This window comes from Carassius gibelio, chromosome A5, assembly GCF_023724105.1.
Source record: "Carassius gibelio isolate Cgi1373 ecotype wild population from Czech Republic chromosome A5, carGib1.2-hapl.c, whole genome shotgun sequence".
Classification (NCBI taxonomy): Eukaryota; Metazoa; Chordata; class Actinopteri; order Cypriniformes; family Cyprinidae; genus Carassius; species Carassius gibelio.
Genome location: NC_068375.1, coordinates 23,086,906 through 23,335,713, shown reverse-complemented (window position 1 = coordinate 23,335,713; position 248,808 = coordinate 23,086,906). Strand labels below are relative to the sequence as shown.

Below are 248,808 nucleotides of genomic sequence, written 5' to 3'. Positions count from 1 at the left end.
GTTAGCATCTTTTTTGAGATGTAAAGCCCACATTGCATAGCCAGATTTACAGTTAACACTTAGCCACAGACAGCCAATCACATGCCTCAAATTCACATGCTTTGCACAGTCACAGAAACACATGCAAACTGTAGTTTTGTTTGGAAAAATATTAATCTCTGAAAGAAAATGTGTTTTTTGGAGTGGAGTTTAATAATGTTTACACTTTTAATCAGAAAAGTACATTCGGAGAAAACTTGACAGTGACGTCTGTAACATATAATATGTGGATACACAATGCTAGAGTCTTTATGTACTGTAAACTGGATGAGTGCTGAGTTCACCAAAAAAAAATAATAATACACTGACACAGCAAATGTGCATATAAGAATGGTAAGCCGGAGTTTAGGAATGTACCGTGTGAAACATTAGATTATGAATACCAGGATTAATGATTAATCTTGGGTAAACTATGAGCAGTGTGAAATGTGAAGCAAGACAACTCAAGACTCTGCTAACCTGAAACAATGACCCAGGGTTAACCACATTATACATAAAAAACCCTATCAACATAGCTATAAATACATATAAATATTTACTCAGAACACAGTAAAATAAACTTAGACAATATTTTTGTATAGAAACTAGTAGACCGAAGTTAACAGGTTCACAAGTTAACGGGTAATCTAACAAAAACGATATATAAAAGCAAAGGGAAGTGACTCAGTTCTGTGTTACTAATGGAAGCAGAAGTCAGATGAGGACATCAGTACAGCTCACCAGTGATGTCATGGCATGTCAGGAGTGGCATGTCTGTCTGACATTCTCTCTTTCTCTCACTTCTGTCACATTTACCATTCCAGTTTCACTGTCCCATTTCATTTTTCATTGAGTTGTTATGTGTCTACTCTGTGACTTCCTGTTTCATCAAACCTTGATGAAATCAGGTTTAATCAGCAGCCCCATAGAAACTTGCCAAGATATTCTCTCATTCATGCCTTTATCATTCCTCTCGCCCTCTTCCCACTGCTCTGGGCGGAGTGAAGGAGAAGGCATGTGGAGAAATTCCAATCTCTGTCCAGACCGCTTCTTTTCCCTCACCCAAATAAGGACGCACATTGCAATACAGCAAAATGAGAGAGGAAGGGAGGGGCAGAAATGGTGGAGAGAAAGAGATTTCGAAAAAAGTCATGACCTTTTATGGATGTGGTTACCTCCTCTTTTGCCTTTCTCGCTCTGTCCTTCACTCCCTCTCTCTCATGGTTGGTCTCACTCTCGCTGAAGTCATTTCCATAAAGGTGGCACTCCCTGAGTTTGGACCCTTAACTTTATCATAAAGGGGAAGAGACTCTCTTTCACATAGACACTCACAGCTGTGTGCATCACAGAACACATCTTTTCATATCAAGACTACTGAGCAGGGTTTCTACACTTAAACTGGTAAGTCCTGTACATTTAACTCTACATATTGCTAAGTTAACATGATTTTGTACATACATATGTAATACATGCCGAGACCAAGAGAGGACATTGAGCAAGTTAGAAAGAACAATAGGCCGAGAGAGATTGAGCATTAGAGATTTGGTTTTAGCAGTGAACGAGGAAGAAATCTCCTAATTTAGATCTTTCTTCAGAATACCGTTGAATGCCTCTTCCTGTTCTCACATGCCCTGTGTCCATAAAAAAGTTTTTATTGGCAGTAGCTGATGCTGTTGCAATTTTGTTCTTCTCCATGTCATTTATTTCTGTCTCACACACACACACACACACACACACACACACACATTTTGAAACTGCACACTCCAAAACCAAATAAAAAAATCTGTCTGAATGACGCACATGTTTTTCCCCTTCAAATGAGGGTTGTTCTTTATACTCATTCTCTCTCTCTTTCTCTCTCTCTCTCGCTCTAAATTCAAGTGAGAGTATCAGATCTCTGTAAAACTGCTTTTAGTTCTGAACTGAAACCAGCTCCTCTAAATCCCCCTGGTTTCCTGTGTTTGAGTACTGAGTGTTAGTGGTTAAAGCTCAGTTGACTATTTGATTTTCGGGTTTGACAAACCATAACAAATTTGAATATTACAAAGTCATTTATAATTGTTTCTCTCCATTTACCATATCAAAAGTGTTTGCTTATACACCATATCTCATTCTTATAGAGCTGAAGAGAGAGTCTTACTATAGCCATGATTTTGAGCCTGAAGCCAAATGGCAGATAAGATTGTTACGTAATTTGAGATACGAGGACATATATGAGAAAGGTTTGTATCTCAGTATGAGACTACGGGTGTGCTAATATGTTTGTGTGTGTATTTGATACTGCTTACAAACAAAAGAAATCATCACCAGATGTGAACTAATTGGACTGTGAAATGCAAACACAGACAGACACACACACACACACACACACACACACCCGTCACCTCCTCTACAGACATGGGAAGGGCAGGTTGTAACTTGTCTTTTTGCATAGATCACCCATAGCAGTGATGCGTGAGTTCAGGGATTTACAGGGACAATTATGTGTTCATGATCATGAAAGCTTTGTGAAAGTCTGATATTATAACAGGTTCTAGCTGTGGAATCTGAGTGTGCTAAACTGGAAACAACAGGAAACAGCAAGAAAATTGTAGAAAGAGTGTATGCTTTATGTGTGGGGATGTTGCAAAAGAGTCACAAATTCTGACTCGTGACTGATTAGCAAACAGGCCACAGTTTTCTTAAGATGACTTTGGGGTTGGACTTTGACAAATTAATCTTTTGAGTTTTATCTTGTCTCTCTGATTCGATCTGTATAAGTTTGCCCATATTGTTGTGCTTGCATTTTAGTTTTTGACGTGGTGCCTGAAACAGTAATGAATTCAAATGAAGGCCTGATAAATCCAATATGGCCTAACAGCAGTTTGAAATGTGATAAGAGCATTTTGACACAAAAGCAGGTTTAAGCAATTCTGACACTCGATGGTCAGCAGTTTCTGCTTATGATCTGAGATGTTGTGTTGTGTTGTCAAAGATTGAGGTTGCTCTGTTAAAGACCAAACACTACACTGAATGCAGGTTATTACCAGAGTGCATCAATATTTGCATTGAAAATTTGCATTACTGTCGAGAGTGGGATTTGCATGGCAGTCACAGTTAGATACTCCTTACTAAGCTAAATCCTCTGACTACACAGATTCATGCTTTTTAACAGTAAAACCAAACCTGCCTGAAAACATTATGCAATATCAAAACAGCTTAAAAAACAGCACATCTGCTTATTCTGGTTCAGGTTTGCTCCAGTGATAAATAACAGAATTGGATAAAGTGAAACTAAACTCAAATGCTTTTTTTAAAATATTGAGAGATAAATGAATATTAAATAAAAATGTAGTATATATATTTTAATTCTAATTAATGATACAGAATATTATGTTGTCAATTTTCTACAACCCTCCTGCATCAACCATGAAATTGGCACATCTACATAATTCTGGCAATAACACTAAATGCCAATATTTAAATGATATCAGCTAACACAATTCTAAAACTACAACTGAATAAAACTATAAAAATGAGCTAAAACTAAATCACAAAGTGAAAAACTAATAAAGTGAAAATGACTTTGTGTTTGCGTGTTTTAACAGTCAAAATGGCAAATAAAGGTCCATCCTATGGTCTGAGTCGTGAGGTGCAGAGTAAAATTGACAAGAAGTACGATCCAGAGCTGGAGGAGCGCCTGGTGCACTGGATCACCCTTCAGTGTGGGGATTCTGTCGGAAAACCTCAACCTGGAAAGCTAGGTTTTCAGCAATGGCTTAAGGATGGATGTGTAAGCCACCTCTTCCATTAAAGTCTTAGTAACACAACACAATCCTTTCATCATTTTAATCATCTCTTTTTCTGTTCTCTCTTTGCAGATTTTGTGTGAACTGATTAACAGTCTCTTTAAGGATTCAAAGCCTGTGAAAAAGATCCAAAGTTCGCCGATGGCTTTTAAACAGATGGAGCAGATCTCTCAGTTCCTTGCCGCTGCCGAACGCTATGGGGTCACCAAGACTGACATCTTTCAGACAGTTGACCTATGGGAGGGTGAGTGCCGTTTTCACATCATGCAATCTTTTTATTTTAATATCTTACTGCCAAAGAAGCACCATGTCTTGGTCTCTTTGTGATCTATATGTTTGTGCATGGGTAGGTAAGGACCTTGCCGCTGTGCAAATGACGCTGCTGTCTCTGGGGAGTCTGGCTGTTACTAAGAGTGATGGCTGTTACCGCGGTGACCCCAGCTGGTTCCACAAGTGAGTGTTGTCAAAGTCCTTCTAAGACCTTTTTAAGGTACAGAACGCTCACCCATAGGCTTACTTCCACCTAAGCCTGAAACCGTGTTTAATCTTTGGTGTTGCTGTGGTTTCCTCTTCCTGTTCGCAAATTGAACTTGCTGCCATAGCGACCAAATAACAAAAACAAGCCAGTTTGCATAACATTTTGAAGTTGTGGCTTATTGTCATAGCAACATGATTACAACCACTTATTGGACAGACATCTTAAATGTGTCCAGCATGGAATCAGATAAGTGTGTCTCATAGAAATAAGCTATTACTAATATTGCACAAGAGACAGTAGAGAGAGACAGTAGCTGTATCTTAAATGACGACGCAATTATGCACTATGCACTTATGCACTATGTACTCAGTCATGTAGTGTATGAATTATATAAGGTTATTTTGTCATCAATAATTGGAGTCTAATAGCCACTTTCCTGTTGCTATGTAATTAATGCTGCGGCAGTTGAGTGCATGGAGTGTCCAACATTCCACACTTTTTTTTTTTTTTTTACTTTAAATGTAAATATTTGTTCTCATCTTTACATCAGGAAATCCCAGGAGAACAAGAGGGAGTTCACTGAGGAGCAGCTGAAAGAAGGTCAGAACGTAATCGGCCTACAGATGGGGACTAACAAAGGGGCATCGCAGGCGGGCACGACTGGTTACGGTCGACCTCGGCAGATCTTGAACAACTAGACCTGTCCTTCTCAGTCCTTCAGTAGAGTGGACCAGATGTCACTTAACCCTTCAGCAAACCCCAGCTGGACAATAACAAGGAACAGAACACACAGTGCTTAAACCAAAGTTTACAAATTCACTGTATCATTTCAAACCTAAAACTGCTCTAGTCCCTACAACATGAGCTGGTATCCTGTACATTCCATTAGAATTTCATTAGTCTGCCGTAAATTCTATTAGGGTGCAGACGGACATACATTCCATTATTCTATTTCATACATTCCAGAGAAACGCATTCTGCTGCATTCCATGGGATCAAAATGCCTATAAGGTGATTTTGGCCTTGCACAGTATTGTCTTGTCCTGTGTTTCTGTGGATCCAATTCACATTCTCCGCTCAATATTCATTTCCTGATCTAAAATCAAAATGAATCTAGGGCTTTACATCAATATGCTTATACATTGTACATGAGTAAGTGATAATTGATTTTGCTAATAAAATTCATTAAAATTTTGAAATCTCATTGTGTTCAGTTGTGTTCCGGCCTTTGCTTATTCTCTTCCACTGAGTGTTATGTAACAGTGCTGGCAGTTACAGATAACAGCTTTATACAATAGCTTAAGTGTTGATAAAATATTTAACACATTTTGCAAAATTACCCATGCATTAACTTATACTTGGATTGTTAAAAATGTAAAAATTGTTTTGAACAACATGTTGGTAAATGTTTTTGGTGTAATGAAATAAATGATGACAGAATTCTGGGCGAGTTACACTTTTAAGTAAATCAGTAGAAACACTCTTCACTAGTCATCATCATGCAGAAGAATAACAGTGAACGCAGCAATTAAATGCTAGAGAACGACACATTCAGCAGATCCAAAGCTTCCTGTTGTTCGGTTTGTTATGATTCCCCCAGTTGTTGCAAAAAATTACACAGTATAATGGTCAATGCAGACAATTACTTGAACTTACTTCCTCTTTAGCTCGAACTGTTCAGTCAGAGAAGTATAATTAAGATAACGATGTCTTTGTCTCAAGAGACTGCTTGGTGTTCACAGATGTCTATTTCTTCAGCAAAGATAGTTCTCTTGGTTACTACGAAAAATAGACATATTAAAAGTATTTTGTGGCATGTTAAGAGAATTATTATTTTATAATATTTTATATTATTCCCGTGTGTCTCTACATGCTAAGTGAAGAAGCAATGCAACTGAAGTGATCAAATGTGATGCTGTGTTTGTGTTACATGTTTTGGCAGAGGTGAGCATCTATACATGTAAAGTCTGCTTGTATTTAGTGACTGTTAAAGCAGGACAGATCTATTGTAGATGATCTCAGACATACTGATGCATATTGATTTTATTTGAGTAATAATCTGTTTCACCTGGATGTACATCACTATACGGAAGAAAAGATCTGTCACAACTTCCATTACAATGCAACTTTAAAATAACATCCCAATAAACTAAAGTTTGAAATAAGTCCTGAATATATACACATTAAGACCCCAATTATTCAGAATGGATGAACTGATCTCTTTAAGTTTTTATTGTTAGGTAAGTACAAAGTGTTTTCAAGCAAAAATTAATACAAATAAAAAAAGTTCTCAGAGCTGCATTGTAATGCCATAGCAACTGCAAAAGTAATACACAAGAAAAACACATGCAAAACCTGTAACTCCTATACCAAAAATGTTGTTCCTTTTTTTTTCTGAGCAAAACTTTTCTCTATTGGTTGGACATTTAGAACATCCCCATGCAGGCCTAGTCGAGTTTGCACATACAGCTGTGTGGCTGTAAGTGTTTCAGAGTTTTGTTACTGTGCTATCATCCGCTATTTTCACCACTTAATCAAGCCACTCTTCTTTAAAACATAATGATATTTAATTTCACACGTCACTGCGTTTGCATTAGCTTTCGTGTTGAGCCATTTCGCCTGCATCCATAAAGAAGGCTATTCGATTTCTACAGTGACTCAATTGGCGCACATCATGCTCTTTCTATGAAACCTGAAAACCGCATTCAATTCACCACAACTCTATGGCGGTTTGCCCGAGCATTTCAGTTATTTTGCATTTACTAGATTTCTATCAAATGGCTTTCCCAGCTCATTTTTGCGTCTGTGCTTGCGAAGAGCGCAGCGGGAATATTGCTTATGTATATAACTGACATCCCTTCGTCCTCCCCTTCCTTCCTTCTCTACATCCTGCCTTCACACTTCCTTCCTGATCTGTCCATTACATGATTTAACATATTCTCTTCATAGTCTCTAGTGGCTCAACAAATAACCAGAATTACATAACAGAAAATCCAATGACACTCATTTTAAAACAACAACAAAAACTACCAGAGAAACAACAACAACAAAAAACAGCCTAGAAAGAAACAAAAATAATAGGAAACGTTTATGTTTATTATTACAGCAATAGTGTCACTATTTTTGTGGTTTTGAAGCTTAATCAGCCATAGCAAAATTATTTTTTATGCAACTAAATGACTTGTTATGACCACTATGAAAACGACATATTGCTTGATTCATGTGGAAAGGGTCACATTATTAGTCTCGCGTCGACAGGTCCGTGGGCGTGACGTCTGAGGCTGAGATTAGGGTCACATTACCTGTCCTGTGCTGCCCCCTGCTGTTATACTCAACAGACTGCAACATTACCTATACACCACCTATCTAACTCAGCCTCAAAAAAATGTATTGACTAATAAAAATGACTAAAAATGTCAGGGAGGAGCTTTCGTCATGGTTTGTTTAGTCACCAACAAAGGGTGCTGTAGCCCTTTGCTGAATATCGATGAAGAATAAACATTTAGTTGAACTACCTTTAAATCATCAACTAAATACACACTTAACTGGGCTGGTGACATTTGTATACGATTGTTGATTATTTACCTGGGTATTGTAATCGTGATTATTAATGGTAATTCGTATAATTTACATTACATCAGGTCCATCTGCATATTCTTTATGTAGAGTACACAGACTACACATCCAGAACTACATCAGTAAGTGTATTCACAATCATAGTAAGTGTGTACTACGGTGGCCGAGAGAGATCAATGAACTGCAATTTAAGAAAACACATGCAAATTGAGAAAACACCAGCAAAAAAAAAAAAAAAACAGCAAATCCTCACAACACATGCAATTAACAAACGCACTGCAAATAGCACTGACCACAATGGAAATGTTTCAAGGAGACCCCAAAAAGTGTCGGACCCAGCTTATCATGCAGTGGTTACTGGTCAGTTGAGTTGTTGGTGAACTGAAAGGTGAGTTTTCTTTTTCTTTTCTTTTTTAACACCCTGATTGCATGGTTGCTTTATCTTTTGGATGTTATTAGCCTAAATAAGATGAATAATTATGATTAAATGTAAAACATTACTTAAGATGACTAACTTTAATATCCTCAGCTAAATATAATTTCAAGGTTAATGAAAATAAATGTGCAATGCTTCATTAATTGTTTCTTAATGTGCATTTGTTGTGAGGATTTGCAGCGTGTTTCGTTATATGCATGTGTTGTGATGATTTGCTAATTGCTACAAACTGATGTCAAGCTTGTCAAACTGATGAAGATTTGCTGGTGTTTTTTAAATTTGCATATGTTGTGTTTTCTTAAGTTGCAGCGTGTTGAGCTCTCTCGGCCACCGTAGTATTCACATTTTGAATAAATTCTGCACAGTGTTAACCCAGGCGGCAAGTAAGTCGACCGGAAGCATTAGCGACTAATGTTGCGTTAGCGTCACATTGACCTCCCATTCTTTTTGGCGTCACTTTGACAGCGAATAACTTCACATCTGAGGCGTTTAAAGACTCCGTTTGTCCATTATTTATTTCTAAAGATACACGACAATGTATAAAGGGCTCCATTACCTTCTATGTTACATTATGGCCCCGTAGAAACAGTTTTTTTTTTTTTTTTTTTTTTTTTTTTTTTATTATTATTATTTGACTTACAAACTTACAAACATTAATTCCAGCAAATCAACATACAACTGCAGTATTTCACAAGACAAATATCATACCTTTAGACAAGATGACAAATCATAACAACAGCAAAAAAATAAAAAATAACTAAAATAAAATGAGTAAAAAAAGAAAAAGCAAACAGCATATTACCTTTTCCCTAATTAGACATTCATTATATATATATATACATTTTTGAGATCACAATGGGGACTTTACAGTATCAAAAATTTCTCCATAAATTTTAACAAAATTTCGTTCTTTTTATTTTTAACTAACTTTAACGATTTCTTTAGCGATTCCATCTCGATTAAGAATAGACTACATTTAGGTATGCATTTTGCAAATTTTTGTTTATGGATGTAATATTTACCATGCAGGATATAAAAGTTCACCACATATTCAAACATTTTGCTTCTATGTGTGAAAGAACATATAACATCTTTTAGAGATAATTTATAATTCACCTTTCTTGGGGCAAAAAGAAAAAAACTAACGTCAGACCAAAATTTTAAAGACACATCACAATTGTAAAACAAATGAGCCAAGTCTTCCTCGTGTACATTACAAAAAATACACTTGCTGTCAATGTCCATGAATTTTGATAGCAAAGCTTTACATGGGTAGATTTTGTGAAGTATTTTAAAGTGTAACTCTTTAACTTTATTTAGCATACAAAATTTGTTTGGATTTAACCATGTTTCTTTCCAACGAATATCATCAATTTGTGCATTCCAAAAAGATTTCCCTCTAGGAGAAATTTTATGTTTGGATTGAAAAATTAATCTGATATTTTTATTCTTACAGGAATGAGAAAATATTTTGATACCATCAATTATTAACTCAGGAAGTTTCCTTTCATTACTTCCAAAAGTAAGGTGACTTTTCATCAGATGTTTTAACCCATTGGGAATAGCTTTAACAACTTGCTGAAACTCTTTAAATGGAATGGGGAAATTGTAAATAAACATAAAATCTTCATAAGACAAAACATTTCCATATTCATCAAACAAATCCATGACAAAATATATATTTTTTTCAAACCATTTCCGTAAAAATAAAGATTTATTCCTAGAGGTAATAAGACAATTGTTCCAGAGAAGCATTTTGTGTGGAGAAAAGTTGTGATGAAAACCAATTTTCCAAGCTAATAACATTTGCTGGTGAAATTTGGATAGAATAACTGGCCCCGTAGAAACAGTTTTTGTAAAAATAGGCTAACTATTGCGTCATAACCACTCGACTCTCTGTCGCATTACTGTGCAGACAGGTGGAGAATCTCGCAGGCAATTAACTTAATATGGCGTACTGGCGTTACATTTTAAAATACTATACAAAATAATTAATCAGAATACTTACTCCTGCTCACTCACGACAAAGAACTCCCCGCTCAAGCTCACCGTCTCTGCAAGATTAACGATGGCAGTTTCCATAGAGTTCCAATGGGGTCGCTGTGTCCATTTCTTTTACTGTGTATGGTGCTAACACAGAATACACTTTATAGCCAAAAGTACACAAATCCCCTTTTAAATAATGGTTTAATTGAGTAATTCTACTGAAAGCAAATGATATTTTTAAAGTTGCATCAAGACATTCTAGTGTTACTTTAATTTTTTCAACACTTTGGAAAGAGCTTTTTCTAATCCAGCATGACGCACTGCCTCCAGGCACACAGTGTACGTGCTCCCTAGAACCTAACTTGAGTGCACAAAGTACAGAACAGGTAGACCTATGTGGTGGGTGAAGTTGTTTTTACACATCACGCCCACGTGCTTCTGCATTTTTCATAAGCGTCCTTTGTTCCACACACGCAAATGCACTGAAACTTCACAGGCAAAACCTTCAAAAACAATTGTCAAAATTACTCTTCCAATATACGCTTGAAGACAAAAGTCTGTTAGTGGCATAACAGAGACCAGAGACACAAAGAGGAGAAAAAAAACATTAGCAGGCAGAGCAAACTCATTGTTCACAATGCACAAAGTATGAATATATCTCTGAAGGGAATTGACTGTCTTAAGAAACAGTTTAGATGGCATTTTCCTTTCATCTTGCCTCTGTATAATGCATATGGGTCATTCCTGTTATACAGTGACATTTATGTCCTAATGATTTATTTAATCATATTTTCTTTCAAGTGAGTCACATATTTATAAGATATGGTTTAAATTTTATATTTAGGTCTTGTTTATCACTTAAACAGGATAATAGAAATAAATACTATTTTGTATTATACACACCTTTTCATTGATATATGCATTCAATTTTATTATGTACTCCTCAGTGCAAAGTAATCAACTTCTACAAGTATTATATACCATAAAATGATTAAAAAAAACCCCTCAAAATTAGTTTTAATCATGTTATAGACTACGCTAAACTGCTTCTAATCGTATATATAAATCATGTGAAAATATTGTTATTTTCTTTACAATTTTCTTTACAATTACAGTGTCCCTGAAGTCATTTTAGTACATACTTTCTAGCCTCCCAAAACCAACTGCAATTTCATTGAGACCATTTTATAGAAGTGACATAAATTAATTTTCCCACAGGAATTAATCTGTACAAATTGAGGTAAGCTTCAAGTCTCACTCCTAATTAATATTATGGAGAATGTTTGTCCTATCAATTTTTTTTTTAAACAAATCTGACATAGTTATAAAAGTTATTTTAATCTGTAGAAGGTTAGCTAGCTAAATGTTGATCACTCAATGAGCTATGGCCAATTTAGCTCATATATATATATATATATATATATATATATATATATATATATATATATATATATATATATATATATATATATATATATATATATATATATATATATATATATATATATGATACTGTGAAAGAATCCCATTAAGATCCCCTTAAGATCCCAGGTCACTGGTACAGAACTCGTTCTTGGAGATAAAAAAACAAAACAAAAAAAAAGACCACCCACTAGGCTGAGGGTGGAAATATTACAATATTTAATACAATTAAAGTAGCATCCATTTTTTTCCATCATAATTATCATCATGGTAAAGAACATACAAAATACCATCACTGTCCATTACTGTTCCTTTTTGTGATGGTTTTTGTGGTTGTTTGTTAATCTAGTTCATCCAAATGATTTATAACATCTTTATTTCTAATCAAATATAAATAAAAAAATAACTTATGTCTGTCTTCTCTAATTTGTAATTATTTCTCTAGCCATCTGAACAGATAACTGTTTTGCCACCATGATTGATTGTGATAAGGAACCACATCTGTATTTGTTGTGTCCCTCATCCAAAGGAAATCTGAATTATTATTATTATATACATATATTTTTTTGTATAGTTTTGAAAAAATATGATATAGGTGCAGTTCCACACATTATATAGATGGGCAATCATGCAGGACAATGACAGAAAGTTGTCCACTGTTAGAACCTGTTAACACTGGTGTTCCACCCTGTTACACTCCATTCCACCCTGTTAGACAAGTCATTTTATATAATAATTTCACAGCAACGTTAAATGTTTGGCATACTTTTGTTTTATTTTGTGAGATGAGGAGCACAAAATAATACGTTATTTATTTTAGTGAGATGAGGAGCACAGCATATAAATGTTTTTGAGCAATTATTATTATTATTATTTTTTTTTTACAACCCTATTGGCAAAAATTGGCACAAAAACCACACCGGGAGCAAACAGCTGAAGCCCTACAGGATGCACTTATGACCTGGAAGCTCGATGAGAAGGCGCTGGTTGATATAAAGACCGATGTTGACAGCAACGTTATCAAAGCGGCCGAACTGAAGAAGTGACTGAGGATGCAGTGCTTTGGTCTTTGACTTCATTTGGCTATTGGAGTGCTAAATTTGTATTTCATTTGGAAAAAAATAGCTCTGAAATTGTAAAGCATATTATGCTCAGAAAAATAATTGTTTGCAGTTGCTGCTTACAGTTGAATACCTAAGGAGCATAAGACAATGTATTCAATCTTAAAGCAACTTTCAAACGAGTAGCTTTCACCACACATCCCCCTATGATCCCCCTATTTAAATAAATAATTAAAAAAGGTAAGCATATACAACTTCTGTAAGTGTTTTATAAATTATAAATAATGTTTACTAATTAAAAACTGATGTATAATATACTGATGTATCATTTGGTTTTACATATTTTTGGCCATAACAGTATAGTTATAGATCGCTGTACATTTTATACTTACCTCCAATGTTTGGTCATTTTTATTTTATTAATGTATTTCTATTATTTGTCTTTTTTGTTGCATATCTATTTTGTTTTTGATAATATTAGAATATTATATCAAATAATACTATTAGTATGTTTTGATATATTATATGAGAATTCATTTTGAACATTTATTATTCATAATAAGCTTGATTCTCATTCTGACAGGGCATGACATATTTCTCCTAAGGGAGACAATAAAAGAGAACTAACTAACTAACGTCATGAATGACAAGCGCATCACCCGGGCCATTTCTCTGTGTAAGAAAGTTTTCAGCAGCTTCTCCTTTAGCTGGAGGAAGAGAAGCGAGCTGGGGTCCAGATTCAGCTGGGTCTGCCAGCTCACCAGCTCATCACGGAGTCAACCACACGCTGGGGATCACGCCAACAAATGATTTTAAGGGTCCTGCGATCACGAAAGTCCTATCTGCTGACAAAAAATCCAGGCATCTTGTTCCTACCTGGTAAGACATTGAGATCCTGGAGTCAGTCCAAAAGGCTCTGAAACCCCTATAGGACTTTACTGATGCTCTGTCGGGTGAAGAGCATGTCACCATTTCATATGTCAGACCTGTACTACACCTTTTCAACACGAGTCTCCTGTCACATGAAGAGGGTGACAGTGAGCTGTGCAAAACACTGGAGACCTGCATGGTTGATTACCTTAATTCCAAGTACACGGATCCAGCAACTAGTGCTCTGTTGGACATGGCCTCACTTGTGGATCCATGGTTCAGGGACAAATACATACCATGTGAAAAGATCAATGCAGTGAAAAAGCAAGCTGTTATGGAGGCAGGATCTCTGATGGCTGATCAGTGCAGCTGTCAGCTTGACCCAGGAGTACCCAGTGTGCCTGCGCCTACTGACCATGTAGCAATAATGCCACCAACAGCAAAGAAGTCATCGTCACTGGCAAGCTTCTTCAAGCAGAGCACAACAACCACTGTCAGCACAGCACTGACAAGGAAGGAGGCAACTGAAACTGAACTTTCAAGCTACTTGCAGTTAATGTAGAGAGCGACACCGATCCTCTCAAATGGTGAAAGGAACATGAAACTCTCTTTCCAGCACTGAGCCACTTGGCAAGGAAGTATCTGTTGATACCAGCAACCAGTTCCCCTTCCGAAAGAGTTTTCAGTTGCAGTTGCAACACTGTAACCTGCCAAAGGGCATCCCTGAAGCCTGAAGCTGTTGATAGACTAGTTTTCCGTGCACAAAACCATGTTTTTGTATTATTATTTTTTTTTTACAAGCTGTTTAAATAAAGGTGATTGTGACATCTCATTTTAAGCTTAGACTTGCAAGGAAACATTTCTTCAACTTCGTAGAAAATACAGCGATATATATCGTATATCGCCCTTCATCCCAAAAATTGAGAGATATGAATTTTGGTTGATATTGTCCAACCTTAAACTCAAAATAGATTATAGCAACAATAATGTATATAATGAAACAATATACAAAGCTGAGAACCTGGAAAAATTGTCCAAAAACAATTAATTTATAAATTAAAATAAAAGAAGAAAGAAGAGGAAAGAGGGGAAAAATACTTATCTTCTAAATTCTTGTGAGAGTTATAAAAAACAAGACATCCTTAAACACCAAAGTAAAATTGTCTAAGATAGAAACGTACAAATATTCAGAATTTCTTCAAAAAGGAACATGGACACAGTCCCAAAAAGTCGTCCAATCTGCAAAAGGAGCAGATGGGATCCATCTCAAGAAACATTTGTTTTAAGATAAAGATTTACAGAGTAGCACCTTAAAAGATATCTCTTTAACCTTATTAGTAATTAAATATTTATAAGGACCACACTTTCCTCCAAGGAATATCTTCAAGAATTACTCCAGTAAGATATTACAGAAGGAACAGTAATTATATCTTTCTGAAAGAGCTGCCGGTCCCACTTTATATTAAGTGGCCTTAACTACTATGTACTTACATCAAAAAATAAATACTGTGTTCATATTGTATTGTTAATTTGTTTTGCTGCTATTGAGGTAGCACAGGTAAGGTTAGGGACAGATTTGGTGGTATGGGTAAGTTTAAGGGTGTGTTAAGGTGTGAGGGATGGGTCAACCATGTAATTATACATGTAATTACAGAACTTAATTACAGATGTAATTACGTGCAGATATTTTTCAAATATACGTACAACGTAAAAAACATGTATGTACAGAATAAGTGCATTGTACCAAATTAATAATTTAAATTTAAGTATATAGTAGTTAAGGCCACTTAACATAAAGTGGGTCCAAGTAAAAAAAATCAGTGCAAAAGTACTAAAAAGTTATTTTACTAAAAAGTGGGGCTTCCTTCAATAGAGCAACCATATCTAGTGTTGCATTTTTGCCCCATTCACAACTATACGAGTGACTTCTATAGTATCTGTTTTAATTGATTAGGACAGTTATTAATAATCCATTTATTATGATCTCATGGAAATGCTACCAGCTCCATATAGCTGAGTGGCCTACTGGAAAGGCAATGATCCAAAGATCAGCAGCAGCAGCCCACCAGCATTGTGGTGATGCAAGTTAGCTTTAGCAATATCACTCTTTTTTTTGGTCACCTTTTGATATGTGTCGCTGTAATGGTGAAAATACATTTTCATCAGAAGCTTCCTTACAGAGACAGCTTCTGAATTCTCCTGGGTCCTTGGGATCGTTGGAGAATGGCTTTTTGGGTTTGGCTGGAAGTGAAGATACTTCCAAAGAAAGTTTTGCTTGTAGAATTCACAATTTTTGCAATTTCGGGTTAAATAGTGATAGTAGTGATAGATAGTCTTTAATTTATTGAACACAACTCTCAAGAGTTTGATTGTTTGACTCTTGGGAGATACCGTAGCAATATCATTACTACATTACTACATATTTTTTGGGGGGACATTTCATTTGAAAATGAAACATAACCACCATGTCCTCAGGTGTTTATCTGAACACAACACTTTTAATGGCTCTCTGACGCTGATATTCTATCTCCAGCAGCTAAAGCAAGAACACATAAATGGCAGAGGGCAGACAGCGTCACAAATGGGCAGGACTTTCACCGACTACATGTCGTCACAGTCTGGAACTGCTTGCGTGAAGAGACTGTTAATGTTTTTTGTAATTATAAAACAATGAGTGAGTGGATTTTTACCATTATAGGCTGGATGTTTTCACACACTGCGGCCACACAACTGTCTCCAATCACATTATAAAAGTCATTTTTGCATTCTGTTTCACAGTTTCACAAGTGACAATTTCCCTGATGATTTTGTCTTTCACTTTCTGATGAAAAACCACGTGTGTGTGTGTGTGTGTGTGTGTGTGTGCGTGTGTGTGGCTGACTGGTGGTCAAGGTTGATGTGCACATTTACTTGGAAATGACATGGTTCATTTTCCTTATTCCAGTGAATGCTATATAGTTCTAGATTTTATCAAGGTTGATATTGTGAGATTGTTGAATAAAGGATTACAGTATTAATGATCTTTATCTGTTCAAGACAACTTGGTGTTTAAAAACCAAGGAGGGTGTACTTTACTGCTTCACTGATAATGATAACTGCTATCAGTCAATTTTAATTCCATACTTAAAACAAATATGAGTGTTACATACACAAACCCATAGTTATCTGAAGTTCCAGGCAGGCTTTTGCAGGAAACTGCCTTATAAGATGAATACAATGACAGTAATGTATTAAATGTTCGAAAATTTCCATTCCATTTACTTTCATTATTATAAAAAAAAAAAAAATTTCATGTTCTCAGATCATAAATTAGATGGTGTAAATGAAATATGCTAAAATTTAAGTCCCTAATTCTATCAATGAATTAGACATAATAAATCATAATAAATAAAGTCAAAATAAAGATCTGCTATCTACCGGCCAGCAAAGAAGCCTTTTGTCAAAAATCTAAAAGAACTGTCATTATCAAAGTGCAAAACACAAACTAAGATATTTTGAAGAAACTTTGAACTTTGTAGTCCATAAATGAAAGTAAACAGGGGCCAAAACAAAATTTTCCACGGAAGAAAAACAAAGACATATGTTTGCACAACAAACATCATAAAGTCATAAAGTGAGCAGGGTTTGGATACCTCACTAGGATCCATCAACATCAAATCAGTAGGGTACAGAAAATTAAGTTGGTTTACTATTGGAGGACTGTGGCTTGATAAGATATGAATGTATAACATTATCAAAACAACACTGCTTGTTGCCTTAGCAATAATTCTCTGAATACAATAACTCCCTGTTTCACAGAGTTCTTCATTGGTACTATACTGTCATGATGGTCCACCCAAACATCACCGTTCCAGTCACGGTACATATTCACCAGGTCTAGTCAGCATAGGAAGTGATGATAACCACCATGGGTGCTTTAATGTTTGTTCTGAAGGAACTGAACAACAATGTTAATATGTTTTGTAACTGCATATCTGTTCACAGTGGTGGGTGTTTTACAGACTTCTTGTTGATTGTATCTATTGCAAAAACGTACACAAATTAGGATATAAATTCAAGAAAAATGTATTTTATTAGTGTATTTAAAAGTTAGCACTTTTTTTCCCAAAGTGTATGAATGCTCTTTACTTCTGATTTCTTCATTATGTAATCAGCAGTAAAACAAACTCAAATACTGAAAGTCATACATCCAAGTGAAACAGCAAAAAAGCTGATAGAAAAATAAATGTGACAAGATCACTGGCATTTGAAAACCCATTGATTAAATTGGCAAGATCACTGGCATTTGAAAAATCATTGGCATTTAAAAAAAAAATATCTATGAGTAACTTTAAGTGAAACACATTATATGTGTGTGTAAACACATCACATAGTAGTACAGTGGCTTGGTAAACAAAGTAGTTCATACATTCAGGTCAGTGCCGTGGTTCATTTAGGTCTCCGCTAGGGCTGGGCGATATATCTAATGATATGATCATGCACATTTAATCAGTAAATCTGGTTCTGTGATTAGTGCTAAATTGCCATCACCTGCTTTTAAATGGAGCGGCACTTAATAGACACAGCCATAGATCACTGACAAGCTACACAATATCACGTTCATTATCGCAGATTAATCGTGTTCGATAATGAACATGATATTGCGTAGCTTGTCAGTGATCTACGGCTCTGTCTATTAAGTGCCGATCCATTTAAAAGCAGGTGATGGCAATTAAGCACTAATCACAGAACCAGATTTACTGATTAAATGTGCATGATCATATCATTAGATATATCACCCAGCCATACATATCTATTTCACAAGATTACTGGTTCTATCAGCTATCACTTTAAATGCACTAAGGGTGTTCTCAGGTTTGTTTTTCTCCAAGTAGAGTGCTTTTACTGTAGTTTAAGACTGCTAAAACAGTAGTTCAGCGTAGCAGGTCATAGGGAGCATCACTTGAAAATAGGGCTGAGGATAGTGGGCATGGTCTTGTTGACCTTTTCCTTGTATAATGTATAGAGGGCATCCTTTTTGATGATTTTTTTTATGCAGCTGTGGGAACAGCAATGAGTTTAAGAGTCAATGTAAAATCGGTGAAGAATAAACATCAAAGAATCTGTAAATGCATCTGTATATTTCTAAATCTATTGGCCACATACTTACATCTTCTGTAATATCCACAATGAAAGACAGAGGATGCCAATGCCAATGACCACCAGGCCCACCAGAGTGAGATATTTCCATGGTGGGATGTATTGAGTTTCCTTATCTTCTGATGGTGACAGGAGGAGAAAGTTATAAATGATCCAATCTAACATTAAATCATTTAAATGGAAAGGACTGTTCACAATCTAATTAATCATTTCTGAAGTTCTAACATCCTGGGCTGTGTTATATGAATTTTCAAGAGCACGTTGAATTAAAATACAACTATCTTCAAACATTCATGAACACTTGTCAATTAGAAATGTTTCAAAAGATACAGAAGATCTAACCTGTACACTTTTTTTGGCTCCAGTCACTCCAAATTCCTCCATCAGCGCAGTACATGTTCACCTTTGATCTGATTCGGAAGCAAGTTGTCTGACTTTCTACCCCTCTCAGAAGGCCATACGATGTGTCCGCTAAATTCTGAATAACCACTCTTTCCTAAAGGGCAAACAGACACAACATGGGTGCTTTTGGCAGTCTTAATTCCTGCTCTTTTTGATATTTGTATTGGCACACACTACCAAAAGCAAATATTGGTTTAACAGTGTATGCCAAGATTCAGGATGAAATAAAAGTGAATGGCAGTTGTTCATGAAGACAAGCGGTGTTTACAAATTACTGGATGTTACAAAGCTATAAAAAACGTTGTCATCAGTGTTCCCCAGTCCCTTCTCCCGAAGGCATTTTGGATGTTTCCCTTATCTTATATGTCTGATTCTTATCAGCCCATAACTAAAATCACATGTGTAAAATGTGAGGCACCTAAAATATGCAGCAACCAAAAGGGTTTGCAGAACAGAGCCAAGGATAATGTTTATTTTTTCATCGAATTGCACTGGACAGAAGAAATAAAGATTAAAATACCTGCTTCTCTTCGCCATTTTCCATCGCAGTGCTGCTTTCCACCTCATATTCCAAGCAGTGTTCTGGCACCTGACCACTAGGAGGTGACCAATCTAACTTCAAACCTCCATCAGTCTCCGACACATCCATAGTGGAGACCACTGCTGGTTTTACTGCCCAGAGAAAGAAAGTAAGAAGAAAAGGAGGAATATGTTCTTTAAATGCACTTTAAATGTCCCTAGTTAGCCAAGTTGGCAGATTCTAGACTTATTGTGAGCTTTATTCAGACATGTATAAAGCAGCGTGTAGTTACCATGGTTTTGGACCTCAATAGAAAAGTAGGCCGTTCTCAAACTTCCTGCTGGAGAGGATCCATTTACACATAAATTAAACTTGGAGAACTCCAAGAGCAATTCTCGAGGAAACCTGCATCCCCTACGACCCTCGGGTAATACGATGTATTCTGGACACTCCTTTGTTTCATCCATTTCCCTGTGCCTGGAAAAACAGATACACATTTACTCATCAAGTTAAGTCATTAAGTGCACTTATTTTATCATTCAAAATGTGAAATGTCAACATAAAACTTGTTTGTTTTTATGTGCATCATAAGACATCATTAGAAAGAAAATGATGCATGCGATTGACCATTGCAAGAAATTATGCCTGTATTCAGAGTATGAATAGATGCTTGTGTTATAAATGGTATTTTGACATCATATTGAAGATTCCGTTTTATTGTGATCTGTTACATAGATTTACTGAAAGAACTAGACGCTGACTCATTCCAGCTAAGCAGTTCTGTCTTGACTTGTAGTGCAGTGGAATGCAGCTATCAGATCCTAGTGGATCAGAACCGTGGCTCATGTTAAACCTTGCCAGAAGTAACTGTGTGAGCTGCATACTCTATTGAGCATAGCCTTTCATTTCCCCCAACAGAACAGATAAAACAGCCGAAGCTTTTACATCTGAACGGTGAACACTAGAAGATCTCTCAATTCATTTAAGTAAATATATTTGTGCTTCAACCTGTCCTCTCCTCCCCCTGAAGGCAGAAGCCCTTAATGCATCTGTGAAATCATTTGGAATGCATTAATGATGTTTGTAAGCAGCATTTCACATGGAAGTGCTCACCAGTAATAGAGGTAATGCTGTGAGTTCGGAGGCTGGACAGGTCCTGGCTTCCAGGTGCATTCCATGTACTCCTTACCATAGTAGACACATTGGAAATCTCTTATTCTTGATCCTGCCACACCTGAGACAGGTGATAACATGTTTAGTTTAACAAGTGATAATTAGTAAATGACAACAGTCAAAATAGTAATTGTAATTTTATTGAATATTGTGATATGCTATATTCTAGCATTATGGATAACAGTAGAATGCAGTTCTGCTTAGAAATGAATGAAGCAACTTAGCTTCCTCGAACTAATCAATTAAAATTATGCAGTTATTATCAAATTTAAGGTAAAATGTAATTCAACACACAGTTAGGCCTACACTGCGATTGATTTGATCAATTTCATAGAAAGACTCTAAATCGTGCATCAGCTGGTTCACTCCTCAAAAGCAATTTCCTTGAAAACAGGACATTCTATTATGAAAATGTCTGTGCAATAGATCCCAGATGGATGTGTTTAGGCTAGCATGTTCCTATTTTTTTTTTTTTATTATTATTGTATTTTGGTTATGCAATATACTTCAGATTAAAAAGGCTGGGAACAGATAAACAGAAAATATTCAAGTGTCAATTCAGGTGGCTACACAAACGTATAAGTCTACAAGACCAAAGAATTGCGCCAACATTTTCACATTTACGCAATCACTTACAGTAATTTTTTTGTCTGCAATTACTATCTGACTGATGTTTTTCTACCTAATTTGTATTTTCATCATCTGATGCTCACAATCAGATATCGGCAGAAAAAGCACACATTTACAGTTACCAGCATGACTGTGGAAATTCTCCATTTCCCATCAGCCATGAATATTGTCACCAGCATATGTATCAGTAACAGGAATTACAGAGATTAGTAGCTCGACTGCTCATGTGATCTCCGAACACAATGAGATGACCTGCTATGTCTAAAAAAGACATTTCCTGAGTGATTGTTTTTAACATATTTTTCAAAAGTAACTATTTTTAGATGTAAAATTATTATTATTTTTATTTTTTATTTTTTTAAGAGAGGCAACTAAGCAATGTAAGGAATACAGTTAGGGCTTCAGTTGGATTCCTCACAGTCACAGTATATGGCTGATCTTTGCTCATGTTTGCTTCAGTGGGATTGAAAGGTTTCGAGTCTTTACCTGTAGGTTCAGGTGCGTGCACCCACTCTCTCTCCTGCCCTTGGACTTCTGTCTCATTGGTGCAGGCACACTTCAGCACAGTGAGGATTTTCACCTTGACTGGTTTCTCAAGGTCAAACTGAGCAGCGTAAGTCAGCTTGACAGTTCGGACACTCTGCACAACACAAAAAACAGGGCAGTTTTGAGTCAGAAATATCTATGTTTGTAAGAATAATGGCATGATATAAATATATATATAAGGCATGAAATGCGGCTTAACTTTGAACATGTTGTAAAACAAATATGTCTGTCTGAATACTAAGTACATCACCCGCAGGGAGTTGTTCTCTCTGGAGGGTTGCATTAAATGAAACGGATTTTGGCTCTGACAAGGAGTTCCATGGAACTGACTTAAGTTTAATAAGTTTGTGAGATGAGCCTGAGAAATGAATGCTTACGTGCTAAAAATAAAATAAATGAGACTGTGTGCGTGCGTGCGTGCCTGTGTGTGTGCTCTTGTTTTTGTGACATCAAGCCACAACTCTATATAATGACATGGGTATGACACAGGTATTACAAGGAGAGGGTGACTTATGAGGACATAACCCATGTCCCCATTTTTCAAAAGGCTAATAAACCATACAGAGTGAGTTTTTCTGAGAAAGTAAAAATGCACAAAGTTTCCTGTGAGGGTTAGGGTTAGGTGTAGGGTTGGTGAAGGGCCATAGAATATACAGTTTGTACAGTATAAAAACCATTACGCCTATGGGATGTCCCCACTTTTCACAAAAACAAACTTGTGTGTGTGTGTTTTGCGAGTTCTCGAGGGTTCCTACCCTCCATCGTTCCTCGTAGGTGTCATAGTATCTGAGCTGGTATCGTACTGTGCATCCTGAAAGGTTCTGGAGGCTGGCTGGCCGAGTCCAGTGGATACTGAGGTAACCCAGGAGGCCAGGGTCCGTTATCTCAATATTAGCAGGTGGATCCACTGTGGGAAATCAACACTGTATGTCTATGAACAACGTTAACTCTACTTACTACTCTTAGCTTACAGACAGACAAAGCACGTGCATTAAACATCCAGCTCTAATTCTAAACTCAATTCCAATCCCATGAGTCAAAATGTTTGTGCGTGTATGAGGGTAACCGTTGTGAAATCCAGTCAACTCAAAATTCTTAGTAATCTGTGATACAAAGTCATGCTAAAAACCTCTGTGTGTCTGATCATACAGTAAAGCTAGAAAGGAAATGATGTCAAAAGGAAATAGAAATGGTGTCATAATGTTAAAGACATTATTAGGTTAACGATTTGCTATCAGTTTACCTACTGTACACTCTAAACAAGATGGTTCTATAAAGGTTCTTTATTCATAGTAATTGTTCTATTTATAGTCATATCGTCCTAAACAACCGTTTTATGCTAAAATGGTTCTTTTTGTTAAGTGTTTAGGGCTGTTGTTGTTTTTTTGTTTTTTTAAACCTGTAACGATCCGAAGATTCTCTCAAAGCCACATCATTATTGATTTGGGAACTCAGCCATCCAACTCTCAACATGTACTTGAAATTCTTCTTAAAATGTCCATACATTTTACATTTCAATTTGTAACTGACTTTCTACCAGTTTTTCTCTTTTCAGTTTTTATTTTTATTTACCAGAACATGTGTAATCAACTGTAACCAGCTTAGTTGAGCATATTTCTCCACTCTTCTCCACTAAGCAAGTAAGTGACAGAGATTTAGCTTTCTGCATTGTGGAGGGCTCACATACTGTCCATTTTAGCCTTCATAAACTTAATAGCTTTTACTTAAACAAATGAAAGAGACACGCTGTGACTCTAGACTCATTCTTTCTACCCACACAGATGTTGTTGCATTCCACAACCTCATCAACTGCAGAGGAACTATCACGCACTTACCACAATACACACATTAGGATTGAAGTAAAGACATCACAGACGACTGGGAAGATATTTCACTGGAACTTGGCATTCATTAAATTTATATTGTGCTTTATTTCTTAATGGATGCATTCATGTTAAGTGTCTATTATCATTTATTAATGTAACTAAACCGTAAGCTATTTTTACTACAATTTCTTATGGCAATAAAAAAGTAAATAAATAATTGATCTTTTATTAAATGTAAAAAATTAAGTATAAGACCAGGTAGAAAAAGGGGTAAAAGACATAACATAAATAAATTGTATATAAACTGATAAGAATAAAAATAAAATTAAGATTCTTTATAGCCCTTTCAAAGCTTGGCTCATCATATGAAACTTATAAAAAAGGATTATATTTTACAGCTCTACTTAAGAATCTATAATAGCTCGGATAAAAGTCATGTTGAGTCAGAATGACTAGAACGGTACCATTTATTTTTATTTAGTTGTTTTCTTTTAAATATATAATTTCAGTGGAACTAGCCAGAAAGCTTACCTGCCACCCCGCAGGCCGTGACCTCTGATGTAGAGACTGGATCTTGAGTCAGCAAAACCAGAGTGAATGCACAGAGCCATGCAGGAAACTTATTCAGCAGCAACATGTTCTTCTGAAGGTAATTATCAGGATCTAGAGAGGAAAAAAAACATTAAACCTTTACATCAGTTGTCTCTCTTCACACTTGTTTTTGCTACCTTTAGGGTGATGTAATATTCAATCATGATAAAAGAGTATATTGTCTTTAAAAAGGGTGGTGTTTAGACCACCCACGCTGTCGCCGACTTTTTTTTCCCCATGTGGTTGGAAAATGAATAACTGCATTAGGTGTGGCTCCTTTATTTCCCCAGAACAGTTTGGTAGAGCTTGCTTAGTATCAGCTCTTTGGCATCCTAACCTTAAAACAGCTGTTCTGCATCACGGTGTATGTGACAGAATACACGATCTCGCCTTAAAGAGACAGTTCATTCAAAAATGAATAAAAAAAAAATGTTTTTGCAGACCATGAAAGAAGGGATTTTGATACTGGTAACCAAACAGTTTGGTTACTTTACTTTACGCTACTTTAATATTGCATGCAAGAAAGTAATACAGGTTTGGAATAACATGAGGGTGAGTAAATGATTCGGTGAACTGTCCCCTAAACACATTCCCAAATCTGATTTTATTCACAAATAGAGAGGAAGGTATTTACTATGTAAATATAAATGGAGCATGCATGAAAAAAAATTACAAAAAAGTTAATATCTTGTTCGAATCTAATGATGTTACATAAACAGAATATGTTTTATTTTTATATAATATTAAAAACACACAAATATAAAATTTTCATTATGTTTAAAATGTGAGATTAAATCGTTATACAGGATTTTTTAGATATTCAATATCAAGGTGTTCAGAATCATTTTAATTTTGTAATTATGTTTTAATATATACAAAGTATAATGATTAAAGAAGCAAACTCAATTTTGTCATAGCTATAGTTTGATTTGTTCTTTTTAGCAGATCTTGTTTTGAGTATATATATATATATATATATATATATATATATATATATATATATATACACACACACACACATAAAAAATGCCTTATAATGTATTAATTATATTGTATAATAAAAGCTGCTATTTTGATAAACTTTTCACAAATATTCATTAATGTTGATATCTGCACACACAAAACACAAATATAGTTTATATATAGTTATAGAGTGGAAAATTATCCACTCAGTCAACCTAAATTCAGCCTATACATAAAGCAGATCTGAACATGTGCTGAGAAAGAAATCGGGTAAAATATCCACACATGATGAAGAAATAACTTATTTTATGCTACTATAGCACAAAGAACAGGTTAAACAAGCCCACTTACTGTCACTGCTCTGTAATAGAAAGATCTTGATAGGATGAGCCCATATAGGTGCCTCAGGATGGTCTGAATGAACTTCTCAGTGTTCTCAGATTTTGTTGGATACAGCAGCACCCTCTTATGTGACTCACTGCATACTTCAGCATAATTCACTGCCTACCTTGTGCACAGTTACAGGGTTTTTCTTGAACAGCATACACCTCACACTGTCAAGATAATAAGGCTAGTTCCATTGAACATTTTAATGGTTTTGTCATTGAGTTTGAACTGTTTAAATAATCCTGTTGGTAAAGGTTTGTTATAAAGCAGTCGTGTTATTCCAGCGTTCTGCATTTATGTCATGCTGTGTGAATCAGCATTGTTAGGCTATTGTGTTTACTTTGGCTTCCTCTGTTTATTCACTTTCTCCTTGTTTGTTGAAATATGGCCACGTTAAGACAGCAAGAAAAACATATCGTCTTTCAAAGACTTTTCACAAACCAAACCTTTTTGCAAGAGGAATGTTTGTTGAACACGAGTCTTTCAGTTCCCGAAAGTACATTTCTCTTTTTTTCAGCTTCAAATGTCCCCTCTGGGTTTTATGCTGAAGGGAAATATGTTGGCAATTACCTTTTTGATAAAAAGTGACAGAAAATTGACAAATAACTTACAGCTTACAGTGTAGCCTTCAATAGGATATAGGCTATATAATGCAGCAAGTTTATAGCTTTTATAAACCAATATACCAAGAAGCATGAACTCATTTCTGTTTTGCTCTTTCTTTAATCCATTTTTTTTAATTTTTTAAATAATATGCAGTACATTTAACAGTTGCGCGCACACACACACACACACACACACACACATATATATATATATATATATATATATATATATATATATATATACATACATACACACATTCACACACACGTTTGTTTTTGTGAAAAGTGGGGACATCCCATAGGCGTAATGTTTTTTATACAGTACAAACTGAATATTCTATTGCCCTTCACCAACTCTACACCTAACACTCACAGGAAAACTTTGTGCATTTTTACTTTCTCAGAAAAACTCACTCTGTATGGTTTGTAACCGTTTTGAAAAATGGGGACATGGGTTATGTCCTCATAAATCACCCTCTCCTTTTAATACCTGTGTCATACACATGTCATTATACAGTTGTGTCCTGTACGCACACGCACACACACACACAGGTTCATATCACATAAATATATCTGATAAATACAAACTGTGTTTGAATGACTCTAAGTTATGCTACACTGATTTGACATTTAAAGCTTTAAATAACAAGAGCTGCAAACAACATCAAATTAATAGTCTGCTAATTTTTGTTCACAAGTGTAGCTTGAGAGAGCACAGCCCTTCCTTCCTGACCCCCTGCTTTGGTTGATTCTCTGGAAAAGAGATAATTGCTTTCCTTGGAAAAGGATTTATACTTCAATAACAATGTAGCGGACATACAGTCACATCTCATACTAATAATTGTAAACAATGCTTTTTTTTAGTTTGACACTTAAGAGAGTGTCATGAAGAATTGTGTTCCTGCCGTGAAGAAGCACAAATGAAATGACAAAGGACACGATGAAACACTGTAAATTATCAATTTATTCCAGTATTTTGACCTTGGTTTCATTTGGTTGCCTTTTTAGGAAACATCCTAATGTGTTGAAACCGGTTATGTACATGAATGATGCTATGATCCAATCATGCAATCAAGTTGTCATATACAAAAACATATACATACAGTACGCACTGCGCAGGAGGCATCTCAAACCTGTCTATTACTTTTTAATCAAAACGTCTTTTTACAAACTGAACAGCTTCTCACAAAAAGGAATGTGAATCAGAGCTGAAGAGTGATTATTTCAAAGCTTTGTCACGATGGAGTTTAATTGAGGAAACAAAGGGAACATGACTTCATTAAAATAGGATACTCCTCTCATTGAAGTGTAAATGTGCATACTCCGTACAAGCGGTCTACTTTCCCCCCACAATGCAGTAAGTGTCATGAACCCTGATTCAGCATTTCTTTTGTCAATCTGAGGTCATGTGACAATGATTATCTCTGCTACAGTTCAATCATTATTCTTGCATACCGAGTACTAAAGCATATTATTAAAACACTAGCATGCAGTATGCAGTCTATACCTTGAAGCAGGTGACCTATTTCAGAAGTGATGGCAGGGGAAGCATATGAATGACAAATGGCTTATTGGGAAATTGTGTCATAAATATAAAGGCAAGCAAACAGAAACAGCTAAATTAGAGGGTGCAACTGAGTGAAACTAAAAGAAAAACATTTTCTTTTTTTTAATGGGACCTGTAACCTTTAGAAAACCTACATTCTTGGCTGAGATTCTGTCGAGGAGGCAATAAAGCCTGAGGAAATGCTGTCACCTATTCATCCATCACAAAGCTGTGGAACCGAACCAGATGTATCTGCCATGGTGTGTGTAGCATGATAGGGGAGCGAGACATTACTCATCTCAACAAAATCTGGGTCCTAAAACTACTTTCCAAAGAAAAGGTGTCAACAGCTGCTCCTGCTGCCAGCAGAGTATAAAATGACGTTTTGAGAGGAATAAATCAATGAACATTTTCTCTTCAAAACCCTATCACAATATGCTGGAAGCAGTTAATTAACTTTGGACGCATCCTCCGTCTGGAATGGCGTAATATTTTTCTTACACAAATGCATCGCTTCACTTCAGAAGGCCTTTATTAACCCCCAGAGCTGTAGGGATCACTTTTTATGATGGATGGATGAACTTTATTTTGCCTCAAAATCTCGGCCACCTTTCACTGCCATTATAAAGCTGGGAAGAGCCAGGACATTTTTTTAAAATCTTCTTATTGTACTTGTCTGAAAGAAGAACACATAGGATGGCGTGAGGGTGAGTAAACGATGGGGTAATTTTCATTTTTAGGTGAACCGTCCCTTTAAGACATCATAACAGCATTCACGTTTACATGCACCATCCACTTGTGCAGAGCAGAGCAAGCATTTTCAATTTTTCTTATGGGAGTAAAGTTGCACGATCACCTGATGAATTGTGGGATTGGCACACAGCATTAAGAGTGCCGAGAGCATTAAAAAAAAAAAAAATGTGTAGAAAGATCAAGTAAAAAACACTTATGATGACAATTAAATTGGTCATGCACTGAAATAAACAGTTCAGACATACTTTCTACAGACACACCCCGAAGTGGAGATATTGTAGTGTTTGGAGCGGATTCTGCTGCTGTAATGGACATTTACCGTAAGTCAAATTAGATGACAGATTGAATTTAAAGTGGATAAAAATGAGGCTGTGAGAGACAGACTTATAGTCTTTACAACGGTACACTGTAGAATTACCCAAGCTCACATAGTTTTCAGAACTTAAAACCTTTAAAACTGTTTTATGGAGTTTGTTTACTAAGCTTTTTTATCAGAAAAACTTTTCATCAGCTGAAGAGTTGTTAAACAATCCCTTGAACTCCTATCCCTCACAGCCTTGTTTACACTCCTGTCAAATATTATTATAAAAAAAAAAATCAAAAATGTGAATGCTGATTCTGCATCTGATCTTCTACAAATGACTTCCTCACATAACTGGCTTTCTGTTGTGCATGTTAACGAAGAGTCATACAGAAACTGACTGCAAGCAACTTCCAGAGCAACAACCCGTTAAGAGGGCTGCTCCAATTTCCATGTATGGAAATTCATATATTACACTCAAGAATCAGATTGCTGATTTTTGAGGTTGATAAAGAAATAAATAAAACATACAAAAGTACATAAAGGTAAATAAATAAAGTCCATGATAAATTAAATGCAAACTATTTACACATATTTGAACAATTTCTATAAACCTTCAGTTTACACTGTGGTGAATGAACGGCGGCACATCGAACCCTTTAATTGACTTCACTCAATTTTCCAAGTATCAAAGTCTCTGTGTTCTTACATGAGAGATTTGAAAAACAAAACAAAAAAAAAACTAATGTGAACAAATTTAATCGTTTAATAAAATGCACATCTATCATTAATGGATTGTTCTTACTCTGTAATTATAATTAGGTTTTGCTAATGTAGGTTTTGCAAATGTTTTTAATTGGCCTATTTTTAGGGCAAAAACTTCACATACGTGCCCAAACCTGCACAACAGTCTATAATGTAGCACAATGCATTTACACTGGTACTTGCGAAACGTTATCATGTGGTGAATTCTTGGCACACGTAAAGCACTTAATAAAACCTGTGAGAAAAACAGTCATGGAAAAACAAACATTTGGCAAACGCTGGCACGTACGTAAAAGAACACAAAAAAAGCCTTTGTCTTGTGCAGGCACGTGAGCAGTGTCTTCAGTGTTAAAACCTTCCAGGCATGCCGAAAGAAAGAAATACTCTCTAATGCACTGCCAGTGACTCACCTGACTGCTGTGACAGCAAAGACCAATTTTATGGCAATGCCTTTGTCTGTCCTTTCCAGGTGTCCTCGCTGCAGATCTGGTTATTACACGCACATCAATACATGTCTCTGTCCCACTTATTTCTTCAAGCAGACAGGAAACAGTCAGAATGTAACAAGATGTCTGACAGCTCTTAGAGACTTCATACAGGAGAGGGGTGGAGTGACATTGAAATATCATCTTCCCTCTGCTCCAGATTCAGTCGGCTTTTCTCCTTTCCTCACCCGTTGGGGGTTCACCGTCCAAGAGAAGAGTGAACATGAGAGATGAGAAGAAGATACAAAAGAAAGGAGACAGAGGTGTCCAGCATTAAGAGGGGACAGACGGCATTGCCAGCTGTGGAATAGAAACAGGTATTTCCCCTCCGAATGAAATGTGCACATTTTCCCTCATATAGGGCACAATACTGGAGCTTTAAAATGTCTAGACCCCTTGATAGAGGCTTATAAGAGGTAGGCAGAAGCTGGCCTGTTCCCCACAGCTGTGAAGGGTCATGACTTCCCCATAGTAAGTCAAAAATCAGCACTGAGAGTGAGGAGTGAGGATGAGGTGGTAAGGCAGGATAAAGGGATGCTAGTGGACGTCCCATGATCCAGCGATGCTACATGGTAGAAAGTTGATTGGGTTTTGAGGATGGAAGATCCAGCAGTGCCTGGACAGTGACACCGACCTTTACCAGACCTCGCTCCTCCAGGATGTGATGCGGCAAACACAACTTGTCCTGTTCAGAAACACAAGGAAATAAATATAGATCTATTGCAGATTTCAAATTCTAATAATTGTAAAAATAAAAAAAGGCATTTTAAAATATATTTAGTCATTACTCTGTATATTCAGTGTCACATGAAGCTTCAGAAATCATTCTAATATACTGATTTGCTGCTTAAGAAACATTTAATATTATTACAAATGTTGAAAACAGTTGTACAGCTTAATATTGTTGTTGAAACCATGATTCTTTTTTGGTCTTTAGGTTATTTTATAACATTATAAATGTCTTTACTCTCACTTGATCAATTTAATGTATCCTTTCTGAATGAAAAAAATGTTTAATGCATAAATACACCGCTTACAAGTGCACAGCAACTCCCTTTAACTTAGTTAAATGCAGAATGTTAAATCTTGCAGGGTTATATCTCATAAACTATCAATATTTCTTTAGATGATATTGTACTTGTAAAATATGAATTTGATACTGATTTAAAAAAGGAGATACAAGCTGATAACTGATATAGCATTTGTAAGAAGAAGAAACGCTCAATCCTACCTGTGGCACTCCAAGCTTTTTACATGCATCCAAGAAATTCTCAACATTCCTCCGACACTTGGCCATACTCAGCTTTGGCTGGGAGAGAGATCGTGGACACAAAGTTTAACACCAAACAGAATCATGAAACAACAAGCAATGTATGTGCTAGTTTCAAATGCTGAATATTTACTAATGAATGTCAATTAAAGTGGAGATCCAAGAAGGTCTGTATGGAACATTCAGTGAAACTTACCACAGCAGGGGAAGGTACATGAATGCTAGCTACAGAACGAGGACGAATGTGATTAGCCAGATGGCACAAAACTACACCATCCATCAAAGCAGCACCCACATCATCTGGCAGCAAAACCTTCAGCCTAGACTCGAGGTTCTGCAAACACATACAAACACTCAGTTTACTTCATTTGATTTCAAAAATAAAGGACAAGTGTATCATGAGAACCAAGAATCATCCATTTGATAAATGTCAAGATAAGATGTCTTTGCTCTTTTCAGTCATTCCGGCTGTCACATGGGTGCCCTTCAGCACCAAGGACAGCATATGACTGAGGTGGAGGTTAAGACATTGGACATGATAGGAAATCATTAGCAAGGGCAAGAACTGGTGTGCTGGTTTTATCTAGTAAATCAGCAAGTTTCTGTTTTATAGGTGAAAAGTCGCCAACCTTCAGCGCACTAGCTAGTTTAAATGTTAAACAAAGATACAGCGATAGATGGTAGTGCCATCTTTTCAATGGTCTCTTAAAATAATACACATTGCTAATCATAGTTAGCCCAGCGATAGGCTACATTAGAAAATAAGCCTTGACAAAATTCCCCAAACCACCCAAAAGTCATTCATATGGCCGTATGGCATACGGGTCAGGTAGCCTGCTTCCATCCGCGAGGGTTAATTTACAAAAATAGTTGTCACGGTCCCACAGAGTCAGTGACTGTACATATTCGGACAGTTACGAACCTTCTTCTGCATCCATGTTTAATAAAGCTCTCCTAAAACGTGCTAGTTTACGCTTGTCAACATTGTCAACCCCGCTCACCCGGAGACGTTGCAATGTTTACAAACTTTTAAGGGGTCTATACAGTAAGTAATGAACTGAAAGCTCTACACAGGCCGCAACTCAAATAGTGTGCCATATAAAATAGCATTCCGCATGTGAAGCGCACATGAAAAGTGGTTTCAATCCATATATAATGACTTCAACACCTAATCATCATCCCTTTCCTTAGAATTCCTTGATTATATGGTACTGACTATTGTCTGAAATATATGTTCCCTTTCTGGCATCATGACTCAACAAGTACAAATAACCCTGTTGGTAATAGCTCCCAGTGGCAAGTAGAAACACAGAGCAACTAATATAGAAAACCGATGAAAGAAAGCACTGTTATCACACGTGAGCTCTGACAACATTAATAGCACGCTGTTAAAGAGAACTTGTTTGTCTGTGTGTTTAATTAACTTCACTTGGCTTACCCTGGAGATATGAAGCAATCATTTTTCATTATACTTCGGCAAATATGCCAGAGGGGTTACAGTGCAATTCTGACCTGCTGCAAGAGTCGGATCTGCTCCATCTCCTCTCTGAGGTGCTCCATTTTTCTCCTCATGGTGAAGCTTGGCTCTGTGGAGCTAGAGTCTTGACGATTTCCACGGGAGAAGGCTGAGTAGTACACACACAGTCAACATCATTATCATGCTGCTCTTCATTGCAAGCTTGCCCTAAGAAACGAAGCTGTTTGATCTCAGAGTCTGGTAAATCTTTGAATTTTTACATGGTGTAAATGTGGTTACTAAGTGTCTTCTTTCTGTTCATTAGATTTGGGGTCTCCCATTGTTGCCAACAATAGATCAGCAATAGTCCTGACTAATTAATAATAAATAAACTTACTTTAGAATAGCTCCATTATCAATATTTTTTCATCGATTTGTTGTTGCTGCCCTAGTTAAAATGTGCATAAACATTCTTGCATGTGGAATAAAAAAAGAAAGTGTAAATACACTCCGATATAGACTTTTCATAGTACTTCCAGAACACTGAATAACGTATTTCATATTGTCATGAGGCCAAATTTACATGAACCAAAAATACAGAAGCATGTTTTTGTCTTGCTGTTGTCCTTACTGCAGCTATCTAAATATTTGAAAAATATAATTGGCATAAATGATAAAACGGAAAGCATTTGTGAGAATGATAACATTGCAAAACAAGCTGTTTTTCTGTTGCATGCAGCATAATTCTTATTGTATTTCTATGAGACAGGAAGTACTGGCCTTCCTTGTGCTTTCCACTGAACTGCAATGACATGAAAAAAATCAAAAAGAAATGATAAAGAAATACAACTAGTTCAAGACAATATCTTTCCACAGAATACATTTTCTTGACCTCCAAAGTCCTCTTAAACAAAGGTGAGGAAAAGTATTTTTTTTTTAGAAATGACAGACATCATGAGATCTGAGTACAGTCTCAAAATATGATATCTGTGGAAAAAAAAATACTTGAATTTGCTCAGTTACACTGAAAAGAAAATGCTTTGCCAGCCTGCCAAGCCTTGGCAATACCATCACAAATTTTCAAGAAAAAGACAACTTGTGATGAGGGAAAGAGAAGAGGACAACACTACCTGATCTGGGTTTCAGACCAAAAACAGTCAGAGTTGTGGTGAACTCATTAGATCGCATCCCCTCCTGTAACAACACAAATATGGAATCACTGCAAACAATTCTGATGGATTTTGTAATGGATCCAGATTCTTCTGACTAAGATGGTCTGTTGTTAATTAACTTTGTAAATGTAGTATTTATCTTTAACAGAATGAGACAAGGCTACAAAAACAAGGCTTCCCACAACTTTTGACCATTGAATCACCATACATTTCCAAAACATTTTGCAGATTGCATTCACAAAGAGCCAATTTGTAGCTGATTAAATATTTAAAGCTGAGCATAAAACTTATATAGATAAAAAAAAAAAAAATTATATATATATATATATATATATATATATATATATATATATATATATATATATATATATATATATAGATAGATAGATAGATAGATAGATAGATAGATAGATAGATAGATAGATAGATAGATAGATAGATAGATAGATAGATAGATAGATAGACTATACAAATTTCTTTGGTTGAAATCTTTGATAAATCATGAAATAAGAACTGAAAGTGGTTAAGGAATATGAAAATTGTATGGTTATGTTGCACATGGTCTTAGTGGGTAGCTAATACAATGATATAGAAGTCTAGACAAGAAGTGAAAATAGGAATACTTATCAGGGAAGTGAAGGAAACAGGCAACATACTATTTATTTATGCACTTGTTAACATAAATATGTCATTAAAAAAGGGGGGGGTCATGAAATGTAAAATTTAAATCTGTTGTAATAAATGTTAAGCCAGCATTTAATGCTATTAAGACACCAAGAGTATCACTGAGTGTTGCCAGTACAATTAATACATACCCAAGCACATGCATTGTCTTTTATGATACAAGTAACAGTAGTACTTTTAAAACCAGCTACTGAAAATGAAGCAAATAAGCTAGCAAACGCAATTACCACGCTGAAACGGACTGTTGCAATTGTGTAATGGTGGGTGTTTACTTTAGTTTCTGCAAGAGGTAACATCGCAGTTTCTTCATTTTTCATGACACTGTGTTCTGAGCAGAGTGACATGTAGACGGTCACGAGTCGACACAAAGTCTCACCTCACAATCATTGTCGTTGCCACTGGAGTTTCTTCGAGCACTTTGGCACTTATACTAGAGTGGGAAACACAGGGAGACAGAGACAGATTCCTTATATTCATTACATTATCATCCTTTAACATCAGAAATGCATTAAACAGGGTAATGCTTCTCAACAATATACCCGAGCCCCCCAAAAACTGCGTATTTTGCATGTAGGTCTTGGAGTCTCTGCTAATGAACTGATAATCTGAATCAGGTGTGTTTGATTAAGGAGACATACAAAGGCTGCGTTTACACTTGGAATTAAAATGCGACCTGTATCCAGATGTACACATTGAAAATACAAGTGTAAATGCGATTCTGAATGAATGTTATCTGATCATGATGTCTTGGTCCAGAGGTAGTCGAGGATGCAATTTAATCGGATCTCAACATAATTTAAACACAATGCAGCCATCATGTCTGCATCCGCAGGTCAACGTGATGTAACCCCCCACCCCCCACAACTGTCAGAAGAACTGAACAGAAGACTTATTTAAATATTGCACAGGAAGGATAGATCCAATCGGTCATCCAGATAAAGAAATCACTTGATGTTGGCAAGTGTAAACGTGCAGTGTTCTGATTGACTGATGATCCAATCTGATCTGCTTAAACAGATAATGGCGATCGTATGTTAATGCCAAGTGTGTTGAAGGGGATCTAGGAATTTGGTTTAGAACCACTGGTCTAGAGATAAAAGAATAGAATGCTGACTCTATCACCACTTTAAATCTGACTAAAACCAGTCTAGTCATAACTCTCGATAAACTTACATTGAGGAGCAGATGTGTTTATCTGATTTATTTCTGTTTTATATAAAATAACCAGTACTTTTGTACTGAAATTCTTATCACAAAATTCACTATTACATGGTGTTTGCATAAATGTGTTTTAGCAGTGTGTGGACAAAACCACCCTACAATGATAGAAATACTTTCACTCCATTTTTTAATAGCTAAAAACCCTAAATAGTCTCAATCATCAAGCTGTTTTTATTTTCTGAGCAATATGACATCATACTGCTCAGGCCCCACCCACAACTGTTGGCAGACTGTCCCATATTAGCATATTCCAGCCCTCAGCCACTTATACGCGGTCCACTATTTTCTCAAACAATGTCTAGTAAGTAATGTATTTCTTTACTGTTTTCTGTTCAAGCATTTGTGGGGAATGCCACAAAAGAAATAAAATAAGAATAATAATTCTTCACAGTTTTATTGTTTTGGTGAAATCCATTTCAGATTTACAAAATCAGAAAGTCTCTTACTCTCTAATTAGGCAGTTATTGGCCAGAATAATTTATATTTCATTATATTTGGAATAGCTCACTTTCCTCTTTCACAAAACATTCCTCATTATTTTTAATCAATTAATCTTAGTTAAATATTTTAAACAAATTTGCCTCATCCAACCAGATTCTCTTTCACATCTGATAAAGTTTGTTTGTCTGACCAAAGACAGGGTTGTAGTTGTCTCAAACCACACTGACACATTATTAATTATTATTATTAAAATACTTTCTATTGAATTATAAACCAATAAAGTAGTATATTACTGTATTATTAATGCTATTTCGTTTTAAAAAACCTGTGTATTTAATAATAATGTATTTAATAATAATAATACATCTATCAATCAATTAATACTAATACTCATGGCTGTTTTACATTAATTGCTTTCAAATGTTTCAAACACTTTTATTTTGTGGAAAACAGACCTTACAGCTTCTCTTTTGTTTATATATGATTCATTACAAATTTGGGATGATAGCTGGTGTGTTGTATTTTCCGTGGGATAGTAGGGAGAGCACGTTCTCCAGAAACAGATGAACTTCATACACAAGATCTCACGCATCAGGGGCTGATGACTAATAATCCATTACACATTTCTGTATCTTTCTCTTGGGTGAAATCACACAGCCATAGGTATTCTATTGCCCCATTGAGGAAAGATAAGCACGGAATAAATGGTTGTATTAAAGATCTTTGTTAAATTGTGACTGCAGTTGTATCTGATCAAATGCGCATTCTTATTCTTTAGATTCGGTTAAACTAATAATATTTTCTTTGTTGGAACAGCAGCTATGCTATTGATACGTATCTATTTGTTTCTCTGTTTTGTAACTAGAATTTACACAAGCTCCAGTCTGGATCCAGAACACCTGAGAAGAGATGATGCTGACCCTCAGAGGACCCCAGGTGATGATAACCCTGAATCAACAACAGAACTAACAAATGTTGCTACAAGTGTGACTGCATCATATATTAATTGCTGTTAATAATGCCCATTGTCTGGCTGACTACGTCTTGTATTATTTTTTTCTGGAAAATCCTGTCATACGTGCACAAACTGACAGTCACCACTTACTGTATAAGCCACTACTAAATATTGTAGAAACATAATTTTCTGTAAAGTTGCTTTATAACGATTAATTGCTTTGTAAAAAGTGCTATACAAATAAACTTGAATTTGTTCTGTTTTCTTATTGGTTTATTGTATACATGATTATGCGACCCCATTGTTTGAGAGCTATTATATATATATATATATATATATATATATATATATATATATATATATATATATATATATATACACACATACACACACACACACACACACACACACACACACACCGTATTTTCCGCTTTATAAGGCGCACCTTCAATGAATGGCCTATTTTAGAACCGTTTTCATCTTTACTCTTCAGTCTGTGGTCCAGCTCACCCCAAACCATCTCGATTGGGTTCAGGTCCAGTGACTGTGGAGGCCAGGTCATCTGGCGCAGCACCCAATCACTCTCTTTCTTGGTCAGATAGCCCTTACAAAGCCTGGAGGTGTGCTTGGGGTCATTGTCCTGTTGAAAAATAAATGATGGTCCAACTACAAATAGGAAAAAGAAGCTACAATTTGCACGAGCTCTCCAAAATTGGACAGTTGAAGACTGGAAAAATGTTGCCTGGTCTGATGAGTCTCGATTTCTGTTGAGAAATTCAGATGGTAGAGTCAGAATTTGGCGGAAACAGAATGAGAACATGGATCCATCACGCCTTGTTACCACTGTGCAGGCTGCTGGTGGTGGTGTAATGGTGTGGGGGATGCCCCTTAGTTGCCCAATTGGGCATTGTTTAAATGCCACGGCCTACCTGAGCATTGTTTCTGGCCATGTCCATCCCTTTATGACCACCATGTACCCATCCTCTGATGGCTACTTCCAGTAGGATAATGCACCATGTCACAAAGCTCGAATCATTTCAAATTGGTTTCTTGAACATGACAATGAGTTCACTGTACTAAAATGATCCCCACAGTCACCAGATCTCAATCCAATAGAGCATCTTTGGGATGGGGTGGAACAGGAGCTTCATGCCCTGGATGTGCATCCCACAAATCTCCATCAACTGCAAGATACTATCGTATCAATATGAGCCAACATTTCTAAAGGATGCTTTCAGCACCAGTTTGTTCATGCCAAGTTTGGTCTCTGTTCATTTTGCATTTGTTTATGGTTTGGACTTCATTAAAAATGCACATTGGTTTTACTTCAAAGTGCCTCAGTGGATTCTTTACAGAAAGCTAGACCTGTCACAGTGAACCCAGCAGTTTCCTTGCTTTGCCTCTGTCAAGGTAATCGATGAATAGAGGAGGAATTCTGTGGACTGTCACCTAGTTAATTTTAATTATAATTTTTTTTAATGGGTTAAATGAACCCATATGTTCATGGTTTCCAGGCGGAGATATACACTGATCCCTGGCAAAATACACAGATCATGCCTTTTTGCTGAGTGGTTCTTCATTTATTGGTGGGACTATGGATAAGGAAACCCCACGATTCTCCACTACCTACCATGGGAGAATCTTCAGCCATCATGTCTGTCACGCCAAAGTCTTATCATGTCTTGGCTGCTACACTGGAGTTTTGTCACACCCGAACCATCATGTCAGGATTTATTCACACCACAACCACCAAGCTAGGAACTTCAACTGCCACGCCAAAGTCTACAGAGCCATTCACGTCATGCCTTCCAAGCCAGAGACCCTGTTCATGTTATAGCTGCCATGCCGGAGTATTCAGACAAGATAGCTGCCACATGAGAGCCTCGTCACGGCACAGCCACCACACCAGAGCCTTGTCATGCCACAGCCGCCACACCAGAGCCTCTGCTCCAGCAATGAATCCACTCCAGAGCCTGCTTAAGGCCCAGAGCTCAGTCCTGTGTTGGCACTAGTCTGTGAGTTTTCTGCCTGTACTGTTTTGACCACAGTGGGCACACGTAAACCCTCTGCCAGTCATGTCACTGCCAAGGATTCCTGAACTCACAGTCTGCCCTATCATGGCCAAGGAGGACATTTCTAAGATCACAGCCTGGTGGTCCATCCATGTCTCTGCTCCCCCAAGGCCTTCTGATCTGTTGTAGTCTTCTCCACTGGCTCCATCATGGTCTCCAGCACCATCTGATCTGCCATGGTGGTCTTTTGTCTCATCTGCTCTGTTGTGGTGGTCATCTGCTACGCCAGTGTTATCTTTGGTCCTGTCTGCTCCACCCTGGTGGTCTTCTGCCCCGTCAAATCCACCATGGTAGGTATATCAGCTCCACCAGTGAGCCACAGCCCAGGCCTGCCACTTCACCATGGTCTCCATCGCTGCTCCACAGCCCAGGCCCACCTCTTAGTCTAGTTTCCTGGTTTGTCATGTGATTCCCTGTTCCCTCATGTGTTCCTGCCATGTGCTATCCTTGGCCATGTGTCTTATTCTCATTGGTTATTTTTTATTGTGCAGTTTTCTATCAATGATTTCTCATTGGTTTATTGTATTTATTGTTCACAGGAGTGTCATGTGACCCCATTATTTGATATATATAGCCCTCATGTTTCTTTGTCCATTGTCTAGCTTTGTTCATGTTATTGTCCACTGTTGGTGAGTTTATGTTCACGCTTAAGTTCATGTTTGCTCATGCCAGGTCTAGTCTCTATTCATCTTCCATTTGTTAAGGACTTAATTGAAACTGCACATAGGTTCTACTTCAACATGCCTCAGTAGATTCATTACACAGAGTGTGTACAGGAATTTTATTGTGTATTCAATTGTTCTTCAAAATTCAAATATTCTTTTATCCAAGGTCTCAACATTCTTCCTCTCAGTTGCAGGTCAACTAAGTTTTATTGCTAAGAAATCTGGGCTCAGACTGGGCTTGTCCTCTATTTTATTCTTTTGACAGTTCCATGGAAGTGCAAAACAAATGCACATTTGAAAGAGACTGATAAGGGAAATTATCTTAGGTATTATGGATGTGTGTTTCTGTGTGTTCTGCCAAGAAAGCCTAAAGGCAAAATGTCGCCCATTTTCAACCCATATTTTCTTTCCTTGACATTGAACATTTCAAAGTTAATACACAATAAAACAATAAATAAATCAATGATTGTCTTAAAAATTTTAAAGGACACTGGTTTAAAAAAATAACAAAAGACAAAAAAGGAAAGAAAAAAGACAAATACGATGCAAAAAATAAAAAAAAAGTCAAATGTAATGCATTTACCTGGATTTCATTGGACTCAATAGTAAAAAGAATATAAAAACGCAGTTCACTTTTCTTTTCTTTCTTTTTTTTTTTTTTTTTTTTTTTATAAATCGCTCACAAACTAGGATAACATGTTCATATTTTTATTGAACACACTGTGTAAACAGTCACTGTGCAGGATGGAAAAAATCTGTGACCCTGCATTTAATAATCGTCATTTTGGCAGAAACATCTTCCACCAAATGTTTCCTGTGACTGTGGATCACACTAGCTTTCAGGACAGGAGCTCAGAACAATTCCTTTCCACTAAACTCTTAAAGCTAGGTAAAATATCAGATGTCTTTCTGCTGTGAATCACTCTCTTGAGGTTGTGCCAAAGCATCTCAGTCAAAATGAGGTCAGATCGGGACATTCTAGAATGTGTAATTTCCTGTCATTCTGTTGTTACTCTACAAATGTGGTTTAAGTCATTGTCATTTTCAATACTCCTGCAGCCTATCCCAATAAACTTCTGTTTATCTGTCATTACAGAAAGCGGTCCAGGCCCTGAGGCAACAAGCATGCCCCAAACCTACTTTACCACTACGATTTGGCTTTAATGTTGTTGTTCTGTCTTTTTATTCCACACGTGGTGTTGTGTGTTTTAAGAACTTTGATTTCATCTGTTTACATAGTGTTTAATCCATCATTGACACTTCAACATATATGTTAACATTCTTCAGGGGTTTCTGTGAATCAGCTGACACTCACTCACACTTTCTGTTATAGCGCATTATAGGGCTCAGAGCCACACTGCGAATCTTGTCTCAGTGACAAGCATCCATGTTTTTGTTGAGGTCACTAGCCTAGAGATTAATTTTTTTCACCTTGAATTGAATATTTTTTAAATGAGTTTAAAAATTACATGAAAACGTGTTTGTTGGTGTGTTATTTGTTTAAGCAGAGTGTGTTTATCCATCTATTGTGCTGTAATTTTTGCAATTTAAGACCAATTTGTTCAGAAATCCAGACAAATCCTGCCATTCTCTAAGCAACAAAAACAAAGTGAAAATGGCAAGGTACTTGAAAAAAGACCTCACGTAATTTTCTTCACATGTAAAAACTCTGGTCGGGTCTGGGATTTCTCCTCTTCAATATATAACAATTACAGCCAACTGTGTGGAAGATCACAAGCCATTATTTGAAGATCATATCCACAAGACTAAGAACCAATGCTAATCTCGCCATGCAGAGTCCTTTAAAAGCACCTCAATAAGAATAAACTCCTCACATCTTGATTTTCCAAGGTTTACATAGGTAAGGACTGAAGCACAATGAGTAATCAGTTTGGGGCTGCCATATCTGAGGCTGTAAACAAAATATCACAGGCTGAGACTAGAGATAACTGTTTTAACATACTGAAGTACAACACAAGTTGCCCTGTGACATATGCAAGTCTAAAGTGGCATGAAGTAATTGCATATCTGTCTGTGTGTGTGTGTCTTTGACAAAACCAGTGAAAAAGAGAGGGATACGTGAGTGTAGACGAGCAAACAAAATATTTGAGTGTGAGAAAAACAGAGAACTTGTGCGTGCTTGGCTGTGTACCTTTAGGTAGTCTTTTCTCAGGTACTTGTTTCTCCTCCGATCCTCATTCTGGTTGAGCACAGGAGGAACCTCTGGCCATCTTGGCTCTGAGTCACTGCTCTCTGATTTCAAACTTCCATCAAACGAGCAAGAGGAAGAAGGCTGAGGGTACAAACCACAAAATTACGGTGAATCACAGAGCTCAAAATGGATTTCACAAGGCCCTAAATTAAAAGGTAGAAACTCTGTGGAGTCGTAAACAAACAAGTTATGTTATTATATTCATTCTCATGGTATAACGTGGAAAGCATTTCCCTCCACATTAGTGGTAAATTAACAATGTGATAAATATTGATGATGATTCTTTCTTTACGGTGTTTACTGTCACTTTGAATAAATGTAATGCATCTTTGCTAAATAAAAAGCAATTCTTTCAAACTTAATTTCTTTCAAAAAAAAAAATTACCCTTATTAACCCTAACTTTTGAGAGGTGGTGTAAGAATTGATTGAGCTGGTGAAAATGTTGTGAGTGAGAAAAAATACATTGGATAGAGCATTGGATTTTGGAAGCTTTACTGGAAAGATAGAAATGAATGAGGAGGAGGACTGTGATGAACTGAAGAGTGACCTCAGAGAAAGCTGCATCTTCATCAGTGAGATCAGTCTCCTTAAAAACACACACGCAAACACAAAACACAGAATGAGGGAGAATGGAATTTACAAACACAATGATAAAGCAGATCCAGATCAAATCTGTAAAACATCTGCTGGTACCCATGGACTTTTCAAAAGTCTTACGTTCAGCAGAAGAAATGCAATTAGTTTTGAAACAACTTGAGGTTGAGTAATTGATAACAATTTTGATAATAAAATACATTTTTGATTGAACTTTCCCTTTAAAGTTGCCATAAAATAAAGTTGCATTTGTTTCACAACAGGGAAAGTTTCTTCCCGGGTTGTGATGAACATCAGAGGTTGCTGGAAGGAAGAGGTTATTTTTCCGCCCTCAGGTCAGTGAACACATCATCAGAGGAGAGAAGAGATGTCGTTGCAAGGGTGAGATATTTTGATTAAGGAGTACGAAAAAACAGGTTAAAAAAATGATGATGTATGATGCAAGTTCAAATTCTGGGTGCAGACTTCATGTGGTGTAAAAAATTAGACAACAGTCAACACACTGATAAATGGACCAACAATAAACAAAAGTTTAAAGTATAAAAGAAAAGAAAAGTTTAGAAAGTCAATTAGCAACAAAATCTTGAAGATGCCAATCCCACAACCAACAAATAAACCCAAGTTGTAATAAAAACCATGTTGTAATAATTCATTCATTCACAGTTAATAATTATTTTCAATGCAAATCCTACCTGCATTTCTTATCAGGTGTGGGAAGATAAGTGAACAGCTGAATTGCTGCATACAATGCAGGTATGTTTATAGCTTTGTGTGCAACTGTGCATGACGCGTGTATATATATTGGTACCTGTCCACTCAAGGCGGAGGCTGAGCTGCTTCCTTCATCTAGCGATGCACTGTAGAGAAAACCAGAAACACTCACTGATATGCAGACATGCACCTCCAAAACATACAAATGGGGGCTTATGGGTGCCTGCACTAAGATAATAACGTGTGCTTATGTGTACAGACATGGGCATGTGTGTGCACGCTTAAGTGTATAAGGCCTGATGTGTTATCAGCTTGTTATCATATCTGACCATGGAGTGCTGAAAGGCTTTATACTATTTCTCAACACATGGCCAAGCACACATGAATAAAGACCTACAGTGACAGATCGGAATTCCAGCAGGCTAATGGTTTACATTAGCCTTAACGGGTTTGATGTAGCATAAATGTTTTAGCCAGTGAGAGGCATGTCTGGAGTTGTAACTGTAAGGGTGTGATTGCTTTCTGGAGACAATGGTCGGCCTGTTGAAGATACAATGTGCCTTGCAGTATCTGTCAACTTCAACACATCAAAGAATGAACAAATCATTTGACTTTACTAAAACTATGTACACAAAGTTCATTATCAAATCCCATGTTCCCAAAATCAAACAAACACACATGGAAGACCCATCAACAGCTACATTCACACATGAAGCACCAAAGTAGATGGTTTTCAGCAGTCATTATTGCAGTCTTCAGTGAATATAAAGTTCAAAAGAACAGTGTTTTTTTAGAAAAAAAAAAGGTAATGAGGGATTCAAAATCAGTGGTGTATTGTGTGGTACAGTAAGATGGTAGTGAATGACCTTTTCCCGACTAAGGGCAAGATATATTGATATATTTTGCCTTCCTCTTTCTGATTTTGTTTAACAGATTGATATTTCAATTGAGAAAAAATAGAAATTGCTGACTTAAATTCTGGCGAGACCTGTTTTTCTTGATTAGCTTACTATTAGTCAATGGTCAAGTTTTAGATCGGAATTTGAATCAGAATGTGCTAGAAAATGATTCGTGCTAACAGAACTGCAAAATATGCGATCAGTTTTGCAGAAAAAAATTGGAAACAGTTTCTGGCACATTAGCAGGAATAACGAAACGTAGTGCTTCTGTAAAATAATTAAAGCAAACAGGATGTGGTTTCTGCCGTCTCAGACAAATGAACTTGAGCGAGAAACTTCGAAACTCAGTGTATCGGAAATGAATCTATAGAGAGTGAAATGTCCATGTTCAAATGAAAAAAAAAAAATAGAAAACGTGTGTGTTAGCATGGATGATATACATGAAATGTAATGTGTGCAAATGCACAATTTGCATTGTTTAAGATTGTTTTCAGTTCAATTTTGAATTTTTATTTAACTATTTACTTTAAATTTTACTGTAACTGACAGATTACGGCCAAAAGAGAAAAAATACAAGACGAGAGTGGGAGGGAACGGGACTCATTCTTCCGGGATTGAAATGGGATGGGATTTTCCCCCAGTTTTTTCGTGGGATTGGGACGGGAGAGATTCGAAAATCCACTCCCATGTCACCCTCTAGTCTGAAGGTCTGGCTACGCCACTAGTCAAACCCTGTCTGAGGCTTCTTGGCTGATTAAGCATGTTCAATCAACACTGATTAGGTACGTCATGGCCTTAATGAAGTTCTGAATAAAACAAACTAAATTAATTAATTAATAAATTAATTCCAAGGATCACATCTGAAAATATCGTAGCACAAGTTCCCCACAAGTTTGGGGAAAAAACAGTGTTTCCAGGTGTGTACTATATATACCTGTCTCTACCCGTTTAACTGTCAAAATATAAACCTTCTCCACCCTGTCATCTCCTCCCAGTCTTTGTATTTTATGAAGAAAAAAAAAGGGAGTTCCCACAATCAACAAAGAGATCTCAGAGATCAAACTACCGATCAATCTCCACCCTACAAATGCTCAGGGTTTAAAAGAAATGTGCAAATGCAAAGTTTTAATTCAGCGTTTATAATAACTTGTAGGTGAAATTGGTTGCTTGCTGATGCTTTGTTGCACGTCTATAATGACTCTTTATCATACTCTCTCACTATCTGATGACATTTCCAGTTAAAACACATTCCATATGGCAGGCCTGTGAATCGCAGACAGATCCAGTTATCAAGCTTATCAAATCTCTCACAGGAGTCTTTGATAACACACAATACACTATTGTAACACACGAGAACAAGCACATGTCTGTGATTTCCACCAAACTAATGTCAAAGGAAGCTTTTTGTAAAGTTGTAAAAAAAAAGTGTTCGGTGTTATTTTATTTCTATACAACCAATTTTTCTTTTAGGGAATACATAATGAATGGTTGGTTATTTGTAAATACATCAAATTACTACAAGAAATGGGAATGTGTGTGGAGGTGTTTGTGTGTGCATCATAATACCTTCTAACAGTCTGAGATGGGGTTCTTTGTTTGGTGCTACTCCCTGAGTGGCTGAGAAACCTGAAAGATCAGAAAATCCATTATGTCTTTGTTTGACATGAATCCGTTGTGCATACATTTACCATTGCAAAATGCTTGACTAAAGCTGCTGAAAAAAAGAAAAGATCTGATCAGAAACCATATGAGAAGGCACCTTGAATTTGAAAATGCAAAACATTTTAAAGCTTACGTAATGACTACTGTATGTGTACAGTCAGTAGTAAAGATGGGGTTTGAAAAACAAAACTGTGTGCAACAATTGGCTAGGAAACTGATGCTTCTGAGCATTCTGAAGTCATGACATCTGCCTAGTGACCTGTAACGCAACTTGGCTTAGAATTCAAAACAATATTTCAAAACGAATGCAATTTCTTTTTTTACATGTGAACCGAACCAAGAAATTCAAAAGAAAGGTGTCCTGCTCATTTGCACGTCTACAATTTTGGCCAAAAGGATATGTGGGAAACGATTTTGAAATATGCACGCATGCAACACACTGTTATCAGCATTTCTTTTTGAAAATTAAAATACAAAATTGCAACACCCTTGAAATTACAACACTTGACTTCTTGACATCGTTATTAAACCTGGACAAGAACATACTAGTAATAAACAACACACACGTAAACACATGAGCAGATGTACTAGATGTGTGCTATACACCCTCTTCTAATTACACCCATCCATCATTTGAAATAAACACACACATAGAAACACACACATCTCTTCTACCTGTGAGCTCTCCCTGGGGCTCTTCTACGGTGTATTAGACTCTCTGCCCTACATATTAGGGATCGCCTCCTGAGAGTCAAATGTCATGTGTGCACCAGTCAGATCCCAGGATTAGGAGGAGATGCAGGAAGTGATGTAGAAAAAAAGGAAAAAAGGAGATGGAAGGAGAAAGAGGAGGAATATGGTGATTCATTTGTTAGTAAGCAGATGGGTCTGATCCCATTAATTCAAAACACCTGACAGCAGACCTCTCATGCAGAAGCAGCAGACTACATGGATGAGTTTACTGAAAAGGAACTGATTAAACTTGCTTTCATTTGTAAAGCTCTCATAGTCGTACAGTGCCTTTAAAAAGTATTCATACCCCTATATATTGTTTTTTTTGTTTAATGGTAAACTGCTTTAAATAACTTGTCACACATGAATCTACACTCCATAAACCATAATGGCAAAGCCGAAAAGAGATTTGAAACAACTTTGCAAAAGTATTCATAATCCTTTTCTGGGACAGCTGAACTTTCACTCAGGAGCATTCATATAACTTGTAGCTGTTACAACACTTCCAGTGGTGTTATCCTGGGGCTAATTCAATTTAATGGATATGATTCAGAAAGGTACACACCTCTCAGTAAAAGGTCTAACAGCTGAAAATGCATATCAGAGTAAAAACCAAGCCCTGAGGTCAAAAGAACTGCCTGTACAGCTCAGAGACATGACTGCATGAAGCCACACATCTGGTGAAGAGTTCAGAAAAAATTCTGCTGCGTTGAAGGGTCACAAGAAGCTTGTAGTCTCCATTACTCTTAGTGGAATAAGTCAGAAAAAAAACAGGACTCTTCCTACAGCAGGCCACCTGGCCAAACTGAGCAATCGATGGATAAGGGCTTTGGTTAGACTGGTGAACAAGAACCTGATGGTCACTCTAGTTGAGCTCTATGATCATATGTGGAAATGGGAGAAACCTACAGAAGGACAAACTTCACTGCAACACTCCACCGGTCTGGTGTTTATGGCGGTGTGGCCAAACTCAATCCTCTCCTCAGTGAAAACCCACTTGGAATTTGCAACAAATCACCCAAAGGACTCTCAGATTGTGAGAAACAAGACACTCTGGTCTGAAAAACTGTTTTTCAGCAGGAGGGACTGGGGGACTCATCAGAGTTACAAGGAAAGCTCAACACAGCAAAATGCAGAGATGGTCTTAATGAAAACCCAGTCCAGAGCATTCAAAACCTTAGACTGGTCAAAACGTTCACCCTTCCAAGAGGACAATGACCCTAAGCACACAGCAACTCTGTGAATGTTCTTGAGTGGCCCAGCCAGAGCGCAATCAAATATTTCTGGAGATTCGTTTCATGAGACCAGGATCTAATAGAGAGGACCCCCTGCTATGTGACATCACTTCCTGAAAATTTTTTAAAACGCATATGACCCCTTTAACATTCACGTTGATAATACAAATGATGCATTACGACTTGCGTTAACTGACCTAATATACTCTTTTGGAGTCAAGCAAAATGTCAACGGGCCCACTCATCATTTTAATTATATCACATGGAATCAATCTTACTGATATAGATATCATACCTCAAAGTGACAATGTTACTGACCATAGCCATGTATCATGCATTCTGCGTATTACTGATATTACCTATATGGCTCCACGTTATAGTCCAGGAAGAACTATTGTTCAACCACTAAAGCTAGATTCAGAAATAACCTACCTGATTTATCTCAACTGATTTGCATACCCATAAATACACACCACATGAACTAGATGAAATGACTAGCAATATGGGCACTATCTTCTCTAATACATTAGAAGCGGTTACCCCCATCAAATTGAAAAAGGTTTGGGAAAAACTTACAGCGCCATGGTACAGGAATACACATTCTCTCTCTTTGCTTAGTCATTATGGTGTATGGAATGTAGATTGATGTAGAAAAAAAGTTATTTAAATCAGTTTAAAATTAGGCTGCGACAAAAAAAAAATAAAAAGTGAAAAAAGGGGTATGAATCCTTTTTATAGGCACTGTAACTTAATGAAAAAAAATTATAATGAGAGTCAGCTGTGATATCAGAATAAGGCCTAAGAGAAAGAAAGACACTGAAAAAGTGAGTGCAGAAGAGAGGAGTTTAACTTAACTTTAAAATGCGGTCTTCATTTACTCAACCTCATGTCGGTTCCAAACCATAAGATAAGGTTAATCTTCAAGTTTTGGTTACCTGGACTTTCAATAGAGGGACAGAACCTCGCAGCATGGCCATACCAGAGATTGTCTTACTATTGGGAGGACTGTATTACTATTGGGAGGTCTGTATTACTTATTGAAGCCTTGAAGTCACTGTATTTCTGAGTTGTGCGACACTTTATCGCCGTTAACAGATACCACAGGAATAAATAAGAAGTACTGTAAGCTGTATTCTACCTGCTGCAAAAGGTCTGTGACTTCTCTTATAAAACTTTTTTCTTTTTTAAATTCAGTGTGAACTCCAAACCGGAAGCGCTAGCATTAGCCGTTATGCTTTTTTTGGCTAAAGGTTGCAGGCTTGCCTTCTAGTGGCTTTGGCCACACCCACCACTGAAGTCCTATAGGTCTGGTCCAGTGTATTTTTCCCAAAACTTATATAATAATAGTTGTATAATAATTGCCAAAAATTACCTCTGCTTTGGTGCTGCAAAGATGTTGCACTAAGATTACTGCCTTCCTCATGAACTTTAATAAAGCTCATCAGTGTCTTAATGTTTGAGATGACCAATCAAATCAAAGTAGGTGGGCTTTACAATTAACAGAGGCTGCTGAGCACAAATTCCAGAGTGATGATTCATTTGTCATTCATAAAGTGAAATATTAGTTGTGGAATATTTAAGTATCAAAACTGCATTTTAAATTTAAAGTTTTATGATAGAAAAACAGTTAAACGATCAACAGAAATAACCAAGGATGCAAACTGAATAAACTTTTGTTTAATTATGCCACTTCAAACTAAAATTTGCATGATTCATGTAAATTATCAATGTGAAGAGGGATAAAACAGTAAGGCCTAAGATCAATTATTAACAAATTGTGAATTAATTTAATAAACTCAGTTACCTATTTTTCTTGCTAGCCTTCGGTTAATTAATCTTGTGACCTTATGTGTCCTTCCTTTATTTACACAGATGAAAAAGACTGATGATATTTCACAACCATGTCTGTGTTTGCAAGTTCCATACAGACTGACAGTATTGTGAATGAGGAGATGTCGTCACGACACAGCGCCCCGCCCCCAGAGACAGAGTCTCCTCCCCTTTCCGCCATTTTGGGAGGATACCCGCCAGCACATTTCATTGTTTACATTGGTAGTAGAGGAGGTTGTCACACTATTCTAGAATGCCTGGAAAACACTGCTGTGTAAAAAACTGCTCCAGTGTCTCACACGATTGTCGTGGAAACCATACCATTTGTTACAGTTTTTTCGTTTCCCTACGTGGAAAAAGCATTTCATTTGAACTAAATGCCATCACTGTTTGATCCAGAGCTGCTGTAAGTTACAGCAGAAACAAACTTTGTTATTTTACTGTTATTATTATTATTATATTATTAATCTGCTTTGATACAATCTGGATTGTAAAAAGCACTATATAATTAAAAGTGACTTGACTTGACAAAAGGTGAAGCAACTTACCTTTGCCAGTACAACGGTGTTTTCACAGTTTGGGGGCTTGTAGATGACCAAGTCGTGCACCCAGCCGCAGCAGAATGTCTTGTAACTTTTCAAGGATTTCAGGCTTTTGAATTCTAGCATAGTGTAATAACTGATGCCAAAAACCAAGTAATTAACTATTTCCATGTAAGTGCAAGGTGGTAAAGAGTCTACGTTAGGTCTTCGTTTCCATTCAGCTGCAGGCAGCTCGTATGGGTCGACGTTTTTAATATTAGCCAGTTTCTCTAAAGTTTCTCCCTGTAAGGACCCTTTTCTTTTGCCGCATTCTTCTCCATTTCTTATTAATTTCTATATTATATATGTGTATTTATTTATATAATTTCTCGTAATTTCTATCCGTAAATCCGTTACAATTTGTATCCGTCTCTGTATCGCTCTTACACTGTTACCCCTGGCAACCGATAGCATATCCTCCCAAAATGGTGGGCGGGCTTAATTCGTCACGTGACAGCAAGCTACCGTGACACATCTCCTCATTCTCAATAAAAAGAAATAAGTCGCTGAAACTACTTACTAAACTACTAAATTACTCATATAGACCACATGCTGCTTATGTTTATTTACTATTTGAGATATCTATAATTAAAATCTAAAATGATGAACAAGGATGAAATAAAGAATATTATTTTACTAAATTTCTCATTCATTTCTTATTTAAAACCATTCCTGTTCCTTCTCTTGCGGCTCATCTGTTGCAACACTCTTAAGTTTCTTACGAATCAGCTCGACAAGTAACTTACACTACTTGTCCAATATCATGTTTTCAAAGCTACTGTAATGCAGTTTTTGGGGCCTTAAGACATACTAAAATGCATATCTGTAGATCAGAGAAATCAACATGTCCCTAGACCCCCCTAAAAAGATCAATTTTGGGACCTCAGTATTTATGTAACACTGCGTACAGCCCTGACTCGTGTTTCATTAAAAATATCTGAATTGGTGTTTTGAAGACTAACTAAATCTAATGGGTTTGGAACAGCATGAGGGTGAGTAAATGATGAGAGAATTTTCACTTTTGGGTGAACTATCCCATCAAGCATTGATTGCTTTTAGTAAAGCCCTGAATGTTTTTGTAACATTGTCTCTTTTAAGTTTTTGTGTATTTTTTTGTCACAACTTATTCAGAGCTGCAATTTGAACACATAAAATCTTCTGTAAACTAGTAAATAATATTACATGAAGTATATAATATCCCAGTATTTAATGAATGTATGGTTTCCTGAATATCCAATAACCCTTGATCAACCCCATTATATAAACACATTTTTATACCATATAGCCAATTCAAAGACTTTTGGCAAGCAAGTAAAACACTTATTTTTTGTACTTTTGCATTAAAGATGTCATTTTAATCATATTACGACAGGGAATCTGATGGAGATACTGTGTACACGTTGACCATGTGTGATTTAGCATGAAAGATCACCTGTTCTGTTGCTCTTGTTGTAGCAGCTGTACTGCAATCTTCCTCAGATCCAACACTTCCTTTAAGTCATCCTCATCTTCTTCAGTTAACTGCTCTTTCTCGGAGCTGAAGTAGCCAAGAGAGAGAGACAAAAATGTTGTTGCTGAATTCTTAAAAACAACTTAGTCAATCAGTCAAATTCTTACATCGTGTTACTTGCACAATTAAGATGCTATTATATCATTTCATTCATCAGTGAAGATCTGAGTCCATGTGGAGTTAAAGGAATTCATAGAAGAACAGACGGTTTAGAAATATCATAACAGAAAGGAATGTGGCTATGAATGCATGCATTCATTTGTTTAATTGATTTATGGTGGACTATTATCGGATTTACTAATGGCTAGCAGTCTTGTAGTGGCTGCGTTCAGGCACATATGTTAGCATGATACAGGGAGTGATGGTACAGGACCATAAAGCCTTTGAGCAGATATGGCATGTGCATTTTTGTGTAAACGCTGGTGTCTCGATGGGATATTTTTCTAGTTTCTACCATTGGTTGATGGTTTCCAATCATCATTGTATGGGCGAAGGAACCTTTTTTATGACAATCCGACTTGACGAAGGTCAACAGTCGTTCAGTGGATTTTGGGGCCCCATTAAGGCGTTTGAGACCTAGCATTGCTAACTCCTTTGGCACTCCGCTGTTCTCGGTTTCTCTCAGATGTGCTGGCACTACTTCTCCTCTAGACAAGAGGGACCCCAGACAATAGAAGCCCTTGCTTGGACAACCCAAGGTAGCTTAAATTGTCCTGGTGGTGACAACATCAGACAAACTAAACACTGGAAGGAGACAAACACTGCAGCATTGGATGGAGCAATCTATTCAACAGCTGCTCCAATTCATTAAAAAGGTTTTTGACTGGGTTAACATCTGGGCTTTGTGCAGGGCAAGAAATCAATCTGTATTGTATTGTGATTTTGGAACAAAAAAGGACACTCCAAAAACTGCTGCATAAAAAGCTGACAGAACACTATTCTACTCACTGTATGACAAGATTTGTTTTTACTGCAATTACTGGAATTGCCAAACCTGGTCATTAGAATGGGGGAGTTCTTCCTTTTTCGTCTGTTACTTTATCACGGCTTTGGCAGCAGAGCATGTTTGGTCATCTTTCCTGGAATATATTGTCACCCAGCCATATTTAAAACACCATAACTTCACAGTCAGTGAGAAAACCAAAGCACATCTCCTTTCAATTAACTGTGAAAAAAATCTCAAGGTATTTTAGCTAGAAGTTAGACTAAAGGCTGGAACACATAACACAACTTATGCCCATATTTTCATTAAAATACATATTGTTTCCATTTGTCACACATCTCCAAGCAACAAGGTATGTTTCTGCATTGGTTTGTTGCATTCATACTGACTTGGAAGTCTGATAATACGTGATCCTCAGTCATTTAGTGTATGATCAGTTTTTCCTGTTATATGATGCCTATTTTAAAATCTGTTCAGATTCTTATATTTTGTAGCCCATTCCAGCCTTAAAGGTTTTATAAAATAAACAAAAACTGCATAAAAAAATTAACACGTTTTAAAGAACATCTAAATGTGTATCAAGAGCACTCTTAACTGTTGACAATCAAAACATCTACTGGTGCAATCTTTATTGACCTCACTAAGGCATTTGACATGGTCAATCATTATATTCTTCTCAACAAACTATATGCTATTGGTCTTTCCAAATCAGCTGTTCTCTGGTTTAATTCACATCTGCATTACAGATGTCAAAGTGTGTCTTTTAATGATGTTCTCTCCCAGACTAAAATAATTGAAACAGGTGTCCCTCAAGGTTCTTCCCTAGGGCCTCTTTTATTTTCCATTTTCATAAATGATCTTCCACAATTATGCTCAGAATGTCAGATTCATCTATATGCAGATGACACAGTTATATATACATCCAGCTACGATATTTCTAAGATTCAAACCTCACTTCAATTTGATTTTAATCTTATTCAAACATGGTTTTCTTTTCTAATTTACTTCTGCTGTATAAAAACAAGTCTTATAGTATGCTTTTTGCAACTAGAACTGCACTCCATAAGCAAAATAATTCTCTTCATGTTAAATTTGGCTCGACTCCCGAGATTCTATTGTAAAAAACATAAATTGTAGTTTAAGAATATTATACCGCTCAATTAATTGTTTTACAAAACAGGTTAGATTAAAAATTATTACTCAACTATTATTGCCCATAATTGATTATGCGGATGTTGTTTATCAGAACACAGCTGATATCAATCTTAAACCTTTGAATGTGATTTATAATAGTATCTGCAGATTTGTTTTGAGGTGTCTATTTAGAACACATCACTGCCAAATGTATCAGTCATTGAATCTTCCTTCACTAAATTCTAGACAGCAGTTTCACTGGTTGCAGTTTGTTTACAAATGCATTTTTTCAAACTATCCATCTTATTTGAAACAATATTTGATTCCATACCAAACATCTTATAGCCTAAGAGACACGGACCATCTTTTATTTTCTGTACCAAAGATATCCAAGGAAAGTGGGAGGAGAGCATTTAAATTTAAAGCCCCTTCTGATTGGAATGCTTTACCTAGGTCTTTTAGATCAATTTCCTCCTTCTACCAGTTTAATATGTCTCTTCTTAATCATTTGGATACCAGTTGCAACTGTTTTGCAGGATGAATTGGAAATGAAATGGGTGGTTTTGATGTGATGGAGAGCTTTTGTCTTTGTTTTGTTAGTATGTAGGCTATGTATGTATGTGAAGTATGTTTTGTTTTTGTTTTGTTTTTTGAGGTCCCCTCGAAAACGAGATGTTACATCTCAAGGGGTTTTCCTCTTTACAATAAATTGACACACATTGACTCCGATGCCCCAAAGAACTCCAAAGACATTATAGAGCCCCTATGACAAGTGGTATTTGCTCTCTGAAATTAAATGTTGAAAGGAAATCAAAAAATTTTAAAGCAATTTTCAACAGTGATGTAAATGCTTTCAGAGTTTTTGTTAAAAGTCTTAAAGATTTTTCTTTTAACTAATAAGAAAAAAAAAAAAAAGTAAATTTATTGACTGCGAATCTGTCCCCAAAAAAAACTAGTTTGACTGCACCCCTTTCTTTTTAACCATACAAGGAATTCTTCTCATTTAGTAACCTATCGTACACGTGCACCCACAAGGTACACTGTTGGAACACAGCACAACTGGAAAGTATGGCTACTACATCAGAATTTACAAGATGGCACAAGTATTTGTTGTTTCTTATTCACGCTTGGATACTAAAGAATCTGGGAATTCTCTGGAAATAAATTATGACTCTGTGAGCTTAACAGGTTGAAGACGACTACAATGTAAAACTCCTGCAGAACCTTTAACCTCTAAACAAACTTTAAGTCAGTTTATTATAGATATGGTCCTTCTCATGTTAACACTCATGGAACACCAAGGTAAAATAAAGCAAACGCATAAAGCTTGTCTTATAGCATGCAAGTCATTGGTGTATCATCTAAGGTGAAATAAAAAAAAATAATAAAAAAATTCCATAGACAAAACACTCTGTTTGCACTGGCACAGCCCTGCTTTCAAGGCTTCTACAGTGAACCGGTGCCAGTTTTTAGAGAGGGGAGTGTGTGCTGGCATCATGACATCCCTACAGATGTAGCAGCCAAAAACAAGTCACATACTGAATTCATCTATGTGTGTTGCTGTGCGGAGTCTATTATGATGAAAAGCATCCCATTCTTCTGTGAACTTTTCCCCCTCCTTTATTATTTAGACACTTACCATAAAACGTGTATATGATTACTGCTTACCTATGATCAAATGAATAAATAACTACTGAATGCATTTAATGCAACACATTAGACATTATCATAATAAAAATGACAAACAAACATCCATTCCCTGACTCTAGCCCAAGCCTTTATGCAGCCCTCAGCAGAATTTTATTTGGGGGCCCCTCAGTGCCACCAATATGACTGATTATTACCAGTGCTTGATTATTCGCACACTATAAATCTAACACAACGATTATCAATTTTATTTGTTAAAGCTGTTTAGTCTTGCATAGCCAGGCCTTCAGACTTTCATTGCTTTCATTGGCTTTCATTGGCCAAAGTCCACCCATGAGGCTATTTGACCGACATGTCAAACAACCAATCACAGTTAGTTAGTCAGTGCAAATGTCGCCACAATAACAGACCGGTGTGTAAAACTCTTGGACATATTTTAAAGATTCTATGCCACGGACTTTAAATATTTCACATACTTTTGAAAATCCAGTCTTTACTTGATTCTGATAATCGCTCATCACACAGCTTTCTTCTTTCTTGAAGGGGTCTGGCGCCATGGAATCTTTGTTTCCAGGCAGAACGTTAAACAACACGACAAATACGTCTCGCAGAAATCCTTTAGAATTCAACCAATCCAATGACGACTTCGACACTCCTGAAGTGTTTCCACTTTTGTGTCCCATATGTATCAGATGTGTTGCCAACAGTCCGTGGGTGTGACGTCTGAGGTTGAGACTAGTAGCTGTGTTGCTTGCCTCATGCCTCCACCTGGCATGTTTTCACCCCTCTACGTTTTTTAATTGTAACAGTAGCAAATCCACAAGTGTGGTCAGGTGTTAATTTTAGGGCTGGTAATTTAATGCGTTAATTAGATGAATTATGGAGAAAAATAACGTGTTAAAATTATTAACGCACTTGCCCTGCCCCAGACCTATGTGGATCATCTGACGTTTCATAGTCGATTGATGACTAATATGAGGCAGGGCAACAACTTACTGCGGATAGAGCCTAGAGAATAACAGGGAAGTCATGGCCAAGTGATTAGAGAGTTTGACTCCTAACCCTAGGGTTGTGGGTTCGAGTGTCGGGCCAGCAATACCACGACTGAGGTGCCCTTGAGCAAGGCACCGAACCGCCAACTGCTTGTTGTATGACATGAAATTACAGCAAGAGCAATTCAAAAGCACAAGGAGTCATCTGCTCTCAAAGCTCTTGAGGTACTTTGATGTCACACACCGATCGGTCCAATGGTGATGATCTGCTTCAAGTCGAACAAGCCTAATGATTTGATGAACCATTCATAAAGAACCATTTACTTCACTCCGGAATGAATAAGCCATTTGAACGAATCAAATGAATGAATAAATGACTCGATGACTTAATCATTAAGACATTTACCACCACCTACTGGCAGTTTTAGTTTATTATTTAGAGTATATTTTCATTTAAGACATAATTGTATATTTTCAAAGTAATAATAATAAATTATTAAAGTTATAGTTCACCCAACCAAAAATGACAATTCAGTCTTCATTTACTCACATGGTCCAAAAGAGTATATGTAATAAATTATACTAAACAAAATATTTCTTGTTGAACCTACTTCTTGAAATCTCTGTTATATGCTTTGCACAATGACTTTAAATTATCTTTTCAGAGTAATTTCTCCAAATTTGATGTGCGATTAATTACCACATCATGTAATTGATTAGATTAAAAATTTTAATTGCTTATCTACCCTAGTTTATTTGTACTTTAACATTCAAACTCTTAACAGTACTAAGTGGCAGACTCAGTGGCGTAGCGTCTGGGCATGCAGGTTAGAGTCCTGCACGGGCCCGCAAATTTTGCTGAAACGGGTGAAAAATATCCAACTGTGTCGGATACGCGTGCGGGTCGGACACAGGGGAAACACGGGTCTAAACATGGGTTCATTACGTTAGGCTATCCAGGGTTGTTTTTTTGTTTTTTTTTTATTGCATCTGAAAATGACTGTGCACTCATTCACATGCGAGCTCTGGCGCAGATCCGCCTGTCGCGATGCTCAGCAGTGAACGATTTAAAAATGGGTGCGTTTGACTTGAAGCACAACCTCAGATGGTGGTATGATTCGCTCTTTTGTTGTTCTGTTTTCTTTCAGGATCAAAAATACAACAAATGAAAGCGTTTATCTGTATTTCCGACTGATGAGAACTATGCATATACATTCATAAATCAGTCAATTTTGTATTTTATTATGAGATATTTTATTCTAATGTTATCAGTGACTCAAGCACTGATGGACCAAAGAGCACATATTTCGACATTTGCAGTAAAAACGTGAAATATAAATTCTCAGAAATGCATTTAATACCAATATATTGAAACGTCTGTTTTTATACTCCATTAATAAAGGAGTGAAAAAATATCAGTCCACATGCGTTTTATATTTAATATGAGGGAAATAGAAATGCATGCATGCGTGACACAAAAAATCTTTAACTTTTAGGTAGCAAAATACTTTATTCTGTCAATTACACTAAGGTTATTAGCTACATTGTCTGCTATATATTTGCTTTTATTTATTAAATACGGCAATTGATTGATAAAACATTGATCAAAATTAAGATAAAATGTATAAAAAACAAATATCTTTTAAAAAGAGTTTTCCATAAATAACTTCTGTATGACCTGGCAATAAAAATGTGATTAACTGATTTGATTTTGGGTGCAGGTTGGGTGTTGGTTCTATTTTAAGCGGGTCGGGTCAGGTGCGGATTTTAATTAGTGCTTATGTCGTAAAACGGGTCGGATGCGGTTTTAAGCACTGCGGGTACGGCCGGGTGCGGATTTAAAAAATCGGACCCGTGCAGCTCTCTGATGCAGGTGCACATGGCCTTGTAGTTTGGGGGCCCGCCGAGCCCATGGGGCCGGCCGTTTTCCGACAGCTCATCAAAATTCTTGCCCTGAGTCAGAATTTGACAGACTTGAGCAGTGTCTTTTTCTCTCTCTCTCTACCCAATTAACAGCTGCTGTAGCAGACATTACAATCAGAGGAATCACGCCCTTTCAAAGTGAGGGGGCACCCTCAGATTTTTGAGCCAAGTGGATTTTAAATGCAGCTTACAAAAGTCCAAAAATAAAAAATGAATAGCAGATAAATATTTTCTACAATGTGATTACAATCTTCAGCACGTCATATCATCAGCTGCTTAATTCAAATTTGCGTTTGCTGGCTGGCACTGAGACAGAGAAAGATGCGTTTTTAAAGCTCCTGCATTATAATCAATCACACACGATACTGTTGAGCTTATGAATGTAATGACAAATCATAAGTGTCCAGATGAGACATCGCTAAAATGCCGGTGTTTCCTTCACTCTCTCGCTTTCTGAATACCTCTTTCTGGCAAATTCTCTCATCAGAAACAACAAAGTGCAAATGTGTGTACGAATCAGTAAACAGACAGGTTTTTTATGCATAGTTAGATTTCATTATGAGGTTACTTTCACCACCGCCACTATAGATCAACATATCCTATAAAAGGGAGAAAAATAAATAAATAAACAAAACATAAGTGCTGTTGTGTCTGCTGTGTCACATGAGGCCAAACCCCATTATCCCCCATTATCTAATTTACATAGATAAATGTGCGCTAATAGGCACATATCTAATCGCTTGTGCCGAAAGTGGAAGTTGAAGCACGCTTGAGGCACCAGCACAATATCTCCCTTTTTTTCTTTTCTTAATAACAGTATTAACTAAAAATACACTGTCATTTTTGCTCAAAGGTAAGAGTATACATCATTCGTAACTGCAAAGAGTCTACTTTTGTGTGCACTGGCAGTATTAACAAAACGCAATATACATTATTATATTATATTATTATCTTATATTGTTTGATGTTAATGTGAAAATGCCACATATTCTCCGCAAAAAAAAGAAAGTATGTGGCATCCAGCCTGTCATTCTTCACATTAAACATGACAAACAGCAATAAAACTAGACTAATTGAAATTCTGATTAATCAATTTCATGAGACATTCGTTTGTATTAAATTGTTCTGATTTATTTTTTTAAGCATGCATTCAAATATTCATGTTTATTTCTTGCTGCAATTATTAAAGAAAAAAAAATATCAGTGATTCATATGCCACAACTGGCGCAAAAAGGGTAAAAACACTTTTATTCTATATATTTTATGATAAAATTGAAAGTGGGCAGCATTTATACCATAAATAAAACACCTTGTGAAGCACGATCCACGTAACTTTATTTACCTCACAAAAATCAACAATAAGGCCCTAGATGAATTGAACCGAACTGGATGTTTTTGGATATGGTCCCGGGGCTGACTTGCTACGCCACTGGGAATACTTAACACTGTGGTGTGCTGAAAAGTAGCTAAATAAACCAGCAGACAATGCATTTACAGAACACAATGTAATTTTAACAACATCTTATAAAAAACAACAACTCTAAATCTATAACTAGCCAACTGGAGGCACAATAATATTGGAAGCTTATTTTTATTACAAAAATATACACGCAGGAAAGTTTTACACAGATGACAAAACTAAAACTAGCTGACTAAAATGTTATATTATAATCGATTTGACTGCTTTAACGCTTTGGCTGGTGCTGAGCCACAGAAAGACGTGCTCAGTGTTTTAAATCACAACTGTTCAGTGTTTTCACACCCAAAGTTTATTTAAGGTTTCAGACATTTAAATTAACATTCCAATACTAGCAAAAAAAGCCATTTATAGTTTGTTAAATACACAAATTTCCATGGAAAGCGGCAATAATAATTCTTTCAATAAAAAATTGATGATGTTTTATTGCTATCAAATTAGTCAGTTTACTCTGTTTTCCTCCCAGTTCTCTGGACACATACTTTCATGTATTTTGGGAGAAATGGGTGAATTTATGTGTTAATTTATGTTAATCTGACAAACCCACACGACAGCGTCTAATCCACATTAATGTTGTTTAAATGACAAAACAAATTAATTTACACATTTCTGACAATCAGAATCAGGCTGTATCATATAGTTTACGATATAGTTAACAAGTCTATGGATATTATAAGTCTGTTGAAAAAATATTTGTATCTGTCATACAGTGCTATTGTGCTGCTATGGAAAGAATACGATGGTAGGCATAGATTATTTAATTATTTAATATTGTATTTTTTAATTATTACCATTGTCCACTGACATAATATATATCAACTAATAAATAAATAAAATCAAGCTGTCATTTCACATGCCCTGGGGGCCCTAAGCAGCCACTTAGTTCACTTACTGTATGTCTTGGGCCGGCTCTGCCCTGACTCAGCGTATTACATTGCTAGTCTGGATCTAAATTAGATATAATCTAGACTGCATGGATGGTTTGGTTTTGGGTGAGGTATGTCAAAAGATTGTAGTTTTGTTTTTGCTGTGTTTCTGAACTCAATTCAATAGAATGCAAGGGAATTTTCTGGTTAATAAAACTGCATTACTTCCTTCTTTTGTTAATTTCTTAGGAATACCAAGGTAAAAAAAAAAACAACCAAAGCTCGTAACAGTGATACAGTGCTCGTAAGGTGACACAACATCATTGCTACACCATATATAGAAAAATACCCACATTAAATAAAAAAAACAGCTGTCAATGTACAAATATGAAGATGGCATTCATACTGCACACTTGAACTTTAAACATTTACCACTGTTCATATCGTATACTAATTTGTTAAACTAATATGACACTCTTCTGTGTCTTCCACTCCACAAGGATGCGCTTAAGACACAGAAGAGCATACGCAGCATACAGTGATATGGAGTGACACAGAGGAGACCGCTGACAAAGGAATTACTGAATAAAGTTGGTTAACTTTAACTGATGTTGGTACGGAATACTGACAACAAATACAACACAAAAACCCGAATTACACCACAATATAATGCCATGTCATAGTGCATTGCATAATCAGAGACACGGTAGTGGTTTGTTGACTATGGCTATAAAAGATACGGTGATGCAAGCCAAAGAAAACTGTGCCACACCTATTCTAAGTAATCTAACAAAAAATAAAAAAAGATTCATGCATTCATGTTTGTCACTTTTGCTTTCCCTCCATTTCTCTGACACACACACCTACCTGTCAAACTGCACAACTTAATGTTTTAAAGGTCAAAGATGTCTGCAACATACTGAAACCAAAACGCAAAACCACAATGACATTTAGACTCCTGTTTGTCCACAACGAATTAATTTTTGCATTCCAAAGCACTACTTTTCCACTGTTTTTTTTTTTTTGCACTATGCACAGGAAGTACGTATATCAAAGAAGCTATTCGTGCCAATGAATGGGAGCTTACGTCTGGGCAGGAAAATTACTTGGAACTACAAATACTGTTTTTTTGCATGGGAATGTTGCTGCATACTATCTCCCATAAAACACCAGGAGACTCACCCAGACTCTTCTTTCCAGTTCTCTTTGTCTTTGCTTTGGTGTGTTTTCAGAACACGCTCCAGCTCCTGAGGACAAGAGAGGGGAAGCTCCTTTACAGTGTGTGGTTTAGTGAGTGTTTTTTTGTATACATGTACTCCGGTGTGTCATGTCTTTGTATAATAGGTAAGAGTTAACGGAGCATGTGCATGTAAACGGGACTGTACCTTTAAACATGACACATAGGGTGCATTGTGCTGCAGATCTCCCTCAGACAGAGTGCCCTCTTCATCTGGGTTTGGGTCAATAAAGTCATATTGGTCCTGATCTGCACATAATTAGGATGAAAAAATATTATTTATTTTTTTTTATATATAAAATGATTTTGTACTTAAACAACTAGACACACTGACAATATAACATGCTATACTTCTCACAAACACAAAGAAGCCTTATTAAATTACTAGGGCGTGTGATTTGCATATAGATGCTTTGTTTTGACTGTAATCAAGTCGTGGTGTCAATTATGCAACATAATTACAGAGACACATGACACACATCAAGCCTCTCTGAAAAAAATCCTGGCTTTGGGTAGTATATAAATAAATAAATAAATTTCTGATTTCGTTGAACTGTTCACTTAATAACTGACAATAACTGTCTTTTATAACATTATGTAATGACAACGAAAGAGCAGGAAATTGTCTTCACATTGCAAGTGTAATAGTTGTGTCTGATAACAGTGGATAGAATGTCATGGATCACAAAGCCTTTGTACAGACAGATGGCAAAAACCTGTTGCCTGAAAAATATACCTAAAACCACAGTTTTTAACAACATACTGTAAACCTAACCTGTCATAACTATGTGGTTTGTAATGCAGATTAAAATTAGATTTTTCCTAAAAAGTCACTCGCTGTTTATACACTGATCTTAAAATTCAATCTGATATGCACATTACTGTTCCAAAACTGTGGTCTGCAAGATGTTATGTTTTCAAAAGAAGCTACTACTTATTTATGGTAACATTAATAATGATTGAAGTGGCCGGTGGTTGCAGACACAATCTATGCACAATGTAAAAAATAAACAAACCAAAAAAAATCTGTACTTTTTACAAAATAATTTTGCCAGTTGTGGTTGCAGGTTGCCAGAATAATTTTGTAAAAAAAATCCTGAAAAACTGTAAATTTTACAGTATAAAACTAATTTACAAACAAGAATATTTGAGCTGCTAAAATCTGTGTTGTATCTTTAGCATAAACTGAAAACCACCATAATAATGCAGGTGGTAAAAGAGACAGCAATAGTTAAAGTATATACTAATATATAGAAGGTGCACAGAGTCGAAAACGCAAACACTAAACACCATCATGGTAACACACCGGACACTTAAATAATGCAAACCTTCATTCAACAACAGAAGATGGAACATAAACCCACATGAACATAACTGATAACAAACATGACAAAAAACATGACTACTAAGAAACATAATTATTTAAACAAAATACGTTAAAATGTGGAATGTCAAGCAGGGAATTCCGTGAATATCAGTTTATAGTTTTTTAGAACGTAAATTATACATTGATTTGTTATTTTTTACTTCTAAAATATTTGACAATTAACAGCATTTTCCTGTTAAATGACGTGAAATGTCTGGTTAGATCTTTTACAGTTTTACCCTGTATATAGTATGGGAACTTACTGTTGTTAACCTATTAAGTTTTTTTTGTTTTATGTAGCATTTTGTACAATATTTTACAGTTAAAATTACACTCATTTTTTATTTGTACCATTACAACACTCCAAAAGGTTTTATCAAGGCAATGGAAATGACAATTCTAATTTATTTGGTCTTGGCCTAGTTAACAGTTAATTTACTGTAGTTTTACATCCTCAGTAAAACAGTGAGTAGTGTTTAGTCAATATTTATGTATCTAATAAATCATAGCTAATATTACTAATGGTGAAACACACCTTTGTTTGAGTCCAGCTTTGTGAGAAGTATGTGTGCGTCAGCCCGCGCCGTCTCAGACACTTGAGAATGGAGACTCATGGTGTCATCATCAGATGGCTGTGGATCAAAACAGAAGAGAGAGAGATGACCTCTGGCAAACTGACTAAAAGAGATTTACTTCTAGTAATTTAACTGCTACTTCTGTAACTCCCACCTAATATAATTAATCTATAAGATCACTTTTCTTTAACATCCAGGTTAGGCCAGTTTCCACAAGTGGGCCCAACCCACCAAATTATGAGCTTAGCACACCCCACCCCAATTTCTTGTTTGGTTGCCTCGTAGAACGGGCAAAACATTTCCCCCATTTTATCAAGTGAAACAGCCTGTTTGAGTGTGCATGACAGATGTATGTATATGTGTGTTCACCTCTGTAGCCGACAGTCTTTTGTCACCATTATCACTGCCAATACCCGAGTCAGGGCCATGGTTTTTACTTGGATAGAAATCTTCCATACTAAACAAACAAACATATAAACATTTAACAAAGACACAAAGTGACACACAACATCATTTCCCTTCACTATAGCATTAGACGAGGATCTATTCAATGAAACGATAAAGCAATATCACACTCGGAGGATTCAACCCTTTTGTACAACAGTCAGTGGGTAATTATGTAAATAAATATGTCAATGTGTCCTGAAGACCCTCTTCTGAGGGTGCTCAGCTAAAACGAAAACTTTCACCACCTACTGGCAAATCAATAAAACCTGCAGAAAGAGTCGCTGTAAAATCATGCAAAACAAGAGGAGTGACAGAAATGGTGCTGATAGACTGAATTTTTGCATGACCTTAAATGCTGCTCGACCAATCAAATTTGAAGACTGGAAGCAACTGATGTATACAAGAGTTTTTATTCCTGTCTGGGTCAGCAACCCTTATAATTCAATACAATGTTTTGCATAAAAAAAGATTCTGTACAAATAACTAATGACCTTAAACAACTGTGAAAGCCCTTAGCCTAGGAAATATTAAGAAAAGCTGGAGAAGTACAAAGTACGGTCTGCAGTTACCCATGAATGGTAGATAAAAATGTGTTTGCTTGTTTTATGTGAATCATCAGCGCAGCAGAAAACACTAGTTCAAAGTACAGATTTTGACAGTATGATTGATGAGGCTCTGAAAGAGCTGTTACGCATACTTGTTAAAATATATGTGGGCTTATGAAGTGGCATAGACATGAGAATGAAAGGCAGCGGTGTAGGTACCTGTCTGTCAGCTGCTGAGGCAAGCAGCGTTTTCCCAGAGAAGGTAGGTCAAGTGTGTCTGGTTTTTTATCCAGTTGACATGCCTGCAGGTTTAAATACTTAAAGATGTGGATCTTTCCCTTCAGGCAGATCTGAAAGCAAATTAGAAAAATTAAATCTCAAAAACTGACAAGGTGGGAGAATACAAAACAGCAGAGAAAGTACAGCCTTCAGACCATTTATACAGAGACACACTACCATTAGCTGGAATTTTTTTTAATAACTTAATATTTTGATTCAGCAAGGAGGCATTAAAGAATTAGTTCACTTCTGGAATAAACAAACTCTAATAATTTATTCAACCTCATGTCATCCAGAATGTTCATTGTCTTTCTTTAAGCGCAAAGAAATTAAGGTTTTGAGAGCGAAAAAACATTCCAGAATTTTTCTCCATATACTGTATAAAAGTATATAAATGTTAGGATTTTTAGAAAATGTCCGATTGTTTCACTAGACAAGACCCTTACTCCTTGGTTGGGTTTGTGTAGAACTCTTTGAAGCTGCACTGAAACGGTGATTCGGACCTTTAGCCTGTTGGCCACCACTGAAGTCCTTTATATGGAGATCCTGGAATGTTTCCCTTAAAAACCTTCATTTCTTTGTGAATGAAGACAGAAAGACATGAATATCTTGGATGACATGGGGGTGAGTCAATTATGAGGAAATGTTTATTCTGGAAGTGAACTAATCTTTTAAATTGATCAAAAGTGACAGCAAAGAGTTGTTTTTTGCTGTCAAACAGTATAAAACATTTATTTGGAACTGTAATTATATTCCACAATATATCACCAACCCCAAACTTTGGAACAGTATTGTATACATAAACAAGCATTCATTATTAAGCCAATTCTCATTCTCATGGAAATATTTACATTCAGTGCAATGCAATATTTATGCAAGATTTAATTTATGTTTACTTCACACAGAAATCTGTTTGCATTTCATTAATTTATTATCGTTTAAAAAAAAAACATCTAAAAAGACACTTTTAAAAGATCTTTTTTTCACCCGCACTTGACCAACTAAAACTAGCACTTACCTTTTCTATTCTATTCTATTCTATTCTTTGAAGAATAAAACCCTAGCTACATGTACTGCATTAGACTGAGACACGTCATGGCAGTTGTATACTGTTTTTCTCTCATTGGTCTGATTGCTTTTATTGTTTCTCATTTCTAAGCCACTTTGGATAAAAGTGTCTGCTAAATGATTAAATGTAAATGTAAAAATATAATAATAAGATATACATCTATCTACTTATCTTAGCATAACAAGCTGTCTTCTTTAAAAGTCAACAAACTGGCAGACTGGTGTCTACCTGTACGTGCACACACTTTCTCTCTGGGGTAATTGCCAAGTAATTTCCAAGGAAAAACTACACATTCTGTAGATAATTTCAGTCGCAGGAAGGACTGGCAGTCCTCCAAATCTGCGTGTCGCAGCAAGACGAGATGTCATAAAAGTGATTTTGTTATCAACAGACCGAAACAACATCTTTATCAGTGTTTTGCGTAATTTTCTGTCAAAAACATTTAACTAAAATTAAAAGTAGGAAGGAAAATAACCTTTTCAACATCTCACATCTGAGCTATTGTTTCCTCAAATGTGAGGACAACATTCTGATGAGCTTAAATCTGTAGATTTAAACCACTGTGCTTGGCTATTATCACATCTGCACATTTTTAGGTATAAGTACATTGCTCAAGGGCACAATGTGATGTCTCAGTGGTTTTGAACACAGCACATTGCCAATTTGTGATCAATTTTATGCAGAAAAAAATAGACATAACTACATGGTGAAAATTCTTAAGTAGTAGAAAAAAAAAACAGAAACATTTGTGAAATCATTCTGGAGTTATTCTGTAGATAGTGAATCTTCATAGAATTTTTTTCTTCTTCTTTGAGTGTGAACTATCTTGTGGAGGAAAATTAGATGTTCACACTTGGTTATGTTCTTTAAAAGAACCACCTCAAGCCTGCAGCACATTTATTTAATTCAGTTGCAGCCTTTGTTATTTAATAATCAAACTAAGCCATACTATGATACTGACTTAAATTAATCTTACAAATAAATTATAAGTTGCACAAACAGGAAAACAGGAAACTCTGTGTCCCACTTCAAACTTTTTCCACTGCAATTCATTTGACCACAGTTGTTATGCAACAGGGTTTTTTTAGAGGATTATTCTTGGCTCATGTAGCATCTTAGGTTAGATATGACCAAAGAAAAACACTATCATCATTATTGCATCAATACGACTGATATTTTAGGGATTTTCCATTGTCAGCCACTGGATGGCGTCAACAGAAAAGAAATAAACAGACAGTAACAACAATGAAAAATGTGAAGAGATGGACAGTAACAGAGGAGAACAGACACACCTGTGCAGGAGGAGACTGCATGGGGTTGTTGTCAAGAATGATGTGCTGTAACTGTTTAAGTTTGCGGTAAGATATGGGAATCTCAGTGATTTTATTACAGGAGAAATCCAACCTGATCAACGGCAGATCGGACAACTCTGAAAAAGGAAAAAAGATATGAGAACTTCTGTCTCAACTCATGGTATTAACATAAATAGTATACACTAAATGTGCTTATTGTCGGTATATATACAGCAAAGATTTTGACGTTTTATCTGACTGATGCATTTGTTGATCAGAAGAACATGTGTTGTGTATGTGTCCATACCATCTGGTAACACTTGTAGACAGTTCCTTCGTATGTTAAGTTCTCGTAACGTGAGGAGTTTCCCCATTTGAGCAGGAAGCACCTGGATCTCATTACAGCTGATGTCCTGAACATAGGAAACACATGTACTGTAAAGCCATTATTATACACAATACAATCACGCATGCATTTCCACACACTGACCAATTCCATGAGGTCTTTGGCCTTTCCGATCTCTTCAGGAATAGACAGGAGTTTATTGTTGCTGACCACCAGTACTTTCAGAGGAAGACTGAAGAGAAACTTGGGGAGAACGGATAGCTGATTTCGACTGAAAACACAAGGATTGGATTCAATAAATACACATTTTATCCTCCATCACTTTCTCTAATGATGTAAACCCACAGAACAACTGAAATCAATGGAACCCCATTCAGTTGCTGGAAGATAGAAACTACTATTCTGCAAAGGACTTGTGTCTCACATGTTGACCAATCATAAATATAGTAAAACTGTAATATTGTGAAATATGATTACAATATTAAAACAACTGTTTTCAATTTAAAAATTTATTCCTGTGATCAAAACTGAATTTTCAGCATCATTACTTCAGTCTTCTTCAGTGTCACAAGATGCTGCTCAAGAAATATTTACTATAATTATCAATGTTGAAAACAATTGTGCTGCTTAACATTTTTGTGGAAACTTTTCAGAATTCTGTTATGAATAGAACGTTCCAAAAAACTGCATCTATTTTAAATCGAAATCTTTTGTAAAATTAAGTAATGTATTTATTGTCTTCAAAAAACATTGAAGTAAAAAATCCTTAAAATGTAATCATATTTCAATTGTAATAATGTTTGACAGTGTTATAGTTTTTACTGTATTTTTTTTATCAAATAAAACAGAATGGTGTATTTTTTTAAACCTAATTTCCAGATTCAATCAGGGTTCAAACCAATTGAACCGAATCCATTACTATAGGTCCACCATAAATTTCAATCCAGTATCATTTAAAATACTTTTTTTTTTTTACAGCTTGAACAATGATAGTTGTAGCTTTAGAGATAGATCAGTATAATGAGATGTCAAAGTGAGTTAACAGACATCATAGTGTGGGTGTTACCTGATGTTCAGGTAGGTGAGCATCTGTAGGTTGATAATGGCCTCTGGAACCACCTTTATGCAGTTGTGGTAGAGGTTTAATAACTCCAGCGGTGCAAACATACAAACCTCTGGAGGGATTTCACCAAAACGGTTTTTCGACAAGTCTATAAAAAAAAAAAAAAAAATCAGATAAGTCAGATGAGATCAACAGAAAGATACAGAGACGTTATGCACAATGAAATGACATAAAAATGTGGGGAATGTGACCACACAACCACATGTTGTGTTTACATTGAGCAAATGTGTATTTAAATGCAACTACACCACAGTTAGTTCTAGTCCTTGAATCTGATTGGTCGAGCTGATATACAGTCCAGCAGCACTGGGAGGTTTCTTTGTCTGTGTCACTGTACTGGACTGTGTTTGCATGTTCAAGACAGAGAGTCATTCTTGGGATTTTCAGGGAATCTGTTTTGCCAGTAGGTGGCACCAAGTGACTTGAATTATTCTCCACTGATTTGTTCAAAACCACTGTTTCATTCACAAACCAATGTGTGTTACTTTGTGGTTGATCTTGTTTTGGCTTCAAATTTGGACCATTTTGACTGGAAGAAGAAAAGAACTTTGTATGAAATATCAGCCTTCATCCCCAAACGGACATCAATCTCAATCTTCAACCAATCAGAACTGAGTTATCATTACCATAGTGTTGCCATGGGAACAGACATGCATACAGAAGAGAAGTCATGTCAACTTCCTCTGTCATTTATTGACTGTGCAGCTAAGGTTTCCAAACTGAAGCTGTGCTGACTGGCAACCATAGATATGTACAGTATAGCTAGATTAGACTATTAGCAGCTGTTTCTATGCGCCGCTATACGCAAGCCATCCGCCATATTAGAACATGAAAGACAGTCCATGAGCACTCGAGAGCATCTGCACTGCAACTGTTGTTATACACACATTATTATCTATAGCTTCTGTAGACTTCACAAGATGCTTTTGTTGAACTACAACTAGATGAAGTTGCACTCTTAATAACAAGGCATTTAAAAGGTACTTTAGTTTAAAAACCTGTAATATTGATTTAATAAACCAGCTCATTCTTACCTGTTAAAGTTGATCCAGTTACTTCAGGAATTTAAATTTAGGTGTTTTTTTACAACCAGATGCTGCACAATGCATCTTGAAACTCATTGATTTTTATTGTAAGTGACGACATGAAGACAGTTCCAAGATGGCGGACATTTAGATGTGTCAGGAGGGGTCAAATGTGGACTCTACCTGAATATCTATGCTGACAACTATTACAGACTGAAGCGGTGTTGCCTAGCAACTGTTACCAACCCAAACTGTACTGACATTTCTCTTGAACAACCTTCAGTAGGCTGATAAGAGAGCGGAGCATGCTCATAGCTGCGTCCGAAATTCTATAGGCAGCTGACTTTGCAGGCAGCGTTCTTGAGCGAAGGTAATGCAAGTATCGTACATTTAACTAAACAAAACAGAGGTTTAGTATAAGCTGTGGACCCCATTTTAAAATGGCACTGATAGTTTCACTCAGTTTGGTAACTGACACATTTTCCATAGCTGCATTAAATGGTTTAATTCATGGTTTAACTCCCCTTTGTATTTATGCATGTTTGTTAGACTAGTTTTTTGATAGTGTTTAGTTAATAAAACTTTTGTGCACAGATTACATGAGTTTCTGATTCTCTGTCACTGTTTGTGGATAATGTCAATTTTACAATCCGGGTCCAATAAGTCATGTTTTGGCTGATAAGCATGGGCCACTTAGCTGTAACCAAATCTTTGAAACGTACTTACAGACTATGAGTCAGAAGTGCCAAACTGTCCTTGCAATGTTGGAATTGCCCCACTTTATAGAAACAGACAACGTATTGTAGGGTACTCTCCCAAGAATCAGTCCTCATCCTCTGTAAAATGTGCTTCACACATGAATATTTGGGTTGAACTGTTCTGGAACAATCTTTTAAATAAAACTACCATATAAGACCACTGATTTTTAGTTGTCATCTTTTGGAAGGCCAAACAAAGTAGTTTAGTTTTCTTCACAACATGGCGATGGCAGCAAGAGCAACAATAAAAGTTACACCTTCTTTCTTTGCATGAACATTTGGGCGGTGTTATGCAAATATTCCCATGGTGGACTCTTAACTTTCATAAAGAATATCTCTTTTTGTTTCAGACTTTTGCAACTTTCAGGACCTTTTTCATGCAGCTTGTAACACTCCAAAGATTGAAAAGCAAAAATTTAAACCACATCAAATTACCCCATTAAATTGATTACAATCAAAGTTTTGCCAGGGTTTTTTTATTGGGGGGGGGGGGGGGGTTCTTTAAAGGACTTGTATCAGAATTGGGCATATTAAAACATTAAATAAAAATTCATTTTCAGTTACATAAAAAAATGCATGGGGACTGGGAACTAAACTTAAAACTATCATAACATTCTGGCTCTTTAAAGAGATGCTTCACCTAAAAATGAAAATTCAGTAAATTTGTGTGTGTGTGTGTGTGTGTGTGTGTGCGCATGACTGTGGACAGAAAGAAGAGGTGTGTGAGAATGGAGGTGGTGAGGGATGAACTGATGGGAATTCCTTGAGACAATGACACTTCTAATATTTCATCTCCGCATCTCCAGTAGTAGTGCGTGTGTGTGCGTGTGTGTGCATGTGTGTGTGTCCATCTTTTGGCACGAAACCAGTGAAAGAAAGCTATGAACGTAAAATAATGCCTAAAAGATTTGCAAACACAGGGTATGAATTGTGGAAGTGTACATGAGAATTTAAGCATGAATTAAATTTGCATGCACAAGATAAGCTTTGTAAAGGTGAAAAAAAAAATTGCGTTTCAAGTGTAAGAAAAAATTATTGGTAGCATTTTATTGTTACTCCTAAGTCTAATTCATATATTGTGAAACTGCAGCTTCAAGTTAACGCAAAATAAATATGATATGCTTTCTTCTGACTTCCATTTTTCCACGCTTACACTTTTGGAACGTTGTTTTCACTAAAATATGGTCAAAAGCACTGCAAGCCTGTGAACAGTGATTTCCAACTGAAAACAACAGTTTAAAGAACTGCAAAACGGATTCACTGCAATGAACCTATCTGTATGTGTGAAAAAAAAGGTGCAAACATCTAAATTACTTGTGCATGTGGGGCAAAAAATTCCCGAAATAAACCAATGTATAGCTCTGTCTTTCTTTTCTCTGCACTTACAATTTGTACCAAATCTCTCACACAGTTTTGCAAGCGTGAGGGAGAGGGCGGGTCCACATCCTTCTTGTAGCCAATCAAATGAGGCTCTCGCTCACTCTGCATTTACTCTTATCCGATTTTTGCATTGGCAGCACAACCTTTATCTTTATTTAGTTCAGGATCATTCTTTCTGCCAGAACGGCACTTTTAAAGTACACATACATTAAAGATAAATAAATATACAACAACTTAAAACATGACACTTTATAAGTTGTGTACCATTAGGCTAGACTACCATGTGTTCGTACTGAATTGTGAGTTGGTGTTAACATTATTGGATTGGTTTGGCTTTACATTGAAATTTCATATATCATATAATCTGCATACACCATTGAGCGGATGTTAAACATTAAATGTGACGATGCTCAGCACTACAGTATAAGAGTGCTATACTTTGTAAAACATTTTTTCTATACCAATAAGGCTACGTAAATCTGGACGTGTCAGTTTTTCAGACAATGTCTCTGTTTACGGTATTTAACACTCAACTGTATATTTTGAAATTTCAGTTTGGAATCTGATTACTTTCATGTAACTGATCAAGCTATTATATAAATCAAGTCTGAGCAACAAAATGCTTTCTTATATATATATTAGGGGTGTAACGGTTCACAAAATTCACGGTTCGGTTCGATACGATACACTGATGTCACGGTTCGGTTCGGTTCGGTTCGATACGTTTTAGATACAGCAAAATGTAAAAACATCTCAACTTTTCAGAATGCCGCAAGCGCACAGCGGGTCATGTGACAAGAACCAACCAATCAGCTTCATCCTTTCCCGTAACAACGTTGAGAGCTCAGCCAAGATGAAGGATCAGCTGATCATAGTTGTATATGGATTGCAATTTTGAAATAAATTTAGTAGCAGAGCTACTGCAAGCGATTTTTAGAGCTGCAAATCCATTTATCCTTCGCTGAAATTTCCGCGTCTCATGGAGAGAGCACGTCATTGTTGCTTAGCAAAGACAGACGCCTCATGAGCGCTTCTGCCCGAGCGCTTTGGAAAGGAAACCACTCTCTTGCCATCACCATTATAGCTTAAAGGGAATCCAAAGTGCACCCAAACACCAGACCTGTTGGTTATTGGAGGATCTTCTCATTTCTAGTCTGTTAAACGCATTGGCTATTTTGCAACGAGCCTTCAGCGCGTACTGAGTGAGCGAGCGCCTGCTGAGTAGCCTAACATAAACATATAAGATGGTGTTTTTTCCTTCTTCGGGAGTGTCAGGGGCGTTGCCTGTTACGTTGTTTGGGTTATTGGGCTACCTTGTTGAACGCATATCATTATATTTCTCTCTCTCTCTTTTTTTTTTTTTTTTTCAAATATAATTAAATACTCCAACGAACCGTTCGGTATACATAATGCGTACCGCGTACCGAACCGAAAGCGTCGTACCGAACGGTTCAATACGAATACGCGTATCGTTACACCCCTAATATATATATATATATATATATATATATATATATATATATATATATATATATATATATATATATATATATATATATATATATATATATTTTTTTTTTTTTGTATATAATGGTACACTCATATAACTTATGAAGTATCATGTTTTAAGTTATTATATATTTCTTTTTAAATGTATGTGCACTTTAAAAGTACCGTTCTGGCAATGAGAACAATCCTGAACTAAATGAAGATTATTGTTTTGGCGTGTGATGTGTTTATTAAAGCTGCAGTAGGTAACTTTTGTAAAAATTTATTTTTTACATATTTGTGAAACCTGTCGTTATGTCCTGACAGTAGAATATGAGACAGATAATCTGTGAAAAAATCAAGCTCCTCTTGCTCCTCCCAGTGGTCCTATTGCCATTTGCAGAAATACATCGCTCCCGGTAAGAAACAACCACTCAGAGCTGCGGTCCGTAACTTTTTTTTGTGTTCAAAGTATACAAAATGTATATAATAAGTGAGTACACCATGAATCCATTTTCCAAACCGTGTTTTTGGCTTGTCCTGAATCACTAGGGTGCACCTATAATAAGTGTTTATATTCTGACTATTTTAGATTGCTTCGGGGGTACCGCGGTGGAGTAACCCAGTACCTTTGTGATTCTTCATAGACATAAACAGAGAGAAGTAGCTCCGGCTACAACACGCAAGCAGTTCTGTTTATTAACCACTAGAGCATCAAAAGTTACCAACTGCAGCTTTAAACCAATCTGATAAGAGTAAATGGAGAGTCAGCAAGAGCCTCATTTGATTGGCTAGAAGAAGCTGATGGACCTTACCTCCCATTCAAACTTGCAAAACTCAAGCCCCTTTGACACTGCACGTTGGTCCTGGAAAATTGCCAGATTGCCTTCTGTGTGAACGCAAACCAATCCTGAGATTGATTCCAGGATCGATCCCAGGTTGGGGACCTAGTAACATGTCCGGATTCATTCCCAGAACGAACTCTGTGTGAACAAAAGCCAGAACCAATGCCGTAAACGTTGTGTCAAAATGAGGACGCATATTATCGTGTGACTCTTTTACCGGGTGTTTTGAAGGCAGATCAACATTCGCCCTGAAAACATTTACACAAACTTTAATGAACCAGAGATCAGTTAGCTCCTCACTACTCGCACTAAAGCTGAAATCGTTCGCCAGCTTAAGTGAAAGTTAACATGCCAAGCTTTTTCATTTCATACATTACACGTAACATCCTGATTTCACGTGTCATTACAGGACCTTTACGGGTTGTGTGTGAACGCACGCACATATTCTGGGAAATCACCGGCAGTATGAATGAACCAAAATCGAATGATCCGGGACACATTGCCAGGACACTATACCCGTGTGTTATCTGGAATCTCAGTGTGAAAGGGGTTTCCAGTGAGTGAGAGAGTCGGGCCAAAATTGTAAGCGCAGATAAAAGAAAGATGGAGCTGAACATACTGGTTTATTTTGGGACCTTTTGCACCACATGCATAAGTCATTCAGATGTTTGCAACAATTTTTTCTATGCAGTCGATCCATTTTGCAGCTCTTTAAACTGTTATTATCCCTGTCCACAGGCTTGCAGTGCTTTTGACTGTATTTTAGTGAAAACAACGTGCCAAAAGTGTAAGTAGCGCTGCATGATTAATCGTATTTTAATCTCGATAATGATATCCACCTTTCTCGATTAATTAAAAATAATTATCACGATATTGGCCGGCTCATTATTGTAGAATGTTCAACAATGTTCACTGTCACTTTTTAGTCAGCTAACCAATCATAGTGCCGGAGGGGCGGGGCAAATTCCATTTTGTTACACCAACATGATAACAAGCGCAAAATCCAGTACCATAGCAAGCAAAGCATCTCAAATAAATAAAAAAAAACCACTGCACCACAAAAAGCGTTCTCAAGCACTCACAGGTGGCTGTTTTCAGCAGAGCGCCTGCCGTTTTCAGCTGGCTAAAAACACTTTGGTGGACACAGGGCCCCAAAACTTTTCTTTTCTCCTTTAAGGATACACTTTCTTCCCGGTGTTTTATTTAATTTGTGCAACCTGGCAACCCTCTGCATGCTCACTGATGGTGGAACAATTGCTGATGATGAAAACATATAAGTTCAGCAATCTCTCCACAGTGATATTCTGCTTAAATGAAAGTGTCATATAGAGAATGAGTTTTTTTTCACAAGTCATTTGTACTGTTTGTGTTAACATATGTGCCACGATCGAACTTTCACTGAGTTTCAATAATGGATCTATTGTGTTTGAGGAATAAATGCGCTTTCCCTACCCGTTACAATGCAATGGTGGAAAATTAAAAAAATTTTATTAAGAGTTTTAGAAAGTTTAGTTTTAGTTTTTTTTTTTTTTTTTTTTTTTTAACCAGTTTTCGTGCTGAAAATGGCATGGCTATGTTAGTTTTCAGTGTGTATTCACGATCTTTGAGCTAATTTTCCCCATTTGCGATTAAAGTGTCACTTAGAATACTGTAATGTGATGTGAATACAGATGACAAAACACTAACCAAAATAATGAGTTTTCTATTATCATAGTTGGTTAAATGAAGTCAGTGTATAGTCAGTGGAGGTTGGCTAAAGGACACATGAAATCTTATTTCATTTCCCTGCTGAAAAAAATAAATAGCTAAAACCAGCCTAAGCTGGTTGACTGATTTTAGTTGGTCATTTTTAGTTGGTCTTTGCTGGTTTTGACCACTTCCTTAGCTGGTCAGGCTGGGAGACCAGCTGGAACAACCAGCTAAAACCAGCTTGACCAAGCTGGAAGAGTTTAGGCTGGTTTTAGCAGTTTTTTTTCCAGCAGGATAGAATAATCATTATTAATAAAGTTGATTATAATTTTAATCAAAATAACCGTGATTATCAGTTTAACCATTATCATGCAGTCCTAAGTGTAAGCGTGGAAAAATGGAAGTCAGTTGAATGCAGATCATATTTATTTTGCGTTAGCATGAAGCTGAAGTTTATTTTTTCCTTAAGCTTGAAACTAGATTTACACCTTTACAAAGCTTCTCTTGTACTTGCAAATTTACTTTACACTTCTACAACTCTTACCCTGCATTTGCAAATCTTTTAGGCATTATTTTACCTTCATAAGAGCTGACTGAAGGGAAATGATTCTCTTTTCGTTTTTTTTTTTCTCTATGGTCTATGTTCCTCATATAGTATCATACTGATACTTTTTTGAGTTTGAGTTATGACTTCATTTATTTTCTTTGTCTCTCCTTTCATTGTCTTCTCTACCTATTTTACACTCAATACTTAGACTGAGGCACAGCTGTTTAGCAGAGGGGACCAGACCCCCACCATACACATACATACACACAAGTTTGTTTGTGTGGAAAGTGGGCACATCCCATAGGCGTAATGTTTTTTATACTGTAGAAACTGTATATTCTATCCTACACCAAACCCTAATCCTCACAGGAAACTTTGTGCATTTTTAATTTCTCAAAAAAAAAAAAAACTCATTCTGTATGGTTTATAAGCATTTTGAAAAATGGGGACATGGGTTATGTCCTCATAAGTCACCCTCTCCTTGTAATACCTGTGTCATAACCATGTCATTATACTAAAACTAAAACAAGATTCTTAAAGACATCCAATGGAAACACATACATTTAAAACTAGTTTGTTTGACTACTGCTGCTGCCAATGAATTTCAATGAAGAAAACAATGACATTCATACATGCACCTGTGTAATGTACCGTAAACTCCAGTGTTAAGGCACACAAATCGCCGTCGCTTTCTCTCACACTCACATAGAGAAAGAGAGAGAAAGGGGGGGGGGGGGGGGAATTACTCGCAACATTTAAACAATATTCTTTGCTGTATTTTCCTGTCAAAATAATGGCGTTCATTTGGAAGACTTCAGCTTTTAAGAACAGCTGGTTTTCCGGTAGTAGGTGGATTTAATGAGCAAATGACAATCTTATTGGCTGGCGCTCACCTATTATCGTCCATGTCCACAAAACCTGATTAATATCAAATTGTCTCTGTTAATATTCATGAATCCAGCAGCTCAGTAATCCTTAGTAATCCTTAGTGTGTTTATAGTTTTATTAGTAGGAATCATATTATTATTATCCTATCAGTATTTTTGTAAGTTTTTTTTCCCCAAGGTTTTTTTTTTAAACAGAAACACTGAATGACCAAAAAAGCACCACCACCAGTCCAGTTAAAAAGACTAATAAGCATTCAAACACGGTTATCAATTTTCCATGGCCAAAGTAAAAAAAAAAAAAGTTTGTTTCAATCTTATGACATAGACGATGGTGGAACTCCTTATATGAGCATTTGTCTCTGAAAAGCGCGCCCACGCACACGTTGACCAGAGGAGAGCAAGACCAAAACAAAACCTCGGAAATCGAGGGGCAAGGTCGAGGTGACACAATGACACTATGGACATGGTCTCTGGATTTAAACATTCTTCGAAACATTTGTGATAATGTAAGTACACAAGTCAGCAAAATATATAACAATGTTTAAGTGGTTTTGGGATATTTTAATAAAAAACGGTCCTGCAAATTTCAGCTCCAATCCTAATCAAATACACCTGAAGCAACTAATTAAGGTCTTCAGGATCACTTAAAAATTAAAGGCAGGTGTGTTTGATTAGGGTTGGAGCTAAACTTTCCAGGACAGTGGATCGCCAGGAGCAGGGTTGGACACTCCAGCTTCAAGGCATATAATACCAGGCATATAATACCACTCACAAAATTTCTAAATCCCCAGTAGCCCTTTGGGCAGGCATTCTTCAGGTTTTGGTAGCCCAAAATAAATGCACGAATTAAAAAAGATATTGGCTGAACTTCACTGTGGACAAATTAGCATGATCAGAAACTTTAGTCAAGATTCACTGTTCAGATCATAACAATAATAGTCACAATCAGATAATTTTTTGATGAAAATAAATAATATATATATATATATATATATATATATATATATATTTAAAGAACACCTTAAGTACTTATTTGATACTACACCAAAAACTAGTAGCATAACTAATAAAGGTCATTAAAAGACAAGTGAACCATCTGTAATAAAATAGGATCAAATAAACAAATTACAAAGATCTCAATAAAATACAACTAAACTACAAATAAAGGAAGTTCTAACATTAGTTTGCAGGCGCAGAAATTTAATAGGTGTAAAATAACACTGCATAGTGTTCACTGTATAAATTAAATATGGATGAATCTTATTTACAGTTGTGTTTTGTTGTTCAATTAACACTGACGACACAGACAGCAGCAGGTATTTGGCTGCTGTACCTTTAAGACCAACAGCACAGCTCCTATATATTGATACACATACAATTTGTTTCTCAGCTGTTTTCCTTCACTTAAGACATAACTGACTGTTTAAGAGAATACTTGCCAATACAGGCATTTTGAGAAAGAGGAAGGAGACAACAAAAGAGGAATCAATTATGTGTTCCCGTTCCGTCTGAAATGCAGCTCTCTGTGTGCGTGCTTTGAGGGTGCACACAAATAACAGCACGCAAGGACCAAATTGAGTTCTGTTTTGCCTCTTTGTCTGTTCTTGCGCGTCAATGGTTTAAAATGCTTGAATGTTTAAATTGGCAAGACTTAGAAACACATTCAAATAACCACCTACAATCTGCAAGGGTGGGGATACACTTTGGTAGCCCGACTGGAAAACACATTAGGCATGGGATGTCAGGCTAGCGATTTTGCAAGCCCTGATTATCCTACGATGTGATCCGGGATGCCAAAATAAAATAAGTAAGGAATAATTGACAACGGGCTGTTGAATTATTAGAAAAATGATGCACACCTGAGGTGGTTAATGAAGTTATTAGAAATAGAGTGAGAGTGACAGAGACACACAAAGAGAGAGAGAGAGAGAGAGAGAGAGCATGTGTGAATTAGGCTAACGTACCTCTGTGCGTCTCTAAACACTGTTCTGCTGCAGCGTCTCTAAATAGCGCTGTTATTACCTCACTAGTGAGAAATGTCACGTGTAGCCTGTAAGTTGCTACACTATATAGGCTAACTGATAAAATCCCCAGGGCAGTGCTGACAGTACCTTTTTGTGCAAACTGTGCGAATGTTATTACAGTTAACTATGCGAAGTGATATTGAATTGTAATGCGGTCAAGAGAGATGCCTGGAACTACGTTCGCCTTGCATTTCCCAGAAAATAATTGCACATCTTTTCAATAGATCAAAATCAATGTACATCTATTCATCCATGTATTGCTCTGGAGGCACTGCATATGAAAATGTTTGTACCCTTGTGACGTCACATGCCACCTAATATTTAAATGAGCCATTTGTGGAGCTGGATTTAAATAAATGCTTTGTTTATAATTATGTTTTAAGCTATGAAAATTGCAGGATGTTTCAAAGCTACAAAGACCTCTTATATGTCAAAAGATCGAAGCAAATGTGATTTCTCATGTCATGACCCCTTTAAGATTATAAAAAGCTTAGCCCTAGAGCTCAGAATGATTGATAATTAAGATATCAGATACTTCAGAAAATGAGTAGAGCCGACTCATACTTCATCGATTTTATTTTTAACCCTGAATTAGCCTAATGATAGTCTTAGATGTATTTGCCATGTCAAACATTTGACTGCATCATCACTCTTTATTGATCTATTGGATAGATTATTAACATTTTAATCCATATCCCCCAAACGTCTTTTTTCTTAGTGCTGCAAAGCATCACTATACAGTGATGTGCAACCTGAACTACAAAGACCATGATGCTGAGCACCAGGGTTTGAAGTTGACACCTTACAGATGGGACCAGCATCTCAGATCATGTGTAATTAACTCAGTCCCTGGAGAGTGCTGTGTGTGTATGTGTGTGTGTTAATGTGTGTGTGTGTTCATCTGTGAAGGGCAGAGAGGTCTCAAGACAGCTGAGGCCTGTCTGGCTGTCACAAGATCTCAAGACCAGAGCGTGCATCACAGGAGGACAAGCAAGGAACTCAAACAACACCAGCTAAATTAAGTTACGTAGTTCCTCTTAAAATCCAATTATGTTTATAGGCAGGCTCACAAAATGGGTGGCCTGATGGCCTAAGGCCAGTGTGACGCACTGTCACTTGCCTTTGAACATTGTTTTTAGTAATTCTTCTGATTTAAATGTCACAAAGCTGACAACAGCCATGTTTCCACTGTCGGGCTAAAAGCTAGCGTGCTAGTGCCTGCCAGGGCCACGGTCACTTCCAGGGCTTGATCATGCCTCGTCGGGGCTTCCTCGGGGCCAATGGACAGGGTTTTTTGGCCTGACAAAAACCTTGGACCAAAGTGGGCAATTTGGGGCTAGAGGAGTGGTTATGAACAAAGGCTGAGTTTCTCTGCGTCTGGAGAGCATCAGCGCCGTTCATTTCAGAAAGATAACAGCTATAACCCCAGCATTAAAGACTTTTTAAAATAAGTTGAGCTCAAAACTCACTTTCAGTCATCAGCGAATGTTTGAAATAACTCGATCCGATGTGGATTATTATCACTAAACAAGGCAGAAATATTTATAAGCGATGTAAAAGACCATGCATGCTAGACCTTAACGTAACCATAGTAAAGATGATAAATGCAAATCAGACGTCAGCTTCTTATTCTCCATAACAATCGTGAATTTATTTAGTAACATATTTTATCTGTCATAAGTCTCGTCTCGAGAGTTTAGCTCCACGTAGCCTATGTCATAAAAATATAATACTGTTTTTTGTTCGGGAGCTTTTATAAAAATAGAGAAATTATCATTCATTTTAAATGTGTCGTATATGCTACTGTGCTATAAATATAAATAAATAAAATAGAAATAGCCTACATTTATTTCTGTGACATATGTTCAAGTCTGATAAATTAATTCATAATGCCCGATGTATCACTAATAGTAAAACATAGATGCTTTGAATTTAAATATTTAACAAAGCATGCAAACAAAAGGCCGCTGTTCGCGTTCGTTTTGTGATGGCACATGAAAAGCAGCGATTACCATTTTTTTTTGGACTATAAGTTGCACTGGACTATAACTGTGCGTTCACACCGCCGACGTCGAGAGCGTCAAAAATCGATCTTGCCGCTCTGCTCACGACGCTGCAGAAAGATTTGTGAGCGCTCAGACGCTCTGACGTATATCGAATGCTTATTTTGTATTTAAAGTGGCCGCAAAGCAAACAAGTTTCTTGATCTCGTGCAGACTAAACACAAGGAGGGTAACGTCATAAGTTAACCTCATTAAATATTGTTGTGGATGAAATATTAAGATCCTTTACTTAAAATGAACAATATCAGACACCTTGGTCCATGTATCACTTTTAATTAATTTTTTATGTCCCTGTACGCAAACAGGGACACATAGATTATTGCAAACGTGAAACAGCAATAATCAACCTGTCCTATATTGTGCTTGGGAACTAATGTGGTCGGAGCTGCGTTCTCTGGAATCCTGTCAAGCGGTGGACTTCTACGTTCCGATTGGTTGCTGCCCAACCGCGTCATAGCTCATTAACATAAAGTTGCCTTGATTTCAACTCTCCTTGACGCTCTCAACGGCCAAGTCGCGCCGCACTCGGTTCATGTCAAATTAATTTTGATAAATAAGTCGCACCTGACTATAAGTCACAGGACCAGCCAAACTATGAAAAAAAGTGTGACTTATAGTCTGGAAAATATGGTATCTACTGACCAACCTAGGCCAAGAGAGAGAAAAAAAAAAAAGGTCAAGCTGTGTCTATCCCCTTCAGGGAGTACAGCCCTTAAAGTGTAATAAAATCTATAGTTTTTACCCAGGATAATTCTACAACAAATGTCATTTATTCAAGCCCAATGACAAGCTATTTAAAAATTGTAGTTCCTGGAAACCCCTTTTATCTGTCTCACTTCAAAATAAATCCATTTAAGCTTTCCACATTGACCTCTATTCATACAACTTAACCTTAGAGTTGTGAACACAATCTGAACTTCTAAAATCCTCACAGTGTGTGCAATGGAATTCCATGAGTCATAGTCACTATCTATTGAAATCTGCTCATGTGTCTGAGAGCTGAGATGGACCTTTGATTTTAATAGCTACTGAACTAATGAGAACTTGAGAAAGTCACACAGTGTTCCTGGTTACCCTAAAGAAAGAGAAATTAAGGAGACATTCACTTATCACACTGCCACAGGAACAAAAAGCCCCGGAACATCCTGTTACTTTCTGTAATATGGACCCTTTTTACAGAGTGACATGACATAATTGATTTAGCAGGATTAATTTAGCAAACCAGTCAACACTATTATGATGAAGTTTACAGCATCACTACAGTTCAAGGGCAGGCTCTAAGATGGTTTAGATCCTACCTGTCCGATCGCTACCATTTTGTTTACTTAAATGGGGAGTCATCTCATTTATCATCAGTAAAATATGGAGTGCCACAAGGATCCGTCCTAGGTCCCCTTCTATTTTCAATATATATATTGCCCCTTGGTAATATTATTAGAAAATACGGAATCTTGTAGATTACAATCTGCAACTAGACGGATATACCGTAACTTCCTCTACAGTCAGAAATCTGGGTGTTATATTAGACAGCAATTTGTCTTTTGAAAATCATATTTCCAATGTTACAAAAACTGCATTCTTCCATCTTAGAAACATTGCCAAGCTACGAAACATGTTATCTGTTTCTGATGCAGAAAAGCTAGTTCATGCATTCATGACCTCTAGACTGGACTATTGTAATGCACTTCTAGGTGGTTGTCCTGCTTCGTCAATAAACAAGCTACAGGTAGTCCAAAATGCAGCAGCTAGAGTCCTTACGAGGTCAAGAAAATATGATCATATTACCCCAATTTTACAGTCTCTGCACTGGCTACCTATTAAGTTCCGTATCAGTTACAAATTATCATTACTTACCTATAAGGCCCTAAATGGTTTAGCTCCAGCGTACCTAACTAGCCTTCTACCACGTTACAACCCATCACGCACCCTAAGGTCACAAAACGCTGGACTTTTGGTCGTTCCTAGGATAGCAAAGTCCATTAAAGGAGGTAGAGCTTTCTCACATTTGGCTCCCAAACTCTGGAATAGCCTTCCTGATAATGTTCGGGGTTCAGACACATTCTCTCTGTTTAAATCTAGATTAAAAACACATCTCTTTCGCATTCGAATAATGTATCTCTTAAATTGTGAGTGTAGTTGCATCTGATCAAAGGTGCATTTTTATTCATTACCTTGGGTTAAACTAATTTTACTTTGTTGGATCAGCAGCTATGCTAATGATGTCTGTATTCTGTTTCTATGTTTCGCCACGGGATTTACATCCCGTGGTAACTAGGATTTACACAAGCTCCAGTCTGGATCCAGAACACCTGAGAAGAGATGATGCTGACCCTCAGAGGACCTCAGATGATGCTAACCCTGAATCAACAAACAGAACTAACAATTATTGCTAAATGTGTGACTGAATCATATAATAACTTAATTATTAATATTGATAGTTCATCGTCTAGCTGACTACGTCTTTTATTATTATTATTTTAATTTTTTTCTAAAATCCTGTCAAATGTGCACAAACTACTAGCTACTACTTAATATTGTAGAAACATAATTTTCTGTAAAGTTGCTTTGTAACGATTTGTTTTGTAAAAAGCGCTATACAAATAAACTTGAATTGAATTGAATTACACAACCCTCTTTCCTATTTGCACATGTCAATATAAGAGACCTTAGCCAGGGTTCTGCTGTGCTTAAACTTTGACAGGAATGGAAAACGAGGCAGTGAGGGATAGAAATACAGTGCGTTTTATGGACTGTACTGATTTCAACTCTGTTAAACAGTAGAACTCCATAAAACAGTTTTGATACAGGATCTTTATTTATGCATGCCATTGTAAAGACTAAGACTATCCCTCATGGCCTCATTTTCATCCACTTTAAATTCAGTATGGCATCTAAGCTGAATGTCTGTTCTTGGATTCAATCCCAACATTTTTTTTAACCTTATCAGTGGCTTGTGCCGCATCAAGCATTCTAATAATCTTGTGGTCACAGTAATCACAGAGGACAGTCTCGCAGTGTTTCACACAGTAGCTGGGACCCCCTCCACAGAAAGAAACAATTGTTTTTTTTTCTGATATTGATATATATCAAAATAATTGAAATGTACCGTTTGCTTCTTGCGTGTTTTTTTTTTTTTTTTTTTAAGTGTTAATTCAATCAAAAAAGAAATTTAAGTCATCATTTATTCTTTTTTTCGGACCACAAAAGGATTTAAAAAAAATGTATTCCCCATGTGTGGATGTTCATATAATGGCAGTATAGGGTGATCAAAATCAAGCTTTTTAACAAAGTAATCGCAAAAATACTCTTTTCATGGTCCAAAAAAGATAGAAGGGCATATGGTAATAGAACAACACAAGGATGAGTAAATGATGACATAATATTCATTTTTTGGGGAACTATCTGCTAAAATGTTGAGAATTAAATTATTAAATTTAGAGAAAAGTCATTGTGTTTTGAGAAAAGAAGTCTAAATAAAATGCTGAGAATAAACACACTAGTGTTATGTTCATTTGATCTGGTTGGACAGTGTGAGTCAGCGTCTGAAGTGGCGCAGGTGAAAGAGAGCATTGCTCATGGATGAAGCATATGATGTGGTTAACCAGAGCTCGAATTTGACTTTTGCGAGACGCTCTCTTCCTTTTTTCGTCACACATAATATCACATCAGAAAAGTGAAAATCAATTTCCTAACAAGTGTTTAATAATGATGTATTAATTGGGAAAGTCGATATGTAGGTAGGGAGGGCTTTGCTGTACCAATAAGACAGTGTCTATTAAATAATTGTAATAAAATAATTTACACTCTATATGTTATTACTACATCCTGTTAATGTACAACACTAAGGTGCAAATAATATCGATCACTGTTTAGAAGTATAAATAAAATCTAATTACTATTTAAACATTGCAAAGATCTGCTACTTTTACAAAGCTTAAATAGAATCGCTATTTTCACTTAGTGTAAATAGCACAGCTAAAAATGCTGCTGTTGTCACAGTGTAAAAAAATATATTACTGTTCTCACTTACTTTAAATGGCATCTACTTTCACTTTCCGATGTGATATGTAGTGAAAAAGGAAGAAGAGCGAAAAGGTGGAAACGAACTCTGGAACATCCATGAGCATTGCTCTCTACGACGTACCACTTCAGACGCTGACTAACACTGTCCAACCAGATCAACTGAACATGACACCAGTGTCTTTATTCTCAGCATTACATTTAGACTTTTTTTTTATTATTGCTAGGCCGTAATCCTCTTCTGTATTTGATCTGAAATTGTTTAGTGCTCACAACAATAAGATGCATAAATTATTAGATTAACTGAACAGTACAGTCCAAACACAGCTGTTGCATGACAGCAAATTCGTCACTTTCCACTGACTGCTGTAACCTGTATCTCTGAATGTTTGCTCTTTTTAGAAAGTCTGAAAAATTAGATTTTTTCTATAGTCGTTGGAGCAAAACTTTGTAGGGATGCATCTATCCAATACTCAGGATCGTTATCGGCTCCAATACTGGCATTTTCTGCAGATCGAGTATCCGTCAGACGCAGAGATGCGCGGGTTGATCCAAAATAAGCGAGTGCCTGCGGTCACCTGTGGTTGCCCACGGTTACGAGTCATCCAAAAATTTTTTTAATGATATTCGGATAGTGATCTGTCGGGTCATTTGAAATAAAGATGCCAATTAAACCTTTCTAAATTTATATAGTACTAGACAAAATTTTGAAATACATAGGCCTACACTTTATTGGCTGAATAACTGGCGTGAAGATGACGCACAAGCTCAGCCTGCAAGTAGAGATGGAGGCGGCAAGAGAAAAGGTGAAGACGCTGTTTTTTGGTAAAACATGATTTTGACGACTCCATTAAGATTTGTTTTATAGAAAACTCTTTTTAAAAGATTTTCGTTTTGTAAAAATTGTATCTTAATTTTGATCAATGTTTTATCAATCAATTGCCCTTATTTTATGAATATGAAGCAAATATATAGCAGACAATGTAATGAGGCGCCGGCACGATCACTTGCATTGCAATGTGCATTTCTCTCTGGCATTCATGGCGAGTCCGCATCGTCAACTTCATCTCTGTAGTGACACAGAAAACACCAGTTTATTACTAAACAATTAAATGTCTCCTTGCATATTTTTGAACCAGCAGGCCATTCTGGGATGAGTGAGACCCCACGGAATGAGCGAGTGGAGCGTAATATATGGAGAAATGCGTTCTCTGCTCATGAGCTCTGATCGGAACAAACCCGAGCCTCACTGTCTGGCTGCTGAACAGAAACATCAAAATAGACATAGCCAGACTAGACTATTTTAGTAAAAATGTATTCGCTTATTGACAATTTTTTGTATAAATCTTGACAAAATTTAAATATATTAAGGATTTGTTTTTTGTTTGTTAGTTGTTGTTTTTTTGCCTAGTTCCTATGTCTATGGCCCAATGATGCTATGTTGAGCATTTACTTCTTTTAAAAAATGCGGGTCAGGAAGCAGGTCAGGTACAATATTTTATTTTCCTTTTTTTGCGGTCCGAGTTGTGGGCGGGTTATTTGAAAACGTCGGTCGGGTGTGGGTTATTAATACACTGACCCACGCATCACTGGTCAGACGAGTCCAATCCAAATCTGATATTGTACGTATACTATTCTGTGTTATTGTTGAGCTCCACGAAAGGCACAAACGCATTATAAAGCACCAAAACATTTTTGTGGACATATTTCCTGTGTTCTGAAGCTGTTCCATAGTTCCATGTGGGGTACAATTATTATTGAAGCCATTAAATTCAAGTTCACCTAAACTCTTCTTTCCGCTGCGGCTGTCCGTCATCCTCCATTCAGCAGTTAAACTGCGTGTTGCGTTCTGTTACAGTCAAAATGAAACTCTCTTCAAGAGCGCACAGTAACTGAGGTTTAAAACTGTTCAAAAAATAGGTTTATTAAAAGTCCTATGACATGAAAATTTCACTTTCTGAGGTTTTTTTACATTAATATGAGTTCCCCTAGCCTGTATATGCTCCCCAAGTTTCTAGAAATTTGAATCTGTGTAAATTGAGATTTTTCTATCTTTCTCTGCCTTTGAGAAAATGGAAGCTCAAACGGGCTGATCTTGAATCTCCTCGTTGTGACGTTGTAACGAGAATTATTACCTCCCCTTTTTCTGCTTTGCCCGCCCAAATATTTACATATAATTCAGTCGCAATGTCAGCACAGGCGTTTCAAACAGACCTTTATGATATGGATTCGACAGCACTGGCACAAACAGTGAGTAACAGTGTTCATTAATGCCTGATCTGTGATCAGTGATTTCTGATGGGTAGCTAATCATTCAAGTTCACACAGACTTTCTTTCTAAATCGTTTAATACTGTTTATGCATCAGTGAATCAAGCCAATGACTAAACGATCAACTTCACGTTGTTTCTCTTAGTAGCATGAAACAAATCTGTTATTTAAATTGTGATTTAACTACAGAGAGCGATCGAAGAACGCTCACTTTTTTCCGGAGCTGTTACACATTGCGAGTATATCTGCACACTTGCCCAAACTGCCGTTACAATGAATGACGCTGTTATGCTGCACAACGGAGCTCTTACTGTATTCATGTGTTTGCTGTTAGCTGTGGTGAAAGCATTTTGTGAGAGAAAACGTGTTGCAATAATGACGAGATCACTGCATCCACGCGATAAACAGACTCTGTCTACTCAATGCTCATCACTGCAGCCTTTCATGTGATGGGGAAGAGATCGAAAAAATAATTATATAATCAACACTTCCACGATTCTTTAATCTCGACAGCTGTAATAGTAAAATATATATATATATATATATATATATATATATATATATATATATATATATATATTTGAGAGGGGTTTCACATGTAATATGCATTTCGAATGCAAAGATGTCAGCCAATCACAACAGTTGTGGTTTACTCGGAGTCTCACAGCAGACACGCCCCTTCAAACAGAGCACTCAAGTCAGAGGGCTAATGTCAGGATATAAAAATGCTTTTTATTTCTAAATTTTAAATGTAAAAATCATACTAACAATATAAATACACCTAAGGAAACATTAAAAAGCATTTAAAGAAAAGGAAATAATCCATGTCATGGGACCTTTAAACTAACGCACAGATCTAATACACCGCGTATCAATATCTCTTTCCTTTGTACTAGTGATGTCCGGTTCGCAAACAAAACATTTGATTTAACTGGTTCTTCTTAGTGAACCGGTTGAACCAGTTCACCAAATCGGACCGAATCATTTGAAACCATTCGCGTCTCCAGTAAGCATTAATCCACAAATTACTTATTTACATTTTTAACATGGCTAACACTCCCTCTGAGTCTAAATAAACCAATATCCCGGAGTAATTCATTTACTCAAACAGTACACTGACTGAACTGATAGGAATAGAGAAAAGAAAGACTAATTCACTTTTATTTGTAAATAAAGTTTTTCATTAGATTTTATAAAATTACTGTGATATGTCTAGAATCTAGAGTATCTTTTGCTGCTGAATTATCCACTAACCTAGTTTATAATAGTATTTTTGTCATAGATTATGATTATATATATATAATTTTTTTATTTGTTATTTTTCATTAAAATGAAGTTGTTTATATTAAATATATTGTGATTAACACACAAAAGAATGATGATCAGGTCAACACAGAAGTATAGAAATTCTACATTGATTAAAAAAAACTGTGCTGGTATCGGATTGGATGGGTATCGGCAGATATTCAGAATTTCCGGGATCGGATCGGTTCTGAAAAAATTGTATCGTTGCATCCCTAAGCAAAAGTGAATGCTACAATAACAGTCTCCTATTTTACCCTCACAGGTCAGCTGTAGAGTTTAATCTGGTATTCTTCACTTCCACATTCTAAATCCAGAAATGTGAAACCACTTCCTCTAAATTCTGTCTCTGTCAAAAGAGCAAAAGACATTAAACTTACTTCACAATTGACAATATTTAAAGTAATGTTACACCCAAAATTGAAATTCTGTCATCATTCGGTGGAATTTAAAAGAAGATGTTTTGAGAAATGCTTCAGTGTTAAATGTCTATTGAATGGAAGTCGAACGTTCTTCAAAAAAATCTTAATCAAAGAAATGCATACTGGTGTGGAACAACATGAGGGCCATAAAGGAGTAAATTATGACAGAATTTAGATTTTTGGATCAAGTATATAATCACTACCCTAAACTATGGTTTCCATGAACATTTGGGCTGAGCAGCATTTTCAGTTCTATATTATAGTACAACCTTTCTGATTTTGACATTAATATTCAGGAATCTGTATGAACTTTTGTTTTATCTAAAATCTAAATAAGGCCTGTGATTAATTCCACATGGTATAACATCCTTGACAACCTTGCCTCACTGGTAGGTGAAATATTGTGCCTTTAAGCCAAAATATCACTTAGCTGTTAAAACAGAGTTATGACTGGCATTAGTCATACATCTGCATCAGCTTTTAATGCAGGCATCCTAAAAGCACATTAGATACATGAATATTTCATACATGACCACAAACTGCCTTAATGCAAGAGATTTTCATGAAAGACAACTTTGCACTTGGATATTCTATAGTGCATACTACAGCTAGATAAGTCTACTGCACTGACATTAAGAGACAAAAAAATCATTTTATCTCCATTATTGTTAAGAAATGTAATTTGTTCTTTATATCTAAAAACACATTTTTATTGGTAAATTTGACAAACACCTTTTTTATTCTAGAGCAGGGGTGTAATACATACGGTCCACAGGTCAAATATGGCCCACAGAGGTATCCAATCCACCCTGCAGAATGGTTTAAACAATAATATAAAATAATATATAAAACAATTTTGAAAATTAAATAAAGTGTATTTGCTACAATATTTTATTTCGAATGCAAGGAAAAAAATGCTCATTTATTTATGCTGATATTATGCCTCGGGAGTCGGGACACCTAACAGGGGCCTTTTAAAGCGACGCCAGAATCTTAAGCAGCATGAGGATATGACGATAGCTGCGTTGTAACTGATGCTTGTGTGGCAATTTTCTGGTGATTTTAAACATGTCCAAAAGAAGACATTTGACCTGGAAGGGTGGACAGGCTATTTAAGGAGAAATGGAAAAAAAGGTTTTGTAATCTGAATGCTGACAGGTAGGCCATATGTTTAATCACAACTCGTGGCTAATATTAAATGACACTGTGATGCACTGGACAGGACAGCTTTGCATGTAGAAAGTAAATGAGCAAGGAGTGTGCCATATTTATCATGTACTAATATCCTAAGTGTTGTTGAACTGATATTTTGAAACTTTGCAAAAAACAAACAAACACATCATGAGATTTTTTCAGTGCCAGATGAAGGCTATCAGATTAAAATATAATTCAAGATAGAGGCAAAAAATGCCCTGTAGTTTTTTATATTTATGTCATGATAGTTAAGTAGTCTAACTATAACAAGAGAATATTCTAGAATGTCAGTGCAAGCAAAATTAATTGATTTTATACAATAGCTTAACAAAAAAGATGCTAGTATTAAGTGTGTTACATTAGTCACAATGCTGTCTATCTCTGTTTCGGCAAGAAAAAGTTTTTAACAAAGCCAAAGTAAGACCAATTGTGCATCTCCGAGTCAGTGATTCAGTGGCCCATTCATAAAGACTATCCCTGCATTTCAGTGTTCATACTATCCATCCTAAATAGTATGTGAGATTAGAATAAGTAAGTCCCAAATCATAGTATGTTGAAAAGAGCATGCCAAAAGTCCCTGGATTGTCTACTAATTCAGGTTGATTTTTGAAGTGTGGATCCATGCACACTCTAATTACTAAAACTGCCCACAATCCATTGACCTTTGGTGAAGGATTCATTCCAGAACTACAAACATGAATAAAACATGTAGAGTTTACACATTTTACACTCTACAGTTAGGTAGAGAGTTTTTAAGGGGTTTGAGTTACTAATAATCAACATTCACCCTGGTAAAAACTATTTATTTATTGTTATCCATGTTATATTTCATCTGCAACAGCAATGTTGTGAACTTTTAGAAACATCCATTTTGTCGTTCACTTTTAAATGCACCGTGCAGAAAATGTGCAGAGTTCTCCGCGCGAAAGACCCACGAATGGCAGATCAACAAGCTACTTCTTTATTCTCCAGTACCGTAGGAAGTAAATTAAATGAAATGTGGAGGAAGTTAACTGTGACAAGATGATTGACAGGCCAGTTTACAGTGACCGGGTGCATGTAACAGGTGCGACAGAGCGGCCCTTTAAAGATGCAATTGTATGACGTTATAGTATGTCCCAAAGCTTGCCTCCTCTTCTACTACATACTCAAAAGTGTATAATTTTTCTTCACCAAAAGAGTACATACTCTTATAAGTAGTTTAAGCAAGCACATTGAGATACAGCATTTAACTAGCTTCGTTTCTAAACGAAACTACTGGTGGCTTTAGGGTCATATTTATTGATCCTTGACAGACCTCAAACCAACCAAGGTGCTATCTCAAAAACACACTCTGCAAAATATGGTAATCACTATATATATTATATAAGACGTGTGAATATTGCACATCCCTAAAATAACCTAGCAGCAGCTTTAAAAAAAAAATTATACTAGATTTTTTTTGTAAATTTATATTGTAGTTTGTATGGTTAATATTAATGTAATTGTAAGCAAACTAGGGTTTAACAAAAGGTTATTCGGCCCGCACAAGGGGGTATTTTCTCAGATCTGGCCCTCAACCTGAAATGAGTTGACACCCCTGGTCGTGAGAAAAGTTGGGGATATTTAACAAACCCAACCATCTCACCTCAGATCAAACTTTGTCACAAAAATCATCTTGTTCAGTTGTTCAGAAATCTGTGTTTAGAAACGAGTGAACATTGACTTCAGCTAGCTCTTTTAAACCTCACTTCTGCAGTGACAGAAATAGACCTTGAAACAGCCTTTAACCATCGCGGTTTATGTAAATCTCACTTTTACAGCATTTAAAGTATTTGTTGCACACATGGTCTTTGCAAGACAAGCAGGCCAATAGTGGGATATTGTACATTTAAACACTTGCATTGTGTGTTCAGAAAAGTTACCAACTAAACTATTACAAATCTTTTCAGTAATCAAAGTAATCTGAACTAAAAATAAATAAATATTAAATAAGCAGTCTAGGAATAATAATAATCAAAAATGACAAAAGCACATAAAGTAAAAATATAAAAAGCTCATTCAAAATATTAACAAGTACTATAATGGTATATAAATATTACCATATTTACTAAAATAACTTTTTTTAAATTGTCATTATTTTTTATTGCAGATTATAATTTAATTCATACAAATTCCTAAATAATGAGGAAGCAGGTCATCTAAATAAGTGTAAACACCAAAACCTTGTACATATGTAGCATGATAAACTCAGTACTGGACAATATTAAACCAAACTGTTTAAGATCCAAACTGATCCAAAAACAAAATGATACTGCTGCATTACAATGTACTGAATTAGGACAATGTATAGGTATCATATTGTGAGGTATCAACTAGCAACCGATACCCAGTCCTAAAATGCATATTATTTTTTAAACAAAGACAATTCACAGAAATGGGATCTAGTTTATCAATGAAGACACATATAATGACAACGCTACACACAGCAAACCGCTGACTGTTGTTGTTAACTCACATCATAAATGATCAAAACAGTGAAAAGTGGTGGCGAAAAAGATAGCAAGAAAAACAACGAAAGGAAATTATTCAATTTTGCCACAATTTAACATCAGAGACTCTGGGATGTCTTCGTACTCAATCATAGCAAGGACTGCCAAGTGGGTCACTTGAGCCATTGGAACAGACCCACACCACACACAAGCTTACCCTATACTCAAGCCTTGTCAAACTGTCAAACACACACAAAAACTAACAAGCAAACAAACAATCTTACAAAATACAAATGTGAACACAGATTGCAAGTTGAGGGCTTTCTTCTCTTTATTCAGTTGAGCTTCCTTGTATAGGTCACAATCTGGCACAAATACAAATATTTCCTCTTTCAAATAGATGCATACACATGCACACAAACAAAAGCGCACTCAAGCTATCAACGAATGTCATCTGTATGCCAACGACCCTGAAAGAAACCGCGATACCAATGTATGAATGTCCAGCGTTATCTACAACACCGGCTTCTTTAAGCACACAAGCCATCGGAGAGAATCAAAACAAGGCTCAATATAAAAAAAACACCCTTCGTACAGTTTAAATGGATGCACGACAGCCAAATATACACAAAAGTCCTATTTCCAAGTGTAACTCAATACAGTTGAATGGGAGTGTAGACACGATGCTGTGAATGAATGGGTTAGTGTCACTCCTCCCACTGTCTGCTTCACATCTCAATGGCTGTTTGCTGCAGCAAGACTAGCAGTACAGACCACAGACACTTCTGAAAGACAACCAGCCATTCCATTTCGAACCACATCTCCAGAAATAACTGAAATATAGCTAATCCACATTATGCTGCAGTAGCCTATAAATAATAGTCCAGCCCACTTGTACAAACTGTGTTTTGCCAGACCAAACATTATTTAGATTAACAATATCGTTTAATACATCTAAATCGGAATGCTAAAACAGTAGTCAAATGCGTGCTTGTATTTTATCCAGGGTTGCTTGCGCATTGATTTCCACTGAGAGCATGAAGAAAGGCGCGTGATAGATTATCAAGACAGCATCTTTTGTCTGGCACTACAGTCTCTATCTGCACTTATGGTCCATTTAAATAATGACATTCACCACCGTTCAACACCCTATCCACAAACTGTTTCCATAATGATAAATAAAACTGCTTTGTCAAAAATAAAAGGAGCATTCTAGTGTTGTCGCGTGCTCACCGATAAGGTGTAATGTTATTTATACGTGTCTGCATGTGAAAAGCGGCCGAATTACTGGAGCAAAGGTTAATGAAGATCGGCTCTTCCAGCTGAAGAGCTTTCTCTAGTTTTATTCATACATGAAATATGGTTTGGTGAGAAAGTGAAATGTGAAACTAAAACAACCAGGGAAGCTGATGCCTTTAGCCAGTATTTCTAATGCCAGCTATAATTGGGTTTGCCACTCCACGCTGGATATGATAAACACGACAGAAAGCGAGATACAAGCACCATGTGCCCTGGCTATTGTAGCCAATACACAAACACCCACTGACACACCGCGCAAATGCACCAAATAGGCACCCACGCTCCTCGCTGCTTGTCTTTTGTTGTGCTCTCAGACCAAGAGTCGCGAGAAGCGGGTCAGTGGAGCACGCAGGGAGATTAGCCCACATCTGCCGGACCCACCTGCTTGTGTAGTATCGGTCAGGTCGTAGTTGAGCCCCGGGTAGTCGCGCAGTTTTCTCCCGCTGATGTTGAGCATCCCGGAGCAGACGGCGTCTTCCAGCGCGCGTTCCAGACTACGCGCGGTGTGTAGCGGGTGCTGCTGCTGTTGCATCACGCCCGGGTTCCAGTGCGCGACGTTGGGATAATGCTGGCTCTGGAGAGCCACAGCAGGTCCCACAGCTCCCTGATTCGCCGCCATTTTCATAAGTGCAATTATTCTAACAATAATAATAGGGGGCTGCCTGGCTCGCCGCGCATGCGCAGACCGAGGTGGGGAGGGGATGGGCTACCACTGGAAAGGGGCGGGGATTAGCTCAGCTCTGACGGCAGGTTTAGCGTTAAACCAAGAAAATTAATTAATGTTTTGCTTTTTATTTTAAGTGAAGTTGTATGATGTTATTTGTCATCGGGAATATTTATGTGATGCGCGAAGAATAGATAGTGATTGAAGTACTTTCAAAAGCTAGAGTTATAGTTAAGTTTAGTCATACTTCAGGCGCTTTTTAAAAGTCTTTGAGGTGACTGTTGAGTGAAATGAGGTTGAAAGGTGGTTGACTTACTTTCATTTTAGGGCGTGTCTTATCTTCTTTCGTCTGGTGCCCGGCGGGTGTTTCAGTTGTGGTTAGTGTGGCACAGAAAACCTGGCCGTGTGCACTGAGCTCAGAGGCGAGCCCTGGCGGCTGAATGGAGAAAATACTCGCCACTAATAATACAAATCAGCAATAAATACTAAATAAACTCTGAGTAGGTTTTAGAATTGTGTTTAGAATTTGGGTATTGTACGAAAAAACTATGTTAATGGACATACATTATGTTATTAAAACACTTTTGAAATGAATACAACTGAGGAAAAGTCGTTGTTTTGTTTACATTTAACCCCCCCCCCCATCTTTAAATGTAAACAAAACAACGGCTTTTTTCTACAGTTGTATTATTCATTTCAAAAGTGTTTTAATACAAAGTCCATTAACAGGTTGGATTAACCCTAAAAAACATGTTTTGTCTATGATTATGATAACAAAATAACTGAGGGAAAGTTAAGAACTGAATTCCTGCCGCTAGTTGTGTTGTAAAGCGCCTTGAAAGACCTGCCCAGCCGGATTAGACAGCGCTATATCGGGCTCTCGTCAGACTCATCGCCGTTGGGCGGGTCACACTGCTAGCACTCACCATTCACCTGATCGACACAAAGAAAAGCGCCTTAAAACCGGCTCGATTTAAAAAGTTTTCATAGTTCGTCTCGTCATTAGCGTTTCTGTTTGGACACCTTCGGAAGCTATCGAGTGTAAATACTTTGGCTTTTTCGATTCACGCGACGCTTTTGAAACTTTTGCCAGCCTAACGACATTTGGGGACGAAATGGGGGATACTGATGTTCAGATGGAGAGTACTGAGCAAATGCAGGAGCCTCACGCTTCAAGCTCGGACAACAAAATCGACTTGTCATTAGGTTGGTAACTGCGAGGCGAGACATTAACTTAAAGTGTTTGTGATTTGGGTGAGTTGGCAGGATCCGTAGGTTTCGCTCATGGTTTCGCTTCTGTGTTGACGTGGAGAGAGAGCAACAGCAGTCAGCTGTCACATACATTCAACAGCTGTCACACCAACTTGCTCGTGCACACACGTCATTTACCTTGAGTTGAGAGTGATAATAAATGAACGAAAAGATGTGGGATTGTTAATGACTAAAGTGAAGCAAGTTATAGTAAATGTATAATAAAAACCTCATCCATCTGTACAGTAGCCACAGTATTTAGCTCAAACAAGATATATAGGCTACACAAATATTATCCGATATGTAATTCATATGATTAATCTTTCAATTGAAATAGTTTTCTATTTTAGACCCTCTTTTAAAAATAACACAGAGGTGAAACACTTTGTTCATTTTGATTTCACAGATGACATTATAAAGCTGAATAAGAAGGAACTGAATGCGAGCCGAGCTAAAACTAAACGAGCTGCTAACAGGAACAACGTCTTGAAGAAACTCAACCAGGTTCCCCAGCAGCAGAGGGGACTCAGACGAGGAGCACAGCAGTACCGAGGCAAGCATCTGATATTTAAGATTCTCTTATCTCTTACGTTTATGACAGCTGACACATTTGGACTGCTTGGACTTCTTTCTGGCCTGATCTGTTTTAAAAACGCTTCAGGTGACCTGTATAAGCACTTGTAAGTTTCTCACAGAGGTTTGTCTCACAGGGCCTGGCAGGGCGAGAGGTTTGAGGAGACAAATGGGATCCGGGAGGGACATGATGTCAAGAAGGGGTTCATTAAATATAGCTGCTGCCACTGTCACGGTATAAGTCATTGTATTGTTTCTGGTCCTAAAATAAGGTTAAATAATTGACACCGGTCGTTTTCAATCGAATACCCTGTGTCCTATGTTAATACACTAACTTTTTTTTCAAATTTTTTTAACTGTGTATCATAGAGTGGTGAACTGTTTGATCAGACCACATTCACATCAAGGGGGACATTCAGAGGAAGAGGAAGAGGGAGAGGAAGAGGAGGCGGACTGAGCAGGTTCTACACTCTTCATTCATTCAAACATGATCACCCATAAAACTGGAATATGATGTTATGTTTTGTTTTTTTAATTTAATATCTGAACAAAATTGGAATTATAAAATATACTATAATACTAATATTACGTTATCATGCTTAATTATTAAAGATGGAACAACATATGAATATAGATATTTTTTATACAAACTTATCCTCACCAGTAAAATTCAAGAATCTCAGTCTAAAGTACCTATTGTTATATTATTAAGCATTTATTATATAATCAACAATTGAACTGTGAGCAGGACAATATGATATTATGATATATGTGCCAACAGAAGAGGTGAAGGTTGACACGGGAACTCATGAGAACTGGTTTTCATGGGAAGTAGTCTTCCAATGTATAGCCAAATCTATTTGAAGTTTCTGTTTGAAGCCATAATGTCTGCATAAACATAAACACTGAAAGTCACAGTTGCAGAAAGAAAAGTAATAGACAATATTTCCATGCAGCCAAGCCTGAAATGGTCAGTGTTGCTTCAGAGAGAAGCTTATGATGATGCAGCTGCACTTTATCATCTCTAAGAATTCTAACCTTGAAGACACACAAAGGCAGAGATATACATTACCATTCAAGAGTTTGGAGACAGTAGAGTTTTTTAAATTAAGTATTATGAAATTATTAGTTCTGTTCGGCAAGGAGCAAATATGCTTGATCAAAGTCATAGTAAAGATTTATAATATGTGACCCTGGAGCACAAAACCAGTCTTATGTCGCTGGGGTATATTTGAGCAATAGCCAAAAAAAAATAAAATAAATACATTGTAGGGGTCAAAATTATCTATTTTTCTTTTATGCCAAAAATCATTAAGATATTAAGTACAGATCATGTTCCATGAAGATATTTTGTAAATTTCCTACTGTAAATATATTAAAACTTAATTTTTGATTAGTAACATGCATTGCTTAGAATTCATTTGGAAAAAATGTATCAGTATTTCGATTTATTTGCACCATCAGATTCCAGATGTTCAAATAGCTGTATCTCGGCCAGATATTGTCCGATCATAACAAACCATACATCAATTGAAAGCTGATTTCTGAAATCTCAAGTTTTGTGGTCACATATTACAAAGGATTTCTATTCATTAAAGAATCCTGAAAAAAACAAATCCACAAACAAAAAGGTTCAGTCCTTGATTCTGATTGGTTGAGCCGTGTTCAAAGCTTTTGTAAATGACACTACAAACATACACCTTTGTTTGCTTCTGTGCATTGATTGGCAACCACAACTGTTTCTGAGGAACTACATTGTTTGGTGGAAGAAAACTGTTTTTATTTACGTATATCATTGCACTTTATTTGCTCTGTTTTATTCTGTGAAACCTTACTACGTTTATGGAATAACTGTTCTATAAAAGCAATAAGCCCCAAGAAGCAGTGGCTTACAGTGAATTTATCATCATGCCTAACAACGCCACTTAGCTTTTCTAAATTCACCACAGCTTCTTGGGGCTTATTGCTTTATTACGCTCCAAATCAGCATATTAGAATGATTTCTAAAGGATAATTTGACACTTAAGACTGGATTAATAACTGCTTTATTTCAGATTTGGCATTATAGGAATAAATACATTTTTAAAATGTAATAAAATAGAAAACTGATATTTTAAATCATATAATTTTTGATAATATTACTGCTTTTACTGTATTTTTGAGCAAATTAATGCAGCCTTAGTGAGCATGAGACTTTTAATACGTATATAGGTAAAATACAACAACAATAAATGGGGAGAAAGATGTATTGGGTGACATCTGGTAAACTCTCAGTATTTTATGGGTTGTGGCAAAAAATATGGAAATCTTTTTAGAAGTAGCAATTAACTTTAAGAAAAAAGAGCTATAAACTCACCTTAGAACAGTCTGCAGTTTAATATATGTGTATATATATAGTGTTTGATTGCTGTTGTTGTTGTAGGGGTGCATTGTCAGCAAGAGGACAGAGGGGTGGAAGACCATTTCTATTAGACAGAGGGGTAAGAAGGACAATTAAAAAAACATTCACATTATACACAACTTATACATGGATTGACCTTCGTGTTAATATATTTTAGACCTACATTTCTGTCTTTGTTACTTCAGTTTACTGCTACAAACAGAGCTGAGAAATTACAAAAGTATCAGACGATAAGAAGGTGAGTTTGAATTAAATGAGATTATGACTCTATATTCCAAAAACTATTCTCAAGGCGTGTAAACTAATTGTCTCTGCTCTTTTTTTCTCTCTCTGTGTCTGTCACACCCACATGCACACACACACACTGAAGTCGAAGAACAGCACCATCTGGCTCCACGCTCACAGTTTCTCTGCCAAATGCTAAATCTGCACCTGTCGCTGTGTGAGTAAATGAACCTTCTCACTTCTGTCTCATTCACTGGTTGTACATTTCTCTTTGTTTATCTTTTCTTTGTCTCTCTCACACTCTTTTCACTCCATCAGGAATACATCTAATCAGGCTAGGAGGGGTGGGGCAGTGTTAAGGGGCAGATCATCTGGAGGTGCTGGTACTTCTTCACCTAAGGGGATTCCTCTGCAATTTAACTACAAAGCAGCCACTAACCAGGTGAGTTTAACAGTCCGGCACAGCCTGTATACCCAGTTAAGTGGGAGGGTCAGACATTTATTGCATTTTATGATCTTTGTAAAGTAGTGTTTTCAAAAGACCCGGTACTTCTGAATTTGTCAAAGTTAATTAATCAAAGTAAATATCCATATGGACCAGTATCTGTAAATGTTAAGCTGCAAAAGTAGGTTGAAATCTGAATCCTGCATGTTCTGGATGTCTCTGTCTGAATGAATGAATGAATGAATGAATGAATGAATGGTTTGTTTACTACATAGACTGAAGCGCGTGACACTTGCAGTCATTTCAGCATCAGCTGTCTCAATGAGGACATAAATACATAAACAACATCACCAGAACTGTTCTGAGTCACTTCACAAGCATTTTACCATTTAATTTGAGTAAAACCAGTGTCAATTTAAATGTATTCATGGCAACCCGTCAAAATAAGTTCATTTTTACATAAAGGCATTGTGCTAGAAATATTACTATTATTTAGTGGAAAGTATGTGATACTTCTACTACTGTTGAAAAAATTAATAAAACTTTATTTTTTAAAGAAACAAATCACACAATATTTCTTCCATGTTTTAATTTTAATAGCAAATCCTCTTTATTTACCATAAAATAAATATGTTTCAATTTCATTAATTAAAAGACAAATTAAATTTGTTTACTGTTTTTCATAATTATAGTACTTGTAGAAAAACTTTAAGCACAATTGTAAATAAGTATAAAGAATGCCACTGGTTTTATTTTTAGTGATAAAATGTTTTTTAGTTTTTTTTAATTAGCCTATTTTTGTGTTTTGCTTTGGTACCGAAATTGGTACAGAGAACCATGGATTTTCAATGGTATTGGTACCGAATACTGAAATTTTGGTACCGTGACAACACTAGTGTAAAGACAATACATTTTATAAAAAATGCATGATTAAACTGTTTTTCAGCTTGTAGAGCCTCTGTTTTTATCTTGTTTTGCAGACTGCCGTATACCTTAATGACCGTTTCACTGACCTGAGGTTAAGAGGGCGAGGACGGGGCTGGGGAAGAGGAAGAGGAGCTCTTGGAGGAGGTGGAAGAGGCAGAGGAAGAGGAAATATCATTGGTGGTGGACGAGGTAGAGGACAAGGAAACATTATGGGTGGTGGCAGAGGCAGTGGAAGAGGAAATATCGTTGGTGGTGGACGAGGAAGAGGACAAGGAAACATTATGGGTGGTGGCAGAGGCAGAGGAAGAGGAAATATCGTTGGTGGTGGACGAGGAAGAGGACAAGGAAACATTATGGGTGGTGGCAGAGGCAGAGGAAGGGGTGGGTTTGGTGTGACAAGAGGAGGAAGAGGCTTGAGAAGAGGGAGGGGAGGATCAAGAGGAGGCGATCGAACAGTAACTCTTCAGTGATTACAATTACAACCATTCAGTTTTATGAAGTAGTAGTGTTTACTGTTTGTGCTGCACTGAAATTTCCACAACCAATAATATTGGGGCGAAACAGAAAAAAAGAAATCAGTTTAATCTGAAATAGTTTTGGAGGCCCGAAATCAGTGACATTTAACTACAGCTGGTAACAGTCCATTTACCAAAATTTAACTGACACAACTTTTTTTCAGCTTCAGTTTTCAGGTAATTGTTTAGTTTTGCTAATAATAAAAAAAAAAAAAAATTATATATAATTTGGGTGCATCTCTTTTTGCTGTAATGATGTCGTTCAACTAAATATTTAAAAGATTTCTGTCAGTGTACAAACAAAAATTTTCCTTTTTGAAGTAAATTATTTGATTGTTATATGATGAAGGTTTTTATAGTTTTAGGTTATGGAAAAATATAATTATGAATGGTACCTCAGAGGGTAATAAAATGAAAGTTGTTTACATTTTATATCATCATGTCAATAAACACCAAACAATGAACTCCATGTCATTCCAAATATATTCAATTCAAGTTTATTTGTATAGCGCTTTTTACAAAACAAATCCTTACAAAGCAACTTTACTGAAAATTAAGTTTCTACAATATTTAGTAGTAGCTTATAAGTGGTGACTGTCAGTTTGTGCACGTATGACAGGATTTTCCAGAAAAAAATAATACAAGACGTAGTCAGCCAGACGATGAACATTATTAACCGCAAATTATTATATGATGCAGTCACACTTGTAGCAATATTTGTTAGTTCTGTTGTTGATTCAGGGTTATCATCATCTGGGGTCCTCTGAGGGTCAGCATCATCTCTTCTCAGGTGTTCTGGATCCAGACTGGAGCTTGTGTAAATCCTAGTTACAAAACAGAGAAACAAATAGAGACATCATTAGCATAGCTGCTGTTCCAACAAAGTAAAATTAATTAGTTCAACCCAAGCTAATGAATAAAAATGCACATTTGATCAGATGCAACTACACTCACAATTTAAGAGATACATTATTTGTATGCTTGGCGAAAGAGATGTGTTTTTAATCTAGATTTAAACAGAGAGAGTGTGTCTGAACCCCGAACATTATCAGGAAGGCTATTCCAGAGTTTGGGAGCCAAATGTGAGAAAGCTCTACCTCCTTTAGTGGACTTTGCTATCCTAGGAACTACCAAAAGTCCAGCGTTTTGTGACCTTAGGGTGCGTGATGGGTTGTAGCGTGGTAGAAGGCTAGTTAGGTACGCTGGAGCTAAACTATTTAGGGCCTTATAGGTAAGTAATGATAATTTGTAACTGATACGGAACTTAAAGGGACAATAAGTAACTTTTTAGGTATTTTATTATCTAAAATCAATATTTTTATTCATAAATATGCCCTCAATGGTGTACAAATACCTATGCCAATGTTTAAACTAATCCTTGTAAATGAAGAATTTATTATCTTTATATACATGGGACGGGTAGGTCGACGGAGGCTTCCATGTAGTTCCGCCATCTTGCAAAACTATAATAGCAGAGAGGGACAAAAAGTACTAAGCCAACGCGTTTCCACAGCACGTTTTCGGTCAGAGCCAGAAACGCAGGTGCAGAGCAGTGAGAGGCGCTTGAAACTGCACCGGCAAGTTTAAAAGTCTGGATTGCATTCTTATTATGGACCATACATATGCCGCGCCACAGGAGAAGAAAACATCGTCGCCAAAACAGTCAAAAATAGAACGTAAAAGGAAACGTGACCGTAGATTACAGAAAACAAGAGTTAATGTCGGGGAAGCTTTTTCTAGGTGGAAAGAGCTAATGCTTGATAAAGATTTCAAAAGAGACGCTGAAGTGGCCAGTTTTCTTCTCGACAGGTAAGTCAGTGTTACAGTCTATATTATAATATTTTTTTTATATCTAACAATGCATATAATTCAGAAAATATAACGAATAAATTAGACATAACTACTAATTACAATATTTCATGTTTTCCACAGTCAGTAAATCATACTGTAACATTCGTTTGTTAGTTGTCATGTTGCAGTTTGTTTGAAATAACACACCTGTTCACCTGAAGGAAAACTCGACGAAGTGCTATTAGAAGACATCCTGTCAAAGCTTTTTGGTACATATCGCTTACCGTAGATGCAACGCGCATTTGAAAAAGCGAGGCGCTGGCGAGCAAAATTAGTTTGAATGCAAAATACAATTTCACCACTAGATGGGAGTAATTCCTGCTTAGTGTCCCTTTAATAGGTAGCCAGTGCAGAGACTGTAAAATTGGGGTAATATGATCATATTTTCTTGACCTCGTAAGGACTCTAGCTGCTGTATTTTGGACTACCTGTAGCTTGTTTATTGAAGAAGCAGGACAACCACCTAGAAGTGCATTACAATAGTTCAGTCTAGAGGTCATGAATGCATGAACTAGCTTTTCTGCATCAGAAAAAGATAACCTGTTTCGTAGCTTGGCAATGTTTCTAAGATGGAAGAATGCAGTTTTTGTAACATGGGAAATACGGTTTTCAAAAGTTGCTGTCTAATATAACACCCAGATTTTTGCCTGTAGAGGAAGTAAAGGTATATCCGTCTAGTTGCAAATTGTAATCTACAAGATTCTCTGTACCGTTTTTTTTGGTCCAATAATTAATATCTCTGTCTTATCTGAATTAATCTGAAGACAAAATTATTGGTCATCCAATCATTAAAATTTTTAACACACTCTGTTAGCTTAGATAATTTAGAAGTTTAATCTGGTCTCGTTGAGATATATAGCTGAGTATCATCAGCATAAAAGTGGAAACTAATCCCGTATTTTATAATAATATTACCAAGGGTCAACATGTATATGGAAAATAGAAGGGGATGATGGATCCAAATCTCTATGATTTTTTTTATTTTCTTCTGTGAACAATTCTGGTTGACAACGATTTACATTGTATGGACAAATTCAATTAAATTCAAAAAGCACAGCGTCTGTGAGTGAGTAAACGATGTCCAGATTTTCATTTTTATGCATCTCTTTATGCAAACATCACTGAGAGTTTGGTTCTTTGGCTATTTGAGTGGATATTAAGACATTTTATGCCGTAAATCCAAATACTATTCACAATTTTTTTTATATATAAAAAATGGCCATTTATTTTAAAACACACAGTCCAGGGGCCTCATTTATGAAAAATGGGTAGAAAAATTTCTATATTTTGTCCTACGAATGAAATTTGGAATGTAAGTACAAAAAAAGTCAATATTTATCAAACGTGCATACGTGGTTCTTACGCACACTATACGCACAATAGATCCCACATGTTCTTAATGCACCATGCTCGTTCATGTTCATGGTCATTTGCATTCAAAAACACCTCCAATAAACCATATGCGGTGACAACACCGCCCTTTAGAAATCAAGTGAATGTATAATGTCCACACCGAATCACATGGGGTACAGACTGAGAAGAAGCCATTCTGTGCTCTCATTAAGCAGATCAGTGCGCTCTTTGAAAACGCATGGTTTGACAATATAGCTACATTTCAAATGACTTACCAGGTGCACTGCAAAAAAAAAATAAAAATACAACAGCAAAAAAGCATGATCTTAATTTTTTTGTCTTGTTCCTAGTTAAAATATCTACAAATTCTTAAATCAAGATGCATTTATTAAATAAGCAAAACATATTTAGTCTTGTCTAGTATAGTCTAAAAAAAGTAATAATTTAATGAATCTAAATTAAGTGCATGTTGCTTAAAATAAGTAAAATTATCTGCCAGGGGTGAGAAAAATAATCTTGTTTTAAGAGGATTCTACTTGTTTTAAGCAAAATTCACCTCATGTAGATTTCGTCCCCCAGGAAACATTACTAAATATCTCATGCCTTTTTGTTTATCTTGTAAATGTATCTTGATTTAAAAATGTTTAGATATTTTGACTAGAAACAAGACAAAATACTAAGTTTTTTTGCGAACATGAGCAATTGTGGAATGGATTAATTTTGTGTTCTGTCATAATAGTTGTTTTACATTATGTTATCCAAAAATGTATAAATTAGTAAATAATAATAATAATTATTATTATTATTATTAATAATATTATCAATAATAATAATATTATTATTATTATTATTAATAATATTATCATGTCAGACATCAGAACAATACAGCGAGAATCATTCATATGTAATGAAAATATAGAAAAAGATGTATGATGTTATTAAAAGGAACATCTGGTTGGTTGACAGCCTTGCAGAAGCTCAGGTGAGAGTTCTTGAATACTGTTCATTTTATTGCCATTGTATAAATAAATAATCAATTCATAATTAATACAACCGTAACTGTATAACGCTAGTATATTTTTATATCAATGCTTTATTTAATTACTCAGGCTTATACATTTTTTTAAAACGTACAGAAGCGATCGTAATGTTAAAGACGCGAGTCTGGAGCCTCTCTCAAACATCTGCTGCAGTCGCAGAGCGAGGCGTTTTGAGTTCTGATTGGTGTTTGTCACGTGACGTCACTTTTCCGCTATTTCCATTTCTAGTCATTCCAAAATGGCGGATTAGCAACAAACGCACGGTTTCGTTTTTTGCAACGCAAGACCTGTAAGTCGCTGTATAGATTGTCTACAGATGTACAGCTGGTTAAGCATCAGATATGTTTTCCTTGCGTCCTCCAGTGGCGTTGAAGCAGTTGGCAGCAGAAGGTTGTCTGAGGTTTGAACGAGGCCAGGAGATCTAGAGCAGTTAGCCTGCACGCTAACGTACACACGTAGGCTGTCTGTCTCAACCTGGTGAGCTGCAAACACATACAAAACAGCTTTCTGGGGGTCTGTCGGCGACCCTGATGCCCACCAAAGCTTTCTAGGTAGGCAGCTCACTAGGTTGGAAAACAGTCTGAGATTGAATTGTAGAGAAACCACGAGCAGCAGAAATATGACTATTGGAAGATAATTTTATAACTTATAACAGGGCTGGTGTTGTAATCCAGCATCTTCAGAGTCCCTCGTCCTGCTGTCCTCAATCGAGAGGTCGGAGTGCAACATGGCTTTTGTATGACTGTCACATTGTGCTGGGAAATTTGCGTTGTTATTTGCACTCTTATTCTCAGAAGTCTTGTCATTAAGTGAAGTACTTTGAGATATTTATCAGGTATGCAGGGTTTTGAGTAGTTGTTTCTTAAATTTATATGTAGTTCCCCAGTCCTGAATTATATGCTTACATAATTGGATAAACTAAGTTACAGTACATTTCTGTTGTGTTTTAGAAAGTTGATATGGCAGACAAAAAAGGGAAATCTGTGGCGGTGAAGCGGACACTAACAAAAAAAGAGCAAGAGGAAATGAAGAAAAAGGTACGTTTTTGTCTGCAAAGTGTGTTTGATAGATTCAATGAACATTCAGCACATGCAGAAGAAATAATAGATAGTGTGGCTGCAAATTAAGAGTGACTTTCCACAACTTTTAAGATAAGGACGGGGGGGATATAAGGTATTTTTATTCAAAAATATACCCATTTTTATATTGTTGACTTGTACAGCATTTCTATGTCTCGGCGTTTACAGGAGCAGGAGAAAGCCGCTGAAGTCTTTGAGGAATTTGTAGCTTCTTTTGACACTAATGAAAAAACTGGAGTGAAGACATTTGTACGAGGAGGCATTGTAAATGCAACTAAAGGTGAGATGTAGTGCATTTCTTATACAGGCTTCCTCTTTAGTATTATTTATATATTATTATTATAGTGTATATATTAATATTTTGAATTAGCCTTTATTGTATCAAGTTTTAATTTTAGTTTTCAGCAATTTTGTAACTTGCAATGCCATTTTTATCTAATTTTAATATTGTATTGTCACCTTATTTCAATTAAATAATTTTTTTAAATGGTTTCAGTTGTAGTTTCAGTTACAATAACAAAAGTGAATTATAAAATATGTTCCCTACTCAATGTTGCTTGTTTGGGTTTTTAAGCATGTGTCTCTCTAGATCTCTGTAACTCTGATCAACTGATTTGTCGAATCGCTCTCAAACGGACTTTGTGTTTTACTGGAATGCTTATATGTTGCTTCCATTACAAAGCTTAGAATTTGAATTGTGGGCTACTAAAACTCTAAATCCAAGCTGTAAGTTCAAATAAAAGAAGGGGCGAGTTATGTTTTCATTGTTCATTTTTCAGAGGAAGAAGCCGCCGAAGTGAAGAAGAGCAAACTCTACAGACCCGCCTCTAAATTCACTTCTCCACCTCAGAATGCCTCGCCTGTTCAACCTGCAGAAGTTAAGAAAACTGTAAGTGACCTTCTGTCTTCTGTAGTCAGATGAGCTTAATATGCTCTGAAGAGGTAAGACCGGGTCAGAAGGAATGTGATGAGCGCTGTAATCAGCATAGGTGGCGCAATCCATTTTGCTGTGAATCACAAAATACAATAATTAGTCTAACATTTTTGTCGTTTTTCCATTCTAGGTCATTAAAAAGAAAGTGGAGGAGAAGAAGAAGAAGAGTAATCTGGAGCTTTTTAAAGAGGAATTAAAACAGTCAGTGTTCCTCTCAAAAATAATTCTATTCATCTTATTTTCTAAATGCATGTTAGTGATTTTATTGTGATCGATTCCTCCCTATGTTCAGCAGTCAACAACTCCCCAGCCTATATATGTAGTTTTTTGTTAATATGTTTCAGTCAGATGTTTGTCACAATACAGAAAAAAAAAGATCTGCTCTCCATTTCATCACGACTTTAACAAATGTTACAAAAGGGTAGCTGAAAATGTGTTCTGTCTTTATTGAATCTGTCATTCAGAATCCAGGAGGAAAGAGAGGAACGATACAAAAGGAAGAAAGGTGACTCTGGAGGAGTACACCCAGATCCGGATTTACCCCTGACACGGCGATCAAGTAACGCTGACAAACCTGTGCCACACATTTCACTTTGGAAACCAGGTGGAAGCCTTAAAAATCTTTTTATGTTTTGTGTTTGTAGTATTTGATGATGATCCTGCAGTGCCAAACACAACAAACCTGTACATCGGCTGCATCAACCCCAAGGTGAGAAGGGAACATGGTATCTGGAAAGATCTGGCCAACCCAAAAAGTCATGTGGTTTTTCTTTAACACACTGCGTAATAGTGACCATGTTGCACTATTAGTATTACAGAGGTGTGCTACACAGTATATTTAGACTCTTATTTATGAAGCTTCGTCTGCCTCGTTAGATGACAGAGGAGATGCTGTGTAAGGAGTTTGGGAAATACGGCCCTCTGGCCAGTGTGAAGATCATGTGGCCACGCACTGAAGAAGAGCGAACAAGAGTCACCAACCGCGGTTTTGTTGCTTTCATGACGCGGAAAGATGCAGAGCGTGCTCTGGCTGCACTGGACGGTGAGGCGTCCTCAATCTTCAAACCCGTGGAATTGAAACCTTAGACTGCTGTCTCTCAAAAGACGCACTTGTTAGTTGGACAGTTTTGACTTTTGAGCTCTGGTGTCTGTGTTTTGCAGGTAAAACAGTAATGGGTTTTGAGATGAAGCTAGGTTGGGGGAAGGCAGTACGTATTCCTCCGCAACCTCTGTACACCCCCATCGGGGTTCTGAAGACCACTGCCCCCCCTCCACCTTCTGGACTGCCATTCAACGCCCAACCCAGAGACCGCTTCAGAAATGACTTCACCAAACCGCGCAGCCGCTCACAGGAGGACATTTACAAGGTAACCACATGCTTGTTATAGAGTGTGGTATGCTGAAGTCAAGGTATTTCTAAAAGATTTTCTGCTGCCAAGGCATTCTGTGAGCATGAAGCATCACTGAGGAAACAAAAGGTGACTTTTTTTCCCCCTAATAAATAAAAAGTAGGAAAATTAAAGGAATAAAGATTACTGCTAGGTGGTTTTAGGTTGATACAAAAGATCATGGCTGAGAATTAAGGTTTTGGAATCGGAATGGAATCAAAGTTTTTCATTTTAGATCAAATATTTTCCTTTTCTTTACACCTCAAAAGTTTAGGGTTGGCAAGGTTTTTAAATGTTTTTGAGAGAAGTCTTTTATACTCAGTAAGGTTGCATTTTTTTGATAAAAAATACAGTAAAAACAATATTATTACAGTTTAAATATTTTCTATTTCAAAATATAATTTAATTGCTGTGATGGCATAATAAAAAGCATTTTGGTAACACATTAGAATAGGGAACACACATTCACTGTTAACTAAGAATATTCCCTGAACAAACTTGGAAATTGCTGCTTATTAATAGTTAATAAGTTGTTAATTTTAGGAATGGGGTAGGATTAATGAATCTAAAATATGGTCATGCAGAAATAAGGCATTAATATGCTAATACTATTAAAATGCCAATATGCTATTAATATGCATGCTAATAAGCAACTAGTTAACAGTGAGGATTGGTCCTTAAAATAAAATGTTACCAGCATTTCTAGGATTCTTCATTTTTAGCATTCTTTGATAAATATACAGTATAAAAAGAACAAATTTATTTAAAATGGAAATCTTTTGTAATATTATAAATGTATTCTAGTATCTCATCTGGTCAATTGAATGCTTCCTTGCTGAACAAAATAGTCAGTTTCTCTTAAAAAACCCCAGCCTTTTGAATGATAGTGTATATTAAATGTTAAGAAATGTGATGAAGCCAACCTTTAGCTGCACTCTTTGAGAAATGATTTTATTATTTCATTGTTTGAGAAGTTTCAAAATCAACTCCGTGAGAACTCACTTTGTCGTGAGAACACATGAAACTATTGAGTCAGTTGATTCAACTTATATGTGCATGTTGTACTAGATAAAGAATCACAAGCAGATTAAACCAGGGAACTGTACAGAAACGCTGCAGTAACCTTCAGTAATGTTTATTAGCCTGGGGGGCATCCTGTGTAATGAGACATTTCATTCCCACCAACCTGTTCTGTAAAGAGTAATTGGCTGGTCTCAACATATCACTTTTTGATTGGTATGTCAAAGAGAAGTCATTCATTTTTGATTATGTAAGCTGTTTTGTGGTTTAGCTTGATAAACTTTAAGCTGGAGTTAAAAAGAGCCCATGGCCTTACTGAAGCCAGACAGGTTGGAGAAAGCAAAGTGTCTGAATCCACAGAATGTCCCTCAGACAGAGCAAGCAGCAGCGGTGAGATGAACTTGTCTGTTTGCGAGCATGTTTCCAGAGGTTTAGCTGCTGATATTAATCATGAATATTCTGCAGTTTGTTTAAATATAAACTCACTGTATTTTTGTATCTTCATCATTTGGTTTGACGTCACGAACAGACTCTGTCCGAGGCCGTAGTGACAGTGGTAATCCCCCCAGAAAGGTACACATTCTCTGTCCATTTATTAAAACACCATTGCCACTGAATCACACACACAAACACACTCACCTGTAGTCTGACGCCTAAAGCACAGTGGTTAGTTCATCACAAAGATACTGTAAGACGTCATTGATCTTAGATCGGAGCCTAGACAATCACTCACACGCTCACAGACACATCTCAGATCTTTAGCAACATCAGCAACTTCTCTTGTCTGTTAATACAATTGCGTATTAAATGATATAAACCATTTCATACCCAGTAATTGGTACTGTGAAAATGTGTAAAACACCACACAGTGGCCCTTTTCTGAACGTTAGGAGCTAACATTGTACTAAAACACACTCCCTTAACGGTCTCATAGGGCCACGGTAACTTCAGAAAGCAATCTTATTTGGAGTGGACAGAAAATTCAGAGCAAAAGACAGTGAAAATGAAAGAAGAAAAAGATAGAACTGACATGGTAAGGCTGTAAGGACAGTATGGAGTGATGAGAGAAGAAAAGAGTGCCCTTGTTCATTCTCTCATCCATCTATTTTGTGAATGATAGGAACCTGCTGGGCTTGATACACAGAATGATTGAGTTTGTGGTGAGAGAGGGTCCCATGTTTGAGGCCATCATCATGAGCCGGGAAAAGGACAACCCTGACTTCAGGTGTGTGAGACTTACAGGATATTTGAACCATTAATATTCTTAGATCGCTTGCTCAACATCAAATGAAAATTCTAAAATCGTGTTATTGGTTATGTTGTGAATAATTCATGCTCTTTTTTTTTTTTTTTTTTTTCCTTATGATTGATGTCGTAACATTCTTGTGAAACATTCTTGTGAGTGCTGTACAGTATGGAAAAAAACCCCAAAATGTATACACAATACTGTACTTCACAATTGTTACATTGTGACTTTTGATTAGACATTATAAGCACCAAACAATGTTTAAAAAAATACATTCTCAATAAAAAGAAGGGTAATGTTTCATCGCATACCAACTTTAAAAGGTCACCTAAAAATGAAACTTCTGTCCTTTACTCACCCTTATTTCTATTCCAGTGTGGTTTTCTTTTGACTGTACATCACAAAAGGAGACATTAGGCAGTTTGTTCACATTTCTCTTTTATTGATACAATGTGAATGGTCACCGAGATATTCAAGTCTTCCAAAACCACATGATATCAAGGCTCAGGAACAAACACATTTCACTTTTATGAGAACCAATGGCATTTGGCATCATTGATGTCACCCACCAGTCTGTGGTATGTAAATAAAAAAATAAAAAAGTCAGCATGCTGCTAAATTTCACTTTTTGTGTTTCACGGAAGAAAGACAATTAAACGGGTTTAGAACATGGGGGTGAGGAAATATTTGGCCAAATATTTTCTTAAGAATTCTGCATGTCATATGTAACGCGTTATGTATTTGATGTCTGGTTAATGTTGCAGGTTTTTGTTTGATAATAAGAGTCAGGAGCATGTGTACTACAGATGGAAACTCTACTCCATTCTACAGGTAAATGAGCCACTGCCTTTCATGGCTAGTCACAGTCCTACTCTCAGAAATAGATGTCACATCTTCATATCTGAGTGAAAGGTGGTAAACATTTCCCTGTGTCTGTGTCCTCCTCTCAGGGAGAGAACCCAAATAAATGGAGGACGTCACCTTTCAGAATGTTTAGGGGCGGCTCTCTGTGGAAGCCACCTCTCCTTAACCCGTATCTCCATGGTGATGAGGAACCAGAAGAGAGCTCCTTCCCTTCTCAAGAGGAAGAGCCAAAGAAAGGGCACCTGAAGGCAGAGTAAACACGTGTTCCTTTCCAACAGAAATAGATGTTGTAGGCCGCCTGTTTCTTAGAAATGAACTGCACACAGGCCTGTGATGTATAGGTGCCCACGTCCCTTTGGTTCCATAATGCATGTGCATATTGAATGTTTGTTGTGTCTCAGGCACAGAGAGAGGCTGGAGGCCTTGCTGAGAGGGCTGACTCCTTGCAGGGATGAGATTGGAGATGCAATGCTGTTCTGCCTGGAGAGAGCGGAGGCTGCTGAGGAGGTCGTCTCCTGCATCACTGAATCTCTGTCTATAGCACACACACCACTGCAGAAGAAGGTACCCACACATTTACAGTAGTACAGTTGCCTAGCCCTTCTTCACTCTTTTGCCGATTTTGTCTGATGTCTTGTGTGTGTATATTGCAGATTGCCAGACTTTACCTGATATCCGACATCCTCTACAACTCCTGCGCCAAAGTGGCCAATGCGTCTTATTACCGCAAATTGTGAGTTTCTTGTGCAACATATTTTTCTTGATTGCATTTCTTTCATTTTTTTCCAGTGTCTTTGAATTTTTTTCCAGGTAATTTGTTTCAAACCTACAGCATTTAAATGATTCATTTTTTTTATTATTATTCTGAAAAAAAAAAATGTAATGGAAATTCAAAATGCATGATATTGATCTAATTTTGAATGATTCATCCATGCAGGTTCAAATGTTCAATTTTTTTTTTTATATATAAATGATCAACTGCAAGCTTGCATTCAGATCTGTCTCTATCCAATCAATAACCGTAAATAAATAATCTTTTTCACTCTGATGTATACCACAATACAGAAAAAAAGATCTGTCGTTACTGCAGTTACATCAAAACTCCAAAAACTTCAATGTTGTCTCTGACTTCTTAAGAGTTTTCTTTCTGTCTTGCTGTCTAATAGTTTTGAAACAAAGCTGCCGCAGATATTTGGAGACATTAGTGAAGCGTATCGGAACATCCAAGCCCGACTCCAGGCAGAGCAGTTTAAGGTGGGAAAAGTTTGCTCCAGCGTGTCATCTGCCTCAAGCTCCTCCCCTGCAGAGATCTGTGATTCCACTCCCCCTCTACATTTCTCTCTTTCATCTCTCCCTTTCTGCAGCAAAGAGTCATGGGATGTTTTCGTGCGTGGGAAGACTGGGCAGTTTATCCAGACTCCTTCCTGATCCAACTGCAGAATATATTCCTGGGGCTTATTAAACCTGGAGAGGAAGTCATTGAAAGAGAAGAGGTGAGCTTTGGAAAAAAGATAAAAACGAAATAAAATGCATATGATTTATATGTGTAATATTAATTTGCCTACCTGTTCTCTAGCCCAAATCTCCTGATCTGGATGGGGTGCCATTGGATGGCATTCCTCTGGAGAGAGGTGAAATTGACGGTACACCCCTTGATGACCTTGATGGATCACCTTTGACCTGGGATCCATCCTCTATAGATGGTGTACCGGTTGATGACCTAGACGGTGTCCCCCTAGGAAACTCAATAGATGATATTGATGGTGTGCCATGTAGGTAGAAGGACATTGCAGTTATTGGGAGTGTATCTTGTTCATTACAATTCAGTGATTTACTAACTGTTTTTTTTCTGTAATGGTACTGCTAGTTGTAGTCTATTTCCTAATCTGAACACCGTGTGAGAGTTAAGACACATACAACATTGATTGTGTTCTAATGATTTTTATTTAAGTTACCCATATTTCTCTTTGTACTTATTTTGGTGTGTCTGACCCAGTTGATGAAGGCTCAGATAAAACTTTACCCACTATTGCACTGTCTAAATGGGAGAAGGTGGACGATTCAGAATCCTCAGGTACAGTCACAACACTAGTAGGAATACATGGCTATTTGCTTTTCCTAGACTATCCAGTCCACCTCTCTCTCTCTCTCACTCACTCACTCACTCACTCACTCACTCACTCACTCACTCACACACACTCTCTCATATATATATATATATATATGCATCCTTTTAAACCTTAACCTGTTCTCATTATCCTTTCAGCCAAGAATGACTCTGACACTGAGGTGAATTCAAGGTAAGGTTCATTTTATTTATTGTTCTCTGCGATGAGTGGATGATTCAGTTTAATCACATGATATATCATTGGAGCATTTCAACAGCCTCATCAAGTCACATGCTTTCTTTTATTACCTTCTTTATGAGGACTGTCCACTAAACTTCCACTAAACATTTTGTATTGTTTGTTGGCAAAGTTGGATTACAATGGAAAACATGAAATTATGAGCAGGGGAAATTGTATATTAAAAAAAAAAAAACAGAATAGAAAATACACCACTCTTTAGTTTTGGTTACCTCATTGTTTCCTGCCCTGTCTTTGTCATGCAGTGGCCTGAAGGTAAATGATGGTGACTCTGGTACGAGCAGTGAAGAAGCTGACAGCCCCAGCAGGTATGAGGGGGCGGAGTTTAAGAGTTCTCTGAGGAACTTTGAGCTGTCCGAAAGCAAAAGAACACGCCTCCGAGAACTGGAGGTTAGTCACTCACTCAGTATTTCATGTCTCACTATAGCACTGAAGCTGACTGTGTTGCCAGGCAGGCACTATAAAAGTGTGCTTATGCATATTGCAGGTGAAGGTGATGAATTTCCAGGATGAGTTGGAGTCAGGTAAGAGACAGATGAAGTCTAGTATGACTCTTCAACAGCAAGTTCAGCACTACAGAAACAGACTGCTACAGAAGGTAAACACCAATTCTGCATAATACTAGGTTTTATTCAAGAATTTTATAACCGATAATGGTGGTTCTGGATGCTAATGAAGCGTTCCAGTTTTGCTAAATGATACAAATACATTTTCTCATTTTACCTTGGTATCAGCAAAGTATATATACAGTATTTATAATATATTGTGGATGTCTGGTGTCTGCATAATCACAGAATTCTGATACAAAATTTGTAACGTCTGGCAAATCAATAAACACATTTCTTTAATTTGCTTTCTGTCACTTTTTTAGGAGTTTGACAAGGACGACCAGGAGAAGAAAGATAAATATTCACAAAAACAGAAAGACCGGTCCAAAAAAGATGAGCGGAGAGATAAAGGGGAGGATAGGAGTAAAACAAGGGATAAAGAAAAAAGTAGAAAGAGTGAGGACAGAGAAAAGAGTAGAGGACGGAGTCGAGACAAAGAAGAGAGGAGAGAGAGGTATGCACTCATCACACACACACACACACACACACACACACACACCACACAGTTTTTGTCTAATTCAGGGTTCTCCAAACTCAGTCCTGGAGTGCTGTTGTTCTGCAGTGTTTAACCGAAGCCACTAGAAGGCAAGCTTTCAACCTTTAGCCAAAAAAGCATAACAGTTAATGCTAACACTTTGGCAGCACGTGGGAAAGGAGACCAGAGGCTGTTTTAAAAAAAAAAAAAATTGGGATGTCGATGGAGCAGAGGCTTTACTACAATTAATAAACAGCTTATCATTTAATTAATCGACTGCCTATTGGCTAATCTTCTACGCTTTACACTGAACAATACTTTTGGATTAAACTATTTTTAGAGTGTATGCTGTAAAAAATGACATTTTGTAAGAGAAATCACTGACTTTTTGTGATGGGCATGGTTCGCATGAAAAATCGCTGATGTGAATGCTGTCATCGGACCCTGGTGTGCACTGGGGTACCGAACCCGTGTTGCTCCCGAACTGTGGTGCGGTTCGCGTGAATGTGCTAGCAAAACTCGGGTGTGCACTTAGTATCCCACGCATGCATAACACTGTTGATATCATTGTTTCCTCAACACACGAGAGAGCCGAGGTTGATTCCACACACTCCTAAAAGTCAAAATGAAATTAATTAAAATGAAATTAATTATTAATACTGTGCATAATAGCACCAAAATAAAAAATTAAAACTATGCTCAGTCGCGTTGTGTTCTCTGTGCGTTTGCAATGATGTAAGGTGACTGCAAACGCACCTGTGTTTGATACAATTACTGAGTGTGAAAGCAGAATAACGCTGCGGGCGGCGCTCGGACTGCAGCAAACGAGCCCAGTGTAAAAGCCCTCCAAGTCTCGCACAACTCACGGCTGTAATGTGATTGGTTATTAAGGCACACGTGATCCAAGTTGACCGTTATGTCTTCTCCAATAGTAAGTTATACAGGCCCTCTCATCTCCCAGTAGTAAGACAATTGCTGTGTCTGAAATCGCTCACTCATTCACTAATCCCTATATAGTGTATGGCAGTTGAGTTCACTATATCAGGAAGGAGTGAACAAAAAAATAAGTGAACGGATACGTAATATAATTATTTATTTTATTTTTTTGTAATGCTTTTATGTTCATAATCATTAAATGCTATTAAAATAACGTACTGAGAACAAAAACAAACACACATAAACACATTCATAATTATGTATTTATTATTTTTAGTATCTTGACACTTGCTGAAGCAGCGTTTTGAGCTCAGATGAGATGGTTGTAACGTTAGAGCGTCCTCAGGCGACCGTTAATTTTACATCAGAGTACACTACCTGTTAATAACAAAAAAAAATAAATTATCCACCAAATTATCAACATTTTTGTAAGTTAACAACGATGCCACCTCAGTAAATTAGTCAAATATTAAACTGGGTTATTGCCTACATAACATATTTTAATATAAATAATGTAGGAAAAACGTTAAAACAGAAATAATAAAGATGTAAACTTCATCTCTCAGTCAGACCCGCTCGCTCCTGCTGCCGCTTCCAGCTCGACGCTACTCCGCATTGGATTGTGGGAAATATGCTTCAGTGAGTGTACATCGGTTGTACACTCAATCATAGTGAATTGTGGGTAAAAAGTAGTGGACAAATGTAGGAAATGAAGTAGTTCACTCGGAATTCGGACAGCACTACAAAATGGCTGACACCCCATATAGTGCACTATATAGTGGATAGGGAGCGGTTTCGGACACAGTGAATCTCTGGTTTAGCTCCAACCCTAATTAAACACACCTGAACCAGTTAATTAAGCTCTTACTAGGCATACTAGCAATTTCCAGGGAGAGATGGGTTAAGGCAAGTTGGAATTAAACTCTGCAGGACACCGGCTCTCCAGACCCTGCATCTAATTATGATGATTAGCTATTTATTATTATTCAAAAACATGAATTCACAATATCCTGAACCGGCACAAGATTTAAGTGACAAGTCATTTGTTTCAAAACAGTGCAAAAGTTTGAGGTTTGTAAGGTTTCTGAATTCTTTGATGAATAGAAAATTAAAAAACAGCATTTCATTGAAATCTTTTGTAACATTCGAAATGTATTACTGCCTTCAAACTTTTGAATGGTTGTTTTTGACAAACAGTATACAAGTGGGCTGTAGGATAAGTGAGACTTCACTGTTTGTGAGGTTACCCAGCACTATAGAAAGAGAAAAACAACTGACTACAAATCAACTTGTTGTTCTCGGTCATGTTACCATATGAAGTATTTGTGTGGATTTGACCCACCATTTACCTCTCGATTTGTCCACTGTCACTATTTATTCCCTGAAGAACAAGATCTCGATCACCACGGAAGTCAAAACGCTCTAAATCACCATCACCGCAGCACAAATCCTGGAGGTCATCATCCCGATCACCACATCGCTCGCACAAAAAGACCAAGAAGAGCAAACATTGAACTGTGACCCTTGGATCCCTGTTCCCTCCACAGTCATCTCGTAACACAGCCTGATGGAGCCTGTGGATGGACTGCTTTTGTCATGCACATCAACATGTCTCTGTTCCACAGTTCTTTGATTATAGACTTCCAGCTGCTCATTTGTTTCCGGAACGGTCCTCAGTGTGGCTGCTGCGATCACAACCCTGGGCTTGGCTGAGTTTTTCTAAGATGAACCGTGAACTTGTACAGATCTTTTTGTTTTGTAAACCGTTTTGTTTTCCTCTTGTTTTAAATCGAGTGTTCAAAAAATGCTGCAAGATTAACCCTCCAAACCGCCTCTAAACTTTACAATAAAAACTATTGTGGAAGGAAATCTGTGTCTCTTTGAATATTATGTACGGGCTTAGTGATTTTCATAAAGCAAATGTTGAATATATTTGAATGCTTTCTAGTGATTTCTATGAATGGTTTTCACTATGAATGGTTTTCACATTCAACATCTTTTACAATAACTTCAAGAATAGTTACTACCAAAAGAAATTAGATTGGAATAATGACGATAAGAAAGGAGAAAAAAAAAAATAACAATTGCTATTATGTTACATTATATAAAATATATACAATAAACAACTTAAATTGCAAAGGGATATGTCAAGGAAATATAATATAAACATCATTACTGGGATTCGCTTTAAATATTTCATAATATGGAAAAACAAATCTCAGGGTTTTTGGTTCTTTATAAATCATTGTGATTTAACTAGTGCTTCTAATTCAGTTTTAATAAAACGAAAGATGGAATACTATTTAAAAGTTTGCTTTTTTTTTTTTTTTTTTTACATTTGTGTAACATTGCTATATCAAATGTTAGGCCAGACCAGAATTAATTTGATATAGGGCAATTAAAAATGACAAGTCTTCTGCAGGTTTACAAAAAGAACACAAATTGTCCATGTCCGTGTTTATAAATGTGCTCATTCATTTAGAAAACCTCGCTTGTTTTACACTGAAATGCGCAACAACACAAAATCGAACTCGTAACGGAGAGCAGCAAATACATTCTTCAAATATAAAGGAAGTTATATATTTTCACAAAGACCTATTTACACAGTGTAAGAGTGATATAATAAATTAAACTCAAACTAAAACCTCAACTGCTTTTGTTTTAACCAATTTATTAACATTTGTGAATATTTTTGGGAACACATGGTTTGCCACTACAAAGCCGCGTTTCCACTGCAGGAACTAAATAAAGTTCCAGGTAAAAAAAAAATGCCTTATTTATCGCTCCTATACCTTTCTGCAGCAGGACTACGGCATGTTCACACAGCTGAGCAGGAACCCTGGGCATCTTCCTTCTGGTCAGTAGAAAGGTCCCTTTAATGTTAGTTACTGGAACTTGTGATAGATTACACTTGTTTAAGCGATGGCAGAACAGTGTCTAAAAGACTGTTCCACCAGTGTATGTGCATTTTATTGCATACATACAGAAAAAAAACAACCTTTATAGATTTTTTTTTTATTGTTATTATTTCTGGAATCATACACATAAAAAAATCAGGTTCATTTATTCTCACAACATAAAATAACACCGACAAAGATTCTTAAATTGAAATGAGTTTAGTTAGTGCTCATGTTGGAAATGTGAGAGCTTGTGTTTTTCAGAAACACTGATTTTGGGGGTGAAGTACGCAGGGGGGAATTCAAGTCTGTGTGTGTGTGTGTGTGTGTTTGAAGGGCTGACTACCTGTGTCTCTCACATCCATTCTGCCTCCATACAGGCTTGCAGTTTCACTCATCCATTAAAATGGCATCATTGCTCTATGCAAATTAAAGCCCTTTTAGTACACACAGTAACAATACAATAATACCTCTCCAAACAATATCAAATTTAAAAGAAAGGAAGGTAAAGAAAGATGCTGTTAGCTGTAATGACATCTGTCCTGCTCCTCAACTGTCCCCGCCTTCCAACTTCCTGGGTCCCTGTTCTCTGCAAATAAGGCGGGGCTTATAATCTCCACCTTTCAGAGCACTCACCAGCAGCTGATTGGTCAATGAATGGGGGCTCAGTTAGGTGTAAAGTGACACTGATTTTGTTTTAGGAGCCTTTAAATTAATTCTATATACTTGCTGGGTGTCATTTTCAGCACAAGAACTCAGTATTTTTTAACATTGACAAAAACTTTAATGGCTCCAGTGAAATCCGCAGAGAGCAACACTTCAGTGTGGTCTGTTTTCAGGGCCCCTGAGGAAAAGAAGAAGAATGGGTTACTTTTGTTCCGTGCACTGGTGTGACCTCACAATGCTATTTGGAAAGGTTCCAGTCAGTACCTGATGGGATGGTCTCAGAGTCGTCCGTGCTATCACTCTTACGGTCCGAGTCGGGCTTCTCTGTCCCTGGCTCCTGAGGCACGATGAGATCCGGATGCGGAGCAAAAATGGCTGAAGTAACTACGGCATTATGGGCTACAAAGCAGAAGGCACATGTCATTTAAGGCCCTTAAAGTACATACTATAATTGTTGTTAGAACTGCACTATTGAGGGGGAAAAAAATTAACAACCTACAGGTTTGCTGTGCTTGTTGGTAGGGCCAAAAAAAGTTTGATGATTTATCAATATGACTGTAAAATAATACTAGTAAAAATAGCACTAATAATAATTAAATCAAATGAAAGAAATTCAAATGATAAAAATTAAGAAATATTAGTATTATAATTTTATTCCTGGAATATCTGTGTAACTGCTTCTGCTCTCAGAATCCGATTCATTTCGTATTACCTTTGATCCCTTCCCAGAAGTCATTGCGGTCTCTCCGTACAGAGGTGAATTTGCTCAGGTCATGGTATGTGCTCCAGATGTACACATACTTGTCCTCTGAGCCGCTCACAATGAAAGAGTAGTCGTGACTGCAAGAACAAGACAAGATCCTTGAGATTGACTTCAGCTCTCCGTAGAAGTGTAGGATCAGAGATGGACATGTCTGTCAGACTCGTCCTCTCACCTGAAGCTGGCTTTGATCTGACTGCTGCTGTTCACGTAGCCTTTGTACTTCATAGACAGAGACAAATCTCTGAGGTCATACAGACGAATGCGAGAGTCGTTCGACGTCACCAAGATCTGCAGAGGAAGAGGAGATACGCATTAACGGAGACGTTAAGTTTTTTCACCTTGATTTGAATAAAAGCATCATTATTTGTGTTATACTATAGTAAACAAGAAGAGTTTTAAGTCTAACTGCAGGCTTTTTCTCTTTGCAGTCTAACACATCTGTCTTACCTTGTTCTCTCCTGGCAGCGGCTCAATGCCTGTGATTTTGCGGCCCACACGGTTCCTGCCTCTCGTGGAGCGAACATGGATTTGGGTGTGATATTTAAGGCGCTGAGCAGAATATGGTGAAAGAAGCAGTAAGTGATTAATAATCAACAATTCCTAAATCAATGCAATGTACATTCTGTTTTTGGGACTCCTCTCTCTTAGATGAAAATCATGGTTTCTATCTAAAGCTTATAAGAAAGAACACTCACCTCCGTGTCGTAGAAAATGCAGCGTCCATCGTAGGTCCCAATAACTGCATATTTTCCATTCTGGCAGAAGTTAGCTGCTGTTATCAGGCGCGTCTGTCCGTCCACCTCATTCCACAGTGCCACTTTCTTATCTGGGATATTCCATAACCGCAGCTTCCCGTCCAAAGAACCGCTCAAAAAATACCTGTCATCCTGAGAGAAAAACACAGCCATCAAAGCAAGGCCACTTCAAAGTGAAAGTAAAAGACATCTATAATGTTTCAAATTGAAAGAAACACTCTTTAACTGAACTGTCTATTTATCAAATAATCCTGAAGAAATACATGATTTTCAACATTGATAAGAATAAGAAATGTTTCCTGAGCACCAAATCAAATGATTTCTGAAGGATCATGTGAAACTAAAGACTGGAGTAATGATGCTGAAAATTCAGCTTTGCATCACAGGAATAAATAACATTTTAAAATCCTTTTTTGAATCATATTTAACTATAAATCTTTTTTTTTCTTTCTGTATTTATAATTAAATATATGCAGCCTTGGCGAGCATTAGAAACTAGTGTATACTAGAGTACACAAGAGGCATACGTACCCTGGGATGAAATGCAATGGCTGTAACGAAGTCTATGTGCTGAAAACAGCAGAGACACTCCCTCCTGGAGATGTGCCACAAACGAACCGTCTTATCCATTGATGATGACAGCAGGAAGTAGTTCTACTCAGAAAAGAAGCCACATAATTATGTCCAATTGCTCTTTTGAATTTCGAACGTTTTCCAGACGTAAGTGGTTCAGTGGCGTAATGACGATGGTAATCGCTCACCTTCGACCAGGACAGATCCAGCAGGTCAGCAGTGTGACCCTTATACTTGCAGAAGGGAATTTGGCGGAATGGCAGGTTTCTGTCCTCAGTGTCTGCGTCTTCCACTGCAGCACCAAACTGAGCAAGCGAAAGGAAGAAAAGCGGTTATCTTAGAGTTTTAAATAGTCATTCATCAGCGTGAAATACAAAAAGAGCTGGGGGGTGGGGTGCCTTACCCCTCCTTCAGTATCCGATTTCGAGGAACACAGACTCTCCTGAGAGGGAGATGGGGACACACGTCCTGAGAGAGAATAAGAGAGACCAAAGAGGCTTTAAAAAAAAAAAAAGAAGCAATTTCAGATATTTTACACAATATTTGTGTGTGATTATTAAAGCTTCACTTCTTTAGCTTAGCAACAAGCTAACACCCAACTCTGTCGTCCATGCATGCAAAGATCTACTTGTGTGGCAAGCTGCCCATGTAGGAAGCTTGAGATGGCTAAGAAGCCTAACAGTTCACTAGTTGTTGTTTTTTTGCATACAACAGCTAACTGTTCTGCATAAACTCTACATGGGCAGCAACGCAATAGCGCTGTTTTGCATGTCAGTGGCTTTCACTGATTTCCCTGTGTACTTCGCTTAACCTCTGGCTAAACTACACAGTAAGTGGGGATTCATCTTTTAAACCTAAATCTAGATCTAGAAATTCACTTCATTATGCCAGGTCCTTTCATTTGACAACCAGAAAGTGTTCAAATATGTTTTGGGGCCACTGTATATGAACTATGTACAAGATGTTTTAAATAGAAATAACAGTCTTTACATACAAGACCGTGCAGGTGTGTGTGTGGTTACCTTCTGTGTTGTATTTTATTCTCATGTTGTTGAAATAGTCATAGGCGTTTTTTAGGACCCAGATACGAACCACATTATCCTGCCCTGCTGTAGCCAACAGCCGGCCACAATGAGAGAATTTCATTGTCCAGACGGCACCCTGAGAAAGAAAGAGGGGAAGGAAAGAGGGGAAGGAAAGAGGGAGTGGTCACATCACTAAATAATTAACTATCCACATTACAGATCACAAAATGTGCTAAAGTTGACCTTAAAGGTCCCACACGCTCTCCTCACCATGTGTTCTCCACTCAGGTCCTGCACTACTTTGATTTGGTCAAAGTCAAAGGGCCCTTTGAAGCTGTGAGCAGCTTTAAACTTGACCGGCCGGGTGTACGGCATCCCCTCATCATCACTGGAGGATGGGTCATCCTGGTCTGTGTGGAACACCTCATCCCGAACGCTTTTGACTTTATTGACGGCTTTCTCCCCATATTCCTCCGCCAAGTGCTTGGCTCTCTTCACAGACTTACCCAGAAACTTCTTCAGCTGTGTACTGAGTGAAAGAAGAAGAACAGACAGAATCATCCTCAGCGGTCCTTCAAGATATAGGTTTTTTTATTTGGTTAGAATTAAACTACTATTCTAACGTTTGAGGGTTTTAAAAAGAAATTGATGCATTTAATTGATCAAAAGTGACAGTAAAGACAATTATAAAGTTACACAGATTTCTATTTCAAATAAACGCTGTTCTTTTGAACTTTCTATTCATCAAAGAATCCTGGAAATAAACGTATCATGGTTTCCATTAACATATTAAACAGCACAACTGTAGGTAACATTGATAATAATAAAATGTTGCTCTAGCACAAAAAGCAGCATATGAGAATGATTTCTGAAGGATCATGTTACACTGAAGACTGGAGTAATGGTGCTGAAAATGTACTTTTGCCATTACAGTAATAAATAGCATTATAAAATATACTGAAATGAATAACTTTTTTTATCATATAAATGCAACCTTGGTGAGCATAAGAAGAAACTTCTTTCAAAAACAAAAATCTTATCGTCCGCACACATGTACTTAAACTTTTAAAGGTTTAAGTACATGTGCATTGTGTGTTATTACTCAAGACTGTGACTACAGTTCTGAATCGACATCCATCTCTTACGTTCTCTGTTTCAATTTCCCTCCATCGGTGTCTGTTAGTGCAGGCTGGGACTTTTCATCATCATCCGACTGTGCTGCATCATTTCTGCCAAGAAAAAAAAAGAAGAAAGTGTGAGATCCCAACCTAAAGTGTTCAGAGCTGCTGGCTTTTTTTAAATTAGGTTGCATATAATCCTGATGTAAAATGAGAAGATGAGAAGTAACACTGATCCAGGACCAGATCCAACTACCCAACTGTTTCAGATTAAAAACACTAACAGAAACTACAAAACTGATATCAGCTCAGCATTATGAAACACTTCTTGCCAAAATGTTCCACTTGTGTTTAAGTGCTTTCAAATCAGAAGAGAAACAGGGATTACATGCCGTCTCCCTTCAAAAAGTCTGTAGGTTTCATTCTGGCTGATAAAACGAGGGCAGATGAGGGTGTAGCGAAGCGGATTACTGAAAGGATTCGATTCTACTTCCTGAGGGCACCACTACATCAGCACAAGCAGAGTGTCAAAGAAGGAAAATGATCTTTGAAAGTACACATGAAATGTAAAATCAGCTCAGAAGATTTCCAAAACTATGTGATGGATTGTGTATTATAGGATACAGTAGGGCATTTGAGGCATCTTGAAAATTTGTCACATTTTTCCATGGAGCCCAACTAAATAACTTAGATTTAAGATAACTGTTGGTGGTGCATTATGGGAAATGCAGCTCTCTTACGAGATATACTCCTTGGTTCTCCTCATGATGTGCAGTGTGAGTGGGTTGATTCCATTCGGTAGTTTCTCTTCTGCCTGAATCAAGGGGATCTCCTCACCAGTGTCCAGATTCTTGATCATCACACTCGCAAGAATCTCCTGCACAACAACAACAACACCACACAGATTACCGGCTTGAGTAATAATCATTATAAGAGATGCATTACACCAGGCCGTGTAAAATACAACCAATCAAAAGCCATCCCCAAATGAACGAATGAGGACACAGCCCCCCTCCTAATCTGGTTCTCACCCACGTAGCTGCGTTTCAGCTAATCAGTTAAGATTACTGTGTGAACTAACCGCATTGATACAGTCATGCTAATAAAGTTTAGAATGTGTCCCTCACACTTGTGAGTGCTGCAGGAATGCGTTCTAAACCTGGAAGCAAGTCCTGGATCCATCATCCCCATATAAAAATGTTTTTTTTTTTACTAAAACGCCAAGTTTATTCTACAACGTAAAATATATCCGTTACAATCACACTTGAGATTTTTTTTTACTTATGAATCTTACTGGTTACTAACAAGTGGCTAAATGGAACATTAAATGTCATTACAGTCTTTTACAGTCTTTTCTTGTTTTATTTATATCTACACTCTTGCAAATGCAAACTATCATAACTCATACTGTCCAACATGCAGATTTTAAATAAAGACTGAAAGAGCTGTTGGAAACTTAGTGGTGCTGTTATTTGACTGTTGTGCAATTCATTTAAAGCGTCTCACTGCTGACGAATGAATTTAGACTTTAAAATTGAGAAAAGCTGTTTTCACTGGTGAAGATTATCTTGATGAACAAAACTTACTAGAATGTTAACCCTTTGCTAGTCACAGAGCTTATTTTCTGCAACAATCCGAAAGCTAATGCAAAAATCCTATTGGGTTTTTATTGAGGGAACCAGTGTGATGCTAACCTCCAGGTTGGCCCACAAAATAACATCAACCCTGCAACAATATAGGTTCATATGAATGCAAGTATGCGCGCACACACACACACACTACCTCATCTGTTAGCTCTCTGCCTGAGTTAGATCTTGGTCTTTGCGGTCCAGCGGTCTCGCTTCCACTAGAACTTGATGTCTGCTCATCGTTTTCCTGCTTATACAAAAGACCAGATATAAATGTATGATGTCCAATATTCAGTGTGAAATCTGAATATTTCTATTATTTGAAATGGCTGTAATTAAATTCAAACCTGTGCAGTGACCACTTTATCACCGCTAGTGGCGCTAGCAAGGTCCAGTGAGTGCTGGATTTCTTTAGTAATACATTGTACTGTGGCGTTTGGGCTGACCAATCCACACGGCTCGTCTGCTGGCTCTACAGAGACTGACCAATCATACACAATATTATCGCTATAGTCGTTAATTAGGTCATATTTCATATTATACCAATAATAAATGTCAATCACAATAGATAGAGTTGCATTTTTACATGTTAAGCCAGCAATATTTTAATAATAGAACTTTAATAATAAACTTTAAAGTCTTACCTTCTAGCCCTGCTGGTAGCATCACTTCCTGGGATTTTTTAGCTGAAAAGCTGGGGCGTGAGGGGGGAGGTGGTCTTGGAGGTGGAGCCCCAGTGGGCGGAGGTGGCCTTGAAGGCGGCTGCTTCTTGGTGCTAGCTACAATGTCTGGCTCCACTGTAAACTGTCTGGGGGGTTTGGAAGGGCCAGGGCCATCTGCATCAGTCATAGGGACTTGCTCTAGAATATCAGCTGTTTCTGAACACGGCAGGGAGGCAGGTTGTGATGGCTGACCCAAAGCGCTTGTGATGTCAGGAGGGGGAGGCATAGCCTGGTCCTGACCTGCTTGGGCGGGACCAGCCACATCCGGTGCTCTGTCCTGAAAGTCCTGTGATCTCACTTCCTTCGGCCTAACGTCAGGCAGCTGCTCAGAGCGACCAGAGTCATGTGGCATCACATCAGGATCCTCTGGAGGCACCAGGCCGCCTTCAAGAACCAGGTTTTCTTTAACACTGCAGCCTTCTGCTCCTGCCTTCTCCCCTTCAGATGTGGCTGGACAGGCCTCCTCTCCTCTCAACAACTCATCTTCCACTCCACTTTTCTGACTCTCCTCTATAATACTATCAATGATCTGAAAAGAACAATCAGAAAGAGGGACAGTCAGAGAATTGTGCTTTATTCATGAATAAAGCTTTGTTTACACTAGGCATCTAATCTCATAGTGTTTCCCTACAACAAGCGGTTGTCCGATATATCAGACGATATTTGCAATTTTTCAAATATTGGAATCGGCCGATACTTTTTTCGGCTTGGCAGGTGGGACTTTTATTTTGACGTCTCTGAGAGCGGCAGCACCTGAACACACAGTGCTCACACTCTCCCTCATCGTTAACAGTTCTGTCTAATACGGATAGAAGTCTGTCTAATAATCAGATAGAACTGTTAAACAAAGGAATTAATGTATACAGAAAGTATTATAACGATTGATTTTACAAATATATAAATACTTTCTCATTTGCCATCAGCATTAAGCAAATCCATATTTATATAATTTAAACACGGCCGGTCCGTGTGAATTGAATGCTTTAAACTTTAAACTTGTGATTTCAAATTATGCTGTGCTTTATGCATTTGCCCACTGCCATATTCACGTCATTTTTTTCTCTTTGTGCTGAATGTAAAATGAGTGTTACCCTGTCTTTATTTGAAAAAATATGATTCCCAATGTGCACAAACTTCCCAGAATACTTTTTTTTTTTAAATCCATTGTCAAATGATTAAACATTTCTTAAATAATAATAAAAAACATTTTACATTGGCTTTATATCAGCTATTGGCCCCCCTGCTTTCAAGATATCAGCATCGGCAGTCAAAAAAACAATATCGGTCGACCACTACCTACAACATCAATAATGACTTCTGTCTAAAGAGGGCTCAGGGTCCACATTTATTGATCAAGAAGAGTTTGGCATCCAGCCCACTTGCAATACATACCCCGGAGGAGCAGAATTATCAAGAGAGTTTCAAACACATATACCCAGCATCTGATTTTTGTTTACATAGACCACTTAAGAGAAATGACTTGCTTTTTGTGCAGACATCCAATAGCAAACATACACTAGAGAACACAGCCTCCTTCTGTTATAATTACTTATAAGTGAAACAAAGAGAAAATGAAACAATAAATAATAAAGATATAAGGTATAAATAGTGGCATGTAAGAACTGCGAAGCTTTATCATGGCCAAACCTGAAGAGAATCATCATGGCGGGATTCAGGCTGAGCCAATCCAGCGGCGACTACCTGGACCACATTCTCTGCAGGACCCTACAGGCAATCAAAAGCAACAAATGAAAAACCACCCAATTCTCAAATACAAATCCTTCATGTCAGGTTTTTTTTTTTTTTTTTTACAGAATTTATATTTTCTAAAAAATGTCAAATGTAAAAGGTCCTTACAGATTCAAACAGAGTTCCAGAATTCTCAAAAAGTATTTGAAAATACTTGTTAGGCAGGATCGGTTTTATTTAAATGATTAAACAGAACTAGAGCAGAGCCTCAAACTCTACTATAAACCTCAGATCATCTTTCCATCCTGCACTCATGTGACTAATGCACTTCACTAACAGGTTAGAACCATCACTCGACTAAGACTTATGACTCCAACAAACCCATACACTGGCCAATACACAATCTGACTCTACGATACCCCTGCCCCTCGCATGTTCCTTTAATGATATGTTTTTGCTCACGTTATTATCTTCAGCTATAAAATAAGGGTGATTTGCCTTCAGTTCCACTTAACACAATTTATCAATGTAATCAAGGAAGTCTGCAGATTCTGTCTGGAAGCACCCAAAGGCAAATGCTGCTAAATTCCTTTCTATTTGCTCAGTAAATTCTCAGTAAATTCTCTTTAATAACATTTTCACTAAAAAGAACGTTTGTGAAAATTAAAGCAAACGCTTACCCCAAGTGGAGGAAGTTCAAACTTTGCAGGGGACCTATAAAGAGTCAAAGAACAAATAATTAATAACACAGGTCAACAGTGCCAGGATTAATATACTCATATCATGAATCACACACAGCTCCAGTTTGACACTTGTGCTCACATACTTGTTCAAAACATGTAAGGAATTTCATGTAAGGAAAGCCTTCATTTGCTTCAGCACTGTATTAGGTCAAGATAAGACTAATTAGTAAACGTCAATCAAGTTGTGTGTGTACACAAACAGAGAGCGGGTGTGAGGGCTCCTCCCAGCACTGAGTTCACATTAACTCAAGCCTAATTAAAACTAGCTAGTGTGGCCTAGCTGAGCCAGCTTTCATGAACAGACAAGCCCCTCAGTCTCATTCATAACACACCCTTTAACCAGCTACTCTAAAAGGAATAGAAATGTCCTGAAAATGTACTGATGCTCATGCCTTTTTGTCTTCAGTTGCAAAGAAATTAAGTTTTTTTTAAGGAAAACATTCCAGGATTTTTCTCCTTGTATTTTCTCCATATACCACAAAGGCTCGTCTAGCACTAGCTCAACTTCACCGATAATGTAACGTAGTCACATTGGAAAGGTCACGTATGATGTATGACGTAGGCAGAAGTTCCAACCCAGTGTTTACAAAGCGAGCATGCAAAGAAAGTCAAATAACCTTTACAAAAAAGGTAAAACAATGATGTCGGATAATTTTGAAATTGGAGGAGAAAATGAGATGGAGTTTTACGCCCTACTCTACCTTTTTTGAACCGGATTACACAGACAGACGAAGAACAAACTGTACCTGACCTTTCCTAGTGCTAGATGAGCATTTGTGGTTAAAAAGTGTATAATTTTCCATTTCTTTCTTTTTTTTTTTTTTTTAACTGACCAATCGTTTTGCTAGATAAGACCCTTATTCCTCGGTTGGGATCGTGTAGAGCTCTTTGAAGCTGCATTGAAACTGCAGTTTGGCCCTTCAGCACTTTGGCTGCCATTGAAGTCTGTTATATGGAGAAAAATCCTGGAATGTTTTCATCATAATCCTTAACTCCTTTTCACTGAAGAAAGAAAGACATGAACATCTTGGATGACGGGGGGTGAGTAAATTATCAGGAAATATATATTCTGAAAGCGAACTAATCTTTTAACATGAGCACAAACCTTTAAATAAGCCTTCAGCAATCTCTGATGATGACATTGTCAAAACATTCCTCCAACACATCACAGCTCTTCTCACACACACCTTTGGCCCCAGCCATGCTTTTCTATACTTGACAACATGGAGACTCGTTCTTCACAAAAGAGCAATTATTTTTCTGAACTTCAAATCTTTGTTCACATTGAGAATCACTGGGTCTCTGAGTCATTCGGCTCCTTTTCTGAAAATAGCAGTCATGTTTGTGACTAAAACCTAAAGCCTCAGTCTAAATACATGATTTACCAAAGGACATACTGTAATTTTATAAAATGTCTAAATTAGTAGTGAACGGTACATGGATACAATGCAAACTGGACTGCATTTCTGAAGGGACAGTTCTCATAAGATCAGGTAACATTACATATCCTCATATTATTCCAAACCTCAATCTGAATGACTTTCCATTATCAATGGAACACACTAAGAAAGGTTTGGCAAGCTGAAATGAAAATTTTTGGGATTTCAATGCATTTAAAATCGTTTGGCTCGAGTCATAACTCCAAAACAACATAATGACAACATAATGACAACATTAGCTGAACGCTACGTGTCAAAGCGAGATTGAGGCTGTTCAAAATCACTCAGCTGACTCGAACGTCCAAAAAATACTGTCTAGGTAGACAGCTCACTACTGTAAGAGTCATATGACTTTATATATCCACATAATAAACGTCATATGGCTGTACAGAAGCAGTAAATCTATAATCTAGAAACGGGGCAACTGTTGACAGCTTTGACAGGTGCAGATTTTATTCTCCAGTCTCATAACGGACATCAGACATCAAACTGGCGTAATAAAAGTAATCTGTATTTTGTTAAATTGAATATGAGACTCACGCATGAGGTGAGGGAGTGAAGTTGACATCCTCCGCCGCATCGTAAAACTCCTCCGTGTCGCTGGTGTCCGACGCCATTGAGCCCGGGCTGCATACAAAGGCCGCCGCCACTGTTGAGGTTCCAGCAAACGATGAAAAAGTCCCAGATCTTGTGAACCAGAAAACGAGAAAATACACGTATGAATGTGTATTTAAGGTCTCCCGCGCGTCTGTGGCATGAGTGCTGGGAGGCCGCTCCGCTCACCTGAATGCACGATAACGCACGCAGACACACGGCCTAGACTACAAGACCTGACAGCGGGGCTGAGCTTTGTTTATTTATTTATTTATGTTAAAGCAAAATCACCCGGTTATGTCGATCTGATCAGGCGGTAGTGCAATGTGAAGATGCGCCCGAAGCTTTCCATGCGGACTGTCAGTGACCCTTGCATATCGGGAAGATCCTCTCCCGGGATTTATGATCGAAAACAAACCGAGAGGAGGAAGAGAAACGGCGACAGGTCTTCTCGCGTCCACCAAAATCTCGCAACATCTCGCGGTGTTTGGAGGCACAGCTGATCTGTGCTATCTATTTTTGTGAAGCATAAACGCCCGATCTGAGGTTGTTCCTATGAATCCTTGATCAGAGAAAGGCTATGCATTTCTTACCACTATGTTACATTTGTAACTCTTTGGGAAAAAACGAATAAAAAAACCAATATATATATATATATATATATATATATATATATATATGTGTGTGTGTGTGTGTGTGTGTGTGTGTGTGTGTGTATATATATATATATATATATATATATATATATATATATATATATATATATATATAGTCCATTACTTTTATTGTATTTTCATTTATCACATTATAATAGCTTGCAGTGCACAATTCATTTAAATTATCACAATTTGGACAAATACACCTAACTACAGTCAGCAAATTTGCTATAATGTTGCCTTAATTATGACATTATCACATCTTGAATTGCTAATAGCAAGTGTATGATGATAATGCTTTTATATATCCCTCAGTCCAACTGTAGTACCATCTACTATTCATAGTATATTAGTAAACAATACAGTAATGTCATCCCGAACAGCGCTTCATATACACTGATATTTACAGTACCGTCCAATTACATCCTAACTAAGGACGAATCAACCAATCGCTGCGCGTATCCCGCGCCATGAACTTCTTTTGGTAACGGAAGTTTTTAGTGTCAGGAATGGATTGACATGATCGTAGACCAATCAGCAAGACGTACGGCACGTATTCCCTTGAGGTTACAGCCAATGAAAAACAAGAAAGGAGGGGCTTTGTGAGGTCCATGAGTAGAGAGGATTTGGGGGTTTAAGAAGAAAACAAGGGTAATTTCCAGAGGCTGTGGTAAGTCGAAACGGCTTTTAAAAGTTTATTTGTTTATTATTCTATCTGGCAAACTGACATATCAGTGGCACATACGTAAAGATACACATCATTCAGTACGAAAAGTAGCTTGTTGTCAGCTGAAGCTAAATGTAGCAGCAGCTGAAGCAGAGCTGCGAATGGGGAGCCATGCTTCAGGTTTGGTCCTTTCTTCAAGCGAGTAGAGCTGAGCTTTCAAGAACGGACATATCCAGGAGCACGGCTGTAATCACAGCCCCGGTTCTGGCGTTACACCGGTGTCCGCGCGGGCTCCGTGTGTACTTACGGTGTTTGTTCACACATAAAGAGGAGCAGACATTTCGCCAAGAGTCTCTTCCACAACCCCAAACTCTGTGTCTGAACTAACAACGAGTACTACAAAAACAAAGAAGTGCAACTAACAAAAAGATGCTTTGTTTCTGTTAATTTAAGGCCACTCTGATTAGCTCTTAAGTTGCTTTAGCCGGACCCCTGCTGTTCTGTTAGTGATTGAGAGCTGTTTCCTTTTGTTTGTGTTTGGCTTCACTTTCCAAGACGCATATCAGTTTTCATTGTGCTGTTGTAATAAATTAACTCGGTAAAAGTAAAGGAAAATGTTGGTTCAGAATTGTCACTTTGCTTTAGATAGGATCTGATTGATTCAGTAAATTATTGGTCACTCAGTTTGATATATTTTTGGTGTCTACGTCAGATTAGTCAACCTAAAACTTGAGGAATGTCCGGTTACTAAACCAGTTAGTACTTAGCTGTTGAACATGTTATCAAACAGCTTTTGATCATTTCTAAATACATTTTAGGAGCTCCAGACATCGGGCACTTGCTCCGGCTGTCAGAGTGTGACAGAAGCAGAGCTCCATTATTAAGAGCATGATTCAGAGCAGCTGGGAGCTGTAAGGGCCACCATGTGCTCATATGCCATGACAACAGTAACATAACACTAATGGCTAAAAACAAGCTCTTCTACCAGGGGCTTCTGGCTAAAACCTTAATTTAGCATATGTCCTGTGTTGTGTGTTGTCCTGATCGTGTCATTTGTTGCTACGCCTATGTTTTTTATTAAGCAAACACATGACTAAAAGCACTTGGGATTTGTTTTTCTTAAACTAAAGCGATTCAATGGGGTATGTTGTTTATATTTGCCTTAGACGAGAACATATAGCCAGTAACAGAGCTATGAATACTCTTTTATGGGTCCTGTGACTACAGTTCCTCTTTGCTTGAAGGGGGAGAAGATAAAGTTGCAACACAAATTCCTTGATATAATTACTATTTTTATTTATTCATTTATAACATTTATTAAACCACCATGCTGCCTTTTTGTTACTGAAATAATGATACTTGGATGTCTATTTTTTTATTGTTCACCAAGAAGATTATACCTGAAATCTCTTGTCTGTCTTGAGATGACACTGATATGTGGTTTAGCACTCATATAGTGTACTAATGTGTCCGAAACACACATTTTGGTGACACACACTCTTATAGTGCTTTAAAAGATGATTCACCATACATTTGTCCTGTTTTAATAGTTGTATGACCTATTCAAGGTTGTATGCTTCATTTATAGGAATAGTTCAGTCATGTGAAAACTTGGTCAATGGCTAAAACGACAGCTTGTTATGCACTGACTGGTATAGATCGTACATATTGAGTTTGACAGGGGTTATAAGGGGTTTGATGCTGTCGTTGCTGTGTTTAATCCAGCATTTATTTCCAACCTCACATTCAGTTCTGAGTGATGGCATGAACAACACTGTATCACGTTTCAGATGAAGAATAGCCTCTAATCAGAGAGAAGGGATAATGAAATGCACAGCAGGCTTGTTAACTAAAACGAAAACCAAAGTGACTTGAATTAAAATGAACTTTAATTGAAATAAAATGTACTGATCTTAAACGCCTTATTAGAAACGTTATTTTCACTAGTTCCCAAGGCATCATTTCTCATTTTAAGTACTAAAAATATTAAAGCTAAAACTGATATGAACTATATAGACATACTTAAAAACAAAAAAAATGGGGAGAGAGGACACACAACTAAATTACTAAAACTTTGACCAAACTTAAAATGTAAAACAGACTAATATATATATATATATATATATATATAGAAGCAAAATTATAATGACTGTGATTTTGACAGCTGTGTCTATTTTTCAATAGACAGAATGTTTCATATTTAGAATGTTAGAAAAGGTTTATTAAATAGACAGTGTGACTATGGACTTAATTGACATTGGCGGTTCTATTCTGTCCAGCTCTGGCTGTTTTAAAAGCATGCGTGTGGCATCAAGTCTATGAGGAGACTAAACCTGAACCTCTTGTGATGTAGTGAGGTTGGGGTTGTTTAGCTCAGCTCATCCTTCTTCTTTTCTGACCTCTTGTCTGTTGCTAAGACACAGTGGTTGCCACGGCAATGGGGAAGAATTGTACAAGCCACTGAAGTGCTGAAACTCTTCCCATGGTGCCATGCTTTCAGAAGTGCCCCTCTTCATGTCCTGGACCGAGTCTTCTTCATGCAATCAGGAACTCAAAACATGAATTGAGCAAACACTACCAGAGTCAAGTGAAAAAAATCAAGACATGGTTTTGCTGCTTCTTTTGTTCTTTAGTGTTTATTTTTCAAGCTCTCGACTTTTGAGGTTTGTAGAGCTAGTCTGGCATATATAAAGTGATTTGTTACCCTTCTGTGAGCGGTGTTGTATAGCTGTGTATTTCCTAGGTAGGCTACAGGTTGTCATCAGTATTTTAGCGGTTACAGGCTGTTGTTGGTATTTTTTTTTTATTTTTTATTTTTTGGAAGAGTATTGCATGTTCAAAAAGTGTATTTAATTGGTTTTGACTTCTTGATTGGAGTTGTTCATTCATTCTTTGTGATGGCCATTCAGAAGCATAGCAAGGATGAACCCATGTTCGCTCTTCTGCTGCATTTAGTCTGACCACACATAATTCTTACAGCAGTTAGCTTTTTTAATCTTTGAGCTGCACCCTCTTGTAGAAGAAGCTGTTAAACTCTCCAGCTGGTCATTGTGATGGTCACAGTTTTAGTGAGATTGTCTGTACAGCGGTGGCATTCAGTGACTGCTGCTCTGCTTTGTTTCTTTATCTGTGAGAGAGGGCTATGTAAAGTGACCGATGATGATGTATATCCTGTGATGATTTTCTTTTCTGTCAGAAATGACATAAGCTGTACTGTTGCAAAAACTCAGGGACAGAGGCAGTGGTGAATGGCTATCATGTAAAAAAAAATAATGTTAATGTTTGCTGAAAAAAAAAAGATTGCATTTATCAGTGTTAAATGATTAGTATTTTATAGTTTAAGAGATCATAAGATGATGCCACAGGTAACCTGTATGTAAAAATAGAGGAAATGAGAAATGGTTTGTGCTACATAAAAATGGGCAATGGGCTTTAATTACATCACAGCAATGAACATGACTTGCTGCTTGCTTTCTGACTGTTTGTTCTGACTCATTTTGAGTGGACAAAAATCTGTGTCTTGCAGGATGTGATTTTTTTTTTTTTTTTTTTTTTTTTTTCTCGTCGTATTGTAAATATGAAATGCTTATAGCAGCTAAAAGTGAAATTGGTTAGCCGTGTAGCCTAGTAGCAAAAGCAGGGGTCAGTAATATTAAAATTTTTAAAGGACATTATTACTTTATTTCAGCAAGGTTAATGATTTTTATCATTTTACAGTTTTTTCGAACAGACAGCTGTGTTTGAGTGTCTTAACTAGCGATTAAATTTTTTAAACATTTTAATTCATATTTAAGAAATTTGAAATCATTTTACATTTACATTAAAAAATAAATGTGTAAAATAAACATACTTTAGATGACAAAGTATTTTTCACAAATAAATATATATTTAATATAAATATAAATTTAAAAGGAAGTAAACACTAACCAACAGGACACTGTTTTCTGGGAAGTTTGTGCACATTGGGAATCATATTTTTCAAATAAAGACAGGGTAACACTCATTTTACATACAGCACAAAGAGAAAAAAAATTCAATGAGATTTTAGACTTACCTTGATTATTTCCAGGACTCATGATGCTCCTGTCTTTCTGCTGATATTTGAAGGTGTTCTGGGGTTTTGTGCCTGGGCATGGACCACCCTGTGCATAGAGGAGACACCATGTCCATGGGACTACACGACAGGTACTGTGCAATGTATGTCATCTCTTTTTTTTCTGCACACATATACATATACTACACATTCTCTGTACGTTGTCCATGTGCAGAGACGCATGCATTCTCATTTACCTTCTCCCCTGTCTGGACACCGTCCTCTTGGTTTGCTTTGTGCATCTGTTTCTGTCATGAACAGGTTACACACACATGCTCTGAAGCTTCAGTCTCTCACACATACACCTCCGTCTCATGTGAGCTGACATCATGGAGGACATCATTAAAAATGGGACATTTGTCCGGCTGTGTGTGTTTACATTATACAGTCATCACAGATGACTGATGACTGGAATTTTTTTTTTAAACGCTACCATATTCATCAATTATACATCACTCTGCTCTTCAGTTGGTTTGATTACTATTACTTATTGTAATTTTAATATAACACTTTTATTCTGAGGCAAAAACAGGTTTCCATAAATCAGAAACACTCTCTGCCTATGATTCATTTTGCATATTCAGTTTTTTTTTTTATATTTTCCGTAGAGTGCAGCAGGAGTAAATGATTTAGAATTTTTGGGCTTCTAAAGCATGTAAAAATCTAAATATCTTGCTGGTCACGGAACTTATTTTCTGCAATAATCCAAAAAGCTAATGGATTTTTATCAATGGATCCATGGTGATGCTAAACTTATGGGTTGACCATATAACCTATAAAAATACATTATCCCTGCACCATTTTCTGACATGTATTTGGAATTTTGATGTTAGTAAAACATCAATATGGCCTTCAGAAAGCCATATGCTTCAGCAAAAGCCACATGCTTCAGCAAATGCACAGTATCTTGTTTTTGGATGTATCTCTGCAGTTGATTTGTCTTTTATTACCGTAATGTTATTGGGACACATATCTAATGGGTTTGTCACAGACTAGTGTTGTGATGAGTGAGGCTGAGAGAGGGCAAATATGCTCAAGCTGCTGCTTTCAGTGTACACTTTTCTGTTGTATTATGGATACTGTACTGTGTCTTTGTTGTTTAATGTGTTGTTACACCCATTTGCAGTCAGATTTTCTCTGTGGCTAACAGCTATAGAAAATGATTGCCATAAACGCTCTTGAAAATGGACACTTCAGGACAAGAGAGAAACTCCCGTACAAAGTGAAATGTGTGTGTGGTGGATTTTTTTTTTCCCCTATTTTTTGCACTCTCTCACTAACGCCATGCTGTCATACACACCTGCTTCTTGCTCACACAGATGATATAAGTGTGTGTCGCGACAGGCAGATGATTGAGATTTGTGTTCTCTGCACTCTACAGTTATTCCTGTGGTGTGTAAATCACAGCAGAATTACAGCATGAGCTCAGAGAACTATAAACACTAAACACTCTATTAAACAGCAAAGGCCCTGAGGTGAGTGCAGCATGTTGGCTGAGGGCTTCTTTTATATTGTTCAACAGAAAAACAAAGGCGACTGTGAATTCCATTCGATCGGAGTCGACTTGCTGAAATGTTAGACGCACTACTCTCGTTTTGTCTTTACATGCCAAGTTGGCACATAAGGGCTGAGCGTGTGGGCATGTGGGTTTGTGATGACTCAGACCCTTGAGATCATCGGACTAAGATTCAGTCAGCTGGTGTGTAGGACAGTACTGACAGGGCTATTTCTGTGTTCTGTTTGAGGAATGATCTGGATGACCTTTAGCCAGCTAACAGGCTCTCTTATGGTTCTTTTTAAGGTGTATATACAGTGGCCCCAAAAGTATTTGGTCACTTAAACCACATTTCAGACATTATAGTCTGAAATTATAGAACAAAATATTAAAGTAGCATTTAGTATCAGTTGTTTTCATTCATCAAGGATGCATTATATTGATCAAAAGTAACAGTAAATAAATTTACATTGTTACAAAAGAATTGTTTAAAAAGAAATGCGGTTTATTTCAAACCATCTATTAATCAAAGAATCTTGAAAAAATGCGCCAAGGTTTCCACAAATATATTATGTTATATATGTTCTCCTGCTTTCTACTGTACAGACGTGAATTTACTTTTCTATCAGCCTGAGATTTATTCGTTACACTTTTTGGTGTGAAAGGGCTTTTACATTTGCTATAAATAGAACTTCTCATATTAAAAACAAAGCCCTGCTCATATTTAAAAAAGTAATGCCAAAGTAACGTGACACATTCCATAAAAAGTAACAAAGTAATGTAATTAGTTACTTTTTTAGGGAGTAAAGGCTGATTTATATTTCTGCATTTGACCTATGCCGTAGCCTTGACGCCGTAGGTTAAGTGTCAGTTTTCATTTATACTTCTGGATCGTTGTCCGCATCGAAGTGCAGAACACACTCAAACCGCTAGTCTGCAGAGTCCACGGACATGTCGCTGGTGTGACCTGCAGACCTGTGACCTGCACATAAACATACACAAAACTTAAGTACATACGAGGGAGGGAATCTAGCAGACCAATCTCGGTGCTTGCCATCCGCTTAGAATTGAGGTTCTGTTAGATTTTTGGAGAGGTACACATTAGGCTACGGCGTACTACACATAGCGTTCGGCATAGGTATGGCGTAGGTTCTACGCAGAAATATAAATCAGGCTTAAACCAATGTTGTAATGCATTACTTAAAAAAAACTTTCCCCAACACGGTTTTGTAACTCTTTCACACACACACTGCTGTTGCTCTGATCTTGTCTTTATGCTGTTTTGGACCCTCAACCATCTGTTGCGTAAGTGTCGAGGTTGCCATAGCAACAGTTTCCTGTAGTTTCTGTTAAAGCTGATTTCAAGTAGCTTCAACACTTTCAGTCCTAAAAACTGTGCCAAGTAATAGGTTGTTGCTTGATTTACCCATTTATTCCTTACACTCTTAAAAATAAAGGTTCATCATTGGCATCTATTGTTCCAAGAAGTACTTTTATTTTCCATGGAACCTCATTCCACAAAAGGTTCTTAATAGCGAAATAAGGTTCTTTACATTTTTAAAATGTTCCTCAAACTGAGCTAAATGGAACCAAAAATGGTTATTCTATGCCATTTACTGGAACCTTTATTTTTAAAGGGTGTAGTGGTTTAAAGACTATTTTAGGATCTTAACGCTCAGTACGATCATGGGGATTCACATAAGAATATTATCTGTGAGCTTTCCATAATTTTTTCACCCTCTTCCATCTTAAGCCATGTCATCACTTGCTGACACTTTTCATCCATTAACTTATTTCACCCATCACTCATTATTTTTCGTCTTCCTTGTTTTTTTTGTCCCTCCTGCCCTTTCTCAAATGCTTAATCAAGTGAGTCTCTTTGCCCTGGTGAGCACTGTACCCAATCAGAGTCAAGTTTGTTGAACACATGAATGCAATGGCCAATTCAGAATCTGCTCAATACACCAGAGTTTGTACGTGACTCTTACCGTCTTCTCTCTTTCCTCTCTCTCACTCTGTCTCTGTGCTGCTACTCCTAAAATGCTTTGAAAATGACAAATGCGGATTAATTGTGGAATTTTTTTAAGATTTGCCAAAAAGACTCCTTAGCTCTAGTAGGTCTTAAAATATTATTGACCCTTACATTTTAAATAGTATTATGGTTAAATATAAGTGTTTATGGCTGCAGAGACCAGCACTTAAAGTGTAGACCTTTTCTTAACATTAAATTTCAATTTTATCCTTAAATCTTTGTTGAATATAAAAGTTGATGTCCATGTTATGTCAAAAACCCATTTTGTATTAGCTTGGATAGACGCTGGCTACCTATTGTGATGTATGTCGAGCTTCAGTAGAAATGTTGCCCTTGTTTTTATTCAGCCTCTTGTTCTCACTGAGAGCAGCATGTTCTTTGAAATGTTCGCTGTTTGAGCCCACACGGTTATTGAAACTCACTGAGTGTGTAGCACAGATCTGTTCAGAGTGACCAGTATGATTTGTGATTCAACATTTAAAAGCACTTTCGGGGCAATTACCTCTGCTTTGCCAAGTCAAGCTGTCAAGGAAGCCCTGCTCTTTTTCCAGGGAAATATGTTTGTATGATAATATATATATTATTAAAATACATAGTGCCCTCCACACGTATTGGAACAGTAAAGACAAAATTGCTTTCTCTGCTGCGGAGTCAAGACATTTGCAACTATGATTAAAAGATGGATATGCAACAAAACTACAGAATGTAACATTTTATTATTAGGTCTTTCGACACATACATGTTTTACCAAATAAAAAGAGTTCATGATGTGAGCATAAGTATTGTAACAGTTGAATTTAAGGCAGTTGTAAAAGATTAAAAGCTAATATTTAGTTGCAGATCCCTTGCAGGCAATCAAAGCAGTGAGTCTGCAACCCATAGACATCTCCAGACTCTTGGTCTTATGCTTTGAAATACTTTGGCCCAGCCTTCAATGCAGCCAATTTCAACTGTTGCTTTTTTGGTGAGGATCTGTCTTTTAGTCTCCACTTCAGCTGGTGAAATTAATGTTCAATCAGATTTAAATCTGGAGATTGATTTGGGAAGACTTTACATTTATTTGCCCTGATAAAGTCCTTGAGTGATTTGGGTCATTGTCCTGATTAGGGATATGCCAGTATCCAATTTTCATGTTGTGATTAATTGCTCGTGTTTTTTATCACGGTAAGTTTTCTTATAACAAAAATAACTGAACATTTAAATACAATTAAGAAATACAGAAAAATATATAAAGTTAAAAGGTGTACACAAATTAAATTGCAAAAGATCTATAAAGACTAATAGGTATCACTTTACAATAAGACCTCATTAGGTAACCTTAATTAATGCGTTAACATTCACAATGAGCAATAGCTACATTTGCTACAGAAGTTATTAATTCTTGTTAAAAAAAAAAGTCTTATTTCATGTTAGCTCATTAAATAACACAATTTCATCTTTAGAATTTAACAACATGTTATTAAATATTGGAATACCTAAGTAATGAATGTTCAGAAGAATTTTTCATTGGTAATTTAACTGATTAATTTACTAATTTTAACTAATGAAGCCCTAATGTAAAGTTAAAAAAAACCTTGACACCTACAAACTTGAAAAAAACGTAAACCTAATTTGTGTAAATAGCACAAATAAAATAAATAAACGAACATACAAATTAAACAATTTCAAAAAGGGCCCACTTTTTCAAGCACTTTGTGTTGCATTTTGGAAACAGGAGATGAGCCCCTTTTTTAATGCGCCACCTAGCTTGATGAACCCCTTCTCAAAGACTTACTGTTTGTCAATTTTGTTTGGGTAACACACATATTCTGAATGCTTTAGGCAGAATTCATATGAGCCATTTTAATTTAGATTAATTTCAAGATCACAGTGAGATTAATCTAGATTAAAAAAATTAATCTATGCCCACCACTGATATATATATATTTCATATTCCCAGGGAACACGTTAGGTAAAAAAAGTTAGCCTGAATGCATTGTAAGTCGCTTTGGATAAAAGCGCCTGCTAAATGCATTAATTAATTTAATTTATAAATTTAAAAATATTTCCTTTAGTATTCAAGTAATCGTGCAGTCTTTTTTCATAGATCATGGGCTGATTGTGCAATAATTTTTTAAATGATCATCTTTATTTCCAAGCAAGTTTTTCCACGTATTTACACAGCTGCTTGCCACACATGACATATTGAGCGATGCACCTGCTAAATTCATTATAATGTTTGGCTTCAGGCTGTGCAGGTGAGCTACGAGAGCTGCAGAACAGGAACAGCTTTACACAACAGAGAGGGTGTGCTGCATTAGTGCCACATTTACCACTGTACAATGCTGTCATTTGAGTACACGAACGACACGATGGCAGACACGGTGAAGTTTAGCATCGCTCTCTGTCTCTCTTAAATACACACACCCCTCTGTCCTCACCCACTTAATTAAGTGCTAAATGTGTGGTGAGGGTGAGCCGTGGCTATTCATAGAAAACGTATTAATAGAGTGATTAAGGGGTAAGGAGGGCAGTGAGAGTGTTGAATGTAATAGGATGAAGAACATTAGCATTTTCACATGAGAAAATGATGAGTGAAGTATAAGGAAAAGCAGAAATGAAGGTAGTCTGAGGTGTGACTATTACAGAATGTCACGCTGATTGTTCAGTTCATCAAGCACCATCTGTGCCCAGTAAATGTTATTACTGGTGTGTGTGTGTGTGTTTGTCTGTTTACTACTCTCTGAACCTCTCGGTACATTTTCAACTCTAGAACTTCACATCTATCTCAAACTATCATACACAGGACTGCTTAAATGGATAGTTAACCCCCCAAAAAATATTTTGCTGTTAATTTACTCACCCTCAGGCCATCCAAGATGTTGGATAGAAGCATCTGCTAAATGCATAAATGTAAATCTAAATATTAAGGTCTTATGAAGTGAATGATCGGTCTACAAGAAAACAAACTGTATTTACAACAATATTATCTGTAACTCATAGCCTCAGGCAAACGGTCAGGAGTGATGTCCGGTTTACAAATGAATCATTCTTTTGTACTGGTTCTTTTTAGTGATCTAGATGAACCAAAATCAAAGAGTTCGCTGCTCGAGGTCTACAAGCACAACAGGACATTGCTGACAGTGACTATAATATACCGGCATATATGTTCCTACAACCACGATATATCGTCAGGAGGAATATTGATTTGTCTGTTCATGCTTTTTTTGACTCTCGGTGTGACACTCGGATTTGAGTGACTTTTGATGAGGTCACAATGCAGATACCATATTTTCTAGAACCAGTTCTAAATAAGAAGCACATGAAGACACACTGGGATATTATGCTTAGCTTCTCTGTGTCGTTTACCCTTGCTAATCGGTCGCCATTATCTGTAATACCTTAATAGAGAATCCATAGTAGCTGGAGAGGATGGTGTGGGTGAGTCAGAAGTAAGCTTAAGAAAAACATTGATTTTTATTTTAGTGAGTGGATAATTTGCTGTTGTATCTGTTAGTGTTCCTTCGCTGATTAACTCCTAATGAAGGCTTCTGTTAACAAATTCACTGTGTAGTTTATCATTTCAGACAGTGACGCATCTGTTCTGGGCTGCAGGCTTACAGCTAGAGGTGCTGTATGTCCTTTTAAAATGCGTTTTATCTCTCTTGCCGTTTGATCATTGTGGTGTGATTTACTTTGGCTAAACGCATTACATCTGCTGTCTGGTTATATACATGTGAACAAAAGATGGAGAAACTAGAATTAACTCACAGATGGCCTCTGATGATCTCTCGATTTCTATTATAACAAGATCCATAGCAGGCCTTGTGTAAACATTTAAACAGTTTGCTGTGTATGTTTGTTGTTATCCCCTGTGTTATCATATACATAATCCAGTTTGTATTGTAGCATGAGTATAGATAAGTGCCAGACTCATTCTTAAACCGATCAAAATATGGTCACAGATCAGTTTTGAGCAGATAGATATTTATAAAGGCTGATGACTCTGTCTTCAGTTACATAAATTATGGCTGGATGATATTACTTATCGCGCATGTTAACCACCTGTCATATCTAATATTTTAATGCATCCTTGCTGAATAAAAGTAATAGTTTCTTAAAAAAATTAATGACCACACATTTTTGAATGATAGTTTATTATAATATTTATTGCTTGTTGATAGCATCTTATTTAAATGGAAAATCAATTTAAATTGGCCCCAAAAGAAAACACAAGGGGACTGAGGTACCACACTTAATAAATCCACCACATGCCAGACACATCTCACAGACAGGGAGAGAGAGACAGAGAGAGAGAGAGAGAGGGGTAAGGAGAGATACATGGTGGAGGGGTTGAAAAAAAACTGAGTGAGGCGCACTTGGTCATGTTTTAAAAAACTGTATCGCATCCAGAACACGATTGAATAAGTTAAAGGACATCTACTCTGACTTTTTTGTCAGCGCTTTAAATGAAGATGGACATAATCACAGAAATGAATGTGGTAGCTCTTTCTTTTCCTCTCTGTCTCCTCTTTGACATGTGCTGTCACGGCAGTGGGTGAAGAGCCCCGCGGTGGAGTTTGTGCCCTGCTTGCGCCGCCTAGCTAGAGATGTTTTGAAAAGACCTGTCTCTCATAGTGGACATCAGTGGGGAATTCTTCACCATTATACAATACTGAGGAACAGAAGTGATATTCTTTAAAGTTCAGGAGAATCATACTTGTGTTTTATATTTCTTCTGTGTGGTAGGTCATTAAACTCTTATCTGAGCTCTGAGCATCTTTTTCTCTGGCTAGCTCTCTGCAGTCAGCTATGGCAAGCCAATTTAACGGTGTTGTTGTTGTTGTTTTGTTTTTTTTGTAATTAATACCTAGTTATCCAAGTGACTAGTACTGTTTTGAATTTTCAGTAATTATTACATTTTTAATAATAGTACTAATTTTAGTACTTCTAATGTGACTATAAATTTTGTCAATAGCTAATTATATAGTTAAATATATATCTTAATTGTATACTAGATCTTATAAGCTTATTACCACTCACTGTCCTACTAATAATTGTAAAATAATAGTGAGCTGTGGCTCACATATCAGCTCACTTCTGACTAGTATTTGTTTGTTATTGTTGGTATTGTGACTTACTAGTAACTACCCCAATAGCTTTACATAGATACTTGTACATGAGACGTATATGCTTGCCTTATCTATCTATCTATCTATCTATCTATCTACGTCTAGTCGGAATGGCTACTTCAGGTTTTGTAAAAAATCCTAAAAGAAGATATTTGTATAAAATTAGTGTTGTTACTAATCACAGCCTTTCGTTTTCATTTAAACATAATAATAGCAGCAGAAATGTACTTAGTTCAGGGAAATGTGTAAATATATACAGCCACGGAAACGGAATATTATATAAATTTTTTTTTTTTTTTTCACTTTAACATATAGATCATTTGAATACAGAACAAAGATCGCCAGTTAGATTTACCCAAAACAAATTATATTTTATGTTTAACCACTAAAGAGACCTCAGATCCAGCGGCACATATCAGAAGGTTTAGCCGAGGTGAGGCTGCTTCTCGGCGGATAGATGATCACTGAGCTCCCGCTGATCGTGTTGAGCTGACCGCCCCCGAAATCATCGAAACACATTTTTAAACAGGTGCTATCTTTATGAATAAACCACAGATTTGAGTTTTAAAAAACTACATTCGACTGAAATACTTTTAAAATTACATTTCCTGACACAATAATTTTCCGCCTCCAAAAGTTCGGTACTTTGAAAAAGTATCACCTCGCCAGCAGGGACTTTCTGAGGTGCATTTTTTTTTTACCCGGAACTTTTAGTTCCTTGTTCCTGTGGTGGAAACACACCGAGTACCGGCCCAAAGTCCCTAGTTCCTGGGTAAAGTTCCTGCGGTGGAAACGCGGCTTAAGAAAAGTTCAGTATATACTAGTAACTTTTTGAATAGTTAATAACTTATCAGTGAAGACTATTAGGCTATAAATTAAATGCTACTAGTAAAACTATAGAAACCAATAAAATACAACAAAATTATAAACGCAACACCTTTGTTTTTGCCCCCATTTTTCATTAGCTATTTACATGTCCTATTTCCCTCAAATATTGTTCACAAATCTGTCTAAGTCTGTGTTAGTGAGCACTCCTCCTTTGCCAAGATAATCCATCCACCTCCCAGTTGTGGCATATCAAGATGCTGATTAGACAGCATGATTATTGCACAGGTGTGCCTAAGGCTGACCACAATAAAAGGCCACTCTAAAATGTGCAGTTTTATCACACAAGCACAATGCCACAGATGTCACAAGTTTTGAGGGAGTGTGCAGTTAGCATGCTGACTGCAGGAATGTCACCAGAGCTGTTGCCCGTGAATTGAATGTTAGTTTCTCTACAATAAGCTGTCTCCAAAGAAGTTTCAGAAAATTTGGCAGTACATCCAACCAGCCTCACAAACGCAGACCACGTATAACCACACCAGCCCAGGATCTCCTCATCCAGCATCTTTACCTCCAAGATCGTCAGAAACCAGCCACCTGGAGAGCTGCTGCAAAAATCTGTTTGCTTAACCAAAGAATTTCTGCACAAATTGTCAGAAACCATCTCAGGGAAGCTCATCCGGAGTGAAGCGAGAAACATATTTAACCCAACAGTTGGGTTATAACTAAAAATTACCCAACAAATTTTAAGATGACCCAACACATTGAAACAATATGTGTAACCCAATGGTTGGGTTAAAAAAACAACCCATTGTTTTTTACTGTGTGTGTGTGTGTGTGTGTGTGTGTATGTGTGTGTGTATATATATATATATATATATATATATATATATATATATATATATATATATATATATATATATATATATATATATATATTAAAATTTCTCGTAAGCTTAATTGATTTGGTTTAAAGAGAAGAATTAATTATTATTTTCATTTGAAAACTACATATAAATAACTACCAAAATAAATTTTGGTAACTACAGTTTTGCTAAAACTATTGACTAAAAGTAGTGACTAAAAGTTGACTAAAATGCAATGACCTTTCGTCAACTAAAAACTATGAGAGACTCAAACGACTAAAATGTGACTAAGACTATTAAGCATTTTCATTTACTTTTACATTTATTCATTTAGCTGACGCTTTTATCCAAAGAGACTTAAAATTGCTATATATGTCAGAGGTCGCACACCTCTGGAGCAACTAGGGGTTAAGTGTCTTGCTCAGGGACACAGGTGTCTCACAGTGGATTCAAACCCGGGTCTCTCACATCAAAGGCATGTGTCTTATCCACTGCGCTAACACCACCCCTAATTTCGTCTCAAGAGTATGGTGGTGGTGGGGTAATGATATGGGCAGACATATGTTATGGACAACAAACACAGGTGCATTTTAATGATGACATTTTGAATGAAAAGAGATACCGTGATGAGATCCTGAGGCCCATTGTTGTGCCATCACCTGATGTTGCAGCATGACATTGCATGGCCCCATGTTGCAAGGATCTGTACACAATTCCTGGAAGCAGAAAACATTCCAGTTTTTGCATGGCCCTCATACTCACCGGACATGTCACCCCTTGAGCATGTATTGGATGCTCTGGATCGGCGTATACAACAGCGTTTTCCAGTTCCTGCCAGCAACTTTGCACAGCCATTGAAGAGGAGTGGACCAACATTCCACAGACCACAATCAACAACCTGATCAACTCTATGCGAAGGAGATGTGTTGTTCTGCGTGAGGCAAATGGTGGTCACACCAGATACTGACCAGTTTTCGGACCCCCCAATACAGTGAAATGCACATTTTAGAGTGGCCTTTTATTGTGGCCAGCCTAAGGAACACCTGTGTAATAATCACAGTCTTATCAGCATCTAGAAATGCTACATCTGTGAGATCGATGAATTATCTCGCAAAAACTAAAATGTTGCATTTATAATTTTGTTCAGTGTATATACTAATTAGAAGTAGTTGATACGTGAAGCGCAGAACCCCATATGTAACAAATATGTACTACAGGTTTACTGAATAGATATTACAGGGCTTTATTGGGTTTTTGTAGTTATTAAAAATAAGTACTATTAACCTACAATAGATAGTAGTTAAGTGATGAATGATACAGCGGCTTGCCATAGTCAGCCTGCATTCAAACAAGGTGGCACTATAGCTGAACATCCAGTGCTCCAACTGCGCATGCCTCTACCTTGCACTGACCGGACGCGACGGTGCCTATTTTTTTTTTCTCCCTTCCATCATCATCATCATCCCTCTCTCTTTCTCAGGAGATGATGCACGGCTCAGGCACACCTGCTTTTCACCTCTCGGCTCAGGCTTAAGTGTCGTTCCTCCAGGTTTTCCGTCAACCTTCCCTGCGGTATTCAGACAGCTGCCTTAATCAGAGAAGCACTGCCTCCTGATCCTCCTCTTTATTTTCCTCTTCCTCCTCCCTGCTCTCGGTGAGGGCTGCCGGGGATGGAAGCCCGCGCTGGTCGCCTCTTCATGGACTCGCTCTCGACGGCTCTTCTCATCCTCGCTGTGTCTCAGAGGTGCTGACTGGAGAAAAAAAAAACATGCCGTTGAAATGGAAAAGCGGTTCCCCCGTCAGCTGGAAATTTCCCGTGCCCGTGCTTAAAGCGTCCAGGTCCTCCCCACTCTCGCCAGCATACATGTAAGTAGCTGTTTTAAAATGTCAGAATCACTAACTGAGGGCGCGTGAAGTGTGTTTATCTTCCGTCTTTAGTCGTTCATTAAGGATGCTGCTGCTGTGATTGTTTCGGGGTCTGTGTCGCCTGCCTTCGTTTCTCTGTAACCTAATTGTGAACGTTTAGAGAGGTCTTGAGACACATTTTATAACGTTTAGCGTGCATCCGCGCGCCGCCTATTTTTCTGAATCCACAGAGAATTTTCATGTGCTTTCTCTACTCTCTCCGAGTCTTTGTCACGGCTCTGTTTATATGAGCCCTAGTACTCACCGGGCCGAGATAACAGCCAGCGAAACGGGCTTTCGTCTTCGCGTGCTGTGCGCCCTGGATTCTTGCGCTTGTGGGGTGGGGGGCCGGTTGGCTGCTGGAGGTGCTGGATGATACACGGTACATGACCGCTGGCGCTGGGGCTTCCGCTCGGCGCGATTAGCACACCAGACCAGTGCACGACTAACTTCAAATGTGTGCTAGAGAAGCAGCAGTGTCTTTAACATGATCTTCTATGGATCAGCGCGCACTAGATGCTGTACATCAGTGCCCAGATGAAACAAACCCTTTAAGATAACCTTTTATTTCTTGAAAAAATAACTGTCAAAGCCCTTTTATTATTGTAGATAATACCATACCAGTGCATCACCAAGCCACTGAATTTAATGAGACATATTAATATAATTTTTTTTAACCTTTTCTCAACTGCCATGTAGATAAAAGATTTAATTTATTATATGCTTTTTTTATATCGTGTTCAAGATTTTCATGTGTTCTATCATCTATTAATTTAATATAAAAAAATTCAGTTAAATTCACATTTACTTGTAAAGTGCTTTTCACATTACATATAATTTCAAATCAGAATCAGAAAATGAATGTTTTCGATGTTACAATCACAATGCCAGAGGTGACTGACTCATGTGAAGTGATTTTGAACTCATGAAGTCATGAAGGGGAGAAAGCTACCATCCATCCTCTGGCAACAAAGTAAAAGTTCATTTGGCAATAATATACAACTTTAAAATATTGCACGTTATGTGGTTAAAGTCATGAAATAATGCTGTCCTTCTACACATTAAGACAATGATTATGCTTGTGATTTGTAATGTAATAATCTGGCAATTTTGAAAGTCTATCCTAATAGTGTGATCTATACACTGACTGTACTGCTATTTATCTTTTTTTTTTTATTATTATTTGTTTTAGATCTTACTTTTCCTCCGGCACAACAAAGTTGAAACCATGACCAGCTGTTTGCATGAGTGATTTGAGAGTTCACGGTGAAGCGAGAGTTTAAGGCAATGATCTGTCTTGATAATCATGGGTTATATCCATCTTCATTTGAAAGTGGTTTTGCTAGTTCAGTTCAATTCAAGTTAAAGGCTGGATCTGAAAAAATGCCTTTGTTGTCTCTTTTGTTTATTTAATACTTTGTCTGTCTTAGTTTCTCCAGCCATAACTGCATTGTGCATATACAGCCCTCATACATTTCCCCTTGAGAATCAATAAACTATGTTTACGTATACGTCTCTTCTCAGATTTAAGGTTTGGAGTTGTGGATTATAGTGTTGAGTTCCTGACCCTGCTGTCGCCCCTCCCAGTCCAATTTTGCCCAGTAAAAACAAAGTCTATTTTTACTGCTTTGGCTGTGTGTTGTGTGTGTGATTACAGGGTGAGCTGTGGTCTCTGTATTTCTTAATGGGAGGAGAGAGATGCCTCTTGGACACATGAATCATTCTCTTATTTGTGTGTGTTTTGAGACAGAAAATATTGAACAACAGGATGTTTTTGCCGGTTGCTAAAAAATAGAACTAGGGAGAGTTTGCACATTCACACCAAATATGAACTATAAAGTTTCAATAATAATTTAATTCTGTAAGAATAGAGAAGACACACCACAACTATAACTAGTCCTCTAGTGAGGATTTGCATCCCCACAAAACACAAGCACAGAGTCCTTCTGACCCATTCAAGAATTCTTCTAGTTGTGACTCGAAGGATTCTTGGAATTCAGCTTAAAGGAGTGATGAGGAGTGACAGCCGGAGAGCTTCTGCCGCAGGGGGGGAAGAGAATGACGCATGCATGGGTGTGAGTTTGTGTTGGCAGGTGAAGACTGTAGACAGTCATAACAGATCTAATGTCCTGCTCATCTGCTGCTAAAAAGACCTTGGCCTTGACCTTGGTTTACATTATGATGATGAAAGTTTAACCTGACAATTTTGGTAGCAGGGTCATCTAGGAAATTCAGGGTGTGTTTGTTTTGCTGCCAGCACTTGTCTAATGTGCTTTGGTCTCCTGTGAAGACCGTGTCAAATGCACAGAAATGTTGACAGGAACAGACAGCAGTTCATCCTTTTCACATTCACCTTTCACGATGGATTCTCTCTGTTTTGGCTTTTCTTTTCTGCCCTGTGATCTCAGATGAAAGGATGGGACGTGTCAGGCTTCCTGCTGCTGCAGATTGAGAGAAGGCTGCTTTAATAATTTTTATGGTTTTTTGATTTTTGTACAGTTAACTTTCAGTCAAAATTCAGTTTGGAGTCCACCAGCTGTTTTTTTTTTTAAATCTTTTCAAGATAAAAGCAAGATAGAATAAAAAAAATGACATTGAAGATCAGTTGCTTCCACACTGAACTGAAAGTAGGGACCTCGTCCTGCATGCTGAGTGTCATTGCTTTAAAATCAAATGTATTAATATTAAAAATTATTCTAGTAAATAAGATTATCATTGGATATTGCTTGTTTTATATCAAATATGTATTTGTTAAAATGTTTTTCCACACTTTGTTTGAATGTTAAAGAGCATCACAAAGTGTCAGTGTTTTTATTATTTGCTTTGCTCTGGGTGTGAGCTCACAGAAATTTAATTTTCATGTTGTAATTAATTTAAGCACATGCCAAACACTTTCCCTTTTCTTTAAGTGAAAGTTTGTATTTTGATCGATGTTGAGGACTCTTGAGTTTTAATGTAGTGGATTACAGACAGTTCCAGAGTATATTTATTACAGACAGACTGTGGGTGGCTGTTTAGATCATGTGACCTCACCAGCTCCCACGTGCCACACAGAATGACATGTGAGCAGGGTCCAAAATGTACAGCTCGTGAATATTTTTACAGGACATGAAACTCTATAAAGTATTATTTTAAGAAGTAGCAGTCATAACCGTGGCATTATATACTCCTCCATTTAAAAGTTTGGGGTCAGTAATATTTTAATTTACTTTAATACTTCTGTTCAGCAAGGAAGCATTAGTTTGATCAAAAGTGGCCAGAAAGACATTTGTTACAAAGGATCCATAAGGATATAGGTTTCATATACATGCTGTTTTTTTATTATTATTATTATTGATATAATTAATATAATTATATTTATATTTTTCTATTCATCAACTTTCTATTCATCAAAATTTTCTCTTGGAGGAAAAAAAGCAGCACAACTGTTTTAAATGTTTCTTGAGGTCCAAATCTTCATATTAGAATAATTTCTGAAGGATCATGTAACACTGAAGACCGGAGTAATGGTGAGCGTAAGACATTTCTTCAAAAAATAAAATAAAATCATACTGGCTCCAATCATGGGAAGAAAAAACATACCGTTTCATACCTTTTAGCTAATGTTTATGGCACACAATTGCAATTGCTTTTGGCCGGTGAGTTAAAATTCATTTCAGGCCGTGCGGTTCTTAATAAAGCTCTATACCAGCCAAATGTTGAGTAACTCCCAATCCCAAAGCCAATTTTAACTTTCATTTGGCACTTGGTAAGTGTTAATTTTGGACACTGCATGTGATTTGTATTAATGGGATTATATTGAATAAATCAGTTCTGCAGGAGTGTTGTTTGATTTAAAGTGACTAGTGCTCTTGCCGTCAGGAGACATGGTTTCTTTCCTTTTTTATTTCTTCCATTAGTTGTACTCCCACTCCTTCACTGCTGCCTCTGAGCGCAATCCAAAAACAAACTGGAACCAATGTGACACGCACACAATACGTTACATTATCAAAACCATATTCATCTTCTAATGAGTCTGCACTTCCTCTGATAGGAGGCAGCCAATTTGTCACATTTTCTCTTTCTGACCTTCCATTCCTCTTTTTGTATCCATCTTTATTTATTCACTTCTGCTCAATCTTTATTCATCATAGAGGAAATGCAGGAATCCCGTGTTCACCTCAGATGGGGAGGAGGTTGGAGAAGAGTGTCAGAAGGAGAGGAAGAAATGGTATAGAAAAGGGAGATGAAGAGAATAAGACCAGAGAAGGATAGAGGAATAGGTGTTGTGAAGGTTGAGGATGTTTGGTAAGAAGAACATGTGTGAAGGTGAAGTGGCAGAAAGGAAATGGAAGAAATGCTGTGCAAAATGTGAAGGAGAAAAAGAAATGAAATGGAAAAAGAAAGCATGGTCCAATGTCTTGCTGCTTTTTAGCTTTAGTTTACTGTGATCAACTCAGATCCAGGAGCTTTTCTGCAGTTCAATTAGCATTGTATTTTTTGAGTAGTGTTTTTTATATATTATGTGTAAATGCAGTAATGCTGATATATTTGGCTGATGTGTGACCTTGGACCACAACACCAGTCTGAAGTGCCAATTGTTTGAAACTGAGATTTACACATCATCCGAAATATGCTTTCCATTGATGTATGGACAATATCTCGCCGAGATACAACAATTTGAATATCTGGAATCTGAGGGTGCAAAAAAATCTAAATACTGAGAAAATTGCCTTTAAATTTGTTCAAGTGAGTTCTTAGCAATGCATATTTCTGATCAAAAATTAAGTTTAGATATATTTACAGTAGAAAATTTACAAAATCTCTTCATGTAACCTGATCTTTACTCAATATCCTAATGATTTTTGGCATAGAAGAAAAATGTATAATTTTGACAGTTTTTTTTGCAAAAAATATACACCAGCGACTTAAGACTTTAAGATTTGCTCCAGGGTCACAAATAAAACTTTGTTTATTTTGTAAGGTTATAGTATTTATAAATCCATTATTTATAACCTTGAGTCAGTCACTCCTTCACATAAATTCACAAGAACTGAATAGATGATCATTTCTGATTCTGAACTTGTGCAGCAGATGGCTTGTGTTCATCTCCCTGCATGTGTGATTAAAAATAAGGCATAGCTCCTTTGAACCCAGTTTAAGGTCGGAACAATTCATAATTGCAGCAGCTGGACGTCCCTGAGTGGTCATGTGATGACGGATAAAAACAGCAGCACGTGTGATCTATTGAGTTACCAAAGCCATGCTGCAAATGCTGACTCGTTTCGCAATTAATAAGCATATTGTTTCACTGAAAAATGATTGAAGTGTTATAAACACAGATTTAGGTTCTGTTTAAATGTGAATCACATTGTTGAAGAAATGGTGAGCAGCCCTTGGTCAAGTACAGAGCGGATACTCTGAAGTTCGACTGTAATTGCTATCATATATTCATGTGTTTGAATCAAAGATTTCATGCTAACTTCAAAAAAAGAGGCAAAGAGATGAATGCTCAATAACTAATGGAAACAACTCAACCCATTACTTGACAACAGAAAGGTCTGTACAGCATTATGGGAGTGGAAACACGGGTACAAACAAATGCACTGGGCACACTTCAGCTCACACTTGTCCGTAAGGGGTCTTTATGCACAATGTAAAAGGGCAGCTGTGAGATCCTTGTTTATAGTTTGGGGAAATTAAGTGAAAAATGTCAAGCTGTGGGGATCTCAGTTTTTCCCACTTGGATGCATTGTTAGGTTGTTTTTTTTTATTGCATGAGGTTTGTGCTGTATGGTTCTGTTTAGTGACTGTGACTTCAGCCCTGTTTACACTGATCTGAAATCAACCTAACCGTTTGTTCACAAGTGTCAGAAATATTTCATAAGTGCTGATTTTTATTTATTAATGTACATTTTAGTTGAATTTAGTTTTCTAATGAATGCTTCAATAAATTAATACTGTAGATTGGATTTCTCCATTCAGTAAAAAAAAATTCTATATAATTAAATTCCTGCGTTTGTTTATGATGTTATATGCATTGTTAGGCCTGAATAGAATATTTGGAAAATACATCAGATATATTTGTTTAAAAACACTACAAAGGGCTTTATGAAGAAATAAATACTTTCAGTAAGGGTGCATTAAATTGATCAGAAATGGCTTTTTAATTTACCTTTATTAGATTTTTCTAACAATATAATAACATTCATTGTATGGCAAAATTTTTCATTCAGGTTAAGTATCTATCAAATTAAATTATGTCATATTTTCACATTATTCTGTAATATGAATACCCTAGGGTTTTATAATGGGGGTCACTTATTTGTGGACTTTTTAAAATACTTATTCTCATTAATTTTGACATTCACCATTTTTGATGCTGATTCCAATGGAGAGCAATTTCTGAATTTGACTACAACAAAAAACACTGTCATTGGAAGTATTTTACTTTAAAAATGTGTATATTTTGCTGTTCTCTTCATGTGCATAATTTGGACTATTTTTTCCTCCCCAATAATGAAAAGAGTCTTGTAGCCTGATGTGTTTGTTTGATCTTGTTGTTTGGTGTTTATCTGTCAGTATCTGAGTCTCTGTATCATCACCCTTTCAATCAACACTCCAATCTATAAAATCTGTTTGTGTGCATCACCAAGCAAATCTGAGTTGCCATGTGAGTCATGCACACCCTGGCATGAAATCGGGAGGATTCTTCTGGAATTTCAGTATGCATTAAAACAATCCAAAAAAAAAGAAAACCTCCACATTTCTGCCCACAAATGACACACTCCTACATGCACTTTCATTCCAGTAGTGTGAAGCCACACACACTCTCCGACACTGCATGATAAAATGAGTGGCAAATTAGTCATTATTCATCGACAAAATGATTTCAGAAATGTGTAATCAGATGTTCACTCACTGGAAGTACAGTACAGTGTGTAGAGTGTTGTACAGTAGTCCCACCACAGATGGACAACTTCAGCAAGGACACATTACATTGATCAAAACTGACAGGAAATACTTTTACATTGTTACAAAAAATGAGATTCAAATAAATGCTGTTCTTTTGAACTCTCTATTCATTAAAAGAATGCTAAAACAAATAAATGCAGCCTTGATTATGAAATACTTCCTTGAAAATGTTTTTAAAAAGTCTTACTGGCCCCCCAATTTGACCAGTTGTGTAAGTGCCTCGGCAAAAATCTGAGCTTCACATTTTGGCCTTGAAACTCGTTTGCCTGCTAGGCCTCCAGTGTAAGTGCATTACTGCATTTCCTGTTCTTATAACCTGAGGGAAGAGTTGACGTGAAATCCCGATGTAATTGTCAACATGACATGGCTATATGCTGTCGAAAGAGCTTAAGCTGTTCCTGGAAAATTCCTGTAACCCTTTCCTCAAGAAATTGACACGTTGAGCTCACATTGCACCAGTTTGAACATCAAAAGTCAATTTCTTGAATCTGCAGGTATATGTCTTCTCCCTCAAGCCTTTTGTCCTAGATTTAACGTCGTCCTTTACTATAATGTCTTTTTAGGAAGAACAGTCTAGAAAGGGCAGAACAGAATGCCAGTATATATTTAGCTGCAAAAACACGTTTTATATCAAATATCAAACCATTAGATCGCTCTCTCTCTCTCTCTCTCTCTCTCTCTCTCTCTCTCTCTCTCTCTCTCTCTCTCTCTCTCTCTCTCTCTCTCTCTCTCCATTTTTACCCATTTGCTAATGTTTGATGTGTCATTATCAGACAGACCTCGGGTGGGTTTGTAATTCTCCTCTGTGAGGAGTGAATGAACTGATCTGCAGAGATATGATCTGAATCAGGAGAAAAAGAGAGCAGAACTGTGTGTGTGTGTCTGTGCGCTCAAATCCTAATTAACAGGCAGGGATCTCGTCCAGGAGAGTTGAAAAGGATGTTAGTTAAAGCAGAATATGTCGAGGCCCGTGTGTATGACAGGCCAGCTGTTCTCCCATCTCATTCAGCTCTGTTCTTCCTGTTCTCCATAATACAGATTCATTAAAGAATCCTGTTAAAGCTGATGCTCTTTTGCTTGCCCTTCTTCTTGTTTTATCTCTCTGTCCATCCATCTGTATCTCTTTCACTCTTTGCCATTTAAGTTGTCTTCATCAAGCTGATTTGCTTCTACAATCATCATCAAGTTTATCAGAAATTTAGAGGCTCAGATCAATTGAAACTTCGCAATTGAATGTATACCCTCGTGATTTCTCCCTCTCTGTCAGTGCAGTACTTGGGTTTGACGATTGACACTTGTCACCTCATGCTGCGTGTGTTTGCATGTTTTATGGGAATGTGCGTGTATTTAGTGACGCGCTATCTCTCGTTGTTTTTGGCAGCCACCAGCACTCGTTTGTGGTGTGGACCACCCACTCTCTGCTTGCTGCATCTCCAACCTATCACCTGACAGGGTAATGCACCAATCAGCTGCCTGTGCTTTGTGTCATGTGACTGTACCTGCCATTTTTGGCCTCCCCTCTTTTCATTTGACCTGCTCATAGTGACCCTGACCTACTTGACCCATCCTCTGGAGCTCAGTTGAACTGGGAATCCTCTTTGTTCCTTCTTCACAATTCTATGTTAACACTTGGGTCATGATACAGAAAGTATTATTGTTCTTGATTGGAAAAGAGTGCAACAGCGCCTGTCTAAATTTTCAGCAGTTTTGGTACAGACTTTTTACTGTATTATTCCCTTTCCTTTTTCCCATAGGTATTTTTAAAAAGTCTTTGTTAAAGATAAGCCATGAACCAAACCAAACAGCCACTTAATGAATCACAGCATTACGAATTTTATTTGAAGCAAAAAAGAAAATCTAAACAAAATAATAATTTTAATGAGGGACAGTACTACGATCCCATAAAGAACTGTGAATTACATAATTGAATTAAAAATTATGGAGAAATAGAAATCTGTTTATTTGAAGATGTTGATTATGTAGAAACAATTTATTTGATGTTTATTGCAATATATCCATGCACAGTATATGTGTGTGTGTGTGTGTGTGTGTGTGTGTGTGTGTGTGTGTGCACGTGTGCGCAAATATTTAAGTAATTTGAAATCTTAGGGTTTGGGCACTTAAAGGTTTTTGGTTGTGAATTCTCTGATTGGTGGAGATTTCCTCAGAGAATCATGGGTAATGTAGTTTTCCCTCAGGAATTCCAGTTAAATATGCTGTATACAAAACTGTCATTAAAAATGTAAGTTATTTAAAAAAGGTCAATGCATTGAATTGGAAAATAAGTGCTACCAGTGTATTGATTCTGTATCGTGACATTAGTATCACAATACTTCAGTTTTAGTTTAGTTTTGTTCACCCATACCTCCAGAGTTTGTGCTAGCGCATGATTAATCCCAAAACCTCTGACCCACATTTCTTTCATCCAAGGCAGTGTATATCCAGATGAAATATATATCCAGATCTGGTTAGGTCTCATTGTTAAAACCATGAAGCTTGAAGCTGTGAGGGGAAGATCTGTGAAGTAAATATCATCGTGCTGTGTTGATCATTGAAGTCCTGTGCCGAGGCCTCGTTCATAAAACTTTTAGATTCCATGCTAGAAGTTTGAGTATGTAGACAGAATGAATAAAACCATTCACAGTACATGTGCTGTTGTCCTGCGCAGTAGTCTGAAAACACACAAGCTTTAGGAGCCATCTTTGTTTAGCCCCAGAGTAACCGTAAGTGCTTATTATGAGGCCTTTTTAATTATTCATCATTTTATATGCTTACAGGGTCCAGAATTAACACTCGCCAAGCACCAATTGCGAAAACAAATTAGCTTTAGTAAGTAAATAAAACGGAGCCAGTTGGCCAGGAACTTTATTAGAAACTGTAGCATTGGAAGGTTTCAATCAGATTGCAGAAACAATAGTATGACTGCTGACTGATGAAAGTGGCTTTGTCTTTGATTGGGTTTATGTAAGCGAAACTTTATTTATTTTATTTTATTTAGAACTTTATTTAGGATTTTGACATTTGCTGTTTTAACGCCATTATCTTTGCCTTGCTTTTGAGCTTGATGTTTTCCTGAAGAATAAATCCTCCGTCACAGGTATCTTGCAGGCTCTGTCAGGTTTTCCTTCAGGATTGCTCTGTATTTTGCTGGATTCATCTTACCCTCTCAAGCCTTCTAGGTGTGCTGAGAATGTGCTCTTATGTATGATGCTGCAACCAAAGTCTGGGGTCGGTGGTTTTCTGACTTGATATGAGAGCCAAAAATCTATTTTAATCTCATCGGACAGAACCTTCTTCCAGCTGTCCTCAGTGTCTCTCGCATCCAGGAAACTGTAGCAGTCGTATGGCATTTTTGACCAGTGGCTTTCTCTTTGGTGCTCTCTGCTGAAGCACCAGGGTGACCACTGAAGCTTGTAGCTCTTTCAGACTTGTCATTGGTCTCTCTACTAGGTGGTCTCCCCCAACAGTCACTTTCTTTCACTCATTTTTAACCATACTCCAGTGGATATTCACTGACCTGGAAATATTCTTGTCCATCTCTTGACTTGTACTTTTTAGTTTACAGAGCTGCTGTTTTTGTTGTTGTTGTTGTTGTAGTTGTTTTTTTCTGGCACAGTAGTAGTGACTCCCCAGAAGTTGGATTGTCCAGAAACTAGTTGGTTGCATTTATGTGTGTATTGCATTGAAGGTTGTGAATATTTATCAAGTCCATTTGTGTTTGTGTACAATACCATTCAAAGGTTTGGGCTCAGTAAAAAACAAAACAAAAGGCTTCGTTTGTTTGACCAATATACAGTAAAAACAATGCTGTGAAATATTATTGTGACACTTTAACAATATAGTAACTGCTTTCTTTTTTAATTCATTTTAAAAATGTAATGTATTCCTGTGATGGCAAACCTGAGACATTAATTCAGTCTTCAGTGTCACTTGATCCTTCAGAAATCATTCTAATCTGCTGATATTCTGAAACATTTCTTCTTATCAATATTGAAAACAGTTGCTCTGCTTAATATTTTTGTGGAAACCATGATTTTTTTTTTCAGGACGCTTTAAATATACGTTTCAGAAGAACAGCATTTATTTCAAATGGAAATCTTATCATACTGAGTGTTTTAAAATGCATGTGAAATGGTTCTCTCATGACACAAATGTGAGGAAAAACAATCCCAATGTGTCATTTTTGTGACCAGTGCCACTTTTCTGAGCAATTGAAACCATTGACACTGTCATGTGCTGATTTTCATAAATATATAAAATATATACTTCAGTGTGGCGAGTGGGGCGGGGCCGAGAGGCGTGGGAACGAGGAGTGAGGCCAGGTGTAGTGATTGAAGATGAGCTGCACCTGCGCCCCACCGCCGATATCGAGTCCCACGTAGGAGATGGAAGGATATAAGACTGGAGCGACGACCGTGAAGGACGAGAGATGACCAGGCCTGGGACATTATTTTATGTTTGCTTTTTATTTTGAGCGCACCAGTCGTCCGTGAGGGGCTGGTGTGCTGTTTTGTGTTTATTTTTGAATTATTAAAATGTTTTGATTGTGCAACGGTTCCCGTCTCCTTCTTCCCGATGAGTATGGAGATAGTATTGTTACATTCAGTTATATCAGAAAGAGAAGGAAGAAAACAAAAGAGAGACATGTCTGTCTGGATTTATTCCACTGTTATTTGCAGCAGTGGTTGATCTTAAAATGTTCTGACTGTTTGCTCGTTCACAATTAGGCTTGGAAAAGACCAAGCAAGCTGACCGCAACATCTGAAAGAACATAGACCAGTTTAATTGGGTTTCTTTATGTATGTGCCCTAAAAAGTAAGGTCAACATGGTCATACAGAGAAAAAAGAAAAAAAAGTGCAAAACAACATTTTTTATGAATATTAGTTTTAGGTTGTTTACAGTAAGAAGCCAATCGTGTCTGAGAACTTTGACCTCATGTTTGTTGTGTAGCATTGTGTTAAACTTCTGCCATTCTACATGTGTCTGTGCGACGTGTTTATCATTTGAGGAGCGTTTCTGTGCTGTACTCATGTTGAAGAATCAGGAGGCACCACATCTGTTTCACATCCTATGAATCCATATTGTGTTTACAGTCAAACATATTTGATCTTTTGACACAGTGCTGTCTGTACCACTCTCACACCCAACAGATGATAACTGCATTTGAACCTTTCTTCTCTCTTCTTTCTTTCTCTGATGGGCAGATCCCTGGTGGAAGATGATGATGCTCAGATGATGAAGGTGTCACTGGGATGCAGTGAAATGGGGCTCTCTTCCCACTTGCAGGCCTCAAAAACAGGAAACACACGCTTCTTTACCAGCAACACACACAGCTCCGTGGTTTTACAGGTAAGTGTGTGTGTGTGTGTGTGTGTGATTACATATGTCTCTTACTAAATGTTGAGGCGGGTGTGTGGGGTGTCACCATCTGCCATTCTGGCATCATGTCACACGTGTTTGTGTGTGTGTGTGTGTTCGAAAAAGACTGTGAAGGTCATCTCTGCTGTTACTGGCAGTCAGGCTTTAGTTCACACATAAAGATAATTACATTTCGGATCATCCTCATCGGCGGTGGGCTCAGTCCTGCCTCAGGTCCTTGAGAACATTCATTAGCACCCATCTGCGGGTCACCTGATAAGTGCCAGCATGTGCTTGTGTGGGAACAAAGGTGAGAATTTAATTGGAATTTGCCAGTGAGTCGTTGCAGACAGATCAATAAGTGAAGGTCACCTGATTCCCTCTGTCTGTGTGCATTGGATCAGATTTATTTGGCCACTGTTGCATGATGTGGTGATCCAGGAGGTGAATTGTGTTTATATGAACTTCATATTGCACTTTATTAGTTTGTTAAATCGAAATATCACAGATAAACAATATTTGAATAAAGCTGAAGCTGATGACAGCCGCTCTCAGATGACATCATTTCAATTTAAATCGGTCAAATGGCACATGTGTCCTAAAACACAGCAGCTCTCATCCCCCTACAGTATTACTATCTGCTGGAAAAATGATTTGATTCCAGTGATTTGATGGGAAACAGCGCTCCTTTCATTTGATTGGATGTTTATCCCCAGGCTCTGTGTGTCCTCACACACCAAACATACACAGAATAGTGTTTTAGCAGGTTTAGTGTGTCTTAGCATGTTTTGTGTTGTACATCCATTTATTTTGTTTAATAAAAAAAAAAAAAAAAGCTGCATACTTGTGCTGACAAAATAAACCCAAATATTTTTTTTAGACCTTTTCTTTTTTTTTCTATTCTATTTTAACATTCTCATAATAATAATAATATAAAAGTATTATTATTTTTAATATAGATTATTAATTCCATAGTGATACAATATACATAAAGCCCACAAACACCTTCAATGCAGTGTTTGTAAATGTGGTTGCCTCAACACAAAATGCTTTTACTGTCAAATTAGATGCAGCAAAAGCATAGTGTTGTCATCTTTCACATTTTACATTTAGACATTTAGCAGATGCTTTTATCCAAAGTGTCTTATGAATGAGGCACATCACAAGCCAAGCTTTTAGTTTTAGATTTTGTTGTGTCAGACGCTGATGTTATGAGGTAGGTAAAGACAGCCAGTTGGCTTTTCCACGTTTATCCTCCAGCCCTGAGGGGTGTACTACAGTGTTTGGTGCTTAAAAAGCTGATGTGTAGTTTCAGTAAGTGTAGCACTGATTGGATTGTGCCTTATTTCATGTCCTATCACATGCTTGGCATTTGCTTTTGCACATGCTGCTGGATTGAGCCTGACACAGCGACTGTGAGAGAGAGAGAGAGAGAGAGAGAGAGAGAGAGTGTGTGTGTGTGTGTGGACAATGGCTCTGTCCTTTTAATTATAGCTCGTCTCTGCCATGGGAGTCCATCTCTGCATCTGACCTCCTGTTCATTAATTAACCCCACAATCTTTTATTCAGAAATGACTCTCATGGGACGCATAGTAATGATACAGCTCCTTAATATTCACACTCTGTTTTCTTGGGTGATAACAACAGATTATATTGTGTTTTTGTTGACATTTTGTTCCTCAAGACCATTTCGTTCAGTCACTTTCCTCCTCCTCAGTGAATTCATTAAGTCCATTACAGACATGCCTGTCAGTTCTCCTACTTCCTCAGTGTTTTATTTTCTTCTCTCCGTCTCTCAGGGTTTTGATCAGTTGAGGATAGAGGGCCTGCTGTGTGATGTCACGTTGGTGGCAGGAGATGGGGATGAGGCGTTTCCTGTTCACCGAGCCATGATGGCCTCCTCCAGCGACTACTTTAAAGCCATGTTTACAGGTGAGCGAGGGAACAAGACATGGGATAACAAAGGATTAGATGAGGTGAAGCCAAGTTTCCAGGTGAGGAAGGGATAAAGGAAGGAAGAACTAAAAAACAGGTGTTTTGGGACTGAAAGGTCAAAGTTTGACAGAAAAGAAAGAGAAAAGAGATTCCAGTTAATTAAATAATGTACAGACAATGCTGATGTACTGTGCAGTTCAAATTGGCTATACTGGATTGTTTTGGGTTTTGCTTAGTACTGTCCCTTTAAATCTTCTGTTGCTTTTTTTTTTTTTTAGTCCGTTAATCATGTAAATATCAGTGATATGTCAGTCTCATTTAGTCCCACCAGAGACTTTCTCTCAGAGCTCAGTGTTTCTGACTCTCTCTCCATTCACCCCCCCCCCCCCCCCTCTCTCTCTCTCAGAAGCATACTCTTGTTTCTTGAGAAGAAAGAACAAAGCAATAGCGGTAAAAAAAAACAAAGAGAGATAAGAAACGAGGGATTTGCTCTGGGTTATTTGGAAAAGCTTGTTAGAGATAATCAGTTCTATGGAAAGGACTTCATTTCATTGTTTGAATTGAGCGAATCCCTAAATAATTATGCCATTTATTACTGTATACTACCAAACCCTGGATTAGTTTGTAACGTAAAACTATTATGAGAGAGTCTAAAGAAGCAGTGTGTCCAGGGAATCCTCTTTCTGAAGGCTAACACCATTCCCTGACTAGAGCTGGGGCGAAATCAGTTTATGAATATATCGCAATTCTGAATCAGTCCACAAAAATTCAGAATTCAGTCAAGTTTACATTATTTAGTAAAGTGAGTTCCACTTTAATTACAAATATACAACAAACACGATTAATGTAACCATTTTAAAGAAAAAGGATGTTTTGCTATAGCTTTTGGAGCAAGGGTGCCACCATCATGCAACACCTCAGCGTGTGACGTCCCAGGATTGGTTTGCTCCGTTGGCCAATTAAGTAATATAAGCATTTCTTTACTTTTTGAACACACAAGTGCTATTTAAAAACAGAAATATTTTGGTTTTCACCATAATTTGGATGAATATTTAACATCAAACTGTCTACATCAGTAAGTTTTAATAATGCTATCCTAAACATTGTTTTCACGACGAGAGGTGCATTTTAAACAAACAATGCATAATATGTGGCACCTTTGTACTGTCAGACATTTTAGACATATTTGCATTGCACGACAAGATAGTGGTGCCCTTGCTTCAAACGCATAACAAAACATCCTGGTTACATTAATCGTGTTTGTTTTATATATTTTTTCATTCAAGTGGCATTGGTTTACTAAATAATGTAAATTCAACCGACTGTTTCACTTCCAGTTTAATTTTTTAAAACCATTGGTGGTATATGGTAAGGTGTAAGGTACACCTTAAAATGTTTATTCGGCAAGAATGAATTAAATTAATCCAAAGGGAGAGAAAAACATAAAGAGAAATTATAAAATGGCACAACTCCTTTTTTTTTTTTTTTTTTTTTTTTTTTTTTTTGACATTCTTTCATCTGAGCGCTCTCAAAGGACATCTGTACGCTGAATTATGGAGTTAGACCACTACACAGTTTTTCACCATTTTTATGTTCAAGATTTTTTGGGCGGGTCTAAATGACGCACTGGAGCCACTGAGCATAGCCCCTCCCTCCCCTCCCCTAACACGCATTAATAGAGCGTATTAGCCTCACTGGTTTGTCCGATCAGTCATGAGCGAGTTACTTTAATTACAGTACGTTAGTTAGTACAGTTTGCTAGCTGTGCCTCTGTCACGTTAAGGTATATTACCTGGTTGCGATAATTTACAAAACCGCTTGGTCTCCTTGTTTAAATTTCTTAAAAATGATGATATCAAGATGAGATTAATTTTGTGAAGAGCCACCTTGATGGAGAGCTGAGGATCACCTCCAACACCCGCCTCTGTAGTCAACATTTTACACCAGATAGTTTTACAGACTTTCATCAGAGACCGCTGGGATTCACTGATAATCCGATGTTACTGGTGAGTGGCGGCCCATCGCAGACAGCGGACATTTCCCGAGCCTTTGAGAACAATACTTGTTTTTTCAAGATTTTGATCACTTATTTTAAACTTATTTTATTTTCTTGCCAGTCTTTTATCATTAAAATTTGACTGGGTTAATAACACATTTTTCTGTTGTGTGACAGACTCGGAACACATGTAATATTGCTTTACACGGAGTTATTTCCATATATCTATACTTACTCTTCTGATTAACTGTGACTATGTCAGGTCGTGCACAAGCACACTAATTGTGTTCGGTTGTATATGGAATGTCTATAGCTAAGAAGTGTGCTGTATCTGTTTATAGGTCAGAGATGTTTGTAAGCCCATCAAAGTCCTGCTCACACTTGAGCATTTCAGCACAGCTCGACTTCTGTAAATGCTGTCTGTCACTTTCTTTCATTCTCCCCTTGTGTTCTACTTATCATTTTCTCTCTCTTTCCTTCTCTGTTTCTCCATCTCTGTATAGTCGAGGAGTCACATCTGAATTAATGAAAGTGGTTTGATTGATTTCAAACGTGGCTCTTGAATAAGTGGCTAATTATCATGGCAAAGAGAATTGGTGACAGCTTGCAGTGAGACTCGCTTATCTTCTCCCTCTTTTCCTCTTTCTCTCATTCTCCTTATTGTTTTTTGTCACTCTTCCCTCTCTGCCTTTGATCTGCTCGTTTGCAACGTTTTTTGGCAATCCCTCCCCCATTCTTTTCTTCTGCGTTCTCTTCATCTGTTTTTGCCCTTTTATATCTGTTTTGCTTTTATATTTCTTTGCACTGATTCTCTCACTTTCACCCCCCTCCCATCATCTCTTCCTCTCTTTCTCTTTTTTTGTCCTCAGGTGGAATGAAAGAGCAGGATTTGATGTGTATAAAGCTGCATGGTGTAAATCGAATAGGGCTGAAGAAGATTATAGACTTCATTTACACAGCCAAACTCTCTCTCAACATGGAGAACCTACAGGACACCCTAGAGGCTGCTAGCTTCCTCCAGATCCTGCCTGTCCTTGACTTTTGCAAAGTCTTTCTCATTTCTGGGGTAGGACACTGTTCAAACTGTTTCAAATGAGAACGCTTTCATGTATTTTGTAATGTTAAAACACAGTTCCTCCCTCCTCTTAGGTGTCGCTGGACAACTGCGTGGAGGTGGGGCGCATCGCCAACACCTACAACCTCACAGAGGTGGACAAATACGTCAACAACTTTATCCTGAAGAATTTCCCCTCGCTACTCGGCACCGGCGAGTTTGTCAAACTTCCTTTCGAGCGTCTAGCATTTGTGCTGTCCTCCAACAGTCTAAAACACTGCAGCGAGCTGGACCTGTTCAAATCTGCGTGCCGCTGGTTACGCTACGAAGAAAGCCGCATGGAATACGCCGCCAAGCTAATGCGCAATATCCGATTCCCCCTAATGAGTCCGACAGAACTCATAAACCACGTACAAACTGTCGACTTCATGCGTACGGACAATACTTGTGTTAATCTTTTATTAGAAGCCAGCAACTACCAGATGATGCCATACATGCAGCCGGTGATGCAGTCGGACCGAACTGTGATCCGTTCAGACAATACCCATTTAGTGACTCTAGGGGGCGTGCTGCGGCAACAGCTAGTTGTAAGTAAAGAGTTGCGACTTTTTGACGAAAAAGCACATGAATGGAAGGCACTGGCACCCATGGACGCCCCACGCTACCAGCACGGGATCGCAGTGATCGGGAACTTTTTGTATGTGGTCGGGGGACAGAGTAACTATGACACGAAAGGTAAAACAGCTGTGGATACCGTGTTTCGATACGACCCGAGGTATAACAAGTGGACTCAGGTTGCGTGTCTGAATGAGAAGAGGACCTTCTTTCATCTGAGCGCTCTCAAAGGACATCTGTACGCTGTGGGCGGGAGAAACGCTGCAGGAGAGCTGGGTGAGTCAGGAAGGGATTTTAGTCTCACAGCAGGGGACAGATTTCCAAGGGGACACGCTGTGCTTCAATTGTTGACATGTTTTGTAAATATAACAGTAATAGGTGTCTTGTAGTGCTAATTATGTGTGGATGCAAAAAAACAACAAAAACTGAAATGCTAAAAAGATCTTGGTATTTTTGGTAGGTCCTAATTTTAGAAAGATTTGACTTGATGCTGAAGGAGAGCTGGTTTGTCAGTAGTGCTGCCCCCTAAGGGGTGTTGCTAATCATGTCAGTGGTTCTCAACTGGTGGGCCGTGACTCAAAATGCTTTCATCACTTCTGTAGAAACTAGCATAATAAGGTAGATAGCAACATGGAGAGGATACATGACATCAACTCCACCTTCAGAACCATGGACAAAATTACACAAGATCAAAAATTACAACCTAGACTACATAAAATGTTGATTTACATGCAGTGAGGATAAACATGGCTTGTGCTGACACCATTGTGTTTTGTGATGCAACTTCATAAGTGTAGAGCACAGTCTTGGCTTCTATCCATCAGCTGTTCTTTGGTTTAACACTGATCTGAATGCAAGCTTGCAGTGGATCAGATCACTTAAGGCTGTCATATCACTGGAAGATTGAGCCATGACATTTAGATGAAACATTATTGCTTAAATTAAATAAATAAATGTATGCATGGATGAATTGTTCACAATAAGATCAGAAAGATACATTAAAAAAAATATATAGGCTGATTTTCCATGTTGCTGGAGGTCCATTTTTATATTGAGCCTTCATCATGATAATAACTTTACTGCATATCGTTTAGCATAAGTGGTTAACTGTAATATTAATATATTTAATTTGTTTTGATTTTAAATCATTAAGGAAAATACATAAAAATGAAATCACAATTTATATTGGATCATTTCAGGCTACATATGTTTGGGTGCCCTGGAAACAACAGTGAGAAACTATCAAACTAATTGCCATTGCCAAAAAAAATTTTCAGGTAAAAATATGAATAGTGTAGAGAATTTATGTCTGTTATATGGAGAGACGTTTCTCGCTTTTGGCACGGTTTGCTTTAAAGTCTTATACTAGCAGCTGTGGTTGTATGACTGTATCAGGCAAAGGTGGAGCTAAACATGAGATGATCGTTCTCACAGGGTGAATGCCCCAGTGGAACGTGGGTAATTAAAACGCAGGGGCAGCTCCACACAGCAAAACACCAGAACATAGGACTACAAACACATCCTCACAACCAAAAATGACCTTCATCATCCACAGCAATGCTCCTCATAACTACACACACAAACACACAGACCAGATATATACAGCTGTTCAAAATTGACAGGAAAGAGTCAAACACCTGTCACACAGAGGGAGAGACTTCCACAGGGAGAGAAAAACAAAACCTACTTATTACGTACTGTATTCAGTTTACATGGACTCTCACACACACACGGGCCCTTATCATGTTTATCGGACAACACTCAAGCCCATTGTTTCTGTAGCGACCACCATCATGGCGTTCAAGTGGAATTTATTGCTTTGAGTTGAATTTAATCTTTTTACCCCGTACAGTTTGAGGACTTTGCCCACTGTCTAATATTACTACTGCACAGTGTGTTTGATTTGTCCCTCTCTGTACAAGATTTACAGGAACGGAAGTTAAATATCAATGACAAGTGATGGATTTTAAAAGCTACCTTACCCAGGAATTAGGAATTATTACATTGATGCAGAATGACAAATAATGCAGTTTTTTTTTGTTTTTGTTTTTTTGTCATCTGTCAAGTGCAGACTGACAGATCCTGATGTGTGGGGTTGTGAAAAAAAAAAAAGAAGTGATGTGACATTCAGCTAAGTATGGTGACCCACACTCAGAATCCGTGCTCTGCATTTAACCCATCCAAAGTGCACACACACACTGTGAACACACACACACACTGTGAACACACATCCGGAGCAGTGGGCGGCGCCCGGGGAGCAGTTGGGGGTTCGATGCCTTTTGTTTAAGGGCACCTCAGTCATGTTATTGCCGGCTCGAGATTCGAACCCACAACCATAGGGTTAGGAGTCAAACTCTAACCACTAGGCCACGACTTCCACGAATGAGTGAATGAAGAATGACTGAATGGACATTGTGCAGGTTATATTTATGATCGTAGTTTATGATCGTATGATCGTAGTTTATGATCGTAGTTTACTGATTTGAAGCTCTGAGAGTTGTATTTTTGTTTTCAGTCAGAACAGACACAGACTCTCCTGGCTGTCTTTATTAAATTGTGTGCTGTATGTTACTGTAATGAACAATTTTAGCCCACACTGGCTGCTTTTTGGCAGTTCGATTGAAAAGTCAACCACATCAGTTTTAGAAAACCTTGAACTAATAGATAGAAACTATGTAGACAATGAACTTATGCTGTTGTGAAGTATGATGAACAAATGGGCACCCATCTTTACTTTAAATACCCATAATCACTGCACGAATGTGATTTTATTTATTTATTTATTTTCCACCGACACTTTGATTAAAATCCTATGGATATCAGTGTGAGTGTCATAAACCTCCACTGCTCTATTTCAGACCGCTCATTTTCAACCTGCAGTCGTTTAGGATTTTAAATGCAGTTGATTTAATAAACTGCTAGATGGAGAAGCTATATTTTATTACCCTTCTATCTTTTAGCCGGACGGCAGACGCATGAAGTGCTTGTTCTGTGACTGGTTCATCTCTGAACCGATATGAATGGTCATCAGAATCTAACCTTGCATCTGTTCGGTGTGCTGTGAAAGTGCACTAGTTTGGTTGTGTATAATTGAGCACTAAATAATCCCTGTTCTCTGGGTTTGTGAGAGCATGACTAATGTACAAGAACTCATTTTCTGTCCCCTTTAGACCTCTTCCTGGATCCACTGAAGCTCGACTGTTAGTCTAGTCATCTTTATTGGCATTCAAGCTTCATCTCTAATTCTCACTGTCTCTCGTCTTTCTCCAGCTACCGTGGAGAGTTATAACCCCAGGACAAACGAATGGACGTATGTGGCCAAAATGAACGAGCCGCATTATGGACACGCAGGCACCGTTTACGGAGGATACATGTATATTTCAGGTACCTGTCACATATCTGTGTGTTTGTTAGTCTTGAGGACATTTGTTGTAATTTATTATTGTCAGTTTTCAGCAGTCATTCCTCCAGTCTTCAGTGTCACATGACCCTTCAGAAATCTTTCAACTATGATGATTTGCTGCTCAACAAACATTTGAACAATATTCAGGACATTTGTGCTGCTTAATATTTTTGTGGAAGAAATCTAACTGTTTTTACTGTCATTTTTATTAATTTAATGTATTCTTCCTGACTAAAGGTATTCATTTCTTTCAACAAAAAAGAAATCTTACTGTAACTGAAACCAAACTTTTGATCGGTAGTATATATGTCATGTGAAAGAAAACAATCCTGATCTAAAGGAAAAATATTTTGAGCGTCAAGCTCTCGATTCGATTTGATTTATTTCAGTTTTAAAGTCAACAAGAACAGCTTAAAAACACACATTTCACGTTTTAATATGTGCACCAATTCAAGAAAAAAAGTCAAAGTTAGTCACGTACTCGTCCTCATTCTCAAACACATTGTCACAGATCAGGTAGCTGGTAAGGTGTCGCTGACAGGAAGAGGAATATCTGGAGGGTGAGAATGAGATGTTCTCACCACACACACACAAACTGATCCTCCATAGATCAGTGTGTGTGTGTGTGTGTGTGTGTGTGTGTTCCCTCTGTCACACAGAAGCACTTTCAGATGGCAAGAAATGAGCTTCTCTAAACAGAGGAACACACAGACTCCCTCTCACAGGATGTTAACCTGTCCTGTGCAGGATTGTTCCCGTCGCATGCTCACTTTACACGATTGCAGGTCAAATGCTGCTTTATGGAGATGAGTCCTACTTTCACTGAGAATGATGAACGGATAGAGAGATGGTTGGTTGGATAGGGTGGCGAGAGGAGGAGATGTAGTGATGACATGAATCAGAGAAGTGTGTTTCTGTGTGATAATGAACACTGAGGTATGTGGGAGGAGTGTGATCACACACACACACACACACGAAGGGAGCTGTGATAACGCTGCTCAAGGCTTTCTGCCGTCTTCTCCCACACACACATTTACCTCTCCATAAGTTAGCTTTCGCTCTTACACAAGCATGAGACGGATGAGTCTCATTCAACCCTCCAGCAACTCCTAAACATGTGTGTGCGCTGTGTCACTGTAGCCAGAAATTAGTTATTAGTATTATGTAGTATTTATTTTCTATCTTTTATATACATATACTATTATTTTTATTTTTTGTCATTTTTAAAATACGATTTATTTATCTGCCTCTAAAAAGTGTTTTCTATGGACATACAAGGCCATGTGGACGGAGAAAATTAATGTTTACAGTATTATGTCATATTTATAATCCAGTCGAATCCAAATGGATAAAATCCCGTCCCAATGTATCTTTTTTTCCAGGCTGAATACTCTTTCACTCAAAAATGTTGAATGCTTTCTGAATGGAGCTAATGAAAAATGTCAGCGTGACATTTCTGGAGAGTTAATAGCTGTTGTAAAAACAATCACTTTGAAACGGCACACAAAATATAAAACCCCCCTCACTCTCTCAAACTGCTCTGCCTCAAGCATTGTGTATTTATTCATGCAAGTCTTTTCTAGTGATGCACATACACACATTAACATTGATTCTCACACCTCTTTTCCTCCTTCCTCTCATCCACCTACGCTTTTTCTCTGGAGTATTTTGGGAATTGCTGATCCTTTTGTTTTTCATCTGGTGTCTGTGTCCTTACTGCACACCCTTCTCTCTCTCTCTCTCTCTCTCTCTCTCTCTCTCAGTTATATGGGTCATGAAGCTGTGCACTCAGATGAGCTGTAGTGTGCATGCATGAAACGGTCTGATGTTCTGTGCTGCCTCATGCTTTGTTCTGTCATCATCTGTCCTTCTCCTTCTCCTTACCCTAATCTTACCTCATCCTCTCTCCTGTGCCTGGTTCCTCGTCATTTCACTTCAGACTTTCTTCTTTTTCTGCTTTATTTGTGTTTTGATTCATACAGATGCACTGGAGGCGGAGAGTGAGGAAAAAGTGTGTGTGTGTGTGTGTGTGTGTGTGTGAGTGAATCATTCTCATCTCTTAGTAAAGACAAGAATGGATTTATGGATAGATGGATAAAGAGTTAGAGGGCAAAAAAAGGAGGGATGGAGAGAGGAGGAAGAGAAGGGAGGGTCTGCTTGGCTGATATCCAGGTGCCTGATGGGATGGTTCTCTTTATTTTCAGCCCTCCCTGTAGACATGTCCTGTTTTCTTTTTCCTCTTGTCTTTTTTCCTCCGCTTCCTTCTCTAGTTCATTTCGGTGAGTGCGCGGACCTGTTTGTGTGTGTGTTTTCAAAGATGCATTATTCAATCTTAACTCTTTCCTCCGCAGGCCTTGAGAGAGTTTCCGTGCACACATTCTGCATTATTCATGTCTTGTTGTGTATATCTAATGCTTTCAGGAGCGTGCACACACAAGGTGTGAGATGTGATGTGAATTCTCTCTGCGCTTTGTTGTGCAGGTGGAATAACCCACGACACCTTTCAGAAGGAGCTCATGTGCTTCGACCCCGACGCTGATAAGTGGTCTCAGAAGGCTCCCATGACCACGGTGCGTGGCCTGCACTGCATGTGCACGGTGGGCGACCGCCTCTACGTCATTGGAGGAAACCATTTCCGGGGGACAAGCGACTATGACGACGTGCTGAGCTGCGAGTACTACAGTCCCGCCCTGGACCTGTGGACGCCGATCGCCGCCATGCTTCGCGGGCAGAGCGATGTGGGCGTGGCTGTGTTTGAGAACAAGATCTACGTGGTGGGCGGCTACTCGTGGAACAACCGCTGCATGGTGGAGATCGTTCAGAAATACGACCCTGAGAAGGACGAATGGCACAAAGTGTTTGACTTGCCCGAGTCTCTCGGCGGCATCAGAGCCTGCACTCTGACCGTATTTCCGCCCGAGGACCTCTCGCTCTCCGGCTCACCAAACCGCGAGTCTCCTCTGTCGGCTCCTTGAGAATGGATGGAGGGAGAGCGAGAGAGACAAAGGAATAAATGGACGGATTGGTTGACAAGACATGCCAGATGGATGAGTGATTCCAACTCCCATCACTCTGCAGTCTCTCTTGTTCTCTCTCTCTCTCTCTCTCTCTCTCTCTCTCTCCCTCTATCTCTCTCTGTTCCCACAGGAAAAAGACAATGTTTGCACTCCCCACTGATCTACGTTTCAATGGTGTCTGTGGTGAAACCCCATCCCACCCCTCGAACGATTCCACTTCTCTTCCTCATCCATCCTTCAGTCCCCTCTTGATGATGAAGAAAAATGGAAGCTCTCCCAAGGTTGGGTGTAACTAAATGTGAACATTGCATTTGGGGGGTTTGTTTTGTCTCTTTTGGCAGGAATAACCGTAACTTGAACAACAAACGACTTTGCAATTCAACTTTTCTACCTGAGTCTCCAGAGTTTTGCTATGAAGACTGTGTTTCCCTGATCCTACCTACTCTGAGGTCGCCTACCCCCTCTCTCTCTCTCTCTCTCTCTCTCTCTCTCTCTCTCCATCATGCCTGCTCATTTTTCCCGTTTCTGTCCACTCTCACCCTTTGCCCAGTTTTTTTTTACCCTCATTCTCTTGTCTCTCTCTCAGGGGGTTAGTTGACCTTTGACCACAGGATGAGGAAACGGTTTTAAACTCAGGGGTTGGCCTGCCCCCATCCCTCCCTGCCTAACTGATATTTCATTTCTCTACTCCTGCTGTTATTATGAACCATTAACAGAATTGTGTTTTCTAAATTTAATAAACAAGATTTTGAGGAAAATAAAATAAGTGTTGGTTTGATTTTCATTAAGCTTTTTCTATACAATGGCCTTCAACAACAACATATATTGTCTTTAAAATACAGAATGGGCTTGAGTGCTGTATTGCTTTTATTCAAGGTTCACTACACAACTGTATGTTTGAACATAGCCGTTGTTGACCAGTCAGCATCTAGGATCAGAAGAATCCAATTTATAATCAGGAATCCACTTCAACAGTTATGTGAAGGGTCTGTTTAATATGGACTTGAATGGGCTATCATGGCCGAGACACCAAGGCGTTCTGAACAGTTGAGTACAGTCCACATCAACACATGCAAAAATAAGTGTGGACATGCAAGACAGAATAAAGCTGTGTTGCTTTTAAAAGCAGGTTGTTATTTTCTGGTGTATTTGAATGGTTTGTGGTTTGTTTCATGGTGAAATCACCGTTTCATCTGGTTAGGGACCTGAGCATATTTTTTCACATTTTATTCTACAACATTAAAATACATGTATATTGCTTCAATTGAGAATTTTCTGGGCATGTCTTGAAAAGGTGGTTGATAACTGACTAAATAAGACTGCAAAGGTTGTCAAGAACATTAAAAGTCATTATGCTGAACAGAAATGAACTAGTTTGCTTTGACAGCATTGTTTTAACCCTTTAAACTGTTTTAACTTTCCAAATAGCAGAACACCAGAGTTGTCAGAAGTTTAATAGTTTATGACCTAACTCTAATGTATTGTTTTACCTTTGGCGATTGTTTTTACAGCTCCAAATATATAAGAATATTTCCTAAACTTGAAGTGCTCACAGAGCCTATTTTCTGCAATAATCCAAAATCACACAAAAATAAATAAAAACTACCTTCTGAGTTGAGGCAAAATAATTCTTACAAGTTTACTCAATGTCATTGATTACTTTAGTATTCAATTTGATGATAGCTCCACCTGTTGGTCAATAGCAATAGTGTTAAAAGTAATTCTGCAAATCGCTTTTAGGCTGCTTTTCCTAAAATCAACACTGGAGAAGGATTGTCTGATATAATCTACCATTCATGACATTTGTTGTGCTTGCTTCTCTCTGTCTCAGGCAGGTGTTCGGCTCAGCCCTTGTCCCGGTGGTCCCCAGGTGAACTACCATCTGTGTGAGTGTGTGTGGCCTCCAGACGAAACATATGGTCACTAATCTATTACAACTTAAATGGGGCACAGGGCTCGGCCCACACTTGCTCTAAGCCCTGTAGGGCACAATCAAGTACACATTTTACATTGGTTATTAACTCATTGTGCTCTAGTTACTCAATCATAATCAACTCCTCTGATTAGTTGTGTCAGTGTGTGTCACAGGCATTCGTTTATACATTTGATCGGCAGCTGGAGTGAGTGAGTGTATGTGTGCATGGGGACTTTCTGGCCTCATTGGTGTTGTGGCCCTGAGCTGCATCAGTTGTTCTAAATTGCATTTAAGCCTCATGGGAAACCGTACTAAATGCACGGTCAAGGACAACCACAGATGAAAACAACAAGAGTGTGTGTGGACAGTAATGCTGTTACTATTAGAAAAAGGGCAGGTTTTAAAGCACTGCAATTCTCTGCTAAATGTAGCTCTACAGCGGACGCCTTGCACCCATAATCCCAGCTGTCCTCCATAAAAACAGGATTAGTCATCATATTATATTTTTTGTTCCCCACCCCCATTTAAAGGGGAACTCCACCCAAAAATAACAATTCTTTCATTATTTACTCACCTTCTTCATCCCATGTCAGATGTATATGACTTATTTTCTTGGGAAGAACACACAGAAAGATTTTTTTTTTTTTTTAATAATCCATCTCTATCAGTATATAAAGTAAGTATATATGACCTTGAATATATGATATATGTTTAAAAACGTGATGAAAATCCATACAACGCCAGCTGATGAATCGATGTCTTCTGAGGTGAAATGATAGTTGTGTATGAAAAGTTTGTAATACTAGTATTTTTAACTATAAACCATCGATCAAGAGTCAAAAGCCCCTGAGGAATGTCTTGAAACCTTTGTAAGAACTGTGCTTTTATGTCATTGTAAGAGAATGAATTCTCTGAATCAGACTGAAGTCTCAGACTGCCACTCTTGACAACACATTTGTGTGTTTGTGTTTTTAATGAGTTGCTTTGTTTCCAAAAATACAATCCATGGAGGATACAAGTTTTCAAGACATATGAACCACTTTATGACCTTATGCAGTCTCACTCTGTCTCTCCTCCTCTTTCAGTCTGTCATCTTTCTAATGCAACTGTATCAGCAAGTGATTTAGAGTGATTGTCAACCGATGAATCACATTACTTTGGATGTCTCTGAAATGTGACTTGTGTTCTCTCCTTTAAAAAACCTCTATATCAACCATTGAACCAGACATGCATGTATGTGTTGCTTTGTTGTCTTCAAGGCCATTCATTTTCATTATATCTGCAAAAAAATAATATTTCTGAGATTATAAATTATTGTCTTTTATGTCTGAAGCACAGCTGGACTGGAGAGATCCACAGCGAGCCTCTTGAGCTCTTAAAAAAAAAACAAATATCTATATATATATATATATCTTTTAAGGAAATGAAAACTTTTATATTTCAAGGACAAGTGAGAGAATATTTGTTACAAAAGATTACTATTTCAAATAAATGTTCTTTTGAACTTACATTAATGAATCCTGAAAATATGTATCATGCTTTCCACAAACGTTTTAAAGAACAGCTGTTTCAACATTGATCATATTAAGAAATGTTTTGAGCAGCAAAACCGCGTATTAGACTGATTTCTGAAGGACACTGAAGACTGGAGGAATGATGCTGAAAATTCAGCTTTGCATCACAGAAATACTGTAAATGACATTTTAAAGTATATTCAAATAGAAAAACAGGTCTTTTAGATTGTAGTATTAAACAATTTTACTGTTTTATTATGTATATTCAATTAGAAGCAGCTTTAGTGAGCATAAGAGACTAATAAAAAAAACAACTTCATCCCAAATATTTGATTGATGTTATTTCTACTTTTTGGCCTAAAGTGTCTAATCGAACCTTATGCATGCACTGTTTCTGTTCTCACACACAGTCTTGCTGCCAGGCTTCATGGGGATTGTTATATTTGTCATGTCTGAAAGCTTCACTGACAGAGACAAGACATTTGCACTGTGCTCATTTGTTATATTCATGTTTTTAATCTTTGAGCCTTCAGACACCAAAGCAAATCTTGATTAAAAACTTGTCAGCAGCAGTCATTTATAGCGTCACTCACTGACATGAAACCGTCTCAGTGACACAGTTTCTGTCTTCGCACTCCTCTGAACACTTTCTGTTCTCTCTCTCTATTTCCATCTTTGGGTGACCTGTGTGTGGAATGATTTGGAAGCCCCTGCGGAGTCAGTGAACTGCTGTGCTTGGTTCCATGGTCATGCGTCCCATAGCCTCTGGACAGAGCTAGACAGCGCTCAGGGTCATGCTCTCTGCTGATGTGATGGAGCCACTCAGGAGTGACACGGATGTCTTAAACTGCACAAAACTGCATCCTGTTTCAGATATTCTGTAGTTAATCTCATAGATACAAACAGCATAATCATGGCATTCTCATGGTCCTGTAACAAAAAAAAGCTGATAACAGTAGGACTGCTTCCTGTTGGCATTTTAATTGAAGCTACTCATTCAGTGTAAATAGAATATTTTGAACTTTTACACTAGTTGTACATATAATGTACCAGTAATATTATTGTGATCATTGACATATGGACGTGCTGAAACTAAGAACATTTTGATTCATATATTTGTACTATTTGTGCAAAAATTAACCAATCATCATATGACCTTATTTTTTATATAATCATCTTATTTCTCAATAAAAAAACAGGGTAAATGACATTAAACAAAGAAAATATGAACTACACTGACTAAAGAATAAATTTATACCTATAATAGACACAGATACATATAATACATATTATATAACTAGAAATAATATATATTAATGAAATATATATTTATAAGCTATTTCATTTATTATTAAAATAAAATCATATTTATTATGAATTTTTATATCATTTTAAAATAATTGTAAGTGTCCTAATGCATTTTAGGAACCCTTGTATATGTCTTATGTATATGGCTTTTTTTTTCTTTCCAAAATGGATCCATTACTGACAGATGAAGGAAGAAATCAGTCCAGAGAAAAAAGTAGAAAAGTCCGTAGTCCAAACATACCAGGAGGACATCATTTTGATGTTATGGTTGCCTGTAATGTTATCCTTCTTGTCATCTGCTGTCACTGAAGAAGCAAAGCGAACTGAAGTGAAAATAGAAAGTCAGTCCTGGGTGTGTTGACTACACCAGCGTGATACAAACATGTTATGACATATGACATGACAGTTTATATCAGCTGACACCATGATAAAATCTGACATATAAAATGTTTTTCGAACTGAGGTTGATGTGTCTGTTCTCCTGAACACCACACACCACAGGTCCTTGCATGTTGAAACTTTATTTATTCACTTTTAACAGATACACTGACAAGGCCTACAGGTGATCCTACAAATGTTTTTTTTTTCTGTAACTGTAATAAATTATGTTATTTGTATGATTTATATCCTGAAATAGGCACATTTCTGACGTGTGTGCGGTACAGAAGAGAGTAGCAGCTGCGCTCCAGATTAATGTGAGACCTGTCTGTGCAGAGGAGGCCTGAAAGAGATGCTTCAGTCCAGCAGCATGTGACGCAGAGTTCAGTGTCGGGCCAACTTCAGATGTGCTTTAGAAAGAAGCAAAAGATTTCTGCTAAATTTAAATTCATTTTAATGGCTGCAGTCATATTTTTGTTTGTTAGAAAATGTTTGATTTATGATTTAATAGATGAAAACTGGGTGACTGGAGTATGATTCAAAATATGACTGAATCAAAACTAGAAACAAAAAAAGCCTTGTAAAATCTTTAAAAAAGAACAGAAATCCGTAAGTGGGGAAAATGAATTATTATTTACTTGAGCAGTTGGCACTTTTTGTGAAAATTAATAAAAATCAGGCTCCAACTGTTAAATTAAACGGGAGGTCTAATGCAATTTCATGCATTCTGAGTCATTTACACTGTTTAAAAGTTGTATTCTCATGCTAAAACATGGCCAAAGTTTAAAGAAAGGAGTTGGATGTATGACAGAGATTATTTCCAGCATTGCCAACTAATTTTCAGGGGAAGTTGCTAAATTCAGATCGATTTATTGCTAAAAGTTGCTAAATGACATTGTGATGTAATTGCATAACCATTACAAAAAAACAGCTTTTTTACATAGAATACACAACGAGATATTTTTTTAATGTTATTTGCTCATAAAAATAATAAAGCATAAAATATTTACATTTGTAAAAGTAATGTAAGAAATATCTTTGGGATCCGATGTTTTTAAAAACATTTAATTATTGAACAGTTACACATGTATTTTCTTATTAACTATTAAAACTGCAAATTCTTAACAATTACAGTTTTAAGCAGTACACAAACGTCTGTAAAAATACAATTCAATGTACTGTTAATATGAAGGGACAATCCATTTTTATATTTCACGGGTGTTTTACCTGTGTTTTAAATTCCGCACTGTATTTTGTGTTTTAAGGTTAAAGGGTTACAACTTAAAGGATAACATCCTGGCTGAAAATGACTAGTAACTTTTCAGTGTTTCTACATATTTTTTCTTACTGTGTACCTAACTGAACAACAATTATATATACAAGCTAATAACATGCTGTAACATAAAGGTGCGTATATTATTGACCAGTTGGAACTAGCAACTTAATGCATATTTGAGGTTTGTACTGCTCTTTCACCAGCTTTCTCCAGGTTGATGTGCTGCTTGGCTGGTTAGCTGTATGGTTTCTTTTTTGTGTAATTTAGTTGAAAATATTTGCCTTTTTATCATTTGAGTCACTTTACAAAAGTTGCTAAAAGTTGGCAATTTTTTTTAAATAGCTAAAATTATTGCTATGCTCTTGCCAAAAAAAAAAAAGTTGCTAGGGTAGTCTGGAAAGTTGCTCAATATAGCAAAATAATTGCTACGTTTGCAACACTGAGTGCCATGTAGGCCTAAACTCCTTTCATGACATCATGAAAGGTGGAATTCCTTATATGGTCACTTCTCACAGAAGAGCGCGTACGTCAACCAGCGCAAAAGCATGAGAAGCCTATCAACATTACATGCTTCATTCAGGTTATGGACGTCGTTAGCCGCGCTGCACAGGACTTTCTCGAGAAGACTGTCTCCAAAGAAGTGTGTTTTTTGTTGTGAGGGAAAGATAACCTTGTTCAGCAAGAAATCCACGTTAAGGGAACAGTGGATGCAGTTTGTTTTTCTGGGAGATTAATGTTTTACAAACAACACATTTTTACTTTTTGGTCTCTAATACTGAGAGGCTGTTTTAACTGCAGTTGTGTGATGACACTGAAGTTTCTTTTTCTCCTGTCCAGCCACAGTGTGGGATTTGTGGATCTGGGGCAGCTCTGCTTCTGTCTCTGATTGGCTGAGGGGGCTGTTGTCATGGTGCTGGCTGCTCAAACTGCCCTGGCCTAGCCGAGCTGGCAGCCGTCCCATCCCTGACAAAATGATTTTAAATTATTCATAGACTTACTGGGCACGGATTGAGGTAGTGTTTGTGACAAGGCCATGCCAGCCTTCAGAGGAATAGATACAGACAGAGGATTGGGATTAAAATATAATCCATTGTTACTATAGGACTTATAAATAATAATTATTACTAACTTCTTACTTGTTATTTCTGATTATTAATTTGCAGACAAAAAAACACTCACACATTATATTGTTCAGCTCATGTTTCTATATCATTCATTTTTAAAATAATAAGATAAAGATGATTATGAAGTTGAAGAAGTCTGTAGTGGTGTAATGCTGCCCATTAACAAGTGGGAATCAATGAACTCTCACTGACTTTCCCGAACAATCTTTTAACAGTAAATGTCTGTGTTACTATGAATAGCATACAGAAAGAAAAGTATAAAAAAAAGAAGCTGCTCTGTCTCTGTTCTCTTGCAAGTGCATTTAACAAATTTGCAGTGCAGAGAGAAAGAGGCACTTTTTGTCGAAGACCTGAAAGTTTAATTTGCATCTCATCTTGGCAATCCCTGAGGTTTTAGCAGGAAATTGGTAAGTAAGGACTATATTTTTTGAGAACATAAACTATAAATATAGAGTAATTGTATATTTTATACACCCATAATCTGCCAGTAAACGGAGTTTCATATTTCTGTAGTTAATTGTCTTTAGTTGGTTCCCTCCCTCTCTAATTTGATAAATGTGTGCTGTGCTGTAATGAGAAGCTTGGCCCTTACTGCATACCGTACAGTGAGTGTGCACTCTAATCAGGGTTACATCATTTGATTTTCTATATTGACTATGGCCTTATTCTGTCAGTTCATCCCATCAAAAAGATTTCCTATATATGGTTTTGCTGACTCAATTTAGATCGAATTGAATTTCACTGTTCATTTTCAGTGCCATATATCAAAATGTGTTTTAGTGTCTTTGAAATGTTTGTGGTCAGTAAGATTGTTTTCATTCAGCAAAGATTGCATTAAACTGATCAAAATAGACAGTAAAGACATATATAATGTTGCCAAAAAAATTATATTTCAAATAAATTATTTCCTTTTGATCTTGCTGTTCTTCAAAGAATGTAACAATATATTTCACAATGTAAAAAGTATTATTGCTTTATTTTAATCAAATCAATGCAGCTTTGATGAGCATAAGGGACTTGTTTAAAAAAAAAGTTATTTCTTCTACATGGGTTAAGCATATTTCGCAAATTGTTACCTTCAGTTTGTGGTGCTTTATCTAATACTTATATTTCTATATGAACCTATTAAATGATGCTTTTATTGGCAGATTACTTTTCTCCATTGGGATTTTTTTCCAGTAATAATTGCCTGAGGAATCTGGTGTTGGGTGTGTGAGTTTAGTTGGTCAAACAATTTTCCCAGAAGTCCTGTCTTTTCCGGGGTCTCCAGACCTTGATGTGTTTGCAAGTGGGATGTTGATAATTAGCAGTGCTAATATCTAATTAAACAGAGAGCAGAATGTTAAACAACCTCTTTACCTTATAACTAAATGCCATCTGGTGACCAAACATGGAACTACTTGATGGTATTCAGAAGGACAGCAGGAGGCACAAGAAGGCAACTATCCCTGGCCTTTGCATTAAAATTGGCATGTTAAAATGAATGCCCTCACAGCACAATGATATGATTTTCTTAATTTAACATTTCACTTGCTTCCATCTACGTCATTCTCATCTGTAACTTTCTCTCCATTTTTTTCTACATCCAATCTGTCACAAACACACGTTCCTCAACCTCTCTCTCCCTCTGTGTCTCTCTCCATCACATCTGGAGGTGATTTAGCTGGTGTGCTGAAAGCAGCTGGAAAGAAAAACAAGCACACTTGTCATGCATCCTGCCAGACCTAGGGTGTGTTTGCTGGGAGAATGATATATGTGTGTGTGTGTATTTCAGGGTGTAGCTTTTGTGTATATGTGCGTTTTCATCACAGTTTGTGTCTTTGAGCTGTATTATGTCTTATAAATTATCGAATATGTAATGCCACTTACTTTTTTCCCATTAATGATTGAAAGCTCTCCTGTCCCCATGTTGAGTGAAATTGGGAGTAAGATGTTACTTTAGTTTTAGAATAAATGTGAGTAATTCATCTCACCCACTCAGAATATAATTAAATGTTAAATAATATAAATGCCTTTTTATGTATTTAATCCTATTTTATTTAACCAATTTGCTGCTGATAATGATCCTATTCAACCATACTAAGCAAAAATTACACAAGATAAACTAACATTTCTTCTTTTGTTTTATTGCTGACGTGTGTTGCACTTTCATATTCTGTGTTAGACGTGAATTTACATTTCCTTCAGCCCGAGGCTTTTGTTGTGAAAGAGCTTTTACATTTGCCAAAGATACAACTTTTTATTATTATTAAATACAAACAAGCAAGCCCAGCCCAGATTTAAAAAGTAATGCAAAAATAACATTATGTGGCCGGGTTCACACCGCAAGCTGCAGCAGAGCGGAAGCAGCGCGCGCCTATTTTGCTTTCACACCGGCAGTGGAGGCAGTGCGCAACTGAACAGCAGATTTTGGACAGGGTACTCTATAATGGGTAAATTCGCATTGCTTTATTTCCATTTAAAATACATTTAAATACAAAGACTTGGCAAGAAGGTTTTTTAAATTAATAATTTCATTGTAACTTTTGTTGCATCTTTGTTTTGCTGTATTTGCTTTCCGTGCAGTTGATACGTGTTGTTGATAGAAGGAAGGTCATATCGCGTTATATTTGTTACTTGTTTATTATATATGTATGTATCACCTGCTTTTGTTATTTGTGTGCTTGCTATGTGTAATTTAGAAATTGTAAATAAATGGTTCCAGCGAAAAGGACAATAATTCTAGAATTTCACACATTGGTTTTAGTAGGCTACACATGTTTTCTGCTGAACATTCCAATGAGGAAAGTGGCAGGCTTTTGAGACTGTGGTGAAGTTCACATATTTTTCTTTTATTATCATTATTATTATTTTGTAAATAAAATAATAATAATAATAATAATAATAAAAGAAAAATATGTGAATTTAAATATAATACATTTTTAATGCCATTTGCTAAAAACAAAGTAGATATCATTAAAGCAAAATTTAAGGGAAATTACTTTTTCGTGTCAGTATATTTCGTGTATTTTGGCCATGATCATTGTCACTTTATCTTCTAGACATATTTTTTAATATAAATTTTATTTCCTAACATAGGCTACTCCAGTTCTTGTTAAAGCACTTTTTGTGTGAAATCATATTTATTTTGTCCATCAAAGGTGTACTTTCACTTTAACTGACCGTCAGGCAGTAGACCCAGCGCCGAAACGATCGCTGCCAACATCGCTGCAGCTTCCGCTCTGCTCCTGCACCGCTCTGCCGCGGCGCGCAGCCTCTGCGTGCGGTGTGAACGCTCTCATCTGTTAACATAGGCACTGAAAAAAACACGCGCTGCTTCTGCTCTGCTGCCGCTTGCGCTGTGAACCCGGCGTTACTTTAAATAAAAAGTAACTAAGTAACATAATTAGTTATTTTTTAGGAAGTAACCACTGATCTATATATGACTGGATCGCTCATAGCGATCTAAACTGCCAACCATACTCAGTAAAAGAAATGGAGACAGCGACCCCACTGGAACTCAACAATTTTTAGCTATTTTTAGCACTTCCGTTTCTGATGCACAGACTCAAACTAAGCTTGATGACGTCGAGTGGTTATGACGCAATCGTTAGCCTATTTTTACAAAAACTGTTTCTACGGGGCCATAATGTAACATAGAAGGTAATGGAGCCCTTTATACATTGTCGTGTGTCTTTATAAATAAATAATGGACGAATGGAGCCTTTAAACGCCACAGATGTAAAGTTATTCGCTGTCACTAGTGACACCAAAATGAATGGGAGTCAATGTGATGCTAAGTTAAGTTCTGCTACAAGATGGCGGCACGCGGCCAACTTCAATTTCCGGTTGACTTCCTTGCCGCCTGCTGCCAACAGACAGTGAAGCCACAGGAAGTGTTCGATCCGCCATTTTACTAATCCCTACCAGCAGAGAGCACCATTGAGTCGCATGCAAACCACGGACCTAAAATCACCCGATTTGAAGCAAATCAGTCAAACGGGATTCGTTTTTATGTTGTATGTAAATTAATTTTTACTTCAGGTGTTTTCGGCAATGTTTATGGTCTTCTGGGGCAGGATAAGAGATATATTTAAACTGTTAAGGTGGGTGTGTCTGCTGCGCACTGATGAGACAGGTAACGTTAACGATACAGCACAAAATATAGCCTATTTCTTTTTGAACATAATTATTCAGGAATTATTCAACATAAACGTATTGGTATCAGAAATGGAATTGAATATATTACAATGAATAACACAATAACATCGGTTAATATTGCTATATACTGAAATGAAAAATAACTTACTTGGAAATACCTTTAAATGTCTTTAAATCCATGTATAGTAAGTTATTTCTTTGAATAAATTATGATGTGTATATTTTTTATGTCCTGATTGAGCATGTCTACTTCAGACTCTCCAAGATCGCGCAAATATGTTTACTTGCATTACCATTTGCATGTAAAATGTTGTAAGCTAAATTAATAATTAATAATTAATTTAGCCACCGTTTTAAATTATTATCTGCTTCCAAATGAATGCTGTTAATGAAATTGTTGATTTCCACTTAGCGCTGAATTACAAATAAAAACACTATAACAAAATTATACAAAGCATAAATCTTTGTTCAGATTTCAGAACGAGCAGTTTGTCGTTTGTTATATGTGTTGAGGTAGTGTCTGTCTGATGTTTATCATGTTCATGATGTTCACTACTGTAATAAACGTAGCTTTTTAATAAGTAGGGGAAATTCCTGACATTAGAAAAATAACCGTTTACATGCCTAGGGTGTTTGCATTGTAAGAATGTACAGCGTTACTTAAGATTTTAAAACGCTGACTTGTTATGTAATGCTTTCTCATTAAAATCATACAATTTCCTATTAATTCAATGGAATGTTTACTCACACCCGGGATTACCAATATGGCGGCTCGGCCACTTCCCTATCATGACGTCATGAGCAATCCAGTTCCCTATTATAGATCAGTGGAAGTAACGCAATATTGTAATTCATTACTTTTAAAAATAACTTTCCTGAACACTGCTCATAAGTGACACTGACTAGAAATGGACATAACTTGGGGCAGTTTCTGAATGCCTGGATGTTTAGTTTTTAAAGGGTGTGTTTATGAAATGCCCTGTTGTTTTACACTTTATGTTTGGTTTATGAAGTGCATCCTGTCCCCATTACATAACACTTAATAGTGTTTAACTGGAACAGCGTTGTGTGTCATCAGTGGTCTGAAATACATTCTGCCCGCTACATTCTGTTCTTTAATTCTACAGCATAATTCAGTCTCACACAGAGTGCAGTAGTTATGGTACGGAAGTAAAAATGTTCTCCATAGCTCCATAGTTCTGAAAGCTAGCAAGTCTCTGTAAACTTCACAGACTTCACAAGTGTCAGCACACATACAGTATGCGGGTCAAACAGACAGAGCACAACAGAATAGGGGCACAATAATTTTAATACACTTTGCTAAAACATTTCTTGTTGTAAGACATTAAACTTAGGTTTAAAATTCTACACGTACAGTAACACAAGTGATTGTAAGAGCAGCAACAGTAAAGAGAACTAAAGGGTGTTAATCGATGATGAAATAAAAGGTTAAACAATATGTTCCGAAAAATGTTTCTTGTACCAGTTATATTTAATCTTTGATTTTGTTTTATTATTTTTAATTTTGTGAAGCAGTAAGCAAGCACTTTTAATATTTGTTTATTAATATTAATATTTCAGGTTTTTTTTGCACATAATTTATAGCATGTCTCACATAATTATAATGAATATTATTTTCATACTCTTCAAATGGCACATTGTTCGGAGAATAACACTGGGCAGAATTTGGTTTAAAATGATAGAAAAATTAAAAGCATTGTAAATGGTGTAATAGTCTCCCTAGCCTCTCAAACTACTTACATATTTTTTTTATACTTCATTATTTTTATTTTTTTTGATGATGATGATGATGTCATTCACAATGCATCATTTTTTTTTCCCATTAAAAGCGGTTTAGTACGCAGTCTTGTCTCTTTCTCTTTTTGTTAGATTTTCCAATTCTTTTTTGCTTTAAATAGGTTGTTTGCAAATGATGTCACCGCTGTTGCGCAAAATGCAAATGGAAGTCAGGAAGTGATTTTTCTGTACAGGAATTGTGAGCAGAAACTCAAAATCCCTATGTTTTGCAATATTGATGGATACTCAAATCAGTCAAACCAAGAAACCACAAGGAGCTTTTATCATGTATGAATATTTGCTGTTCATAAGGGGAAAAGGCAATAAATTGACTGAAAAATGAATAAAAACCAATGAAAAATTGGATGGGCACTGTTGTGCTCTATTACACTGACAGCATCTTGTATCTCAGTTATTGACTGTAGTGAAAATGACTTCAGTTCACAAGAGTTATTTTAACTGTACTTCTGCAGTGATCATCTTTTTGTTAGGCTGTTTTGTTTTGTACCACCGTTTCACATCAGAAGCCTAATCAGGTAGATTTTGCGATAATGGCAATCCGTTAGCCGGTCATTACTTAAACTTTGAAACTTTCTTGTTTCAAGGCCACTTGGCTGGATTGTGTTTGCTCAGAAGGCTACATACTTGTTCAACACAAATTGGAGGATGTGGCTGTGTAACATAATTGCAATAGTGTAACACAGTCAGTAAATTGAGCAATACAATTCCTGAAAGTTCACAGCATAGAAACTGTTATCTGATAAAACCGAAAGCATGTCCAGACTCTATTAAGGGGCTGGCAGACAGACTAGTTTCTGCAGGTCATGAAGAGTGTTCATGAGGTTAGTGCTATTTACTGCTCTTAGTAGACATTTCCTATGTCTAGTCATGTAAAAACCACTGGCAATTAAAGATGCACATTGATGGTGAAATAATTTCGCATTAATGCAATGCTGCTATTGTATGTACAGTACACAGTGTAATGTCACAATTTGAATGATAACAAAAATAGAAACACAATTAATTATGTAGTAATTATGTCCTCACTATCAACAGCTGTCTGTGGGGGAACACATATAACATCCAAATGCAGCAAGATAAGGAGTGAAAGGAAACCACTGAGGATGATACAGAATACTCGATAAGACAGTCTGAGGTTTGACTGGAACAGGTTTCACCACGCACCAAACACAAGCTGCACCAAGCAGAAATGATCTAATGTTCTTATCAATGCATTGAGTCTTAAGGGAATATGAGTCAGGAGAGGCTAATTATAAAAAATAGACAAGCGCCGTGGTTTGACTGGAGTGATAATCCAGATATTTTAGTCTGTTTAGCGAGTGCAAAGTGCAGACAAATGCTGGCACACACACAGCTCACAGACCCAGTTCAGTCAATCTCAATCATGCTTCAATGCTCTTTTAGCGCAGACAGAGTAAGAAAAAAAACTGACCCGAAGGAAAAGGCTATAAAAATGGTGGATACAGGATTTAGCAATTATGTATTGCTACTTATTTCACATTTGAAACCGATTCTCTTCAGATGCTAATTTGGTGCCAGATATCGGTAAAAAATAAATAAATAAAAACCCCTTCCTAGTTTTGACTTTTAAAGGCATAGTTCACCTAAAAATTATTTTCTTGCCCTCAAGCCATCCGAGGTGTATATGAATTTCTTCTTTCAGACTAAAACAATCAGAAATATATATAAAATTTCCTTTTTCTTCTTAGCTTTATAATGGCAGTGAATGGTGGCTGAGATTTTGAAGCAAAATAAAGTTAATCCAACCTTAATAAAAGTTGCTCCACACGGCTCAAGGGGTTAATAAAGGCCTTCTGAAAAGAAACAATGAGTTTGTGTAAGTGAAATATTCAAAACTATAAAACATAATCTCTAGCTTCTGTACTCGAGAGAGTGGAGTTGCTGCAGATGACGCAGACATCGCGTAAGCTCCGGTTAGAATATGCTAGTCTCGCGAGAACCAAGTTTTGTTTACAACAAAGGAAAACCCAATTTTCTCCCAGTTGGCTTATATTGAAATCCTCCCACATTTTTCTTTACAAATCCTTGTTTTATACTTCTTATTGACAGGTTTTTTGTTTTGCTCCTCTGTGTTTGTCGGTTGAGCTTATGCCTTCATCATCCGCTGGATTGTCACTCTCTCTTAAACGCGCATACAACAGTTAGCGGTAACTAGAGATTACAGTTTAAGTAATTGGATATTTTTAGACACGCATCGATTCACTTCAGAAGGCCTATATTAACCTCCTGGAGACATGTGGAGTACATTTTATGATGGATGGATGAACTTTATTTCACTTCAAAATCTTGGCCACCATTCACTGCCATTTTTTAAATTGTTTAACTCCAATTGTATTTGTCTGAAAGAAGAAATTCATATATGCAGCTTGTATAGCTTGTCTTCATCCAGACTGCAGCATTTCTTAAAAACAAAAATAAAAAATGTACTCGGCCCCAGGTCTTCCGAGATGTAGATGAGTTTGTTTCTTCACTGGAACAGATTTGACATTAAATCACTTCCCGTTAGATGAATGGATCCTCTGCAGTGAGTGGGTGGTGTCAGAATGAGTGTTCAATCCACTGATAATATCATCACACTAATCCACATAACTCCAGTTCTTGTGAATTGAAAAGCAGTGTGTTTGTAAGAAACAAATCCATTAACAAGGCATTTTAACTTGAATCTTTTATTCTAGCCGAAAAATGAGTCCACAATCCATATTAACGTTTCCTCCAGCCTCTATTCTGATAGTCATTCTGATGATGTTTTATTTGAAAAATTCACAAAAATGTATCCTTTCATTGGATAATAAGAATTTAAAATGGGGGGAAATATCATTATGAAATAAATGTTTTTCTCTAATACACATTGGCCACAATTAAGGACACCCTTTTATTTAATTATTATTTAAACCTCCATTTGCCAGTTTAACAGCTCAAAACTGTCTCCTATAATGCCTGATGAGGTTAGAGAACACCTGACAAGAGATCAGAGACCATTCCTTCATCCAGAATCACTCCAGACCCTTCAGATTCCCAGCTTCTCCTCTTCAGTTCACTCTTCTCATTTTCTGCAGGGTTCAGGTCAGAGGACTGGAATGGCCATAGCAGAAGCTTGGTTTTGAGCTCAGTGACCCATTTCAGTGTTGTTTTTGAGGTTTGTGTTTGGATTATTGTACGGTTGAATGATCCAAACATGGCCCATTATAAGATTTCTAACAGAGTCAGTCATTTTTTGATTTTTTATCTGTTGGTATTTAATAGAATCCATGATGCCATGTGTCTAAACAAGATGTCCAGGACCTCCAGCAGAAATATAGGCCCACAACATCAAAAACACAGCAGTATATTTCATTGTACACATGGGGTAATTGTTATCCCTGTTTTCACCAAACCCATCTTGAGTGTTTACTGCTAAAAAGTTCATTTTTAGTTTCATCTGATCATAGAAGCCAGTCCCATTTGAAGTTCCAGTCCTGTCTGATAAATGAATAAGCTGGAGTTTGTTTTTGGATGAGCTAGGAGAATTTTTCTTGAAACCCTCCCAAACAACATGTGTTGATGTAGGTTCTGTTTGACTTTTTTTTTAAAAGGTTTTCTGAACCAGAAACTCAACTGTTTTCTGCGATTCTCTAGCTGTGATCCTTGGAGAGTTTTTAGCCACTCAAACTCTCCTCCTCACCGTGCATTAGGACGATATAGACACACGACCTCCTCCAGGCAGTTTTCTAACATTTTCTGTTGATTGGAAATCCTTAATTATTGTCCTGATAGTGGAAATGGGAATTGTCACTGCTCTAGCTCTTTTCTTAAAGCCACTTCACCAATTTGTGAAGCTCAATTATCTTTTGCTGCACATCAGAAATATATTCTTTGGTTTTTCTGATTGTGATGGATGATTAAGGGCATTTGGGCTTTGTTTTCCCCCCACTTTATATTTCTGTGAAACAGGAGGCAATGGCTGGATAATTTCATGTTTATAATCATGCTGGAGTGCTCAAAATTGTGAATATGAATGGGAATATACTTCAGAGATATTTTACTCATGAGAATTTCTAGGGGTGCCAATAATTGTGTCCAACAAGTATTTGAGAAAAACATTAATTTCATAATGATATTTCCCATCCGTTTTAAATTCTTATTATCCAATGAAAGGATACATTCTTGTGAATTTTTAAAATCAAAAATCAAAAGGATTAACAATGCAGATGAATTTTCACAGCCTTTTTTGATCATATTTGTCAAGGGTGCCAATATTTGTGGGCATGTTCGTCTAATTAGCATACCCATACCTTTCAGTTAAATTCTGTACATACATACATTAGAAAAAGGCATACTTAAACTAGACACTTTTTGGTGCATTATAAGCAAGCAGTCATGTAACTGATATTAAACAACATTACAGAAGCTTAAATTTATTTTAAAGAAAATAAGCAGTTAACTCAAGCAAGAATATTCCACGGTTGCCAGATAAGATGTTGCGGTAACCGATGAAGCGGTTTAATCAGGGATGTATTGATCTTGTGAATTAGCTAATTTTACTATACCAATATTTTTTTAATTGGCTGTTAATGTTTATACGGGAATTTTACATGACACACTGATCCTTTAACAATGCATTGGTGCAAAAACGCACACCATTTGGACAAATCTTGCAACATGATTTATCAATTGCCACAAATACTGCCCAAACAAAATGCTAATTTTGGATATTTTATTTACTGTAGCAATATTTTAAATTGACCTTTGAACTTAGCATAATTGCATGAAGAAAGAAAACTTGCAGAGCCCATTGATCTAATGGCTTCGAGTGTTCCAAATGCAAACTTTGCATGCAACAATCAGCCAGCAATTGACAGCGCTCTGATCCAAAGGTATACAGGCATCGTCAGTTTACTAGTCTAGGCCAATGATGTTGGGAGAACCAGTCAGGCAATCATATTTCAGGGTGACCATGCCACTCTCTATCACAACCCTGCTAAAACTTGTAGTGTCAGTATGAGCGCTCATTGACGGCCCTTCAGATGGTGGCGCACTAGGCGACATTGTACTTTAGTGTGTAATATTTGAAAATGTTTCTCCCCCCCTAAGTTGACTCCCTAGATGCCAGTATGTGCATTTTTCCCACAGAAAAATATTACCAAATTCTCCCAGGAAAACACGTTCATTTTTAAAAACATTTTTTATTTTTAGTATTTATGAAGACTATTCTGTGAATGCTATCAACAGCGATTTCATGTACAAAAACGGAATGAGACTTCGTATTTTATACTGGCATGTCAGTATATACAGTATGAGCTTCATGATCTGTGGTGTGCCCGCATGCTGAGTAGGGATCAGAATGTAATATGCTGTGGTTATGTACAGTAAATGTGATATGCTGTGGTTGTGCATGTGTGGACCTGACTCGTTTCATTCTGAGGGTACAGAGAAGAAAAGGACATGTTTGACTGCAGGAATTCCTTGATACTTGTTTAAACACTGTAGTTCTGAGAAAGCTTCAGCATTTCTTTATTTCTATAATTAAGTCAAGGAGGAATTTAGAGCTTGAGTTGAGACCTCTGTAGCCGCCCTGAATCTAATACATCAGTAGGCTTCGTAACAAAACACTGTTGCACCATCAGATGTTTTTCAATGTACAGTACTTCATACTTGTAATCGGCTTGCATCCTGTGGTCAAGATTAGTCATAGATGACAGAAAAGATTTTTCGGTTTCCTAACTCTAGTATGAAAAGAGGAAAATCCTCCTTAAAAGGATACAAATGGATTTACCTTACCTTTAAACTCCACTGGGGATTGTGTGTGTTTGTCTCATAGGAAAATGATCCTGACAGAAGATGATCTGTTAATGCTCTGTTAAATATTAAATAGAGCACTCTTGTCATATGTGCAATTACTGTAAGTGACATAGAAATGAATGTGTGTTTTTACCTACAGGCACTAACAGTATGTTCTAGAGGTTTAATAAAACGAACAAGTTAACTATTAACTAACACGTGAAGGACACAACAGCCTTTGAAACCGTCTTCACCCTTTCCCTGACTCAGACCTTAAAGCAAATCATCATTCTATAACTTTTTATTAAAAATATATATTTTTTTCTTTTTAGTTTTTTTCAAACGTTAGGGTAGCTACTTGTTTACAAATGTTGGTAACATGACATTTTAGATTTAGAATTACATTAACATTTTGGTGAACCTGCATCATCTGTCTGCTGAACCTTTTTCACAATTAAGACTATGACTCAACACAAAAAAGTATATCATGTCGAAATAGCTTTGACCACTGTATGACAGTGTCTTCATACACGTGTAAGTGTTAAGGCGGGTGCGCGGATGTGTGTGACTGTGCGTAAATTTCTGAATGATGATGTTAACTTTGACTCTTTCTGCCATCCAGAGTACAGAAAAACAGACTTCCCTTATGTGGTCAGAGCAGCTGCACCAAAAACAATCTCTGTCATACGCACCTGTTTCCGGGATATAGTAAATCTTTTCAGTGAAACACCAAATCCACAATTCTTTTGAATATAAACTGAGATATTAATTTGAATGAACATCATGTGAAGCTTTTCAGGGAAGCGTGAATCATATGCTGACAAGCAGTCTCCAAATCTCTCTGTGAAATAAAGACCCTCTTGTTCGTTATCATACCTGCATGCCACAGGAAGACTATGACTGTGCCGTGTTCAATGAAAGTGGATGATTACCAGAACATGTTTTCTGCTGCTGTAAGGCCGTAAGAATGTGTTTCCAGCAGATACAAGTGCAGTTGTGTATGAAATACTATCTCTTTAGATTAATGGAAGTCAGTGAGTTGATCAACATGAACTCAGATGTGCATGTGTGTGTCGCGTCAGCATTCTGACCTGCTGTAATCGCTGTGATTCATTAGAGGCATGTGCACATTTCCCACACACTTGCTCTTGGCCAGAAAGCCTATTAAATGAGAAAAGGTGGAGCGATGAGGAAAGGAGGGAGAGAGGGGGATGGGGTTAGGAAGAAAAAGTAGGTGAGCGTTGCAGAGTTAAGAGAGTGTTGCTGCTGCAAGGGAATGAGAGCAGAGCAAAGAGCATACCAGAGAAATATTGTCTGATTTTAAGATTGTTAGAAAATCTTTCCTGGACTATCGATTAAACAGGTAAGAATTGAGAGTTTTGCATTTTTATTCATATCTTTTGTCTTTATTCAATAGACTAACTTCACAACTTCAGTTTTATCATAAAAAATAATCTAGAGACAGCAAACAGCAGATAAGCTCAATGCAAATGCCTTTTTCTGATTGATCAAAACCTTGAAAACCTGCATTCCTTTATCACATGGCTGTCTGGTGTTTTTCTCTCCAAAACTCTTACCACTGGCTGGTTTTAATGGACGTTTATCCATGCCAAAGAATGTTAATCAATATTCTAACCGAGAGCAGCTGTCACTGCGCACACACACACACACACACCATCACATTTGCGTGGAAGCTTGCTAACTGGTGTGTTTAGCAATAGAGTGATTTGGATGACTGGAATGTTGGTATTCAATCTGCTAAATGTGAATAGTTTTCTGCAGTAATCTGCTCTGAAGCTCTAGAATGTCACTTGAGAAATATGAAGCAAGTTCTGAAGCACCACTGGCTTGACATTCATTCCTTAGCCAGCTCAGGGGTGATTTTTCTTTCCGGTGTTTTGTTTTTTGTTTTTTTCAATTCAGGAAATTCTGCTTGATCCCTAACAGCCTAATATAGTCAGGTTGACATGTAGTCACTGTGTCAAAACATCAGAATGTGCAGCTATTAGGGATTCAAACTGCTGGTGTCTGTAGCAGGGTCATGTAAAGTATGATCTTTGCTGATAGAACAAAGGCCTTGACCTAAAATGCTAATATAGACACACAAAGCATTGTAACAAGTCTACATTGATAAACTAAGGAGTTATTTATGCTTGATTTAAATCTTAAAAATGAATTTTGTTGGTGCCTAATGCAATCAGTTTGATTCAGTGATCATATCTTTCACTTAATGTTTATTTATTTAATTTAGATGTTCCTATCCATACAAAGTAGTTTTTATGTTGCCTGAAAAAAATTACTGTTGCATTCATTAGAACTAATGTGGATTCAAGTGTGTGCCAAATGCATAATTTGCATGGCAATTTAAAATCCAATTTCAATCTTTTACATTTTTATTTAAGTGTTAACATTAAGCTAAATTTTATTCTGCCAAAATAATATATATTTGACTGCACTCCCATAAGTAAAGAATGGCTAATCAAATTTGATGAAATCTGTTAAGTATCTTAGTGAGTCTTGAACCATTTGATTTGAATCTGAAGTTACAATGTTACAAAAAAGCATTTAGCGCATCGCTAAAAACATTGAAACATTTTACTGAACATTCATGAACTGTAGATCATTAGTCAAGAACGGTTAATGAAATCAGTTAAAGATAACTGAATGACTGATCTGTTTCATCCACCTGAGGAATGAGTCGACTACTCTGATCTGAACCTCCATTCATATTCATATTTTGTTTAGCAGGAGTCATGTTAGGATGTGGATGTCCTGTCATCCTTCTCCTCCTCATCAAATTTCTGGACCTCTCCTTCGTGTCATCAGCATCATCATCATCATCATCATCATCTCAGAATGCAACTCTACTCCGTTTGTCGGCTCTCACAGATGATAACTATGAGGACTATACCACTGAGCCTCAAGGCCCATCCACCACTAACTCCGAAGGCCCAAATAACAACTGCAAATATGACCTGTGTGTGGAGCATCAGCAAACCTGCCAGGAGCTCGCAAGAGTCACAGGCTGCCGCTGCCCGGGGCTGAGCTCTGCTTTCACTCCCCCGAGCCCACCATACCTCTTGGATCTGATTCAACAGGACGGCAAAGGGGTTGTGGTGCGCTGGTGTGCTCCCACCTCCATTGTCACCCACTACATTGTCCGGGTGAAAGGGAGTGGAAAAGTGGAAAAAGTGGGGGAAAGCAAAAGGAGGGCAGTATTGGATAATGTTGAGGCTGGTGCGTATGTATGTGTAGAAGCGGTAAATAAAAGTGGCGTCAGTGCAAAGGATGAGAAGTCATGTGCCGTATTTCAACCCCAAAATTCAGACTCTGGACTTGCGTTGAAGCTGGGTATTATTGGGGGTGTGGTGGGACTGATACTGCTGTTGATTCTGGCTCTGCTACTGTGGAGACACAAAACACGGCAGATATCCACCGCACGGACTGAGACTGAGGGAGTTCTGTAACATGTGTGCATGTGTGTGTGGGGGGGGGGGGTCAAAAATGCACTTAATCTTGATATGAATGGTGGGATTAAATGAATGACTGTTGACTACTGTAAGCATGTTGGATAGAGAGAGTGTATGGATGACTTAATGAACATGAAGAGAAAAAGGGGCGCAGGGAAAGGGGATGAATGATTCGGCACATTCTTCTCATTTGCTCGTCAGTGTCTAACAATGTGATTTAGGAAAAATACACATTGCCTACTGCTGGTGTGCTGACGCCAATTATGGGCTATGTTTCAAGCCCACTTCCTGATCGCAATCACCTTTTAAACTTGTGTAGTCTATGTTTGTTTCTTCTGCCTGTATGTGCTTCCAAAGAAAAAGGCTGAATCACAGTTTCTCACATTTTCAGTACGATTTGATTGTATCAAATGATTTATACACATTTTCTGTCATTTTGTTAAAGGAGTTTGCTAAGAAAATGGGTGTAATTGTGGATCTTACAAGATAGAATATTTTTGTATTTTTTCCTGATAAAACAAAATGTTACTGTACCATACCATATGCTCCCAAATCATAGATGTGTCAAAACATAGTACTGAAAATATTCTTGTATCATATGTTTACCATATACCATAATCCACACTTAAATCTGAACAGCTTAAATCATTATATTATATTATATTATCATATGCTAAAAACATATGTAAATTGTTGAGTTTTTAGGGACAGTCACCTGACCCATGAAAGGGATGTGACTATTCACTCTAAAGCCCCAGTGAAATTATCATAATGTCATGATGACTAATGATTTGCTGTTGACCGCACAAGAACATGCACTGTCCCAAACCATTAGCTATGACATCAGAGGTAGGAAAAAACATGTCAATTTCACACTTTTAAGAGCTGTCTAAAAAAGAATCAGGCACTGGTAGAGCATCTACTATAATAAAATGAAACTTATTAAATATTAATATATATTCTTCTTGCAAAAAACATCAGTAAACTAAACAAACAAAATTAAATACATCAAAAAATTGACAAAACATCGAGGCCCTAAGCTCCTCCATGTTCAATAGCAAGTGAATGTGTCTAAAGACTTAAAGTTACCACAACTTCTAATCTCAAGAGGCAGATTAATCCAAAAATGAAGAGCAGCAACAGAGAAGGAACAAACCATTAGACTTGAGGTAAAATTTAGGAACAGTTAGCAACAATCTACAAGATGTCCATCAGTCTTGATGTCTGATAAATCGGAAGAAAGTCTTAAGTAAATTGAGGAGCTAAGATAATCAGAATCTTAAAAACAAATAAGAAAACCTTAAACCTCACCCTATAACAAACTGAGGCCAAAGAGGCCTGCACTGGAAAAACACAAACCTGTTATATTGTCCCATTCAGAAGCCTAGTTGTGTTTATGTTTGTGCGAGCAAGAAGCAGTAATAACATTAAGTGACATGGCATCTGACGCACGGAAACCATTGGCACATGCCACTTTGCTCAGTGGCACATCTTGTGACACTTCCAGTTTTCACTGACATGTCAGTGGAGAGTGGCATGTGCCACTGACACTTGTGACATGTGTCATGTGTCGATGGATTGTGTCAATGTGATTTAGATTTTTGTGGAGTGTCACTGTATGTTGTGGCTTCTCCAGTGACGCTGCCACTGTCAGCCAAAGTATAATAAAGACACATGCACTCAACGGCAGAACAAGTTTTAATCGATGATACGTTTCTGTTGTTACTTTGAACAACAGCTTGGGCTTCTTCATGTTTTTAATATTAGTCTTCTTCCTGAATGTTTGGCCAATAGCCAACTTCAATAATAAATAAATAAATACATTGTTATAAAATAACTCAATTTCTTATTGCATAATTATATTAAATATATTTAAAATATTAAAGCCATAGATGAGAAGGCTGCACTGGCCAGTGCTATATTGCTGATGCCGCCAGTACCAAAATCAGAGTTTACAGTAACAGATGTAACAATCTACATTTAGCAGATGCTTTTATCCAAAGCAACTTAGTGCATTCAGGCTATACATTTTTTTTTACAGGATGTATGTTCCCTGGGAATTAAACCCACAACCTTTTGCACTGCTAACACAATGCTCTACCACTGAGCCACAATCTTTTTAGTGTACTTTTTGAGCCAAATGTTATGCAAAAATATTACACATAGGGTTTACTAAACTGTACTAAACAGTGTAAAATGTTACATCCGTATTAAGACATCTATTTTCAATGGTTCATTATTATTTTTCAGAATTATGTGATATTTAAAATGAATGATTTTGTTTTTAGAGTTGTCAACAAAGGTCCATGACACAAGGGAGTTACTGCTTCTGTACAAATTCAGTAACTTAAAATGAAGGGTTGGTTTGGTATGTCCAGACTCTTTTTAGGGATTCCTCTGAAATTTCAAAATTTTAATTTACCACAGAATCACCAAAAATGTTATCAAGCAGCAGCACCTAGCCGCCAACTCCCTTAAGTGTTTTAGAGTGCAAATCTACCATCAACACAAGAGAGGCTGCAAAAACCATTTTAGTAAAGACACAAACAAAACAATCTGTCTCTGGGTGGAACACTTCTGTCATTCTAAGAGAACAAACAGATCCAGTCAGCCCTTTCAATGCCAGTGCTTTGCATTATCTAAAGTCTTTGTAATCATCTGTATTTTAGAAAGCTGGAAAATAACTATAATTTATGACAGAATTACCATAGCAGGCAGGAATAAATGAGGTCTACTGTGACACATTCAGTTTGCTGGTCTACTGGAAAGTTCCATTGTTTATTGTGGTGGGTGTGGCTTAAGAAAACCACATACTTTTCTCTGGATTTTGCATATAGAATTTTGTTTAGATTTCTGGCAACATGTCAGGTAAAAAAACAACACATGCACAGAAAAAAAAAAATTAAAAGGACTATGATATAATCTATATCATATAAAGAAACTATAAAGAAACTAACATTAAAATGGACATTTAAAAAGTATTTTTAAGTGACTGAGGCTACATCAGTTTACATCATTATGACAGATGCCAACGAAACCGAACAATTTATTTTCAGAACTGATTTTCAGAACTGACAAGCTGATTGGGATAAGATCTTCATCTTTTCAGCTCGCAATTTTTTAAAAATAAATATAAATAAATATGTGTACAGACTCAGAGCAGAGCTTGATAGAGACAGGTGTAACTAAAGCCAGATGTTCTGGTACAGCAGAACCTGATTTAACCACTGTTTAAAACTCTTTTGTGTCTTTTCTTCTGTAATATCAGTCACAAATTTTAATACATGCCTCTAAGCGATGCACAGCTGAGCCAGGAAGTGGGCCACACAATTCCAAAGAAAAGGAGTGCTGTCGCACTGCAGTTCAAAACTACCCCTGTAAAGCAGATCAGAACAAGTATTCACCCGTAGCTTCATAAAATGGGTTTCCATGGGTGTGTGCTACAGCCACACCAGATAACTGAAGCAAATGTCAAGTATGTGCTGGATTGTGTGAAGCTCAACACCACTTAACTCTGGAATAATGGATCACGGTATACCATCATCCTCTCTCATGGATGAGTTTGGGGGATGGCAATATAAAGCTACTTGACCAAATGTATATAACGACTATAATGTTGGTCAAGGAGGAACAAAAGGTATCTGGCTGTTTTCCCTGCTTTTGTTTTGCTGAAGGGACACACTTTGTGGAGAAGACTTCAGAGAAGGTCCTTGTCTAACATTGAAAACACAACCCTAGACACACACTTTGGACATATTCCTCATTTTTGTAAACCTATTAATGTGTTGTCATTTATTGCATTATATTTTGTATTCTATATGATATTGTCTCATAATGTAATTCACCAAACCATATTACTTTGTATCAGAGCTTCTGATTATTGGTTGGTGTCCACTGGTGAGATATAAAATGAAACTTAGACGTTTTGGCTGTTTATACATGTGCTTAAAAGGGCACATATACTGTGGTGTATATGTTTTGTACAACAGAAATGTGGTCGTTATTATTTCTGATTCCTGATATACTAAGATTTACCACCGGGTGGCGCTGCTGCACCAGCACAACATGAAGAAACACAACCAGAGCCCGTCCATATTAGACATTCTCTCACTCTTGACACAACCAATCTCAATAGCCTTTCTGTTTCATCACAGGAAGTGCAAAGTTATACCAAGGACGAGCCAAACTAGAGCATTAATGATAATATTTAAAAAAGATGGTGGTGTAGAGCAGTGGTTTTTAACCTTTTTTACTTCAAGCCCTTCTATGGTTCTTCTACTGTAATAAAAAATTAACCCAAAATATTTTATTTTAATTTTGTACATCTTAACATTTTAATATAACTATAATAAGATTTATTAGGCGCCCTAGGTTCCATAAAAGGGGATAGAGAAACACTGGAGCATGTATTTCTGTCCATCTGACTGTATATGTGTCTGAAGACCTTGAAAACCCTTTAAACTTCCAGGTTTTATTGAGACTGAGGAGTCACGTGCCGATTTGGGTTGATTTGGGAGGGGTCTGTGTATGAAGTTATTTTTGATTCAAAACAACTGAACACCTGTGGCAGTGCGATTTGTAGTTGTAAAGAAAAGCCACACATGTGTATCAGTAAATTTGAAGTCACAGAAGAGAAATGTTTTAAGAGTTGCAAACCTGTAGACTTTTTTTTCTCTCCCACAAACACAACACAACAGTTACACCTTCTCAAATTCTTCATTGCAGGTGCACAAATCCTATTCTACAAATCACACATTTAGAAACTCGTACGCTCACATTTTTGAAACAATTGCTGCAGTGAATGTGGTGCAAAACGCATTTACACACCCGCATCAAGAAATGTGAAGTCGTGGAGAAATGTTGAACATCCGCAAATCAGTACGTGAATTCATCAAATGAGAGTTGCACACTTGTAGAATATTTTCTCAGAAATGGGACAGGAGAGACCACCAAAGGCCATGGGCCCACCCTGCACATCACAGCACTGCTTAAAGTCAGAGAAACTGACTGAAAAGCATAGAACAGATATCTTCAACAATTTCTGGTCCATGCCTTTCTGGGAGACACGCAAGCTGTATATCCAGACTCTAGTCCAAAATGTGCACATAAAACAGAAGAAAGGTGGTGTTGCATCTAGGAGAACAACGTCCCTATTATACCACCTGCAACTGGCAGATAGACGTAAACCTGTGTGTAAGAATCTTTTCTGTTCAACACTTTGACATTGCCCAACACATTGCCCCCAAAACCATCGGATCATGGTTAAAATCCAAAACTGATCCGTGTAAACCCAAGATCAACAAGACTGGCCCATGTGTGCCCATATCAGATGTTGACCAGACCTTCCTGAAAGAATGGCTCTCTGGACTGCCTACAGTCCCATCCCATTACTGCCGTCAGGACAAATTACACATCTTGGTTATGTTTAGGAGAATAAAAAAACTTTGGTTATGTTTGCACAGCACCTAAGTGGAACTTCGATTAAGGGTGGAAAAGGAAAACAGTGGTTAAGGTTAGAAATTAATAAGAAATAACTTGATTAGGGTTCACAAGTTACACATCTTGGTTATATTTAGGAGAATATAAAAACTTTGGTTATATTATGTTTGCACAGCACCTAAGTGGAACTAAGTCATGGCATATTCTGCCTAAGTCACTTTTATTGGTTAGGCAATTGATGATGGATATTTTTCTTTTTGCATACTTGTTCACACATCTGGTTGAATGTACTGTTATAATATCATTAAAAAATAACAATGTGATTTCTAAAAAAAAAATGTTTTTTCTTTTTTACCAAAAACATTTAAATATAACTTAGGCAATTATGATATGAGGCTAACGATAATATATATTTTTATATATAAAAGAGTTAAATGCACAGTCAGAATTCCTCACATCTCTTGGTGATTTCAGACACCTTGTGTTTTTTTTCCAAGTAGGAAAATGTTGAAAACTAATATGATTCACGAGGCGTTTGCCCTGTCGATCATGAAACCGATTACAGCAGTTCACAATACAGCAATACTGAACCATTTTCCAAAAAATAATCAAAATTAATGACCAAATGACCAACGTTACCTAATGCCTACTATACAGTACATCTACTTCTGTACCGCGATTCCCACAATGCATTGCGACGTGACGCAACGATCCCGACCTCTATAGCTAATTAACAATCATAGTTTACCTTGGCGAACTTGGCTTTCGTTTTTCATTTCAAGGTTTACAGTAGGTAGATCTTTAATCACATGTTAAGGACTATGTTTTACATAAGATAAAATTTGATGTGTAAACTAGATTTTTGTGAACGACATGACTAAGAACTAAACACCAAAGCATACTTCAAAGGACTTTGTAAACCAACGAACGTTAATCCGTTTCTCGCATTGACTATAAATTCTGAAAGTCGTCATTTATGTGCGCTTTGTTTACGCGAGAGTATGTCATCAAGCCGCGACCCCATCTTTGACCAATCAGAAGTCAGTATTGACCCCAGCGTTTGTACTGTGGAGTGAAGGCTCAGGCTCTGGAGCGTAGAGAAGACAAATTTACTACGTTAAATGCAGATTAACGACAGTATTGCGTTATTTATCGTGCTTTCACCAAAACCAAGTCAGCGAAAAACTCAATTTTCAAGAGTTACGCTAGAGTGGGCTAGTTTGCTAATGGCAATGCTATAGTAGCTGATCTGGCTCATATCTAGTTTTTAATTTCGGAGTGGTTAGGAAACACAGTCGCAGCGAGACTCCAGAAGATGACCGTTTCCGTTTTATATAACATTAATATATCATAGCTACTAAAATAGGTTCCCTTCTTCGTTTGTGTGTAGAGCAGAGGAATTCGCTATGAACTCGAAGCGCAACAGTGGTGAAAACGGCGCGGGCAGAATCAACCCAGGGTCGGTACCAACAGCATCAAACAGCTCATCAGCGAGCGCCTCTCACCGTAAACAAACCATAATCGACTCGTCTCATAAGGGAGAGAAGGATGAGTGCATACAAAACACAGTCCGGGACAAACACCTGTCCATCTCCACACTCAGAACGCGCCTCGGACCGACCATCCGCTCCACTCTGTCCGCGGCGGTGGACACCCTTCTGGGCGAGATCGTGGCGGTGCTGTCCGAGACCCAGCGGGAGCTGCTGACCAAAGAGCAAGAGAACGAGAAGCTGAAGGTTCGACTCGAAGTCTCCGAGAGAGAGCTCAAGACGTTACAGGAGTGCCTGTGTAGCGCGCAGAAATTAATCGACCAGCTTCAGGGTCCCTTTGGGAACCCGTCCATGCCGGGACCTCACGTCTACTCCACCGCTGGACCCGTGACCTCGAGCCGCTTGACACATCGGAGTGCGACCGAGCCGGATCCGCGCTGCTTTACTGGAGCCGAGCCCGAGTTGAGTGGCGCTCTTGGGGATGCCATACACGGCTTTGACTCCAGGGAGGAATTCAAGAGCTGCCACCTCTCCATTCAGGCGGACGGGACGGTGACGAACAGTTTTTATGACCCTATATCCGTCCATTCCTCTAACATCTGTTCAGACATAAACAGACCCAGTAAGACAACACTCAGTTTATTACATGTAATGTGAATTGTGGATGTAAAAACACCTAACACAAAAGCATGTAGGCAGAAGACAGTGTTGCAACAACACAAAGTGATTTATGATAGGGATGCACAATATATCAGTTATCTGCCGATATAGTACATTTTCCAACTTAATTGATATCTGTCTGTATTTAATTGTGCATAGACATGTCTCTCTCTCTCTCTCACACACACACACACACACACACACATTTTAATAAATAATATTAATGATAATTATTCAATAATTTACTAACATTAATTTTACCCTTTAGCAAATCGTAAAACGATTGTAATTACTGTATTTTGAATGCCTAACTCATAGCATTTCATATGATTTGATTTAATATTTTAATATTAAATATTGTAAACACAAATAGTATTCTTTTAATATAGTCCGTTTATTGGTTATCAGCCATAATCTGGAAAAGTTTAATATCAGGGCCTTATTTTCTTAGCTAGAGATGGTTATTTGTGTCTAACTGATACAGATTATTTTTATGCTTGTGTGTCTGATAGCCATACCAATATTTAACTGTTTTTGACATAATTAATAACCTAATTATTCATTTCAAATAATACATATCATAACAACAATAATAATAAAGGCGGTTATTAGTTCTTCACATAAACGTTTTGAGAAGTCTGAAGAACTTCTAATCCATTTTATTGTTATTCTTAAAGTACTGAAAGAATGTCTACCTTTGATGTACACAACAACTTCTGTTCTTAACTGAACAAATGAAAGAAAAACGCTTTTGGTCGGCTCTGTATAACAGTTTGATAATTGTTGGTAGTTTACAGCTGTAAAGACCAATTATGAAACTGTCTGGCATTTTACATTATAATAGTTTTTTTTCTGTGAAAAGTATAGATATCACATTATATGCAAGTAATCTAATATTCTTATGAAACACAATGACAAAAAAGTTGTACAAATCATGAAGTTGTCATGCCTCGGGTTGCAAAAGGGTGGAAACATTCTGGAAACTTTCCCAAATTTACTAGAAATTTTCCACCTATTTGCCAAAGTTGATATTTCTCGTAGGCCTACCTGTGTATAAATGTGTGATGTCTGTCACAGGTGAGATGGTGGATGACAGCAGAAGACTCACACACACCAGAGCCCAAAACCCTCCCTCACACACTAGCTTCTCCGTTAAAGAGGAGCAGGTTCCTTCCTCTGGACAGGTGTGTGTGCGGGGAGGAGAGGCTCCCACAGAAGCCGAGCACTCAGCACAGAGTGTGTGTGATCTGGCATACGTCCATGTGGTTGAGGAAGAAGGAGGTTCCCGTTCACACCATCACCAATCCAAACCTACACCACCACCCCCCTCTAGGCCTCACAATGGACCCTCCTCCAGTAGTTCACCATCACAAGGAACCTCCGGACTGAGATCAGCCCAGAGGGATGCTCCTGGTTTGGGTATAACCACCAGCAGAAGCCCTGGGGTGGGCGGCTCATCGCCAGAAGAGCCCATACGGCGCTCCATCTCTGAGCTGATGGGAGAGGCACCTGGGGAACGTCCTCACTTGTGTCTAGAGTGTGGCAAGACCTTCCGTCTGATCTCCAGCTTGAAAAAGCACCTGAGGATCCACACGGGAGAGAAACCATACCCGTGCACTGTCTGTGGCCGCCGTTTCCGCGAGTCTGGGGCTCTTAAGACTCACCTTCGCATCCACACCGGTGAGAAACCATATTCCTGCTCAGATTGCGGAACGCAGTTTCGTCATCTCGATGGCCTGCGGAAGCACCGCCGCACACACACCGGTGAAAAACCATATGTGTGCAGCGTCTGCGGGAAAAGGCTCAGTAGGCTGCAGCATCTGAAACACCACCAGCGCATACACACGGGAGAGCGGCCATGCTGCTGCCCACTTTGCCACAGAGGCTTTAAAGATCCGGCCAGTCTGAGGAAACACCTCCGTGCACATCAGGGTGAGCCTGGAGCGGATGAAGCAATGGGAATGGCTGGTTTGGGAGAGGGAGGATCCATGGATGATGAGGATATGAGGTTCGGGATGTGGGGGGAAGAGGAAGGGAATGAAGGCGAGCCAGTGGAGGACTGTGTTTAGTCACTGTGTTTAGAGTTACAGCTAAGGAAAACAAACGTTATTTTAATATTTAAAATAACACTGGCTTAAAGGGTTAGTTCACCCAAAAAAAAATTAGCCCATAATTTACTCACCCTTGAGGCATCCTAGCTGTATATGACTTTCTTCTTTCAGACTAATCCAGTCGGATGTATATTACAACCCTCTATTTTGCAAGTAAATCACTTGTATATGCGACTAAATCTTCACTCTTCAAAAAGGATAATTTACTCACCCTCAAAATGTTTCTTTCTTCTGTTAAACACAAAATAAGATATTTTGAAGAATGTTGAGTAAACAAAAAAAAAATACTGTTTGTTTACCAACAATCTTTTGTGTTCAACAGAAAAATGAAACTAATATATTATGAAAACAAATTGAGAATTGAGTTAATATGACAGGAATTTTCATTTGTGGGTGAACTATTAAAATCTTTTGTTTTTTTATTTTTACTCTAAATCAAAATTTTGCTATCTATACAACAAAGGTTACATCTTGTCCTGGACTTAAAAAAAGAACGGTCTGTGGCAACACTTTCTTGTAGAGATTAACTTTGAAACCTATAACAACAAGCTCATTATTTAACAATGGTTATGTAAATTGATCATAATGACTCAAAAAAACAATACCTTCAAGTAAATATTATATCCCATGACATCTCAGATGTCACATCATATAGACCAGGGCATGTAGACTTGCAGCTTTTGTTTTCTCTGTGTACTGTCTGTTAGTGTAGGGGCTGTTGACTCTCCACTGGTGCTGCTAACAGGGTATCATAAGATCCATTACTCACACATTTTATGGGTGTCGTCATTGATCTGCTAATCATTTTAATGCGGCCTCTTTTAGAGAAAAAGCTACAATGAACACATTAAAGCCTTAACTGTGGTTATATTGCACAGGCTCCATTACAGATGTTCTTCAAGAGCTGTAGTGTTTTTTTTATTTATTTGGTTCTTCACCTTTATATCATTTAATGGCGTTCAGTGCATTATTAGATTAAAGTGTTTGGAGGGTTTTGTGTTCAAGGTGTAGTTTATTTCACAGGGTGCTGATCCAAAGAATGAGAATTGTGACTGCCAGGGTTAATTAATCTGAGTTCAGATGGCTCATCTGTAAAAATGTATTTACATATCCAACTACGTTATGTATCAAAATGCAGATTGTTTTGAAGAATGAAGGCTTCTCCTTGAGGTTGAGGTATAATGAGCCAGCACAGGATCAAGTTAACCTTAAAAGTGCTGCCCTCTACTGGATAAATGAGGAAAAGACTGTTACTGCCAAGTTTTTTTTTTGGTTTGGTTCTCCTCCAAAGATGGAGACAGATTTTTTGTTGTGGCCATGGCGTCAATACTGTGTGACTTTGTGAATACAGTTTTTTTTTTCTTATATATATGTATATATATATTTCATGAAATGCCATTTTGTACACTTGACTTGTATATCCTGTACATTGAATTGAAATAGATTAGTCCTAAAAATCAAGCCAGAAACTGTATCTTAAAAAGATCCATGACAAGGGTTTTAATAACTCTGAACTATTTAAACCGTTTACTTTGTTACAATATTTCTTTTGTTTCTGTGGCCACATGTGATGTTGAGTTTAGCTATGTTGTTTCAGATGTTTGAAGGTTGTGGTCCATCTGTAGTTGATTCAACAAGAAGTTCAACAAAGATGACTAAGTAACACTCCAAAACATCTTCAGTGTAAACAATCATTGGCCTCTTCCTTAGTAAATCTGCAGAATGGAACTTTGATTACTACTAGACCAGTGTTTTGGGCTGGTCTGCAACCTTTTCAGTGTAATGCTGTAATACAAGCTGAGGGACAACAACTTCAGCCAAATGAAGGGGAAGAATCACATTTTAATTTAGTTTCAATATATAGTATGATCAAATGTAATCTTACATCTCTCCACAATTATAATTCACTGTAAGATAGAATACAGGTCAATTTTCTTTAAAAATAAATCAATTCTGCTATAACATCTGTACTTCCATAGTCTTCAGTATGTATTTTCTGTCATTATACTCTTTAATTAAGTATAATAAACCAGTATCTATAACAGTAAACTTCACTCATATTCAGAATGATGTACCAACAGACTATAAAAATATAAATTAAAAAAATGCAAATGTAATGATTATTAAATCTGAATTTAAAATGTTCTTGCAAGATTCTTGTGATTTAGATGGTCACTGAATTTATTGGTCACTTCATCAGGTACATCTTGCTATAGGACCATGTTGGACCCCCTTTTGCCTTCATGACTGCTTTAATTCTTCATGGCATAGATTTAGCAAGGTGCTGGAAACATTCTTTGGTCCATATTGAAATACTATCATGCAATTGTTTGTCACTGACATGTTAAAAAAAACCAGTCTGAGCTTTTTGTACGCTGTGGGTACACTGTGGTCACAAAGGGATAGAAGTGGTCAACAACAACACTCATGTAGGTTGTGGCATTTAAACGATGCTCAGTTGGTACTAGGGGGCCCAAAATGTGCCAAGGATATATCCCCCACACCATCACACCGCCACCACAAGCCTGAAATGTTGAAAGAAGGCAGGATAGATCCATGCTTTCATGTTGTTTACTCCAAATTTTTTATCATATCCAAATGACGAAGCAGAAATCAAGATTCATCAGACGCAAAACCTCTTCCGATCTTCGATTTTAAAATTTGGTGAGCCTTGTCTTCCTTTTCTTAGCTGACAGGAGTGACACCTGGTGTGATCTTCTGCTGCTGTAGCCCATCTGCTTTAAGGTTTTGTTTTCAGAAATGCCAAAAAACAAATAAAAAGACAAAAACATAAATCACAGTCCCACAATAAATTCAAGTCACGTCATCATAGTGTAACTTTTAAAAGTCATATCTTACAACCCAACATTAAGCCACCAATATTTTAGATAAAAGTGAACGGCAATCATGCATCATCTGTAAAACAAAGAAAATACAATTCATGATTGCCCCTTTAAAATATTAGAATTAAAAAAAGAATTAAAAACACAACACAATAAAAAAGCAAACTTCAAATACTCAATTAAAAATATTCAATTAAAATCAGTACCTGTGGTAATGAATGAATCTACTCAATTTCTGAGGCATCCACCAGTATATATCCTTTAAGCACACTATAAAACAAACAAACAAACAAACACACGTTAAAATGGACCGCGCTAACCATAACCAATGAGTCACAACCCTTACCTCCACAATTTACTTTAACAATGTTCACAAGGCAACAACTAGTTTCATTCCCACACAGCTTCTCCTACTTAGCACATGGTCCTACAAAGAGAAAGGCCAGAAGATTTGATTTCCCCCTCTATAGTACTTGGACTCATGGGATCTGTAGTCCAACACATTTGTAGTCCCAAGCAAGCCTAATATGGAGCCACTACTAATGCTATCTCCACCCCATTACATTTACAGTAGCAGACATACTACTCTAATGACTGCTAGTTGATATGTAGTTGCAGAGTGCACTTATCAACAGCGGTTGTAGGCTACTCTGCACGTCCAGTAAACAGTCCTCTATAAAATGTAACACATTTTGGGTTTGAAAACGGCGAGGTGGGCGGATTCGACGAAGGATACATACGCCTTCCCTGGGCTGACTTCGCATCATCCACTGTGAAAGCCAATCCAGCAATCCACAGCGAGAGGTTGATCTATTTCCTCCTGCACGGATCAGGTGGACAAACAGTAATTTCGCTATCACAACGAAACACACAGCATCTCCACAACATGACAGTGGTGGCAACAACAATACAAAAAGCAATAATCAAAGTTACGCCTTCTTTATTTGCATGAACATTTGGGCGGTGTTATGCAAAGTAGACATGTGGGGGCGTATTTAAACGAGGCGTTTCAGGGGTGTGTGGACAAGTCTTAACTTTTATAAAGACTATCTCTTTGGATTTGAGACTCTAGTCTTTGCAACTTTATAGATCTTCTTTATGCACCAAGAGCTTGTAACATTCCAAACCAGTCTACTAATACTCTACTAATACTCTAATGAGAGTTAGTAGACATGTAGGAGCAAAATACATATATTCAACAGAATGTGTTAAAGGGACCGCCAAAATAAAATGAAATTGAATTCTTTTGTAACTAAAAATGTTACTTTTTGAATAATTTATTGTGTCCTTAATGAAAAAGTGTTTTATTCTGAGGAAAATAACATACTGACCCCAAAACTTGTGTAACATCAGCTTTACACCAGCCAGTTCAGTTATTTTTAGAATTGTACCTTACACAGAATCTGCTTTATATCTGTTGTCAGGCTTGTTTTTCTACCGATCCCCATCAATCTCTTGAAACCCCAGAGATTTCCGTTGTTAAAATGCCACTGTGCTGTTTTGCCCCAGACGATGAGACATCGGTCAGCCACATTTAGTTGATGTTTGGCTAAAGCTCTCCTCCCTTCTTGATTCTGAAGTGACTCATGTGTCCGCTTAGGCGTTATTATAGTCTCTGTGACGTAAGTCAGGACCACTCTGCTCTTCGAGCCCACACCCTGCCTCCAGACCACAGTCCTTGCTCTCCATGCTGTGGTAAGCAGGTTTTAATGTCACATTGAGGGTAACTTTTGTTGGGCTGAGTGCTCGTCCCACTTCACTGTGATATCAGACTGTTATAGTGCTTATTCAATCACTGTTTTTCATTAACAGAGCTTGTCATGTACAGTAAGTGGTGTTGAGGTTATCTTCCTGTGAGAACTCTCCTTCACTCTTAGAAATAAAGGTTCTTGTTTTAAGAACTGTTCACTGAGAGATTTTTAGGAACTCTTCTATGTTGTGATTCCCCCCCTTTTGAAACCTTTATTTATTTATTTATTTATTTATTTTTAAGTGTTGGCATCCTGTTGCAGTTTTAGGATGCCTAATGTTGCATTAATTATTGCACTATAATTTTCATGTAGTATATTCATATCATGTTTTTACCAAATTATGGTAATTATGGTAATTTTTTCTGTAAAGACACTAAACATTTAACCCTGTTAGTGACAGTGAAATTATTATACTGGCAGTACAATATTTTATAAGGACTTTATAAGGAAATTTGCTTTTGGAATGCATTGTGTAAAAAAAAAAAGAGCCTGGCATGCAACAACTTGCTTTTTCTGTTTTGCTCTCTGTGTGTATTTTAGCATAACACTCTTATAATGTGTTTGAGCAACTTTGCATGTCTGTTTTGGGTTTTAGAGCTGCATGCCTATGTGTAGCCAAAAATGTAAGATCTGCCTGTGAACTTGATGTGTGTGTGTGAGAAAGAGAGAGAGGAGCTCTCATGCAGTCATTTCCTCAGTGAATGAAAGCAAACATTCTCACTTTTCTTAAAGGAAGTGACTCAACTCTCTAATGTTGCCTCTACATCATTCTACTATACTCTCGTTGTTTATTTTTGCCCATTTTCCCTCTCTCCCTTCTTGTTTTATACATGTCTCTATAAAATCACATTTTCTTAAGTTTCAAAAAAATTTGTCTGGTAACAAGAACACACTGAAAAAGTGTTTATGCAGGATTTACCTTCACATAATCAAATTTGTGTGAATTTACAAATATAAAGAATGTAAAACACTTAATAAAACATGATTTTTCTTTATAGAGACACTGAAACTGTACATGATACTCCAAAGAATGCTAGTTAATATTTAATTGTTTACATGTATAATAATACTTAATGGAATGTCATGACACTATTATCCCTGCTGAAAAAAAGAGAATGGTTTGTTTTTTTGAAGCAGGACCATAACCACCATGACCCCAATAATTAAAATGTAATTAAACCAATATTTGAAATTCTTGCACTGCTCTGATGCACTGCAAGAATGCGCAGTACTCTAGTTTGTTGTTATGGATGACAAAACAAGTTTTAATCGTTACATTTTAAGGTGTTCCTCTGGGTGCTCACAGCGCCCATCAATGTAAAAATGATTGAGATGGCCAATCAAATCAAAGTAGTTCACAGAAGCAGAGCATTCCAGCTCAGAAATCGTCAGTTCCGACGTTGAAAGAGAGCAAGGTGGAAGACCAATTAAGACCAATGAACCGCTTTTCAGCAGTTAGATTTTGTTTGTTTGTTTGGGGTTGGAGGCATCTTGCAAGATTTGGAAATCACGTGGTAAACTGCGCTCTTGCGCCGCTCAAATAGTAAACACTAGAAATTAGTGTTGCCCATGAAAAATTAGATGGTATTTCCACTGACATTTTAGTGTCATTTTCGTGTTTATTGACCCTGACTGCAGCGGGAAATCGCGCGCAGCACCCTCGCCGGTCGCTTGATGAGTTCGAAACGAGGGGAAAAGGTGACGAGGAAAAGCACCGACGTCAAAACCGCTGTGAGTCCCGCTGCTGTGCTGCTCTGCTCTGGCCCTGCGCCAGCTCGGCTGCCCGTGGATTGGCTCTCGCTTTGCCTCTCCTCCTCCTAAACTTTCCCAAACTGCGATACGTACACACGCCATCCACGCAGAGACTGAGAACTATGCCTTAAGGAATGAGGAGTTTTTCATCTTATTCCACTGCCAGGTTGCCTTTTAAAACATGTAAGGATTTCAAAAAGCCTTTTAAAAATGTCGCAAACGGCCTCGATGCGGATAATCTGTATTTTTTATCTACCGAACCGGACGTGATTTGTCAAGTTTCTTACTTGAAACGAGGCAGGAAGGAATCGGGACAACTTTCTTCGCGAGGACTTTCATTGCCAGCGCTGCTTGGGAAAAGAGCGCGTGATTGTGTACATTTTCCAAACGGGGCTCCAGGAAGGACTTTCTGATCCGTGCAGGCTTTTCGGGGAGATACTGTGGGGTGGTAGCGTGAATGCCCTGTGTTGGCACTGAGGGATGCCAGCATGCCCTCGCTGATTCTCTCCCATCTGCTCCTCATCTGGCTCGCGCTCCAGCGGCTGGCTCTGTGCGGCGAGCGCGCGTCCACTCGCGAGCGCTTCAAAGTGGTCATCGCGCCACTCATCTGCAAACGGACGTGTCTGAAGGGCCAGTGTCAGGACACCTGCGAGCAGGGCAACAACACGACTCTCATCGGTGAAAACGGACAGTCGGCGGACACACTGACCGGGCCAGGCTTCAGAGTCGGTAAGTCGATTCAAACGAGTTTATAACGGTGATTATTCGGTTTGGTTTGTTGACAGGGCTGCTCACGAGCTCTATTGTTGAAGTTTTTGCCACACTTGGATGAAGGACCTTAAACCTTAAACCTTAAACAATTAAACGTTAGTTTACCCAAAAATAATCCTTTCACCTTGAATGACTTGAATCACATATTTCCTTACCCTAATGTTGTTCCAAACCTGCGTGACTTTATTTCTGACGTAAAAACACAAAAGGAGATGTAGGCAGAATATTAGTGACTGAAACCGCCAGTCTCCATTCACTTTAACTGCGTCTTTTTTTCCATACAATGAAAGTGAATGGTTACTGGGCCTGTCATTCTGCCTAATGTCTTTTTGTGTTTCATCTAAGAAAGTAAGTAATGCGAGTTTGGACGTGTGAATCAGTTATGACAGAATTTTTATTTTTGAGTGAGATGTCCCTTTAATGTACAAACTTTATGATTGAATATAGCCTATGGCATGTGAGTCTAGTCTGTGAGTGGAAATGCAATAATAACCCCCTCTCTCTTTCTCCATCTATTTCTCTCTCACTCATGTTTAATGGTTTCTGCATATTGTCTGGTTGGAAGTGTAGCTCTAACTCTGAGCTGTATCAGATTGGATGGGGTAAGGCATGGTGCCATAAAGTCTACGCAGCAAGATCTGCACTGCTCACACATTCTCTTCTCTTAAACACACACATACTGTACATGCACATTCTCTTTGTCCACATAAACACACACTTGCAGTCGACACAGTCTTAAAATAGTTTGTATGTTAGTAAGAGAAACCCCCTTCTGCAAGGGTTGCTGTACCAGTTTGTTATTTCAAGTCAAGAATGCCATGAGCTGATATGCTTAGAGAGTATATCTGCAAGTAAGTGTGGGTAAGTTTAGCCCAACATATTTGTCTGGGTTTTTCATTAGTATTGTGATGAAGTGATGGTTATTTTAGTTCTCCCTCTCAGCAGGTTCATTTGGTGTGTTGTCTCTCTTTCTCTCCCTCTTGCTCTCTCTAATTTTGTCTGCTGGATGCCTGTGTGTTTTTGAATGTGTTGAGTCCAAAAATAAATAAATGTGGTAAAAAATAGAGGAGGAAGCTGAGTCACTGTTGAGAGAAAGCTACATTTATGGAAGTCTGAAGAAGTCCCCACACATCAGTCTCTAAGACTCTGACCAAGAGCATCTGTGGTTCATGGTCTGTGTGAGTGTAGAAGGATGTGGGATATTTCTGAATAACAAACATCATAGCTGACCTATATTCTCTGATTTGTTAGAATCTGATTCTAAAACAAGCACAGCTTTATAATAAGACCTAGGCCAATAATTTGTCTGACAGATTAGTTATTTTTTGTAACAGTTATTAATTATTTTCAGTGATATTGTTTATTTATCTTTTGTCTACAGATAAATTACATTGTTTTGCTCGAAAAGGAAAAAGATTTGACTAAGTTGAAAGTCATTTGTAACTCTCTACAGTCATTTTCAAATTCTCCCAGACACTTCAGAATTTTCAGATTACAAAAACCTGACCTATCTAACCCTTACTCTACACAAAAATGATTTGTATTGTCTGTGACACATTCTCATACTCTTATTCTTTAACACAAGTCCTTTTGTTTGCATTACAATCTGAGGTGGTTTACAAGATTATGAGAATAGACAAGAAGCCCCCAAAAGCTCTTTAATAATGCTTCCCCACTGACAGGTTGAAGTTTTTGTTGTTTTTGTTTTATTTATTTAATTTCACCAGACTTGAATTTTTCCTTCACAAGGTATTTCAGTTGCTAGTTATCCTTGTCCAGAGTCCAGAGTTCATGGTGTTCAGTGGAAATAAGCACTGCAGCTACATTCAAGCCTTTATTTTAATGTCAACAATGAGTTAGTCATGAAGTATTTTACCTTTTGCTTAAAGCCTGACTCATACATTTTACATTTTTCCCTGACTTAGACTTTGTGGTTTCAGTCATGGATTTCACATACCGTCTGGAAAATCAGGGACCATATGACATACTCACATGTTGACTCATCTTATTTGATATGCATAGTCTCTACCTTTTCTTTTTGTTAAGTTAATTGTGGCCAAAAAATGAGAATTTGCTGAATTAAAGAAGTAGATGAGTCCTTTTCTGTCCTTATTGGCCCCCTCATCTGAACGCTCTGTTTGAATAGGTGTGACGGATTGCCTACATCCTTGGACGCTTCTTTGATTTAGGTTCAAAACATAAATACTCAGTACATATCAAACGATCTGTAATAACAGACAAAGGAATAGTGACGACGTTTGTTTGTAAACACATTTGCGGTAAAATGAAGTGAACAAAGGACCTAATTCTTACTGACATTCACTCTTTCCTGGGATCAGAAGGAAGGCAATACAAAGTGTTTTTCCATTTTATGTTGTTGTCTTCTGAGCCATCTTTATTGTTTTTTTGTTAGTTTTTTATTCTGCATAGACCTGCGTTTGCTTCTCTCGTTATTTACATCACATGTGTGAATCGGTGGGCGGGACTAAACAGACAGTGATGTAGTGTTGATCATCTTCTGCGGAGGTGGGGTTAAGCCACACTATTACGTCATAAAGTAGCACATTCCACATCTTGTCGTTTTGGCAGATTGGCTTCAATTTAAGCTGTTTTAAGACTAACAAGAAAAGTTTGAGTTCTGAAACTTACAGGATGTTTTCGTAGTGCAGTGACCTCTTGTATGTCAAAAGAACAAAGAAATGTAAATGTCTCAGTTCATGACCCCTTTAAGTACTGAGAAAGCAGCCTCTTATTCTCTTTTTGTGTTCCTCTCTCTCTGTCTGTCAATGCCAGGATCTGGGTTTTGTGGTGCGAGTTGTGTAAACCCCAAACCATCCTCCACTTCTGCAGAGTGTCCAGAATGATGCCAGCATGCCACAGAAGCCCTGCCCAATGACTATTTCAGTCCTCATTCACACACACACACTTGCTACTCTTTCACATGCAAGCCTCACATATTTTCTTGTATTTTGGGGACTTCTGTTAATTTCTTTATTTAACTCAGTTCTACTTACAGCATAGTCTGCGATCACTCTTTATTTGACTACTGCAGTGCAGTGCTCAGTAAATTGTGATTAGATTGCACACAATTGTATGAGCCAGATTTATTACATAACTAAATACATAAAGTCTTTGGGGCTAATCAGTCTTTATTCCTCCCCTGCACTCATTTTGCTCAGGCTACGCATGGAAAATCCATGCAGCAAGCCACAAAGGAACAGTTTGAGAGTGGAAGATGTGTCAGAAATCCAGCCGAACATTCCAGAAGCGGGCCAATCCTTGTGTGTTTGTGAGTGTATGAGTCAGTGTGGTCATCTACCATTTGTCATAAGTAAGAAGTGCAGTAGTTATTATTACCTTCTGTATCATCAACCTCTGGTTTCTCAGTCCTTTCCCCTTGCCATCCTTCTTTACCTTTGTTTTTTAGTTTTTTTCTTGTGTCATAATTGGTCTTGCCAGTCTAAGACTTTGAAACCATTATTCGAGGTTGTGTTGGAAAGTGATAAGAGAACACTATGTATAAGTGAGTATCTGTCTTTGAGGGAGAGGTGGCAGCTGTGGGCTTTTTAAAAGGGCAATATTGAAACTCAGGCCCTTAAACAAGCATTCTGGTTTACTCAGAGTAAACTCACTGCTTTTCACTGTGAGAATGAGGCCAGTTATTTAAAGCAGAGCAAAGGAATGTCTTCATATGTATGTGTATTTTTTATTTGGCCCCATACCCTGTGGTTATTCAGAAGTGAAATCGTGAAGATAGTAGACAGGGTTTTTGAGTGATACGACTAATTTAATTCTTTTAGGACATTTTAGACATCCCCTCCAATGTTCCTTTGTGATGCTCAGTATCTAAAGTTCAGCTAAAAAATACATTTCTGTTATATTCACATCGTTCCAAACCTGTATGATTTATTTTATTCTGAAGCACATAAAATAAGATATTTCAAAGAATGTCTTTTTTGGTCCATGCAATGAAAGTCAATAAGGTCCAGACAGAGTTGTTTTGGATCCCACTGACTTTTATTATATAGACAAAAACAGTTCTTCAAAAAATATTTGAACTGGTGAACTATATCCCTTAGTCAGGGCAGTCACCATTTAGAATTTTCCACGAATGAAAACGTTGCTGTGAGGGGTAGACTACAGTCTTTACAGTGGTACATACTGTATAAAGGTAATAGATCACGTAATGAAAAATATTTTAGTTTTTGAATTCTTTTTTTTTTTTTTTTTTGGAAAGATGTTTAGTCATCTGATCAATTGACATGTTGTTAAACAATGGTACAATCCGTTAACCACGCTGTACTTCAATCCCTCATAGCCTTGCTTTCATTCCTGTTAAAAGTTAAAAATGGCACTACCCTGACTTAGGAAAGGCCTAGACGTTTAAATATTACTGGTTAATAACATCTCAGAATAATCATAGATCAGTAAGAGACAGTGATGTCCCCAGGGGCCCGGGACATCATGTCTGGTTTTCATTTTCATTGGTGCCATTGCAAACAGAGACACCAAAACATCAATATTTTCTCAGTCAGACTAAACCTTACAACTTCAGTTAAACACGGACAGATAAAGCACCACATCAAGACTCTTTTGACCATTCTGGATTCACAGTAGCATGCTCCAAGAAAAGGTATAAATAGCTTCCAAATACATATATTTTTCAACAACTCTCAAAAAAGAAATTTCCAAGGAGTCATTTCATCATGGTCTTAGTGTCTGGATTATTTTCCCTCTGCACATGAAATCTTCTGCAATATTCCATTCTAAATGTCCCTTTTCCTCTTCCTTTCTCTCCATAAATACACAAATACCCATCAAGCACTGTTGATGACATCACAGTCTGCTGTCAGCATTCCATCCTTCTACGCCATTTGACTTTCAGAATCTTGAACCTCTGCTGTTGCCAAGGTTACGACATGTTCTGGCCCCATAGATATATATACATAGATGCCTCATTAGCGACTGTTTCTATGGGCTGCTATATTTAAGCCGGCCGCCATATTGTAACGGTTAACATGATGTCATTCACCATGGTAATAATCACTGAATATTCGAAAGATTCCACAGTCCTGCACAGAACGGCTCAATGGCTTGTTGAGAAACTACAGTATTGTGAATGACGTCAAGTTGACAGTTCCAAAATGGCAGCTGAATCTAGGAGCCATTGAATGGGGCCTCTATACATATATATGCTGTCCCCCATGTGACTGTGTATAGACGGTTTCAATGGCAACAACATAAACAAACGTTTCTGTGCATGCTCGCATTTGTGGCCCTAACTTAACTTCCGGTAGACTTCCAAATAGAATCAATAACAACAGCTAAGTAGTCCCACTAGAGTAGATAATTTTTGATAAGTAAAAAATGTTTGCTGCGTAAATCTGAATTACTGTAAATGCTAATTCATTCTGTACCAGCAGGAGTTGCTTTAAATTGGGAGAAACAGAGGTTTCCCCAGTAATTGCTGTACACAAAGAAGCGCTGAGCTTACAAATGCTGCTTTATCAGGCATATAACATGCAAGATGAAATGAAAATGACATTGAAAATTTAATAGACTAATTAAAGATAGTCTTCCTTTAGAAATATAGTGATAGAAAAACACCTGTGCCTCGTTTGGATTTTTAATTGTGCAGTACGTGCTCATGTTTATTCAACGAAGCCTTATGGAAAATCAGTCAGTTTTGATACTGTAAGTGCCACAAATAAATAAATTTATGGGAAACACATCCCACAGCACAACCATCACCTGAACGTTAACTGCATTTGTAGACGGCACCATAGACAGACTGATAAACAAACACAGACCAGAAGTTAACTTTGGGCCAGGCGCATGTTCTTGATGAAAGTCTATAAGAAGCTTGCAAGACCTGTGTCATAGCAGGAAAATGTAAACATTGAGATGAAAGGGAGAGGTTGGCCCACACAGGTTTGATGTTTTATTTGATGTGTTTGTTTGTTTGTTTTTTTGTAAGATCTGTGGATGAAAGTTATTTTTAAAATTATTTTAAGCTAAGGCCAGACTCATGACAAAAGTAGAGGTGCTTTGAAGTAAGTTTCAAAGTTTTGGAGAGCAGATTTGTGTGTTTTGGAAGTCAAAAAGCTTTTATTGCTAAACCTGTCTAGTTCTCATGGAAAATGTTTGAAAGAAAATGCTTCTGTATTCACAAGAAAAAGGCATCCATACATGCTAGAATGTTAATATTTGTGTTTGTGTAATATTTGTATGTGGGTGTGTTTATGTATGTTGAGATATAGTACAGTACATGTACATTCCGTTTCAGCAAACACTCACTCTTCTCTTTTCTAGACTTCTCTCTATGCATTTTTAAAGTCTTTCTGATGTTTTTATGCATGTCAGGTTTAACACACAGCTGATAATGATTATATACAGTTAGTATATTTTTGGGAAACTTGGGTTCAGAATTATAATGGGTGTGTGCTAGGGTTGGGCCGATAGACTATGCCATCGTCCATCGCCGATGGTTGACAGACATCACAATGTTAATCTGACATTGACGAACCCAGTAAGAGTTATATTAAAAAAAATTGTCTTTGATCTTTCAAGCTGTTTAATTGCACTCAGTGGGCGTTGCATGCATCTGTCCAAAAGAAGTAACATAAAAAGCACCCATCCATAAAAAAAAAAAATGTCTCGCATGGCTCCTGGGAGTGAACAAAGGCCTGTAGCGAATCGGTGCGTTTTTGTAATAAAAACATCCATATTCAAAACGTACTAATCACTTCAATATAGCTTGCGTTCACTGTTGTGCATGGAAGCAGCTCTGGGCGAAGGACTTATGAGTTCGGCTTTGTGCGTGCGCCACTCAGAAGTGACGGACACGAAAGCACTGGGGACAAAACAAAACATTAAGATCCAGGGGGTGTAAACTTTTAGAATTTGAAGATCAAGGTAAATTGTAATTAATTTATTTTCCAGGACCATGGAAGTATCTTCTGTTGCTTCCGAAAGGCAGTACTAAATGGAAAAAATGTTTTCACCCCCGGCTCTTAATTCATCGTGTTTCCTTCTGGAGCATCAGTGAATGTTTGAACATTTTTTAATAGTTGTGTTTGAGCCCCTCAATTTTCGTCAGTGTGAAAAGATGGATCTCAAAAATCATACAGTCACTACTGGAAAGGGTTCAAATATACAAAAGATGCTGGAAAACTGAAGATTCCACAGGAGATGGAGGATTTTTCTAAAGAATAGTTCCCAGTTTAACTGTTCAGAACAAACAAGGGACTCGTGAACAGCTATCACAAAAGAAAAAACACTTGTGGAACATCCAGGTAACCACACACAGTACTAAGATCCAACAAACTTTTGAATGGGGTTATTATATAATTTTAATAATTTCAGCTCTTTTAGTTGTCTTGTGGAATAAATGTAAACATTGTTTATGTAAAATATCTTACTCAGGACAGGGGCAGCTGTGGCCTTATGGTTAGAGAGCTGGACTAGTTACCTGAAGGTTGCTGTTTTGAGTCTTGGTGCTGGCAGGGGTTGTAGGTGGGAGGGAGTGAATGAACAGCGCTCTCTTCTGCCTTCAATACCCGTGGGCTGAAGTGCCCTTGAGCAAGGCTCTGAACCCCTAGTTGGTCCCCTCGGGTGCTGGATCTTATAGCTGCCCACTGCTCCGGGTGTGTGTTCACTTCTCACTGCTGTGTGTGAGCACTTGGATGGGTTAAATGCAGAGCACCAATTCTGAGTATGGGCTACCACATTTGGCAAATGTCACGACTTTCACTTAAATTAAATATGCATTTTGAGAGATCTCTCTTATTAAATGACTTAAATTTCTATAATGCACCAGTGGCTGAGAAGGAACTAGAACATTAGGTGTGTGTGAGAGAGGAGTACAGTACCACTGATACAGTGGTGCAATATATATAAACACAAGTTTATATATTGTGGTTTTGTCATATGTCTCTCTCTGCCAGGGAGAGTCAGTGCTCTGTATGCATGTGTCTGAGCTTGCTGGCCTTTGTGCCAGGGTATCTGAAGAATGTGAGCATTTCTTTGCTTTTGCACCACTGTATCAGTGGTACTGTACTCCTCTCTCACACACACCTAATGTTCTAGTTCCTTCTCTGTCACTGGTGCATTACAGAAAAACAGCTTACACTTCTTTGTTTAAATATATTAAACAGTCTCACTTTCTTCTAAACCTCTGAAACAATTATACCTAGTTGTTTAATTTGTTTTGAAAAAACAGTTTATGGTCAGCGGTTTGCTGTGTAACTGTTTAAAAGTTTTATGTGCTCTAAAAATGCATGTGTGTGTGTGTGTGTGTGCATGTGATTTCAGAGAGAGTTCAGCACATAAATGTCTTCATACCTCTGCTTGTAAATTATATTTTGGGTTAAAGACATTTATTGAGCACAAGATGAGATAAACACTAACAGACAGAATGAGAGTCTACACTGAGGAACAGCGATATAGAGCTGACTGACAGTTTTGATGGATAGTGCTTTGGATTGATCAAAAGTGTTAAAAATCCATTTCAAATAAATGCAGGAAAATGTTATAAAGAAATGTTTATTGAAAACCAGCATATTGGAATAATTTCTAAAGGATCATGTAGCACGACTGAAGACTGGAGTAATGACTGAAGAACACAATCAGTAAAAGGTTATTTATATCCTTGCATATCTCAGATTAAGGCAGTTAGGGACCTGATGTGAACCCTGCTGAGGTGAAGCTGATTTATCCACTGCTGTGGCAGGTTTATGGATTTAACTGCAATGCTTTTTATACTGAAGTGTGAGAAAGCCGGTATGAATCTTTCAGTTTCTTACTGTAAATACATGGTGATTTTCAGACAGGCAATGGATTAGATGAGCACAGCAGACACACCCCTGACTAACCCGCAGAAAATCATCACACGGTCTGTCCTATCGTATACACCCCACCCATCAACACACACACACACACACACACACACTCTCTCTCACTCACTCACTGGGTCTGTTAAATCCATTAACAGGCTTTTTAGCTCAGACAAAGAGTAAGAAAGTATTTGACATTCCTCCAAAATTGTGAGCACACAATATGTTTTAAGATTTCTAAAGCTTTTGTCAGTGTTCTGGTCTTGCTGAGATTAAAGTAAGTATTTTATAAGCAAAACAAATCTAGTCGAAGCAGATTTGACAGATCAAACTAAGATTTTGGTTGTAAGAGAGGGCAAGATATGGTGACTAAAGCTGTATTTTCGAAACCTCTTGAGTACTGCAATTAACTCAGCAGGCACAGACACACTGAAGCATTCACACACACACACACAAATCTACACACAGTTATGAATACATAGGCAAAAACACAAGCTTCCACACATAAAATCACACACACAGCCTCATATTCACACCCACATAGGCTTTAAAGCTTCACGGTACACATGCACACGCTGACAGAATGGCACTTTACATTCAGTATGTCTCTGCTATGAATACTGGACCATTAGAAATGTAGAAAGAAAGCAAAAAAGTAAGAAAGAAACCTTTTAACTGTTCATTTTCTACTCATAGGGCTGTTTGTTTTTGTTTCTGTTAGAAATGTGGTTGTTTGTTTGTGTCTGTCATATTTATTATCTTCTGGCTTGGTTTTGCTTCAGGTGTTTCCCCTTCTCTCTAGCTTTCTCTCTCTCCTTCTCTTGTAAGCACACTCTTATAAAGTCATCCTATTTTTATGTAAAGTAAGAATAGTGCTGGTGTGGGAGCTTGAATCAGTGTGAGCGTGTGTGTGTGGGTGGTAGTCATACTCATACGCATGCAGACTCCGGCCAGCTGTAATTGTTTCCGTGTGTTGTCCTCATCAAGTTATAGGAGAGCCACAGTTTGCTACTGCCAGCCTGATCATATTTCTTTGTGCTCTTCAAAATTGTCTAGATTCAAGAATCTGGATTTTTTTAGTTGTTTTGCACATCTGTTCTCAAGATCTTTGCAGTCCACTGACTTCATGCTTGTTGTTTAAAATGCTTTTAAGATGTTTTGTTTTATGATTGTATATCAGTCGTATTCCTGACAACATTTTCTTCAATATTCTTAATTTAGCAAGGGCTAAATATGAAAATACTTGTTTACATCCAGTATTAACACATAAAATATTAAGGTTAAAACTAGAAACTTGATGTGATGATAAATATGTTTAAATATGAATTCTTGCTGATTATGGGCTAGAAGTCTAAATCTGCATGTGACAGGAATTACAGGAATTGTTACAGGAATTTAAATACAGATATTTAATGGATATTTGTTTTTATCATGTATTTAAGTTGAGATTGGACTTTGAACATTCATTTTTTTGCTACTTAAAAGCAGTATTGTTAGTATTTTAGCACCATCTAGTACTACACTCCACTACAGCATAGATTTTTATTTTACAAAATAAAATAAGAAAAGTTTTTAGCATATAGTATATGTAGGGTTTTACTTTTTTCCTAATTGTAAATGTTTCAACTATAAAATCCATAATTTTGGTGACATTACACTCTGCTGTAGAGTTTTTTTTTTTTTTTTTTGCCTTCTTGCTGATATTATTGTCTTATTTTTGTAACTTTTTTTCTCTCAATGTTTTGACTCTTTAAATCACAGTGGATGATGTGGCTGTCATGTATTGACTCCTATGTATGTTTCTGATTTACATTATATAGTTACTTTTTATGCAGTGTTGTACAAGTTACTTCCAAACTGTAATATATTATAGATTACTTGTTACTGTAATTTAAAAGTAATTCCTTACTTTAAAATATTACTCAGATATTGTCTAAGAATTGTAATGCATTACATGACTCCTGTATTACTTTTGAGTTACTTTCACAAAATCTCTACAGAAGTAGAACTTAACATTCTGAAATGACAAAATGTACTGCAGAGCATTTTACCTCCAGTAGAGGATGATATGGTGTAGCATAATAATTGTGGGCTATCCAGGCTACTAACAATATAGCTGAAAAATTGGCAAAGTGAACACAATGCAACACAATGCAAGAAAGGATGAAAGGATCACAAACGATCCAAGTCTCATTAGCCGCTTTTCCACTGGCCAGTGCGAGCCAGGGCTAACAGCGAGCCGGGTGGAGCTAATAGCCTTGGACCTCGAGCACAAAGACAGAAATCATGCCGCGTCATGCCAGTATCCTCGCAGCACTCCTGTAAAACCCGCCCTAAAAACGCCTTCACTGGACTACATCACACAATACAGCGAGAGGTAGATGAATAAAAATAAAAATAAATCGATAAACAAACATATCAGAAGCTGTTGTTTAGTCTTTATTTGCAAAGTTGGACACCACATGCAGCTATTGACTGACCACGAACAGGAAACAGAACTTATTTGCTGCATTTTTTGATTGCTGTGTTTTTATTTTTTAATACAATTTTGGGCTAAAAGTGTGTTGTGACGCAAGTGTTACTGAACATGTTACTGAAAGAAATATGTTACTGTAATGCGTTATTCCCAAACACTGTTTATATGTTAAAGGGATAGTTCCCCAAAATTAAAAAATTATGTCATTAATGACTCACCCTCATGTCGTTCCAAACCCGTGAGACCTCCGTTTATCTTCGGGACACAGTTTAAGATATTTTAGATTTAGTCCGAGAGCTCTCAGTCCCTCCATTGAAGCTGTGTGTACGGTATACTGTCCATGTCCAGAAAGGTAAGAAAAACATCATCAAAGTAGTCCATGTGACATCAGAGGGTCAGTTAGAATATTTGTGTAGCATTGAAAATACATTTTGGTCCAAAAATAGTCGGAGTAATTAATTTACTCAAACAGTACATTGACTGAACTGCTGTGAAGAGAGAACTGAAGATGAACACCGAGCCGAGCCAGATAATGACTCGTTCACTGTACAAGAAATTATAATATATAAACGACATGATGTAAATAATAATAACTATAGTATCTAAATATTCTCAAAGCTGATATGTCATTTCTAATCTGTAATCTGTCTGTGTTTGCAGTGGTGTGTCCTCTAACCTGTATGAATGGAGGAGTATGCAGTACCCGCACACACTGTCTCTGTCCACCAGGCTTCACGGGACGCCTCTGCCAGTTCCCACTTCGGACTCAAGCTTCTCGTGGCAACAAGCAGCCTTTATACACCCTGCAGGTGAGCATCTCCTTCAGACTGTGTGTTCCACAGACTTGTAAATGCATCCTTGGAAAAATTCTAATGTTGTTGCTTTTTTTTTTTTTTTTTGTCATATTGATTCCAAACAGACAAACGAATGAATCAAGACCAGTTGTGATTACACGAGAATATACTAAATATATCTGATGGCTTTTGAGGGTATTGTTAGATCTGGTTGTTTTAGATTGATAATTGACTGAGAATAAATGATTCTCCCCAGGTGATGCCTGAGACCAAGAGTCTGTTAGAGCCGGGTGGTACAGGTGGGCGGCAGCAGATGACACAGACACACTCTGTGTTCACTCTACAAGGCACTGGACATCACTCTTCTGAAGGTAATTTCATTCATTCGCACAGGACATTTTCACTTTTAATTTGACTGAACTGTGGTCTCATTTGCTTACATATGTACACATAAAAATAACAATGTGAGAATATTTCCATGCACAAATAATTATCAAAAGAATGACTAAAGCTCATTCTATTACATTTTGTGCTTTAGCTCAGTCTGGATTGGTTAGTCTGTTTAAGTATATGTATAGGCATATGAACAGCTGGCTAATAAGTGATCCCAAATATGACCATATGCTATCAAGGTCAATATAAATGTGTCTATACAGTGTTGTTATTGTATACTAAAATACTATTGCATACTATTTTAAATTGAAATAAAATTAAATACTGGAAGACAAAAAAAAACACCTTATTGCCTTTGAAACTACCTGAAATAAACATTCATTATTGAAATACACTTCATTTTTATTAAAAAGTTATTTAAAAATAACTGTATATTTCCTTCTTTTTGGTCTCTATTCATTCATCTTTCCAGTGCAGGTCAATGTTCGTGTTGTTCACACGCCGGACACTTCAGTTGTCATCCATTCTCTCGACCAATCAGAGAGCAAGCCTCACAGTGCCAAGACAGTGACCCGCCTCCCTCCACCAACACATAAGCCCAAGGGGAGGTGCTTCCAGGAAACCACACCCAAACAGGCTGTGAGTGACAGTAGATAAGATGACACGGAATATCTGATTTGCCTATGAATTTCTTTATATATATATATATATATATATATATATATATTAGGGGTGTAACGGTTCACAAAATTCACGGTTCGGTTCGATACACTGATGTCACGGTTCGGTTCGGTACGGTTCGGTACGTTTTAGATACAGCAAAAAGAAAAAATTGGCAGATAAATTTCCTTGATTTTTATTTAAATGTTTTATTTATTAAAACTAACAAAGTATGTGTTTTTTTTGTTTTGTTTTTTTTACATTGAACAATGATGGAGCTATTCTTTACCCATCTTCTATGGTGTTTTCTTAGCAGCATACTGTATAAAACAAAAATAGCTCCTTATAAATTTTTTTACAAATTAAATGTAATATTGTTGTAGTAGTTATGAACAAATACAAACATGTAACTCTTTTTATATTGAACTCTATAACTCTTTATATTGAGTGTGTTTTTACTCAGTTGGTTCTCTATTTGGGCTTATGTTTTTTGGAACAAAGCAGGAATTACGGTCTGGCTGAAATGGGCTCGTGAAGGAATATTGTAATGGGGCTCAATTACATTAAGCATGTTCTTAAAACCTGCGTTTTCCACTACAGAGTAAGGTCTCATATCCGCGGCTATAACGTAAATGCACCATTCGCTGCGGTGATGTCCGTATACGGAGCCCAGGACGTCACCTGTAGGAGAAAAAAAATCAATCCGTGGCGACGGTTTTGCAATCCGTCCCCTCAGTTTATAAACCGTACTCACGAATTCATAAACTATTCACTCGATTTAACAAATCGTGCCCACGAATTTCCAATCCGTGCACTCAGATTTTGTAAACCGTACCCTCGGTTTTTGAATCCGTACTCACGAATTCATAATCCGTGCGCACACTTTCGCAATCCGTTCCCTCGGATTTGTAAACCGTACTCACTGATTCATGCAGCAAACTCCTACGTGTTAACATACAGTTTTATTGAATATTATTATGTGGAATAGGTTTACAGCAAAGTGCCTTAAGTGATTCTCTATCAAGTGTAGTACGAGGTGGAATACAAAGATTTAATAAGAAAGATGCGCATTAAAATCTTGTTCAATTGCTGATAATCTATAATAGCACTTGATTATTATTGTGCAATAAACCTGGCATTGTGACTGACTCTGGAGTAATTTTTTCCTCTTTTGTAAGTTATTTTGGATAAAAGATTCTTATGCATAACCTGTTTAATAATATATAATAATGATACAAATAAAAATAAAGTTATTTTTTATAATTTTAATTTGTAGGCTAAATAAATGAGTACAAGACAGTAAAAATGTTTGTCATAAAATAATTTGTGAATTGCTTTATTTTTAAATAACCTTTGACAGTTTTGGAAATGCTTGTGTACAATTCTTTCTTAACATGAAGACTTATTTTTGTGATTTTATTATACTAAGCTCCACCCACCTCACCCCACCTGCCGGAGTTAGATGCATGTTTCACTGTTAAGTGTAAAATGCGTGTCAGTTTTCAAATCCGAGGGAACGGATTGCGAAAGCGTGCGCACGGATTATGAATTCGTGGGTACGGATTCAAAAACCGAGGGTACGGTTTACACAATCTGAGCGCACGCATTGGGAATTCGTGGGCACGGTTTGTTAATCCGTGGGTACGATTTGTTAAACCGAGTGAACAGTTTATTAATTCATGAGGATGGTTTATAAACTGAGGGGACGGATTGCAAAACCGTCGCCACGGATTGATTTTTTTTCTCTCCTACAGGTGACGTGCGGGGCTCCGTACCGAGCCTTCAGCGCGTACTGAGTGAGCGAGCGCCTGACTGAGTAGCCTAACATAAACATATAAGTGTGTTTTTTTTTTTCTTCGGGGGTGTCAGGGGCGTTGCCTGTTACGTCGTTTGGGTTATTGGGCTACCTTGTTGAAGGCATAACATTATATTTCACACACCTTTTTTATTTTCCAAATTTAATTAATTAGTCCAACGAACCGTTCGGTACATAATGCGTACCGCGTACCGAACCGAAAGCCTCGTACCGAACGGTTCAATACGAATACGCGTATCGTTACACCCCTAATATATATATATATATATATATATATATATATATATATATATATATATATATATATATATATATATATATATATATATATATAAAAGAGACTCTAATTCGTGCTCTCTCTCTTTGTAGTGTAGTAGTAACCCTCTCCCCGGCCTGACCAATCAGGAAGACTGCTGTGGCAGTGTGGGTAATTCATGGGGCCAAAATAAATGTTACAAATGCCCATCACTACCTTGTAAGTTCAAATAATTTGTTATATAATATAACTTTCCTTAGGAAGTTGCATTTTATTGTTTCTGTCCAAGATCAAAGTGTGTGTCAGGCCAAAAACAACAACTTCTCATTACTAATTCTTAAAAAGTAAGAGTTCATGCCACAGTCCCACTGCTCAAGTCTGTTTTTCCTTATAAATTCACCCTGCCATAGCTTGACGAGTGGGAATGTGTCATTGCAGTCTTGGAGTTAAGTTTCCTTGTGGGCTAGAAGAAAAATGTTTTTTTTTTCCACTCCCATTTTCTCTTTGTAACCCATTTGATGTCTCAGAGCTCAGTCAGATGGTAATCCTGGCCCGGTAAACGCTTCTGTGTGTGAGAGGATGTGTGTTAGTGTTTTCATTCGAGTGTGTGTGTGAATGTCTGCGAGTTTCTTCGTGCCTCAGCAACATCACCATATTTTCCAATGACACACCCTTTGCCGTAAAAGGAGACAAAAGTGAAGGCTGGAAAAAAAGGGGGAAAAAAATGTTGGCTTTGGCAAAAGCCTTCTGGAAAGCCACTCTGTCTCTGTTCTCACATGTTCTTATAAAGAAGAGAAAATATCAGCTTCAGTGAAATGTTCCCATCGCGGCCCTATTCTCTCTTTCTCACACACACAGAAGTGAAGCACATCACACACAACACACTATGCTACCAGTAAATCACCTCTCAGATAGGGTTGTACCCATAGACGATGGTAGTCCGAGATATCGACGATAGCAGATGTCTCTGTCAATAGTCAAGATGATTTAAGGCTCATTCTCCTATTAATGTAACTATTATTATTTTTATTAGGCGGCCTAATTTATTATAATTCGGCTATCAAACTGGCCAGCTATTTCACTTCAGCACCGCATTTCACACACACACACACACACACGTGCGCGCGCCTGTAGTCAGTGAAGAAGTTGTAACACTTTGACTGATAACTCATTAAATACATGAAATGAAAGAGACAGAAAATGAGGAGTTGGTGTCCCACACATTTGATGGCAGGTACACGGCAACACGATCTTCTCATTCATGAGAGATTAACTCTTTCTTGGTGTTACAAATAAAGACAAAATAATAACAAGGCGGCAGAGCAACTTATCCATATTGGTTCTCACATAGTCCTTCTACATCATCACCACATAATGTGCGTTATAAGTTAAGTGATATACCACACTATAATGTGATGCATGCATGCAAAATACATAGTTTTGTCCCTTACAAAGTCTCAATCCACAAACAGACGTACATCGTCTGCAGATATGAGTTTCATTGCACTTGAACAAGTAATCTGAACGGCCTATATATGTGGAATATTTTAAACGAGCCCTCACTAACTGAGTTTAATGCCACAGTTATGTTAGAATGCATCTAATTCCATGCTCAGATGCAGCAGATTTGTCACAGGACGCGTGATATGAACTAGCTCTTTTAAATACAGTATTTTTATATTTAACATGAGTTTATCAGTATGTTTGAAAGTATATTTTTTTGATTATTGGGGATTCCTTAGGCTTTTATATTCCCTTCATTGATTTGTTGTTTCATAGTTTCATGTTCTGGTATATTTAAACAATCAAACAAGCTAGCCTAGTAGAGATGCTTTGGCAGTAGAAATGATTAATAGTTTGTCTGAATTTCTCTCATTCAGATGCTGGGAAACACCAGACTATAGTAGAGGACTTTGGCTCCACGTGCCCTCAGGGATACAAGAGACTCAACAACACTCACTGCCAAGGTAATGTGTATATACATGCTGGATAGTGTGTGTTGTATAGGTTTTACAAATTGTAGATATGTTACACATCAATAAGCATTAAATTAACACAGACAAGACGCCTGCCAAAACATTTTCTCTGATGCCATTTAGTAGAAATATCACAGCCAGCCACAGGCAGAAAAAATGGTTTCTATTTCTATTTGCTGCATAGCCAAATCAGAGGTTTTTTGTGTTTTATTCTTGAGATTCCACTGGATAAACCGCAGGTACCAATGTACAATAGATTACTATTATTATATATATATATATATTACTCCTGAATCTCAATTGAAAGAACTTACAAAAAATGAAAAGAAACAATTTCTGGCATCACTATTTTAATTGTTAGTAATTCAGGTTCAGAAATTCTTAGATGATGGAAAACCCATCAGCATCATCTCCGACTGCAATTGTAGTTACTTAACAGCATTTACAGTGACAGCTGGAAAATCAGTTACAAAGCTATATTTGACAAAAAAAGTGCTTTCTTTTTGACATGAATTTTCTCAGCTGGTTTACCTTGATTTAATGGAATTCAAATTATTTTAAGGATAGTCTTTTGACCATTGTAGGCAATGTTAGGCAATCTTGAATCTTTACCCATGAGCATAATCTGAACACTCATCCTGACCCTAAGCCAATTTCCTCTTTTCTTTTACTCATGGCTTGTATAGGAACAAAAAATAAAAACTCAATTTACTTTGGACATATTTCATGAACTAATCACAAATACTAATGATTCTATTGCATTTTTTTTCTTTCTCTGCCTTTAGACATAAATGAATGTATGATGCAGGGGCTGTGTCAGAATGGAGAATGTTTAAACACACAGGGAAGTTTCCGCTGCACTTGCAATCCTGGTTATGTCCTGGCAGAAAGGACACGCTGTGTTGGTAAAACATAAATATGTGTGCACAACTCACATGTAACACAAATATACAGTATGCTCTACAAACCGTCATAAAGATCTTTTTACTCTCTTAGCATCAACAGCAACTGTCGAGCAGGGGCTCTGTTATCGGATGGTTACAGAAGCAGGGAAATGCGAGCATGCTTTTCCAACACACTTTACCCAGGAGCTATGTTGTTGCACTGTGGGTAAAGCATGGGGAAGCAATTGTGAGAGGTGCCCACAGGATGGGACAGGTGAGTGTGCCTTCTGAGGGGGGATGTGCACAATTCAGAATTGATTAGAGATTGCTTTTCATTTCTGAATTTTTAAATTCAGTCATTTTTAAATAGAAAAAGTATTTTTAAAAAGCCTTGTTTAGACGTTTTGGAAAATGTTTCAAAGTTTGATGTTTAAATATTTAAGAGCTGTTTGAAATGCTACCTATAGACATTTTGTATTAACATTTGTGGATCAGGGTGGAAGAACACGTAACTTCCAAGAATTCATTACCTGTGTCGAATTTCTTCTTATTTGAATCCAGTAAATTCCTCCTCTTGTCATTCCTATTCATATTCCTTTGTGCCAGTCGAATTAAAATCCAGTGTCAATTCTTCAATTATGAATTTTTCTCATCCTGTTGTGAACATGTTTCCGTGTCTTTAGAGAAGTTTTCGAATCTCTGACTAATTAATCTTTGGCTTCTCTCTCTCTAATGCTTCCTTCTTTCTCATTCTGTTTCTCTAGCTTCCTTTAATAAGATCTGTCCAGCGGGGAAGGGGATGTCTTTCCTGACCTATCATGGCACTCTGTCCATTCAGCCCCTTCTGACCAGTATTGAACACTTTAATCCTGACACTGGTACAGATATTTGTATTATTTCTCAGATCAAAATTATTGAAGCATGATTGCTATTTTTTATATTGACTGATTGTTCATTGTATCTTTGTGTTTGTGTTCCAGAGGTCAAGCCTCCGGTAAGATTCTGGTTTTAAGCCTGAATTATCAATGGAGAGAAGAACAGAAATCAAAAGTCATCTTTGACAGAAATCTCAGTCAGAGTTTTGATAAGTATATGAAGGAAGATCAGTTGTAGACTGTTCACTTAATTGATTTTGGTCTCATGTCAACAGGAAGTCCCAATTCAGACAACCACGCCCATGCTGCCCTCTACAATCAGCACGCACGTGCCTCGCCACCCAGGTACACTTTAGAAAGTGTAGTGCTGTGTCTTTGTCACGGTGTCTGTTTCCCTGGGTGTCCACTAGTGGTCTCACTTCCCCATAGGCACCCCACTGCACGCACTACATTTCCCACAAGCCTTGTCCCTTCATTACGGTTAATTGCACACCTTTTAATTGCACTCAGCTTTTCTCCACTTTCATCGTCTTCACCTATCTATATAACCGGTCTGTTTTCTATCTGTGTCGTGGAGTCCTTGTTTTCCCGCACCCGGTTTTCTCGTGGTCCCTTGTGTTTTCTTGTTTCTTGTGTTTCTTGTTTTTGGACTGCTTTCCCCGTTATTGACCTCTAGCCTGTTTTGGATTTTGATTTTGGATTACCCCATTAAACACACTGCATTTGGATCTCTCGTTTCCTGTGATCTATTGTTACTGTCTTTCTCCATAGCTCAAATGCTAGTGCAGATATCACCACAAAATGACAAATGTTGTGTCCTTAACATTAATTATCTGCATTTATTTTTCAGTCTCATTCTTTTTCATTTGCTCACAATCTTTTAAGTATTTCAAAATGTGTCTTTTTCTTACCTACCTCTCCATTTTTACTTCCATTTCTTCAGTCATTGTGGCCAGGCCAACAACTCCTCCCATAGTCCATGTGCCTCCAGAGAGTGATTCACATGAATTAGCCCAGACGCAGGTCTCACGTGAGTTTCGTGACAGCTTGTCAGTTGACTCTGCGGTATTGGTCTATGCAAGGTTCTTTTTTGGTAATTTAATGAGAAAAGTGTTATTAAATGTTCTTTTTTTGTTTTTTTTTTCACAATTATGATTGTGTTTGGGGTTTGGGTATCACAGCAATGGATGACTGCAAGCTGAACAGGAATATATGTGGTCATGGAGAGTGTGTGAACACACAGAATGGTTACATGTGTCACTGTTACCCTGGATATCAACCACATGCACAAGGAAAGAGTTGTGTGGGTGAGTACATGTAACACATGTAAACACACACATACTGTGTGACAAATGCATGTATTCTGAAATAAAAATAACTGTACTTGTAGTGCATAAATGATATGCTACCAATCGTGAGTTTGGGGTTGGTATGATTTTCGATTCTTTTTGAAAGAAGTCTCTTATGCTCAGCATTTATTTAAGAAGTCTGCATTTATTTGATACAGTAAAACAGTATTATTGTGAAATATTACTACAGTTTAAAGTAACTGTTTTCTATTTGAATAGATTTTAAAATGTAATTTATTCCTGTGATGGCACAGCTGAATTTTCAGCAGCCTTTACTTCTGTCTTAAGTGTCACATGATCATTCAGAAATCGAAAAACAATTTTTTGGATTTGGTGCATATATTATCAACAAACAAAAGTTGTGCTGCTTAATATTTTTGTGGAAACTGTGATACATATTTAAAAAATTCTTTCACCAATAGAAAGTTCAAAATGACAACATTTATTTTAAATAAACGGTATGGTAATTGAATGGTAGTTTATAATATTTAATAGATGCAAAATGCAAAAGCCTCTTAACGCCATCTAAACTTTTCTTCTAAAACTAGCATTTTTATCACTCTCCTATATTTGTTTAGTTATTTACTATAATGACATAGAAAAGGACTTGTGCATTTCCATTAAAGTAAAATTACTGAACCTAAACATAGGACACCGATAAAAATGCTGATTTAAAAAGAAAATTTCAGACGGCATTTAGAGGCTTTTACATCTGAACTCTTCATATATAACAATGATTATATTACACAATAAAGAATTCTATAAAATATATAGAATGTTTTCACTCTTTCTGTAGATGAAAATGAATGTGACATGGAGCCATGTGGTAGAGGCACCTGCTTTAACACCGTGGGTTCCTACAGATGCAACTGTCACCCTGGCTACAAACTGGTGGTGCATCATGGGAAACGCAGATGTATTGGTGAGTGACTAGCATGGTCTATTCAAAGGCAGTGGACAGCTACTGTATGTATGAGCATATCAATAGAGGTGGCCAACACTTTTCTGCATGCATGTTTTCAGATATAAACGAGTGCTCTAAGCCCGATATCTGTGGAGTTGGAGGGCATTGCACAAATATACCTGGCTCCTATAAGTGTGAGTGTCTGCCGGGCTTCCGAAGCAAATCCCGCAGACAGCCTTTCTGTGAAGGTGAGGACACCCACGGTCCTGTTCAAAGACACAGTGCACTTAATGTTAATTGTAGACACCTATAAACCGTTCCTGTCTATCAAATATGGCTAATTTTGTCTTTAAATGTCGGTGAATGTTTTTGAGAGTCTCACCGTCTCTACTGTTGCCGTCTCTCAAATGCAGATATTAATGAATGTTCAGACCCAAGCACCTGTCCTAATGAACAGTGTGAGAATACTGTTGGATCCTATGAGTGTATACCCTGTCAACCTGGATACCAAGCACAGGGAGGAGTGTGTTATGGTCTGAATACTTGCACACACACACACTTGCCACTCACAAACAGTTTAGTTCACATTCTTAGAAATAAAGGGCTAAGCCCATTTCAACTACCATCAGCTCCTTGCACAGACTTCCAGACATTTCATGACTTAACCAAAATGACTCTCTTTTCATTCCCTTTTGTGCATGCCATTTTCTGTCATTAACTTGTATGATTATATTTATCTGTTGGCCACTCTGCTCTTTAGATGTTGGTCATTAAAGAAAACATGTACACTACTTTTCTTTTCTTTTTTTCAGCAAGGGCGCAATAAATGGATTAAAATGACAGTACTGACATTCATAATGTTAAATAATATTTCTATTTCAAATAAACACTGTTCTTTCTATAAATTCCGGGAATCCTGGAAGAAAATGAATCACAGTTTCCACAAAAATATTAAGCAACTGTTTTCATCATTGAGAATAATAAGAAATGTTTCTTGAGCATCAAATTAGCAAATAAGAATTATTTCTGAAGGATTTGTGATGCTGAAAACTGTGCTTTGCCATTACAGGAAAAAATTAGATTTGAAACTATATTAAAATAAAAAATAGTTTTTCTCTTTGTAATAATACTGTAATAATATTTCATAATATTACTTTTTATTATATTTTTTATCAAATAAATGCAGCCTTTGTGAACATTAAATACTTCTTTCAAATACATTAACAGTCATACAAACTGATTTTTGCACACCAGATGAGGAGCACAGTGGCACATCGTGATGTAATGTGATGCAGTGCTTTGTGACCCCCTTAAGTCATACTAGACATGTTTACGCAGACTGAAGGAAAGGTGATGAATGTGGGGTGTTTTTGACAAATAAAATGGACAATTGCATAATCTTACAAGAGATGTCTGTCTCTCTCTCTATCAGATGTCAACGAGTGTCAGAAGCGTGGTGTGTGTCTGAACGGCCTTTGTGAGAACTTGATAGGATCTTATCGATGTTTGTGTAATGAAGGCTTCCTGCCTGAGGCTGACAGCAAAGGATGCAGAGGTCAGTGGCACACAGACAACAAAACTAAACAACATGCTGCTAAATAGAACACTTTCTGCAAAGTTCTTTCTAAAGAGAATAAATACACTGTGCAAAAATAATTCAACTTTTACATGAACAGAATTGAGCTTGTGTATGTGTTCTTAAAGGTAATGTGTCTGTTTGTGTCTCCACAGACATCAATGAGTGTCAGGATAACCGTCTGTGTGCTAATGGTCACTGCATCAACACTGAGGGGTCGTTCCGCTGCCAGTGTTACTCTGGTTACCAGCCTACACAAGAGGGAAGCCACTGTGAAGGTCAGCTAGTAATTGCACAATACTGCACACTATGCTGAAATATCTGTATACCACAGTACGAATACACTACACACACAAAAAAACCATGTAGTGTATGATTCCATCCAGTAGGAGGATATGAAGCATGTTTGATATTTTGAGCTGATTGTAGAAGACATATTGTTTTTATTTGTCATACATGTGTTTTCGCATTAGAGCTTGAAAGTCTGTGATCTGGTGGTGTGATCCTCAGTCGTTTAGTTTATAATGCCCAGTTTTACTCCGTTACCATTTACAAAGTCACCCATTGTATGATGCCTAGTGTTTTAAAATCTCTCTAGCTTTTAAAAGTTGTACTGTATAATGTATTCCAGTCTTTAGCATGGCCGGAACACAGTACTGACCAATCAGCATTCAGGACCAGAAATATCCTTCTTTATAATATACATTTACAGTAGTTAAGCAATTATTACGTCAACAATATTAAATAATAAATAATAAATTCAAATAATATTAAAATAATCCCCTAATGTAAAAAGTCTTTTTTCAGTATTCGTTTGTTTGTTTGATTGTTTTTTTAAGAAGTATCTTTTGCTCACCATGCTGCATTTATTTAAACAAGTGAAACAGTACATTTTGGAAGTATTATTATTATTATTATTTAAAATAACAGTTTTCTTTTTTAACATATTTTAAAATAAAATGTATTAGTGTAATGGAAAAGCTACATTTTCAGCAGCCATTACTCCAGTTTTTAGTGTCACATGATTCTTCAGAAATCATTCTGAAATGCTGATTCTGGTGCTTTAATTATTAGTATTATTATTATTATTATTATTATTATTATCAATGCTGAAAAACAGTTGTGCTGTTAAAACATTTTGTGGAAACAGTGATGCATATTTTTTCAGGATTGTTTGATGAAAGTTCAAGTTTTTAACATTATTAATGCATCCTTGCTCAATAATCTGATTGATTTTGTTGGAGAACTTACAGAACCTTTTGAAGGATACAGTATATCTTTTGTAACCCTTCTAATACAGCTGAAATGTTTTTGATCTCTTTAGATATTGATGAGTGTGAGCGTGCTTCCAACTGCCAGCGAGGACAGTGTTTCAACACGATGGGCTCGTACCGCTGTGAGTGCCAGAAAGGATACAGGCTCTACGGTGGGCGCCGGTGCCAGGGTATGGGATTTCACTTTTACATCACCCAGTTCCTCGTCTTGGTCTTGGTCTTCTTGTTCAGCCTTTTACACTTTCTCTCTCAGATATAGATGAGTGTGCTGAGGAAAGGAGTCTGTGTCAGCCTCACGGCGTGTGTGAGAACAGACCGGGTGGATATGTGTGCGTGTGCAACGATGGTTTTAAACTGTCTGAAGATGAACACAGCTGTGAAGGTGAGAGTTGGTTTACTTCATACTTCATTTACTTCATCTGATCACATGAATTTGCTTTTCGGTTTATTTGTTTTTGTTTTTTCTACACAGAGGTTGAGATTTGGAACGATAAGAAGGAGTGCTACCTAAACCTGGATGACACGGTCTTCTGTGATAGCGTCCTGGCAACCAACGTGACTAAGCAGGAGTGCTGCTGCTCGATCGGTGTGGGATGGGGCGATCACTGTGAGATCTACCCCTGTCCTGTCTACCGCTCAGGTTAGATCACAGATTTGTTAATGGATGAAAGGTCAATTGTTCCATCAGTGTTTGATTGATGTTGTCTGTTATTTTCCAGCGGAGTATCACTCTCTGTGTCCAGATGGCAGAGGGTTTTACCATGAAGAGGGAAAGATGGAGTTTGGATTGCCTTTGCAAGGTATATGTTCATGCAAATGTGTATTCACGCACACAAACACGCTCTCCATCACACAGAGATTTCTGTAATAATAACTTAAATCCACTCTTTCATGCTCTCTTTGTAGATATTGATGAGTGTGTATTGTTCTCTAATGAGATCTGTAAGGAGGGACGCTGTATGAACACACAGCCTGGGTTTGAATGCTACTGCCAACAGGGATTTTACTATGACAGCAATCTACTGGAATGTATCGGTAAAATCACACACAAATACACACATTTTACTGTCCATATAGACACTTACATAGACATATAGACTACTGTTTAAAAGTTTTTGTTTTGTTCTTTGTTTTTTGAAGAATTGATGGCATAGCCTTTTTCATTGTTACATTCTTTTAACATTAATAATAAAAAAATGTTTTTTTTAAATCCTAAAAGAAATGGATCATGATTTTTACAAAAATATTAAGCAGCATAACTGTTTTCAACATTGATAATAATGATAAATGTCTCTTGAGGACAAAATCGTCAAATTAGAATGATTTCTGAAAGATTATATGACGCTGAAGACACATATATGTGTGTGTGTAGAAAATAGTTATTTGAAACACGTTATTTAAATTAAAATAGTAATATTGTGAAATATTATTACATTGTATAAATGCTGCCTTAGTGTGCAGGAGAGATTTATTTCAAAAATATTACCAGCCCCAAACAGTTGTCTATAAAGGCACAATGTTTTGTCCACAATTTGTTTACAAAAACAATAAAGGAATTATTTTTTGTTAGTTTATTGTATAATAATTGTAAATCTTATGTGTAGTTATTTGTCATGCTGTGTAATGGGCTACGTAGTTTAGAATTTTTCAGTGGTTCAAAAATATTTGTTGTTATATTAGATTATTAAAAAAAAAGAAGAAGAATAAAAGCAATTTTCATAAAACCGGTGTGATACTGATATTGCAAATCAAAGTTGTTCTGTGCTGTTGTACTGCTAGCTATTGGCAGAAAGAAGGAATTTTTTGTGTGTGTATCAGTCAGTAGGGAGCAGTAGAAACACTCAGGTCCAGCATTTCTATTGGACAGACCAAACACATCAGTAAACCTTAAATTTCATATTTATCAAACTCAAACGCATTGTAAAATCCCTTAACAGAAATAACTCTTAACTCTCTCTCTCCCCCTGTAGATGTGGATGAATGTCATGACGAGTCCCTGTGTAATAATGGACATTGTGTGAACACTCGTGGCTCGTTTTACTGCACTTGCAGCTCACCCTGGGTCCCTGATGCCTTACACAAGAAGTGTGTCTTTCCCACAGTTATAGGTATGTGTTTCTAATCAAGTGTGTCACACTTGGGAGTTAAGCCATCTTATTAAAAAGCTTCTGCTCTGTGTGAGGCTTGAACTCACAAACTTAATATGTCAGGCCAGCACCTGTGAGTAGTTTGCACCCTGCTCCGACAAGTGAGATGTTATGTATGTTTCGTTCATACCGCACACCGGAGGGTTCTCCTTTGCAGAAGGCTTTTCATTTGTTCTGTCTTTAGCCCCATTACAGCCTACTTTTCCCTATACCCTTTACCAAAAAAAAAGAAGCTCTAAGAGTGGTTCAAATGAATATAATTTGAAACAGGATGGGGTTGCTAGTGGGGCAAAATGGTGACATTTGTAGGGGCTTGAAAGGTCCCTCCTTCCGGAATGTGTTTTCAAAGGGGCCCACAGTAACAACCTGCATTGGGCACTGGATACCCCAGCTACAGCCCTGGTTATATAACAGTCAAATATTAACAGGAGTGCCAGAGAGCCCTCATAGGCCAAAAGGCTTGTTCAAGAAGCGTTATATAGGCTAAGGGACACATATATTCAAGCATAAATAAACATTTGTTTTCATTGGGTTTTTTCTTTTTTCTTTTGGACTGGATCACACAACATTAAAGCCCAGGGACCCTCTGAGCTCTTGGCAGTCTAGGGCCCCTGGGCACTACAAATGATTCAAAGCAGACCAATCTCAGTGCTGGCCGTCCGTGTAGAATTGACACGCTGTTAGATTTTTGGTAGAGGTGCACATCAGGCTACGGCGTACTACACATAGCCTACGGCATTGGTTCGACACAGAAGTATAAATTGGGCTTTAGTGCTGCCCTTGGTTTCAGCCGCTTTAATTTGCATTTGGGAACGCAACATTCGAAACGTTTATAAATCTGTTGTTGTTTACAAAGAAGTTTCAGTGTCACGTAATCCTTCAAAAATCAATCTGCTGATTTGCTGCTCAAAAAACATTTCTCATTATTATGAATGTTAGAAAACGTTTTGCTGCTTAATATTTTTGTGAAAACAATGACAACACTTAAACATAAGTATAAGATTTAAAAAAGAGAGAGAAATTAATCATTGTATTCATCATGCATGAAAGTGGCAAAAAGTGAGAAGACATTTAAAATGATTTCTATTAAATACATGAGTTAACTAATTGTATTAATATTGCATCAATGCAACTAAATAATGTTCATTAAATTTTATATTTATTTAAAAATCCTGAAAAATAAAGTCATCATTTCTACACAAAATATGAAGCAGCAAAATTGTTTTCAACATTGATAATAATCAGAAATGTTTCTTGGGATTCAAATAAATTGTAATGGTTTTCTAAAAGATCATGTGACACTGAAAACGTAGTAATGAAGAAAATTCTGCTTTGCAATCGCAGGAATTACATTACATTTTATAATGTATTAAAAGTGAAAACTTTTTTTGTATTTGTAATAATATTTTGATAACATAACATTTATGAGCAGAAGATGATATGATATGGAAATCATTGATATGGTAATGTTTCAAAACTTTTGGAAGGTACTTTAATGATGATAATAATTTGATATACTATCATTTATTATAGTACCTTATTATAATATATTATTATATTGTTGTCATGATTATTAAATGCTGATTTTATTTTTTTACAGAACAGTATGTATTTTTACAATATAAGGTATACTCTGCTAAAATATCTATTTTTAATAATGAGTGCTGGGGGATGTGACTTGTGGGCGTGGCTTGGGGCATGGGCAGATTTTCCTTCTTTTTTCTGTCTTTAGCTGATCACATGCCTGAACATGTTTAAAAAACAAGATGTATCACACACACAGTTATTATACATTTTAGAGACAGCTGTCATTGTTGGAGACTTAAGAAAGTAAATTGCTCTATAAAGCAAACATTTACCAAATAAAGTTAACGTGGGGCACTGTAGAGGATGGTGCTCATGCACCTAACACTGTTGAAAGCTGCACAGATGGTAAAATGAAAGGGAGAGAGATGGTTAGTGCTGGTGCAATGACAGGAAGTCCTTGATGTGGTGTTGGAGCCTGGGAGATGGCCTGAAGTTGCGACCTCCCCTCGAGTTTTGCCTCCCCAGCAGTTTTGGAGGCAGGATAAAAAGGTGAAGAGTTGGTCCTTTTTGCATAGCCACAGGAAGCATCTCCGGTCCTGCCATGGGTGCATCAGGTAAACAGCATACCCCAGGGCATTTCAGCCACACACCTGAACTTCAGAGTAACCCAGCAGGTGCTTTCTTTTAACTAGATCTCCGTTGTGCTGACTTAAGCATTTTCTTGGCCTTGTCCAGCACTCCCTCCAGGGACGGGGGTCTTGTGTACTGCTTTGCTTTGTTGGCTTCCTTCACTTGTGCTGCTTCCACTGTATCAGTCAGATTCAGGCTCCTGAAGTGAGGCTCCATCTTAATAAAAACATTTATATAAGAAGACTATAGAGGAACAAACAAACACATTTTGTTACACATTACTTAATGCTGCTGTGTTTATTAGATTATTTAATCATGATCACCTTGTGATGTTGATTTTATATTATGCTTTTCTGTGTATATTTTGCCAACAGGCACGAAATGTTGTCTAATATATCAGAATTATTCTAGAGTAAGAGGTTATTTTTTCAATAATTATTATACCATTAAATACAACTTTTATCCCACCTGAGACAGAGGATTTTTCAAGTAAGTAATGAGTAATTGAAACGGGATGTGTGATCTCCTTTTGAAGGCACATTTTTCACTTCCATTCACTGAACCTCCCCTGAAACTATTTTCTTTGAAACCCTCTGCTCTATTACAAGTAAAGGTCATGCATTCAAAATGTTGCACTGCTAAAACAAGTACGTTTTTTAGCATCAAAATATACTTAAACTTCTAAAAGTAGAAGCATAATGTAGACTATATTTTTTGATTATAATTAGTGATGCATTAATGTGTAAAAATCGTTTTAATGTTGCAGCTGGTAAATAATAATGAGTTAGTTACTTTGCAAATATTGGTCAGAAGTTAATCAATGAATGTTATCATCTTCTCCAGCCATAATGCACAAGTCTCCGGGGGCTCTTGAGGTTGATTGGTCAATTCTTGGTTATTAAGGGGAATCATTGTAGCGATACAAGCGCTGATTGGCCATACCTTTCAATTCATGGGAACATAATTGGCTGTCATAACCAAGAAAAACCAAGACCTACAGATGGCAGGTAGCACCAACAAGGCTTTGGCTCAGATGCACACAGGACACTTTATATAGTGACAAAGCAGCATGTTTCTGTACAAAAGAAAATAATGTATACTAGACTAGATTTTGAATGGATTTTGACTAATTTGGTCTTCTCAAGTGGTTCAGAAATGTTTCATACATCCGTCATCAGTGCCGGTCCTAGGCTTCTAGAGGCCCTAAGCAAAACTTTGTCAGGGGGCGTCTGTCAGTGCATTCATAAAAACCCCAAAATGACCCCCAACCCCTGAATCTATTCTTTCAGAGCAGTTTCACTGTCAAACAACACGAAGTTGAAACAGTCAGTAATATGATAAAAACTTCTTTTTTTTAAATGCAAACAATAGGACAAATACAAATAGAAAAAAAGATATAAATGTTATAAACAATTTAGTCTTCCAAACAGTTATAGCCTACTGTCCAGTAATTGTAAGTAATCAAAAGTGAATAAAACACTGCATAGTCTTCTTCACCATATGAATTCAATATATGTTGGTTCTTACAAGTTACTAAAGTTATTCAGTGAAGAGCACTGAATTATTCTCTTGGTTTAATTTTTTTGTTGAATCAATATTACAAGACAGAGACAGCAGCATGTTTATGCACAGATCTAATATACTGACAAGTGTTTAATTACTTTACAACTTTTCAGCGACATTCCAATTTATTGAGATGCACCTGTATATATATATGAATATATGCCTTGGTGAGCAAAAGACACCTCAAACCATTTTTCATTTATTTACCAAATGAAATATAAATGTAACACAAAGGATTGTGATTCTTTCATTATTATAAACTCAAGTATCCTTGTGGGGAGTGTTCATTTCCCACCCTAACATAACGTTCTGATGATGTAACATTTTTTGCTTCAGGTGTGGATGAATGTCAGGACCCTGCTAACTGCAAAAATGGCCACTGTGTAAACACCCAAGATTCCTATTATTGCATCTGCACTCCTCCCTGGATTCTGGCAACCGACCGCAACAGCTGTGTCACACCTGAGGAGCAGGGTGAGTATAGTCTTATGGGAACATCACAGTAGTGGCATACAAAAATGGCTTGGTTTCCTAAAATGTTGATGTTGAGAAGGTGGTTTAATTATGGCATAAAATGTGCTGGAATATTCCTTGCCTAAGAAATGCAACTGCTTTACTTGGAAAAGTAAAGATGATATAACTCCAGGCATTTATTGAAGTTCACACCCAAGAATGTGTGCTTCTGATGTCTCTCTCCTTGTCTTCCTCGCTCTTGCTTTTTTCTCTCTATCTGTCCTTCTCTCTGTACATCTCTTTAGTAACGGGTGTGTCTGTGGTGCACCTTTCAGATGTGAATGAGTGTGAGGATCCCTCCTACTGTAGGAACGGGAGATGTGTCAACACTCCCGGCTCCTTTCACTGCATTTGCAAGCAGCCACACACCTTCAGTGCAGCCCTCAAGCAATGCGTCTATGATGGTGGGTATCAGCATGCAGACTGCAGTGATTGGTGGATTGGGTCTTTCTTTCTTCATTGGCTTTCATGTGGCTTGGCACTCTACAAGTTATTGCTTTGAGCCTCGTTTCACCACAAGACTGCTGAGCACGGGCAATTAAAGATGTTTTAGCAGTGTTAGCCTTTGACTTGTATTTGTTTCCATCTACTTTTCCATTTCTTTCTTCATCTGTGAACCTCCTGTATTTTTTTTTCATGTCCTCCATCATCTCCTTATCTCTGTCTTTCTCAGACCGCACGGCAGCACATAAGGACATATGTTTCCAGGAGGTTGATGAGGATCTTATGTGCACTATGCCGCGAAATGAGCTAACGGTGACGTACTCTGAGTGCTGCTGTCACTACGGTCGAGGCTGGGGACCAGAGTGCCGGACCTGTCCTAATAGAAATTCAGGTATTGCAAAAAGGCTCTGCTTAAAAGGCAGCATTTATTAGATCAAAAATACAGTAAAAACAGTAATATTGCCAAATATTCTTACAATTTTAAATGTGATTTATCCTTCAGAAAAATTCTAACGTGCTGGTTTGCTGCTCAGCAAAAATTTCTTATTAGTATTAATTTGAGAACAGTTAATATTTTGTTGAAACTGATACATTCTGTTTCTCTTTAAAGGGGGGGTGAAATGCTCGTTTTCACTCAATATCCTGTTAATCTTGAGTACCTATAGAGTAGTACTGCATCCTTCATAACTCCAAAAAGTCTTTAGTTTTATTGTATTCATAAGAGAAAGATAGTCTGTACCGATTTTTCCCGGAAAAACACGACCGACTGGAGGCGTGACGTGTGGGAGGAGCTAAAGAATCACGAGCGCCAGTAGGCTTTTGCGTTGAGAGCGTTTGGAAGCTGTGACTTTACGTGAGGGAAAAACCATCATCCAAAACAAACCATGGCTAACAGTCAGATTTCTGGCTCTTCCGGCAGAAGTGCCCTCAGGACCCATATAAGGAAATTCCGCTCCATCTTACGTCACACAGAGCCATACTCGAAAAAAACTTTCCGAAACTTGTGACAAACAAGAAGAGGTATTTTTGGAACAAAAATACTCCTTCAAACGTACAACTCATTTTTTGAAACTTTGTCCATGTTTAGCATGGGAATCCAACTCTTTAACAGTGTAAAAAACTCAGTATGCATGAAATAGCATTTCACCCCCCCTTTAAGATTCTTTGAATAGAAAGTAAACAAAAAGCATTTATTTGAAATACAAAGTATTTACAGGTACCTTTGGTCAATATTAAGCACCCTTGCTGAATAAAACTATTCAATTCTTTTAAATAGCGTACTTTCTCAAACATTTGCGTGAATGTAATAATCAGTAAAAACATTTGGCAGTGTTAAATTTTCTATTTTACATTTGCATGTATTCATGTGTAATATTTCCATAAAGTAGGCTACATCCATAAATGTATGTTTGGTAATTAGCAAGGCAGGTAGAAAAGAATGAATGTGTGATGTGCTAAGATGAAATCAAATTTCAAATGTTTAACTTTCCTTTATTTTGTTTTGCTGCGTGCAGTGCTTTTTAACAGGTTGTGTGAGATGCACTTGGAGACTGAATCTGATGGAGAGGGGGACTTCCTGGCAACTTTCTCCAGTTACAACCCAGGTGAGCTTGCCAGTCTCATTCACCCTGGGCTAAATGGAAAGACTTCAAACTGGCTCAGTTTTACATGACTCTTTGGTGTTCAGAGCGAGACAGTTCAGAGGAAGACTCAGACGAGTGTAGCTGTGCTAATGGACGGTGTGAGCGCTCCTATCTGGGTACGATGTGTGACTGCAATACTGGATTTGTACTGGACCACTCACGAACAAGGTGTATAGGTGAGTGTGAATGCAGATCATCAAACACACCCACACTTAATCATGTTTCCTGAAATTGAAGTTATGTTTCTAAGTCAACATGTTTTTATCATTTCTAAGTGTACAGACAGCAGTATTTTGATGTTCCTTCTCTTTTCTTCCTCTAGATATTGATGAGTGTGCGGGCCGAGGGACAGGGCAGAGCCCCTGTAAGAATGCACGCTGTATTAACACCCCTGGTTCATTCAAATGTCACTGTAAGGTCGGGTTTGTAGCGGCACGCCGACCAAACGTGTGTATACGCGCCAGGGTTCAATAACAGCACTACGGCTGATCCTCACAGCTGAACATTTCTACAGGCCACACTCTCTCTCGTGTACATACAGAAATATACATATGGCACCGCTAATACACATCATCAAATCTAGTATATCTGCAATTATGAACACTCACCCATAAACACTCAAAAAAGAATTTCATGTTTCACATTCTCAATTCCTGGTAATTATTCTATATTGGGAATTAATCATTAACGTCTTTGTTTTGCTTTTATTGTGTAGCCTGCTTTTATTCATATCTGTTTGCACCCATTTGACAATGTGTTTGTTGTTGGATGAGGGATTGTCATTGGATGCAATGTATCTTTTAACTTAAGTGGATTCATTTTTTGTAATTATGTTGCTGCTTGGCACGTTTTATCATAGCTCACCATTTTGTTAAATATTGTGTTTTTTCTGTGTTCATTTTTTTTTTTTTTTTTTTTTTGATTTACGTTTGCAAGATTTTAAAGTGTTTTTTCTGCCTTCTTCCAGACAGTTTGACATCAATGATCATTTTTGTAATATTCCTTTGTTTGTATTGATGTCTGTTAATTGTTCACCATTGATAGTGTTTTGTTCTAATAATTTGCTTTGTACATTGTTTTCTTTATTTGATCATGCAACCGTTGTCATCTTTCTTTGGTTGCACTGAGCACATTTTTTGTTTTTATATGAAGTTAGTCATCGACAGATGGCAGTGGTGATTTGGTTTTCTAAACCATTTAAATAGTGCAAAAATGTTCTTCTGAAACAGAATGACTTTTTTTTCTTTAATACTTTTTGCTTTCTTGATGAGACAGAACTGTGAGTTTTTTTTCACAGAAAAAAATAGACCTAATAACTACATAAGTGCGTTTACCAAAGAAATGAAACATAAATTAATAAACGAGAATAAAAAGACGTCAAACTCTCGATGCTGAGTGCAGCTGACTGAATTTCTCTATGTATTTTGCCATATTATTTCATGAATTATGATTGGGCTGTAGCAGGGTGTTTTGGCGTAGAAAACTGGCGCCAATAATACTTTGAAAATAGCACACAGATTAAATCTAGCAGCAGCTTCACAAAGAGGAAAAATCTTATTTTATATAAAAATACTTTTTTATATAGATATTATCTCTAATTGAACACAAAATATGTCTGTTAGGTCTACTCTTAATCATGTCAACCACTTGATCAAAAGTTTTAATTTTGCTAGAATAATAATAGCTGCTTAGAAAATTGCACAGCTACTACAGCACATAGTGCAAAGATGAACAAAGATCAGCTCTTAGATTTGTTACATCCTGATGTGATTGGTTTACCAGCTGTCTGTCGGTAACGTGTACAGAGAGAGGAAATAGGCTTTACATATCCACGTAGCAAACTGAAATTTAAACGTATTTGGGTAACTTGTTTAAAAATAAAATACAACCACCTGAAGTCACTTAACAATTTTCTTTATTCCACTCCGTATTCCTCAGTGAGTCAGTACAGGACGGACATGCTAATACTTTTGACAGTATGGTCTGTGTTGTTCTACCTCCACCTAGTGGCAAAAACAAGAACAATCATTTTTGTGTGTTTTGTTTTGTTTCTGGCACTAGGGGCAATTAGAACATACCTGTCAAGTATCCCGTTTTGGCCGGGAAAGTCACGTATTTTACCCTTCTTTCCCGCCGTCCTCCCGTATTAGTATTTTCCCGTAAATCTCCCGTTTTTTTTTTTTTTTTTTTTTTACCTGCGTTATTAATAAAATAATAATAATAAAAACATTCCCAATCTGAGCTCTGTCACTAGTCTCGCGATTACTCCCACCTGTAGTAGCCTGTCGCGAGGGGTGTGTGAGGTCAGATGACATGAGTTATAACGTGGGAAAAACAACAACAACAAAAGAAAAAACAGAGACGGATGATGGATGCTACAATAGAGAGTGAAGGCACACCTGCCAAAAAACCAAAACCCATGTGTAAATACCGTGATAAATGGGACAGCGAATTTACTTTTTTTAAAGAATGCAAAGTCTGCAACAAATTGGTACAACAACTCACTAAAAGAGTAAAAGAAAAGTTATGTGAAATGAAAAGAAAAACTGTTAAAGAAAAGCAATATGAAATGAAAAGAATGTGTGGAATTAAAATAAAATGTAAATGTAAAGACATCAATGTTAAATTAACAGAAAATATGCAAATAAGCCTTTAAATAAATGCTCTTCATATATACCCTTTTGTGTTTTAATTTGGGCTATAACACCTGTCTTAAAATGTAAGGGATACTGGAGCTTTGTTGGGGTGGTGGGACTGCTCGCAATGGGCGCTGGAAAATTTCCCTTATTTTCAAATCCAAAACTTGACAGGTATGAATTAGAACAGCACAAATATTGCGTTGTGTGCGCTCGTTCTGAAACACAT

General features: G+C 37.3%; 10 protein-coding genes and 1 long non-coding RNA gene across 30 annotated transcripts; 7 read left to right on the top strand and 4 right to left on the bottom strand.

Annotated features, from left to right (window-relative positions):
* The first annotated feature begins 1,250 nt into the window (after positions 1–1,250).
* LOC128004716 (transgelin) lies at positions 1,251–5,483 on the top strand. The gene is made up of 5 exons (XM_052592624.1): positions 1,251–1,419; positions 3,606–3,790; positions 3,879–4,050; positions 4,157–4,259; positions 4,835–5,483. The coding sequence occupies exons 2-5, from the start codon at positions 3,611–3,613 to the stop codon at positions 4,980–4,982; spliced, it is 603 nt and encodes a 200-aa protein (XP_052448584.1). The 5' UTR covers positions 1,251–1,419; positions 3,606–3,610; the 3' UTR covers positions 4,983–5,483.
* Positions 5,484–17,684: 12,201 nt separating this feature from the next.
* Positions 17,685–25,934, bottom strand: LOC128004610 (interleukin-13 receptor subunit alpha-2). Of its 2 annotated transcripts, none has more exons than XM_052592617.1 (10): positions 25,777–25,934; positions 24,403–24,534; positions 22,801–22,952; positions 21,986–22,139; positions 20,810–20,930; positions 19,989–20,173; positions 19,697–19,848; positions 19,117–19,270; positions 18,785–18,893; positions 17,685–18,673 (listed from the first exon to the last, which is right to left on the bottom strand). In XM_052592617.1, the coding sequence occupies exons 2-10, from the start codon at positions 24,506–24,508 to the stop codon at positions 18,574–18,576; spliced, it is 1,233 nt and encodes a 410-aa protein (XP_052448577.1). In that variant the 5' UTR covers positions 24,509–24,534; positions 25,777–25,934; the 3' UTR covers positions 17,685–18,573. The 2 variants fall into 2 exon arrangements, with proteins under 2 accessions (XP_052448577.1, XP_052448578.1); XM_052592618.1 differs by having other exon boundaries at positions 18,785–18,890.
* Positions 25,935–27,363: 1,429 nt separating this feature from the next.
* Positions 27,364–95,816, bottom strand: lrch2 (leucine-rich repeats and calponin homology (CH) domain containing 2). 4 transcript variants are annotated; one of them, XM_052592607.1, is made up of 22 exons: positions 95,497–95,815; positions 69,375–69,519; positions 68,453–68,579; positions 68,270–68,375; positions 67,963–68,099; positions 65,542–65,672; positions 64,700–64,787; positions 64,291–64,387; positions 62,538–62,638; positions 62,335–62,399; positions 52,093–52,197; positions 46,958–47,026; positions 46,187–46,246; positions 43,819–43,867; positions 42,964–43,002; positions 42,356–42,496; positions 35,226–35,279; positions 34,124–34,187; positions 33,050–33,162; positions 31,734–31,871; positions 31,499–31,576; positions 27,364–30,952 (listed from the first exon to the last, which is right to left on the bottom strand). In XM_052592607.1, the coding sequence occupies exons 1-22, from the start codon at positions 95,738–95,740 to the stop codon at positions 30,833–30,835; spliced, it is 2,271 nt and encodes a 756-aa protein (XP_052448567.1). In that variant the 5' UTR covers positions 95,741–95,815; the 3' UTR covers positions 27,364–30,832. The 4 variants fall into 4 exon arrangements, with proteins under 4 accessions (XP_052448567.1, XP_052448568.1, XP_052448569.1 ...); XM_052592608.1 differs by lacking the exon at positions 42,964–43,002 and having other exon boundaries at positions 95,497–95,816; XM_052592609.1 differs by lacking the exon at positions 46,958–47,026 and having other exon boundaries at positions 95,497–95,813.
* A 771-nt stretch (positions 95,817–96,587) lies between these two features.
* LOC128004574 (probable H/ACA ribonucleoprotein complex subunit 1) lies at positions 96,588–102,585 on the top strand. 3 transcript variants are annotated; one of them, XM_052592616.1, is made up of 10 exons: positions 96,588–96,985; positions 97,437–97,583; positions 97,741–97,838; positions 97,973–98,064; positions 100,026–100,083; positions 100,190–100,242; positions 100,375–100,446; positions 100,548–100,671; positions 101,655–101,790; positions 101,863–102,585. In XM_052592616.1, exons 1-10 carry the CDS (start codon positions 96,895–96,897, stop codon positions 102,069–102,071), a joined length of 1,080 nt encoding a protein of 359 aa, XP_052448576.1. In that variant the 5' UTR covers positions 96,588–96,894; the 3' UTR covers positions 102,072–102,585. The 3 variants fall into 3 exon arrangements, with proteins under 3 accessions (XP_052448576.1, XP_052448574.1, XP_052448575.1); XM_052592615.1 differs by having other exon boundaries at positions 96,606–96,985; positions 101,655–101,898; positions 101,971–102,585; XM_052592614.1 differs by having other exon boundaries at positions 96,605–96,985; positions 101,655–102,585.
* Positions 102,586–106,538: 3,953 nt separating this feature from the next.
* Positions 106,539–119,145, top strand: LOC128004441 (U2 snRNP-associated SURP motif-containing protein). 4 transcript variants are annotated; one of them, XM_052592604.1, is made up of 25 exons: positions 106,582–106,911; positions 107,016–107,195; positions 107,311–107,397; positions 107,608–107,719; positions 108,219–108,328; positions 108,504–108,574; positions 108,838–108,932; positions 109,018–109,082; positions 109,250–109,415; positions 109,535–109,740; positions 111,311–111,354; positions 111,902–112,006; positions 112,792–112,858; positions 112,978–113,144; positions 113,293–113,455; positions 113,545–113,624; positions 114,058–114,145; positions 114,256–114,384; positions 114,468–114,663; positions 114,888–114,965; positions 115,158–115,191; positions 115,503–115,647; positions 115,745–115,855; positions 116,129–116,319; positions 118,664–119,145. In XM_052592604.1, exons 3-25 carry the CDS (start codon positions 107,320–107,322, stop codon positions 118,788–118,790), a joined length of 2,628 nt encoding a protein of 875 aa, XP_052448564.1. In that variant the 5' UTR covers positions 106,582–106,911; positions 107,016–107,195; positions 107,311–107,319; the 3' UTR covers positions 118,791–119,145. The 4 variants fall into 4 exon arrangements, with proteins under 4 accessions (XP_052448563.1, XP_052448564.1, XP_052448566.1 ...); XM_052592603.1 differs by lacking the exon at positions 107,016–107,195 and having other exon boundaries at positions 106,539–106,649; XM_052592606.1 differs by lacking the exon at positions 107,016–107,195 and having other exon boundaries at positions 106,582–106,837.
* Positions 119,146–120,275: 1,130 nt separating this feature from the next.
* LOC128004415 (WD repeat-containing protein 44) lies at positions 120,276–132,359 on the bottom strand. 2 transcript variants are annotated; one of them, XM_052592601.1, is made up of 20 exons: positions 132,078–132,359; positions 131,835–131,981; positions 129,793–129,826; positions 129,071–129,148; positions 127,346–127,952; positions 127,049–127,182; positions 126,856–126,948; positions 125,814–125,950; positions 125,101–125,184; positions 124,226–124,484; positions 123,953–124,091; positions 123,334–123,398; positions 123,119–123,235; positions 122,889–123,011; positions 122,298–122,489; positions 122,050–122,151; positions 121,775–121,890; positions 121,552–121,679; positions 121,104–121,238; positions 120,276–121,017 (listed from the first exon to the last, which is right to left on the bottom strand). In XM_052592601.1, exons 2-20 carry the CDS (start codon positions 131,909–131,911, stop codon positions 120,929–120,931), a joined length of 2,709 nt encoding a protein of 902 aa, XP_052448561.1. In that variant the 5' UTR covers positions 131,912–131,981; positions 132,078–132,359; the 3' UTR covers positions 120,276–120,928. The 2 variants fall into 2 exon arrangements, with proteins under 2 accessions (XP_052448561.1, XP_052448562.1); XM_052592602.1 differs by having other exon boundaries at positions 132,180–132,359.
* Positions 132,360–133,091: 732 nt separating this feature from the next.
* LOC128004533 (kelch-like protein 13) lies at positions 133,092–174,637 on the top strand. Of its 4 annotated transcripts, XR_008177236.1 has the most exons (9): positions 137,348–137,396; positions 149,114–149,499; positions 161,698–161,842; positions 163,651–163,783; positions 166,652–166,848; positions 166,932–167,727; positions 170,722–170,835; positions 173,336–174,320; positions 174,458–174,637. XR_008177236.1 is itself a non-coding variant. In XM_052592613.1 (8 exons), exons 2-8 carry the CDS (start codon positions 137,344–137,346, stop codon positions 173,827–173,829), a joined length of 1,932 nt encoding a protein of 643 aa, XP_052448573.1. In that variant the 5' UTR covers positions 133,092–133,214; positions 137,319–137,343; the 3' UTR covers positions 173,830–174,637. The 4 variants fall into 4 exon arrangements, 3 of the variants coding, with proteins under 3 accessions (XP_052448573.1, XP_052448572.1, XP_052448571.1); XM_052592613.1 differs by lacking the exon at positions 149,114–149,499 and adding an exon at positions 133,092–133,214 and having other exon boundaries at positions 137,319–137,396; positions 173,336–174,637; XM_052592612.1 differs by lacking the exon at positions 149,114–149,499 and adding an exon at positions 133,092–133,214 and having other exon boundaries at positions 137,319–137,408; positions 173,336–174,637.
* Positions 174,638–177,737: 3,100 nt separating this feature from the next.
* Positions 177,738–193,269, bottom strand: LOC127987966 (uncharacterized). Its single transcript, XR_008161477.1, has 3 exons — positions 193,123–193,269; positions 178,850–178,931; positions 177,738–178,164 (listed from the first exon to the last, which is right to left on the bottom strand). It is a non-coding gene; the product is annotated as an uncharacterized LOC127987966 (long non-coding RNA).
* Positions 193,270–194,334: 1,065 nt separating this feature from the next.
* Positions 194,335–197,130, top strand: LOC128004379 (leucine-rich repeat neuronal protein 4). Of its 3 annotated transcripts, none has more exons than XM_052592599.1 (2): positions 194,335–194,485; positions 195,871–197,130. In XM_052592599.1, the coding sequence occupies exon 2, from the start codon at positions 195,876–195,878 to the stop codon at positions 196,587–196,589; it is 714 nt and encodes a 237-aa protein (XP_052448559.1). In that variant the 5' UTR covers positions 194,335–194,485; positions 195,871–195,875; the 3' UTR covers positions 196,590–197,130. The 3 variants fall into 3 exon arrangements, with proteins under 3 accessions (XP_052448559.1, XP_052448558.1, XP_052448560.1); XM_052592598.1 differs by having other exon boundaries at positions 195,868–197,130; XM_052592600.1 differs by lacking the exon at positions 194,335–194,485 and adding an exon at positions 194,770–194,886.
* Positions 197,131–203,079: 5,949 nt separating this feature from the next.
* On the top strand, positions 203,080–208,457 carry LOC128004363 (B-cell CLL/lymphoma 6 member B protein-like). The gene is made up of 2 exons (XM_052592597.1): positions 203,080–204,143; positions 205,259–208,457. The coding sequence occupies exons 1-2, from the start codon at positions 203,438–203,440 to the stop codon at positions 206,248–206,250; spliced, it is 1,698 nt and encodes a 565-aa protein (XP_052448557.1). The 5' UTR covers positions 203,080–203,437; the 3' UTR covers positions 206,251–208,457.
* A 3,862-nt stretch (positions 208,458–212,319) lies between these two features.
* On the top strand, positions 212,320–247,330 carry LOC128004307 (latent-transforming growth factor beta-binding protein 3). 5 transcript variants are annotated; one of them, XM_052592594.1, is made up of 30 exons: positions 212,321–213,367; positions 225,380–225,528; positions 225,770–225,884; positions 226,379–226,545; positions 228,752–228,857; positions 230,519–230,605; positions 231,400–231,519; positions 231,593–231,772; positions 232,263–232,376; positions 232,479–232,492; positions 232,649–232,718; positions 233,317–233,403; positions 233,555–233,680; positions 234,519–234,644; positions 234,746–234,874; positions 235,040–235,159; positions 236,059–236,181; positions 236,358–236,480; positions 237,527–237,646; positions 237,730–237,858; positions 237,949–238,116; positions 238,196–238,276; positions 238,383–238,511; positions 239,447–239,584; positions 243,680–243,817; positions 244,132–244,260; positions 244,530–244,691; positions 245,815–245,904; positions 245,988–246,119; positions 246,266–247,330. In XM_052592594.1, the coding sequence occupies exons 1-30, from the start codon at positions 213,127–213,129 to the stop codon at positions 246,415–246,417; spliced, it is 3,765 nt and encodes a 1,254-aa protein (XP_052448554.1). In that variant the 5' UTR covers positions 212,321–213,126; the 3' UTR covers positions 246,418–247,330. The 5 variants fall into 5 exon arrangements, with proteins under 5 accessions (XP_052448555.1, XP_052448554.1, XP_052448551.1 ...); XM_052592591.1 differs by having other exon boundaries at positions 244,102–244,260; XM_052592596.1 differs by having other exon boundaries at positions 212,322–213,367; positions 231,611–231,772.
* The last annotated feature ends 1,478 nt before the right edge of the window (positions 247,331–248,808 follow it).

Excerpts from the sequence above, each read along its gene's own strand:
- LOC128004533 (XM_052592611.1), top strand. The coding sequence starts at position 149,402 with ATGCCGTTGAAATGGAAAAGCGGTTCCCCCGTCAGCTGGAAATTTCCC. Across the intron at positions 167,728-170,721 it reads AAACGCTGCAGGAGAGCTGG|CTACCGTGGAGAGTTATAAC; the intron begins GTGAGTCAGGAA and ends GTCTTTCTCCAG. Across the intron at positions 170,836-173,335 it reads AGGATACATGTATATTTCAG|GTGGAATAACCCACGACACC; the intron begins GTACCTGTCACA and ends TTTGTTGTGCAG.
- LOC128004307 (XM_052592591.1), top strand. The coding sequence starts at position 213,127 with ATGCCCTCGCTGATTCTCTCCCATCTGCTCCTCATCTGGCTCGCGCTC. Across the intron at positions 230,606-231,399 it reads CAACAACACTCACTGCCAAG|ACATAAATGAATGTATGATG; the intron begins GTAATGTGTATA and ends CTCTGCCTTTAG. Across the intron at positions 232,719-233,316 it reads GCACGTGCCTCGCCACCCAG|TCATTGTGGCCAGGCCAACA; the intron begins GTACACTTTAGA and ends CCATTTCTTCAG.
- LOC128004441 (XM_052592603.1), top strand. The coding sequence starts at position 107,320 with ATGGCAGACAAAAAAGGGAAATCTGTGGCGGTGAAGCGGACACTAACA. Across the intron at positions 109,083-109,249 it reads TCGGCTGCATCAACCCCAAG|ATGACAGAGGAGATGCTGTG; the intron begins GTGAGAAGGGAA and ends CTGCCTCGTTAG. Across the intron at positions 111,355-111,901 it reads GTGGTAATCCCCCCAGAAAG|GAACCTGCTGGGCTTGATAC; the intron begins GTACACATTCTC and ends TGTGAATGATAG.
- lrch2 (XM_052592607.1), bottom strand. The coding sequence starts at position 95,740 with ATGAAAATGGCGGCGAATCAGGGAGCTGTGGGACCTGCTGTGGCTCTC. Across the intron at positions 68,100-68,269 it reads TCTACAAGTGTTACCAGATG|AGTTGTCCGATCTGCCGTTG; the intron begins GTATGGACACAT and ends TTCCTTTTTCAG. Across the intron at positions 62,400-62,537 it reads CCTATGTGTCATGTTTAAAG|GAGCTGGAGCGTGTTCTGAA; the intron begins GTACAGTCCCGT and ends TCTTGTCCTCAG.
- LOC128004716 (XM_052592624.1), top strand. The coding sequence starts at position 3,611 with ATGGCAAATAAAGGTCCATCCTATGGTCTGAGTCGTGAGGTGCAGAGT. Across the intron at positions 3,791-3,878 it reads AATGGCTTAAGGATGGATGT|ATTTTGTGTGAACTGATTAA; the intron begins GTAAGCCACCTC and ends CTCTCTTTGCAG. Across the intron at positions 4,260-4,834 it reads GACCCCAGCTGGTTCCACAA|GAAATCCCAGGAGAACAAGA; the intron begins GTGAGTGTTGTC and ends TCTTTACATCAG.
- LOC128004415 (XM_052592601.1), bottom strand. The coding sequence starts at position 131,911 with ATGGCGTCGGACACCAGCGACACGGAGGAGTTTTACGATGCGGCGGAG. Across the intron at positions 124,092-124,225 it reads ACCTGAGTGGAGAACACATG|GGTGCCGTCTGGACAATGAA; the intron begins GTGAGGAGAGCG and ends TTTCTTTCTCAG. Across the intron at positions 121,239-121,551 it reads CTTCTGGGAAGGGATCAAAG|CCCATAATGCCGTAGTTACT; the intron begins GTAATACGAAAT and ends TCTGCTTTGTAG.
- LOC128004574 (XM_052592614.1), top strand. The coding sequence starts at position 96,895 with ATGGGGGATACTGATGTTCAGATGGAGAGTACTGAGCAAATGCAGGAG. Across the intron at positions 97,839-97,972 it reads TAGCTGCTGCCACTGTCACG|AGTGGTGAACTGTTTGATCA; the intron begins GTATAAGTCATT and ends TGTGTATCATAG. Across the intron at positions 100,447-100,547 it reads AAATCTGCACCTGTCGCTGT|GAATACATCTAATCAGGCTA; the intron begins GTGAGTAAATGA and ends TCACTCCATCAG.
- LOC128004363 (XM_052592597.1), top strand. The coding sequence starts at position 203,438 with ATGAACTCGAAGCGCAACAGTGGTGAAAACGGCGCGGGCAGAATCAAC. Across the intron at positions 204,144-205,258 it reads TTCAGACATAAACAGACCCA|GTGAGATGGTGGATGACAGC; the intron begins GTAAGACAACAC and ends TGTCTGTCACAG.
- LOC128004379 (XM_052592599.1), top strand. The coding sequence starts at position 195,876 with ATGTTAGGATGTGGATGTCCTGTCATCCTTCTCCTCCTCATCAAATTT.
- LOC128004610 (XM_052592617.1), bottom strand. The coding sequence starts at position 24,508 with ATGTTGCTGCTGAATAAGTTTCCTGCATGGCTCTGTGCATTCACTCTG. Across the intron at positions 22,140-22,800 it reads CCTACGAGGAACGATGGAGG|AGTGTCCGAACTGTCAAGCT; the intron begins GTAGGAACCCTC and ends TGTGTTGTGCAG. Across the intron at positions 19,271-19,696 it reads AAAATGGCGAAGAGAAGCAG|GAAAGAGTGGTTATTCAGAA; the intron begins GTATTTTAATCT and ends TTTGCCCTTTAG.